The sequence below is a fragment of the Oncorhynchus kisutch genome, linkage group LG23 (genome assembly GCF_002021735.2).
Source record: "Oncorhynchus kisutch isolate 150728-3 linkage group LG23, Okis_V2, whole genome shotgun sequence".
NCBI classification, from domain to species: domain Eukaryota; kingdom Metazoa; phylum Chordata; class Actinopteri; order Salmoniformes; family Salmonidae; genus Oncorhynchus; species Oncorhynchus kisutch.
Genome location: NC_034196.2, coordinates 20,238,987 through 20,527,344, shown reverse-complemented (window position 1 = coordinate 20,527,344; position 288,358 = coordinate 20,238,987). Strand labels below are relative to the sequence as shown.

General features: G+C 43.7%; 8 protein-coding genes, 1 long non-coding RNA gene and 2 pseudogenes across 43 annotated transcripts; 2 read left to right on the top strand and 9 right to left on the bottom strand.

The window, feature by feature from the left end:
• Positions 1-21,811: 21,811 nt before the first annotated feature.
• Positions 21,812-30,942, bottom strand: LOC109868158 (ATP-dependent RNA helicase DDX54-like; annotated as a pseudogene).
• A 27,752-nt stretch (positions 30,943-58,694) lies between these two features.
• LOC109879861 (ras-related protein Rab-14) lies at positions 58,695-100,445 on the top strand. Its single transcript, XM_031803148.1, has 8 exons — positions 58,695-59,150; positions 68,802-68,860; positions 69,970-70,023; positions 74,454-74,631; positions 87,186-87,252; positions 96,341-96,428; positions 96,960-96,990; positions 97,143-100,445. The coding sequence occupies exons 2-8, from the start codon at positions 68,809-68,811 to the stop codon at positions 97,318-97,320; spliced, it is 648 nt and encodes a 215-aa protein (XP_031659008.1). The 5' UTR covers positions 58,695-59,150; positions 68,802-68,808; the 3' UTR covers positions 97,321-100,445.
• On the bottom strand, positions 100,195-169,964 carry LOC109879859 (tyrosine-protein kinase ABL1). 4 transcript variants are annotated; one of them, XM_020472036.2, is made up of 12 exons: positions 124,157-124,695; positions 123,862-124,011; positions 119,458-119,622; positions 117,450-117,745; positions 114,812-115,084; positions 109,591-109,675; positions 109,250-109,427; positions 108,708-108,892; positions 108,410-108,562; positions 103,745-103,834; positions 103,228-103,353; positions 100,195-103,084 (listed from the first exon to the last, which is right to left on the bottom strand). In XM_020472036.2, exons 2-12 carry the CDS (start codon positions 123,944-123,946, stop codon positions 101,460-101,462), a joined length of 3,261 nt encoding a protein of 1,086 aa, XP_020327625.1. In that variant the 5' UTR covers positions 123,947-124,011; positions 124,157-124,695; the 3' UTR covers positions 100,195-101,459. The 4 variants fall into 4 exon arrangements, with proteins under 4 accessions (XP_020327625.1, XP_020327624.1, XP_031659006.1 ...); XM_020472035.2 differs by lacking the exons at positions 123,862-124,011; positions 124,157-124,695 and adding an exon at positions 168,517-169,964; XM_031803146.1 differs by having other exon boundaries at positions 123,862-124,695.
• A 638-nt stretch (positions 169,965-170,602) lies between these two features.
• LOC109879866 (exosome complex component RRP4) lies at positions 170,603-174,466 on the bottom strand. The gene is made up of 9 exons (XM_020472045.2): positions 174,287-174,466; positions 173,597-173,698; positions 173,357-173,402; positions 173,162-173,251; positions 172,913-172,978; positions 172,640-172,708; positions 172,361-172,537; positions 172,015-172,143; positions 170,603-171,788 (listed from the first exon to the last, which is right to left on the bottom strand). Exons 1-9 carry the CDS (start codon positions 174,412-174,414, stop codon positions 171,708-171,710), a joined length of 888 nt encoding a protein of 295 aa, XP_020327634.1. The 5' UTR covers positions 174,415-174,466; the 3' UTR covers positions 170,603-171,707.
• Positions 174,467-174,625: 159 nt separating this feature from the next.
• Positions 174,626-181,286, bottom strand: LOC109879872 (PR domain zinc finger protein 12-like). Its single transcript, XM_020472063.2, has 5 exons — positions 180,599-181,286; positions 178,417-178,607; positions 178,041-178,196; positions 177,656-177,767; positions 174,626-177,321 (listed from the first exon to the last, which is right to left on the bottom strand). Exons 1-5 carry the CDS (start codon positions 180,816-180,818, stop codon positions 176,885-176,887), a joined length of 1,116 nt encoding a protein of 371 aa, XP_020327652.1. The 5' UTR covers positions 180,819-181,286; the 3' UTR covers positions 174,626-176,884.
• Positions 181,287-186,480: 5,194 nt separating this feature from the next.
• fubp3 (far upstream element (FUSE) binding protein 3) lies at positions 186,481-210,050 on the bottom strand. Of its 32 annotated transcripts, none has more exons than XM_020472028.2 (18): positions 209,775-209,983; positions 205,964-206,111; positions 202,402-202,435; positions 202,191-202,240; positions 201,975-202,046; positions 199,584-199,641; positions 198,966-199,128; positions 198,248-198,346; positions 197,773-197,980; positions 197,442-197,560; positions 196,710-196,851; positions 193,104-193,264; positions 190,448-190,521; positions 190,211-190,287; positions 189,460-189,528; positions 188,756-188,827; positions 188,513-188,643; positions 186,481-187,879 (listed from the first exon to the last, which is right to left on the bottom strand). In XM_020472028.2, the coding sequence occupies exons 1-18, from the start codon at positions 209,871-209,873 to the stop codon at positions 187,850-187,852; spliced, it is 1,806 nt and encodes a 601-aa protein (XP_020327617.1). In that variant the 5' UTR covers positions 209,874-209,983; the 3' UTR covers positions 186,481-187,849. The 32 variants fall into 32 exon arrangements, with proteins under 32 accessions (XP_020327617.1, XP_020327619.1, XP_031659210.1 ...); XM_020472030.2 differs by having other exon boundaries at positions 186,481-187,888; positions 209,775-209,982; XM_031803350.1 differs by having other exon boundaries at positions 186,481-187,888; positions 197,442-197,542; positions 209,775-209,980.
• Positions 210,051-252,081: 42,031 nt separating this feature from the next.
• LOC109879874 (argininosuccinate synthase-like) lies at positions 252,082-263,768 on the bottom strand (annotated as a pseudogene).
• Positions 263,769-264,306: 538 nt separating this feature from the next.
• Positions 264,307-265,835, top strand: LOC109879858 (uncharacterized). Its single transcript, XR_002253609.2, has 3 exons — positions 264,307-264,433; positions 265,250-265,419; positions 265,541-265,835. It is a non-coding gene; the product is annotated as an uncharacterized LOC109879858 (long non-coding RNA).
• A 3,177-nt stretch (positions 265,836-269,012) lies between these two features.
• On the bottom strand, positions 269,013-278,985 carry LOC109879862 (surfeit locus protein 4). Its single transcript, XM_020472038.2, has 6 exons — positions 278,646-278,985; positions 273,642-273,828; positions 273,196-273,272; positions 272,999-273,042; positions 270,483-270,669; positions 269,013-270,203 (listed from the first exon to the last, which is right to left on the bottom strand). Exons 1-6 carry the CDS (start codon positions 278,691-278,693, stop codon positions 269,937-269,939), a joined length of 810 nt encoding a protein of 269 aa, XP_020327627.1. The 5' UTR covers positions 278,694-278,985; the 3' UTR covers positions 269,013-269,936.
• A 390-nt stretch (positions 278,986-279,375) lies between these two features.
• LOC109879855 (uncharacterized) lies at positions 279,376-282,617 on the bottom strand. Its single transcript, XM_020472024.2, has 2 exons — positions 282,511-282,617; positions 279,376-282,149 (listed from the first exon to the last, which is right to left on the bottom strand). Exon 2 carries the CDS (start codon positions 282,050-282,052, stop codon positions 280,244-280,246), a length of 1,809 nt encoding a protein of 602 aa, XP_020327613.1. The 5' UTR covers positions 282,053-282,149; positions 282,511-282,617; the 3' UTR covers positions 279,376-280,243.
• A 3,306-nt stretch (positions 282,618-285,923) lies between these two features.
• Positions 285,924-288,067, bottom strand: surf2 (surfeit 2). The gene is made up of 6 exons (XM_020472046.2): positions 287,873-288,067; positions 287,551-287,702; positions 287,126-287,229; positions 286,672-286,857; positions 286,215-286,339; positions 285,924-286,079 (listed from the first exon to the last, which is right to left on the bottom strand). The coding sequence occupies exons 1-6, from the start codon at positions 287,948-287,950 to the stop codon at positions 285,993-285,995; spliced, it is 732 nt and encodes a 243-aa protein (XP_020327635.1). The 5' UTR covers positions 287,951-288,067; the 3' UTR covers positions 285,924-285,992.
• Between the last annotated feature and the right edge of the window lie 291 nt (positions 288,068-288,358).

The window sequence follows — 288,358 nt, the reverse complement described above, 5'->3', positions numbered from 1 at the left end:
GTAAGTCTTTTCTCCGTTGACCGATATCGTTTTGGGGATGAGAATTGAATGGCCTCTAAAGGCACATTAAAAGAATCCCATACAATAAGTGGGTCCGGTGAACCTGTATTCTTACAGTGGGGCAAAAAAGTATTTAGTCAGCCACCAATTGTGCAAGTTCTCCCACTTAAAAAGATGAGAGAGGCCTGTAATTTTCATCATAGGTACACTTCAACTATGACAGACAAAAGGAGAAAAAAAATCCTGAAAATCACCATCATTTGCAAATAAAATCATTAAAAAAATCCTACAATATGATTTTCTGGATTTTTTTTCTCATTTTGTCTGTCATAGTTGAAGTGTACCTATGATGAAAATTACAGGCCTCTCTCATCGTTTGGAGGAAAAAGGGTTATGCTTGCAAGCCGAAGAACACCATTCCAACCGTGAAGCACGGGGGTGGCAGCATCATGTTGTGGGGGTGCTTTGCTGCAGGAGGGACTGGTGCACTTCACAAAATAGATGGCATCATGAGGTAAGAAAAATATTATGGATGGAAAATTATGTGGATCTACTGAAGCAACATCTCCAGACATCAGTCAGGAAGTTAAAGCTTGGTCGCAAATGGGTCTTCCAAATGGACAATGACCCCAAGCATACTTCCAAAGTCGTGGCAAATTGGCTTAAGGACAACAAAGTCAAGGTATTGGAGTGGCCATCACAAAGTCCTGACCTCAATCCTATAGAAAATGTGTGGGCAGAACTGAAAAAGTGTGTGTGAGCAAGGAGGCCTACAAACCTGACTCAGTTACACCAGCTCTGTAAGGAGGAATGGGCCAAAATTCACCCAACTTATTGTGGGAAGCTTGTGGAAGGCTACTAAAAATGTTTGACCCAAGTTAAACACTTTAAAGGCATTGCTACCAAATACTAATTGAATGTATGTAAACTTCCGTGAGATGTGATGAAAGAAATAGTTTTCTAGGCTATGTTTCACAAGTTTGAACATCACAGTACAGTACGGCACAGTTTAGTACAGTAGAGCACAGTACAATACGGTATGGTATGGTACGGTACAGGACAGTAGTTGTATTTAGTAGAGTACAGCACATTACAGTAGAGTTTAACTCGTTGGAGTAGAGTACAGTAGAGGACATTACAGTAGAGTACAGTACAGTATAGTTTAATTCAGTAGAGTATAGTACAGTACTCTACAGCACAGTAGAGTTTAATTTAGTAGAGTACAGTACAGTACACTACAGTACAGCATAGTTTAATTCAGGAGAATACAGTAAAATACATAGTTTAATTCAGTAGAGTACAATACAGTACAATGCAGTTTAGTTCAGTAGAATAGAGTCCATTAGAGTAAAGTAGGGAACAATACAGTACACTATTCCTAACTTTTCTTGATTTGACTGTGCTCTAGTCTGCTTTACTGTATTGTACTGTACTATACTCTACTTTTATTTACTGTACTGTGTAATGTACTGTAATCTGCTGTACTGTGATGTACTCTACTGTCCAGACTGGATCAAATCTGAACCAATTATAGACGTCTATGTTTGGGCTAAATCAAGGCCGGTCTGTATCGGACCAAAAATCAACATCTGTAGACGTTGAAATCAAGGCCGGTCAGGAAAATAAGACATCCAAAAGAAGTCGCCTGACGTCAAATGCTCATTAGGTAGTGTCAGTCAATAAACCCTGGTTATATTTCAATATCCCTGTCCTCGTGGAAAGTCTGTCATAGTTATATGGAGGGATAGAAGTTGATGATCTGAATGCATTCGATCCTCAATCAACACCTTTTTTACTTTTGGCACCATAGAAAAGGATACCAGAAAATAATACATCTGATGAGCTGGATTAAGCCTCCTCCAAGTATATTTTATGAGATTCGTGTTTTTAAGTCTCCAACATGTCCATAATATTTGTAGTCTCTTTAAGCGCCAGACGGTGATAGTTGGTAGTATGATAGTTGAACATACTTAAAACTGTAAAACTACCATTATAATATAGTTATTTGTATCTTGGAGACTAATTTGATTATTATAAATATTGTCAAATCAGTTTGGATTGTCATTATTTGGTCCATATAGATTTATGAGCCATATCTGTTTATCATCACGTCGTATTCATTTTCATTAAAATGATTTTTTAACATAATACCCCAAAAGCAAGAGAAAAGCCTCCTTATCCTCGCATTGAGAAAGCAACCTGGGGTATCACAAGGGCTAGTTTGGATGCTTTTTCAATGCTGTGATACTGTATGTTCTTAATTATTGTGTATTATTTGTGTATACATTGAGGGGAATGTGGTTATACAATCTCCATTGTTACGCATACCTAGCCTATTCAACAAAAAACTAAAAAATTATGTTGTGTCAGTAAATTCCCAGAAAAGAAAAAGTACCTTTCAAATGTTTCATCTGTGTTGAAAAATGATCTGGCGTCCAACTCAATCTAAACTCAAAGAGAGGACAGATGAAGATGGATAGATGCATCTGTGTCTCAGTGAAACTCAAAGGGAAGTCTAGATAACCAGAAAGGGCCCGGTTATTCATCAGCAGCTAGACAGACTGCCCATACAGAGCTGTCATGCACCAGAAAAACAGAGAGTGAGCATGGAAACTCACTAGCAGCACATAGCACCTGCTTACCATGAACAGGACACAGACGGCAACTTGGGCAAACGTGTGTGTGTGTTTGTGTGTGTGAATATGAGTGTGTTTGTGTAACTGTCTATCTTTCTGCCTGTCTGTTTCGGAGTATGTGTGTGTATCTCTGTAGTGTTTGTTTGTCACTTTGGGGTCATTGCAATAAATGGCACTGATCCCCCTCCCCCTCAGAGATAGACAAATGAACAGTTTTGTTATCTGTGATGCATTTGTGTCTTTGATGTGGCCAATACTGGCCCCTGATTCATTGGGCCCAGCGCTGAGTTTGGGTCCTGTCAGGAGAGGGGCGAGAGGTAGGAGGTGAGGAGCAGAGAGGAGGAGGGAATGGATTGGCAGCTCGGCTACAAAAGCCTGGTCAATGTCTCCTATCATCCAGACCCACAGTACCCCACACACCCCTCCATCCCTCTCTCCTCTCCTCCTCTCCACTGCTTTCCTCAAGGGAGTAGCTTTTCCATGGGCCCTCCCTGCCATAAGTCGCAGAGCCTGTACTGTAGGTAACTCACAGCAGACCCCAAACATTGTTTTCAGTCTCTGCGTCTATCTCTTTCTTTCTTCCACCAATTCCGTCTCCATCGCTCTCTTTGTTCTTGCTGCATGCAGTCGATGGTCCATAACTCAACTGGCTCCTGGTGTTTGATGTCTCTGCTCTGGATATCATTCCATCCTGTTATTACAACACTGACAATATCTGCTGCCTCATATGCACACACACACAGACACACACACTCACTCACAGTAGAAATCTACTTCCGCTGATCAATCTATAGCTGGAATGGGGATAAATGCATAAATGTACTGAATAGAACCAACATTGAGCTTCAATGTCTTTCGTGGCATTGCTCTGCATTGCAGCCTATGGATGGATATATTAGTGTATGTTCTTAGGGAAATACAGGTTCAAACACCATCCTTGCAAGACATTAGCCTTGACCTATTATGTCAAGAGGCAAGGCAGGTCGGAGAGCAGAGAGCTCAGTGGTAGTACGGTCGTCATGTTTTCTAACGTGTAGCAAAATGTATTGCCGGCAGTCGGCAGAGCAATGCAGGGAAGATAGTGACTCTTTACTGCACACTCATTGCCGCATGAATGAATGATGTAGGATTACCTGTAGGAGACGAGGTGGGCCCTCCCGAGTCACAGGATGACACTTTATCAACGGCACTAAAGACTGGGCTCCCCTAAGTGACAGTAGCCAAGGTGACAGAGAAAATCGCTCTCTCTTTCTCTCTTTGTATCTTGTTTCAGCTGGACATTTTTTCAAACTGTTTGAACAGAGAGCAGATCTCACCAGACTTCTATTTGCTATGCGGACACCTGCTGTGAATATCTGACCTGACTTGTGCCTCATGCATTTATGTATACTTCAATCTGAAATTACAGTCAGGGTTTTATATTAATGGGATTTTAAATCTAAGTTGGCATCGTAGAATTTCATGCTAGGAACACTAACCAATATATCCAATTCCATTCATACCCCATCTGTACCACAACCCCATTTGACGCCAGCCATATTTGTAACCTAACCCTATTCGTGCCCCAGCCCCATTTGCTCCCCGGCCCCATTCATACTGTACCCCAGTCCTATTCATACCCCAGCCAGCCCTATTCATACCCCAGCCAGCCCTATTCATACCCCAGCCAGCCCTATTCGTACCCCAGCCAGCCCTATTCGTACCCCAGTCAGCCCTATTTGTACACCAGCCCTATTCGTACCCCAACACCACTCAAGGAGAACAAGGTCCAGATGGCCTCTAGGTCCGACAGTCTCCCTCTTCCACCAGCCCGCTTATCTCCAGCCTCACTTCACTTCAAGGGACCACTGACAGCCCTGTTAATTAGCACCTTGAGCCTTTTTCCCATGAATGACAGAAACCTAGAGCGCCCAACCAAATTTTCCCAACCTCTGTCTGTTTGTCTGTCAAATATATGCAATAGTGAAATATCAATTTCTTGACAATAAATTCCCCTCCTTCTCAGTTCTCATATCATTCCTCATCATCACCACCATCATCATCAATAACAACAACATTCCCTCACAGCTGCATGATAGCCTTACAGTGGTGGCTCTGGCCAGTCCAGGCCTTCTGCCCTTACCGGAACTGAGCTCCTGACCTTGTGGTCATTTGTCCAGGGCTCTACCTCCTCTCCCTGAACCCCTGAACCCCTACAGAGAAATTAGTCTGCCCCTTTGATCTCCTCTGGCTATGTAGTAAGTGGGAGTCATGAAGTCACCCTGCTAAATTACAATGGGCTTCAAAAGAGAAATAAATAAGCAACATGTCCACCAATTACAGGTGGCTGCCCTACATAGGTCACATTCTCCAATTAAGCAGGAGGACAAAAAACGAATGGATTAATTATAATAGATTAAAAGTAGCAAGGAATGTATATACCATTCAAGCAACTATGGAAATAGCATCTTCAGCATCCCATGATATCCAAACTAGAAAAATGACATGTGGTGTGATATGCTCTCCTTACTATTGTCTGGATAAGATGAATGGAAGCTGAAGGGGATGTCTGTCTTTTAAAGTTTTCTACTTTATCGTCTATAAATGGATGCTTTTGTACAAGATCACCAGGAGTTGTCTCATGAAATAAAGACCAAATAGAAAATGAATGTTACCAAGTCACGGTGGGTAACATCTCTGCCTGGCTGAGGCTCTCCTTGGATCTAATCCTCTGTGTGTTTGAAGTGGTGGGCCATGGGCGGGGCCAGGGGTGTTGATTGATGGCTCCTCCTCCTATAGGGCAGTGGGCTTCCTCCGGTGGGTCACATCCTGTCTGGCCCCTGTCCACTACACACTTCCAGAACATGTCCTGGGTCTCTGCCCTCACCCATGCGGTCTCGACCCCCTCCCCCCTCCACCCCCCCCTTGCCGCCTCGGCGCCACGCTGTACCGGTGGTCAGGGCCTATGAGCCACCCGGGTCTAGGGAGAAGGGGAGAGGAAGAGGGGACAAGAGGGAGATGGGGAATGGAGCCAGGGCACTTGCAGGAACTAAGCTTTAGTTCCTTCAACTGCTGCAATGTGTTGCTGGTGATGTACCCCTCCTTCAAGGGGTTCAAAGGGTTCAAACTTCAAGATTATTGGAAATGCAGCACAGTGCACAGTGGGTAAAGGTGTTTTTGGCATGGTCTAATCCCTGATTAATAGCACATTTCAAAAACCTTTTCCACTACAGCTTGTCGCGATAACGTCACATTAACAAACATCGGAAATCTGAAAACGAGGACACGAGGAAAAAAGGTCAGGAAAGCGGAGGCTGAGCCAATGACTGTAATGCCACCTCATGGAGACAAAGAACACTGCAGTTCACCAGTCAGTCCAAAGCAGCAGTGAAAGCATGGTCAGATGTAAAGGTGTCCGCATACTAGGTTGGGTTGGCTCCTAGCAGAGCTCGGGTAGGCAAAGCAAATGTCTGTGCCTCGCATACTACCTTTAAATACCTTCGGTTGAACATTTAGAAAAAAGCCAATATTCACTTCCCAAAATAGTCTGAATTAATCTAATATAAATCTCGAAATCTGTAATCAATTTTGACGTCTTAGTCAGGCATTTTGACATATAACTAAGATGTTTGGTGCAGTATTTCTCAAGTGAAAAAATGTGCATGGAAACTAATCGTCTCTCGTTGAATGACTCTCATTGATGAAGCCCCACTGTTGACCAATCACAGACGAAGTGTGTGCTCGAACAAGCCGAAATGCTGCCGAACACTAAAACGAACAAAAAACATCACAAAATTGCATCATACTATTTGCGCAAACTGTTTCGACTGGGAAGCATACGGTAAGCTTAAAAACTCTACAGGATCGGTGGGTCCCTCACTGGACGGTTGAGCTAACATAGGCTAATGTGATTAGCATGAGGTTGTAAGTAACAAGAAAATATCCCAGGACATAGACATATCTGATATTGGCAGAAAGCTTAAAGTCTTGTTAATCTAACTGCACTGTCCAATATACAGTAGCTATTACAGTGAAAAAATACCATGCTATTGTTTGAGGAGAGTGCACCGTTATGAACTTAAAAAGTTATTAATAAACCAATTAGGCACATTTGGGCATTCGCGATACAAAAATTTGGAACAGAAATGCAATGGTTCAATGGGATCAGTCTAAAATGTTGCACATACCCTGCTGCCATCTAGTGGCCAAAATCAAAATTGCAACGGAGCTGGAATAATACACAATGGCCTTTCTCTTGCATTTGAAAGATGATGGTACAAAAAAAATACAAACAAAGGAATGCTTTTTTCTTTGTATTATCTTTTACCAGATCTAATGTGTTATATTCTCCTACATTCATTTCACACTTCCACAAACTTCAAAGTGTTTCCTTTCAAATGGTATCAAGAATATACATGTCCGGCCTCCCGGGTGGCGCAGTGGTTAAAGGCGCTGTACTGCAGCGCCAGCTGTGCCATCAGAGTCCCTGGGTTCGCGCCCAGGCTCTGTCGTAACCGGCCGCGACCGGGAGGTCCGTGGGGCGACGCACAATTGGCCTAGCGTCGTCCGGGTTAGGGAGGGCTTGGTCGGTAGGGATGTCCTTGTCTCATCGCGCACCAGCGACTCCTGTGGCGGGCCGGGTGCAGTGCGCGCTAACCAAGGTTGCCAGGTGCACGGTGTTTCCTCCGACACATTGGTGCGGCTGGCTTCCGGGTTGGATGCGCGCTGTGTTAAGAAGCAGTACGGCTGGTTGGGTTGTGTATCGGAGGACGCATGACTTTCAACCTTCGTCTCTCCCGAGCCCGTACGGGAGTTGTAGCGATGAGACAAGATAGTAGCTACTACAACAATTGGATACCACGAAATTGGGGAGAAAAAGGGGTAAAATCAAAAATTTTAAAAAGAATTTAAAAAATATGTCCTTGTTTCAGGTCCTGAGCTACAGGCAGTTAGATTTGGGTATGTCATTTTAGGCGAAAAAAAGATTATTGCACCGCATAAGACCACTGAGTTCCCTGGACATCCTAATGTTTAATAATTACTGTATAACTGTAATTAATGATGAATTAGTAACATAATTAGGGTTAGGACTAGGTGTGAGATGAGGGATCTCAGTGGTAGAAGTAGTGACCATGTTGGAACACGTTACTCTTTTAGTGTTCACAGTATAGAATCCTCCTCAACAACACTGATTCCTAGCAACCACAACATAAAAATATATATGAACTTGCTGTCCACAAAGAGTAAAGTTTATAAATGACTGTACATCTTTAATGTCTTGAATTAGATTTTTCTAGTGGGCTCTATTGCAGTGAGACAGGACGTCTTGTTATCTTGGCATTCTGTCTTTGTTGCATTACTTCTACCTGAAGTCAGTGATTATTTTGATTTCCAGTGCCTCTCTGATCCTGGGGAAGACAAATGAAGTGCCTAACCACGGAGAGGCAGAACTCTCTGAGAGGGTGAAAAGAGAGTCTGGGAAAACATTCCTCAGAGAAGAAAGGAGGGATTTATTTTTTATTTTAAATAGTAACAATAGATGTATTTGTATATATTGCAGATTCAAGTAACATCAAACTGAGATTATTTATATTGTATATATAAATATGTAACATATTTGTACCTACAGTGTGTGTACTTTTCTTGAATAAATTTTTTAATTATTTGTGGTGCAAAGGTCTAGGGAAGCAAAACTGCAGTGAGCTGACTGACATTAACCATAAATATTCATACACGTTTGATGGCCTTTGTTTTCATAGGAGATTAAATACATTATAATAGAAAATTAATAAGAGGAAGAAGTCACTTTTATCCCTGTGAAAGTTTCCTGAAGTAATGACAGAAATAACTACATCTTCCATGCCACATAATCAAAAGAACAGAGGGCTGACGTTCTAACTAATCACACTCACACAGAATGTGTCCGTCCAGGAGTAGAGGTTTGCATATCTCAGTTGTAACAATGATTAAGACTCCCCAAAGACTGGAAAACCATTATTAACCTACTGGCTACTCCATGATATGGCCAAGCCAAAACACACTTGGCCCTTTATTTCTCATAAATAATACAAAACACATGAGGAAGAAGGTGGAGAGAGCGAGGGAGGAAGGGGAACCTTGTTTGTTCCCCAAAGCACTTGAGTAGAATCCGATGTGTTCGGAGTGCTTGGGAAGCCAAAGGGTCGTTTTAGGAAGCCGGGGTCGGCTCTGCCGGAGAGGGGAGGAAGGTGTTGACTAGATGCAAACGAGATGGCCTTGTGAAGAGCGACAGTGGGATGATAACCCACTTTCCACCCATTGAGAGGGACGTCTTTATAAGGGATTTCTCATCAGGCCCCAGGCACCTGAGCCTCCCCTAAAATAACCACCTCTACGCTGCATGGCTCCCTGCCAGCATGCCGTCCCTTCCTCCAGCCCAGCCTCCCAAGGCCCTATGTCCTATTGCACAACCTCTCCTCTAACACTGAATGCATACAACTCTACATCTCCAGAATACTACAGGGCCAATCAATGCAAATGTTCATTCAATGAGAGAATCATAATAACATTTAGATTTATTCAGGTTTCTTGTGCTTTTTGTAACTGCATGTTGCTTTTCATTTTATTTTGTGATGGTCAGCAATATAGACTGACTCAATTGTGGGGGGGGGGGGGGGATCGATTTATGTGGAATGATTTAAAGTAGAACATTTTGCATTTATTGTATATTATATTGTGAAACAGTGAATGACAACATTAAGTGTATTTTACCACCCACAAATACATTCACTCATATGCAACCTTAGGACAGGCCATAGACTTACTTTAGGACCTCCCAAAGCTCACAACCGTCCCTCAAGAGGGTTTTAAAACCTTGGCCCTCTCAGCGACTGAACACATAATGGAGAAGAAGGGTAAGAAAGGAGGACAAAAAAGGAGGTGCAAAATGGGCCCTAAAAAGGTCTACTTCCCAGAGGAGGCAGCAGCACATTCCCCTGCAGTATGGTGTAACTAATCGGCTTTGCGGAAAATACTCTTTCCTGTCTACAAGAGAGTGCATGGAGATTTACTACATGGGGACAGAGACTCAGGCAGGTCATAAAGCAGTCGTTTCTACAGTATGGCCTCGGCCCACGGCTCATACGTCACTGACAGGTGGTTATGGTGGTGCCTGGACAAAGGGTTTTATTCCATTCTGCTTTATTAGGATGGATGGGAAGCATTATACTGTCTGTCATCAAAGAAATGGGAGGGGCGTAATGTAATCAGAATGTTAAGTGGCAATGTTACCAACACTTTTGGTCTGCAGTTGTTGACATGTTAGAATTATCATCTTGACAAAGCCATCAGATGAATACTAAACGCTCCTCTCATGCCAGCGCATGCACTCCACCCCTTCACAGAGCCTCCCAAACCACGGTCAGTGTCTGGAAGTCAGGACCTCATTTGGCTCCAACAGAGGCCAATCAGCTCTGTGGTAGCATCTGGCGTTCCTGTGTAGTGGGTGGGACTGGATGTGTTTAGGTGGACAGACAGACAGTACTGTACCAGTCTACCACATCTGAAAAAACTAGGGTGTCCTGAGGTCCTAATTAGTAAAGCCCAGTAAGGCACACCAGGGTGCCAGTGAACTAGGGACTTACAGGGGAAATAACAGATTAACTATGGGAGGTGAGGTGGTAAAAATAGCCACAGTTTCTGGATAAGTGAGGAATTCTTGGAATATGCTTTTGTTTCCCACTACCCTTCAATGCCACCTCTTGGTAACTCCAGACAGATTTTATTGTATGACCGTGGACACAAACATGGAACCCAAACCGGCTGCACGCGTGCGCCATCGTGCATACATTTATTTTGTCCCCCCACACCAAACGCGATCACGGCACGCAGGTTAAAATGTCAAAACAAACTCTGAACCAATTATATTAATTTGGGGACAGGTCGAAAAGCATTAAACATTTATGGCAATTTAACTAGTTAGCTTGCACTTGCTAGCTAATTTGTCCTATTTAGCTAGCTTGCTGTTGCTAGCTAATTTCTCATGGGATATAAATATTGAGTTGTTATTTTACCTGAAATGCACAAGGTCCTCTACTCCACCAATTAATCCACACATAAAACGGTCAACCGAATCATTTCTAGTCATCTCTCTTACTTCCAGGCCTTTTCTTCTCGACTTTATATTGCGATTGGCAACTTTCACAAATTACGTGCATTACCGACACTGCCCTTGTTCGTCTTTCAGTCACCCACATGGGTATAACCAATGAGGAAATGGCACGTGGGTATCTGCCTCTATAAACCAATGATGAGATCGGAGAGGCAGGACTTGCAGTGCGATCTGCGTCAGAAATAGAACTGATTTCTATTTTAGCCCTTGGCAATGCAGACGCCCGTGTCCAGTATGGGTACAATAACTGAATAACATAGATTTCTACATTTATTTTGCAACACTCGCGCAAGCGACGCGAGCGGTGTAGTCAGCCTGTTAAGGAAGAGCAATAGTATTCGTACCAATAAAAAAATTAGAATCAACGGTGAAGGTTGTGATAAAATAATAATCTGCCCAACATGCCTTTTGAGGTCAACATAGTCATTGACTAAAATAAACTTTGTATGAATTAAATGAGCTGTTCTCTGTGGCAGAACCGAGGACTTCTCTTCATGACTTCCTTGCTACATTAAAAGTGTTATATCTTGCGGTTAGGAGACAATTTAAGACCATTTAAAGGCCTGTGAAGAAGGTGTCTGTGTTCCTACACACCTATTTCTAACACACAGCCAACCTAATTACAACACAAAGTTTAACCAAACTAACCCCGCAGCAACCCAAGAGAACACTGAAATGTTTCACTCCACAAAATCCTCCCTAATACTACATAACCATATGCAAACATATATAGGAATGTCCACTGATAATCCCCATAGGTAATGTGTTGCTGTAAGAGGTTTTGTACATTGGAGACTGAAATTGCTAAGGCAGCTGCTGTGCTAATGTCAGTCGTGTCTGTCCTGTCATTCCAGGAGTGCCCTTTGCCTTGTGAGCAATAGCCTGAGAAATAGCAGCCATCTTATCAACGTTTGGAGCCCCCTTAGGACAGTCTGCAGACCGTAGAGCCATAGGACATTTGGCTGGCTAAAATAGTACACATTCAAAAGTATGCATATTTACACAAACATAAACAGCTGTTAATTGAAAATGGCAGAAAATATCAAAAAAGGTTCCACATGATATACATATAGTATTTGTATGGTGTTGAGAAAGAGAGAGAGCTGTGTGTTGCTGACAAATATTTTTTCCTTATCTAACCAGACTTATAGAACAAAAAAAAAAACTTGGCCTGGCCGAGACAACCACCAAGGCCTCCTCCTCAGTAACAGTAGCCAACTGTTTAGTGTGGAGTGGTATGGTCAGTCCTTCTCCGCTACAATCATCTCCATACGTACACAAGTGGATGCTGTGTCATGGCCGGGAACACAGATAAGCCTGCCGTTCTTAGTCAACTCTAGAACCACTGCTGCACTGCAATGGACTGGCTTAGAGGGGGGACGGAGTGGCCATCTGATAGCGGGTAGGCTGAGGAGAAGCCAGACTGGCCTGTATCTCTACACTATGCGTGCTATTCAATCAAAAAGGGAGGATACTGGGTCTCTAGGATAGTTTTTGCTCTGCAAGAAGGCCCGTACAGTACACGTAAGCAATGTCTGGGGTTGTGTAGCCTACTCAACAAAAGGAAAAATGACAAAGCGTTTGAGGCCAAAATTTGAAGCTATGCCTTCGGAAAGTATTGAAATGCCTTGACTTTTCCCACATTATTTTTTACATTACAGCTTTATTCTAAAATGTATTCAATTGTTTTTTTTCCCTCATCAATTTACACACTATACTCCATAATGACAAATCAAAAACAGGTTTTTAGATTTTTTTCTCTAATTTATAGAAAAATAAAATTAAACGTAAATATTTCATTTGCATAAGTATTCAGACCCTTTATTCAGTAGTTTCGTTGAAGCACCTTTGAAGCACGGTTGGATAGGGAGCATTGCTGCACAGCTATTTTCAGGTCTCTCCAGAGATGTTCGATCGGGTTCAATTGTGGCTGCGCAACTCAAGGACATTCAGAGACTTGTCCCGAAGCCACTCCTGCATCGTCTTGGCTGTGTGCTTAGGTCGTTGTCCTGTTTGAAGGTGAACCTTCGCCCCAGTCGGAGGTCCTTAGCGATCTGGAGCAGGTTTTCATCAAGGATCTCTCTGTACTTTGCACCGTTCATCTTTCCCTCAATCCTGACTAGTCTTCCAGTCCCTGCCTCTAAAAAACATCCCCATATTATGATGCTACCACCACCATGCTTCACAGTAGGGATGGTGCCAGGCGTGACGTTTGGCATTCAGGCCAAATAGTTCAATCTTGGTTTCATCAGACCAGAGAATTTTGTTTCTCATGGTCTGAGAGTCTTTAGGTACCTTTTGGCAAACTCCAAGTGGGCTGTTCTAGGAATATTTTTATTTATTTAACCAGGAAGGGCTCATTGAGATTTAAAATCTATTTTTCAAGAGTGTCCTGGCCAAGATAGGCAGCACCAAGTTGTTACACAAATTACAGACAAACAACATGAAAAACTACAAGTAATCTAGTAAAAACCATAGAATTCACAGGAGTATAACAAAATCATAAACAGAAAATTGACAGGTCAGGGAATCAGTCTCAAGATCATACATCAGTGATTTAAAAATACCAATCGGGACAGGTTCTTCCAGTTTAAAAGTATTTTGTAAATAGTCTTGGTGGTTCCAAACTTCTTCCATTTAAGAATGATGGAGGCCACTGTGTTCTTGGGGACCTTCAATGCTGTTCCCCAGATCTGTGGCTCGACACAATCCTGTCTCAGAGCTCACTGGACAATTCCTTCGACCACATGGCTTGGTTTTTGCTCTGACATGCACTGTCAACTGTGGGACCTTATATAGACAGGTTTGTGCATTTCCAAATCGTGTCCAATCAACTGAATTTACCACAGGTGGACTCCAATCAAGTTGTAGAAACATATCAAGGATGATCAATGGAAACAGGATGCACCTAACGTCATTTCGAGTCTCATAGCAAAGGGTCAGTTTTGTATATTTTATTTTCAAAAATGTTAAAAAAAACTGTTTTCGCTTTGTCATTATGGGTTATTGTTTGTAGATTGCTGATGATTTTAGGTTAAGGCTGTAATGTAACAAAAGGTGGAAAAAGTCAAGGGGTCTGAATACTTTCCGAATGCACTATATTTGTAATTATTTTATTGTATTTATTAGGATCCACATTAGCCAACAAAAAAGACATTACAGACCAACAAAAAAAACATTACACTGAATATGTAGTGTGTGTGTGTGCGCATCTATCAGTTACACATACATATCAGTACATACCACACAACAAGTAGGTCACATGGGGAGAGACGTTGGTGCTGTGAGGTGTTTTTTAAATTTAAACCAGGTTTTCTGTTCACTTGTGCTATATGCGAGGGAAGGAATCCCATGCACTCATGGCTCTATATAGTACTGTACGTATACTTGAATTTGTTCTGGACTTGGGGATCGTGAATAGACCCCTGGTGGCATGTCTTTTTGACTATGCAAACAATTTGGAATTTGGAAGTTTGTCACTCAACAACCATTTTCAGTGATGATCAACAACCAATTTGACAGAGCTTGAAAAATAAAAAAAACTAATAATATACTTGAAAATGGTTGTCTAGCGATGATCAGCTAACCAATTTGACAGTGCTTGAAGAATTAAAAAATGACTAACATGCTAATATTGCACAATCCAGGTGTGGAAAGCTCTTAGAGACTTACCCAGAGAGACTCACAGCTGTAGATTTTCAAGTAGATTTAACCCTTGTGTGGTGTTTGGGTCTGTGGGATCCATTTTCAATGCTTACGAAAAGAAAAATGATACAATGAATTACTTTTTCAACCGGAGACTCATTGGCCTTGGCTCATTTTCTGTGAAGAACATGTAAAATAAACATTTTCGTTGGATGCACACTGTGCAACCCCCTACACATTTATATATTACATATGTGGTGTTCGTGTCCACTGGACCCGGGGGTAATAAAAGTGTGCAAAAGTGTGTGTGTAGGTGAAAACAAGCACCAATAACCTGTCTGTCTCCCTGCCTCTCTCCCACTTTTCTCGCACTCTTTAGCCTTTGTAGTGTGTGAAACTACACAACATCTTGCAGGAACCTGCACAATGTTATTACAATACATTATTTTCCCACTCTACCCCAGCCAAGTGCAAATTGGGGGAGGGACGCAACAAAAAAATAGCTTTGCATCTGTGGCTCCATACCACATCAATCAGTATGGAAAAAATAATCTCTGCTCAGAGGGCCTTAGAAATCATTTTTGCAGAAAGAGAAGCTAGTGAGAAAGGTACGTCTTCCACGTTGGAAGATTTTCAGAATATACGGATCATGTCTCTGTCAATTTGGAGTCTCACAAAGACTTGGAAGAAGAGGATGAGAGTGACCCTCAGCCTGCCACAGGAGCAGCCCATCAGCAACGAGCTCATCAGCAGCCTGCAGAAGGAAAAATATGGATGTCAAAAAATTGCGAAATTGAATGGCCAAGGAATGAGCCACCACGCATGGCTGCCAATGTGATATGGATGCAACCAGAGCTGACGTGGATGGAGGTTAGTCAGACACCATCCAGGAAATCATTCTGGACATCACTAATTTGAAGGGAAGGCGTGTTTTTGTAGAGAGATGGAAGGAGATGGACCAAGCAGAAACTGGCAGAGAACTTTTCAGTGCAACAATGTCTCTGGAAAACTGTCACATTATTTCCAGGATTATGCCCTTCAATAACCATGACACCAGACCAGCTCGGTGGCAGAGAGACAAGCTAGCTGCAATCAGGTCAGTGTGGGACAAGTGGGTGGACCGCTTTCCCATTTTTACAGCCCTGGGCCCAACGTTACTGTTGATGAGCAGCTTATGCCATTTACGGGCCGCTGCCCCTTCTAAACCCGCAAAATATGGAATCAAGATCTGGGCTGCCTGTGATGCTGCTTCATCATATGCGTGAAACTTGCAAGTGTATACGGTCAAGCCAGATGGAGAAGCCCCCGAGAAAAACCAAGAGATGCGGATTGTCCTGGACGTGACACAGGAACTCTGTGACCACAACATAACACACAATAACTGTTTTACTTCACAAGCTGGCAGAGGAGCTTCTCAAGAGGAAGCTGACAATGTAAGGAGCAGTATGAAAAAACAAGCCAGAGCTCCACCTCAGCTGTTGAATACACGGAACAGGCCTATCAATTCCTCTTAGTTTGTGTTCACGGCCGACACGTCCCTAGTGTCCAACATGCCAAAGAAAGGCAAAAATGTGGTACTCATGAGTACGCTGCATCGGTATGGGAGAATCTGTGGCCAGGAACATCAGAAAACCGAAATCATAATGGATTACAATGCCACAAAAGGAGGGGTGAACAATTTAGACAAGCTGGTGACTGGCTACAGCTGCTAAATAAGAACCCTATGCTGGCCACTTGTGATATTCTTCAACATCTTGGATATTTCGCCGTACAATGTGTTTGTCATCTGGATGGCATTGAACCCAGATTGGAACAGAGGGAATCTCCAGAGAAGAGTCTGCGCTTTCTCGAGGAGCTGGGCAAGGCATTGGTAAGACCTCAAATCCAGAGGAAGCAAGATATCCCAAGGACCCCAGCTTCTGCAGCCATTGTGAGGAGGATTCAGGAGGAGGATGCTGGTGCCCCATCCACCCGACCCACAGAACCAACAACTCCAATACCAGAAGTAAGTGTGAGTATTGTTGTTGCATGTGTGTCTGACTCTCCTACCTTGGCCTGCTGTAACTATATATGCGAAATTCCTGAACTCAGTGTTTTCATCATTCTAGCCGCCGGTAGCAAAAAGAAGAAGCACTGCGATGTGTGTGCAACCAAGATGGATAGGAAGAAACAGTACACATTTATCAAATACATTTGCAACACATACACAGTAAAATTCTGTCCCTCGTGGTGTGTAGACCGGCCTTAATTTGTGTTCAATGGGAACTCAATTATAATTTCCATAAAATACTGTATGTCAAATTTGTCCTTCCAATTTCTTCAGTTCAAAGCAATACACATCAATAGTGATGAAAACCTTCATTTATATTTGTTCAAGATAAATATGATTTATTCCACTCATGTCTTGACTATAATAGATTTTTGTTTACAAACATGTATTGATAAATGTGATCTAGCAGAGAAAAATGGCAAATATTAACCATATATGCTGTCTATATTGCATGTAATTGATATAAGTCAACATCTAAGTATTACGTATTTTATGTAAATTGTTATGGCTGTATTGTTATAAAACCCAATAATGTTGTTTTTAGATGCTAAGCTGCATGACTGTTTGCTAGCACAGACTGGAATATGTTCCGGTATTCTTCTGATGGCATTGAGGAGTACACCACATCAGTCAGGGGCTTCATCAATAAGTGCATCGATGATGTCGACTGTACGTACATACCCAAACCAGAAGCTAAGGATCCGCACATCCACACTGACCTAAAGAGTAGAGCTGCCGCTTTCAAGGAGCGGGACTCTAACCCAGAAGCTTATAAGAAATCCGGCTATGCCCTCCGACAAACCATCAAACAGGAAAAGCAGCAATACAGGACGAAGATCGAATTGTACTACACCAACTCTGAAGCTCGACGGATGTGGCAGGGCTTGCAAACTATTACAGACTACAAAGGGAAGCACAGCAAAGAGCCGCTCAGTGACACGAGCCTACCAGACGAGTTAAATTACTTCTATGCTCGCTTCGAGGCAAGTATCACTGAAACATGCATGAGAGCATCAGCTGATCCAGACGACTGTGTGATCAGGCTCTCCGCAGCCGATGTGAGTAAGACCGTTAAAAAGGTCAAAATTCACAAGGCCGCAGGGCCAGACAGATTACCAGGACGTGTACTCCGAGCACGCACTGACCAACAGGCAAGTGTCTTCACAGACATTTTCAACCTGTCCCTGACCTAGTCTGTAATACCAACTTGTTTCAAGCAGACCACCATAGTCCCTGTGCCCAAGAACACTAAGGCAACCTGCCTAAATGACTACCGACTCGTAGCACACATCTGTAGCCATGAAGTGCTTTGAGAGGCTAGTTATGGCTCACATCAACACCCTTATCCCAGAAACCCTAGATCCACTCCAATTTGCATACCACCCTAACAGATCCACAGATTATGCAATCTCTATTGTACTCCACACTGCCCTTTCCCACCTGGACAAAAGGAACACCTATGTGAGAATGCTATTCCATGACTACAGCTCCGGGTTCAACACCATATTGCCCTCAAAGCGCATCACTAAGCTAAGAACCCTGGGACTAAAGACCTTCCTCTGCAACTGGATCCTGGACTTCCTGACGGGCCACCCCCAGGTGGTAATGGTAGGTAACAACACATCTGCCATGCTAATCCTCAACACGGGGGCCACTCAGGGGTGCATGCTCAGTCCCCTCCTGTACTCCCTGTTCACTCATGACTGCACAGCCAGGCACAACTCCAACACCATCATTAAGTTTGCCAATGACACAACAGTGGTAGGCCTGATCACCGACAACGACGAGACAGACTATAGAGAGGAGGTCAAAGACTTGGTCGTGTGGTGCCAGGACAGCAATTTCTCCCTCAACGTGATCAAGACAAAGGAGATGATTCTGGACTACAGGAAAGGTAGGACCGAGCACGCCCCCATTCTCAACGATGGGGCTGTAGTGGAGCAGGTTGAAAGCTTTAAGTTCCTTGGTGTCCACATCACCAACAAACGAACATGGTCCAAGCACACCAAGACAGTCGTGAAGAGTGCATGACAAAACCTATTCCCCCTCAGGAGACTGAAAAGATTTGTCATGGGTCCTCAGATTCTCAAAAGGTTCTACAGCTGCACCATCGAGAGCATCCTGACTGGATGCATCACTGCCTGGTATGGCAACTGCTCGGCCTCCGACCGCAAGGCACTACAGAGGGTAGTGCGTACTGCCCAGTATATCATTGGGGCCAAGCTTCCTGCCATCCAGGACCTCTGAACCAGGCGTGTCAGAGGAAGTCCCAAAAAAATTGTCAGACTCCAGCCACCCTAGTCATAAACTGTTCTCTCTGCTACCATACGGAAAGCAGTACCGGAGCGCCAAGTCTAGGTCCAAGAGGCTTCTAAACAGCTTCTACCCCCAAGCCATAAGACTCCTGAACATCTAATCAAATGGCTACCCAGACTATTTGTATTGTTTCCCCCCCCCCTCTCTTTGTTGCTACTCTGTTAATATATCTATGCAGTCACTTCAATAACTCTACTTACATGTACATATTACCTCGACTAACCGGTGCCCCCGCACATTGACTCTGCACCCGTACCCCCTGTATATAGCCTCACTATTGTTATTTTACTGCTGCTTTTTAATTATTTGTTACTTTTCTTATTCTTTCATTATTGTGTATTTTTGAAACTGCATTGCTGGTTTGGGCTTGTAAGTAAGCATTTCACTGTAAGGTCTATCTATACCTGTCGTATTCGGCACATTTGACAAATAACATTTGATTTGATAATGTTGTGGGTCCATCACACCCGCGAAAATTGACTGAATAACAAAAACATGAACACCACACAAGGGTTAAGTCAACTGTAACTGGGCCACTCAGGGACCTTAATTGTCTTCTTGATAAGCAACATGAGTGTATATTTGGCTATTGACCTGCTGAAAAGTGAATTAATCTTCTAGTGTCTGGTGGAAAGCAGACTCAAACAGATTTTCCTATAGACTTTTTCCTGTGGTTAAGCTTCATTAAGTTAATTTTTTATCCTGAAAAACTCCCCAGTCCTTAATGATTACAAACATACCAGTAACATGATGCAGCCACCACTATGCTTGAAAATATAGAGTGGTACTCAGTAAACTTCATTGCTGGTTCGGGCTTGTAAGTAAGCATTTAACTGTAAGGTCTATCTATACCCGTCGTATTCAGCAGGTATATTTTTTGCAACTGTTTCGGGTAATGCAAGTTCTTGTGCTGTTAGGGGAATAACCTGTTAGGGGAATAACCTGTTAGGGGAATAACCTATGTGTAAATGTAGTCTGTTGCTGTATTTCTTTGTGTTACCTGTGATGGTTGTTTGTCTTGTGTAGTTTCTTAATCATTGTACCTAAACTGTATGTGTAAACATGTACAGTTGGGCAAAAAAGTATTTAGTCAGGCACCAATTGTGCAAGTTCTACCACTTAAAAAGATGAGAGAGGCCTGTAATTTTCATCATAGGTACACTTCAACTATGACAGACAGAATGAGAAAAAAATCCAGAAAATCACATTGTAGGATTTTTTATGAATTTATTTGCAAATTATGGTGGGGTTGAGATCTGGGGTCCTGTATATGCAGGACCCAGCTGTAAAAGAGACCTTGGTCTCAGTCTGTGTTCCTTGTTGAAATAAAGGTATAATAATAATTTTTTAAGTATTGGATTTGTCCCAAGAAAAACAATTGCTTTGCTACATTTGCCAGTATTACTTTTGTGCCTTTTTGCAAACAGGATGCACGTTTTGGAATATTTTTAATTTGCTACAGGCTTCCTTCTTTTCCCTGTTAACTTGGTTAGCATTGTGGAGTAACTATGTTGTTGATCCAGCCTGTTTTCTCCTATTACAGCCATTAAACTCTGTAATTGTTTTAGTCACCATTGGCCTCACGGTGAAATCCCTGAGCAACCGGTTACCTTATACTTTCCGGCAACTGAGTTAGGAAGGACGACTTGTATATTTGTAGTGACTGGTGTATTCAGTGTAATTAATAACTTCACCATGCTCAAAGGGATATTCATTGTCTGCTTTTCTTATTTTTACCCATCTACTACTAAGTGCCCTTCTTTGCAAGGCATTGGAAAACCTACCTGGTATTTGTGGTTGAATCATTACAATTAAACTTACAGATAATTGTATGTGTGGGGTACAGATATGAGGTAGTCATTCAAAAATCACGTTAAACACCATTATTGCACACCGAGTTAGTCCATGCAACTTATTAAGCACAATTGTACTCCTGAATGTATTTAGGCTTGTCCTAACAAAGGGGTTGAATACTTATTGACCCAATACATTTCAGCTTTTCATTTGTAATTCATTTGTACAAATGTAAAAAAAAAAAAAAAAAAAACATTATTCCACTTTGACATTATGAGGTATTGTGTGTAGGCTAGTGACTTTTTGGTAATTGAATACATTTTAAATTCAGGCTGTAACACAACAAAAAGGTGGATAAAGTCACGGGGTGAGAACATTTTCCAAAGGCACTGTACCTAGCAGCCGTCTCCATTTTCCAAAGGCACTGTACCTAGCAGCCGTCTCCATTTTCCAAAGGCACTGTACCTAGCAGCCGTCTCCATTTTCCAAAGGCACTGTACCTAGCAGCCGTCTCCATTTTCCAAAGGCACTGTACCTAGCAGCCGTCTCCATTTTCCAAAGGCACTGTACCTAGCAGCCGTCTCCATTTTCCAAAGGCACTGTACCTAGCAGCCGTCTCCATTTTCCAAAGGCACTGTACCTAGCAGCCGTCTCCATTTTCCAAAGGCACTGTACCTAGCAGCCGTCTCCATTTTCCAAAGGCACTGTACCTAGCAGCCGTCTCCATTTTCCAAAGGCACTGTACCTAGCAGCCGTCTCCATTTTCCAAAGGCACTGTACCTAGCAGCCGTCTCCATTTTCCAAAGGCACTGTACCTAGCAGCCGTCTCCATTTTCCAAAGGCACTGTACCTAGCAGCCGTCTCCATTTTCCAAAGGCACTGTACCTAGCAGCCGTCTCCATTTTCCAAAGGCACTGTACCTAGCAGCCGTCTCCATTTTCCAAAGGCACTGTACCTAGCAGCCGTCTCCATTTTCCAAAGGCACTGTACCTAGCAGCCGTCTCCATTTTCCAAAGGCACTGTACCTAGCAGCCGTCTCCATTTTCCAAAGGCACTGTACCTAGCAGCCGTCTCCATTTTCCAAAGGCACTGTACCTAGCAGCCGTCTCCATTTTCCAAAGGCACTGTACCTAGCAGCCGTCTCCATTTTCCAAAGGCACTGTACCTAGCAGCCGTCTCCATTTTCCAAAGGCACTGTACCTAGCAGCCGTCTCCATTTTCCAAAGGCACTGTACCTAGCAGCCGTCTCCATTTTCCAAAGGCACTGTACCTAGCAGCCGTCTCCATTTTCCAAAGGCACTGTACCTAGCAGCCGTCTCCATTTTCCAAAGGCACTGTACCTAGCAGCAGTCTCCATTTTCCAAAGGCACTCTACCTAGCAGCCGTCTCCATTTTCCAAAGGCACTGTACCTAGCAGCCGTCTCCATTTTCCTTGAGTAAATTCACAAACAGAAATGGAAGCCACAAATCTTCATTCGGGCAGAGCTGGCCTACAGATAACTTTGACCATAGATAACGTGTGATAGCATGTACACATATCATCAAACAACTTGCATCTAACCACATCCAGATGGAGTGGGTTTCTCCAGTCACGTCAGCTCCCTTGCTCTGTAGTACAATGGCAGGACTTCAAAACACACTGCATCTCTGACCCTGTTTTTAGGTTTAGGGTAAGCCTACATATATATTTTTCCTGTAAAGTTCAAAAAGGGACCACAGCAAATAGGTTTGGTTAGTTTGTTCAACTTCACATATTCTGTACATAAACTATGCTGTATGCAAAGTTCAGTGTTGGCTACAGTCAACAAAAACAATTGGATATGGAAAAAATGCTCTGCAAAAAACATACTGACTGTATTTATCGAATGTATGTTTTAGTGTATTCATTTATGAAATGAATACTTTTGTAGTATATTAAAATGTAACAGAAAGAGAAAAAAAAACATGTTTTGAAGAAAGAGTTTTGATCATGTATATTACTTCTCCCTCGACTATAAAGCCATTTCCCAAACATGTCCTGTTAAGTATTTAGAACACAGCTATCTTATAGCCGAGCGATGGGAGGCGGGACGTTGGCTTTGTGGCTCTTTGCTGACAGAAACGTTCCCCAATTCTCCTTATTCTAGTGAACCTCCATCTCCACCACACTCTTGTCCCGGAGTCAATCTCTCAACACCCCTCTGGTTGCTCCGCTGTCAGCTGGGTCAAATGAATACAGATGTCTGAAATGAAAACATGTTGGTATTGACCCAAGTTCCTCTGGCAGACCTCTCTCTAGGCTTTACTGACACCTTCTGGTAGACTGGCAGGTTATTCTTTGCACAAATGTGGTTGACCTCATCGAACAGTTCGACTGCCCAGAAAAAACAGAAATGAATTTCACACTGCACAATGGGCAGCTTTGTACAACCTCGTGTCATGAGTTTCTCTGCTCCTCCTAGGACTTTATAATAAAGAATGACAGTCACAGATAACACTTTAGCTTTGAATTAATAATATACACAAACAAATATTTTGACATGGCAAACCATCTGGATAGGTTATGATGCAAATAGATCTGCAAAACACAAGTTTCAAATCGCTCTAGCCCCGTCATGCAGTCCACACCCAGGCTAGGGGCACACAAAATGTGGACACGGATCTTCCCATGACACCACACTGCGGTGCCATATACAAAGCTCTGCAAGCACCCTTTGGGCTGGGGTGCATCTCAATAGTCTCAAAATGGCTTTCTCTGCGTGTTTCTCCTCCTACATATGCACTGACCAACCAGTCCAGATGGAGGGGGGGGGGGTCATGGAGAGAAAGGCAACTTTAAACTATTGACATCCACCTTCCATATCCCTCCAACTTGGGATCAAAAGCTTCTCCATCCATTGCCTCATCTACTCGTCAATTCTTCCAACTCTCACTACCACTTTTTCCACATACCTCATCTATTCATCACCCCCTCCCTCACAGTCTCTTCTTCATCTTGCACTTCTTGTGGACACCACAGCCAAAGCCAAACTTCTTCTGGTCATTGAGGCGCTGCTTGCCCATGCCCCGGAGCTTCTTCAAGCCTCCACTCAGCAGGAACCTCTGTTTCTCTGTCTTCCTGCGCTGCTTTAGGATCTGGTCACAGCTCTTCAGCTCTGAGCATGGACCCTGGGAGCCACCACGCCTCTGCTGGCCAGGGGGACCCAGGGGCTGGGAGTTGGGCCCCCGGGATGGGCAACCTCGGCCCTGGTCTGATCTGCCTCGGCCTGGAAGAGAGGTGAGGGAAACAGGGTTAGAGAAGAGAAGGGCAGCATTTCAATTGTTTAGCATTATTTTATCATGATGTATTGAAAGAAACATGGCAATTTTGAAAGTACATCAAACTGGACATTGCTCTAGTTTTTTTCTAAGTGTCTTGGAATAGATCTGAGGTAGTAGTAGAGCCCAAAGACTGGAGCTTGGAGAATGTCCCAAAGGGATGTAACAATGTCTGCTTTACTTACAGACCTCACATCATACCCATCACAAACAACTGATCCAAACTCTAGCTAGAGCCTTCTGATGAAGTGCACTCCTACCTCCACACCTCCTTCCGCTGCCTCTCCATCTGAATCTCCTCAGTCATCCACCTTGTACTTCTTCTTCCACTCTTCATAGCTGAGAAACAGGGTCAAGGAGATGGAACATCCTTATAATTACAAGTGAGGACTTACTGGTATACACAATAAGCTGAGGGTGTTGTAATTTCCTTTTTAATAGCTTTCATCAGTAAAGACCAGTTTGAGATGACAAAAAGGATACAAGTTCTTCTTGATCATCTGTCCCGTCTCTGTTCTCATCTTCTTCTGGTCTGCCTCCTTTCCTGTTTCTTTGACAAAGCGCTTTCTCTTGCGATCTCTGCAGAGAGATGATTTATATGTCAAGTGAGGTTGCATTGTGTGTGTGTCTCATGGTGTTCCTTCTTACCACTTCATCATGTGTTTGTGCTGGTTAAGTCTGTCTCCTATCAGGTCCAGTACAGCAGTAGAAGCCCGCTGCTCAAACATTGTGCCTTCTGTTCCCAGGCTCAGTCTGCAAACAAACACCGAGTTATATCACCATTATCCCACATTCACAGAATGACTATTTAGGTATTTTGTAAAGCAGAATGGACTGTGTAGTCAGCCTTCCTCATACCCTCTCTCAGAGTTGAAGTCTTTGGGTCTGTAGGGGATGTAGTTCTCACCGTGGCCAGTCTGTTTGGCCTTCTTACTGTCTGGCCTCTCCGCCTCGCCCTGGGGCTTCCTCCTCTTCCCCCCCACTACCTCAGAGACCACCCCCTGGTGGAGAAATGACAGAAGTACAGCATAATTGGTCATATGATACTACTTTGTCTGTGGTGGTGCTATTCACTATTATTGACTTGCAATGGAACACGTACATGCTAGGTTTTATACCATGTAGATGGATACTTAGAGTATTAGTGCTAACCTGAAGGTCCTCCTCTTCACTGTCCTCCTGGTCTGTCGTGTGGTGTGTGGAGGGCAGAGCAGTGACAGGAACATGATACCTGCCCTCTGCAGCCAGAACCACCACCTTTTCGGTGAAATTATCCACCAGCCGTGTCCCTAGAATGCTTGGCTCGCATCCCCACGCTGGCGTTGGTCTTGCTATTCGAGATGATCTCAAAGATTGTCTGGAGAAAAGGTGCTGTGGTCGTTTAATTTTTTTATATTTTTTTTATTTCACCTTTATTTAACCAGGTAGGCTAGTTGAGAACAAGTTCTCATTTGCAACTGCGACCTGGCCAAGATAAAGCATAGCAGTGTGAGCAGACAACACAGAGTTACACATGGAGTAAACAATTAACAAGTCAATAACACAGTAGAAACCAAAGGGGGAGTCTATATACAATGTGTGCAAAAGGCATGAGGAGGTAGGCAAATAATTACAATTTTGCAGATTAACACTGGAGTGATGAATGATCAGATGGTCATGTACAGGTAGAGATATTGGTGTGCAAAAGAGCAGAAAAGTAAATAAATAAAAACAGTATGGGGATGAGGTAGGTGAGAAAGGGTGGGCTATTTACCAATAGACTATGTACAGCTGCAGCGATCGGTTAGCCGCTCAGATAGCTGATGTTTGAAGTTGGTGAGGGAGATAAAAGTCTCCAACTTCAGCGATTTTTGCAATTCGTTCCAGTCACAGGCAGCAGAGTACTGGAACGAAAGGCGGCCAAATGAGGTGTTGGCTTTAGGGATGATCAGTGAGATACACCTGCTGGAGCGCGTGCTACGGATGGGTGTTGCCATCGTGACCAGTGAGCTGAGATAAGGCGGAGCTTTACCTAGCATGGACTTGTAGATGACCTGGAGCCAGTGGGTCTGGCGACGAATATGTAGCGAGGGCCAGCCGACTAGAGCATACAAGTCGCAGTGGTGGGTGGTATAAGGTGCTTTAGTGACGAAACGGATGGCGCTGTGATAGACTGCATCCAGTTTGCTGAGTAGAGTGTTGGAAGCCATTTTGTAGATGACATCGCCGAAGTCGAGAATCGGTAGGATAGTCAGTTTTACTAGGGTAAGCTTGGCGGCGTGAGTGAAGGAGGCTTTGTTGCGGAATAGAAAGCCGACTCTTGATTTGATTTTCGATTGGAGATGTTTGATATGAGTCTGGAAGGAGAGTTTGCAGTCTAGCCAGACACCTAGGTACTTATAGACGTCCACATATTCTAGGTCGGAACCATCCAGGGTGGTGATGCTAGTCGGGCATGCGGGTGCAGGCAGCGACCGGTTGAAAAGCATGCATTTGGTTTTACTAGCGTTTAAGAGCAGTTGGAGGCCACGGAAGGAGTGTTGTATGGCATTGAAGCTTGTTTGGAGGTTAGATAGCATAGATAAACAGTATTACTACAGGTTAGTCATTCATTCATTCATAGAGAATGGCTTCCAATATACATTTCCGATGTAAACTCACAGCTTTAGCCTTGTAGTCCTTAATGCAGTCCACTATTTGAAGGCGCTCCAGTTCCATTTTCTCTAAGCCTGACCCTGAAAATAGACCAAAGCAATGTGGGTTAATATCATAGCAAGAGTAAGGGAGCATATGTGTGTGATTTTCATGAGAACCCTAGATCTGATGAGGATCCACTGAGACAGTAACTTCATTGATTTAACATCCCACATTAAAGTGCACTGGTAAAGTAGTTACTAGGTCAGTCATCTAAAGGCTTCCTCATGCTTCCTTACAGCTGGCGCCTAGCCCAATGGGTGTGCTCGCATATTCCCTTAAAAGGCTGCTTGAAAAACATATTTCGATGCCGTAGCCAGTATAGACTTCCTCAAATTAGATAAAAGAACAAGAAATCAGTCATTAATTCTGACGTTTATTAATTCTGACATTTCTTGCTGAGATCTTAGTCGCAGAATTTTACATCTACGATGTTTTAGTGAAGTATTTCTCAAGTGAAAAACTTTGCATGAAAACAAGTAGTCTATCATTGAATGACAACAAATACTTAATTGAATAATCCCTACTGTTGACCAATGACCAACGAAGGGGCGTAGACTTGGATCCCGAAATTTGGATTGCCTAAGAAAAAAAAATGGTACTCGACCAGTCCGAAAACGTCACAAAATATGCACAAACTGTTCCGAAGTGTTTCTGATGCCTACTGCTTGTAGGCGTTGTCCTCTATGCGGCGCAGGTTCTGCAGGTCATGAGAGCTCTAATGGGCCTTGATCAGCTGGGACTCCTCATCATCCAGGATGCTCTGGGGAACATGACCAAACACACCGTCCAACTCTGGAGGGAGAGAAAAAGATAAATTAAGAGGAGATGGAGAAAGAGAGTGATAAGAGTGAGTGAGAGGCATGAGGAAGGGACAGAGACAGAAATATATGAAAGTAAGCAAGAGAATTGAGTATCAATTGAGTATGACAGAAAACAAGTGTGACAAAACAATTGCAGGGGTGAGCAATGGCTCCACTGTGTATGACATGTTTATGTCCAGTGCTGGTACCTTGCTGATGGTCAGGTGTAGCCAGCTGAAGGGGTCTCCCTAGGAAGAGATGGAGGTCAAAGACAAAAGGTATCTCATCTGTACACACCAGGCTGTAGGCAGCGCCACCGCGGCCTGCGCGTGCAACTCGACCTGGGGTTGAAAAACCACAGATGAGACCATGGTGAGGAAGGTGAATTTCATTTAATTTCATTACACTATATATCATTGACTCAGATGGTTGTCATTGGCCTTTCTTTCCAACGTACATAAGTTACAATTCAAGATAACCTAAAACAGTATGTTGGCCATATTATAGTTCTAATGCTCCCCCTGTTGTTGGTGTTACCCACCAACTCTATGCAGGAAGAGCTTGGCTTTGGAGGGGAAGTTGTAGTTGATGACGTTGTCCAGCAGGGGGATGTCTATACCACGAGCAGCCACATCTGTAACAACCAGCACCATGGCCTTGCGGTGGAAAAATTTACCAATGTTGATCTTCCTGGCAGTCTGGTCCAGGGCACTGTAGATGTAGGCACACTCCACGCCCTCAGAGGACAGCAGCTAACCATAGGGTAACACAGAGTTACATTCAAAACAAGGTACAAGGCTGAGGACAACCAAACCTTATTCAATGACTAGCTTCTCCTTCTATTCACGAGGCTCTCACCTCTGAGGTACTCCACACGGTGTTTGGTGGCAACAAAGACTACTGTCTGCTCCTGGGGCGTTGCCACATTCCTCAGCAGGTGGAGAAGCAGAGCCGGCTTATCATCCATCCTCAGGTGGAAGAACGACAGCTGGGAGAGGAGAAAATACAATGTTATGCTACAACATTTATATTATGTCATTGACTCAAACACAGGTTTCACATTTCAACACTTTAAGGGAATCCAACTGAGTCTAACCAAACTTCAGATTGTATGAATGTGGGTTTTAACGAGTCTATATTCGCTTAACCTTCAGCAGCTCACTCAGCTTGCTGTCCACTTCCAGACAAATCAGCACCGGCTCCGTCAACCCTGCACAAAACACAATCCTTTCAGAGCACTACACATCTTGCCTTGTACACAACTCAATAGCAAAAGGCTGCACAATAACGCATAGGTTGTGGGTGGGCTTTAGATTGCCATTGAAGGGATGTTGTGGCTGGGCTCACCAGCTCTAGTAAACTCCACCAGTAGTTTGGGCAGGGTGGCCCGCGAACAGCAGTATCTGTCTGTTGTCTGGAAGCCTCCGGATGATCTCCTGGAGCTGGTCAGCAAAGCCCATCTCAAACAGCCTGTCAGCCTCGTCAAACACAACGTACTCCACGCTCTGTAGCTTCAGGTTCATCTCCATGACAACATGCATCAGACGACCTGGGGTACCGATAATTCTGTAGGCAGAAGACATAACTCAAATCAACAACACAGAACAAAAACTACAACCTTATTATAATTTAAAATGGCATTATAGCAAATTACAGCAGTACAATGTGAAGACCATAGTGTACATACATGTCTGGCGTCTCATGAAGTGCAGCAAACTGATCATCCATTCTGAAAAGAAACAAGATGTACAGTTGATGCTTGTAAGCACAATAACAATTTTCAACACAACAAGATTGAAGATTTAATTAATAATACCTGTCTCCACCAAGGATCGAAGCAGTCTTAAGGCCAGTGAGTTTCCCTAACTGAAACACAATACAATTAATAGTTACTATTTTCTGGTACTGCCCAAAGAACAAAACATACTGTCCCTAAAAAAATGAAAGATTACCCACATTTTTTTTTTTTTTTTTAAATGTTAGGCGGTTAAATGTAAAAAATTACGATAGGGCTGTGACATTACCAATATGGCAATATTTTTTTCAATGCAAAAATGAAAACATGAAGCAGACAACTCTTTGGGCCTTTAAAAACCTGCTGTATGTAAAATATTGTGCGCTATAGCTTGGAAAATGTATCATGCTTTTCCAACATTATGGCTGTTTTCCTAAAGAAGTGAAATCCGTTTCCTTGTCACGATACTAATGACTATCGCAATACGGTTATCGTCTTGGCCCTAGTTTATGTACAAATATGTATATTATAGTGTAAAATTATGGATGAAAAATAGACTATGAAAAGCCTATCCTGACCTCTTTGGTGAACTTCATGGTTTGCAGCACTCTGGTAGGGGTCAGAATGAGAGCCCTGGCCCCTGTCTGGGCCTGGGGGGCCTTCAGAGATGGGCCTTCGGACATTCTCAAACATGGGCACCAAGAACGCAGCTGTTTTCCCACTGCCTGTCCTTGCCATGGCAACCATGTCCTTGCCATCTAGAATCACTGGGAGAGTCTGAAAGGGGGAGAGAGAGGTCCTGTAAATAATCTACCTGATATATCAGTGAAATGTAAAGATCCAGGGGCAATGGCATACCTTTCTCTGGATTGGAGTAGGGACTTTGTACCCCTTCTTCATGACCCCTTTAAAAACTAGGTAACTGAGACCTGCAATTACCAAAATATGGAGGTTAGGACATACGCAGGACACATTGCTGTATAAAATCTTTAATTGTCTCAAAAAGATGGCCTACAGGTAAGCCTACCACAATTTCTTACCCATGGACTGGAAGCCCCCAGACTTATTTTTCTTCTTGTTCTGAGCTCTGACCAGCTCCCTGGTGTCAGGTTCCACATCAGACAGACACTCTGATGAAGCTCCAGGGAACCGAGGTAACTGTCTTCCAGGCTGAAAAACATATTACATTAAATAACATTGTCATTATGGAGATGGATAAGCTCATAATCATATCACACTCAAAACCAAATCTAGCATGACTTTAAAATTCTCATGTAATTGGCAATAAATCAATTCTAGACCTGACATTACAGAGACCCACAAAAGAGGCATATTTATTACGCTGATTCTGGGTCGTCACTAGTTTACACAACCACAAATGGCTAAACCCCACCTATTACCACAATCTCTCTTCATACAATCTGATTTTAAACATAACCCTAGAATTAACCCCAACCACAATGCTAACCTTATGCCTAAACTTAAATACTGACCCCCAAAAAACGTTTGTTTTCACAAGTTTTTACCAAAGACAATTTTGACTTTGTGGCAACTAGTGACAACCCCGATGGTCTCTGTTGCAAAACGTTTATTAAACGGAGGTAAGCGGAACGTTTGTTTACCTAGCTACAATAACATAAACATGTTCTATATAGCAGCAACTTCGAAGTCCCCACCATCCGAATCGGCCTGCTCCCGGTGGCCAATGTGTCTATTTTTCTTCATCAGCTTCTTCTTTCTTTGAGCCATTGCGATACGTTCTGCACCGTTAACTTGTTTAACTTTGTTCAATGCTTGCCAATAAATCAGCAACTCAGCACATGACAACAACACAGAAATCAGACATTTTGAAACAGGTGAGATTCTTCACGTCAGAATCCTGCGTCGGCGCATGACATGACGTCATTGTGTTTTCGCTTGACGTTTCGTTCTTGTGGAACACACTGGGCGCGTTCGAGCGTAACAGTTTTGTCAAATCGGTGACCATCGTTGGTCTCTGCCTTTCAAAGTGTGTTGCATTATGGGGATAAAAATGGTCCAACTTGCAGTGGTGTAAATTACTTAAGTAGTACTTGAAAGTATTTTTACTTAAGTAGTTTTTCTTTTGTGTCTGTACTTTACTTTACTATTTTTATTTTTGACAACTTACTTTTACTTCAGTACATTCCTAAAGAAAAAATTGTATTTTTTAGTCCATACATTTTCCCTGACACCTAAAAGTACTTTCGAATTCTTGGCAGGGCAGGAAAATGGTCCAATTCACGCACTTATCAAGAGAACATCCATGGTCCTCTACTGGCTCGGATCTGGAGGACTCACTAAAAACAAATGTTTTGTTTGTAAATTATGTCTGAGTGTTGGAGTGTGCCTCTGGCTATCCGTACATAAAAAATAAATAAAATAAAATGGTGCCATCTGGTTTGCTTAATATAAGGAATTTTAAATTATTTATGCTTTTACTTTTGATACTTAAGTACATTTTATCAATTACATTTACTTTAGTTAAATACTTTTTATTTATTTATTTAACCTTTTTTAAACTAGGCAAGTTAGTTAAGAACAAATTCTTATTTACAATAACGGCCTACCAAAAGGCAAAAGGCCTCCTGCAGGGATGGGGGCAGTGATAAATATATATGTATATATTTTTAAATATAGGACAAAACACACATCACGACAAGAGAGACAACACTACATAAAGAGAGACCTAAGACAACAACATAGCAAGGCAGCAACACATGACAACACCGCATGGTAGCAACACAACATGACAACAACATGGTAGCAAGGACCTATATACTAGGCAGTGTCAGAGGAAATCCCCCAAAATTGTCAAAGACTCCAGACTGTTTCCTCTGCTACTGCACGGCAAGCGGTCCCGGAGCGCCAAGTATTTAACCAAAAGGATCCTTAACAGCTTCTACCCCCAAGCCATAAGACTGCTGAACAATTAACCAAAGGGCCACCAAATTATTTACATTGACACCCCCCCTCCATTTGTTTTTCACACTGCTGCTACTCACTGTTAATTATCTATGTATAGTCACTTCACCCCTACCTACGCACATGTTGAAATTACCTCGACTAACCTGTACCCCCGCACATTAACTCGGTATCGGTAGCCCCTGTATATAGCCTCGTTATTGTTATTTTATTGTATTACTTTTTAATTTTTTACATTAGTTTATTTGGTAAAAAATGTCTTACCTCTTTCTTGAACTGCACTGTTGGTTAAGGGCTTGTAAGTACGCATTTCACGGTAAGGCCTACACATGTTGTATTTGGCGCATGTGACAAGTACGATTTTATTTTATTTGAAATTAGCATCAACAAGTGGGTCTTGCGATTGGTATACAGAGATGACCAGTTTATAAAGAAGAGTATAAAGTGCAGTGATGTGTCCTATAATGAACATTGGTGTCAAATCTGATGGCCGAATGGTAAATAACATCTAGCCGCTCGAGAGCACCCTTACCTGCCAATCTATAAATGTAGTCTCCGTAATCTGGCATGGGTAGGATGGTCATCTGAATCAGGGTTAGTTTGGCAGCTGAGGTGAAACAGGAGTGATTACGATAGAGGAAACCAAGTCTAGATTTAACTTTAGCCTGCAGCTTTGATATGTGCTGAGAGAAGGACAGTGTACCGTCTAGCCATACTCCCAAGTACTTGCATGAGGTGACTGCCTCAAGCTCTAAACCCTCAGAAGTAGTAATCACACCTGTGGGGAGAGGGGCATTCTTCTTAAATAAACTTACTTAAGTATATTTTAAACCAAATACTTTTAGACTTTTACTCAATTAGTATTTTACTGGGTGACTTTCACTTTAACTTGAGTCATTTTCTATTAAGGTATCTTGTCTTTTACTCAAGTATGACAATTGGGTACTTTTTCCACCCCTGCCAACTTGAACATACATGTCGACTGCATGAACACTATAAAAATCATGGGTTCAAAGGTCATGAAGTTTTGAATTCATTCTATTGCAAGTTTCTGCAGTTGCTCTTCACAAACTTCATCCTGCAGCCATCACCTACATTGTGGGAGGCTCTATCATTAGGGTGTTTTTGTTTTACCCACAGGAACCAACTTTAACATGACAGGAACCAACTTTGCCTCAATTCATGTATATAGTGGATATGTACAAATGAATATGATATTTGAGGCCTTCTCTCTCACAAATTGATTGTACAATATACACACTTATATTTTCAGTTTGTGAGTGTGTGATATGGGCGTTGGAGACATGTTTATTTAAACATTATAAAGAACAACTTTTATAAACAATGGCAACACTGCCATATAGCGCTGAGCCTTGCTGTTGGAAAACATCAGTGTCCGACTTTCAGCTGGAGAGGAGGGGGGATGAATGAGCCAATTATAAGCTGTTATGTTGGTCATCGGCACAGTTTATGAAATCAGAGAAGAACCAGCAAACAATAGATTAAATTAATAGACTGGAGAGGGTCTCTCTGGAAAACATGGAATGTGCCAACATGTAATTATTTACTAAAACCTGCAATCTCTCCTATGTCATCTGGAGAGGCCATATGTTTTTTAAATGGTCCTTCCAAAAACCCTCTCAGACAGCCTACTGTATTTGATTATCATTTGTTTTCCCTAGCTGGCGTCTAGATGGGACTACACCATCTGTGGATTGTAATGTATTCCCAGTAGGCCTACAATATATCCAATAGTGATCAACATGGTGTGTTACCACATGGATCATCTTTGTACCAACTCAAATGAACAATAACCAAAGGCACATTTAGGTCTTTCAATATAATACACAGATTTAATTCCACTATTGCCTTTCAGTCTGTAATATGATCAAGATTAACACAACCAAGAACTGTATTTCCAGGGCTGCTCTTTGACCTAAGATCTGTCCTTATTCTTATTCTCCAAGGTACAAGCTTATTCTCCAAGGTACAAGATTAGATACAAAATGCAATTACTTTTTCATTCCCACATGAGAATATGCAAAAACTAAAAATTGCTCAAGGGTTGTCCTGTGGTGCATTTCTTGCTTCAATGACAGCCTCTGAGCAGCAGGTAGGCATTTATTGTCATGAATCTTGTCCTGCAGGCAGCTCTACAGAGTGGTCACTAGCTCATAACATTAGATTTTAGCCCTAACCTTAACCCCACTGCTATCTTTACCTTAAATTAGGACCGAAAAGCTCATTTTGGTTTTCATGAGTTTTTATGATATAGACCATTTTGACTTTGCAGCTTCCAATCTAGCGGAAATCTCTCAGTTCTGCCTTCAGGGCAAGATTCATAACAATAAAGGTCATGTCTTTGAGTGGGACCAGTGTTGAAGCTGCAGTTATAGACCTTTCTTATTCCTATAATGGTCAACTGAAGCTAGAGGTCAGTGTAGCACTGACTAGGAATCTCTCCAACCTGCTTGAGTCTTGCCTTTGACTTTGTTTTGTTTGATGTCATCAAGGTATTCTACATGCACTAGCTATGGGACCTACTGGCTCCTGGGTGAAGTTTCCACTATTTGCAGATCTAAGATCAGCATCCCCTCTCCAAATCCTAACCTTAACCATTAGTGGGAAAAATGCAAAACTGGCCCAAGATCAGCATTTACTTTTAAGTTCACCCTACTTTGTTGCTCACAAACAGCTGTGTCAGACATCAAAACCCCATTGAAGCCTAATGGTTATTTGCTCATTAGGGCCAGCACAGGAAGATGTTGCCACTTGCAACCACCAGGTTTTCTGCCTGTTCTCCATCTGGTGGACATGTTTTGTTTGTCTTCACTTGAGCGACTGGAACACAACAGCTCAACAAATGTTACAGTAGATACAGTAATCTTGGTTAACCCAGAACTAAAATTTTGCGTAATAGGGTCAGATGCTCGATATGTTTATGTAGTCAGCCCATGAGAGATTGTACGTACAGTAATGATATCAATAAAGTGGAATACCAAATGCAAAAAAAGCTGGTTTATTTGAAGCCAGTGTAGTAAATAAGTTAACACCATGGCATCATCCAGGCCCTGATCCCATTCATATTCCATCACAGAGGGTTGGCTGGCAGTTGGAAGTTTCCAGGTACAGTGCCTGCCCTGATACAGAGGGTTGGCTGGCGGTTGGAAGTTTCCAGGTACAGTGCCTGCCCTGATACAGAGGGTTGGCTGGCGGTTGGATGTTTCCAGGTACAGTGCCTGCCCTGATGGAGACACACGGTGTCGAGGGCTAGCTTACTCACTCGCTAACGTGGAGCTATTTCCCCCACCTTTGCTGGTGGTATAGAATATAAGGCCTCAGAACTGTCAGGGGGAGCAACATCTCTGGGTTTGCCCAAGGGCATTTGGCAGACTGACACCCACAGCATATTAGCTCCAACCTCCTTAACTCACAGTCTCCGTTCACTGTCCGTCAGTCCAGCCCTGGATCGAAAACATGTCACTCAATCCCTGCCTGCATTCCCTACTTTGTTGTTCTTATATTTGTATTATGATGTGCATTAATTATTCATGAGGCAGCTACAGTTTTCATGCTCCTGTGCGTCATACAGGATGTCTCTGGGCACGCAGCATGGTTCCAGCTCATTGCCACCGTTGTGTAAAGCTTCACCTCTGTTACTCCCACTAGATCCGGAGCATTGATAATAAATACTTACAAATAGGTTGCCTTATCAGTCAGTCAGTCAAACATTTACATTAACATCTGTATTAGTGTACATAAGGAAACGATATACATATGGTGCTGACTGATACTGGAGATAGATTGCAGCATTAGTATGGTAGGGATATGGCTTGTGGTTCAGAAAGCAGTCAGTCAGTGAATTTACATTCAATGAAGGCCATTAGGAAGACAGATGTCAACATGTCTCTGGTTTTATTTCTTTAATGAATATGTACCCAGACAGTGTGTGGTGCAGATGTTGACTGTACTGTAAGATTTGGAGAGTAGATGAACGTTAAATCGATGGTTTAACTAAGGCTAATGCTAACCCTGTAAATGAGAGCTTCGGTTCAACAGACTTCGGCCATATCTGTGTCAAATGTAATTATTTAAAAGCCAGGCCTTGGGGTCAGCTAACCTTTATAAAAATAGACAGACCATCCAATTAGCATCACGAGCCAAGCTTGCTGGCGAATCAGACGGGCATGTTTACTGGTTAAGCATCAGACACTGTTATAAGACACTGGCGATTCGTCTCAAAATCTCACTCCAGTACCTTCAGTGAAAATCAAGTCTATGAGTGTAATGACAAAGAATGCTCTCTGTTGGATTTGCATCTGTCAAGGATCCCTCCGGAACTATCATTTCGCACACCTGGTCCCTATTCCCATTGATTAGTAACTGTATAGGTGTGCCCTTTGTTCACCATTGTCCTGTCGATTATTGTTCCAAAGTCTGTTGGTCGTGTGAGTACCTGTGCTATGTTGTTTTGGCTTTCATGCCACGTATATTGTGCAGATGATTACGGGTCTCGTCCCGTGTGATAATCTCAGCCTCCCATGGGCTAATAAGATGCTGTGAGGAAGAGTGAAAATGTGCTTGGGCTTTCCATCCCCCCCCAGATTGTGGATATTATGGCTTGCCATGGTGTTGGGTTACAGTATGCTAGTGTAGCATAGCATTGACTACATTATCACCTTCACGGTACAGCTAAAATTCCTCCATCTGCAACATGTCTCAACTGTGTCTGATGGAGCCACAAATAAATACATTTGATCTGTATGCTATGCAAGTTTCATTGGCCAAAGTCTGGTACATTCATATTTTCCATGCACTGAATCATTTAATGTGCAAATAAGCAACATTCAGAACTGCTTGCATTTCCACATCTGAAGGAAGCTAAGCCCTTTGAGCCCTGAAATGACCCCTTTGCTGTATAAGGAGAATCTGGATTTGAAGACCTTTCTTCGCAAAAACTGCAGCGGCACATGCATCCGGTCAACTTTCAATGACTTGATATTCCAGCGTTAAAAGGCTGTTTCCCTTCAAGCCACCAGCCACTCCTCTCACAGCTAGTGTCAGCATTAAGGTGATCATCATGGCACATGTGACACAAGCTCAAAAACTATCCCTAAAGGACATTATTAGATACAGACCAGAGAGGATGTCTCACATCAGTGAAACCAGCTGAGGATTCACTGTCACCCACACTTGATACCACCCTCAATACGTTCCCCTGTAGCCTACATGCAATTCATACTCTCTGTTTTGATTCAGATGTGTTAGTCCCATTTGTATTTGGTCAAACACTGTTGGATTACTGCTGATTAGCATTGCACTTTTAAAACATGAGACTTAATGGCCATTTTCTGTCTCATCCTTTCTGGAATGTGTAAGATGATATATACCCAGAATTAAAGCCTGGGAGCAGAATTAACTTCATGTATCATGTCCATCTTCTCACTCCTGTTGTTTCTTTTGGCTGCCTGGCCCTTTCGCTATCTCTCTCGCACTCGCTCTCTCGCTCCTTTTTTAATTGCAGCTTCTCTATTCCTTTCACTCCCGCTTGGCTTCCCTCTGGGAATTTAAAGGGGCCATTGTGTGCCATAAGATAAGTCAGGAGCTTCTCAGGAGACTTGCACCATGGGACTACCGGACCCTTTTCCCACTCGGCTCTCTATAGCCTTATCACTCAAAGACTCAAACAGCTCACCAGAATACAAATTCACAGGGAGAAAAGGGACAGGGTGGAAAAGAGTAATTCGATGTGCAAATCTGAATGTCATATTATGATTTTTATAGGAAGTAATTTATTGGGGTTTACTACAGTATTATTTGTGAAAATTATACACATTTATATGAATTGTGTATTCATCACCACTTTATTTATACAGTGCATTCGGAAAGTATTCAGACCCCTTGACATTTTCCAAATTACAGCCTTATTCTAAAATGTATCAAATATATTTTTTTCCTCATCAATCTACACACAATACCCCATAATGACAAAGCGAAAACAGTTTTTTGACCTTTTTGCAAATGTATTAAAAACAGAAACACCTTTTTTACATAAGTATTCAGACCCCCCCCCCCCCCCCCCCCCCCCTGTTTCCATTGATCATTCTTGCTTGGAGTCCACCTGTGGTAAATGAATTTGATTGGACATGATTTGGAAAGGCACACACCTGTCTATATAAGGTCAGTTGACAGTGCATGTCAGAGCAAAAACCAAGCCATGAAGACAAAGGAATTGTCCGTAGAGCACCGATACAAGATTGTGTCGAGGCACAGATCTGTGGAAGGGTACCAAAACATTTCTGCAGCACTGAAGGTCCCCAAGAACACAGTGGCCTCCATCTTTCTTAAATTGAAGAAGTTTGAAACCACCAAGACTCTTCCTATAGCTGGCCACCCGGCCAAACTGAACAATCGAGGAGGAAGGGCCTTGGTCAGGGAGGTGACCAAGAACCCGATGGTCATTCTGACAGAGCTCCAGAGTTCCTCTGTGGAGATGGGAGAACCTTCCAGAAGACATCTCTGCAGCACTCCATCAATCAGGCCTTTATGGTAGAGTGGCCAGACGGAAGCCATTCCTCAGTAAAAGGCACATGACATGCCACTTGGAGTTTGCCAAAAGGCAGGTAAAGACTCTCAGAACATGAGAAACAAGATTCTCTGGTCTGATGAAACCAAGATTGAACTCTTTGACCTGAATGCCAAGCGTCACATCTGGAGGAAACCTTGCGCCATCCCTATGCTGAATCATGGTGGTGGCAGCATCATGCTGTGGGGATGTTTTTAAGTGGCAGGGACTGGGAGACTAGTCAGGATTGAACGGAGCAGAGTACAGAGAGATCCTTGATGAAAACCTGCTCCAGTGCGCTAAGGACCTCAAACTGGGTGTAGGTTCACCTTCTAACAGGACAACGACCTTAAGCACACAGCCAAGACAATACAGGCGTGGCTTCGGGACAAGTCTCTGAATGTACTTGAGTGGCCCAGCCAGAGCCTGGACTTGAACCTGATCTAACATTTCTGGAGAGACCTGAAAATAGCTGTGCAGCAACACCCATTAAACCTTACAGAGCTTGAGAGGATCTGCAGACAAGAATGGGAGAAACTACCCGAATACAGGTGTTCCAAACTTGTAGCGTCATACCCAAGAAGACTCAAGGCTGTAATCACTGCCAAAGGTGCTTCAACAAATTACTGAGTACAGGGTCTGAATACTTATGCAGATGTGATAGACATTCAGTTTTTGCTTTGTCGTTATGGAGTAGCGTGTCAATATTGTTGATGAAAAGCCCCCCACAATTTAATCAATTTTAGAATAAGGCTGTAACGTAACAAAATGTGGAAAAAGTAAAGAGGTCTGAATACTTTTCCGAATGCACCATATCTGAAAAAGGCTCAATTGTTTTGGTAAACACACTGTGGCCTTCCATTTCAGCTGTCACGTATACTCCCTCTCCTGCCTCTAGGTCATCAGGCTGCTGATAATCCCGCACACCTGTCACCATCGTCTCGCGCACCTGAGCTTCATGACACTCACCTGGGCTCGATCACCTCCTTGATTTCCTTCCCTATATCTGTAACTCCCCTTGGTTCTTTCCTCAGGTGTTATTGATGCTGTTTTCATGTCGGTGCATTGTTTGTGTTTCGTGTTCATTGTTTCTTTTATTTATTAAAACACTCCCTGAACTTGCTTCCCGACTCTCAGCGCACTCGTTACATCAGCTCTGTAAATAACTGGCAGAGGCCAACATTTTTTTAAAGCAGAAATTTGCTTCCTGCAACACTAACTCAAAAAAGTTCTGGGACACTGTAAAGTCCATGGAGAATAAGAACACCTCCTCCCAGCTGCCCACAGCACTGAAGATAGGAAACACTGTCACCACTGATAAATCCACCATAATTGAGAATTTCAATAAGCATTTTTCTACGGCTGGCCATGCTTTACACCTGGCTACTCCTACCCCGGTCAACAGCACTGCACCCCCAACAGCAACTCGCCCAAGCCTTCCCCATTTCTCCTTCTCCCAAATCCGTTCAGCTGATGTTCTGAAAGAGCTGCAAAATCTGGACCCCTACAAATCAGCCGGGCTAGACAATCTGGACCCTTTCTTTCTAAAATTATCTGCCGAAATTGTTGCCACCCCTATTACTAGCCTGTTCAACCTCTCTTTCGTGTCGTCTGAGATTCCCAAAGATTGGAAAGCAGCTGCGGTCATCCCCCTCTTCAAAGGGGGGGGGGGGGACACTTGACCCAAACTGCTACAGACCTATATCTATCCTACCATGCCTTTCTAAGGTCTTCGAAAGCCAAGTCAACAAACAGATTACCGACCATTTCGAATCCCACCATACCTTCTCTGCTATGCAATCTGGTTTCAGAGCTGGTCATGGGTGCACCTCAGCCACGCTCAAGGTCCTAAACGATATCTTAACCGCCATCGATAAGAAACATTACTGTGCAGCCGTATTCATTGATCTGGCCAAGGCTTTCGACTCTGTCAAGCACCACATCCTCATCGGCAGACTCGACAGCCTTGGTTTCTCAAATGATTGCCTCGCCTGGTTCACCAACTACTACTCTGATAGAGTTCAGTGTGTCAAATCAGAGGGTCTGCTGTCCGGACCTCTGGCAGTCTCTATGGGGGTGCCACAGGGTTCAATTCTTGGACCGACTCTCTTCTCTGTATACATCAATGAGGTCGCTCTTGCTGCTGGTCTTTGCTGAGTCTCTGATCCACCTCTACGCAGACGACACCATTCTGTATACTTCTGGCCCTTTTTTGGACACTGTGTTAACAACCCTCCAGGCAAGCTTCAATGCCATACAACTCTCCTTCCGTGGCCTCCAATTGCTCTTAAATACAAGTAAAACTAAATGCATGCTCTTCAACCGATCGCTACCTGCACCTACCCGCCTGTCCAACATCACTACTCTGGACGGCTCTGACTTAGAATACGTGGACAACTACAAATACTTAGGTGTCTGGTTAGACTGTAAACTCTCCTTCCAGACCCATATCAAACATCTCCAATCCAAAGTTAAATCTAGAATTGGCTTCCTATTTCGCAACAAAGCATCCTTCACTCATGCTGCCAAACATACCCTTGTAAAACTGACCATCCTACCAATCCTCGACTTTGGCGATGTCATTTACAAAATAGCCTCCAATACCCTACTCAACAAATTGGATGCAGTCTATCACAGTGCAATCCGTTTTGTCACCAAAGCCCCATATACTACCCACCATTGCGACCTGTACGCTCTCGTTGGCTGGCCTTCGCTTCATACTCGTCGCCAAACCCACTGGCTCCATGTCATCTACATGACCCTGCTAGGTAAAGTCCCCCCTTATCTCAGCTCGCTGGTCACCATAGCATCTCCCACCTGTAGCACACGCTCCAGCAGGTATATCTCTCTAGTCACCCCCAAAACCAATTCTTTCTTTGGCCGCCTCTCCTTCCAGTTCTCTGCTGCCAATGACTGGAACGAACTACAAAAATCTTTGAAACTGGAAACACTTATCTCCCTCACTAGCTTTAAGCACCAACTGTCAGAGCAGCTCACAGATTACTGCACCTGTACATAGCCCACCTATAATTTAGCCCAAACAACTACCTCTTTCCCTACTGCATTTAATTAATTAATTTTGCTCCTTTGCACCCCATTATTTTTATTTCTACTTTGCACATTCTTCCATTGCAAAACTACCATTCCAGTGTTTTACTTGCTATATTGTATTTACTTTGCCACCATGGCCTTTTTTGCCTTTACCTCCCTTCTCACCTCATTTGCTCACATCGTATATAGACTTGTTTATACTGTATTATTGACTGTATGTTTGTTTTACTCCATGTGTAACTCTGTGTTGTTGTATCTGTCGAACTGCTTTGCTTAATCTTGGCCAGGTCGCAATTGTAAATGACAACTTGTTCTCAACTTGCCTACCTGGTTAAATAAAGGTGAATAAAAACATGGGGGCTTAATCTACTGACAGAGAAATGGCTCTCAGCTGTGAAGTGTCTCCTGATTTCACACAGCACACATCTGAGGGGAATATTGATGATGGAGGTTCACAGGTATCCTGATTCCTTCCTAACTCTGCCTCCATTCTGAGATCTCCACACGATTCTGCCTAACAGAGAAGCCTAACAGAGGTGATATATTCAGAGACACCCACACTGACACAACCACAGCAACATACCTGCACACTGACACACATATAGGCACTTAAAACACTACAGATCAACTCACACACACACACCGACATAGATGGATACACAAAGGGAGCACACACACCAAGATTCTACTACACAGGAGAGAGGAAGGGTTTTCTCTAAATGGGCTATGTTTTTGTAAATTAACCGTGGATGTGAAAATCTACGTCTTAGTGTATGTCTCAATATGAGTGATAGCATTGCTGGCAGTCATCTATCAAGACTGACCGTATGTGGCTTTGGGTAGGGAGGGAACAGAGGCTTACTGCAAAGCCTGCCTTATCCCCACAGCATTACGGTCTCTAAGAAAGGATTTACTCTTTAATTCTTGATTAGATAGAATTTCTCCACAGAGCAAACTCCGAGTGATACACAGAGGAGCGATAACCTGACCAGAGATGAGTAATGTTGATAAATAGTCACACCATTAGTCTGACCCTTGCAGGCCGGCACTAACACAATGTTATATCTTAATATTAGAAGTCATGGATTATCAATTTGGAATGAATCATGCTCCACAAGAGGAGGTGAGTCAGGAGAGGAATTAGAGGTGTAGATACAGTGTTAGAGGTGTAGATACCCCCCCACTGAGCCACACTACCTACAACAACAACAACAAGCATCTGGCTGTTGCTTCTCGTGCCCTAGACGTGCACAGACAGCTGAAGGAGGCTCATTTATTTAGTTCCTTCACTCATCTATTTTCCTCCCCCCTCTGCCTGCGTGGCTGACTGGGCTCACACTGGCTCCTCTCTCTCAGCGAGTGAGGGTGTGTGTGTGAGAGTGCGTTTGTCTCAGGCTAAGGTGGAGTGTTGGCTGTGCAGGCTGTGGAGTGGTTCTCTACTCTTCCTTTCCCAGTAGAATATTGGATGAGAACAGTGGAAGTCTCTTTCTTTCTCCTACCTCTGACTATAGACCGTCACCTGTGCTGCATCCATGACTTTACATGCTTGGCTGGTGTATGGGCTTGGATTTACTATGATATCTTATTTTTTCATCACGCAGGGTGAGTATGGGCATACTGAATTCAGGTGTGTGCGTTCGTGCGTGCGTGCGTAAAATAATGAATGTACAGTGCTAGCTGTGCCACTAGAGAACCTGGTTCGAGTCTAGGCTCTTTTGCAGCCGGCCACGACTGGGAGACCCATAGTGCGGCGCCAATTGGCCCAGCATTGTCCGGGTTAGAGGAGGGTTTGGCCGGCAGGGATGTCCTTGTCCCATCGCACACTAGCGACTCCTGTGGCGGGCCGGGCACAGTGCACGCTGACACGGTCGCCAAGTGTACGGTGTCCTCCGACCCATTGGTGCGGCCGGCTTCTGGGTTAAGTGGGAATTGTGTCAAGAAGCAGTACGGCTTGGTTGGGTCGTGTTTCGGAGGATGCACGGCTCTCGACCTTCGCCTCTCCCGAGTCCATACAGGAGTTCCAGCGATGGGACAAGACTGTAACTACCAATTGGATACCATGAAATTGGGGAGAAAAAAAAAGAATAACATTTTTTTTATGAATGGACACCAAATTGTGGGCAATAATATTGCTTTTATGATGCAAACAATTGTCATGAGGGGGAATATCCATAAACCTTCCAATGGAACTATAACAAAGGGGGTCAAACTACATTTCCTTAAAGAGATAATAAGGATTGACATGACTTGTTTTGACTTTAACCTGCTGAATGTCTTTTTCTTGCTAGGGGCAAAAAAATGTAAAATAGGTTCCCTGATGTTCAGCCATAGATTTTTTATTTTCGTATTCCTCTCACTGTCATAATGACTTATGTATCAAAGCTCATTTGAGCTGTTTATGGATGAAACTGAGGGTCCAGTAAGCTCTTGGTCAGATTACTGGTTAAGTATTTATATCAATAGATACACTGCCCACTCAGCTCGATGATGTGGTCAACATGCTAAGATTATTAAGGCAGATTTTTCTACATTCACACGCAATCCTCAGTATTTCAGGAACATTGTGACACACATCAACTAATCTATCATGTTCACGTTTATTCACATCAGCATATATTAAGGACATGCCATATCTGATACCCCTGCAGTAACTGTTTTAACAATACACATTAAGTGGTGTGTTTACACACAAAGAGAATGGATCTGAACAGAAAGAGTAGAAGGGTATCAAAGTACTAAAAGATGCAAAGGAAGCTCATTTGATGTGATGATTTCTAGTCAATTGACAGCATGGTTTTGTATACTGTGTAGATAAAACAATATACTGGACATGTTTGACAGTAAAAATGTATGTGGGCATTAGTGATGTACCATCCAGCATGACAAGTGTTCTTACTCCATCAGCGTTCTGAACTGGATATGGATCCTCTAAAATATGATCAAAATCACCAACGGATATTCCATTCATAGCAATGAATCTGCAGTTAACGGTGGTGCTGTATATTCTGTCTGTCTTAATGAATGTAATAGATGGCCACAGAAGATAAAACAACCAGCCACGCAACCTTAGTTCTGCAAGTCAAATTGGCAGCCAACAGCCATTGAGTACTCTACTGCTATTCATCCTCATCCCCATCACATATATCCTGTGGATAGACTGCACATTTATAGGAGCTCTTTCTCTGCACCAGTGGCGGATTTAGGTATGGGTGACATGGGCTGCCGCCCAGGGAGGCATCTTGCCAGGGGCAGCACAGGGCACCCGCACCAAAAAAATTGGAATGGTGACATTTGCATCGGTTTTCTATCGCTTATTTGCACGATACATCAATGATATCATGTCACCGTGTGGGACTGTGGGTCAATTAACCTTGTCGGAGTGGGCGCCCTGATTCTAGTTTGTGAGCTAGACAGGCTACTGCCTGAGAAGGTCTCCTACTCAGAAGTACGAGATGGAGAGGCGGGCGGGTCTAGGTTGACCTCAGGTCTCCCCACTGGAAGCCAGAGGTAGGGGAGTGGGTGAATCTAATAGCGCACCCCTAACTTTGTAATAATGCAATTAGTAAAATCAGTCACACTATGAAATGCTACCAAATAAACCACAATTCATTCATAATACTGTGAATATATAGTTTCACAGACATATTGCTGCATTTTTTTCTGGTTTGTGCGAAATCATTAAGAATAATATAAACCAGTCTGCACACCACCAAGGTGAATTGGTTTAGTCTTGACTCTTGGTTGACAGTGTTTGGGGGATGGGTAATGTAATGATGCTCAAGTGCCAAATCAACACAAAATGGATAAGAAAAGGTCTAAGCCATCAGATGCCCAGTTTAGGAAAATGAGGACAGAAGAAGAAGAGAAACGCACAAAAGATAAAGGTATGCAGCTATGTCATCTCTTTATGAGTATAATACTATGCATGTCATGAAATAGGCTCGTATAACACTTATGTTTGTTAGCCTATGTTGCTTGCTATGCTATTACACATAGGGCGAAAATATTCTATTTTCTTTTCAACTAGCTTCCATAACATTGGATATAATTTCACACAGTTTCATCGTGATAATGTGTGGAGCCTGCAGCAAAACGATTACAACCTAACTAGCACATTATTGATTTGGTTAACTTTCATTGAGGTGACATAACGTTTTTCTGTGATTGTATTGGCGAGCTCAATAAGGGGAATTTCCAATGCTGTAGGCTAACTTAAAAGACGTCTATATTATGCTGATATTTTGTATCTTTTGTGATATATTGAGTCTTTTGGAGTGTCTTAGAATTAGAATTAACCTAGAATTAGAACCTAGAATGAACAAAGGAGGTTGTATGGGTCATTTGGTTCCTATTCTGAAAGTTTGATCAATTGTGCATAATGACATGTATATTTAATTGTGCAACAAATGTATTTAGGGTGTCAGACTCATATACTGTATTTCAATGCAAATTCAGGGGCACTTCTGAAATATTTTGGAGCACCCTCTGGCACTGGCCAGGATGAGGAACCATCCACCTCCTCAGCCATACAGGTGTCTTCACAAATGAAGACCCATTTGCTTCCACTTCTCCCCAGCAGGATTCTTCAGGTGTGTTTGTGCGCATGGGCAAGTGTGTGTGTGGGTACACACACATGTGTTTATGTGTGCATCCCTGCATAACATAACAAAATACATAATTTTATTTTTGCAGAGTTTTAGGTTTCTATATTGTAGGTAACAATGCTGATTTTATTATTACTGGGTATGTATGTGGGATGTTCCACCACTATAAATGCTGTGAATAACGTGTGTAAACTAATGCTAATGTGTTCTCCATTAGAAATGCTTTTAGCAGCATTCCCACCAGATCCTGCTGCTGAGAATGAACCACTGTCTACAGACCCTGCTGCTGAGAATGAACCACTGTCTACAGACCCTGCTGCCGAGGATGAACCACTGTCTACAGACCCTGCTGCTGAGGATGAAGCACTGTCTACAGACCCTGCTGCTGAGGATGAACCACTGTCTACAGACCCTGCTGCCGAGGATGAACCACTGTCTACAGACCCTGCTGCCGAGGATGAACCATTGTCTACAGACCCTGCTGCTGAGGATGAATCACTGTCTACAGACCCTGCTGCTGAGGATGAACCACTGTCTACAGATCCTGCTGCCGAGGATGAACCACTGTCTACAGATCCTGCTGCTGAGGATGAACCACTGTCTACAGACCCTGCTGCCTGAGGATGAACCACTGTCTACAGACCCTGCTGCCGAGGATGAACCACTATCTACAGATCCTGCTGCTGAGGATGAACCACTGTCTACAGACCCTGCTGCCGAGGATGAACCACTATCTACAGACCCTGCTGACTGACAGAATTCAGACACAACTAGTTTGCAGAGGACCAAGTGAGGTACCACCTAACTTTGTTTTCCCAAGGAATGAGAGTGATGGAAGAAGTTGCTACCACCAGTATTTCAGGAAGATCTTGGTGAGTGGTGAAAATATCCCTAGAAGTTGGTTGGTGTATTCTGAAAGAAACAACAGCCTCTTCTGCTGCAAACTCATTTCTGAGAAGGAAATTAATTTAGCAAACCCAGGACTGACAGACTGGAAACATGCACGTTCTTTGCTGACTTCACAAAACAGCAGTCCAGAATACCAAAACTGCATGAAAACATGGAAAGAACTGGCAATGAGGATCAAAAAAGGGGAACATTTGATAAGCATGAGATGGCACTAATGGAGGCTGAGAGGATAAGATGGAGAGAGGTGTTGACACGTCTGACTGCTATTGTGCAGTCTCTGGCAAATAGAAATGTAGCAGTAAGGGGACACACAGAAACACTGTATTCTCCATCAAATGGAAATTTCCTCAAAGAGGTTGAACTGATGGCACAATTTGATCCAGTCATGAAGAGCACCTTAACCCTGTTCAAAAAGGGACCTCGAGTCACACCACCAGCTACCTTGGCCACCAAATACAGAATGAAGTCATTGTTTTGTTGCGCAGCAAGGTCATTTCAATAATGGTGAGTGACATCAAGCTGGCTAAATGTTTGTCTATCATTCTAGATTGCACCTCAGATGTCAGCCACACTGAACAGTTGTCAGTTGTGATTAGAATTGTGTCACTGAAGGAGGAGCACCACATAAAGGAACATTGTATGGGGTTTTCGGAGGCAGAGGAGTCCATGGGCCAACATTTGGCATCCCTGATTCTCAAAAGATTATAGGAGCTAACAATTCCTTTTGAGGACTGCAGAGGACAGTCTTATGATAATGGGGCCAACATAAGAGGCAAAAACAAAGGTGTCCAAGCCAGACTCCTGGAAATGAATCCAAGAGCTCTATTTGTGCCATGTGGGGCTCACACATTGAACCTGGTCGTGGCTGATGCTGCTAAAAGTTATGTCGATACCACAGGTTACTTTGGCATCTTTCACAAACTGTACACCTTGTTCTCAGCCTCCACACAGCGATGGGCCATCCTGAAAAAACATGTGGACCTCACTTGAAGATGTGGACTGAGACAAGGTGGGAGAGTAAAGTTAAGAGTGTCAGGCAGCAGCGGTGAGAGAGGCACTGATTGAGGTGAGGGGTCAAACCAAAGACCCTGTGATAAAGATTGAGGCCCAGTCCTTGTCAGAGGAGGTGGGATCATACCTCTTCAGCATCTGTACGGTGGTGTGGTACGACATCTTGAGCCAGATCCAACATGTGAGCAAGCTGATGCAGTCTCCCAGTATGCATGTGGATGTTGCAGTCAGTCTTCTCAGAAAGACAGAGAGAGGTCTCAGCAACTACATGGCAACAGGCTTGATGACTGCACAAACATCAGCCAAGGATATTTGCGAGAGTATGAATGTAGAGGCCGTTCGACAACAAAAAAGGCTGTGGTCCACAAAGCGGCTCTTTTCATACGAATCATTTGATGAGCCTTTGAGTGATGCCCTAAAGAAGCTGGAGGTTACATTTTCGAATGTCGTTGTTGATGCTGTAACTTCAGCCCTTCAGGAAAGATTTTCAATATTGGAAAATGTGGGAGAGAAGTTTGGAGTGCTGTCAACCAAAGTCTCTCAAATGAGGAGCTGACAGAACAATGTGAGGCCCTCAGTATGACACTACACTATAAAGAACACTCAGAGTTGGATGGCAGAGAGCTTGCACAGGAACTGAATATCTTGCTATAACTTGCTATCGAAGACCATGACCCTGCTTGAGCTGCTGATATTTATACACAAAAGGGAGCTCTCAGAAATGTATCCAAATGTGTGGACTGCTCTCAGAATGTGTCTTACTCTTCTAGTGACCGTAGCGGAAGCAGAGAGGTGCTTTTCAAAGCTGAAGCTCATCAAATTCTACCTGAGGTCCACCACGTCACAGGAACGCCTTAGTGGCCTTGCTGTCATCAGTATTAATCATGCTGGGAATATTTCTTATGATGATGTAATTGATGACTTTGCACCAGAGTGTGTGTGTGTGGGGGGGGGGGGGGGGGGGGGTACAAGCTTGAACCACCACTGCTCTGCACTAGTGTAATATTACATGTTCCCTGAAGGCTGGCATGTGTTTTCTTTCCCTCTGAGGCATTACATTGATTTCAGTGGATTTCTAAAGTGATTTTTGTAAGAGCATTTGGCAGGGATTAGTTTGCCTCTGAAAGCTGCATGAGAGCTTTTGGTTGGCTATTTAACAGAGAGGCAGGTCAGCGTTACCTTACAGACCCAGCTCTGAGCAGCACTAGATGAGGGGATGTTGATAACGAGAGGGAATTGCTGTCAGGCAAAGCTGATCTCCCAACTTGTGCATAAGATTTTGTAGGTCAGCTACAGGTGTACGAGAGTCCAGTCCAGTCTCATTACCAATCCCCTTAGGCCTAATGGATATACACCACTAAGCTGCACGATACTTACTTGAAAGTAAGTCAGACCATTTAGGAGTTGAGACTGGGTGATGAACTCATGAACTCAATAGGCTATAGTAATTGGTAAGCATGATCCATGGATGGGTCTTTTGTAAGTTTTTAATCCATTTGTGATTCTCTGTTTAATTGAACTATTTCTGTTATGGACCTCAATTGCACAACCTGATAATCATTCATGTAGTTTTGCTTACTTTCATAGCTGACTCATATAATCCAGCCTGGTCTCATAGACTAGACGTGACATAGTAAACGTAAATCCCGGGTACTCAAATTAGTATCATATGTTGTGTTTGGTATGGTTACATAAAACAGATGATAACTTAAGGCAAAAACAAAAGTAGGATGGGTGGTCAAAAAATGTGAATGTCTAGCAACCGAAGTTTGCGAGTTTGAATCTCATCACCGGACAACTTTAGCATTTTTGCAACTTTTCAGCTATTTTGAAACTACTTAGCATGTTACCTAACCCTTCCCCTGAGCCTAATCCTAATGTTAACCCTTTCAGCTTACCCTGCCCTTAACCGTAACTTTAACCCTTTAACCTAACTCCTAAACTTAACCCTAACCCCTAACCTAGCTAACATTAGCCAGCTAGCTAAGGTTAGCCACCTAGCCAACTCGCTAGAATTTGTAACATATCATATGTTTTGCAAATTCGTAACATATTGTACATTTAGCAAATTTGTAACATATAATACGAATTGTAATTCGTAACATATCATATGAAATGAGTGTTGGACATCCATAAAATAATACATACCATACAAAACGTAACATATAGAGTGTCATGAATTTACGTACAGAATAATACAAAATGCTCTGAGATCAGGTTGCATAATCAGAAACACCATATCAAAATAGTTCAGATGTGAACTGGGTGTAGTTTGTGATGGTCATGAGCATAGACATTATATGTAATTCTATGGTCATAGTTGTCTATTTTTACTACTCTGGGACCAGATAGAGACAGGGGTTTACCATGAGATCCCAACCTTACAGAACAGACAGGCTCGAGATACAGCGTTGTATATCCAAAACAGAAACTTATTAGGAAATTGAAAAAAATTACCTAAAGTCATGAATTGTTCAGAGCATATTAAGGGGAGTTACTGCTTTCAATAGATGTAAAATTATATGAAAATTGGCAAAAATGTATTTGCTAGGTTTTCATCAGACAACGACAGTAAGGGTGAGTCATGGTTGTACAATCTTGTGATGTGTCACTGTCAACTTGAGAAAGAGACATACTCCACTATGGCTGACAGACAAGACCATCCCAGCAAGAGATCAGAGAAATTTAGACATTGACTTTTGAGGAGCTCTTTCTTCCTTCAGAACTGATGACATAACAAAGCGTGAGGTTATTCTACAGGGTAAATGTCTAAATATATGCTAAATCCAAGTTACCACAAGACGGAGTAGATGGCCCTCCATAGCCTCATTTGCGCCAGCAGTAAGCTATGGCTTCAGAGAAAGTCAAACGCTAGATATAGATGCTTTTATAGTCAAAGCAAATTAATTGTTTTGTAAGTAGGGAATATTGGAAAACTTGAGAAAACATCATGCATAAAATAATACATGATAGCTTTTTTAAAGATGTCAGTCATGTTGCTCAGAGCTCCCCTGTAGTCCATGTTGCTGCAGTGCTATGGCTGTAACACCCCATAGGGTGTACACTAATAAGTTGACATATCTAGTGCTGCACACTAATAAGATGACATGTCTAGTGCTGCACACTAATAAGTTGACATATCTAGTGCTGCACACTAATAAGATTACATATCTAGGGCTGCACACTAATAAGTTGACATATCTAGTGCTGCACACTAATAAGTTGACATATCTAGTGCTGCACACTAATAAGATTACATATCTAGGGCTGCACACTAATAAGTTGACATATCTAATGCTGCACACTAATAAGTTGACATGTCCCCTCCCACCTCGCTAGTCCATGGACTGCAGTGCTATGGTAACATCACATACTCGAGGGTGCACATTAACAAGTCGACATGTCTACCGGTCCACACTAACAAGGTGATATACTGTGTCTCTCCTCTCTCTTCCTTAGTCCATGGACTGCAGTGCTATGGCTGTAACATCATCCAGGGCCAGAGGTACATGGACATTGGCTGCTCCAACCCAGAGGTCATCACCTGCACCCACTCACACAAGGGCTTCAAACATCGCTTCTGCATCAAGACAGAGAGCAGTGAGTCTGTTTCTAATGTTCCTGAACTGATGACTGTCTCAACCAATGCTTGTCTTCATCTTCATCTTAGCTGGATGCTATAGATTTTCTCATTCACGGTCTTCCTTGTCTGTTAGTGAATATGTCGATGTAAGAGTGTTTATTGACCCACATTGTCCAGTATATAGAGAATAAACAGGAAGAAATCCCCTAACCTCTCCTCTGCACTCTTTAGCCACACAATTGTATGTCAAAAGGGCAAGATCTTATCTTGATGTGAAGATTCCATGGCATCTTACTACATAAATAACAACAAGGGCTTTATTCCACCAAAGTTGTAAATAACAGTCAGTCATTCCTTTAGCTTACGTAAAATCAAAATAGAGAAGACGTAATATTAAAGACTTAATGATTACCACATAAGGAGTTCTGCTGACATCCATGCATGTAAGATCCAGCTGTTCTGCTGTTGACAGCTGAAGGAGCCACTCATGTAAAGGGCTGATGTGGCACTGTTTTCCATTTGCTCAGGGAAATAATGGGGTCAGAGAAGACAAGAATGACAGGGCTGTGCTGAAATGGGAAGCAGGATCCCTTTAAACAGCGTCTTGGGGATAATCTATACCTATTCTTCATATTAATCCCATGGGTTCAGCTCCACACGGGCGGCTGGCCGTAGAGGCGGCTGCTGTTTCAGAACTGGCTTAGAGTCCCACTCCCCTCGCTTTGTCCCCAGCTGGGGACTGACACGGCTGGTCCCCACCTGGACTGTATCCACCGTCTCTGTATCCAGCTGTCCCTTTCTTTTTTTCTCCCCAATTCCGTGGTATCCAATTGTTTTTAGTAGCTACTATCTTGTCTCATCGCTACAACTCCCATACGGGCTCGGGAGAGACGAAGGTTGAAAGTCATGCGTCCTCCGATACACAACCCAACCAAGCCGCACTGCTTCTTAACACAGCGCGCATCCAATCCGGAAGCCAGCCGCACCAATGTGTCGGAGGAAACACCGTGCACCTAGCAACCTTGGTTAGCGCGCACTGCGCCCGGCCCGCCACAGGAGTCGCTGGTGCACGATTAGACAAGGATATCCCTACCGGCCAAACCCTCCCTAACCCGGACGACGCTAGGCCAATTGTGCGTCGCCCCACGGACCTCCCGGTCGCGGCCGGTTATGACAGAGCCTGGGCGCGAACCCAGAATCTCCGGTGGCACAGCTGGCGCTGCAGTACAGCGCCCTTAACCACTGCACCACCCGGGAGGCCTCAGCTGTCCCTTTCTTATGACTAATGTGGGATTTATAGCTCGTGAGAGACATACGTTTTCCGCTTGGATTTAAAGAAATCATTGAGGAGGGCGTTTTTTCTCAAGGGTTGTCTATGTGCCAAGTGTTATGGAGTGTTTGATGGCTTAGCTGGATGTCCTTAGTAGTTGTACAGCAACATCTTTCCGTCAAGCGCCAGGTTTTAACTTTTTTGCTCTGACTTACAGACATGCACATTTTTCAATCTATTGTACACATATGATGTGTACTAAACTACCATTACATTCAACAGTTTATCACAAGGAAAAGGGAGCGATCCGATGATGTAATTCTGTTCTATGACAGCATCCCTCTCTGCACTCCTTTGGCTCTCAAGGACTTCAAAACACACATGAATACAACATACCATTAATTGTGTCTTCTGCCTCTTTCCTGCTGATCTCACCATCTACTTGTCACTCTTCTTTGACACTGACTTGTCTCTGTCTTCCTGTCATTTCAGCAGCCCTGGGAATTGTCCTGACCAGTGGATGTGCCACATCAAGACACTGCCAGCAACAAGAGCTGCCTGGAGTACGCATCCACTGCTGCACCTCAGACCTGTGTAACAGCACCCCCAACTGTCAAGCGAGCACATTGCATTACATCTACGCACTGGCAAGCCTGCTACTGCTGAGGTTGTGGTTGTGATATGAGGTCACACAGCTTGTACTTGGACAGATGGAACTCTGGATAAACCATCTATGAATGACACTTTACATGGCTAGTTCTCTGTGTCTCTTCTCAGCTCTATGTGTTAAGGGTCTGAGACTGAGAGGAGGGTTGTACAATACTGTACATCAGAGCAGGTTTTGTGAAGATGAATTTTCGCAGTTTTTTTTATTTATCCCAATGTGAGAAACAAAGGCAAATAACTAAGCCAAGGTTCTCATAATTGATTATAATGATGATTTTATACAGTTATTAAATCAGTTCAGGAAGTGTCCCAGAGAGTAATGTTCATTTAATAAAACCATCGGTATGGCTAGCAAAGAAAAGGAAAAGCTTGTTCGCTTTTTTATTGTTTTCTTTGATTCAAGCTGCGATGCACGTTGCATGTGGCTTTTATTTCAGATTGTAAGATGGTGAGAAATAATGTCCAGTAAGAGTGAAATGTTGTGAAATACTGTATTAAAGTCATTAAAGTAATAAGACCATGTTCTCTATCCTACAACATACACTTGCATATATTGTTCATTAGTAACCAAATCACATTTTATTTGTCACGTGCCGAATACAACCTTACAGTGAAATGCTTACTTAAAAGCCCTTAACCAACAACGCAGTTTTAAGAAAATACAAAAAAAAAGTAAGTAAATGTAACAAGTAATTAAAGGGCAGTAGTAAAATAACAATAGTGAGGCTATATACAGGGGGTACCAGTACAGAGTCAATGTGGAGGCTATATACAGGGGTTACCGGTACAGAGTCAATGTGGAGGCTATATACAGGGGGTACCGGTACAGAGTCAATGTGGAGGCTATATACAGGGGGTACCGGTACAGAGTCAATGTGGAGGCTATATACAGGGGGTACCGGTACAGAGTCAATGTGGAGGCTATATACAGGGGGTACCGGTACAGAGTCAATGTGGAGGCTATATACAGGGGGTACCCAATGTGGAGGCTATATACAGGGGGTACCGGTACAGAGTCAATGTGGAGGCTATATACAGGGGGTACCAGTACAGAGTCAATGTGGAGGCTATATACAGGGGGTACCGGTACAGAGTCAATGTGGAGGCTATATACAGGGGGTACCGGTACAGAGTCAATGTGGAGGCTATATACAGGGGGTACCGGTACAGAGTCAATGTGGAGGCTATATACAGGGGGTACCGGTACAGAGTCAATGTGGAGGCTATATACAGGGGGTACCAGTACAGAGTCAATGTGGAGGCTATATACAGGGGGTACCGGTACAGAGTCAATGTGGAGGCTATATACAGGGGGTACCGGTACAGAGTCAATGTGGAGGCTATATACAGTGGGTACCAGTACAGAGTCAATGTGGAGGCTATATACAGGGGGTACCGGTACAGAGTCAATGTGGTAATATGTACATGTAGGTAGAGTTATTAAAGTGATTACGCATAGATAATAACAGAAAGTAGCAGCAGTGTAGAAGGGGGGGGGGTCAATGCAAATAGTCTGGGTAGCCATTTGATTAGATGTTCAGGAGTCTTATGGATTGGGGGAAGAAGCTGTTTAGAAGCGTCTTGGACCTAGACTTGGCATTCCGGTACCGCTTGCCGTGCGGTAGCAGAGAGAACAGTCTATGACTAGGTTGGCTGGAGTCTTTGACAATTTTAGGGCCTTCCTCTGACACCGCCTGGTATGGAGATCCTGCAATTCAGAAAGCTTGGCCCCGGTGATGTACTGGGCCATACACACTACCCTCTGTAGTGCCTTGCGGTCGAAGGCCGAGCAGTAGCCATACCAGGCAGAGATGCAACCCGTCAGGATGCTCTCGATGGTGCAGCTGTTAAACATTTTGGGGATCTGAGGACCCATGCCAAATCTTTTTAGTCTTCTGAGGGGGAATAGGTTTTGTCATGCACTCTTCACGACTGTCTTGGTGTGCTTGGACCATGTTAATTTGTTGGTGATGTGGATGACAAGTTCACAAGCTATATCATCGTATTGTTTTTATGTCTGGATGTGAATCAGCAAATAAATTTGATCTAGGGGGCCTACAAAATATGAACCTAGTTATCCTATGGAGTGAGTTGCAGTAGGCCCAGATCCCATTCCAATACATGTCTTTTTTTAAGTGTGGGTCTATAAATATGGAAGGCTGTTCCCGCCACTCCCCACAAAAAATCTGACTACAAGTTACGAGATACTAAATCAGAATTATGAGATAGTAAGTAATTATTATGAGATACTAAATCAGAATTGTGAGATAGTAAGTCATTATTATGAGCTAGTAGGTCATAATTATGCAATAGTAAGTCATAATAATAACAAGATACTAAGTCATTATTGTGAGATAGATAGTAAGTCATGATTGTGATAGTATGCTCTACAGATGGTAAATATGGACTATCCAAATAAATAAATAAAGTGTGACCAAAGTGTTCTCCCTGCCACTTTACAGCTGAGGAAAGGGCCAGGAGAAATGTAATCACTCATTTATATCGATGCAAGGACTCTCTTTTTGGGCCTTATTTATAATTATACAGATAACACAGACAGAACAGGTAGAGGGCAAAACACACGGATCCCCTACCAAATCAAACCCACCCCAACTCCCCCATACTCTGTTAGAGTCCCACCCAAAAAAACTAACTAAAAGCATGCATGATATACAGGTTTTACCCATGTTTTAAAGCTATACAGTGTTTGTTAAAAAATTACATTGTTTACAAACAATGGAGTAAAACATGCATACATTTGAGGTCTGATGAGGTAAGACCTTTGCTCATAAGGCATTTAAAAGTTACATTCTTCAAGAATCAATGGCTACATATTATACTTTTAAGGTAAAAATAATGTATGTACCAATTCAAAATGACCCCTTTAATAATGGAATTAATTCATTAAATTAAATCCATTATTAAAGGGGTCATTTTGAATTGGTACATACATTATTTTTACCTTAAAAGTATAATATGTAGCCATTGATTCTTGAAGAATGTAACTTTTAAATGCCTTATGAGCAAAGGTCTTACCTCATCAGACCTCAAATGTATGCATGTTTTACTCCATTGTTTGTAAACAATGTAATTTTTTAACAAACACTGTATAGCTTTAAAACATGGGTAAAACCTGTATATCATGCATGCTTTTAGTTAGTTTTTTTGGGTGGGACTCTAACAGAGTATGGGGGAGTTGGGGTGGGTTTGATTTGGTAGGGGATCCGTGTGTTTTGCCCTCTACCTGTTCTGTCTGTGTTATCTGTATAATTATAAATAAGGCCCAAAAAGAGAGTCCTTGCATCGATATAAATGAGTGATTACATTTCTCCTGGCCCTTTCCTTATGTCAACCAGATGCCATTAAACAGGTTCCCACTCACATAAAAAACTCTCCAATCCATTATTATGGAAATATATCACCACAAACACTCTCTCTATCTCCCTCTCCTCTCTCTCTCTCTCTCTCTCTCTCATACACAATGTGTGATTCATATGACCAGTCCACCTGGTCGTGCTGCTGCTCCAGTTTCAACTGTTCTGTATATCATGCATGCTTTTAGTTAGTTTTTTTGGGTGGGACTCTAACAGAGTATGGGGGAGTTGGGGTGGGTTTGATTTGGTAGGGGATCCGTGTGTTTTGCCCTCTACCTGTTCTGTCTGTGTTATCTGTATAATTATAAATAAGGCCCAAAAAGAGAGTCCTTGCATCGATATAAATGAGTGATTACATTTCTCCTGGCCCTTTCCTTATGTCAACCAGATGCCATTAAACAGGTTCCCACTCACATAAAAAACTCTCCAATCCATTATTATGGAAATATATCACCACAAACACTCTCTCTATCTCCCTCTCCTCTCTCTCTCTCTCTCTCTCTCTCATACACAATGTGTGATTCATATGACCAGTCCACCTGGTCGTGCTGCTGCTCCAGTTTCAACTGTTCTGTATATCATGCATGCTTTTAGTTAGTTTTTTTGGGTGGGACTCTAACAGAGTATGGGGGAGTTGGGGTGGGTTTGATTTGGTAGGGGATCCGTGTGTTTTGCCCTCTACCTGTTCTGTCTGTGTTATCTGTATAATTATAAATAAGGCCCAAAAAGAGAGTCCTTGCATCGATATAAATGAGTGATTACATTTCTCCTGGCCCTTTCCTTATGTCAACCAGATGCCATTAAACAGGTTCCCACTCACATAAAAAACTCTCCAATCCATTATTATGGAAATATATCACCACAAACACTCTCTCTATCTCCCTCTCCTCTCTCTCTCTCTCTCTCTCTCTCATACACAATGTGTGATTCATATGACCAGTCCACCTGGTCGTGCTGCTGCTCCAGTTTCAACTGTTCTGCCTGCAGCTACAGAACTCTGACCTGTTCACCGGACATGCTACCTTTTTCTACTCTCCCTCTTTCTCTCTCTCTCCCTTTCTCTACCGCTCCTGCTGTCTCGACCTCTGAATGAATGCTTGGCTATGAAAAGCCAACTGACATTTACTCCTGAGGTACTGACCTGTTGCACCCTCTAAAACCACTGTGATTATTATTTGACCCTACTGGTCATCTATGAACATTTCAACATCTTGAAGAACAATCTGGCCTTAATGGCCATGTACTCTTATAACCTCTACCTGGCAAAACCAGAAGAGGACTGACCACCCCTCAGAGCCTGGTTCCTCTCTAGGTTTCTTCCTAGGTTCCTGCCTTTCTAGAGTTGTTCCTAGCCACTGTGCTTCTACATCTGCATTGCTTGCTGTTTGGGGCTTTAGGCTGGGTTTCTGTATAAGCACTTTGTGACATCTGCTGATGTAAAAAGGGCTCTATAAATACATTTGATATGGCCAATATACCACCATTGGCTATATCCAGGCGCTCTGCATTGAGCTACGCATAAGAAATAGCCCTTAGCCATCATATATTATTAGCTTTATACCGCTTACGCCTCGATCCCACCGACAGTGCCAACAGTTTGGTACATTCATAACCAATGGAATGCTGTGTTTGCCTTGCAGCATTGGTTGCAGAGGCAGTTGCAATGCGTTCTGTGTGGTGCACACGTTGGATTTATTGAAGGTATGCGTCAAACTTTACCCATAGACGGCTTCACATGGTAGCAGAGGGTGAATGTTGAATTTTGTTGCACATATTCAGATGATGCTATGTACTATTTTGCGCGAAAACACTGTTAGTGTGATTGAGGCGTTAAGTATAACCCGGATATAGACGGTCTATGAATTGGCGTATGAGAACGTGAGTAGATTACCTTGAAAACAACGGGCGGACATCTTGGACGCAGTATCCAGTTCTTATTATACCGCAGTGCCTTTGTCCAAGAAGCCCATATACAACAGAGGAAACCCTGTGCAGTGCAAGCAGCCATCTTGGATAGACAGCCAAGGCAGATACCTCAGGCAGGATAACCTACAGATCCCTTCTGAGCAGCTCAAGACATAAAACCGACAATTCCCGGTGAGAACAAAAACACGATATAGACGTGCTCGTATCCACATATAACACATTTATAAAACTGTAAACATGTTGTCTTACATAGTAAACTAACAACTAGCTAACGTACTATGCTAATTTGCTAACATGGCAGCTAGCTGTCAAGCCTAGCTAACCAGTAGTTAACGTTTCCAGTCAACGAGTTTCATAAATTGGCAACGTTTACTAGAAGGGTGACTACTAGCTATCTAACGAGATGTATTTTGCTTTGTATATATTTGTTTTGACCATTCTTCAGTTCCCGTGGTTTTGGCTAGCCATTGTGGTTTTCGGTCTATCTGTATTTCGGGAACAGGCTGTTGAATTTCGGTAACTATCTAGTATAAGTAGCTAGCTAGCTGACCGGAAGAGTAAGTTGGCTAATGTTCGGTACCTATCACAATTGTTGGCGCAACATTTCACTTAAGGTAGCTAGTTTATCATGGTAACGTTACTGTCTTTTTGACCGACATAGTTATCTAGCTACCTATTTGTAGAGCCAATAAATTATGACACGCATTATGATTAGCTTGTTTCTAGCTGGCTAGTTAGCTTGTTAGCTAGCAGGTCAGGGACGATAGCTAACGACGTACGAGACTAGGCCCAATGTTATGGTCATAGCTAGAAATGTAGCTACTCCAATTAGCTACCCACCTCTCTCCAAGCTCCTTTGCCTGAATTAGCTAGATATACATTTCTCTTAGCGTCCAAACATCTACAATAAATAGATGTTAGCTAGCCAGCTATCTCAACAGACACCAACTGACGTTGCCACGGTTTGTGTTAACATCAGTTAGCCCGACAGCTAGGTAGCCACCCATGGCCAGCTGATGGATGGTGCTGCTTTATGGTGCTGAATCCTTAGCCAAATTAGTTTGTCAATCTTTTCCATTTCATGTAGCTAGCTATAATCAGACGTGTAGCTACTTGAAATGTCAAAGATCAGTCACAAGCCAACTGTATTGTTCTGCGATATTGTGTCATTCATCAAAGTACATCATTATTAACTTACTGAACAAAAATATGAAGGCAACAATTTCAAAGATTGTACTGAGTCACAGTTCATATAAGGAAATACATTCAATAGGCCCTACTCTATGGGTTTCACATGACTGGGCAGGGGCGCAGCCATGGGTGGGCCTGGAATGGTGTAGGCCTACCCACTGGGGAGTCAGCCCCCCCCCCCCCCCACACACACACACACACACACACACACACACAAAAGGGCTTTATTACAGACAGAAATACTCTTCAGCACCCCCCTGGGCTGGTGTGGTTACATTGTGGTCTGTGGTTGTGAGACCGGTTGGATGTAATTAGATTTTTTATTGAACCTTTTATTTATTTAACTAGGCAAGTCAGTTAAGAACAAATACTTTTTTACAATGATGGCCAAACCCGGAAGACGCTGAGCCAATTGTGTGCCGCCCTATGGGGATCCCACTCACGGCCGAACGTGATACTGCCTGGATTCAAACCAGGGACTGTAAGTGAAGCCTCTTACACTGAGATGCAATGCCGTAGACCGCTGCACCACTCGGGAGTACTGCCAAATTCTCTAAAACGATGTTGGAGGCGGCGTATGGTAGTGAAGTTTACATTCTCTGACAACACCTCTGTTGGACATTCCTGCATGACAATTGCACACTCCCTCAAAACTTGACATTTGTGTCATTGTGTGACACAACTGCACATTGTAGTGGCCTTTTATAGTCCCCAGCACAAGGTGCACATGTGTAATGATCATGCTGTTTAATCAGCTACTTGATATGCCACACCTGTCAGATAGGTGGATTATCTTGGCAAAGGAGAAATGCTCACTAACAAGGATCTAAAAAGATTGGTGCACTTTTTTTTGTGTGCGTATGGAACATTTCTGGGATCCTTTATTTCAACTCATGAAAATGGGACCAACACTTTACATGTTGCATTTATATATTTGTTCAGTAGCTCAGCCAGCTATCCAGTAATCACACAGATGACTAGGGACCTCACGATACAATATTATCACGATACTTAGGTACTGATATTATATGTATTCCGATTCTATATTGTGATTTTATTGAGATTCGATGTTCCAAACATATTGCTCACCATAAGTCTTCTGCAGAGGGACAAGGGAGAGCCATGAGTAAAACAAATTGGCTTCCTTTTTAGAAAGATGGAGAACAAGCTATGAAGGAAAAACTCCAGTAGTTTTGGTGCAGGTACAGCCATCTAATGCAAACATAATATTGTCAAAACAATAATATTCCGACATATAATCCCCCCCCCCACACATACACATACACCATGCATCCTTATCTAGCCTCGTCTCAGCCAGCTCATAATCACATAAATGTTTATTTGTTATGATACAAATTAGGCTTTGATTAGGTTGGAATATGAATGTATTCATGTAGAAGTGTCACCATATGACAGATACTCATCTGTGTGACATGAGCAGAGGCATTTGGTATTTTCTTGGCCTTGAATTTTATTTATATTAAATCCCTTATTACAATTGCACATCACACAGTAAATGAAAAGAAATGCACTGTATGTGTGTTGATTAAAACCACGTTCTGCAAGTGTTTTGTTCATTCCATCTCTGCCTTTGGTTCTGATCACAACCCAAAGGCATGTGCAATTTACTACAGGATTTGGATGTTGTGTGACTGCATAAAAATATGGCAATGAGTCAGAGAAGAGAGCAAACAGCCCATATGTGTGTGTGTGACACCGATTTTTATATTTGTTCAACAACAGGAAATGGATGTGATTAAAAAGAAAGAGGTGACCGCTCTCTGTTTTTATGAATCGGTGTGAGTGGATGGATAAGCATTGAGACTGCAGTTTGGTCACATGCTGCTCTCAATCACCCTCTCCTTGGATGGATACTCCACCTGGGCTTCACTCAGGAAAAGGGGAGTTTTCCCCCATCATTTACCCAAAGAAGGAATGGGCCTAGCGTTAGTGTCCAGAATATATGTGTTTGTGTGTGTATGGCTCTTGTAGTCGTATAGTTGCCGCCTTATGGAGAAACTCTCACATATGAGCCTGGTGGCACCACATAAGAGGGTCATGTGAGGGGTGGCAGTCAGGTTAGCAGCAAGGCAAGCAAGTAGTCAGGACCTCACACACCACTGACACAGTTGTTAACTCCAGGGGAAAAGAGTTTTACCACCGGTTTAAATTGGTTCCTTAGAAAAGCAGTCAGGTGTGGTAGACCACTTCACGGTCAGTGTATCAAATCCCTCACCAGAGCTTGTCCCACACCCTAAGTACATGATTTCCCCTACCTCCGTCAATTGCCTTTGTCCTTGTTTACCCCACAGCTTCTCTTCTGAACTCTCTGCACTATTGTTTTTAAAGCAGCTAGAGCTGCAAAGGGGAGTGTTTTGCTGCCGGGGTGTGTGGCCCCCAAGGGTCTCTGACCAACCACGTATTGAGAGGAAAAGGGTTAGATGACACCTTAACCTGGAATTACCCCACTCAGCCAATTAGCACGCATCCACTCACTTCTGTTCTGGATGACGCTGCTCTCTCTTCCCTGTGTAGTTTACTCAAACTGCCTCTGCATATCACAATGAGAGCATCCCTTTTCTTCATCCTGCTCCCCGGTCTCCTTTTCACTTTCTACTTCTGTCTTTCACCTTCTCCCATCTTCTCTCAATTCACCCTAGCTCAAAACAGAAGCATTTGTCATAGTGCTAAATTGTTTAGCAGGAAAACTTGGTCGTTGAGCAGCAGGCCATAGCACAGCTCTTTTTCTGTTTGGCACCAGGCTCTGTTGCATAGCGATTTGAATCTACAGACCTGCTTTAACTGCAATGTCGTTATAACTACTGTGTACTTAACCACAGGCTAAAGAGGAATTTCCCGGATAGAGGGAAACAAAATGGGACACTGGGATTACCATGATAACAGATGACTTAGTCACTGGTATTCACAGGTTGTACTTTATAGGCTACTATCCAGGGTGGTTGAATTTGAATTCGACTTGCATTACAGAAGTCAGCTCTCAAACTCCAGTGTTTAGACCCCCCCCCAAAAAAAATATATATATATTGGTCGCCCGAGACGTGTATTTTCCATATTTAGACACACCCTATGTTTGAATCAAATCAACTATATAAGCTTGTCTGATGCTATAAGCACTGTGATTAAAAATTAATACACAGATTACTGAAGAGGGTGTTATACCATTCTTGGCGATTGGGAAACAAGCAAACCCATTAAACTAAAGCCGTTATTATGGTTTCGATGTTATGGTCTTCAATGGTAAAAATCCCTAACACATTGTATAGTGTTTTCCAATGGGGTTGGGTGTAATGGTAAATGTCACTAATCACACTACATGTTTTCTAAGAATTTGATTGAAAAATACAATTGTATTTTATTAGGGTTGTCACAGCATTTTAGTCACTAGCTGATTTCTCCATCAAAGTTTGGGCTTGTACGAAAAGTCTTCATATGAGAATTGCACCATACAGATAGCCCTCTCAGAGAGCTGCCATTTTTGACTATTCAAGGTCGAGTTGGGTTGAAGGACAAGCTGAATTGCTTTCATGGAGGACTGGCTCGACCACACAATGCATTTTCACCATGAGCAAAAGCTTTTTACCCAAAGTTGCAAAGAAAATGTTATCCATTTAACCCCCTAGAGTCGAAATCTAATTATCATAATATAAAAAATCCCCATCAAAATCTGTTAGTTTTAAGTTAGACATAAAACATTTTTTTTGCATGGGCTGCGTCTCAATCCGCCGATGTCGCCCTTCCACACCTGAGGTGAAAGGTGGCAGAGCTAGAGCAGTGTCAGACCATGAGACATCCTGAAAATCGGTCTTCTCACAACAATGTCTGTAACGCCAGACCGGTTTGGCCATAGTAACTTTTATAACCCCTCTATGGAAAAGTGAGTCTCCTTCTTGTGCTTTTTGAGGTGGACTGACTCCTCTGTAAACTACTGTCACACCCCTTTTACTCTGACTATCTGTGAGTCCTCAGAGCAGTTTGTTGCTTGAGGTTTATGAGGCAGAGTGGGAGCCCCCATGGCTAGGAAACACTCCATTGAACATGGCGCATAATGATAATGAACAACCCCAACATAAACACCTATTTGGTGCTATGCAGTTCTAGCTTTCATTGAGTGAGATTAGGCTACATCTCCAGAGAAGTTCTCTATCTTTGTCATGATGGAAAAACAAGGGGGTAAGTGTTTTTTTAAATTTGATTTATTTAACCTGAATAATAACCAATTAACTAACCATTTTACTGATTTGACTGCTGACCTAGAGATTGTAATTAGGGGTGTGAATGTTTAAACTTTTAAGCAAAATCTGGGATCCTTAACATTAAGAAATATCACTAATGGAAAAAGGTTTTTCACCCCTTAAAATGTTAAATCACATTGCAGCTTGCTCGCCTGCTCTCTCATCGCTAAACACACTCGCATCGTTAGTCTTCGGTCTGGTGCGTGTACAATATATTAGCCTATTCTTTGATGATAGGCCCTGCTTTACTGAAGTTGTGAGACATTGCCTGGTGGCTGACCTGCCTATACTGTGCCTCTCCCCGCTCGCTCTCTGTCCCTTGCTAGCTCGCTATGAAAGATGCAAGTGTTTGTTCTCGGAAGTACGGTCTCAACGTAGACTTTGATCTGAAGCCATTCTTGTGGTTGTTTTGATTTTGCTCTTCATTGTATATGTTTGTAGGTCTACGTAGCCAAATTGTATCTATGATCATATGCTATCCATTCATGTTTATCTGAGAATTAACCAATGATGTCAGGGCACACCCGGCCATGATTACAGACACCTGTGCGTCATTTGACACTATATAAGCTAGTGACCCGCAGTGTTTGTCATTATACCCTGATGAAGACGGCTTGTCTGTCCAAACGTTGGTAATTAAATGATTGTATCTGAGCTCCTAGAGTGGACGGCTCTCCGTTCTCGGAAGTACGGTGGCTAATAAGTCTCCTTTGTTCCAAAATACTGAATCTTTAGGAGTCGATTCCTAGCAGAAGATTTATTGTTTCTACTGAATGTCTTGGTATGTCACAGTATTTAACTAACTTTCAGGTAATTTTTTAGGAGAGGGCTGTCTGTGTGCAGGCAGAAAGTCTATGCACAGACAGTTTGAGATTATTTGATTGACAATTCTGGTTGCCTAATGATGGACGTTTGTCGAGCTTCAGAAGCAGTATTCCTTTACAGACAAACAAAAGAATGGCTGTTTTTTAAACCAGTGTTTGGAACCAAAATTGAGGATCAGAACCGGGAACGAAAGTGATCTATACTGTTCTGTAACAGAACCGTCATTTTAAAAGCATGGGAACCGGTTAATAACACTTTTTAAAAAACATTTTATTTTTTATTTTAGGCCACCAAAAAACACAGCAAAGCCCCTATGCAATGCCTTCACTCTGTCACTCAAACTTATTCCAGTGTCTGCCTGCTAGCTGAAAATCTTTGCCAGTGCGTGTAGGCTTCAACCTCCTCCGAAACTTAGGCTACGGGAGTCTATTGACATTACAAGCGTGATTCAGAAATGAGGAATATAGATTTTTTTATTAGAGAACAATGGAATAACTTGTTCAATGCTAATTAAGGAAACTATAGCTATCATGTTTCAAATTGGATTTATTAACTACAAAAAGGCAAGACGTGTTTATTTTCATTCTGGTTACGCTCTGCACACAAGCTTGTTAGCTAGCTAGCTCTGGTTGGAAGTTCAAAGATATTCAAGTTCTTCAATAGAAGCCGCTCCTTCGTAGGTATAATTCTGTGGGTCTAATTCAGATTATTTTTATTTATCCATTATTTTACCAGGTAAATTGACTGAGAACGCGTTCTCATTTGCAGCAATGACCTGGGGAATAGTTACAGGGGAGAGGAGGGTGATTTAATGAGCCAATTGTAAACTGGGGATTATTAGGTGACCGTGATGGTTTGAGGGCCAGATTGGGAATTTAGGGTTAACGCCCCTATTCTTACAATAAGTGCCATGGGATCTTTAATGACCTCGAGAGTCAGGACACCCGTTTAACATCCCATCCGAAAGACGGCACCCTACACAGGGCAGTGTCCCCAATCACTGTCCTGGGGAATTGGGATATTCTTTTAGACCAGAGGAAAGAGTGCCTCCTACTGGCCCTCCAACACCACTTCCATAATGCATGTCATAACAAGATGCCCAGCACTTCAAGCAAAGCTTCCTCCTCGGCTCCTCCACCCTCTCGCGCTCTCCCCGATCGCAGAATTTCAAGGAACAAAATAAATAGTTTCTGTTAAGAATGAAACTAATAGAAAACAATTTCGCTTCCAACTCCTGGTTTAAATGTTAAGCAAAATTGTCAGTTTGTCATATCCCTAATTGTAATGGAAAACTACAGATTGTAGGTTCATCATGGGATGGTAATAACGAGGAGTCTGGCTCTGCTGCATCTCATCTTGTTACAGTCCATAGTTCTGTTGTAAATAGGATTAAGGCTTCTTGGAATAACTCCCCGGACAGGCCCTCTCCGTGTGTGCGTGCATGTGTGATCTATGATGAGCCCCAGCCTGATTTTGCAGCCACCCTGAGAGTACTTGTTTGGCCTCGCTTCATCATCTAGGCTTAGGCCATTGTCTAGTCCTTTTACACAACCTGCCCACAAAGTACATCCCGACTCCAAATGATATTTCCGTTCTCCTGAAGTGTACACTTGTTCACTACTTCCATCAAATCTAAAATAATTAGATTGGTGAAGGCATGGGCTAGAGGGAGTTTCCACCATATTTCCTTTCAAATCAATGAAGGGCAGTGAGCAAGTGCACACTTTGGGAGGAAGAAGAGATGGCCTAATTGGGACAAAGCCGGTGTCAGTTGTCTGAAGCTTGATGACTTCATGCTGATTTGATGGACAGACATTGGTTTGGTTAGGCCATGTAGATTCATTTCATATAGATATTGGAGTTAAAGATACTGACTATGTTGACTTTGTGGTCAGATACATTGCTATCTGATGGTTTCATCTCCAGCTGTGTTGAATCTAGTCTCAAACCAGACCCTAGGCACAACAGTGACTACCGGCTGGTTTCAATGATGGACTCTTTTGGCATAGAGCAACTACATTACTGCCGATGTCACTACCTTATCCGTTTGAATAAAATACCAAATAATTTAGCAAAAGGGAGATGAGAGGTTACTTTTAAATGAGTGCATTTCACAATTGGCTAGTTTGCCTGAACTACTACCTTTACTAAAACCTCTAAAGGTTTAGCTTGTAAACTTTTGGTTTCGGATCGCAGCGTTCTAGCATGTCTGCCTTGTGATTTGTTGGGAGAGTTGTCTCTGAAGAGCACCCACCCCTGAAAAATATTTTTCCTTTATCGAAGTTTTTTTTCAATAAGTAACCCCTTTGTTATTGGCAAGCCAAAATAAGGTCAGGAGTCTGGCTCATCTCTGTACCCCACACATACAATTATCTGTAAGGTCCTTCAGTTGAGCAGTGAATTTCCAACACAGATTCAACCACAAAGACCAGAGGTTTACCAATGCCTCGCAAAGGACACCTATTGGTAGATGGGTAAAATAAAAAATGATGTATCGATTCACCCAGTCACTGCAAAGATACAGGCGTCCTTCCTAACTCAGTTACTGGAGAGGAAGGAAACCGCTCAGAGATTTCGCAATGAGGTCGATGGTGACTTTAAAACAGTCTCCCCCGTCAACCCATTAAACTCTGAGTATGGATCAACAACATTGTAGTTACTCCACATTACTAACCTAATTAACAAAGTGAAAGCCTTTACAGAATACAAAGATATTCAAAAACATGCATCCTGTTTGCATTAAAGTAATACTGCAAAAAAGGTGGCAAAGCAATTAACTTTTTGTCCTGAATATAAAGTGTTATGTTTGGGGCAAATCCAACACAGTTTTTCAGGATAAAAAAGAAACGGAATGGAGCTAAGCACAGGCAAAATCCTAGAGGAAAACCTGGTTGAGTCTGCTTTCCACCAGACACTAGAATATTAATTCACCTTTCAGCAGCACAATAACCTAAAACACAAGACCAAATCAACACTGGAGTTGCTTACCAAGAAGACAGCGAATGTTCCTGAGTGGCCGAGTTACAGTTTTGAATGAAATCTACTTGAAAATCTATGGCAAGATCTGAAAATGGTTGTCTAGCAATGATCAACAACCAATTTGACCAAGCAGGAAGAATTTTGAAAGGAATAATGGGCAAATGTTCCACAATCCAAGTGTGGAAAGCACTTAGACTTACCCAGAAATACTCACAGCTGTAATCGCTGGGGTGTGAATACTTAGGTAAATGAGATGTCTGTATTTAATTTTCAATACATTTGTAAACATGTTTTCACTGTCATTATGGAGTTTCTGTGTGTAGATGGGTGAGAAATCAATTGAAATCATGCTGTAACTCAATGTGGAAAAAGTCTAGGGGTATGAATACTTTCTGAAGGCACTGTAATTGTGTGGTCAGCCCAAGCACTGTACAATTAAATGGGATTGTGAGTGATGTCGACAGACAAAATGTATTGATAATGTGTGGTTTCTGCATGATACCAGATAGAATTGATTCATAGACCCACAAACATTGTCTCTGAATCCTATAAGCGTTCTCTCTCTCTTTTTCAGAGCCACAATGGCCACTGCACCGTACAACTACTCCTACATTTTCAAATACATCATCATCGGTAAGTGTGCTGAGGGAGTGGCGTGGAGGCCTGTATTTGTATACTACTGTGCTGTATGTGGGTCGCCCAGTGGCTGCAGTTAGTACACAACTCAGTGAGACGCTACTGCTGCTCTCCCTACACAAGCCCTGGAAGAGTTCCCATCAGGAGACTAGAGACTAAAACCCCAGGCCCTACCCATGACCTCTATCACAGCAGCTTATTTGTATGTAGTATGAGGTTACCACCTAAAGTGACTTGAAACATTTTCATCAATAATTGTTTTCCCAGGAAGCTAGCCTAAGCCAAGCTAAATTGTTTGTTATAATGAACCAACAATGTACTAGAGCAGGCTATTAAATAAATTACACGAATACATTAATTATTGCTCTCCTTCTGTCTGGTCTATATTACTAACAGAAAAAAAGTGAGTAATGAGCATAAATGGCTTACATTTGTGGAGGTGGTCCACTTTTCCAAATAGTGTTTTCCCATCTGTTTGGGACCTTTTTAAAACAGGGCAGTTAAATCACTATCTCAACATCTCTACAACTAGTTGTAGGTAGTTTACTGTGGTGCATTGAGGCCTTAAAAGCCCCACCTTAATGTCAACACATTTCCCTTCCTTGTCTGATTGTGGACCTGTTTGAGAACAGCCAAAAGGCTGTATGTTATGTTCTGCTTTTGTTTGCTGTCTGTTATGCAGACATCAAACGTGGTCATACAACACAAACACACACTTTACACACCACTTTAGCCCCATAGCTAGAGCAGACATTAGTGTATAGGCCTAAACAAACAAAAGGTGCTCTCCTCTCCCCCACTTGACTGGAGGTAACCATACCAGCCTTCCACTCAGTCAAAGCCCTGCAGGCCTATTCATACTGCCTCTTCAAGTGCTCTCGCATGTGTAGATAGAATCTGTTAATAATGTCTGAAGAGGAGAGGGAAGATGCTCTTTCTCTGCTACAACTAGGGCCCAGAGTCTTTCCTGGTCAGACCAAGTGGTCAGGGAGAACTCCTCCCTAGATGACATGGGAAATAAGTTAAATCTGCCAAAAAATTATTCTCCATCTTGTATGTTATGTTGAGATTGAACATGGATCCTAACACCTCCTCTCTCTCCATAGGGGACATGGGGGTAGGGAAGTCGTGTTTGCTTCATCAGTTCACAGAGAAGAAATGTAAGTACATCCCAGCTCCCCACTGACTCCAGACAGACCCAACCCTCCGACTCCATCTACTCTAAATCCCCTCTGATGCCATCAGACTCACACTGACTAGACCGGGCACGAGTCTGTCATCGTGCGCATGTTGATTTTGTCCATCCACCACAGACACGATCAGGACACGCAGGTTGAAATAGCAACGCAAACTCTGAACCAACTATATAAATTAGAGGACAGGTCGAAACAAACATTCATGGCCATTTAGCTAGCTAGCTTGCTGTTGCTAGCTAATTTGTCCTTCGACATTAACATTGGTTTGTTGTTTGACCTGAAATGCACAAGTTTTTTTCTTTCTGGATCTTTGTAGAATTTTGAGTCACACACAATTGTGTGTTCTCTACTCTGATAATTAATCGGATGAGTTCATTTGTTTCTAGCTAATCTCTCCTTTTGTGGACTTTATATGGTGGTTGGCAACCAACTTTTAAAGTCCATTACCACTACCAACTGGACTGGAGTGTGGACCTCAGTTCATCTTTCAATCACCCACGTGGGTATATGCTCCTAAAAACCAATGAGGAGATGGGAGAGGCAGGACTTGCAGAGCGTCAAGTGTCAAATATAGAACCAAGTTCTATTTTAGCGCCTGGCTATGATATATATATTTTTTTAATGGCAGTATTAGCAGCACTATGTGCAGATGCTCTGCTCTTCATTGGTCTATCTCGCATCTCATCCTGCATGGCACAGTCTCGTCATACAAGTGGCCCATAGACGTGGCTCTAAATGAACAGGCTGCTGCTTTGTCAGTGCTGAATGTCAGGTTTGAAGGCTTCCTCCCTGCCATTGGGTAACATTGAAACGCAGGTGGTAAAAACCAACTGGCAGGCTGATCTGCCAGTCTGAAATTGATACCACCTGCCTTCTCTGTTGCCTCACAATGGAGGTGAAGTGTCTGTATACGATCGAGAGCACCTGATTTTTCTGTGTGGTTGGATGTGCCTGTCGTACTGTGTGTGTATATGGGTTCTGTTAATACTTTCAGTTGGTGCTAGCTGTGTCACAGGAAGGCTGTTCTGTATGGTAGTTTATAGCGAGAGGGAGATTGAGCAGGGGAATGAGGGAGTGTAGTTACAGTAAAGCTGGGTGTACACTACATGCTTTTGGCCCTGATTAAGCTGTCCCAGACAAGTTTTTGAGATCGGAGACAAAATCCCCAAATCGTTGCCTACTCAGGCCACACGGCCGTCACTGGTGGTCGTTTAATGTGAGTGGGTTAGAGACACAATCTGAGGGCTACCGATGCCGTATTTGAGTAGTCCCAGACATGCCGATATATTCACATGCTTGATTTTATCAGCACAATCGGCAATGCTTTTTAAAATGTATTGTCACACAAATTGTGCAGTGAAATGTGTTCTTTTACAGGGTCAGCCATAGTAGTACGGCGCCCATGGAGCTAATTAGAGTTAAGTGCCTTGCTCAAATGAACATCAACATACTCTTCACGTTGTCGACTCGGGTATTTGAACCAGTGACCTTTCACTTACCACTAGGCTACCTGCCACCCTACCTTGTAGTGTGAGATGTGCAATGAACATTTGAGCGCGGTGACCAGCAAAAGCCAATGAGAGTTCGCCAGACGTTGTATCACATCACCCAGAATGTGACTACTAGTATGCATTTGTACTTGCCTTTAACCAAAGCCAGTGTCAAATCATTACACCTCTGTTCACAAGCAAATATTATATTTTATACCTCTGTTCACAGGCTAAATATTTCAACTAGATATCAACCAATTACGATTTGCTGATAACGATTTAATTGGTCTGTTTAAAAATAAAAATAAAGGTAATATATTTGTAATAGTGACAATTACAACAATACTGAATGAACAATGAATACTTTATTTGACCTTTAAGCAAAATCAATATAGTCTCAAATAAATAATGAAACATGTGCAACCTGGCCAAGATAAAGCAAAGCAGTTCAACACAAACAACAACAGAGTTACACATGGAATAAACAAACACACAGTCAATAATACAATAGAAAAGTCTATATACAGTGTGATGTATATTGCCTTCTAACATGCATTTCTTTTAACTAAATATGCAGATTTAAAAAAAGTTTTACTTCTGTGTATTGATTTTAAGGAAGGCATTGATGTTTATGGTTAGGTACATTTGTGCAATGATTGTACTTTTTTTTGCGAATGTTCTTTTGTTAAATCATCACCCATTTGGCAAAGTTGAAGTAGGCTGTGATTCAATGATAAATTAACAGGCACTGCATTGATTATATGCAACGCAGGACAAGCTAGTTAACCTAGTAATATCATCAACCATCTGTAGTTAATGGATTGATTGTTTTTTGTAAGATACGTTTAATGCTAGCTAGCAACTTACCTTGACTCCTTGCAGGCACAAGGTCCTTTTGATGATGCACTCCTGTAACAGCTGGTCAGCCTGCCACGCAGTCTCTTCGTGGAGTAACAGGTGGTCAGCCTGCCACGCAGTCTCCTCGTGGAGTAACAGGTGGTCAGCCTGCCACGCAGTCTCCTCGTGGAGTAACAGCTGGTCAGCCTGCCACGCAGTCTCTTCGTGGAGTAACAGGTGGTCAGCCTGCCACGCAGTCTCCCCGTGGAGTAACAGGTGGTCAGCCTGCCACGCAGTCTCCCCGTGGAGTAACAGGTGGTCAGCCTGCCACGCAGTCTCCCCGTGGAGTAACAGGTGGTCAGCCTGCCACGCAGTCTCCCCGTGGAGTAACAGGTGGTCAGCCTGCCACGCAGTCTCCCCGTGGAGTAACAGGTGGTCAGCCTGCCACGCAGTCTCCCCGTGGAGTAACAGGTGGTCAGCCTGCCACGCAGTCTCCCCGTGGAGTAACAGGTGGTCAGCCTGCCACGCAGTCTCCCCGTGGAGTAACAGGTGGTCAGCCTGCCACGCAGTCTCCCCGTGGATTGCAATGTAATCGGCGTCCAAAAAGGCAGATTACAGATTGTTATAACTTGAAATCGGCCCTAATTAATCGGTCGACCTCTAATTTCAACTCTGTATGGCAAGCATGAATATCTGACAAAAAATGTTTGAGGCTGCTTTGAGTCACCTTTTGTGATTAGACTTAACGTACCTAGAACATCATTGTTTTGGCCGTGTGGTATGGAGAATCCTCACGACCAAGAGAAGAATCTTGTAGTGTGCCCCCCTGTCTGCTCCACATGGTTTAGTGTGCCCCCCTGTCTGCTCCACATGGTTTAGTATGCCCCCCTGTGTGCCCCCCTGTCTGCTCCACATGGTTTAGTGTGCCCCCCTGTCTGCTCCACATGGTTTAGTGTGCCCCCCTGTCTGCTCCACATGGTTTAGTGTGCCCCCCTGTCTGCTCCACATGGTTTAGTGTGCCCCCCTGTCTGCTCCACATGGTTTAGTGTGCCCCCCTGTCTGCTCCACATGGTTTAGTGTGCCCCCCTGTCTGCTCCACATGGTTTAGTGTGCCCCCCTGTCTGCTCCACATGGTTTAGTGTGCCCCCCTGTCTAATCACACTCCAGAGAGAAGGGAGGAGACGAGGCAGGCTGAGGAAGTGTTCTGTCTACTGAGTCAGTCTGATCTAATCACCAAATCAAATGTATTTATATAGCCCTTCGTACATCAGCTGATATCTCAAAGTGCTGTACAGAAACCCAGCCTAAAACCCCAAACAGCAAGCAATGCAGGTGTAGAAGCACAGTGGCTAGGAAAAACCTAGGAAGAAACCTAGAGAGGAACCAGGCTATGAGGGGTGGCCAGTCCTCTTCTGGCTGTGCCGGGTGGAGATTATAACAGAACATGGCCAAGTTGTTCAAATGTTCATAAATGACCAGCATGGTCAAATAATAATAATCACAGGCAGAACAGTTGAAACTGGAGCAGCAGCACGGCCAGGTGGACTGGGGACAGCAAGGAGTCATCATGTCAGGTAGTCCTGAGCCATGGTCCTAGGGCTCAGGTCCTCCGAGAGAGAGAAAGAAACAGCGAAAGAGAGTATTAGAGAGCGCATACTTAAATTCACACAGGACACCGGATAGGACAGGAGAAGTACTCCAGATATAACAAACTGACCCTAGCCCCCCGACACATGAAAGCCATCCTCTCTTGGGGAATGCTGCTTTTTAGTTAGCTTTGCGACAGTATCAAAAAGGAATTTCGGATTGTTCACACTCCAGAGAGAAGGGAGGGAGACGAGGCAGGCTGAGGAAGTGTTCTGTCTACTGAGTCAGTCTTGCATGATGGGAGATGTGGCTCATTCCATTGAGGCTCCTCATGACTCTTGTTAATATGTGAGATTTAATTAATTCCACTGCCATCTTTGATTTAAATAAATTTCTGTAGGATTTAGGGGAACCTCATTAGATTCCTCCTTGCCTAGCCAAACAACCAGTGCCTTTTCCCCATCTCTCTGTCTCCTCCAGTCATGGCGGACTGCCCCCATACGATCGGCGTGGAGTTTGGCACAAGGATAATCGAGGTGAGCGGCCAGAAGATCAAGCTGCAGATCTGGGACACGGCGGGCCAGGAGCGCTTCAGGGCCGTCACGCGTAGTTACTACAGGGGGGCCGCGGGCGCACTCATGGTCTATGACATCACCAGGTACACACACACACACACACTCATGGTCTACGACATCACCAGGTACACACACACACTCTCATGGTCTATGACATCACCAGGTACACACACACACACACACACACTCTCATGGTCTACGACCTCACCAGGTACACACACACACACACACACTCTCATGGTCTACGACATCACCAGGTACACACACACACACACACTCTCATGGTCTACGACATCACCAGGTACACACACACACACACTCTCATGGTCTACGACATCACCAGGTACACACACACACACACTCTCATGGTCTACGACATCACCAGGTACACACACACACACACACACACACACACACACACACACTCTCTCTCTCATGGTCTACGACATCACCAGGTACACACACACACACACACACACTCTCATGGTCTACGACATCACCAGGTACACACACACACACACACACACACTCTCATGGTCTACGACATCACCAGGTACACACACACACACACACACACTCTCATGGTCTACGACATCACCAGGTCCACACACACACACCCACACACACACACTCTCATGGTCTACGACATCACCAGGTACACACACACACACACACACTCTCATGGTCTACGACATCACCAGGTACACACACACACACACACACACACTCTCATGGTCTACGACATCACCAGGTACACACACACACACACACACACACACTCTCTCTCTCATGGTCTATGACATCACCAGGTACACACATCACCAGGTACACACACACACACTCTCATGGTCTACGACCTCACCAGGTACACACACACACACACACACACACACACACACACACACACACACACACTCTCATGGTCTACGACATCACCAGGTACACACACACACTCTCATGGTCTACGACATCACCAGGTACACACACACACACACACACACACACACACACACACTCTCATGGTCTACGACATCACCAGGTACACACACACTCTCTCATGGTCTACGACATCACCAGGTACACACACACACACACACACTCTCTCATGGTCTACGACATCACCAGGTACACACACACACACACACACTCTCTCATGGTCTACGACATCACCAGGTACACACACACACACACACACTCTCTCATGGTCTACGACATCACCAGGTACACACACACACACACACTCTCTCATGGTCTACGACATCACCAGGTACACACACACACACACACTCTCTCATGGTCTACGACATCACCAGGTACACACACACACACACACACTCTCTCATGGTCTACGACATCACCAGGTACACACACACACACACACACACTCTCTCATGGTCTACGACATCACCAGGTACACACACACACACACACACACTCTCTCATGGTCTACGACATCACCAGGTACACACACACACACACACACACTCTCTCATGGTCTACGACATCACCAGGTACACACACACACACACACACACACTCTCTCATGGTCTACGACATCACCAGGTACACACACACACACACTCTCTCTCATGGTCTACGACATCACCAGGTACACACACACACACACACACACACTCTCTCTCATGGTCTACGACATCACCAGGTACACACACACACACACACACACTCTCTCTCATGGTCTACGACATCACCAGGTACACACACACACACACACACACTCTCTCTCATGGTCTACGACATCACCAGGTACACACACACACACACACACACACTCTCTCTCATGGTCTACGACATCACCGGGTACACACACACACACACACACACTCTCTCTCATGGTCTACGACATCACCAGGTACACACACACACACACACACACTCTCTCTCATGGTCTACGACATCACCAGGTACACACACACACACACACACACTCTCTCATGGTCTACGACATCACCAGGTACACACACACACTCTCTCATGGTCTACGACATCACCAGGTACACACACACACACACACTCTCTCTCATGGTCTACGACATCACCAGGTACACACACACACACACACACACTCTCTCTCATGGTCTACGACATCACCGGGTACACACACACACACACACACACTCTCTCTCATGGTCTACGACATCACCAGGTACACACACACACACACACACACTCTCTCTCATGGTCTACGACATCACCAGGTACACACACACACACACACACACTCTCTCATGGTCTACGACATCACCAGGTACACACACACACTCTCTCATGGTCTACGACATCACCAGGTACACACACACACACACACACTCTCTCATGGTCTACGACATCACCAGGTACACACACACACACACACACTCTCTCATGGTCTACGACATCACCAGGTACACACACACACACACACACTCTCTCATGGTCTACGACATCACCAGGTACACACACACACACACACACTCTCTCATGGTCTACGACATCACCAGGTACACACACACACACACACACTCTCTCATGGTCTACGACATCACCAGGTACACACACACACACACACACTCTCTCATGGTCTACGACATCACCAGGTACACACACACACACACACACTCTCTCATGGTCTACGACATCACCAGGTACACACACACACACACACACTCTCTCATGGTCTACGACATCACCAGGTACACACACACACACACACTCTCTCATGGTCTACGACATCACCAGGTACACACACACACACACACACACTCTCTCATGGTCTACGACATCACCAGGTACACACACACACACTCTCTCATGGTCTACGACATCACCAGGTACACACACACACACACACACACACACTCTCTCATGGTCTACGACATCACCAGGTACACACACACACACACACGCTCTCTCATGGTCTACGACATCACCAGGTACACACACACACACACACACGCTCTCTCATGGTCTACGACATCACCAGGTACACACACACACACACACACACTCTCATGGTCTACGACATCACCAGGTACACACACACACACACACACACACACACACACTCTTGGTCTACGACATCACCAGGTACACACACACACACACTCATGGTCTACGACATCACCAGGTACACACACACACACACTCATGGTCTACGACATCACCAGGTACACACACACACACACACTCTCATGGTCTACGACATCACCAGGTACACACACACACACACACACTCTCATGGTCTACGACATCACCAGGTACACACACACACACACTCTCATGGTCTACGACATCACCAGGTACACACACACACACTCTCATGGTCTACGACATCACCAGGTACACACACACACACACACACACACTCTCATGGTCTACGACATCACCAGGTACACACACACACACACACACACACTCTCATGGTCTACGACATCACCAGGTACACACACACACACACACACACACACTCTCATGGTCTACGACATCACCAGGTACACACACACACACACACACTCTCATGGTCTACGACATCACCAGGTACACACACACACACTCTCATGGTCTACGACATCACCGGGTACACACACACACACACTCTCATGGTCTACGACATCACCGGGTACACACACACACACACACACACACACACTCTCATGGTCTACGACATCACCAGGTACACACACACACACACACACACTCTCATGGTCTACGACATCACCAGGTACACACACACACACACACACACTCTCATGGTCTACGACATCACCAGGTACACACACACACACACACACACTCTCATGGTCTACGACATCACCAGGTACACACACACACACACACACTCTCATGGTCTACGACATCACCAGGTACACACACACACACACACACACACACACACACACACACACACACACTCTCTCATGGTCTACGACATCACCAGGTACACACAGACACTCTCTCATGGTCTACGACATCACCAGGTACACACAGACACTCTCTCATGGTCTACGACATCACCAGGTACACACACACTCTCTCATGGTCTACGACATCACCAGGTACACACACACACACACACTCTCTCATGGTCTACGACATCACCAGGTACACACACACACACACACACACACTCTCTCATGGTCTACGACATCACCAGGTACACACACACACACACACACTCTCTCATGGTCTACGACATCACCAGGTACACACACACACACACACACACTCTCTCTCATGGTCTACGACATCACCAGGTACACACACACACACACACACACACTCTCTCATGGTCTACGACATCACCAGGTACACACACACACACACACACACACACACACTCTCTCATGGTCTACGACATCACCAGGTACACACACACACACACACACACTCTCTCTCATGGTCTACGACATCACCAGGTACACACACACACACACACACACACACTCTCTCATGGTCTACGACATCACCAGGTACACACACACACACACACACACTCTCTCTCATGGTCTACGACATCACCAGGTACACACACACACACACTCTCTCTCATGGTCTACGACATCACCAGGTACACACACACACACACACACACTCTCTCTCATGGTCTACGACATCACCAGGTACACACACACACACACACACACACACACTCTCTCTCATGGTCTACGACATCACCAGGTACACACACACACACACACACACACTCTCTCTCATGGTCTACGACATCACCAGGTACACACACACACACACACACTCACTCTCTCTCATGGTCTACGACATCACCAGGTACACACACACACACACACACACACACTCTCTCTCTCTCATGGTCTACGACATCACCAGGTACACACACACACACACACACACTCTCTCTCATGGTCTACGACATCACCAGGTACACACACACACACACACACACTCTCTCTCATGGTCTACGACATCACCAGGTACACACACACACACACACACACTCTCTCTCATGGTCTACGACATCACCAGGTACACACACACACACACACACTCTCTCATGGTCTACGACATCACCAGGTACACACACACACACACACACTCTCTCATGGTCTACGACATCACCAGGTACACACACACACACACACACTCTCTCATGGTCTACGACATCACCAGGTACACACACACACACACACTCTCTCTCATGGTCTACGACATCACCAGGTACACACACACACACACACACACACTCTCTCATGGTCTACGACATCACCAGGTACACACACACACACACACACACACACTCTCTCATGGTCTACGACATCACCAGGTACACACACACACACACACACTCTCTCATGGTCTACGACATCACCAGGTACACACACACACACACACACTCTCTCATGGTCTACGACATCACCAGGTACACACACACACACACACACTCTCTCTCATGGTCTACGACATCACCAGGTACACACACACACACACACACACACTCTCTCATGGTCTACGACATCACCAGGTACACACACACACACACACACACTCTCTCTCATGGTCTACGACATCACCAGGTACACACACACACACACTCTCTCTCATGGTCTACGACATCACCAGGTACACACACACACACACACTCTCTCTCATGGTCTACGACATCACCAGGTACACACACACACACACACACTCTCTCATGGTCTACGACATCACCAGGTACACACACACACACACACACTCTCTCATGGTCTACGACATCACCAGGTACACACACACACACACTCTCTCTCTCATGGTCTACGACATCACCAGGTACACACACACACACACACACACTCTCTCATGGTCTACGACATCACCAGGTACACACACACACACACACACACACACACACACTCTCTCATGGTCTACGACATCACCAGGTACACACACACACACACACACACACTCTCTCATGGTCTACGACATCACCAGGTACACACACACACACACACACACACTCTCTCATGGTCTACGACATCACCAGGTACACACACACACACACACACACACTCTCTCATGGTCTACGACATCACCAGGTACACACACACACACACACTCTCTCATGGTCTACGACATCACCAGGTACACACACACACACACACACACACTCTCTCATGGTCTACGACATCACCAGGTACACACACACACACACACACACACTCTCTCATGGTCTACGACATCACCAGGTACACACACAAACACACACACTCTCTCATGGTCTACGACATCACCAGGTACACACACACACACACACACTCTCTCATGGTCTACGACATCACCAGGTACACACACACACACACACACTCTCTCATGGTCTACGACATCACCAGGTACACACACACACACACACACTCTCTCATGGTCTACGACATCACCAGGTACACACACACACACACACACTCTCATGGTCTACGACATCACCAGGTACACACACACACACACACACACACTCTCTCATGGTCTACGACATCACCAGGTACACACACACACACACACACACACACTCTCTCATGGTCTACGACATCACCAGGTACACACACACACACACTCTCTCATGGTCTACGACATCACCAGGTACACACACACACACACACTCTCATGGTCTACGACATCACCAGGTACACACACACACACACACTCTCATGGTCTACGACATCACCAGGTACACACACACACACACACACTCTCATGGTCTACGACATCACCAGGTACACACACACACACACACTCTCATGGTCTACGACATCACCAGGTACACACACACACACACTCTCATGGTCTACGACATCACCAGGTACACACACACACACACACTCTCATGGTCTACGACATCACCAGGTACACACACACACACACACTCTCATGGTCTACGACATCACCAGGTACACACACACACACACACTCTCATGGTCTACGACATCACCAGGTACACACACACACACTCTCATGGTCTACGACATCACCAGGTACACACACACACACACACAATCTCATGGTCTACGACATCACCAGGTACACACACACACACACACTCATGGTCTACGACATCACCGGGTACACACACACACACACACACACACACACACACTCTCATGGTCTACGACATCACCAGGTACACACACACACACACACACTCTCATGGTCTACGACATCACCAGGTACACACACACACACACACACTCTCATGGTCTACGACATCACCAGGTACACACACACACTCTCATGGTCTACGACATCACCAGGTACACACACACACACACACACACTCTCATGGTCTACGACATCACCAGGTACACACACACACACACACACACTCTCATGGTCTACGACATCACCAGGTACACACACACACACACTCATGGTCTACGACATCACCAGACACACACACACACACACACACACACACACACACACACTCATGGTCTACGACATCACCAGGTACACACACACACACACACACTCATGGTCTACGACATCACCAGGTACACACACACACACACACACACACTCATGGTCTACGACATCACCAGGTACACACACACACACACACACACACTCATGGTCTACGACATCACCAGGTACACACACACACACACACACACACTCATGGTCTACGACATCACCAGGTACACACACACACACACACACACACTCATGGTCTACGACATCACCAGGTACACACACACACACACACACACACACTCATGGTCTACGACATCACCAGGTACACACACACACACACACACACACACTCATGGTCTACGACATCACCAGGTACACACACACACACACACACACACACTCATGGTCTACGACATCACCAGGTACACACACACACACACACACACACACTCATGGTCTACGACATCACCAGGTACACACACACACACACACACACACACTCATGGTCTACGACATCACCAGGTACACACACACACACACTCATGGTCTACGACATCACCAGGTACACACACACACACACACACTCATGGTCTACGACATCACCAGACACACACACACACACACACACTCATGGTCTACGACATCACCAGGTACACACACACACACACACACTCATGGTCTACGACATCACCAGGTACACACACACACACACACACTCATGGTCTACGACATCACCAGACACACACACACACACACACACACACACACACACACACACTCATGGTCTACGACATCACCAGGTACACACACACACACTCATGGTCTACGACATCACCAGACACACACACACACACACACACTCATGGTCTACGACATCACCAGACACACACACACACACACACACTCATGGTCTACGACATCACCAGACACACACACACACACACACTCATGGTCTACGACATCACCAGACACACACACACACACACACTCATGGTCTACGACATCACCAGACACACACACACACACACACTCATGGTCTACGACATCACCAGGTACACACACACACACACACACACTCATGGTCTACGACATCACCAGGTACACACACACACACACACACACATGGTCTACGACATCACCAGACACACACACACACACACACTCATGGTCTACGACATCACCAGGCACACACACACACACACACACACACTCATGGTCTACGACATCACCAGGTACACACACACACACACTCATGGTCTACGACATCACCAGGTACACACACACACACACTCATGGTCTACGACATCACCAGGTACACACACACACACACACACACACTCATGGTCTACGACATCACCAGGTACACACACACACACACACACTCATGGTCTACGACATCACCAGGTACACACACACACACACACTCATGGTCTACGACATCACCAGGTACACACACACACACACACACACACACACTCATGGTCTACGACATCACCAGGTACACACACACACACACACACTCATGGTCTACGACATCACCAGGTACACACACACACACACACTCATGGTCTACGACATCACCAGGTACACACACACACACACACACTCATGGTCTACGACATCACCAGGTACACACACACACACACACACTCATGGTCTACGACATCACCAGGTACACACACACACACACACACTCATGGTCTACGACATCACCAGGTACACACACACACACACACACTCATGGTCTACGACATCACCAGGTACACACACACACACACACTCATGGTCTACGACATCACCAGGTACACACACAACACACACACACACACACTCATGGTCTACGACATCACCACACACACACACACACACACACACACACACACTCATGGTCTACGACATCACCAGACACACACACACACACACACACACACTCATGGTCTACGACATCACCAGACACACACACACACACACACACACACTCATGGTCTACGACATCACCAGACACACACACACACACACACACACACTCATGGTCTACGACATCACCAGACACACACACACACACACACACACACTCATGGTCTACGACATCACCAGACACACACACACACACACACACACACTCATGGTCTACGACATCACCAGACACACACACACACACACACACACACACTCATGGTCTACGACATCACCAGGTACACACACACACACACACACTCATGGTCTACGACATCACCAGACACACACACTCATGGTCTACGACATCACCAGGTACACACACACACTCATGGTCTACGACATCACCAGGTACACACACACACACACACACACACTCATGGTCTACGACATCACCAGGTACACACACACACACACACACACACACACACACACACACACACACACACTCATGGTCTACGACATCACCAGACACACACACACACACACACACTCATGGTCTACGACATCACCAGGTACACACACACACACACACTCATGGTCTACGACATCACCAGGTACACACACACACACACACTCATGGTCTACGACATCACCAGGTACACACACACACACACACTCATGGTCTACGACATCACCAGGTACACACACACACACACACTCATGGTCTACGACATCACCAGGTACACACACACACACACACTCATGGTCTACGACATCACCAGGTACACACACACACACACACTCATGGTCTACGACATCACCAGGTACACACACACACTCATGGTCTACGACATCACCAGGTACACACACACACACACACTCATGGTCTACGACATCACCAGGTACACACACACACACACACTCATGGTCTACGACATCACCAGGTACACACACACACACACACTCATGGTCTACGACATCACCAGGTACACACACACACACACACTCATGGTCTACGACATCACCAGGTACACACACACACACACACTCATGGTCTACGACATCACCAGGTACACACACCACACACACACTCATGGTCTACGACATCACCAGGTACACACACACACACACACTCATGGTCTACGACATCACCAGGTACACACACACACACACACACTCATGGTCTACGACATCACCAGGTACACACACACACACACACACACTCATGGTCTACGACATCACCAGGTACACACACACACACACACACACTCATGGTCTACGACATCACCAGGTACACACACACACACACACACACTCATGGTCTACGACATCACCAGGTACACACACACACACACACACACTCATGGTCTACGACATCACCAGGTACACACACACACACACACACACTCATGGTCTACGACATCACCAGGTACACACACCACACACACACACACTCATGGTCTACGACATCACCAGGTACACACACACACACACACACACTCATGGTCTACGACATCACCAGGTACACACACACACACACACACACTCATGGTCTACGACATCACCAGGTACACACACACACACACACACACTCATGGTCTACGACATCACCAGGTACACACACACACACACACACACACTCATGGTCTACGACATCACCAGGTACACACACACACACACACACACACTCATGGTCTACGACATCACCAGGCACACACACACACACACACACACTCATGGTCTACGACATCACCAGACACACACACACACACACACACACTCATGGTCTACGACATCACCAGACACACACACACACACACACACTCATGGTCTACGACATCACCAGGTACACACACACACACTCATGGTCTACGACATCACCAGGTACACACACACACACACACACACACACACACACACACACACACACTCATGGTCTACGACATCACCAGACACACACACACACACACACACACACACACACACACTCATGGTCTACGACATCACCAGACACACACACACACACACTCATGGTCTACGACATCACCAGACACACACACACACACACACACACCCACTCATGGTCTACGACATCACCAGACACACACACACACACACACACACCCACTCATGGTCTACGACATCACCAGACACACACACACACACACACACCCACTCATGGTCTACGACATCACCAGACACACACACACACACACTCATGGTCTACGACATCACCAGACACACACACAATCATGGTCTACGAACACACACACACACACACTCATGGTCTACGACATCACCAGACACACACACACACACACACACACTCATGGTCTACGACATCACCAGACACACACACACACACACACACACTCATGGTCTACGACATCACCAGACACACACACACACACACACTCATGGTCTACGACATCACCAGACACACACACACACACACACTCATGGTCTACGACATCACTAGACACACACACACACACACACTCATGGTCTACGACATCACCAGACACACACACACACACACACACACTCATGGTCTACGACATCACCAGACACACACACACACACACACTCATGGTCTACGACATCACCAGACACACACACACACACACACACACACACGGTCTACGACATCACCAGACACACACACACACACACACACACACACACACGGTCTACGACATCACCAGACACACACACACACACTCATGGTCTACGACATCACCAGACACACACACACACACACACACACACACACACTCATGGTCTACGACATCACCAGACACACACACACACACACACACACACACACACACACTCATGGTCTACGACATCACCAGGTACACACACACACACACACACACACACACACTCATGGTCTACGACATCACCAGGTACACACACACACACACACACACACACACACACACACACACACACACAGTCTGTTCTACAATACACAACACACCCTTTTCAGATCATCTGTCTGGAATTAACATTGGTCTGTGTCTGGAGGCCTACATTTGAGTATGAGAGGAAAAGAGACCGATACCTTAAAGTGCCCCCCCCTCTACCTGAGCAAACATGGAGTCTGCATCCTGTTGCCCTCCCGTTTTCGCAAACTGTAATTTTGCCTCAGACTAAGAACTAATGTCAGAACGTCTTTTCTATTAATGAAAGGTTTTAGATACAGGTCCACATGCATGTCGCCATATCTCACCGCCGCACCTTTGATCCCACTTAGGATGTGGCACAATCTGTTTTGTCCCATGGTAACTAATGTCCTCTTCTGTGTGTGCCACAGGAGAAGCACATACAACCACCTCAGCAGCTGGCTGACTGACGCCAGAAACCTCACCAACCCCAATACTGTAAGCATGGTTTCACACTGCTCCTCTGGCTTCCTGTCTGACTCTCTTAACACTCTCTCTCACCTTGTGTGTCTCTCGCTCTCTCTCACCTTGTGTGTCTCGCGCTCTCTCTCACCTTGTGTGTCTCGCGCTCTCTCTCGCGCTCTCTCTCGCGCTCTCTCTCGCGCTCTCTCTCGCGCTCTCTCTCGCTCTCTCTCTCGCGCTCTCTCTCTCTCTCGCCTTGTCTCTCTCTCTCTCTCTCGCCTTGTGTCTCTCTCTCTCTCTCGCCTTGTGTCTCTCTCTCTCTCTCGCCTTGTGTCTCGCGCTCTCTCTCGCTCTCTCTCTCGCGCTCTCTCGCGCTCTCTCTCGCGCTCTCTCGCGCTCTCTCTCTCGCGCTCTCTCTCTCGCGCTCTCTCTCTCGCGCTCTCTCTCTCGCGCTCTCTCTCTCGCGCTCTCTCTCTCGCGCTCTCTCTCGCGCTCTCTCTCTCGCGCTCTCTCTCTCTCTCTCGCGCTCCCGCTCTCTCTCTCTCTCGCGCTCCCGCTCTCTCTCTCTCTCTCGAGCTCCCGCTCTCTCTGTCTCTCGCGCTCCCGCTCTCTCTGTCTCTGTCTGTCTCTCTCTCGCGCTCGCTCGCTCTCTCTCGCCTTGTGTGTGTCTCGCTCGCCTTGTGTGTCTCTCGCTCGCCTTGTGTGTGTCGCTCGCTCTCTCTCTCAATTCAATTCAATTCAAGGGTGCTTTATTGGCATGGGAAACATGTGTTAACATTGCCAAAGCAAGTGAGGTAGATAATATATAAAGTCAAATTAACAATAAAAATTAACAGTAAACATTACACATACAAGTTTCAAAACAATAAAGACATTACAAATGTCATATTATATATACAGTGTTTTAACAATGTACAAATGGTAAAGGACACAAGATAAAATAAATAAGCATAAATATGGGTTGTATTTACAATGGTGTGTGTTCTTCACTGGTTGCCCTTTTCTTGTGGCAACAGGTCACAAATCTTGCTGCTGTGATGGCACACTGTGGAATTTCACCCAGTAGATATGGGAGTTTTTCTAAATTGGATTTGTTTTCGAATTCTTTGTGTATCTGTGTAATCTGAGGGAAATATGTCTCTCTAATATGATCATACATTGGGCAGGAGGTTAGGAAGTGCACCTCAGTTTCCACCTCATTTTGTGGGCAGTGTGCACATAGCCTGTCTTCTCTTGAGAGCCATGTCTGCCTACGTCGGCCTTTCTCAAGCAAGGCTATGCTCACTGAGTCTGTACGTAGTCAAAGCTTTCCTTAATTTTGGGTCAGTCACAGTGGTCAGGTATTCTGCCGCTGTGTACTCTCTGTGTAGGGCCAAATAGCATTCTAGTTTGCTCTGTTTTTCTGTTAATTCTTTCCAATGTGTCAAGTAATTATCTTTTTGTTTTCTCATGATTTGGTTGGGTCTAATTGTGCTGCTGTCCTGGGGCTCTGTAGGGTGTGTTTTTGTTTGTGAACAGAGCCCCAGGACCAGCTTGCTTAGGGGACTCTTCTCCAGGTTCATCTCTCTGTAGGTGATGGCTTTGTTGTGGAAGGTTTGGGGATCGCTTCCTTTTAGGTGGTTATAGAATTTAACGGCTCTTTTCTAGATTTTGATAATTAGTGGGTATTGGCCTAATTCTGCTCTGCATGCATTATTTGGTGTTCTACGTTGTACACGGAGGATATTTTTGCAGAATTCTGCGTGCAGAGTCTCAATTTGGTGTTTGTCCCATTTTGTGAAGTCTTGGTTGGTGAGCGGACCCCAGACCTCACAACCATAAAGGGCAATGGGCTCTATGACTGATTCAAGTATTTTTAGCCAAATCCTAATTGGTATGTTGAAATTTATGTTCCTTTTGATGGCATAGAATGCCCTTCTTGCCTTGTCTCTCAGATCGTTCACAGCTTTGTGGAAGTTACCTGTGGCGCTGATGTTTAGGCCAAGGTATGTATAGTTTTTTGTGTGCTCTAGGGCAACAGTGTCTAGATGGAATTTGTATTTGTGGTCCTGGTGACTGGACCTTTTTTGGAACACCATTATTTTGGTCTTACTGAGATTTGCTGTCAGGGCCCAGGTCTGACAGAATCTGTGCATAAGATCTAGGTGCTGTTGTAGGCCCTCCTTGGTTGGTGACAGAAGCACCAGATCATCAGCAAACAGCAGACATTTGACTTCGGATTCTAGTAGGGTGAGGCCGGGTGCTGCAGACTTTTCTAGTGCCCGCGCCAATTCGTTGATATATATGTTGAAGAGGGTGGGGCTTAAGCTGCATCCCTGTCTAACCCCACGACCCTGTGTGAAGAAATGTGTGTGTTTTTTGCCAATTTTAACCGCACACTTGTTGTTTGTGTACATGGATTTTATAATGTCGTATGATTTACCCCCAACACCACTTTCCATCAGTTTGTATAGCAGACCCTCATGCCAAATTGAGTCAAAGGCTTTTTTGAAATCAACAAAGCATGAGAAGACTTTGCCTTTATTTAGGTTTGTTTGGTTGTCAATTAGGGTGTGCAGGGTGAATACATGGTCTGTTGTACGGTAATTTGGTATAAAGCCAATTTGACATTTGCTCAGTACATTGTTTTCATTGAGGAAATGTATGAGTCTGCTGTTAATGATAATGCAGAGGATTTTCCCAAGGTTACTGTTGACGCATATTCCACGGTAGTTATTGGGGTCAAATTTGTCTCCACTTTTGTGGATTGGGGTGATCAGTCCTTGGTTCCAAATATTGGGGAAGATGCCAGAGCTAAGGATGATGTTAAAGAGTTTTAGTATAGCCAATTGGAATTTGTTGTCTGTATATTTGATCATTTCATTGAGGATACCATCAACACCACAGGCCTTTTTGGGTTGGAGGGTTTTATATTTTGTCCTGTAACTCATTCAATGTAATTGGAGAATCCAGTGGGTTCTGGTAGTCTTTAATAGTTGATTCTAAGATCTGTATTTGATCATGTATATGTTTTTGCTCTTTATTCTTTGTTATAGAGCCAAAAAGATTGGAGAAGTGGTTTACCCATACATCTCCATTTTGGATAGATAATTCTTCGTGTTGTTTGTTTAGTGTTTTCCAATTTTCCCAGAAGTGGTTAGTCTATGGATTCTTCAATTACATTGAGCTGATTTCTGACGTGCTGTTCCTTCTTTTTCCGTAGTGTAAATCTGTATTGTTTTAGTGATTCACCATAGTGAAGGCGGAGACTCAGGTTTTCCGGGTCTTTATGTTTTTGGTTGGACAGGTTTCTCAATTTCTTTCTTAGATTTTTGCATTCTTCATCAAACCATTTGTCATTATTGTTAATTTTCTTCGGTTTTCTATTTGAGATTTTTAGATTTGATAGGGAAGCTGAGAGGTCAAATATACTGTTAAGATTTTCTACTGCCAAGTTTACACCTTGACTATTACAGTGAAACGTCTCTCATCTTGTCTCTCGCTCTCTCTCATCTTGTCTCTCGCTCTCTCTCATCTTGTCTCTCGCTCTCTCTCATCTTGTCGCTCGCTCTCGCTCTCGCTCTCTCTCTCATCTTGTCTCTCTCGCTCTCTCTCTCTCTCTCTCATCTTGTCTCTCGCGCTCTCTCTCTCATCTTGTCTCTCGCGCTCTCTCTCTCATCTTGTCTCTCGCGCTCTCTCTCGCTCTCTCTCTCATCTTGTCTCTCTCGCGCTCTCTCTCATCTTGTCTCTCTCGCGCGCTCTCTCATCTTGTCTCTCTCGCGCTCTCTCTCATCTTGTCTCTCTCGCGCTCTCTCTCATCTTGTCTCTCTCGCTCTCTCTCTCATCTTGTCTCTCTCGCTCTCTCTCTCATCTTGTCTCTCTCGCTCTCTCTCTCTCATCTTGTCTCTCTCGCTCTCTCTCTCTCATCTTGTCTCTCTCGCTCTCTCTCTCTCATCTTGTCTCTCTCGCGCTCTCTCTCATCTTGTCGCGCTCTCTCTCATCTTGTCGCTCTCATCTTGTCTCTCTCGCGCTCTCTCTCGCTCTCTCTCATCTTGTCGCTCTCGCGCTCTCTCTCATCTTGTCGCTCTCGCGCTCTCTCTCATCTTGTCGCTCTCGCGCTCTCTCTCATCTTGTCGCTCTCGCGCTCTCTCTCATCTTGTCGCTCTCGCGCTCTCTCTCATCTTGTCGCTCTTCGCGCTCTCTCTCATCTTGTCGCGCTCGCGCTCTCTCTCATCTTGTCGCTCTCGCGCTCTCTCTCATCTTGTCGCTCTCGCGCTCTCTCTCATCTTGTCGCTCTCATCTTGTCTCTCTCGCGCTCTCTCTCATCTTGTCTCTCTCGCGCTCTCTCTCATCTTGTCTCTCTCGCGCTCTCTCTCATCTTGTCGCTCTCGCGCTCTCTCTCATCTTGTCTCTCTCGCGCTCTCTCTCTCGCGCGCATCTCGCTCTCTCTCGCGCTCTCTCTCATCTTGTCTCTCTCGCGCTCTCGCTCTCTCTCGCGCTCTCTCTCATCTTGTCTCTCTCGGCGCTCTCTCTCATCTTGTCTCTCTCGCGCTCTCTCTCATCTTGTCTCTCTCAGCGCTCTCTCTCATCTTGTCTCCTCTCGCGCTCTCTCTCATCTTGTCTCTCTCGCGCTCTCTCTCATCTTGTCTCTCGCGCTCTCTCTCATCTTGTCTCTCTCGCGCTCTCTCTCATCTTGTCTCTCTCGCGCTCTCTCTCATCTTGTCTCTCTCGCGCTCTCTCTCATCTTGTCTCTCTCGCGCTCTCTCTCATCTTGTCGCTCTCGCGCTCTCTCTCCATCTTGTCGCTCTCTCTCTCATCTTGTCTCTCTCTGCGCTCTCTCTCATCTTGTCTCTCTCATCTTGTCTCTCTCGCGCTCTCTCATCTTGTCTCTCTCTCGCGCTCTTCTCTCATCTTGTCGCTCTCTCTCTCTCATCTTGCTCTCTCTCGCGCTCTCTCTCATCTGTCTCTCTCATCTTGTCTCTCTCGCGCTCTCTCTCTCTCATCTTGTCTCTCTCTCGCGCTCTCTCTCTCATCTTGTCTCTCTCTCGCTCTCTCTCTCTCTCTCTCTCATCTTGTCTCTCTCGCGCTCTCTCTCTCATCTTGTCTCTCTCGCGCTCTCTCTCTCATCTTGTCTCTCTCGCGCTCTCTCTCTCTCATCTTGTCTCTCTCGCGCTCTCTCTCTCTCATCTTGTCTCTCTCGCGCTCTCTCTCTCTCTCTCATCTTGTCTCTCTCGCGCTCTCTCTCTCTCTCATCTTGTCTCTCTCGCGCTCTCTCTCTCTCTCATCTTGTCTCTCGCGCGCTCTCTCTCTCTCTCATCTTGTCTCTCTCGCGCTCTCTCTCTCTCTCATCTTGTCTCTCTCGCGCTCTCTCTCTCTCTCATCTTGTCTCTCTATGTTGGTCTACTCGCGCTCGTCTCTCTCTCTCATCTTGTCTCTCTCGCGCTCTGTCCATCTCTCTCTCTCTCTCATTCTTGTCTCTCTCGCGCTCTCTCTCTCTCTCTCCGAGTCTTGTCTCTCTCCGCGCTCATCTCTCGCTCTCTCTCATCTTGTCCTCTCTCCGCGCTCTCCTCTCGCGCTCTCTCTCTCTCATCTTGTCCTCTCTCTCGCTCTCTCCTCTCTCTCTCAATCTTGGTCTCTCTCTCGCTCTCTCTCTCTCATCTTGTCTCTCTCGCGCTCTCTGCTCTCGTCTCTCTCATCTTGGTCTCTCTCTGCGCGCTCTCTCTCTCTCTCTCTCATTCTTGTCTCTCTCGCGCTCTCTCTCTCTCTCTCATCTTGTCCTCTCTCGCGCTCCTCTCTCTCTCTCTCTCATCTTGTCTCTCTCGTGCGCCCTCCTCTCTCTCATGCTTGTCTCTGCTCGGGGCGCTGTCTCTCTCTCTCATCTTTGTCTCTCTCGGGCGCTCTCTCTCCTTCTCTCATCTTGTCCTCTCTCGCGCTCTCTCATCGCGCTCCTCGATCTCTCTCATACTTGTCTCTCTCTCGCTCTCTCTCTCTCATCTTGTCTCTCTCGCGGTCTCTCCTCTCTCATCTTGTCTCTCTCGCGCTCTCTCTCTCTCTCTCTCATCTTGTCTCTCTCGCGCTCTCTCTCTCTCATCTTGTCTCTCTCGCGCTCTCTCTCTCTCTCTCATCTTGTCTCTCTCGCGCTCTCTCTCTCTCATCTTGTCTCTCTCGCGCTCTCTCTCTCTCTCATCTTGTCTCTCTCGCGCTCTCTCTCTCTCTCATCTTGTCTCTCTCGCGCTCTCTCTCTCTCTCTCATCTTGTCTCTCTCGCGCTCTCTCTCTCTCTCTCATCTTGTCTCTCTCGCGCTCTCTCTCTCTCATCTTGTCTCTCTGCGCTCCTCTCTCATCTTGTCTCTCTCGCGCTCTCTCTCTCTCTCATCTTGTCTCTCTCTCGCGCTCTCTCTCTCGCGCTCGTCTCTCTCGCGCTCTCTCTCTCNTCGCGCTCTCTCTCTCTCTCCTTGTCTCTCTCGCGCGCTCTCTCTTCTCTCTCTCTCTCTCTCTCTCTCTCTCTCTCATCTTGTCTCTCTCGCCGCTCTCTCTCTCTCTCATCTTGTCTCTCTCGCGCTCTCTCTCTCTCTCTCTCATCTTGTCTCTCTCGCGCGCTCTCTCTCTCTCATCTTGTCTCTCTCGCGCTCTCTCTCTCTCTCATCTTGTCTCTCTCGCGGCTCTCTCTCTCTCTCTCCTTGTCTCTCTCGCGCTCTCTCTCTCTCTCTCCTTGTCTCTCTCGCGCGCTCTTCTCTCATCTGTCTCTCTCGCGCTCTCTCTCTCTCTCATCTTGTCTCTCTCGCGCTCTCTCTCTCTCTCATCTTGTCTCTCTCGCGCTCTCTCTCTCTCTCTCTCGTCTCTCTCGCGCGCTCTCTCTCTCATATCTTGTCTCTCTCGCGCTCTCTCTCTCTCTCATCTTGTCTCTCTCGCGCTCCTCTCTCATCTTGGTCTCTCTCGCGCTCTCTCTCATCTTGTCTCTCTTCGCGCTCTCTCTCTCTCTCGTTCTCTCTCGCGCGCTCTCTCTCTCTCATATCTTGTCTCTCTCGCGCTCTCTCTCTCTCTCATCTTGTCTCTCTCGCGCTCTCTCTCATCTTGTCTCTCTCGCGCTCTCTCTCTCTCTCTCATCTTGTCTCTCTCGCGCTCTCTCTCTCTCGCGCTCTCTCTCACGCTCTCTCTCGCTCTCTCTCTCGCGCTCTCTCTCTCGCGCTCTCTCTCTCGCGCTCTCTCTCTCGCGGCTCTCTCTCTCTCTCTCTCTCTCGTCTCCTCTCGCGCTCTCTCTCTCTCTCTCGTCTCTCTCGCCGCTCTCTCTCTCTCTCTCATCTTGTCTCTCTCGCGCCTCTCTCTCTCTCTCTCTCTCATCTTGTCTCTCTCGCGCTCTCTCTCTCGTCTCTCTCGCGCGCTCTCTCTCTCTCTCTCCGCTCTCTCTCTCTCCGCGGCGCTTCTCTCTCGGCTCTCTCTCATCTTGTCTCTCTCGCGCTCTCTCTCATCTTGTCTCTCTCGCGCTCTCTCTCATCTTGTCTCTCTCGCGCTCTCTCTCTCTCATCTTGTCTCTCTCGCGCTCTCTCTCTCTCTCTCATCTTGTCTCTCTCGCGCTCTCTCTCTCTCTCTCATCTTGTCTCTCTCGCGCTCTCTCTCTCTCTCTCTCATCTTGTCTCTCTCGCGCTCTCTCTCTCTCTCTCTCATCTTGTCTCTCTCGCGCTCTCTCTCTCTCTCTCTCATCTTGTCTCTCTCGCGCTCTCTCTCTCTCTCTCTCATCTTGTCTCTCTCGCGCTCTCTCTCATCTTGTCTCTCTCGCGCTCTCTCTCATCTTGTCTCTCTCGCGCTCTCTCTCATCTTGTCTCTCTCGCGCTCTCTCTCATCTTGTCTCTCTCGCGCTCTCTCTCATCTTGTCTCTCTCGCGCTCTCTCTCTCTCTCTCTCATCTTGTCTCTCTCGCGCTCTCTCTCTCTCTCTCTCATCTTGTCTCTCTCGCGCTCTCTCATCTTGTCTCTCTCTCTCTCTCATCTTGTCTCTCTCGCGCTCTCTCTCTCTCATCTTGTCTCTCTCGCGCTCTCTCTCTCTCATCTTGTCTCTCTCGCGCTCTCTCTCTCTCTCTCTCATCTTGTCTCTCTCGCGCTCTCTCTCTCTCTCTCTCATCTTGCTCTCTCGGTCTCTCTCTCATCTGTCTCTCTCGGCTCTCTCTCTCTCATCTTGTCTCTCTCGCGCTCTCTCTCTCTCTCTCATCTTGTCTCTCTCGCGCTCTCTCTCTCTCTCTCTCTCATCTTGTCTCTCTCGCGCTCTCTCTCTCTCTCTCTCTCATCTTGTCTCTCTCGCGCTCTCTCTCTCTCTCTCTCTCATCTTGTCTCTCTCGCGCTCTCTCTCTCTCTCTCTCATCTTGTCTCTCTCGCGCTCTCTCTCTCTCGCTCTCATCTTGTCTCTCTCGCGCTCTCTCTCTCTCTCTCTCATCTTGTCTCTCTCGCGCTCTCTCTCTCTCTCTCTCATCTTGTCTCTCTCGCGCTCTCTCTCTCTCTCTCTCATCTTGTCTCTCTCGCGCTCTCTCTCTCTCTCTCTCTCATCTTGTCTCTCTCGCGCTCTCTCTCTCTCTCTCTCATCTTGTCTCTCTCGCGCTCTCTCTCTCTCTCTCTCATCTTGTCTCTCTCGCGCTCTCTCTCGCGCTCTCTCTCATCTTGTCTCTCTCGCGCGCGCTCTCTCTCTCTCATCTTGTGTGATGTTGACTACTGCAGCACACCCAGTGTGTTTGATGTCCTAGAGCCCTGTGCATCTCTAAATTGGATTTTGACAAAATGTATTATGGCCAAATCAACCTGCTTTCATTTACAGTGCAGAATATGCTTTTAGGGTGTTTATACAAAGGCAACATCCTAAACTCAGTCACCTAGTTTGTACTCAGACAGAGTCTCACGTTGGAAAAGGATACATGACTAGTGCCCAGATGCATTGGAAATGGTATAGTAATACCTGGATCTTTCATGGTGTTTAGCCGATACAGTATATATTGCTAAATCCATTTTTCACACCAATAATAAGTTATAAGACCTCTCTTTCTAAGACACTGGGTAAAGTGAGCGAGCTGAATCATGTAGTCTTCTGCCTATAGGTGAGTAGTGAGGATGTTGATGTGTTTGGTACCTGGAGGACTGACTGAGTCGGTCTCTCCTCCCCCAGGTGATCATTCTTATAGGTAACAAAGCAGACCTGGAAGCCCAGAGGGACGTGACGTATGAGGAGGCCAAGCAGTTTGCTGAGGAGAACGGTGAGTCGGAAACACCCTCCGACTCCATGAGACCGAGAAGGATTGAGAGAGATGGAAGATGAGTAAAACTCAATCTCTCTCTATCCCTCCCTATGGAATTGACTGTGTGATAATGCCCCACACTCTCACTTGAGTTGCAATTCAACCTGATTGTGAATTTCGACAACGCAGCTTTTTTAGGCAATATTACAGCATTCAAGGTAAACGCTGCAGATTCCGGCTCAATTAGAAAAGACCTTTAAATGTGAATTGCGCTGTAATGCGGCTCTACCACGGATCAAACAGAATGCTGATTGGTGATTGGAAGGAGAGCAAGAGGGGCGTGGGGAAGAACAGACTCCTCCAGATATGGAGGGATGAAAAATAGCAACTTGTCTCTGATAGAGGGAGGAAGAGAGGTGAAGGAGGAGGAAATGGCACATGCATTCATGCACGGAGTGCAAAAGACATGAGGACATTCATAGAAGGAGAGCGATGAGTGAGCAGGGTGGTTGGGGAACTGCATTAGTCTGACTCCATTCCTTCTTACAGGTCTCTTATTCCTGGAAGCCAGCGCCAAAACGTAAGTTAACTGACCTCTGTACGTTCTGCCTGCTTTTACCTCCCATTTTCAATGTGCTGAAATGCCCCGCCGTGTGACTGACTGTGTTCCTAACCGTGTGACTGACTGACTGTGTTCCTAACCGTGTGACTGACTGGGTGTCCTCTCCCCAGGGGTGAGAACGTGGAGGATGCCTTTCTGGAGGCGGCTAAGAAGATCTACCAGAACATCCAGGACGGCAGTCTGGACCTGAACGCTGCAGAGTCTGGTGTCCAACACAAGCCCTCTGCCCCCCAGGGAGGCCCACTATCCAACGAACCACAGCCCCAGAGGGAAGGCTGCGGCTGCTAATGACCAACGCCTCTCTCTGTGTCCTTCTCCACCCCCCTCCCTCCCCCTCTCTTTCCTCATCCTCCATCATCCCCTCCCCACTCCACTGGGACTGCATGAGGGTGGGGCACGGATGGAGGGAGGGAACAAGGATGGGTTGGCTGGGTTGTGTAGTAGTGTACGTCCCTCTGCCTCCCTCGTTATTCTCATTCCTTTTCCTGTCTGTGCATCCTCCTCCACCTTTTCACATGGTCGTCTTCACGTCTTTCTCTTCCTCTTCCTCCTCATCTGCCATGGGATTCCAGTTCCATGTATAAATACATGGTTTACTGACACAGATGGGTAAACCTGAAGAAATACTTTTTTTAATGTTTCCTTTTATAGCTTCTACTATATTATCAATCAAGTCTCATCTAGCACATCTGAAACCTACCAAGCCTGTATAGTCTAACATCCACTGACAATGAGTTATCTAGACACTCTCTCCGCATCTCTCCCCCTGCATCACTCCTGCATGGTTTAATGATCTAGGACTATTTTAATTGAACTGAAATGTGTATGAGTAAAATATTTCCCTCGATGGCTTGGTCTCTTCCGGGGGAGGAGATGGTTAGTGAGAGAAATGTAATGTATGACGCGGCCCGCTACTGATCACTATTAGCGGTGTGTGTGTGTGTTTGTGTGTGCGTGCGTGGTCCAGTTGTTGAACCTGGTCTAGAACAGGTATCCACTGTCTCTACCCAAAGCCCCCTGGTCCTTATGGTAAAGCTCTGATACTAGGCAGAGATGGAATCCCTCTAATGGTGTTCTACATTACACCTCAGAGTGGCAACACTAGTGTAGTAGAGAGACACTTTAAAGCCCAAGAGACCTGGAATTCCCCTGAAACGCCTCGACCTACTTGTCTTTCTCCCTATATGACGTCACAGGAAAGGCTCTGGGTGTTTTCCTGCCACTACAGTGTGTCTGTGCAGGGATTTCTTTAATTATGTTAATGACACTTAAGAAAACAAAACACGTTTTCCTTTATGGGGAAGGATTCCTTCAGATCATCAGTTTCATTGCACCAACTTCCTCCTCTTCCCCCCCAGACCATATCAATAGAATCTGTCTGTCCTTACCAGCATTTTCTTTGTCGTTTGTTGCCTTATGGTTAATATTATTACTGTTTAATCTTTTCTTTGCTGCGCTACATACTGCTGTCAAATAAACTGTTTTACAATATGGTGATATTTTTGTGTAAAACATGGTAACTGGTGTAACACAGGGGTGCTGGTGAAAAAAGGTAGATGTTGCCCCTTAAATCCAGAGCTAGGATTTAAAAACAAAAGTCAAATTGGGGCTGTTTTATATTTGTTCTGTTTCTTACATGTACAAGTGTGAAATGGAAATGTTATTTTGTTGTATATCCCACTACCCCGGAGACACCCTCAGAGTGGTGTCACAGCCAGGGATCCTGGAGCAATTAGGGTTGAGTGCCTTGCTCAAAGACAGATTGATAGATTTATTTTCAACTAGTCGCTCAGGGATTTGAACTAGCAGCCTTTCGGTTACTGGCCCAACGCTCTAACCACTAGGCTACCTGCTGCGATCAGCTTACCCTATTCCATCTTAACCCTACACCTGTGGTCCCTCACCCCAGCCCACTCTCCTCACAGGCTTGTATAGTAACACCAAGCAACATGCCCCACCAGAACGGCCCCAAATGGAAATAGTTATTCGGAATCTTTTCAAGCTCAATTTCTGTAGGTGACCATGCTATTTGGAGGATTGGTCAACCCAGAGATTGAAGATACACACATCTCAGCATGTTTATTTCATGCTTGGGAATTCTGTAACGTTAGCCAGTGATGGCAGACTAAAAGCATAGCTGATGTTTTGGAGCTGTCAAATCAGTGAGCAGGTACCCTTGATCATTGTCATGACGCCACACCCATCCCATCAAAGTTCATAATGAGAAAGTGTTGGCTATAAATAACTCAAATTAGGATTAATTTCAATCAGCCAAATCAAGGTGTAGATTACTTCTCACATTCCAATGTATGAACTTCTAAACAAGCATCTTAATGCAGCTCTGTGTAGCCAATGGCAATTCCCGCTTTATGTATAATGCCCGGAGCCGCTTGTGGATTTGACAGCTCTAATGCAGTTAAACCTCCACACCGTCAAAACAACCGCTATGTGGATTCGATTGAATTGAGCCCATAGTTTCTATGAATAAATGTTTGGACAGACTCCCTCTACTCAATAGTGCTACTTGGTGGTTCCATCGTTTTGTTTCTTCAGAGACTGAGGATGAAGTGTTCAAACTAGTGCTTTGTCGATTCCACTCAACTCTTGCTTGTAGCAGGTGGAGTGGAGAATGTCACTGTTAGGTTTTTTCTCTCCGTGTAATGTTTAATGAAATGGGATAAAACTATGACCAAAGTATGGAAAGATTGCTTCTACGTTGATAGTGGTCCCCTCCCCAATGTCGGTGGGATTATTAAGGGGATAGGGTGCCATCACCCTAACTCATTTTAATATACCAATGGTAACATGATGCATTGCTGTCTTAATTTTGGGGCGTGGGAATGTCTGGGTCCTCCTACGTTCTGAAACGTACAAGTATACATTTTGAAGGAGCTGTGTTAACATTTAAATGCATTCTTGCGTGTATATGATTTCATTGACAAAATGCTCTAGCCAGAAAATACATTATACATAACCTGTTGTACTGCTTGTCATTCTTGTCACATTGTGCACGTAAACATGTAAGTAGAATAAGAACAGATTCAATTGATGGGTTTCAAGTAGCAAAATTGCACCAAAGTTACAGGGAGAAAATATGTATTTACAAAGGAAAGCAAAATAAGTCTAAAATTGTGAGGTGGCTCGGACACAAAAAAATCAAAGTAGTGGCATGATTTTTATGGGGGGGAATAAAAAATACATGAACAGTACCATGAAGTAAAGGCAGCTTCAGGTTGATTCTGTCCTCAGGCATTGCAGTCAGTCAGGGCAAGGGTGTGGGGAACAGCACAACACAGTGGCATTTCATTGGTTTGGTAAGAAATAACTGTCCTATAATCAACAAATGGTCAGTTTCTCACTGTATATCTGGTTATGCATCCTCCATACATTAAAACATGATGTCCATCCAACTACAGAAGGCTTTTGTGAGGTTTGTAAGTGGCGTGTGTTGAATGTAATAAAATGGTCAGTCGAGGACAAGATGGAAACAACATTCAAATCCGTTGGAGTTCCCTGGTCCCTCTCCAGTAGTGTTCAGTATATGACAGTCATATGCCTGCCTGAAGGAGAAACATTACAATTTGCCTCATCCACATAAGTATTTATAAGGCCATATTGCGCTATTTTAGTTTATCACCGTAATTCCCAAAGCCAGTGTTTTTTAAGGCACTCTATTCAGATCTTAAACATAAACAAAATGTTCCCAGGTAGTCTTCCTGCTCACTTTGCTTCTTCCCTCTATGGCACAGTGCTGCATTACTGCTACTAGCATCCATTCAAACTCAATACTGACAGTCACATTTTCACCATTCATATCACACCACAGAGATCTGCCATGAAGGGTCGCAAGCTGAGGGGAAAACGGTAAATGAGGTGGAGAGACACTCCCCATTATTTCTGGATGGAACAAGACGTTTGGCTGTTTGTCTCCACAGAGCTGGAAGGCATCCTCAGCCATTTAAGGCTTTAAGTTTGTGGCACATTTGCAACTCTGCCAGGAAAGGAATGTGATATGCTTTTTGTCTATTGTATCATAAAAAAAGACATGATAGACAAATGATTGATGAAAAGGTGACGTGATGCAGAATTGGGCCCAGGCCTCTCTGGTTAAGGCTTTCAGTCAAAACACATGAGGAAAAACTCAAACATCTGAATAAGGTTCCTTTGATTCTGAGCACGGTAACCACAGTCTAGTGTTTGAAGTGTCCTCCGACATCCTGTAAGGCTGCATAACATCTATTTCTCCGAAGTGTGCATCATGCTCAAACTGTCCAGGGGCACTGCAGCATGCCCTGCGCTCCACCTCAACGTGAGTTCAGCATGACCACAGTGTAGGAGACACGACTATGGAACATTACATGCAGTGAGAGAGAAGGGGGAGGTTCATTAAAGTTCAGCTTTTTCTTTCAGTCAGTGTGGCCTCTCCGCTACCTCTGAACGATGTCACTGATCTCTTTGACAGATGAGAGCAGCTTGCTGAAGTCCTGCTGTGCTCCGCTGGTGCCCCCAGTGGCAGCAGGGCAGATCTGCAGCTCGCGCAGGCTACTCTCCAGTTTGTTGATGGCCTCGCGGAAGGCAAACTTGTTCCTCATCTGCTGGATGGACTCCACGTAGCTGACGCAGTACTTGGACAGGTTCTTGCCCGCCTCCAGCACGGCACTGTGGCTGCCAGTCTGCTCAGAGTTGCGTCCGATGGCGGCACGCAGCAGCTCCGTGCCCTCCAGGACCATCTCCCTGGTGATGGCAGAGTTGGGCTGGCGCTCTGGGGGTGCACGCGTCTTCCTCAGGGAGCGGCGGGTGTTCATGAGGGGGATGAAGGCTGTGGGAGAGGTCTGGTCTCCTGGGGAGGTGAGGGAGGAGAAGCCCAGGGGGCTGGAGGTGGAGCCAGACACTGAGGAAGAGGAGGTCTTTGACGGCTGTGGTTTAGAGGAGGTGCTGAGGCTGAGTTTCTTGTGGCCCTCCAGGAGAGAGCGAGCTTGGTCACTGGGGCTGGATGGGTTGTGGGAGTCTGAGGCCTTGGCTTTGGTGTCTGTGGGAGAGGGGAGCTCCTGAGTGGGGCTACGGGAGATCTTGCCTGACTTGGCACTGGAGGGCGGGGGTGGAGGGGGAGCAGGCTTGGGCTTCTGGAACTTGCCTCTCTCCCTGGGACCGGAGGAGTCCAGGTTGTGTTTGTGGCGGCGGGCCCTGCACTCGTCCCCAGCTGCCCCCAGAGTGGGAAACACGTTGGGCTTGAGCAGCTCGGCCTGCAGGGCGCTGGTCTTGGAGCTGTCTACCCCCTGCCCTGGAAGCCTCCTACTAAGCTTGGGCGTCAGGGGGCTGGACTCCGCGTCCTTAAACACCTCATCTGATGGATCCTCTGTCTTCTTGGGCAGGCGGGGTGGGGGGGTGAGGGTGCCCATGCGAGGGATGCTGATCTCTGGCTTCTCGTTGGCCCTCTTGCGGGGCAGGGCGGGCTTCCCCCCGAAGGTGCCCGAGTCAAAATGGCCTTTGTGCAGGTCGCGGGGCAGCGTGACTGACTTCCACTCAGAGCGATCCGAGCCTGGGGACATGCTGGAGGCCGAGGAGGAGCGCAGGAAACGTTTCGAGTTAGATACTATATCCTCCTCGCTGGGTGGAGTGGTGGCAGTCTTACCACTTACACTGGGCACCACCGGCGTACACTTCTTCCTGGCATGCTGAGGGGGGAACAAGGGGCCCGGGTAGGTGGGCGCCCCATTGGTAATGCCTCCTGCCCCATTGTTGTTAGCACCCAGAACCTTGTTGGGATCGTTGGTATGTGTATCACTGAAGTTGCCGTTGTTAAAGTCGTCTCGGTGGTCAGGCGCCAGTCCCCGTCTCTCCGGGTGTCCGTCCATCTCCCTGAAAGAGCTGCTGCGTTTGGGCGGGGCAGGCGCCGTCTTCTTCTTCTTCTTGATGAGGTTGAAGAGGCTGTTGCGGGACTTGTCCTTGTCTTTGGGCAGCAGGCGGTCGTCCTCGTTCAGGTTGCTGTCCAGGAACGGACGCTCTTTTCTGGGGAGCATGGGGGACACGGCCACCTCTGGCTCCAAGGCGTCTGGGTGAACACACAGACATGCATATCATCAATTGAACACTCAATAAATTGTCCCAAAGCTCTTTTGACATCTGTTAAATATGGGTTAAAAACACTTAAGGGTGCAATGCATTGAGAAGAGGGGTGTGTTAGGCGAGTCTCACCAGGGCTGTCTCCATCTCGGTCCACGTTCCTACGGAGGGTCCTGGTCTTGGTGGGCAGTTGTGGAGCCTGCTGCATGGGGCCCAGCACCACCTTCTTCCCTTTCTTGCCCAACTCCTTCTCCACCTCTGTCACATGACACACACACACACACACACACACACCAGCATCAGAGACTGTGTATTAACCTACTTCTTGCTCTTATAACCCTTAAACAGCTCTGAAGTACAGCACCTGGAAAACAGATGGCAAATTAACTCCTCTAAGCTGAAAGATTACTGACCCAAATATTATCTGGAAGTGCTTAGAAGCTATTCTCTCTCAATCTGGTTTGATCTAGCACACAACCTACAGATAATATCAGAGCTGTTTAAGGGTTATAAGAGCAAGAAGCAGGTTAATACACAGTCTCTGATGCTGGTGTGTGTGTGTGTGTGTGTGTCATGTGACAGAGGTGGAGAAGAGTTGTCTTAAATTCAGCTATAACGTGAGTAATTGTGACAATATAAGGACACTCACCGTCAGAGATGCTGGACTCCTGAAACATGGTCTCAAAGGCCTGGTGGGTCTCAGCAAAGGAGGGCCGCTCGGTCGGGTTCCACTTCCAGCCTGGGAGATAGGGAGAGAACAGGAAATGAGGTTTGCTACCAATCACAAAACTGTCTGCATGATATGAATGTGTCTGGTTATTTCACATTCAGTGATTTTTCAATATTGTCAGACATGTTTCAACTATATTGAACAAAAACACAACATGCAACAATTTCAAAGATTTTACTGAGTTACGGGATATAGAAGGAAATAAGTAAATTAAAATAAATAAATTAGGTCGTAATCTATGCATTTCACATGACTGGGAATACAGATACCTTAAAAAAAAGGTAGGGGCGTGGATCAGAAAACCAGTCAGTATCTGTTGTGACCACCATTTGCCTCATGCAGCGCGACATATCTTCTTTGCATAGAGTTGATCAGGCTGTACATTTGGGCCTGTGGAATGTTGTCCCACTCATCTTCAATGGCTGTGCGAAGTTGCTGGATATTGGTGGGAACTGGAACTTTGTCGTACACATCGATCCAGAGCATCCCACACATGCTCAATTGGTGACATGTCTGGTGAGTATGGCCGTGGAAGAACTGGGACAATTACAGATCCTTGCGACATGGGGCTGTGCATTATCATGCTAAAACATGGTGATGGCAGCGGATTAATGGCACGACAATGGGCATCAGGATCTCATCACAGTATCTCTGTGCACTCAAATTGCTATTGATAAAATGCAATTGTGTTCGTTGGAGGCGGCTTATGGTAGAGAAATTTACATTCTCTGGCAACAGCTCTGGTGGACATTTCTGCAGTCAGCATGCCAATTGTACGCACCCTCAAAACTTGAGACATCGGTGGCCACATTTTAGATTAGCCTTTTATTATCCCCAGCACAAGGGGCTCCTGTGTAATGATCATGCTGTTTAATCAGCTTCTTGATATGCCACAGCTGTCAGGTGGATGGATTATATATAGTACTTCCGGTGCCGACAGAGATGGCTGCCTCGCTTCGCGTTCCTAGGAAACTATGCAGTATTTTTTTTTTTTTTACATTGGTACCCCAGGTAATCTTAGGTTTCATTACATACAGTCAGGAAGAACTACTGAATATAAGAGCAACGTTAACTCACCATCAGTACGACCAGGAATATGACTTTCGCGAAGCGGATCCTGTGTTTTGCCTTCCAACAAGGACAATGGAATGGATCTCAGCCTGCGACCCAAAACAACGGCGTCGTAAAAGAGGCAAACGAAGCGGTCTTCTGGTCAGGCTCCGGAGACGGGCACATCGCACACCACTCCCCAGCATACTACTCGCCAATGTCCAGTCTCTTGACAACAAGGTTGATGAAATCCGAGCAAGGGTAGCATTCCAGAGAGACATCAGAGACTGTAACGTTCTTTGCTTCACGGAAACATGGCTCACTTGAGAGACGCTAACGGAGTCGGTGCAGCCAGCTGGTTTCTTCACGCATCGCGCCGACAGAAACAAACATCTTTCTGGTAAGAAGAGGGGCAGGGGCGTATGCCTTATGATTAACGAGACGTGGTGTGATCACAACAACATACAGGAACTCAAGTTAGAATTCCTCACAATCAAATGTCGACTGCATTATCCACCAAGGGAATTCTCTTCGATTATAATCACAGCCGTATATATTCCCCAAGCAGACACATCGATGGCCTTGAACAAACTTTATTTGACTCTTTGCAAACTGGAAACCACATATCCCGAGGCTGCATTCATTGTAGCTAAGGATTTTAACAAGGCTAATCTGAAAACAAGACTCCCTAAAATGTATCAGCATATCGATTGCGCAACCAGGGCTGGTAAAACCTTGGATCATTGCTATTCTAACTTCCGCGACGCATATAAGGCCCTCCCCCGCCCTCCTTAAAAGCGCGAACCACTGCTTTTAACCAGGGCAAGGTGACCGGAAACATGACCGAATACAAACAGTGTAGCTATTCCCTCCGCACGGCAATCAAACAAGCTAAGCGTCAGTATAGAGACAAAGTAGAGCCGCAATTCAACGGCTCAGACACCAAGAGGTATGTAGCAGGGTCTTACAGTCAATCACGGATTACAAAGAGAAAACCAGCCCTGTCACGGACCAGGATGTCTTGCTCCCAGACAGACTGCTTTGAGGACAATATAGTGCCACTGACACCGCCCGCAACCAAAACCTGCGGACTCTCCTTCACTGCAGCCGACGTGAGTAAAACATTTAAACGTGTTAACCCTCGCAAGGCTGCAGGCCCAGACGGCATCCCCAGCCGCGTCCTCAGAACATGCGCAGATCAGCTGGCTGGCGTCTCTTTGCGGACATATTCAATCAATCCTTATCCCAGTCTGCTGTTCCCACATGCTTCAAGAGGGCCACCATTGTCCCTGTTCCCTAGAAAGCTAAGGTAACTGAGCTAAATGACTACCGCCCCGTAGCACTCACTTCCGTCATCATGAAGTGCTTTGAGAGACTAGTCAAGGATCATATCACCTCCACCCTACCTGACACCCTAGATCCACTCCAATTTGCTTACCGCCCAAATAGGTCCACAGACGACGCAATCTCAACCACACTGCCCTAACCCATCTGGACAAGAGGAATACCTATGTGAGAATGCTGTTCATCGACTACAGCTCAGCATTTAACACCATAGTACCCTCCAAACTCATCATCAAGCTCGAGACCCTGGGTCTCGACCCCCGCCCTGTGCAACTGGGTACTGGACTTCCTGACGGACCGCCCCCAGGTGGTGAGGGTAGGTAACAACATCTCCACCCCGCTGATCCTCAACACTGGGGCCCCACAAGGGTGAGTTCTGAGCCCCCTCCTGATGGGACAGTAGTGGAGAGGGTATTAAGTTTTAAGTTCCTCGGCGTACACATCACGGACAAACTGAATTGGTCCCCCCACACAGACAGCATCGTGAAGAAGGCGCAGCAGCGCCTCTTCAACCTCAGGAGGCTAAAGAAATTTGGTTTGTTATCAAAAGCACTCACAAACTTTTACATATGCACAATCGAGAGCATCCTGTCGGGCTGTATCACCGCCTGGTACGGCAACTGCTCCGCCCACAACCGTAAGTCTCTCCAGAGGGTAGTGAGGTCTGCACAACGCATCACCGGGGGCAAACTACCTGCCCTCCAGGACTCCTACACCACCCGATGTCACAGGAAGGCCATAAAGATCATCAAGGACAACAACCACCCGAGCCACTGCCTGTTCACCCCGCTATCATCCAGAAGGCGAGGTCAGTACAGGTGCATCTAAGCAGGGACCGAGAGACTGAAAAACAGCTTCTATCTCAAGGCCATCAGACTGTTAAACAGCCACCACTAACATTGAGTGGCTGCTGCCAACACACTGACTCAACTCCAGCCACTTTAATAATGGGAATTGATGTAAAATATATCACTAGCCACTGTAAACAATGCTACTTAATATAATGTTTACATACCCTACATTTCTCATCTCATATGTATATGTATATACTGTACTCTATATCATCTACTGCATCTTTATGTAATACATGTATCACTAGCCACTGTAAACAATGCTACTTAATATAATGTTTACATACCCTACATTTCTCATCTCATATGTATATGTATATACTGTACTCTATATCATCTACTGCATCTTTATGTAATACATGTATCACTAGCCACTGTAAACAATGCTACTTAATATAATGTTTACATACCCTACATTTCTCATCTCATATGTATATGTATATACTGTACTCTATATCATCTACTGCATCTTTATGTAATACATGTATCACTAGCCACTGTAAACAATGCTACTTAATATAATGTTTACATACCCTACATTTCTCATCTCATATGTATATGTATATACTGTACTCTATATCATCTACTGCATCTTTATGTAATACATGTATCACTAGCCACTGTAAACAATGCTACTTAATATAATGTTTACATACCCTACATTTCTCATCTCATATGTATATGTATATACTGTACTCTATATCATCTACTGCATCTTTATGTAATACATGTATCACTAGCCACTGTAAACTATGTAAACACATTGTTTACATACCCTACATTACTCATCTCATATGTATATACTGTACTCAATACCATCTACTGTATCTTGCCTATGCCGTTCTTTACCATCACTCATTCATATATCTTTATGTACATATTCTTTATCCCTTAACACTTGTGTGTATAAGGTAGTAGTTTTGGAATTGTTGGGTTAGATTACTCGTTGGTTATTACTGCATTGTCGGAACTAGAAGCACAAGCATTTCGCTACACTCGCATTAACATCTGCTAACCATGTGTATGTGACAAATACATTTGATTTGATTTATATATTATATTGACAGGGATGTCAACAAATTTGTGAACAAAATTTGATAGAAATAAGCTTTTTGGCGTATGGAACATTTCTGGGATCTTTTATTTCAGCTCATGAAACATGGGACCAACACTTTACACGTTGCGTTTATATTTTTGTTCAGTATAGTTAGTCATTAGGCACTCAATGACTTCATTCCAGTAGACATTAAACAAACAAAACATGATGAAGGTAGTTAGAGAACTATTTTGAGAAGCCAGGCTGTGCCATTTAGACATAGACAGATGTATGTGTACTCACAGGCCCTCATGAGCTGGTAGACCTTCTCTGGGCAGCCCTCCGGACGGTCCATGCGGTAGTCCTTCTCTAGGAGCTCATACACCTGGGAGAGGTCTATGCCAGGGTACGGAGACATCCCATAGGTGGCGATCTCCCACAGCAACACTCCGAACGCTGGGAGTTTGGGATAACAAAGTACAGAGATTAGTCCATTTGCATGCCAAAACAAGACAATGACATTGTAATCACAATGACATAAATAATTCTAAATATCAGAAATACATTTGTCATTGAGTTACTGTGTCATCTTCAAACTCACCCCAGACATCAGATTTGATGGAGAACTTGTTGTAGGCCAGGCTCTCCGGGGCGGTCCACTTGATGGGGAACTTGGCCCCAGCGTGGGCCGTGTACGTGTCCCCCGTCATCAGCCTGCTCAGCCCGAAGTCTGCCACCTTCACCAGGTGGTTCTCCCCCACCAGACAGTTACGGGCTGCCAGGTCCCTGGAGCACAGAGCGAAAACAGAGGAGCATGATGTATTTTTTTAGGATGGCAATTCTCTTCTAATATCTATGTCTTTAGGTGTTGTCTGTTACGTGGGCACTTGAGTATGAAGCTGAGTCTCAACAAGCTTGACAATTAAAAGCAAATTGGGGAATCGACAAGAGGACATAAATCACATCTTCTAGGCCATAATAAAACATGCTGGGGCAAAGTCAATCTCACAGCAACAGCGCACATATGATATTTCTGTCTGGGGGAGGGCAAATGATAGGCAAGAGTGAGGGGCAGGGGAGGTTAGTGAAAGGTAAGAAATGCGAAGAAAGAGAAACTGAGGTTAAGCTAGTGTCATGTCTCACCTGTGGATGAAGTTCTTCCTCTCCAGGTACTCCATGGCGGAGGAGATCTGCGTGGCCATGTAGAGCAGCACCACAGCGTTGACCTCCTCCCTGTTACACTCCCTCAGGTAGTCCAGCAGGTTGCCATGGGTCATGAACTCTGTGATGATGTAGAATGGGGGCTCCCGCGTGCACACGCCTGGCAGAGAGAGAGAGGCAGAGTTAGTCACAGCACTGACAATGGCAGTACAGTGTGGCATTTCACAAAGAGACAATTAAGACTGAGGGCTCTAGTTAAAAGTAGTGCAATATCAAGGGAATGCTGTTTGAGACGCAACCTGAGACATAACCCAGTAACTCACCCAGTAGCTGTACCAGGTTGGGGTGTTTGATCTCCTTCATGACAGCAGCCTCCTTTAGGAACTCCTCCACCTCCATGGTGTCCTCCTGAGTGGGTGAGAACAGGGCCAGAGGGTCAACCACACACATCAGGTGAAAATATATTCAAAATAGTTAGATACATCTTCACTGCCTTCAGAAAGCATTCATACCCCTTGACATATTCCACATTTTGTTTAATGCAAACAGGGTGCATGTTTTAGAATATTTTTATTCTGTAAAGGCTTCCTTTTTACTCTGTCATTTAGGTTAGTATTGTGGAGTAATGACAATGTTGTTGATCCATCCTCAGTTTTCTCCTATCACAGCCATTAAACTAACTGTTTTAAGCAAATTTCAATTTACAAAAAACCCCAGATGTTTTTCGTCTATTGAGCTTCTAGTCATTTTATAGCTTCTGTTTCCAGGCCTCCTGGGCCATATACAGCGTTCCTCACTGGGTTCCCTGAATTCCTATCGGACCTTGTAGTCATAGCAGATAATATTCACATTTTTGGTGACTTTAATATTCACATGGACAAGTCCACAGACCCACTCCAAAAGGCTTTCGGAGCCATCATCGACTCAGTGGGTTTTGTCCAACATGTCTCTGGACCTACTCACTGTCACAGTCATACTCTGGACCTAGTTTTGTCACATGGAATAAATGTTGTGGATCTTAATGTTTTTCCTCATAATCCTGGACTATCGGACCACCATTTTATTACGTTTGCAATCGCAACAAATAATCTGCTCAGACCCCAACCAAGGAGCATCAAAAGTCGTGCTATAAATTCTCAGACAACCCAAAGATTCCTTGATGCCCTTCGAGACTCCCTCTGCCTACCCAAGGACGTCAGAGGACAAAAATCAGTTAACCACCTAACTGAGGAACTCAATTTAACCTTGCGTAATACCCTAGATGCAGTTGCACCCCTAAAAACTAAAAACATTTGTCATAAGAAACTAGCTCCCTGGTATACAGAAAATACCCGAGCTCTGAAGCAAGCTTCCAGAAAATTGGAACGGAAATGGCGCCACACCAAACTGGAAGTCTTCCGACGAGCTTGGAAAGACAGTACCGTGCAGTATCGAAGAGCCCTAACTGCTGCTCGATCATCCTATTTTTCCAACTTAATTGAGGAAAATAAGAACAATCCAAAATGTATTTTTGATACTGTCGCAAAGCTAACTAAAAAGCAGCATTCCCCAAGAGAGGATGGCTTTCACTTCAGCAGTAATAAATTCATGAACTTCTTTGAGGAAAAGATCATGATCATTATAAAGCAAATCATTATAAATCTGTGTATTCCTCCAAAGTTCAGTTTGAGTCTGTACAACTCTGCCAGGATCTAGGATCAAGGGAGACACTCAAGTGTTTTAGTACTATATCTCTTGACACAATGATGAAAATAATCATGGCCTCTAAACCTTCAAGCTGCATACTGGACCCTATTCCAACTAAACTACTGAAACAGCTGCTTCCTGTGCTTGGCCCTCCTATGTTGAACATAATAAATGGCTCCCTATCCACCGGATGTGTACCAAACTCACTAAAAGTGGTAGTAATAAAGCCTCACTTGAAAAAGCCAAATCTTGACCCAGAAAATATTAAAAACTATCGGCCTATATCGAATCTCCCATTCCTCTCAATTGTTTTTGAAAAAGCTGATGTGCAGCAACTCACTACCTTCTTGAAGACAAACACTGTATACGAAATGCTTCAGTCTGGTTTTAGACCCCAACATAGCACTGAGACACTTGTGAAGGTGGTAAATTACATTTTAATGGCATCAGACCGAGGTTCTGCATCTGTCCTCGGTGCTGCATCTGACCTTAGTGCTGCTTTTGATACCATCGATTTGAAACCCAAATTGGTCTACACGGACAAGTTCTGGCCTGGTTTAGATCTTATCTGTCGGAAAGATATCAGTTTGTCTCTGTGAATGGTTTGTCCTTGACAAATCAACTGTACATTTCTGTGTTCCTCAAGGTTCCGTTTTAGGACCACTATTGTTTTCACTATATATTTTACCTCTTGGGGATGTCATTCGAAAACATAATGTTAATTTTCACTGCTATGCGGATGACACACAGCTGTACATTTTAATGAAACACGGTGAAGCCCAAAAATTGCCCTTGCTAGAAGCCTGTGTTTCAGACATAAGGAAGTGGATGGCTGCAAACTTTCTACTTTTAAACTCAGACAAAACAGAGATGCTTGTTCTAGGTCCCAAGAAACAAGAGATCTTCTGTTGAATCTGACAATTAATCTTGATGGTTGTACAGTCGTCTCAAATAAAACTCTGAAGGACCTTAGCGTTACTCTGGACCCTGATCTCTATTTTGACAAACATATCAAGACTATCAATGACAGCTTTTTTTCATAACACGTAACATTGCAAAAATCAGAAACTTGTCCAAAAATGATGCAGAAAAATGTATCCATGCTTTTGTTACTTCTAGGTTAGACTACTGCAATGCTCTACTTTCCGGCTACCCGGATAAAGCACTAAATACACTTCAGTTAGTGCTAAATACTGCTGCTAGAATCCTGACTAGAACCCCAAAATTGTATCATATTACTCCAGTGCTAGCCTCCCTAAACTGGCTTCCTGTTAAGGCAAGGGCTGATTTCAATGTTTTACTGCTAACCTACAAAGCATTACATGGGCTTGCTCCTGCCTATCTTTCCGATTTGGTCCTGCCGTACATACCTACAAGTACGGTACGGTCACAAGACGCAGGCCTCCTAATTGTCATCCCTAGAATTTCTAAGCAAACAGCTGGAGAGAGGGGTTTCTCCTATAGCTCCATTTTTATGGAATGGTCTGCCTAACCATGTGAGAGAAGCAGACTCGGTCTCAACCTTTAAGTCTTTATTGAAAACTCATCTCTTCAGTAGGTCCTGTGATTGAGTGTAGTTTGGCCCAGTAGTGTGAAGGTAGACGGAAAGGCTCTGGAGCAACGAACCACCCTTGCAGTCTCTGCCTGGTCAGTTCCCCTCTCTCCACTGGGATTCTCTGCCTCTAACCCTATTACAGGGGCTGAGTCACTGGCTTACTGGTGCTCTTGCATGTCGTCCCTAGGAGGGTTGCGTCACTTGAGTGGGTTGAGTCACTGATGTGATCTTCCTGTCTGGGTTGTCGCCCCCCCTTGGGTTGTGCCGTTGGGGGAGCTCTTTGTGGGATATACTCGGCCTCGTCTCAGGATGGTAAGTTGGTGGTTGAAGATATCCCTCTAGTGGTGTGGGGGCTGTGCTTTGGTAAAGTGGGTGGGGTTATATCCTGCCTGTTTGGCCCTGTACAGGGGTATCATCGGATGGGGCCACAGTGTCTCCTGACCCCTCCTGTCTCAGCCTCCAGTATTTATGCTGCAGTAGTTTGTGTCAGGGGGCTATGATCAGTCTGTTATATCTGGAGTATTTCTCCTGTTTTATCCGGTGTCCTGTGTGAACTTAAGTATGCTCTCTCTAATTCTCTCTTTCTCTCTCGGAGGACCTGAGCCCTAGGACCATGTCTCAGGACTACCTGGCATGATGACTCCTTGCTGTCCCCAGTCCACCTGGCCGTGCTGCTGCTCCAGTTTCAACTGTTCTGCCTGCGGCTATGGAACCCTGACCTGTTCACCGGACGTGCTACCTGTCCCAGACCTGCTGTTTTCAACTCTCTAGAGACAGCAGAAGCGGAAGAGATACTCTCAATGATCGGCTATGAAAAGCCAACTGACATTTACTCCTGAGGTACTGACCTGTTGCACCCTCGACAACCACTGTGATTATTATTATTTGACCATGCTGGTCATTTATGAACATTTGAACATCTTGGCCATGTTCTGTTATAATCTCCACCCGGCACAGCCAGAAGAGGACTGGCCACCCTCATAGCATGGTTCCTCTCCAGGTTTCTTCCTAGGTTTTAGCCTTTCTAGGGAGTTATTCCTAGCCACCGTGCTTCTACACCTGCATTGCTTGCTGTTTGGGGTTTTAGGCTGGGTTTCTGTACAGCACTTTAATATATCATCTGATGTAAGATAGGCTATTTAAATAAATTAGATTTGATTTCGCCTCATGGCGAAATCCCTGAACAGCTTCCTTCCTCTCCGGTAACTGAGTTAGGAAGGACGCCTGTATCTTTATAGTGACAGGGTGTATTGATACACCATCCAAAGTGTAATTAATAACTTCACCATGCTCAAAGGGATATTCAGTGTTTGCTTTTTAATTTAGTTATTTTTACTCATCTATCAATAGGTTCCCTTCTTTGCGAGGCATTGGAAAACCTCCCTGGTCTTTGTAGTTGAATCTGTGTTTGACATTCACTGCTTGACTGAAGGGCCTTACAGATAATTGTATGTGTGGGGTACAGCGATGAGGTAGTCATTAAAAAACTATGTTAAACACAATTATTGCTCACAAGTCCATGCAACTTATTATGTGACTTGTTCAGCAATCTTTTTACTCCTGAACTTATTTAGGTTTGCCATAAGAAAGGGTTTGAATATTTATTGACTCAAGCCATTTCAATTAATTTATCATTTCAAAAAACATAATTCCTCTTTGACATTATGTGGTATTGTGTGTATGCCAGTGAACAAAAATCTAAATCTAATCCATTTTAAATCCAGGCTGTAACAAAATGTGGAAGGGGTGTGAATACTTTGATGGCACTGTAGACTATACGCATGGCTAGCTTCACATGTTTCTACCTATAGATGCGTTACAATAAGTGTGTTTGCTCAGCAGATGTCTAAACGGAGTAACCTTCTTCTGTTCTACACCAGGTGGTGGTATACTCAGCACAGTTCCCAGTTCCCATCACACCATCCTGAAACTCCACTGTTATTTTACAACTGCCTAACTAAGACTACAAGCAGCTAAAAGACAATATTGACTACAGCACTGCATTAGGGTGGCAGGTAGCCTAGCGGTTAAAGCGTTGGGCCAGTAACCGAAAGGTAGCTGGTTCGAATACCTGAGCCGACAAGGTGAAAAATCTGTTGATGTGCCCTTGAGCAAGGCACTTAACCCTAATTTGACCCATGAGCGCCATACTACTATTATGGCTGACCTTGTAAAACAACACATTTCACTGCACCTATCCGGTGTATGTGACAAATAAAATAAACCAAAAACACTGTCATCAACTCATTCTGATGGTTTAATCCCCCTCCCTAGACTCCCAACAAACCCCCTGAGACGTGTACCTTGAGGGTCTTGACGGCCACGGTGAGGCTGTACTTCTTCCAGATCCCCTCGTAGACCTCTCCGTACTGGCCCCCACCCAGCTTGTGCTTCATGGTGATGTCGGTGCGCTCCATCTCCCACTTGTCATAGTTGGGTGACACGCCATAGATGGTGGGCTTGTTGCGTTTGGGCGCCGGGTAGTGCAGTGTGGTGATGAGGCCATCGGCTACCGTGGAGTGGTGGTGAACCAGCTCTGCCAGGGTGTTGAATCGACTCTCAGACGACACATATAGCTGGGGTAAGGGAGAAGAGGGAAGAGACCATTTCCAGTTGAGACTATGACTGTTAAGCCCATAACAGAAAGGAGATTCAATGACCTTGGGAGTGAGAGGTTGGTTGGAGCAACACCGGAGATGTGGGTTTAAATCCAGCTCGAGTTACATAGATGTTAAATAGGTCACTTTACATTAAAGTGTCTAATAGATGAACACCAAAGAGGATAGATAAATGATTCTGTAGTATGAATCACCTGAACTGGCTGGATATGATAATATGTGGAAAAGCAGCACACTCAGAAAGCACGGAGAGCAAGAAAAGCACTTTCCAGCAGCAGATGATCTCTGGCGAGAGATATTGGTCAAGGCTGACTGAACACAGTCTTTTCCATTGTCCATGTCTTATATAAGACCACAGTCCCAGATCCTGTGTTCCACTGTGGAAACATTCCGCACTCTTCATATCTGGATGGATTTCCAGAGTTTATAACATAATGTAAATGGAGATAATGTAAGTAGGTACTAACTGAGTAGGTAGGTCGTGAAAGAACCTGAAAAGAGCCGCATCCGAAGGTCCGGAACAATAAAGAGGCCTGTTCCGTTGTTCAACTACCTCACAATCAGCTTAAAGCTCCAACTTGACCACTTATCAGGGCCTGTCTCAGTAAAAACCATCCAAGTGGGAGCTCAATTTCATTAACACAAGAATCTGGGCTGATCAGAATACTGTCAATCACTGTGTTGTGTGGGGGTGATATGAGGAGTGTTCCACAGACAGGAGAGGTACACATATTGGGAAAGTCTGCATTCCAGCCGGCTGATTGTGAGCACAGTGGGAGACAGCGGAACTGCAGGGGATAGGGAGGGTAGGAGATTGATACTTTAAAACACACACACGCACGAGACCAGTGTGTGTGTGTCATTTTGTCTACGTGTGTGTGTTTGTGTGCGCGTGCTGGTCTGGTGTGGAACAGAGAGGTCGTTTGGAGCATTCCTCTCGTGCATGCCGTTCCACTCGCTCACCTCTGTGCAGTGAGGAATGCTGGGATCCGTATGACATAGAAAGGATGGCAGCTGTCCTGCGGTGGAGGTGGTTTACCTCAGCTGGCCTGACAGACAGCTGGGTTAAGAGAGGGGAGAAGACAGCTGGCAGACTGACTATCCTAATACTCGTACGACTTCTTTCCCAGTCTCCATTCCTCCTGACCACTAATAACGGTTGGTATAGCACAATAACAGTGTGTCCTAACAGTCACATACAGCCTCCTTTCCTTCAAACGGACAGGCTTCTGCAATGAATGATGATGCTGGTTGAGCTGAAAATATAATAGGTTGATAATTAACTATTAGGTACCGATTTTTCCACTCACTGTATTTTCACCTGGATTTGGTCTTCAGCATCTTTCTATTGAGGTCAGTGGTCATGAAGGAGAGAAGAGGCCATTTTAGAGTGTTGAAATATAGGCCTCTAACCTTAACCAGTTCCAGACCTGCCGTGTCCTCTCTAAATGAGCCTTTCCCAGAGGGGGTACAGTAAGCTGCTCTGTGGAGACCTCCACTAAAGCCCACTGTCTGCCTTGGCCACAGCTTAATGGGCTGTATAACCAGAGGAGCTCAGTGAGACAGTCATGCCACTTACAGCTGCCTCCAATAATCACCTAACCAGAGAGAGAGGTAAAACCCATGGATGTTTAGGACTTGGGGACATAGGACTCTGGCAGTGGTAGAAAAAGTACCCAATTGTCATACTTGAGTAAAAGTACCTTAACAGAAAATGACTTTAGTAAATGTTGCCCAGTACAACCCTACTTGAGTAAAAGTCTTAAAGCATTTGGTTTTAAATATACGTAAGTATCAAAAGTAAATGTAATTGCTCAAATATACTTAAGTATCAAAAGTAAATGTATAAATCATTTCAAATTCCTTATGTTAAGCAAACCATATGGCACAATGTTCTTATTTTTATTTACGGCTAGCCAGAGGCATGCTCCAACACTCAGACATCATTTACAAACGAAGCATGTGCTTAGTGAGTTCGCCAGACGAGAGGCAGTAGGGATGACCAGGGATGTTCTCTTGACAATTGTGTGAATTAGATAATTTTCCTGTCAGGCTAAGCATTCAAAATGTAACATGTACATTTGGGTGTCAGGGAAAATGTATGGAATAAAAAGTATAATATTTTCATAAAGTACATAAATGTAGTGAAGTAAAAGTAGCCAAAAATATAAAATAGTAAAGATACCCCCAAAAAACAAATTAAGTAGTACTTTCAAGTATTTTTACTTAAGTACTTACACCATTGGTCTCTGTCTGGGCACCTTTACATATGAAGATGTGATAGAGTAGAGGTAGGTGGTGTGTGAGTACTGTATATCCTCACCTTCCCGTCGGAGGCCGTGTTGATCCTGTAATGGTAGACGCGACCCTCGTAGCGCAGTGAGATAGACCTCTGCCCGGGGCTGCTCTCGCTCTCCCTGACCAGGAAGCTGCCGTTGATACCCGAGCTGAGCAGGTACTCAGCAGCATTGCGCGACACAGGCCCATGGTACCAGCTGTGCTTCTCCAGGCTGTTGACCGGGGTGATGTAGTTACTGGGCACCCAGCCCTGGCCGTGGTTGGTCTGTGCCTCGCACCACTCCCCATTATGGTTATAACCCAGGACTCGCAGCTTCTCTCCTGCAGCACGGGTGGACATGCCATTAGGGTGAAAGCAGGGGAAACTACAGAGGGATTCTACACTACATGCGAGACCTTTAAGGAGTACGGCAGGCGGTTTATATAGACACCACTCCAAGTAGATTTCTACTGGTTAAAGGAGAAACGTCACATGTAAAAGAGACTTACTATAGAATGGTTGATTTGTTGCTATAAATGACTAGTATAGTTACTATCCTAAAGGTTCTACATTCTACACAATTGAGGCGATGCTTGCGCGGAGCTTGTGCTAACGTTTATTTCCAGTTGCATCATAGACCAACATGAAAGTGCCACATACTCAGTATTCTGAGACTGAGCCAGAGTGGTTAATCCACTGTATCTAATGTAATGTTTACTCAGATTGTGACACTGGGTTTTTTTCCCATTGGTTATGGAGTTAGCAGGGTTGACGTCACTGTCTGATCCTGGTTTCAGACTCAGCATAGCGGCTCAGCATAAACTACAATTCACAAGAGAGTTTAATGCAAAAGTGTATTAGTTAATAATATATGTATTTTTAAACATTAACATGAAAACTGTACTTTTCAATTTGGAGATATGAAGATACGATGCCAACCCAACTTGTTTAGTAAGAAGCCCTAATTGAAGCAGCCCTAGACTTCTGTATAAAATCTACCCTTATATAGCCTTAGTGACACAACTATTTACATTGCCTTATTACATAACGTATTTTGCCTTTTTATTTCCTGGTATTTAAATATGCATTTTTGCATCTCTCTCCTGCCTGCTGCATTGTGTTCCAGCCGCTCCAGTGGAAAGAGCTCTTTGCGACAATGGGACCAGCTATGCTAGTTCGCAATAGCAGTAGCAGGTAGCAACAGCGCTCGTCCAATGATTTGTTTTATGTTTTAACACTGACACATGGAATCATTACGTTGTCTTAGCCTGTATATGTTCGACCTAGCTGACAATCAAGGAGAGATAGGGAACGGGACACAAATATGTGGATTTCCAGACAGTCTAAACCCTCCCCATCCCCCCGAGAGGACACTGTATCCATCTCAGCGCAGTCAGAACTTTTAAATGAAGATAAAAACACAAGCAGTCACACACACACACACAGTCCTGTTTATCTACCGCTGATAAGGGCCGTTTTGCACATTGACCCCATGACGAAGGCAGGTCCCTGACAACAATAAGACCAGAGGGAGTATTTTCACACAGCCTGTTGATGCTCTCTGGGCTATGATGGACGGTTTTACTGTTAAACGTTTCAGAGCACAGAGACGGTTCTCTGACGGGAATCTAATGTACCCTCACAGAGACGGTTCTGTGATGGGAAACTAATGTACCCTCACAGAGACTGTTCTGTCATGGAAAACTAATGTACCCTCACAGAGACGGTTCTGTGACGGAAAACGAATGTACCCTCACTGAGACGGTTCTCTGACGGGAAACTAATGTGCCCTCACAGAGACGGTTCTGTGATGGGAAACTAATGTACCCTCACAGAGACGGTTCTGTGATGGAAATCTAATGTACCCTCACAGAGACGGTTCTGTGATGGGAAACTAATGTACCCTCACAGAGACGGTTCTGTGATGGGAAACTAATGTACCCTCACAGAGACAGACTCACAGTGCAGAGCTGGGGACTGTTCCATTTCAAGTCACAGTACTGCATTTGATCGCAACTTTCTGTCACACACGCACTCACACACATTCTCTTACCTTTAGTTATGCTGAGAGTGTTGTCCCCACTGGCCACAAAGTCATACAGCGCAACAAAAAGGTTGGGGTCATTCTCGCTGGGCCCGGCCAACAGGTTCTCTTTTGAGTTCCAGCGGGCCGCTTCGGTCAGACCCTGGGGCTCAAAGTCTGGTCTCTGGAGAGCTTCTGGAACACACAACAGACAGGTCCAACGTGAGAACATGTCTTTATCTATTAAACAAGTGGACATTGGGGGAAAGAGCGAGATCGGGAACTGGGAGTGAGTCGATCAGATCTGTGTTAAATAAAGCAACAACTAATCAAGTCAATAGACTGTCTATCACCATGTCATAGAAACAGACATAAGAGAAAAATACATTCTCAATGTACTGACATTTCAGTCTTCAGGCTATTCCAGGAACACACACAGACACTTAACACATTACAAACACTAAAGTCATTCACACCTGTATATGTAGCCTGTTCTTTAAAGAAAAAAGTCCCCCCGTCACACTGAAGGAACATTTCTCAGAAAAAGTTTCATAGTTGCACTATTGTGCTGGCCTGCACAGCAGCTGTGATTTGACTATGGTATTAAAGGCAGCAATATGAACTGAGATCTTTCATTAAGACCAGGCCGATAACATTGTCCATCTCTGCACTACTTACCTTTCATTTCCTGGAGTACCACGGCTTTGCTTCAATTTCAAGACATTGTTTTCAATAACAAGACTCTCCAATAAGAGTTGACCCATCTTTGCCTGCAATGTTGTAGTAAGAAGGGAAATTCTAACTGTGATAAGCTTCCAATAAGGTCTGAAATAACACTGTTTACAGGCACTACAACAACAGATTATGCTCATTATACCCAAATAATGGGAGTTTGAGAGCCTGAGAGGTATCTGGATGACACATCAATGTCACCAGAACTGGAGAGAGAGAGTTGCAGAAGAGAGGTGGAAACAAAGGAAAGAGATAGAGGTGACTTCATTGTGTGATGGTGACTTTATTGTGTGATGGTGACTTTATTGTGTGATGGTGACTTCATTGTGTGATGGTGACTTTGTGTGATGGCGACTTCATTGTGTGATGGTGACTTTATTGTGTGATGGTGACTTCATTGTGTGATGGTGACTTTATTGTGTGATGGTGACTTCATTGTGTGTTGGTGACTTTATTGTGTGATGGTGACTTCATTGTGTGATGGTGACTTCATTGTGTGGCCAAATCAGCTGTTTCAGCACCTTGCGCCTCTCACCACACACCTCCTCAGCTCGGACACGGCCTGAGAAAGCCAGGGAGAAACTTTTGATCATCTGCTGAGGCCATAGTGATACCCGAGAGAAAGGACAGGCCTGTTGGTAGTAGGCTAACCCACTGAGTTTATGCTAAACATTCCATTCAGGAGACAGGGAGGCTGTGATATAGTGAACCCTGGCAAAGCACTGATCCCTGATTGTTATGATCTTTATTTGTATCTTATGTCAAGCCAACAGCCCTGACAGAGCAATCTGGTGAAATGCAGACTGGAAGACTATTTTGTGTTCTACTGTGGGCATACATAGCGTGATGAGAGCCACAGAGAGAGATCAAATAAATCCATGGTTACCACACACTGCTGACCGGCTCTAACTGGGTGCTGGGCACAGGACAGACCTTAGGGATGTGCATGATGAACATTCCTGAGGAGTCTGCGATAAGAGGCATCTGAACACATTCTGCTCCCCAGCATTGAGCCACTGGTAGAGGGGCCTCCTGTTAACAGTGGATTGGGATTGCAGAGCAAGAACTTAACCATTCAGACAATGAGCAGAAAGAAGGTCTCTCACTCTATAATCTATAATCATCCCTATCTTTCTAACTATAGGCTACAAGTGCAAGGGTGCACATGAGGAAAGACGGCTTGATTTCTGAAAGTGAGCGGCTGAAATCAATCGAACTCCAAGGCTATGATTCAAGTCGGAAAAAATAAGCTCTTCGATTTTGGAGAATAAACATTGGCAAACGAAGGTTGCATGGTGACGAAATAACAAGAGTTGGAGGAAGATAAACAAATTACTGTACTGAGTAAGACATGAGAGGAGGGGGTGGAGGGGACAGACTGGTGTGTGGGCACTAGAACAGCCAACCCCCTACACATACTGTATGTCCATTTTACTGACCACAAACACCTCTGCTCTTAGTGAGTGAAGAGTGACAGCAGACTGATACACTGCATGATATCAGAGAGAGAAATGGAATGAGACTGAACATGAGGCTAAAAAGAAAGAAGGAAAGCTAGAAATCCAGCAGTAGCTCATGGAGAGGCGGGGATTACATCATATCCTGACTACATTACTGGGGAAGAGAATCCATCCAGCAGTGATGAAATATGTGTGGAAATCGAGGCACTCTATGACAGAGATGGTATGAGTATTACAGATGAACTGATGAGCTGAAACTAACCCCAAACACACTGACAGAACACAGGATACATAGATTGGCCTGGTGGAGTTTATCACAACCAGTACCTTCTTGACCTCAGATCAAAACACAGAAGGTCCAAACATTCCAGTTCCATGATGTAGAGCCAAGCCACGTGAGGTGAAGGACGGAAAATAACTCACGCTTGGGCGATTCTGTTGCATCACCTGGCTGTTGACAACTGTGACGGGTGACAAAGAGTATGATGCTGGATCAAGCCTGAGATCTGGAGGTCTAACCACTGTTTGGAGATCCTATCTGGATCTGGTGCCGCTGTAGACTAGTTAGCTCCCCCCGGCTCTACTGTGGTTAGGTCAAACATTGGGGCATTAAACATGAGGGTGAGTGAACCTGCCACACAGAGGGGGTCCGGTGTAAATGGCTAGGAGTTATTGAAGAATTTGCAACACATTCTGTTGCTATCAGTAATGTCAACTGAAAGAAGAGTAAATTGGGGTTTATCTTTCCTCTTGCAAATTCATTCAGTGGATATTCTTCCAGAGGGAATTGCTTCATTTTTTTAAGAGAAATACAGAACACTTAATTCCAAATCAGAGACTGTTCATTCAACATGCTTTTTGGTCCATCTTCATTTTTGTGTATGTAAAATTATATGAAAGGGTGTGTTTGAAAGATTAATCAACATTCACTTTGCTGGAATGTGTTCCGGGACCATTTTACACAATCCTGGGAGAAATGGTGTAAAAACGTACTCAATTGTCATACTTGAGTAAAAGTAAAGATACCTTAATAGAAAATTAGGCAAGTAAAAGTGAAAGTCACTCAGTAAAATGCTACTGCAGTAAGTCTAAAAGTATTTGGTTTTAAATATACTTAAGTAGCAAAAGTAAATGGAATCGCTAAAATGTACTTAAGTATCAAAAGTAAAAGTAGAAATAATTTCAACTTCCTTATATTAAGCAAACCAGACGGCAGTTTTTTTTCTCCTTTCATTTACAGATAGCCAAGGGCACACTCCAACACTCAGAAATAATTTATAAACGAAGCATGTGTGTTTAGTGAGTGACAGATCAGAGGCAGTAGAGATGACCAGGGTTGTTCTCTTGATACGTGTGTGAATTGGACCATTTTCCTGTCAAAATGTAATGACTACTTTTGTGTGTCAGGGAAAATGTTTGGAGTAAAAAGTACATTATTTTCTTTAGGAATGTAGAAGTAAAAGTTGCCCAAAATATAAATAGTAAAGTAAAGTACAGATACCCCCAAAAAACGACTTAAGTAGTACTTTCAAGTATTTTTTACTTAAGTACTTTACACCACTGCCTGGGAGCATGTGACATGGGCCATTTCACAGTCTTCCATTACAAAACAATTTCACGGTTGAAACTCAATGTACTCTGGATTTCCCAGAATTCCATTAATCTTTGATTCAGGCTAATCCATTTAGCTCATCTTTGTTTCAAGTAGGGCAGAGTGTAGGCTTGGAAAAGAAGTACAATAGCACACTTTACAAGGCATTTAGTCCTAAACAAAACTCTACAACTCAGTTCAACTTGTCTTTGCACTTCATAACGTAGAAAAGCAATAAACAAGATGTAAATCTTAGCAAAGCACAAAAAGGAAAGTGTAGATTTAGATAAGATCCTCTCTCCTCATAAACAAAAGTAAAACGGGCCCAGCCGGGAATCAGATTTCCTTGTATTCTCTCCCCCCCCCCCTTCTTTCCTCTGCACCGAGCCAGTGTGTCTGGCTTCCCTCTCCCTCCGCTCTCCCTCTCTCCCCCTCCTCCGCTTTCCAGAGCCCAGGAACGACAGAGGCTTAGAGAGCTCATCTTCTCCCTCTCTCGACCTTCTCACCTCCCTGCCCAGCACAACCAGCTCCTCTACACTGTGCTCTCCTTTCTTTCTCTGACCATCTTTGTCTTTCTCTGAGAATCAATCCCAAAACAAAAATCGCAATACCCCATGCCAACCCGCCTACAGCAGTTCCTCAAATTCTTACCTTCCAAGTAGCAGCTGGAGGAGGACGAGAGGCCTTTCTTAGATTTACACCCCACCAATTTCAGGCAAATCTCCAACATTTTCATTTGCTTTCTTTCGCTTCCACTTTAAAAATCTTGTTAGTTTGTCGGCCCAGTGTCCCTTCGGTTACCTTTCGACGGCAGATCAACAGAAAAAGTTAGACATTTTTTGTGGTCGGTCATGAAAAGACAAAGAACATGAACAAAGAACAAGACAAAAAAGGTTAAGGAACAAGGGATTCTGCTTTTCTCCTCAGAATCTTTGGCTGCTATTACCCTTTTCTCTCCTCTCTTTCACCAAACAGAAAAGCGAACTCTGTGCTGCCAGCAAAGTCTACAAACTTTCTAGTCCAAGCGGCTCCATCTTTTTTTCTCTCTGGTCTTGGTTAGCTCCTCTCCGGAGGAGGCAGAAACGACCCAAAAGTGTCCGAAAGCGTGCTGGACATGCGGATGTGTCAGTTGAGTGGGCAGTAGGGCAGTCCGGATGGTGCCATTCCCGCTCCTGTCCCCTGTGTGTGTGTGTGTGTGTGTGTGTCCGTTAGCAGGAGAAGCACAGGGACTCACTCGTGCTACAGGCTGCCAACAAAGGGCCTCTTTCAGGATCTGCCTGCTGCACTGAATGACATCAGCTGGTTGGGCCCTCCCACCTCCCCCAACACACACTCAAGAAAGTGAGAGAGAGAACCACTATACACACACACCAAGAAGAACACAAACAGAAACACACCAGTGTGCCAAAAACACATTCAAAAAGACAGATGAAACCTCTGTTGACAACAAAACTTGAAGTTAAAACTGAAAAGTCCATTCTGAAAAGTTTCTCTTTGTCCTTCTGTTTGAGAGAGTCACAAGACACTTTTTCTAAAGCCCCTCCTCCAGGACTTCAAACCCCACCCTCACTTCTCCCCCTCTTCCTCCCCCTTTCTCTTGCTCGGTTCTAAAATGTTTACAGGTTAGAGAGTGGGGTCTGGAAAATGGCTGGCTTTTTAAAGGCACAATAGTTGGAGCTTGTTGTAGAGCGCTATTACACAGTCAGATAACAGAGAAAAGCCCTCCCTTAACTTTTAAACTACTCAAATAAGGTTGAATTGCCCCGGGCTGTGTCAACTGGAGGTGAACTGTGATAACTGTGAAATCTAATATGTCTCAACTGATAAAATAAAGACATTCATCCAAAAGAAACATGCAGTGCCATGTGCTTCTAGGGAGAGACTGTTTGGCTGTTTCTGTGAGGAACAAAGAATCTCTGGCAGAAGTCAGGCACTCTTGCGACATGCCTTTCTCTAGCTCGGTTTTCCCTCAGCTGTCTTTAGAGTGGCCATCCATGTGTTGCGTCATACTTTAGCATCTTATGCCTTGGCAATGTTATCAGCAAGAGTCACTTGAATGAATAGACAATTACAGGCACAACCATGCAGTTGCTCCAAAACCAGAACATTGACACAATAAAAGGTGCAGAGGTAATTGTGGGTAAATTAAGTGTTACCACTATAGACGGAAGGCAATACTCAATATAGTCATAGACGGATAGACTTGTGACTTCAGTCGAGACCAGTATCCCTCAAAACAGCAGGTTATTCACTTCCCTTTATGCAGATGCTGTGTGTGTGTGTGTTACCTCTGCAGAGATCAGAGGCACACTTCAGCGGGTGACTCCAGACTGGCTGGAACCTTAGATGTGTCACTCCACAGCCCAGAAGCACACTGATAAAAGGACTGAATCAAGACCAGGAGCCTGTTGCTATTGTTATGCCAGTCAATGAGGTTGTTATGCCAGTCTATGAGGTGTGAGTGCAGCAGTGTTGAAGGTGGTAATATGCCACCAAGAAGACCATAGGATTCTCCTAATGAGAGAGAAATATTCACAACTTTTTTTGTTTACTGACAAAATATTCTAACATTCTATGCGATCCTCAAATCGGGTGGAAATCCATACTTCAAACTCTTGGACATTAAGGCTACCCAATGGGCTATGGATCCAAAAGGGTCATGGGTTTGAACTGGGCATCTTTTTCATTCAAGTTACTGTATCTTAACTGTGTGACTAATGTCGGGCGTGGGGGGGGTGACATGTAGGCATTCTGACACATGGCGTTGCACTAAGTGATGACCTAAGTGCCCAGAGCATCCAGTCACATGCCAACATCATCTCAGCCTGGCATGGCAAACATGTGCGTTCCTCTCGCCCACACAGAGCCTGCACAATAATCAAAGAGAAACGTACCCGCATCCTCCATCGCCCCGAAACCCCATTAACTCACCACAGTCACTGAGCAGAGAGGGAAGAGGAGAGATGGAGGCGAGGCTGTAAAAAAGCGAGGGGGAAAAAGGTTGCAGATGGAGAAACATGAAGCACATTGTTTGGCGATGAGCTCATAGGAGAATCACTCCATTGCGTTTTATATAATCCGTCTCTCTCAGTATGTTAACAGTTAGCTGACGTACACAGGATGGTTTTCGGTCCTTTTCCTATTTTGCCCTGTTCTTTGTTCCCTTTTTCGAACCCCTCCAGCACAGAAAAGTTGGGGACTAAACTAAACAAAGCAGCAATGTGAAACACCATTTTAGTGTTGACAGCAAACCTTACAGAGCGGTAATTACGTGGGACAAGGAAAATATTCAGACAATGTTCAGGTAGTAACCTGAATATGGATATTCATGCTGAAAATGTACTAATATAACGCAAGCCCCTCTAGTGTAGGTCACAAAGGAATGCATCTAAAGATCATTAGAAGCTAAATTGATAATGATAGCTGCTGTGACCATTGACTAATATGGATGATATCCGGTTGAAAGGGAAATGAAAAGGAGTAAAAGACCAACAGATGGGTAGTAGAGTGGTATTAGGTAGACATTACCAAAAATCAGCTGCTCTGGGATCCATCATGTTGCTGTGGACTGGATGAATTGAAGAGAAGTAACCATAGGCTTCCAACAAAACATATACAGTGCCTTGCGAAAGTATTCGGCCCCCTTGAACTTTGCGACCTTTTGCCACATTTCAGGCTTCAAACATAAAGATATAAAACTTGCCACTCTTCCATAAAGGCCAGATTTGTGCAATATACGACTGATTGTTGTCCTATGGACAGAGTCTCCCACCTCAGCTGTAGATCTCTGCAGTTCATCCAGAGTGATCATGGGCCTCTTGGCTGCATCTCTGATCAGTCTTCTCCTTGTATGAGCTGAAAGTTTAGAGGGACGGCCAGGTCTTGGTAGATTTGCAGTGGTCTGATACTCCTTCCATTTCAATATTATCGCTTGCACAGTGCTCCTTGGGATGTTTAAAGCTTGGGAAATCTTTTTGTATCCAAATCCGGCTCCAGTTTTTGAATTTATTAAAAAAGTTTGAAATATCCAATAAATGTCGTTCCACTTCATGATTGTGTCCCACTTGTTGTTGATTCTTCACATAAAAATACAGTTTTATATCTTTATGTTTGAAGCCTGAAATGTGGCAAAAGGTCGCAAAGTTCAAGGGGGCCGAATACTTTCGCAAGGCACTGTACACTGGTATGGCCACAGGGGTCTGTCTTAGCCCCATTTGGCAGAAAGCAGTAATGAGGATAAGAGCGAGGACGTCAGTCAGTTCTCTCACAAAGTCGTCTCAGCGTCTCTCTGAGACACAAGGTAAGTAACCTACGCTGATCATTAAACACAGACATTGTATAACAATGTAAGAAATGTCAGCCATGTAGAACATGGCACTCATCCTGCCCATCTTCGTGAGGCAATGTAAAGTATTGGACCCAGAATTCAAATGAATGAAATGGAAAGAGACAGGTGCCCTGCTGTAAGTTAATATAAGCATTAGAAGTTTTTCTACACCATAATAGAAAGGCTCCTCATTCCATCGCTGCGTCTAACCAGCCTAGCGCCACCAGTGTTACTCGTCCAGCCTCCCTCTTGCTAAGACAGACCGTGAGGAACCAGGCGCGCGAGTGTGTGTGTGTGTGTTTACTCAGGGCCACTAGAGAATGCAGCCTGGGTGTCTCGGCCTCGCAGGCCTGGAGATGAGAATGGTTTTGAGTTCCACATATCCCCTATCGGCATGGCACAGCTGGGGTGGGAGGGTAAGGTTTTGGGTAGGGTAGCGCTTAAGACGACCGGGTGACAAATCAATGGTGTGTGTGTTTGTGTGCGTCTCTGCACACATGCACATACAGTGCATTCAGAAAGTATTCAGACCCCTTGGCTTTTTCCACATTTCCCAAAAAACAGCTTTTGCTTTGTCATTATGGAGTATTGTGTGTAGATCGATGAAGGAAAGAAAAACAATAACAGGCTGTAACGTAACCTACTCATTCAAGGGTTTTCTTTATTTTTACTATTTTCTACATTGTAATATAATAGTAAAGACATCAAAAATATGAAATAACGCATATGGAAACATGCAGTAAGCAACAAAAAAAGTAGCCACCCTTTGCCTTAAACTCTGCACACTCTTGGCATTCTCTCAACCAGCTTCACCTGGAATGCTTTTCCAACATTCTTGAAGGAGTTCCCATATATGCTGAGCACTTGCTAGCTGCTTTTCCTTCACTCTGCATTCCGACTCATCCCAAACCCTCTCAATTTGGGTGAGGTCGGGGGATTGTGGAGGCCAGGTCATCTGATGCAGCACTCCATCACTCTCCCTCTTGGTCAAACAGCCTGGAGGTGTGTTTTGGGTCATTGTTCTGTCGACAAATAAAATGGGAGTCACCACAAAGCGCAAACCAGATGGGATGGTGTGTCGCTGCACACCATCCCATCTGTGGTAGCCATGCTGGTTAAGTGTGCCTTGAATTCTAAATAAATCACTGATAGTGTCACCAGTAAAGCACCCCACACCATCACACCTCCTCCTCCATGCTTCACGGTGGGAACCACACATGCAGAGATCATCCGTTCACCTACTCTGCGTCTCACAAAGACAAGGCAGTTGGAACCAAAAATATCAAATTTGGACTCTTGTCTAATGTCCATTGATCGTGTTTCTTAGCCCAAGCAAATCTCTTCTTCTTAATGGTGTCCTTTAGTAGTGGTTGCTTTGCAGCAATTCGACCACGAAGGCCTGATTCATGCAGTCTCCTCTAAACAGTTGATGCTGAGACGTGTCTGTTGAACTCTGAAGCATTTATTTGGGCTGCAATTTCTGAGGCTGGTAACTCTAATGAATGTATCCTCTGCAGCAGAGGTAACTCTGGGTCTTTCTTTCCTGTGGCGGTCCTCATGAGAGCAAGTTTCATCAAAGCGCTTGATGGTTTCTGCAACTGCACTTGAAGAAACTTTGAAAGTTCTTGAAATTTTCCGCATTGACTGACCTTCATGTCTTTATAGTAATGATGGACTTTCGTTTCTCTTTGCTTATTTGAGCTGTTCTTGACATAATGTGGTCTTTTACCAAATAGGGATATCTTCTGTTTACCACCCCTACCTTGTCACAACACAACTGATTGGCTCAAATTTATTCAGATGGAGAAAAAAAATCCACAAATTTACTTTAACAAGGCACACCTGTTAATTGAAATGCATTCCAGGTGACTACCTCATGAAGCTGCTTGAGATAATGCCAAGAGTGTGCAAAGCTGTAATCAAGGCAAAGGGTGGCTACTTTGAAGAATCTCAAATATATTTGTTGAACACTTTTTTGGTTACTACATGATTACATATGTTTTATTTCATCGTTTTGATGTACTCACTATTATATTACAATGGAGAAAATAGTTTTAAAAAATAAAGAAAAACCCTTGAATGAGTAGGTGTGTACAAACTTTTGACTTGTACTGTATATACATTTACAAAAATTTATACTGGGGATTTGAAATGATGCAGACAATTACATTGATGGAAGGTACAATTTATCTGCAATATTAAAGCTGATCTACCCCCACCCCCAAAAAAATTGTATGGAGTTTGATCTTTGCTACTATAACAGCCTTCCATCTTCTTGGAAGGCTTTCCACTAGATGTTGCAACATTGCTGCAGGGACTTGCTTCCATTAAGCTAAAGAGCATTAGTGAGGCCTGGCTCCCAGTCGGCGGTAAATATTCCCGAAAGTTGTTTAATGGGCTTGAGGTCAGGGCTCTGTGAAGCCAGTCAAGTTCTTCCTCACTGATTTTGATAAACCATTTTTGTATGGACCTCGCTTTGTGCACGGGGGAAATGTCATGCTGAAACAGGAAAGGGCCTTCACCAAACTGGTGCCACAATGTTGGAAGCACAGAATCGTCATTAATTTCATTGTATGCTGTAGCGTTGAGATTTCCCTTCACTGGAACTAAGGGTCCTAGATCAAACCATGAAAAACAGCCCCAGACCATTATTCCTCCTCCACCAAACTTTAAAAGTTGACACAATGCACTCAGGCAGATAGCATTCTCTTGGCATCCACCAAACCCAGATTAGTCTGTCGGACTGCCAGGTGGTGAAGCGTTATTCATCACTCCAGAGAACGCGTTTCCACTGCTCCAGAGTCTAATGGTGGCGAGCTTTACACTACTCCAGCCAACGCTTGGCATTGCACATGGTGATCTTAGGCTTGTGCGCGTGCGGCTGCTCGGCCATGGAAACCCATTTGCAAACATTTATTGTGCTGACGTTGCTTCCAGAGGCTGAGCCGTTGCTGCACCTAGACGTTTCCACTTCACAATAACAGCCCTTACAATTGACCGGGGCAGCTCAAGCAGAGCAGGAATTTGACAAACTGACTTACTGGAGCGGTGCAGCCTATAACAGTGCCACGTTGAAAGTCACTGAGCTCTTCAGTAAGGCCATTCTGCTGCCAATGTTTGTCTATGGAGATTGCACGACTGTGTGATCGATTTATTCACCTGTCAGCAACGGGTGTGGCTGAAATAGCTGAATCCACGAATTTGAAGGGGAGTTCACATACTTTTGTATATACAGTTCAAGTCAGAAGTTTACATACACCTTAGCCAAATACATTTAAACTCAGTTTTTCACCATTTCTGACATTTAATTATAGTAAAAATTCTCTGTCTTAGGTCAGTTAGAATCACCACTTCATTTTAAGTATGTGAAATGTCAGAATAATAGTAGAGAGAATTATTAATTTCAGCTTTTATTTCTTTCATAACATCACCAGTGGGTCAGAAGTTCACATACACTCAATTAGTATTTGGTAGCATTGCCTTTAAATTGTTTAACTTGGGTCAAATGTTTTGTTTGGGTAGCCTTCCACAATCTTCCCACAGTAAGTTGGGAGCATTTTGTCCCAATCCACCTGACAGAGCTGGTGTAACTGAGTCAGGTTTGTAGGCCTCCTTGCTCGCACACGCTTTTTCAGTTCTGGCCACAATTTTTCTATGGGATTGAGGTCAGGGTTTTGTGATGGCCACTCCAATACCTTGCCTTTGTCATCCTTAAGCCATTTTGCCACAACTTTGGAAGTACACTTGGTGTCAATGTCCATTTGGAAGACCCATTTGCGACCAAGCTTAAACTTCCTGACTGATGTCTTGAGTTGTTGCTTCAATACATCCACATAATTTTCTTTCCTCATGATGCCATGTATTTTGTGAAGTGCACCAGTCCCTCCTGCAGCAAAGTACCCCCACAACATGATGCTGCCACCCCCGTGCTTCATGGTTGGGATGGTGTTCTTCGGCTTGCAAGCCTCCCCATTTTTCCTCCAAACATAACGATGGTCATTATGGCCAAACAGTTCTATTTTTGTTTCATCAGACCAGAGGACATTTCTTCAAAAATGACAGTCTTTGTCCACATGTGCAGTTGCAAACCGTAGTCTGGCTTTTTTATGGTGGTTTTGGAGCAGTGGCTTCTTCCTTGCTGAGTGGTCTTTCAGGTTATGTCGATATAGGTTTTTACTGTGGATATAGATACTTTTGTACCCGTTTCCTCCAGCATCTTCACAAGGTCCTTTGCTGTTGTTCTGGGATTGATTTGCACTTTTCGTATCAAAGTACGTTAATCTCTAGGAGACAGAATGCATCCCCTTCCTGAACAGTATGAGGGCTGTGTGGTCCCATGGTGTTTATACTTGCATACTATTGTTTGTACAGATGAACATGGTACCTTCAGGCGTTTGGAAATTGCTCCCAAGGATGAATCAGACTTGTAGAGGTCTACAAATGTTTGGCTGATTTCTTTTGATTTTCCCATGATGTCAAGCAGAGGCACTGAGTTTGAAATATATCCACAGGTACACCTCCAATTGACTCAAATTATGTCAATTAGCCTATCAGAAGCTTACATCATTACATCATTTTATGGAATTTAGTGTGTATGTAAACTTCTGACCCACTGGAATAGTCATACAGTGCAATATCTGTCAATTAGATGTCCTAATTGTTGGGAAAATGCACAAAGTAGATGTCCTAACAGACTTGTCAAAATTCTAATTTGTTAACAAGAAATTTGTGGAGTGGTTGAAAAACAAGTTTTAATGACTCCAACCTAAGTGTATGCAAACTTCCAACTGTATATATTGTAGCACTGATGGCCCTTTTCTTCTGTCGTCGGGGAAACTCTCAGGGGGCGCCATGGCGAGGAAGCAACACCTGTGCTAATCTCCTCATTGCACGCTGGAATGCTAGAGGCCGAGACAGGGAATGCAGTTGAAATGTGTACACACATAGTACTAACAGGAGGAGCAGAGGGCAATGCAGTACACTTGTGTATACACAAACACAGGAATAGGCTTTAGGCTACACGTACAGACAGGCATATTCACAAACACACCACACATTCCATGTACAAATTCAAAGTCTGATGCACACACCCAAAAAGGCCTCTCTGATAGTCAGAGACAATGCCATAAGTGAAATGTTCTGTCCATAATGTTCCTTTCCCACTGCAGGGAGTGGAGGCTAGTGTGACCCGGGCCAAGTCTTATGGATCCCAAAAGCGTCACTTGTTTTTTTGAACGATGAATCATCTGCAGCAGAAAGAAATAGGGTGAAAAACAACATGGAGCAGGAGAGAGGGCTATCGGACAAATGAGGCCCACCAAGGAAAACAGCAACAGGAGAGAGATGTATGTGTAGGCTTATGCGTAGCATGTAAAGACAATCAGTCATTTTCTAAATTTAACAAAACTCATAATTTGACTCAGACAACTTGCAATGGAGCAACATTTGATATTCCATTGTATTATGAAGGTGCAGGACAGAAAAGCCCAAACAAAGAAAGGAGGTGAGTGGGTGTGCACGTGTGCGCTGCGGGTGGAGAGAGCGAGAGAGAGAGGAGTAGCTGGTGGAATCTTTTGCTCTGTGACAGAGTTGACCATACCTTTGTCTATCCCCCATTGGCGAGCATAGAAACCCTGTTAACGGTTATGAGGTCCATCTACATAAGAGAATACATGGTAGTGGCGGCAGACTCAGTTCAGTCTAAACGAGGCCACTTGTATACACTTAGCCCAGACGCAGTAAACAGGGAACATGCAATAAATGCCTCGGCTCTTTTTTACAGACGATCAACCTTAATGAGACGTCCTGCAGATGTTTCTAGGTCTGAGAGGGAGAGGGCCTGCCTGTCCAGAGAAGGGGGGGTAGAGAGCGAGTGGATATGAATCTATGCTAGGAGGCTGGGAGCTGCAGTCGAGGAGTTACTGCTTGGTTTTCTTTGTGTTTAAGTGGATCCAGATGCAGCCAGCGTAGCGGACCCTCATATAGCTCGCTGCTGGGATATATAGAAGGTTCCTTGAGTGCAAAGGACAGGACAGCTCATGTCGACTAGCCTGGACTGGGATCCTTTGTTTTGAGATTGTTTGCATTATCATATGTATGACGTTTATTGCTCTGTAATACAGTATTATAAACTTATTTATTCCACATCTACTTAGGTTGCCTATAAAATACAATATAAAAAGCAGTGCTGAATTACTAGACACTACTCATTTAATAGATTCATTGGATCTCTAGACCAGTGTTTCCCAACTCCGACCCTCGAGTACCCACAGCGGCACACATTTCTGTTGAAGCCCCGAACAAACATACCTGATTCAACTCATTGACGGCTTGATGATTAGTTAACCAGTTGAATTGGGTGTGCTTGTTGGGGCACTCGAGGAGCGGAGCAGGGAAACACCGCTCTAGACCAAGAGAAATCACCTACGGTATCAAAATAATGCTATATTACAAACATCATTCTCAAAATGTTCACAAATTAGCTTAAACATAAGAATTCTGGAAGCAATGAGCAAAATTGACTTTTGTGGACACAGCATTCGGTTAGGGGACAGATGACTGGACAGAATTTTTTTCACAAGATGGAATTCACATCATAGGTAACAGGTTGTCCACAGAGGAAACAACAGCTGCGCTGCTAGCCTAGGCCTGGCCTGGCTGGGGCCGAGGGGGCTTTGCCAGTCAGAGCAGTGGGGAGGCAGGGTGGCAGGGAAAGAGAGCTCCCAGAGTGCATTCCTGCCCTGACTTGGAGCGTGTGTCTGCTCCGAAAATTTGGAGCACCAAGAGGACGATGGGATGGGGGTGAGGAGGAGACGAGAGTATAGGGCAGTGTTCCCCAAGAGGTGCACGTTTACTTTTTTGCCCTAACACTACACAGCTGATTCAAATGATCTAAGCTAGATGATTAGTTGAATATTTGAGTTAGCTGTATAATGCTAGAGCAAAAAAACTAAATATGCACCCCTTTTGGTTTGGGAAACCCTGGTATAGGGAGACAGGGATTCGGAGCGGGATCCTGTCACTTTAAATCCCCTCTCCCTCTCTCTGTGCTCAGGCTGACTCAGATGGGCTGATGAGTGTTTTTTTTGCTCGGGGTTCTGTTGTTGTTTTAACAGCCCTCCAGAGGGCCCGCTGCTGCCCCGCCGGTTAGCACAGCGATGATGAAACACACTCCTCAGAGCACATTTCACGAGAGGCTTAAACAAACTCCTCGACCCCAGAGCCAGGCTGCTGGTGAGGTGCCCGCCCCCCTGCTCTCCCCACTCACCCGGCCCGACTACGCCAGATAGGAGTCATACAGAGGAGAAACAGAAGAAGAAAATTATGCCAAATAAGATAAAGTCTGGAGAGATGAGACCGTATTAACACAGTTATAATGTCAAGGTCATAATGGAACATCAACATACATGCATACCTGAAGTTGTATAGCCTACAGGGAGTTGGAATAAGGTGAGAACAGTACTACTACCTGAAATAAAAACTTAAAAGTACAAGCCATTGACCTGGGCTAAATTGTGGGAATCTGAACAATTATCAACCAGTGTTTCTAACAATGACAAACACTTAGGCCTACATGCCCCTAGGATGAAAGTTACTGATAATTCAGACATGCTCTGAGGCTGCTGAGGGGAAGACAGCTCATAATATTGTCTGGAAAGGTGCAAATGGAATGGCATCAAGCACATGGAAACCATGTCTTTGGTGTATTTGATACAATTCCACCGATTCCGTTCCAGCCATTACCACGAACCCGTATTTCCCAATTCGGGTGCCACCAACCTCATGTGGTAAAGTCCCATCTGCACGACAACCTGCATTGGGTAACAATAGTGCCCCAGAGGATGACCATAGAAAGTGTATGCACTGCAGAATGTATGTACAATGTACTCTAACTCGTTCAATTTCCGCCTACAATTCTTATTTCACTATCATGGCCTTCAGTCATCTCATTCACACCTAATCGTTGCCTCTATTATAACCATCACATCATTGGTCATGAACCCATCCTTCAAACCTTCTTCTGCGACCGGGACCAATGGTACACTTGATGGTATTTGAGCAACAAAACTATGCCTATAATTGCTATGAAACGGGAGCAGCAGAGACGGAGCAAGGAACAGAGAAGGGCGCATGAGCAAAAGACAGAAAAAGAGCACGCAAGCAAACGGAGGAGCGAGAAAGAGAGAGGAGGGGGGCTGCACCAGTTATTTGAAAGAGGAATGCACAATAGGTCACATTCCTAACTTCACTGCTGTGGCTTGCCCTACGTTCAACTCAACTATCTTTCTCTCTGCAATAAGGCAATATTACTCAAGCTGCCTCTGGAGCAACATCCTTCACACTGGGCCAATAAAGAAAATGAAAGGAGGGTAATACTGGCTAATGCCCCAGATGTCAAAACATCTCAAATCAAGAGAGTTGAGGCAAAACTAAGCATCAGTGTTCTTTCATTACCTTCAAGCTAGATTACATGTAGGCTAATGGTGTATGAACCCTGGGGCATTGAGCTCTAACTATACTGAACAAAAATATAAACGCAACATGTAAAGTGTTGGTCCCATGTTTCATGAGCTGAAATAAAAGATCCCAGAAATGTTCCACACAAAGAAAAAGCTTGTTTTTCGCAAATTTGTTTACATCCCTGTTAGTGAGCATTTCTCCTTTGCCAAGATAATCCATGCCACCTGATAGGTGTGGCATATCAACAGCATGATCATTACAGAACACAATGCCACAAATGTCTAAAGTTTTGATGGAGCATGCAACTGGCATGATGACTGAAGGAATGTCCACCAGAGCTACTGCCAGTGAATTGAATGTTCATTTCACTACCTTAAGCCACCTCTCCAACGTTGTTTTAGAGAATTTGGCAGTATGACCAACGGGCCTCACAACCGCAGACCATGTGTAACCACGCCAGACCTCCAGATCCGGCTTCTTCACCTGTGGGGTCGTCTGAGACCAGCCACTCGGACAGCTGATGTAACTGACGAGTATTTCTGTCTATAATTAAGCTATTTATGTGGGGAAAATGTATTCTGATTGGCTGGGCCTGGCACCCCAGTGGGTGGGCCTGACTCCCAAGTGGGTAGCCGCCCATGGCTGCGCTCCTGCCCAGTAATATGAAATCCATAGATTAGGGCCTAGTGAATTTATTTCAATTGACTGATTAACTTATATGAACTGCAACTCAATAAAATTGTTGAAATTGTTGTATGTTGCATTAATATTTTTGTCCAGTATATATGGACTGGGCAGGTGTGAAGAGAGAGACTGCATTACTTGTGACAACATTTGTTTCAAAACATTTTGTTGTACAACATTTTCACTCAAATGTTATGGAGGAAAGACAACTAGGAAAATAGTCCATAAGTGTTGGGATACCCAGCCTGTTGTGAACAGCCATCCTAGAGGTGTCAAGCTGACCTAAAGGGAACATTCCTCCTCTGGCTACACACAGACACCTGCTTTAGCTAGCCATCAGCTGGCCTGGGACTAAAAGAGCTTTGCTGACAACTTTTTTTCCAGGTGGTCAATCCTTGATCAGAGGGAAAACACATTGACTCATCGAGGTATTGCCCAAGCAGGGGGACAAAGGCTGTTACATAGAATTGACTGTGCCAAGTGTAAGGTGGCCTAAAAAGTCCTCCAAAACTAACAGATGACATGAGAAACATCAATATCTACTTACTGGTAAGTTCCACCAGTTAGCCTAACTATTCTAGAACAGTCAAAATAGGCCGATACGTCAAAACGATCTGCCAGCATTAGAAGGTAGGGATGGGGCGGAAATCAATACAGTAGAGCGGGGATAGGAAACTCAAATCAAATCTAATTGTATTTGTCACATTCACATGGTTAGCAGATGTTAATGTGAGTGTAGCGAAATGCCTGTGCTTCTAGTTCCGACAATGCAGTAATAACCAACGAGTAATCTAACCTAACAATTTCACAACAACTACCTTATACACACAAGTGTAAAGGGATGAAGAATATGTACATAAAGATATGAATGAGTGATGGTACAGAACGGCATAGGCAAGATGCAGCTACTCACAGGTGCATCCCCCAACCACCACATTGTGAGAAAAACATTTTAGCAATCCCCCCCCTTGACAGCGGAGATAAATGTTTTTAGTTGTAGAGTTCATTTCGTACAATTCTAAACATTTTGAAATGGGGCGTAGAGAAAATGTTGCAGTTTTAATGCAAGTTCGCTGCAGTTCTACACATTTGGCCAGGTGCGGTTAGAAGATTGACATTTTATAACTAATTTCCTGCAATTCTAGACAATTTGCCATAGCACGGAGAGAAATGTTTACAGTTTTTAATATATCTGAGTGAGACTGACTAACAAAATCAAAATGGGGGGCACCCCAGCCAATAATTCGAGCATGGATACTAAGTTTAGATATCTGGTCACTAGACTAACTTACAAATCTAAACAAATTTAGCTGACATGGGCTAACTTAGTGACCATCAATGACTGACATAAGATAAAAACTGATGATGCACAAGCAAATGTTGAAATCGTACCTTGTGTATTGGACTATTATAACTTGCAACAGTAAGTTGAGAACCTGACAGTTTCAAACAAATAAAATACTCTTTGGGTAATTTATGTTTAATTGATCTCAGGGCCTTCAAAGGGGAGTCTGTGGGGCCTATCCCTGCAGTAAAGTGTTGAAATATTATTTTTGACGATATTATATCAACTTTTCAAGATATATAAAGTGTCACAGTATGATGCGCTCTGCAAAACTGTATTAACAGTAGACTAATGAAACAAAAAACAAAATCTGTGGAGGTAGGATGTCTCTGTCAACAAAGACTGGTGTGTGGTCTCTAATATTAACTTCTTATGGCTGGGGGCAGTATTGAGTAGCTTGGATGAATAAGTTGCCCAAAGTAAACGGCCTCCTCCTCAGTCTCAGTTGCTAATATATGCATATCATTATTGGTATTTGATAGAAAACACTCTAAAGTTTCTAAAACTGTTTGAATGATGTCTATGAGTATAACAGAACTCATATGGCAGGCAAAATCCTGAGGAGAAATCAAATCAGGAAGTGAGAAATCTGAGCTTGGTATGTATTCACCACAGTTCCCAATGAAATCCCCTTGAGATATTAATGATGTTGCACTGCCTAGGGGTTCCACTAGATCTCAACCATCTATAGACAATTGAATGAGACTTCTACTGTGTTGTGGGACTGAATGAGAGCAGAATCTATCAGGTGACTGACAGTCAGCCATTTTCTGATCACACGCATTCCCACTTGCGTTCCATTGCCCATCAAGACACAAAGGAATACTCCGGTTGGAACTTTATTGAAGCGAAATGTTAATGATTGATTCTGTATTTAGTTTGAAATGTTTCTTCGACCTGTAATATAACTTTTAGAAGTTTTTGTCCGGCGTAACGCTGACCAGAATGAGCGTTTGGATATGTATACCAAACGCGCTAACAAACGGAGGTATTTGGACATAAATAACAGACATTATCGAACAAAACAAACAATTATTGTGGACCTGCGATTCCTGGAGTGCTTTCTGATGAAGATCATCAAAGGTAAGGGAATATTTATCATGTAATTTCTTGATAATGTTGACACCAACATGGCGGATATTGTGACTATTTCTTCTGAGCACCGTCTCAGATTATTGCATGGTTTGCTTATTCCGTAAAGTCTTTTTGAAATCAGACACAGTGGTTGCATTAAGGAGAGGTATTTCTGTAATTCCATGTGTATAACTTGTATTATCATCTACATTTATGATGTATTTCTGTTGAATGATGTGGCTATGCAAAATCACTGGATGTTTTTGGAACTAGTGAATGTAACGCACCAATGTAAATAGTGTAATAGTGAATGTAATAAGCCAATAAATATGAACTTTATCAAACAAAACATACATGTATTGTGTAACATGAAGTAGAGGTCGACGATTAATCGGAATGTTAATTAATTATGGCCAATTTCAAGTTTTCATAACAATCGGAAATCGGTATTTTTGGGCACCGATTTGACGATTTTTTTTTTTTTTTACCTTTATACCTTTATTTAACTAGGCAAGTCAGTTAAGAACACATTCTTATTTTCAATGACGGCCTAGGAAAGGTGAGTTAACTGCCTTGTTCAAGGGCATAACGACAGATTTTCACCTTGTCAGCTCGGGGGATCCAATCTTGCAGTTAACATGTCCAACGCAATAATGACCTGCCTCTCGTTGCACTCCACAAGGAGATTGTTACACGAATGCAGTAAGCCAAGGTAGGTTGCTAGCTAGCATTACACTTATCTTATAAAAAATCGTAATCACTAGTTAACTACACGTGGTTGATGATATTACTAGATATTATCTAGCGTGTCCTGCGTTGCATATAATCCGACTGAGCATACAAGCATACAAGTATCTAAGTATCTTTCTGAGCGGTGGTAGGCAGAAGCAGGCGCGTAAACATTCATTCAAACAGCACCTTCGGGCGTTTTGCCAGCAGCTCTTCGCTGTGCGTCAAGCATTGCGCTGTTTATGACTTCAAGCCTATCAACTCCAGGGATGAGGCTGGTGTAACCGAAGAGAAATGGCTAGCTAGTTAGGCCATATACCACAAACCACCAGGTGCCTTATCGCTATTATGAACTGGTTACTAACATAATTAGAGCAGTAAAAATAAATATATTGTCATACCCGTGGTATATGGTCTGATATACCACAGCTGTCAGCCAAATCAGCATTCAGGGCTCAAAACACCCAGTTTATAATACCTCATGTATTGCTGTAGACCACGCTATATACCAAGAGAGTTTATCTACTTTTTGTACTGTCTATTTACCAACACAAACTGATGCTCTGCACTAAGACCGAACTCAACCAGCTGTATGAGAAAACAAGAGAAATCTCATCCAGAAGTGGTGCACCTAGTGGCCGGTGATTTTAATGCAGGAAACCTGAAATCCGTTTTTCTTAATTTCTACCAGGATGTCAACAAAAGGACTTGGCTAATTAAGTGTGTCATTGTAGCAAAGTATTTATTTAAAAAAAATCAGATCTCTTAAAAGTTTGACATTATTATCAATCATGGCATATACAATATGCCATAATTGATTTTGGCTTAATAGGCCTGGCATTTCCCAACTTTGAAGGAGCTTTCCGTTTTGATTGGGTTATTTTTTCTAAAAACCTTTATGCCTACCTAAATATAAAAATTAGTTCCGCAAGCGCGGAGATGATCTTCTCCACCGCTGGCCTGCTCTCCAGGCACCATTGCATGAGCCTGAAGCCACAAACACAAACTGGTGTTTCTTAAAATGAATTCAAAAGGCACAGTAGCCCGAGCCTAATAAAGCTTTTTTTGTTGAATTTCTATATAATTCTAAGTAAGCCACAGCCTATACGCCCAATTTATAGACTACAATGATTTAAAACAGCTAAATGTTGTTTAAATGCTGAGCGTTTAATGTCCCTGACTCCCTACCAGCCTAGTGTTGCATTGGCAAATGCTTCGCGAATGCTTTAGCCTTGAAATAATATAGCCTAAATAATTCATTTTTGTTGCTTCCTAGACTCCCTGTCTGGCTCCTGACTTATTTAGAATGTTTAGAAGCTGTTTAATATGACATGTAGCCCATTTGAAATGATGAATGCTTCTTAAATTCACCGTTTCATGCTTATTAGACTTTTCATTCGAATAATATGGTTTGGTTTCAATATTTCAAAACCAAATGGTAAGTCCAGGTAGTCACAAAAGTAGATGGGTGTTGGTTAAATTGTGATTTTAATGAATGGAATCAATTTGGAGTAGCAGTTTTTTTCCTGTGGGGGAGGAGTGTTTTTTAGTGGAGCGGATGGAAAGGAAGCTCACATACTCTGCTAGTCAGCAATGAAAATCCTGGAAAAGTCATGGTGTGTGCATCACCTGCGTGTGCCAGTGGGTCGCTGCCAGGGGAGAAAAAGAGAGAACGCGATTGCGCAGCAGGTAAAATAATGATATATACATGTACAACATGTATATATCTAGTTTCAACTGTTCTGCCTTATTATTATTCGACCATGCTGGTCATTTATGAACATTTGAACATCTTGGCCATGTTCTGTTATAATCTCCACCCGGCACAGCCAGAAGAGGACTGGCCACCCCACATAGCCTGGTTCCTCTCTAGGTTTCTTCCTAGGTATTGGCCTTTCTAGGGAGTTTTTCCTAGCCACCGTGCTTCTACACCTGCATTGCTTGCTGTTTGGGGTTTTAGGCTGGGTTTCTGTACAGCACTTTGAGATATCAGCTGATGTACGAAGGGCTATATAAATAAATTTGATTTGATTTGATTTGAACTAGCCAATTCAAAACACTGTAGTCTTACGAGTGAACTATTTAGCTATTAGCATGTATTAATGTCACTCGTGTCCAATGTCCTAAAATAACTTTCCACCGACACTCATGTATAACCGCAAATGGCGGACACGCAGTTTATGAAACCAATGATGCATACTCCGGTTGTAAAACCGTCTCTCAAGCGTACAAAATTGGCTAGGATTCTCCTCTATTCAATACCAGCCATGTAATTCTGACAAAGTTTTTAAAAAACACATATATTCTTAGAATAGCCTAATTGACAAGTAACTCCTATTCTGTCAAGATCTCCCCTGAATACTGAATATTTTAACCTTACAAATAGATAAACATCTTAGCTACCTCATCCACCTTAGCCGCACCCCCATTAGCTCTCCAGATGGAGGGTTGAAGGACCACGTGTTTTATACCATAGCCAGTGCAGTATTTTACTTTGAGGGGGGTTAGTGCCTTGCTCAAGGCCACAACGGCAAGAGATACAGTATAATACATGGAATCAAAGGCCCGCAGCCTTTTATTGTCAATACAAGTGATAACAATTAATGTTATTTGGTGAAGTGGCTTCTCCTAAAAGTGCCTAAAAATGCTAATGTCAAGCCCTGTATCTATGTTCCCCTTTTATATTTTCATGTATATACATTTTAAAAAAGCAAATTATTATTAATGACTTTGTAACAGCTCCAAACAGTTGTCCACTACAAGAAATGCTCACTGGTACCCTAGCTTACAGAAAGACCCATTTAGGCCATTATGCATCTAAACAATGATGCATGTCTCTAGAGCCACATGAGTCACATGCCGCCCCCCCCCCCCCAGGTCCAAAATAGCCCCCCGTCTTGAGATCCCACAGGGATCATGGGGAGCTTTGGTGTCTAGACTGTACAGATTCGACAAGTTCCAGCCAAAAGAGAGGGGACCAAATACTAGGGTTGACTCCTCCATGCATGCTGAATGCTGCTGCTGATTTAGAGCAGATATCTGGCATAGGAAACCAGGAAGTGGGGGTGATATCAAAACATGCCTACACTAAAGCCTTCTGCATGCTTTGGTTTGGGTGGCGCCTAGCCGAGAACCGAACGAATGGGCTCAGATACTCCCTTAAAAGACTTTTGCTTAAAAAAACAAGAAAAACGCAGCAAGAGTAGTTTGTCCATCTTGAGACACCGTAGTCAGTATACACTTCCTCAAAATAGTCATAATTAATCTAAGATCATTTAAGAAAGGTTTTGCCGAGAAGATCTTAGTTGCGCTACCAGGGGTGAATATAAAGTGGTACAGCGCCCCGGAAAAATAAATAGTGGAGCTACGCCTGACCGGTAAAACACGAGTCTATCACAATGAAAACAAAATGTCAAGAAAACTGTAGGCTATTAAACCACTATTTATAATATCTGTATGTCAGAGGCATAAAACAATTGGCGAATGGACTTGAAAACGGGTGATAGGCCTCAGTGGCGGTCAGTGCCGTTGAAGATAAGGGAGGACAATTTAAAATGGATAACTTTTTATAGTCCCGTACCTATTCAAACATTCAACCTCCAGGGTCAGCGCACTCTCAAATATTGTTTTTGCCATCATTGTAAGCCTGCCACACACACACACACACACACACACACTATACGATACATTTATTAAACATAAGAATGAGTTTGAGTTGTTACAACCCAGCTTGTGGGAAGTGACAAAGAGCTCTTATAGGACCAGGGCACAAAATATAACAATAAATCAAAAAGTTTTGCTCTTTATTTAGCCATCTTACATATAAAACCTTATTTGTTCATCGAAAATTGTGAATAACTCACCACAGGCTAATGAGAATGGTGTGCTTGAAAGGATGCACATAACTCAATGTTGGGTTGTATAGGAGAGAGTCTGTCTAAAATAATTTTCCACACAGTATATGCCTGTATTTAGTTTTCATGCTAATGAGGGCCGAGAATCCACTATCACAAAGGTACGTGGTTGCAAAGGGCATCAGTTTCTTAACAGCACAATTTGTCAAGGCAGGATACTCTGAGCGCAGCCCTATCCAGAAATCTGACAGTAGCTTCTGATTAAATTCAATTTTCACAGAACCACTTGTTGCAATTTCGATGAGGCTCTCTTGTTCAGATATCGGTAAGTGGATTGGAGGCAGGGCATGAAAGGGATAACAAATCCAGTTGTTTGTGTCATCTGTTTCAGGAAAGTACTTTGCGTAATTGTGCACCCAACTCACTCAGGTGCTTCGCTATATATATCACATTTGACATTGTCCATAAGCTTCACTTGCACACAAAATAATCGTACAATGATGGAAAGACCTGTGTAATGTCCTTGTTAATGCAGACAGAGAGGAGCTCCAACTTCTTAATCATGGCCTCAATTTGGGGCCAGTCGCGTGAGAAAGTCGTCTCATGCAAGCGGTCAGACAAGTGAAAATTATGGTCAGTAAAAAAAACTTTAAGCTTGTCACTTAATTCCAAAAAACGTGTCAATACTTTGCCCCTTGATATCCAGCGCACCTCTGTATGTTGTAAAAGCACTACATGGTCGCTGCCCATATCATTGCATAATGCAGAAAATCCACGAGAGTTCAGGGGCCTTGCTTTAACAGAGTTAACCATTTTCACTGTAGTGTCCAAAACGTTTTTCAAGCTGACAGGCATTCCCTTGGCAGCAGGAGCCTCTCGGTGGATGCTGCAGTGTACGCAAGTAGTGCCGGGAGCAACTGCTTACCACTCCACTATGTCTTCTTGTCATGGCTTTTGCACCATCAGTACAGATACCAACACATCTTGACTACCAAAGTCCATTTGATGTCACAAAGCTGTCCAGAACTTTAAAAATATCCTCTCTTGTTGTCCTGGTTTCCAGTGGTTTGCAGAAGAGGATGTCTTCCTTAATTGACCCCCCCCCCCCCCCCCCCCCGATAAATGGACATATACCAGGAGCTGTGCCAGGCCCGTTGACTCATCCAGCCGTAATGCATATAATTCACTGGCTTGTACGCGAAGCAGTAATTGTTTCAAAACATCTCCTGCCATGTCACTGATCACTGATTGGGGCCTTTTCCCCCAGCATTGTCCCAGCCATATCTGCAGCAGCAGGAATAATTAAGTCCTCCACAATAGTATGGGGCTTGCCTGTCCTAGGCACTCGGTAGCTCACCATAAGACACGTCTAACGCCTTCTTATTAATGGTATCAATGGTCTTTTGCTTTTATACATGTCTTACTACTCGAAAGTCATCTTAATTCTCGCTCAAAAAACTCCTGTGGCTTATTTTTGAAATTGACATGTTTTGTTTCTAAAATGTCTGCACAAGAGTGAAGGTTTCATCGAGTTGTGAGATAGTACTTTTGCAGATATAGGAAAGGCACTACTCCCAATATAAGTGAACCCGAAATCAATGTAGTTCTCATCATATTTGCACTTCTTCGATGGTCCAACTTCCCTGTCTGTTGTTCGGTGCTTTCCCGGGTAAGAGGGCAGTAGCTCTTCGGCTGCATCAGATTCACAACTGTCAGTGTCCATGCTAGCTAGGCTAACAACAAATGTAGAATTACTGATGCTAGCATTGGATGTGCTTGTGGAAGCAGAACAACTTGTGTCGTTGATAGGTGCAGGTGTAGTAATGCTGGTAGTAGCAGTACTACCAGTAGAGCTGGTATGTGTCTATGGACGAGGTTCCTACTTTTTTTTGACCATTTATCAATTTTCGGAATGAGCAGCAGCTACGTTTGGCTACATATGGACCGTTAGTGAAATTCCCGCGAGAGAGTAATGGTTAATGATGAGATTGGATGTTAATTATTTGACTTGGCTACCTGCATTTGCCATTGCGTTGTTATTTTGCTGAACAATATGGTTTAATTTTATTTTTGGCAGTGAGACGAGGCTACTCAGGCGAGAAAAAAACCTCACCCAAATGTATAGCCCCGTTAGAAAATCTAAATGGACTGTTTGAAAATGTGAAGAAAAAAGTAGATATTTATGTGAATCACATTTTAATTTGGCGTACCCCAGATGGCATGGAATAGTTCCAGTGTTGTGTTGGATAGTCATAGCCAGCTAGGTAACATAGAATCCCTCTGTTTGAGTAGACTAAACTAGCTAGCTGCATTTGATAGCTAAGTAAGTGAAAATGAAAAGAAATTATCATCTCTCTTGCTTCTCCATCATTTTGAAAGAAATACATTTGTTCAAAACCGTTCACCTATTGTCTTTCTCTAAGTTGAACTACTGACCGCAGTTTACGCACTGCAGTGTTAGCTAGCGATAGTTTTTGCTTTAAGTACTAGATTCATTCTCTGATCCTTTGATTGGGTGGACAACATGTCAGTTCATGCTGCAAGAGCTCTGATAGGCTGGAGGACGTCCGGAAGTTGATATAATTACTGTGTAAGTCTATAGAGGGGGGTGAGAACCATGAACCTCCGAGGGTTTGTATTGAAGTCAATGTACCCAGAGGAGGACAGAAGCTAGTTGTCTTCCGGCTAAACCATGGCGCTACCCTACAGAGTGCTGTTGAGGCTACTGTCGACCATTGCAAAACAGTGTGTTTTAATAAATTATTTGGTGATGTGAATATATTTAGTGTAGTTTTATCTAAAAACGTTTAGTGTAATTTTATCTATATTTTAAAACTGTTTTACAATTTCTATTTTTATGAAATTCACTGAGGATGGTCCCCCCCCTTCCTCCACTGGGCCTATTGCCTATGATCCAAAATGCGATGTGGTTCAACAAGAACACAGACATTTTGCCAAGGCAGAGTTGAGTGGGCGACACAGAGACCCATGTGGACCGCAGTGGATGCATTAATTGTAGCCTTTTTGGTGTTTTGTGTAATAGATGTCTCTTTCCATTCATCACTGTTTGGAGGCTGGAAATATGTTGCTTGTGGATGAATGTAAGGAGCGCTATGAAGTGATTATTTGAAAATCAGATGAAAACATGGCTGGTTGTGTTTATGCCACAATAAAAAGTAATACATTTTAAAAGTTAAATGACAAATCTTTATGACCATAGGCCCACAGAGATGCTATTAAATTAATAGGGATTCTAAATATAATTCTATTTAGAATTATAATCATAATCTGCTATTCTGTCCCACCCATTAGACAGGATTAGGCTGTTTGACAAGGGCGGCATTTCCCGAGCTAAACTGACCAAGACGCACCTCCAACAACACATAACACTTCACATTATTCTGCCCAAAAACAATGATAACTTCTCTCACCCAGTGATATGAGGGCTATATCGGTGAGCGTTAATGCTGCCCCATGAAAAGCAGTGCCCACATTGCAAAAATCAGGGGTGCAAAATATTTAGCTTGCCCATGCCCAGCGTGCCTCCCCAAGGTGTAGCCTACGGTAGAAAGGGTAGTAGCCTATGTGGTTTTTCTGTAGACCATGGACTGGAAACCAAATATATTACAATGTCACGAGACAGACGCTTTTTCAATCATTAACTTATTGATGAGAGAGTGCAGGAGAAAGTCAACTAAAAAGGAAAGCGGGCAGAGACCAGCTTTGGAGCGGCTACGGCATAAATCAAACAGAGGTGGACAGCCAATGGTGCTGAAAGTAATTCATTTAAACAACTGTCTTCGTTTTAACTCGACTTCACTAGACTGTTGGAGACGATTTCTTCCTATTAAAAAAAATAAGAAGTAGGCCTACATGCCTAGATGCAATTATGCTATCCATAGATTTGTCAGTATAGCCAAAACCTCCAATACTATCACCATGCACTCCTTAAATACAGTATCTCCATATCTGGGAAGGGCTTGATGTGTTCCGTTAAAACCAGGGCTCAAATTGAATGAGGATATGAAATACCGTTTAAGGAACAAGGGCAAAAATGCTACCTATTGTTAGCTTTATATTTTGAAATAAATCAAAAGTATCCAGATAATATAAAGTGGTCTATAACAATGCTTAACTCCATGATGACTTATGCTTGAAACAAGCTTTAAAATGGCCACAAAAGATGTGACTGATGCAATTGGGGATATATTGTTAAGTCTCTATGACATTCCGAAGCTGATCTGCGGCCTTCAATATTAGAGTAGACAAAAAATGTACTTTGCTATTCTATATAATTGAATAGAGATATTGATGATTTTACCAGCATAATCAGATTAAAAATATTATGATATGTTATTGACATAGAACTCATTATAGAGCCTACAAACCAGATGTGTTAAAAAAATGTGTTTAAATTTGATTATGAATTGGGCCACTATTGTGTTCCATTCCGCCGACTATTAGCTGAAAATGTTATTGGGCCCAAAGCCAAACCTTTTGCCGACCCCAGCTCTACACTATTCTATTCTATGTGGCAGACCGTCCAGTGCCGGGTTTATACCAGTATTTCTTCTTCACATCATCATCTGCACATCTATCACTCCAGTTTTAAATTAGCTAAATTGTAATTACTTCGACCACTATGGCCTATTTATTGCCTTACCTCTTCACTCCATTTGCACACACTGTATATAGATTTTTCTATTATGTTATTGACTGTACGTTTGTTTATGTGTAACTCTGTTGTTGTTTTTTGTCGCACTGCTTTGCTATATCTTGGCCAGGTCGCAGTTGTAAATGAGAACTTGTTCTCAACTAGCTTACCTGGTTAAATAAAGGGGAAATAAAATGTTTCAAGAAAAATACCCATACATTGTTTTGGTGCAAGCGCGTACACACATAGGAGGTCTCGTATCAGGAAGCAATTACATCTACTTCCACTCCTGCATCTAACTAATATGTTTGGTGCAGTATTTCTCAAGTGAAGAAATGTGCAAGAAAACGTTGTCTCTCACTGAATGACAAACAGTTGAACAATCCCTACTGTTGACCAATCACTGACAAAAGGGGCGTAAACTTCAGCTACCGACTTTGGCTTGCCTTGAGAAAAAAAATGTGCTAACGAAAAGCCAAAGATCAAAATGTCTCAAAATGTTGTCATAATGTATGCATAAACTGTTCCGAACTGTTTCGGATGGGAAACATGCAAACATCTTTACTATTCTTGACAATGCCCCTCGTGCAGAGAGACTGGATAAGTATGCTCTGGCCATCATCAGAAGCACTGGTCTTCAAAATTAGATCATGCAACCATAATGTAGTAAAGTAAAATAGAGTTTAACCTATTGGCTCATTGATCTCGGCTGCCCTTCTCTTGGTTTACGGTAGTCATCTAAATGGCAGCACTCATATCACCCGACCACATACATGGAGGGACAAAAAGCACCAGACAAGGAATAATAACTTATTCCAATGACAACAGTATTAGTGTTGCAGGGTTTCCCGAAATGTGGGTACTTTTTGATACAAAAACATGAAAAAAAATGGTTTGGTACTAGAATGTGTGTTACTCTCGGTACTTCTGTCAAATGTGTCTCACGGACCAAGTCTATCAGCAAAGCCCGATGTCCCCTATATTAGCCTGCAATGGAAGTCGGGGCTGCATCATGTTAGCGCCCCACTCATGCTGCACTGAAGTTAATCAAATCATATTGTATTTGTCACATGAGTCAAATACAAAAAGGTGAAGACCTACATAAAAAGGTGAATTAAATCCAAATAAATACAGTGAAATGCTTACTTACAAGCCCTTAACCAACAACACAGTTAAGAAAATATTTACAAAATAAACAAAAGATTAAAAAAGTAACACAATAAAAATAACGAGGCTATATACAGGGGCTGCCGATACCGAATCAATGTGCGGAGGTAAAGGTTAGTCGAGGTCATTTGTACATGTAGGTAGAAGTGAAGTGACTAATAAACAGTGAGTAACAGCAACATTGACAAAGGGGGGTGAATGCAAATAGTCTGGGTGGCCATTTGATTAACTGTTCAGCAGTTTTATGGCTTGGGGGTAGAAGCTGTTAAGGAGTCTCTTGGACCTAGACTTGGCAACCCGGTACCGCTTGCCGTGCGGTAGCAGAGAGAACAGTCTATAACTAGGGTGGCTTGAGACTGATTATTTTTGGGCCTTCCTGACACCGCCTAGTATAGAGGTCCTGGATGGCAGGAAGCCTGGCCCCAGTGATGTGCTGGGCCATACGCACTACCCTCTGTAAGTGCCTTACAGTCAGAGGCAGAGCAGTTGCCATACCAGATGGTGATGCAACCGGTCAGGATGCTCTCGATGGTGCTGCTGTAGAACTTTTTGAGGATCTGAGTACCCATGCCAAATCTTCAGTCTCCTGAGGGGAATAGGTGTTGTCGTGCCCTCTTCATGACTGTCTTAGTGTGTTTGGACCATGACAGATTGGTGATGTTGGTGATGTGGACACCAAAGAACTTGAAGCTATCGACTCGCTCCACTACAGCTCCAATGAACAGCATTCTCACATAGGTGTTCCTTTTGTTCAGGTGGGAAAAGGGAAGTGTGGAGTTCAATTTAGATTGCATCATCTGTGGATTTTTAAAATTGAACCTTTATTTAACTAAGCAAGTCATTTAACCTGTAGTGACGCCCAGCCCGTGAACGGGACCGTTATCATCATGTGACACTAATTAGCATAACGCAACAGACATAAATCTTCCTAGAAAATATTCCTATTTATGAAAATCACAAGTGAAATATATTGGAACACAGCTTAGCCTTTTGTTAATCACCCTGTCATCTCAGATATTCAAAATATGCTTTACAGCCAACGCTAGACAAGCATTTGTGTAAGTTTATCATAGGCATAGCATTATGCCTTGCTAGCAGCAGGTAAACTTCTCACGGAAATCAGAAAAGCAATCAAATTAAATCGTTTACCTTTGATGAACTTCGGGTGTTTTCACTCACGAGACTCCCAGGTAGACAGCCAAAGTTCATTTTTACCCAAAATATTATTTTTGTAGGTGAAATAGCTCTGTTTGTTCTTCACGTTTGGCTGAGAAATCGCCCGGAAATTGCGGTCACCACAACACGGAAAAATATTCCAAATTAGCTCCATAATATCGACAGAAACATGGCAAACGTTGTTTAGAATCCATCCTCAATGTGTTTTTCTAATATCTATTTGATAATATATCCGTCGGGACAATTCCTTTTTCTCTAGGACCGATCTTAACCACCTCTGCACTTTACGCGAGAATCTCTCTCAGAGCCACCATGTGACCACTTACGCAATGTGCCCCCATAGGGCTATTCTTCAACAGAAATGCGTAAAACTACGTCACAATGCTGTAGACACCTTGGGGAATACGTAGAAAGTGTAAGCTCGTTGATGGTACATTCACAGCCATACAGGGAGTCATTGGAACGCAGCGCTTTCAAAACCTGGGGAACTTCCGAATTAGATTTTTCTCAGGCTTTTGCCTGCAACATCAGTTCTGTTATACTCACAGACAATATCTTTACAGTTTTGGAAACGTTAGAGTGTTTTCTATCCAAAGCTGTCAATTATATGCATATTGTAGCATCTTTTCCTGACAAAATATCCCGTTTAAAACGGTAACGTTTCTTTTCCAAAAATGAAAATACTGCCCCCTAACACCAAGAGGTTAAGAACAAATTCTCATCTGTTGGGGCGGTATGCAAATTGTTGTGTGTCTAGGGTTTCCGGGATGATGGTGTTGATGTGAGCCCTCCTGTCTCAGCCTCCAGTTTTATGCTGCAATAGTTTGTGTCGGGGGGCTAGGGTCAGTCTGTTATATCTAGAGTATTTCTCCTGTCTCATCCGGTGTCCTGTGTGAATTTAAGTTTGCTACATAAAATTCTCTCTTTCTTTCTCTCGGAGGACCTGAGCCCTAGGACCATGACTCAGGCCTACCTAGCCTGATGACTCCTTGCTGTCCCCAGTCCACCTGGTCATGCTGCTGATCCATTTTCAACTGTTCTGCCTGCGGCTATGCAACCCTGACCTGTTCACTGGACGTGCTACCTTGTCCCAGACCTGCTGTTTTGGACTCACTCTCTCTCTCTACTGCACCCGCTGTCTCCAACTCTGAATGATCGGCTATGAAAAGCCAACTGACATTTACTCCTGAGGTACTGACATGTTGCACCCTCTTCAACCATTGTGATTATTATTATCTGACCTTGCTGGTCATCTATGAACGTTTGAACATCTTGGCCATGTTCCGTTATAATCTCCAACAAGCACAGCCAGAAGAGGACTGGCCACCCGTCAGAGCCTGGTTCCTCTCAAGGTTTCTTCCTAGGTACTGGCCTTTCTAGGGAGTATTTCCTAGACACCGTGCTTCTACATCTGCATTGCTTTCTGTTTGGGATTTTAGGCTGGGTTTCTGTACAGCACTTTATGACTTTGTGTCACTTTGTGACATAAAAGTTGGGCTTCTAGAGATGGTAATTGGAGGATAGTCTCACGTCTCTCTCACGTCTCTCCCAAATGATCTATTGCTTCAGCAAACAGACAGGGTGTGAATAGAGTTCCGACGGGCCACCCCCCTTGTGAGTGACATCATTACTGGTTAAGAGAGACAGCGCCCACTTTTATAAAATAAGCTACTTTATGCAACTGTTGTTGATCAGTACAATAAAATATGTCCCAAATATTTGGGACATGCTTGTGTTTCTAGCTCCGACAGCGCAGTAATATCTAACAATTTCACAACAAATAACTAATACACACAAATCTAAGTGAAGGAATGGAATTAAGAATATATAAATATATGGACGAGCAATGTCAGAGCGGCATAGTTATTACACATATGAGATGAGTAATATGTAAACATAATTAAAGGGACTAGTGTTCAATTTATGAAAGTGGCCAGTGATTGCAAGTCTACGTATATAGGCAGCAGCCTCTAATGTGCTAGTGATGGCTGTTTAACAGTCTGATGGTCTTGAGATAGAAGCTGTTTTTCAGTCTCTCGGTCCCAGCTTTGATGCACCTGTACTGGAGGATAGCGGGTGAACAGGCAGTGGCTCAGGTGGTTGTTGTCCTTCATTATCTTTTTGGCCTTCCTGTGACATCGGGTGCTGTAGGTGTCCTGGAGGGCAGGTAGTTTGCCCCCGGTGAAGCGTTTGGCAGACCGCACCACCCTCTGGAGAGCCTTTTTATTTTTTTATTTTTTTATTTCACCTTTATTTAACCAGGTAGGCTAGTTGAGAACAAGTTCTCATTTGCAACTGCGACCTGGCCAAGATAAAGCATAGCAGTGTGAGCATACAACAAAGAGTTACACATGGAGTAAACAATTAACAAGTCAATAACACAGTAGAAAACGAAGGGGGGGTCTATATACAATGTGTGCAAAAGGCATGAGGAGGTAGGCAAATAATTACAATTTTGCAGATTAACACTGGAGTGATAAAAGATCAGATGGTCATGTACAGGTAGAGATATTGGTGTGCAGAAGAGCAGAAAAGTAAATAAATAAAAACAGTACGGGGATGAGGTAGGTGAAAAGGGTGGGCTATTTACCAATAGACTATGTACAGCTGCAGCGATCGGTTAGCTGCTCAGATAGCTGATGTTTGAAGTTGGTGAGGGAGATGAAAGTCTCCAACTTCAGCGATTTTTGCAATTCGTTCCAGTCACAGGCAGCAGAGTACTGGAACGAAAGGCGGCCAAATGAGGTGTTGGCTTTAGGGATGATCAGTGAGATACACCTGCTGGAGCGCGTGCTACGGATGGGTGTTGCCATCGTGACCAGTGAGCTGAGATAAGGCGGAGCTTTACCTAGCATAGACTTGTAGATGACCTGGAGCCAGTGGTTGCGGGCGGTGCAGTTGCCATACCAATCGGTGATACAGCCCAACATGATGCTCACAATTGTGCATCTGTAAAAGTTTGGGAGGGTTCTAGGTGCCAAGACAAATTTCTTCAGCCTCCTGAGGTTGAAGAGGCGCTGTTGCACCTTCTTCACCACACTGTCTGTGTGGGTGGATCATTTCAGTTTGTCAATGATGTGTACGCCGAGGAACTTTAAACTTTCCACCTTCTCCACTGCAGTCCCGTTGATGTGGATAGGGGGGTGCTCCCTCTGCTGTTTCCTGAAGTCCACGATCATGTCCTTTGTTTTGTTGACGTTGGGTGAGAGGTTATTTTCCGAGCACCACACCCCCAGAGCCCTCACCTCCTCCATGTAGGCTGTCTTGTCATTGTTGGTAATCAAGCCTATTACTGTTGCATCATCTGCCAACTTAATGATTGAGTTGTAGGCGTGTTTGGCCAATCAGTCATGGGTGAACAGGGAGCTGAAGTTAACATCTTAGCTGGCATGTGTGCTGGCAAGGTTGGTAGACTTTAGAAAAGCAATCAATAACTTATATTGAATAAGACTCCATTCCTTTCAATCTTTTACCCAGATTTAGCAGAGATGCATATTTAATGTTTTTTTTTTTTTAAATAACCACCGGTCAGGAGGATACAGACATCAAGAGGTATGCTTAGATATGCTGAAAAAAATATATATATTTTTAAATGACATGGAATTAAGCATAATGATTTTGACTCAGGAAAAAGCTGAGTCAGCCAGCCAGCCCAGCCATCCTCAGGTACTTTGTGCCCTCTCAGATTTATGGGGTACATTATGCCCCTTTTGACTAATATGCCTTATTTTTTGCCACTATTGTTTTGTTATTGAGTATTGTAATACTAAACATGGTATCAAAGTCAAAATTATCAACAACAAAAAATGATTCGTCACAAGCTTCGGAAACAGTCTAACAGTGAAATGCTTAATACCCAACAATGCAGAGAGAACATTTTTAAATAATAGAAGAGAATAACACAAGGAATAGATACACAATGACTAACGATAACTTGACTATATACACGGGGTACCAGTACCGAGTTGATGTGCAAGGGCACAAGGTAATTGAGGTAGATATGCACATACAGGTAGTGGTAAAGTGACTATGCAAAAGGATGGATAAGAAGTAGCAGCAGCGTATGTGATGAGTCAAGAGTTAGTCCGGGTATCTATTTGGATAACTATTTAGCAGTGTCATGGCTTGGGGTTAGAACTGTTCAGGGTTGTTGGTTCCAGACTTGGTGCATTGGTACCGCTTGCCGTGCGGTAGCAGAGGGAACAGTCTATGACTTGGGTGGCTGGAGTCTGACAATTTAGGGCCTTCCTCTGACACTGCCTGGTATCTGAAACCGCCTGGTATAGAGGTCCTGGAAGGCAGTGATGTACTGGGTCGTACGCACGAACCCTCTGTAGCGCCTACCGGTCGGATGCCAAGAAGTTGCCATACTCAATGTTAAGTCCTTGGTGATGCGGACATCCGCTTCACTACAGCCCTGACGATATGGATAGGGGCGTGCTTGGTGCTCAATTTCCTGTTGTACACGATAAGCTCCTTTGTCTTGCTGCCACTGAGGGAAAGAAAGTCACTGATCTCCTCCCTATAGTCTGTCTCATCGTCATCAGTGATCAGGCCTATCACAGTTGTGTCATCAGCAACCTTAATGATGGTGTTGGAGTCGTGCAGCCATGCAGTCATTGGTGAACAGGGAGTACAGAAGGGGACGAAGCACACACTCCTGAAGAGCCCCCGTGTTGAGGGTCAGCGTGGCAGATGTGTTGTTGCCTACCCTCAACATCTGGGGGCGGCCCATCAGGAAGTCCAGGATCAAGCAGCAGTGGGAGGTGCTCAGTCCCAGGGTCCTGAGCTTAGTGTTGAGCTTGGAGGGCAATATGGTGATGAACGCTGAGCTGTAGTCAATAAACAACATTCTCACATAGGTGTTTCTCTTGGGAGAGGGCAGTGTGGAGTACAATAGAGATTGCGCCATTTGTGGATCGGTTGTTGATGTGAGCCATGACCAGCCTTTCAAAGCATTTCATCGCTACAGATGTGAGTGCTACTGGGCTATAGTCATTTAGACAGGTTTCTTGGACACAGGGACTATGGTGGTCTGCTTGAAACATGTAGGTTTTACAGACTAGGTCAGGGAGCTGGAAAATGACAGTGAAGACACTTGCCATGCTCCGAGTACACATCGGCTACAGAGAGCGAGATCACACAGATGTTCGGAACAGCTGGTGCTCTTATGCCATTTTATTAGGCCCACATCCTTGGAAAAATCTAACGAGGCAGCCCCACTTACCTGACTTAGGCCTAAGAATAAGACATTCATTCATTTTGTCTGGAAAACATAAGACTCTGACATCTTCTTGGTTATATTACCAAGGGAAACTCAGCCGTGAGCTACCTAGTGATGCGAGCCTACCAGACAAGCTAAATGCCTTCTATGCTTGCTGCGAGGTAAGCAACAAGGCAGGTTGCTTGCCTCGAAGCGAGCATTGTAATATGACCAAGCAGATGTCAGAGTCTGTTTACCAGACAAAATAAATTAACCTCTTATAATTCTTAGGGCTAAATCAGGTAAGTGGGGCTGCCTCATTCAATTTTTCCCAAGGATTTTTATTTTATTTTACCTTTATTCAACTAGGCAAGTCAGTTAAGAACAAATTCTTATTTTCAATGACGGCCTAGGAACAGTGGGTTAACTGCCTGTTCAGGGGCAGAACGACAGATTTTGTACCTTGTCAGCTCGGGGATTTGAACTCGCAACCTTTCGGTTACTAGTCCAATGCTCTAACCACTAGGCTACCCTGCCGCCCCAGGATGTAGGCCTTATAAAATGGCAGTATATTTCCTATATGTTAGCCTACATGAATCCTGGAAGAGTCCAAGATGCAGCCAGCAGCATCAGAGAGAAATAGCTTGGAAAGTCAGGAATCTGGGGGAATGGCCTCACTCCTTTCACAGCCCTACAAACTCCATCCTCAACCCACACTGCTTTCCTACTTCCTGTTCTAGGCTTGTTTTTGAGGGGACAAAGGGAAAGAAAACAATGCATCTCCTCAACTGCCTTTAGATACATTCACACAGCATTTCCATTTCCTGAATCCCCGCAAAAACATCCCAGCAGGCAGCTGTCATGCCCTGGTGCAAGCGCCCTTGAATGAAAAACAAGAGCGGATAAGGAACTACAGCAATGACCAGGGGTCAAATGACACACACTTTGTATCCCTTGTTGTTATATGAAATGCGAGAGGAAATCATGTAGGAAAGACTATCCTCCTCCAATTACCATCTGTAGAAGCCCAACACAGTGGTACAGGGGGGGACAGGTCTTTGCTTGCCCCTCTCTGCTTCTCTCCCTGGCTGCGTTTGGAGGTCTAAACCTGCCCGGTGAGAAGCTTTGCGTAGGCTAGCAGAACAACATCGTATGTAAGTGACTGAGTGCTGACATTTCCCTCCTCTAGCTACATGACTCACATCCTCTCGTAACCTACTCGACTCATCGCAGGAAGAAGAAAGAAAAATTTAAAAAACAATCCTGCCACTGACCCAGATCCCTCCAGCCCTCCTTTCCTTTACTGGCAGCACCTTTTAATATTGTTTTGTTTGAACTGGCTCCCCCACTTCATCCTTACTAGGACTATGATGGTCATGAAACGTATATGTCTACACTGAACAAAAATATAAACACAACATGTAAAGTGTTGGTACCATGAAATAAAAGATCCCAGAAATGTCTCTCAAATGTTGTGCACAAATTTGTTTACATCCCTGTTAGTGAGAATTTCTCCTTTGCCAAGATAATCCATCCACCTGACATTTGTGGCATATCAACAAGCTGATTAAACAGCATGATCATTACACGGGTGCACATTGTGCTGGGGGACAATAATAGGCCACTTTAAAATGTCCAGTTTTGTGATACAACAATGCCACAGATGCCTCAAGTTTTGAGGGAGTGTGCAATTGGCAGGAATGTCTACCGGAACTGTTGCCGAAGAATTTAACGATCATTTCTCTACCATAAAAGCCGCCTCCAAAGTGGTTTTAGAGAATTTGGCAGTACGTCCAACCGACCTCATAACCACAGACCATGCGTAACCATGCCAGCCCAGGACCTTAACATCCAGCTTCTTCACCTGCGGGATCGTCTGAAACCAGCCACCCGGACAGCTGATGAAATTGAGAGGTAATTCTGTATGTAATAAAGACCTTTTGTGGGGTAAAACTGGCTCCCCAGTGGGTGGGCCTATGCCCTCCCAGGCCCAAGCATGTCTGCGCCCTGCCCAGTCATGTGAATTTCATAGATTAGGACCTAATTTATTTATTTCAATTGAAAGGAAACAATCCTGTACAGTGCCTTCGGAAAGTATTCAGACCGCTTGGCTTTTTCCACATTTTGTTACGTTACAGCCTTATTCTAAAATGTATTAAATAATTATTTTTCCTCAATCTACACAAAATACCCCATAATGACGAAGCAAAAACAGGTTTAGAAATGTACCAATTTCTAAAAATACAAAAATGAAATATTACATTTACATAAGTATTCAAACCCTTAACTAAGTACTTTGTTAAAACACCTTTGGCAGTGATTACAGCATTTAGTTTTCTTTGGTATGACGCTGCTAGCCTGGCACACCTGTATTTTGGGAGTTTCTCCCATTCTTCTCTGCAGATCCTCTTAATCTCTGTCAGATTGGATGGGGAGCAATGCTGCACAGCTATTTTCAGGTCTCTCCAGATATGTTTGATTGGGCCACTCAAGGACATTCAGAGACTTATCACGAAGCCACTCCTGCATTGTCTTGGCTGTGTGCTTAGGGTTGTTGTCCTGTTGGAAGGTGAACCTTCGCCCCAGTCTGAGAAACTGAGCGCTCTGGAGTAGGTTTTCATGAAGGATCTCTGTACTTTGCTCTGTTCAGCTTTGCTTCGATCCTGACTAGTCTCCCAGTCCCTGCCACTGAAAAACATACCCACAGCATGATGCTGCCACCATCATGCTTCACCGTAGGGATGGTGCCAGGTTTCCTCCAGATGTGACACTTAGAACTCTTTGGCATGTATGCTATCTTGGTTTCATCAGACCAGAGAATCTTGTTTCTCATAGTCAAGAGTCTAGAGGTGCCTTTTGGCAAACTCCAAGCGGGCTGTCATGTGCCTTTTACTGAGGCGTGGAGCCCATCTGGCCACCATAAAAAGGCCTGATTGGTGGAGTGCTGCAGAGATGGTTGACCTTCTGGAAGGTTCTCCCATCTCCACAGAGGATCTCTTGAGCTCTGTCAGAGTGACATCGGGTTCTTGGTCACCTCCCTGACCAAAGCCCTTCTCCCCTGTTTGCTCAGTTTGGCCACTTTGCCAGCTCTAGGAAGAGTCTTGGTAGTTCCAAACTTCTTCCATTATTTAAGAATGATGGAGGCCACTGTGTACTTGGGGACCTTCAATGCTGCAGACATTTTTTGGTACCCTTCCCCAGATCTGTGCCTCGACATAATCCTGTATCTGAGCTCTACACATAATTCCTTCGACCCCATGGCTTGGTTTTTGCTCTGACATGCACTGTCAACTGTGGTACCTTATATAGACAGCTGTGTGCCTTTCAAATCATGTCCAATCAATTTAAAATTACGGACTCCGATCAAATTGTAGAAAAATCAAGGATGATCAATGGAAACAGGAATGCCCCCGAGCTCAATTTCAAATCTCATATCAAAGGGTCTGAATAATTAAGTAAATAAGGTATATCTGTTTATTATAAGTTATACATTTGCAAACATTTCTAAAAACCTGTTTTCGTTTTGTCATTACGGGGTATTGTGTGTAGATTGCTGAGGATTTAAATTTATTTAATTCCTTCTAGAATAAGGCTGTAACGTAACAAAATGTGGAAAAAGTCAATGGGTCTGAATACTTTCCGAATGCACTGTATCTCAGTAGACAAGTCAGATAACACCTGCCTAGTCAAATACTGGTTACACTGTTGTAAAACAGTTGTGATCATGTCAATACTGCACATGGCCTTGCAGTAACTTCCTCTTCAACTACAACAACTGGATTTGCATGCTCCCTTGACTGATTTCCTTATATGAACTTTAACTCAACAAAATTGTTAAAATTGTTGCATGTTAGGGATCACGTGACCCTTGAACGAGATGACCGCATGAACTGAGAGCTCCGCATAAGTAATTTCAAATTCTTAAATCTCAAATCAAACTTTATTTGTAACATGCGCGGAGTAATCCAACAAGTGTAGACCTTACCATGACATGCTTGCTTACGAGCCCTTAACTCATCTTGAACTACACTGTTGGTTAAGAAAATATTTACCAAATAAACTAAAGTAAAAAATAACACAATAATGAGGCTATATACAGGGTGTACCGGTACAGAATCAGTGTGCGGGGTACAGGTTAGTTGGTACATGTAGGTAGGAGTGAAGTGACTATGCATAGATAATTAACAGTGAGTAGCAGCATTGTACAAAACAAATGGGGGGGTCAATGTAAATAGTCCGGTGGCCATTTTATTAATTGTTCAGCAGTCTTATGGCTGGGAGGTAGAAGCTGTTAAGGAGCCTTTTGGTCCTAGACTTGGTTCTCCGATACCGTTTGCCGTGCGGTAGCAGAGAAAACAGTCTATGACTTGAGTCTCTGACAATTTTATCTTTACCTCCACTTCAAGTTAAACCCCATTAGCTTAGTCAAAAAAGCCATGGCGGCTACAAAAGGCAATATTAAATGTGACATTTTTACCCGGACACGTGCAATAGCCGTGGAAAAAGCCTCCAAGAAAACAGCAAGCTTCAGAAAAAGCTAGCGCCTTTACACCAGGACCGGTCAGCTGGAATACGCTGATAGCGCCAAGTTTGACGAGGTGAGAAAATACTTTATTGACCGAGGCACCTTCAGGGGATTCAAATACCCAAACGAGCTCAGGATTCTTCACCAAGGAGCCCTGTGACACCTCGTTTTTTGAAGGACAATCCTGGCCACTGAGAAATGGACCAATGACTAAGTGATTACTGTTACTACTAATGAAGGTAAGACAGCACATAGCCACCACATAGCCAGCACATAGCCAGCACATAGACAGCACATAGCCAGCACATAGCCAGCACATAGACAGCACATAGACAGCACATAGCCAGCACATAGACAGCACATAGCCACCACAGACAGCACATAGCCACCACAGACAGCACATAGCCACCACATAGCCACCACATAGCCAGCACATAGCCAGCACATAGACAGCACATAGACAGCACATAGACAGCACATAGACAGCACATAGACCGCTAAATGTCATTATAGATGTCCATTTTATTCAGATTTGATTTTAACTGAGAGATAGGCCCTATAGCCTAAACTAGGCCTACTAACATTATAGCCTACTTTTATATCCCCTTTAATATCAAGTGAGAAAATTAACCATTTACAGCCTGTTATCTTGTCTGTAGAACATTGAGACTAATTGGCAGACAGTGGTCAGATACTGTCAATTTATATTAGGCCTATAGCTTACTTTTTTATTTGTATTTATCATTTTCACATCTGCATACCTAATGAGAGGCTCAGTGTGTCAATTTTATGCCTATGGTTATGACAGCTTATTTCATTTAATTTTATAACAAACAACTTATCCAATAGATCCCTCTCAGGGATTTTATGTTTTATTTAGTCCAAACGATTAGGCCTATGTTCTTTGGGGGATGTATTTGTAGGCTGGCTATTGATTTTATTTACTTCATTTCTCCCTCTCTTTTTTAATGTGGTCTGGACGGGGGCTACAATGTCACTTAACGCCGGTCAGAGAGGATTAGGCATTTTTCTCACTCTCTCTCGGGAGACGTTGTGCATTGCGAACTGTTACTGAGCGTGGGGTTAACAGGTCCAACAGGATGTGTTGAGTTGTTTGGAAAATCACATGGGGTGTTCAGACATTGTTATTTTATGTACACTGTTTCTTTTTCTTTTATGTGATCGCAGCTGTAACTATTATCTACCTTTACCCAGAGATGACTTGCACTAGAGTTCCATTACTGTTCGATGACGTTAACTAGTACCTTCCATCTACTGACATGGAATTGCCATGGGCTAGATCATGCAATAAAACTGAAAAAGATACTGTGTGTTCTCAAAAAGGAAAAAGCAGACATTGCGCTTTTACAAGAGACACACTTCTGTGATGCCGAACATGCTAAACTCCGCAGAGCTTGGGTGGGACAGGTGTATTGCTCATCTTTCAAATCAAACAGTAGATGCACAGGGTCACTGTATGAGAAACCAATTACTATCTTAAACATATACGCCCCTAACAATGATACTCCTGCTTTCACGACACCTTTCCATATACATCTGGCCCTTTTTTGGACACTGTGCTAACAAACCTCCAAAACGAGCTTCAATACCATACAAAACTCCTTCCGAGGACTCCAACTGCTTTTAAATGCAAGTAAAACTAAGTGCATGCTATGCCCGCACCCTCCCGCCCGACTAGCATCACTACTCTGGACGGTTCTGACTTAGAATATGTGAACAACTACAAATACCTAGGTGTCTGGCTAGACTGTAAACTCTCCTTCCAGACTCACATTAAGCATCTCCAATCAAAAACTAAATCTAGAATCGACTTCCTATTTCGCAACTAAGACTCCTTCACTCATGCTGCCAAACACACCCTCGTAAAACTGACTATCCTACCGATCCTCGACAAAATAGCCTCTAACACTCTACTCAGCAAACTGGATGTAGTCTATTACAGTGCCATCCGTTTTGTCACCAAAGCCCCATATACTATCCACCACTGCGACATGTATGATCTTGTTGGCTGGCCCGCACTACATATTCGTGGCCAAACCCACTGGCTCCAGGTCATCTATATAAGTCTATGCTAGGTAAAGCCCCGCCTTATCTCAGCTCACTGGTCACCATAGCAACACCCACCCGTAGCACTCGCTCCAGCAGGTATATTTCACTGATCATCCCCAAAGCCAACACCTTCTTTGGCCGCCTTTCCTTCCAGTTCTCTGCCGCCAATGACTGGAACGAATTGCAAAAATAACTGAAGCTGGAGACTTAAATCTCCTTCTCTAACTTTAAGCATCAGCTGTCCGAGCAGCTTACCGATCACTGTACCTGTACACAGCCCATCTGTAAATAGCACACCCAACTACCTCATCCCCATATTGTTACTTATCCTCTTGTTCTTTTGCACCCCAGTATTTCTACTTGCACATCATCTGCACATCTATCACTCCAGTGTTAATGCCAAATTGTAATTATTTTTGCCTCTATGGCCTATTTATAGCCTTACCTCCCTACTCTTCTACATTTGCACACAATGTACATAGGTTTTTCTATTGTGTTATTGACTGTACGTTTGTTTATGTGTAACTCTTGTGTTGTTGTTTTTGTCGCACTGCTTTGCTTGATCTTGGCCAGGTCGCAGTTGTAAATGAGAACTTGCTCTCAACTGGCCTACCTGGTTAAGTAAAGGTGTGTCACACCCTGACCGTAGAGAGCATGTGATTTGGGTGGGCAGTCTATGTTCTATGATTTTCTATTTCTATGTGTTTGACCAGGTGTGGTTCTCAATCAGAGGCAGCTGTCTATCATTGTCTCTGATTGAGAATCATACTTTAGGTACCCTTTTCCCCCACCTGTTTTGTGGGAAGTTAACTTTGTCTTTGTTCAAGGCACATAGCCCAAAGCTTCACAGTTTGGTTTTTGTTCTTCGTTTTGTCGGTGTCATTTTTTAATAAAGAGAACATGTAAGCTTACCATGCTGCACTTTGGTCCAGTCCTTCAGCCAGCTGTGACAAGGTGAAATAAATCCACATTTTGAAAATGAGAACCTTGTTCAATTAGCATTTTGTTTCCTTTGGAGTCCTGGCTGGAAATGTTTATTGTACCCTCAACTCTGGACAAATCATCTCAAATACCCACCATAAACCCTAGATCGGCAAAGATGTTGAACTCGCTTACTAAAGAGATGGGACTGATAGATATCTGTAGAGCGACTAATAGCTAATCTATGGACTATACATACTACTCCAATGTCCATAACACCTACTCTCGTATAGATTACATTTTTATCCAAGTTTTTCATAAATTCTGCCACTTCTACAATCAGACCCATAGTACTTTCAGACCTTTGTCTGTCTCTGCATTGACCTCTGTAAAAACATCCCGAGGTCAAAGTCTGGAAATTCAACACCATGTTATCAAATGAAGCATTCCATACATTAGTTACTACATGGATAGACAACTACACACGAGAACAATGACTCTCCTGTTTCTCCGGCCACAATGTAGGACGTTGCCAAAGCCACAGTAAGAGGTAATCTAATTGCATATGCTTCCTCAAAGAAAAAAGCAATGGAAGCACACATGTTAGATCTTGAGAGGGAGCTGGAACGCTGTGAAAAACGTACATTAACAATCCCCAGCCAGCAACTCCTGGAGTCATCTTAAAGGGGTGGCAGGGTAGCCTAGTGGTTAGAGCGTTGGACTAGTAACCTAAAGGTAAAGTACATTACCAATACCCAGCCAGCAACTCCTGGAGTCATCTTAAAGGGGCGGCAGGGTAGCCTAGTGGTTAGAGCGTTGAACTAGTAACCGAAAGGTAAAGTACATTACCAATACCCAGCCAGCAACTCCTGGAGTCATCTTAAAGGGGCGGCAGGGTAGCCTAGTGGTTAGAGCGTTGAACTAGTAACCGAAAGGTAAAGTACATTACCAATACCCAGCCAGCAACTCCTGGAGTCAACTTAAAGCAGCCAAAGTCAAACTAAACTTGAACTATACCCAGGAGATAAAAAAAAATTTTTTAAACATTCTTTACTAAACATAAATACCATGAGTATAGCAATAGGGCTAGCAGATTGCTTGCTTACCATTGTTCAGTCAGAGCGTGCCTCGTTCAGGGGCAGAAAGACAGATTTTCACCTTGTCAGCTCGGGGGATCCAATCTTGCAACCATACAGTTAACATGTCCAACGCAATAACGACCTGCCTCTCGTTGCACTCCACAAGGAGACTGCCTGTTACGCGAATGCAGTAAGCCAAGGTAAGTTGCTAGCTAGCATTAAACTTACCTTATAAAAAACAATCAATCATAATCACTAGTTAACTACACATGGTTGATGATATTACTAGATATTATCTAGCGTGTCCTGTGTTGCATATAATCTGACTGAGCATACAAGTATCTAAGTATCTGACTGAGCGGTGGTAGGCAGAAGCAGGCGCATAAACATTCATTCAAACAGCACTTTCGTGCGTTTTGACAGCAGCTCTTCGTGTTGTGCGTCAAGCATTGCTCTGTTTATAACTTCAAACCTAATCAACTGCCGAGATGAGGCTGGTGTGACCGAAGTGAAATGGCTGGCTAGTTAGCGCGTGCTAATAGCGTTTCAAACTTCACTCGCTCTAAGCCTTGGGGTGGTTGTTTCCCTTGCTCAGCATGGGTAACACTGCTTCGATGAGGTGGCTGTTGTCGTTGTGTTGCTGGTTCGAGCCCAGGGAGGAGCGAGGAGAGGGACGGAAGCTATACTGTTACACTGGCAATACTAAAGTGCCTATAAGAACATCCAATAGTCAAAGGTTAATGAAATACAAATGGTATAGAGGGAAAAAGTCCTATAATAACTACAACCTAAAACTTCTTACCTGGGAATATTGAAGATTCATGTTAAAAGGAACCACCAGCTTTCATATGTTCTCATGTTCTGAGCAAGGAACTTAAACGTTAGCTTTCTTACATAGCACATATTGCACTTTTACATTCTTCTCCAACACTTTGTTTTTGCATTATTTAAACCAAATTGAACATGTTTCATTATCTACTTGAGGCTAAATTGATTTTAATGATGTATTATATTAAGTTAAAATAAGTGTTAATTCAGTTTTGTTGTAATTGTCATTATTACAAATAAATGTATTTTATTTTATTTAAATCGGCCGATTAATCGGTATCGGCTTTTTTGGTCCTCCAATAAATCGGTATCGGCGTTGAAAAATCATAATCGGTCGACCTCTAACCAGTACATAGTATATAGCCTTGTTATTTTTATGCAATTTTCTTCTTACTTTTTGATTTGATTCTGGGGTTTTTTAACGTTAGTTTGTTTAGTAAGTATTTCTTGAACTGCAATGTTGGTTAGGGCTTGTAGTAAGCATTTCACAGTAAGGAATACCTGCTGTATTCAGCATGCGTGACAAACCAAATTTTATTTGAATTCTGACAGATTCCCTTTGGGATGTGGCACAAGACAAGGATGCTCGCTGTCCCCCTTTCCCCAGGGTAGCCTAGTGGTTAGAGTGTTGGACTAGTAAACGGAAGGTTGCAAGTTCAAACCCCCGAGCTGACAAGGTACAAATCTGTCGTTCTGCCCCTGAACAGGCAGTTAACCCACTGTTCCTAGGCCGTCATTGAAAATAAGAATTTGTTCTTAACTGACTTGCCTAGTTAAATAAAGGTAATATAAATAACAATTGTTGCGGGTGGAGCCTTTGGCAGAGTTGATACGGAGCACTCCAAGTATTATGGGTGTTTCTGCAGGTCGGCCTTCAGCAAAAGATTTTGCTCTATGTGGATGTCGTCTTGCTCTTCATATCCAACCCTGAGATATCCCTCCCTCTCATTTTAGACAATTGCTCAGTATGGCAGGTTTTCAGGAGAGCTAAAAAATATCCCAATGCCCCAGGGCAGTGATTGGGTACACTGCCCTGTGTAGGGTGCTGTCTTTCGGGTGGGATGTTAAATGGGTGGCCTGACTCTCTGAGGTCATTAAAGATCCCATGGCACTTATCGTAAGAGTAGGGGCGTTAACCCCGGTGTCCTGGCTAAATTCCCAATCTGGCCCTCAAACCATCATGGCTACCTGATCATCCCCAGCTTACAATTGGCACATTCATCCCCCTCCTCTCCCCTGTAACTATTCCCCAGGTTGTTGCTATAAATGAGAACGTGTTCTCAGTCAACTTACCTGGTAAATTAACAGATAAATAAATGAAGACACTCTGCCTGTTCCAATGGAAGACAGGGGTTTCAATACCGTGGAATCTTTGTAACACAAACTAGTCAGAAGAATCAATGTTATCCATATGAACATCCTCCCTAGATTTAACTATTTATTTCAGATGCTCCCATGCCATCTCCCAGTTTCTTTTTTCAAAACTACTCACCAAATTTATAATGGGGCAAAGAAAACACCTAGGATCAAGTTTTCCACTCTTTCGAAACCTGAATCTAAGGAGAGTCTTGCCCTTCCCTGCCTTCAATTGTACTGCTGGTCTGCCCAAATCCGCAACATGCTAACATGAATCACAAACAGACAAGACTCAATGTGGATTCAGATAGAGGCCCAATCCTGTGTTTCATTGCTCCTAAACTCAATTGTATTCATGAATAACTTTAGTGAAGTGGGCAACATTGCCAAAACCTTTGTGATTTACAGCACTCTACTAGGATGGAAGGACTGTAAGAAATACCTTGGCATTGCCTCTCAGATATGCTCTCACTCGTCTATAGTATGCAACCCAGACTTGCCAAAAGCCCTGAGTAATGCCAACTTTAATCTCCGGCATACCTTTTCAGACCTGTTTCATCCGAACACAACTACACTGAAATCCTTTCAAGTCCGCTGCCGTGAATTCAAAAAAATCTATTTTCTTTTTTCCCCAGTAATTTTTCAGTAATTTCCTCATTCACTTCCAAGGGGAGGTTTTAGAGCTCAGCTGAATGAAGTTGAGAACCTTCTTGCTACAGCACAATCCATCAAAGGCAAAATCTCCTATATCTTGAATCCTTTCTGAGAATGTGGGCTCCTCCTTCACTCCTTCAAAAGAAATCTGGGAAAAGAACCTGTCTGGCTATCAGTGATGAGTTATGTTTGCGTCAGGGTATACTGCTCCTCTACTAATGTAAAAAATAAAGAATCTAAATATATATATTTTTTTTAACATTTTATTACACCACAGTGAGACTACTTAGAATGAATACAGACATTTCTACCTCTGAAAGTGGAACCTATATGCATGTATTCTGGAGTTGTAGAGAGATTGTCAGATTTTGGCAATCTATACATACTGCTGCACAGAACATACTAGATGTACAGTTTGATATGACCCCGTCTCTAACTTCTTAATGCCCAGCGGGACTTTGTTCTTGATCCAGACAGAGAAAATGTGTTTATGACTATCACATACTTTTCTAAATAAATGTATTCACCTACTGTGGGCATCTAATTCCTCTCCTACATTTAAAATGTAGATTGACCAGATTGTTGACTTCCTTCCTCTTGAAAAGCTCACTTATGACCTCCGCAAGAGACAGCCCAGGTTTGATAGAGTCTGGTCGCCACTACTCAACTATATTTCAAATAGGATAGAGTGAATGGGGTGATTTGGGAGATTAGTGTATATACATGTTGTGTAAGGTGCTGTAAAAACTCATTCTTTGCTCATTGTCTCAGCTAATAAAATAGCTAACATGATCACAGATAGTGCTGCTGCAAATGTGTTTGTTTTGTTTTATATTTTATTATATTATTTATGTCTACCACATCTGTGAATGTGATGTTTGTTGATTGAAAAACATGAAAACTTCAATTGAAATGGTTACATGTTGAGTTTATATTTTTGTTCAGTATAATTATTTTTGACACACATTTGTTCCTCTCTTCCACTCCTGACTGCATGTGCTGCCATAGATTCTATTTATGTGTGCTGCTGCTGCACCTTTCTATGTGTGCTGGTCATCTATAACACCTTGCTTGTTTTAGCAAAGAGCAACAAAGTTTCATCACGTTGTTAAGGGTCCATGTTTCTGCAGAAACGGACTCAACCGCACGGCCTTGCCGTCTTCAGTCTGATGTTATTGCACAGAAACAGTGTGTTCTTACCATGAACAGCGAAGACGTTACAGTGATGGGCCCCATGTTGTGATGACTCTCTCTTCCCACCCTTGATGAAGTGCAGCGCCGGCAGACTCGGTCTCCTCTGGTCCCCAACAAACTTCCCCGGCTGCTGCCCCATAAGGGCAGGGTGCCAGGCCGCAGCCGGGTCTCCAAACTGGGCTCTCTCAGTGCCTGGGTCCGGGGCACCTGGTGGGTAGGGGATGGAGGGCAGGGACCACCTCCGTGGTGCAATTTCCCTCAGTCAGTTTGGCCTCTCCAGATGTTCACTTCTGCATCCCACCGCTGACACCAATCCAGTGGTTTTTGATGGAGGTCAATGCAACAGCAAATAGACCGGCAAGTCCTTCTCACTGATTCCACCCTCTTGATCATGCATTGACTGCTTTGGTAGTCTTACTGTCAGATGAGATCTGGTCTCTTATGGCACTTGTGTCTTTTATTTAAGACACAGGCAGTCACATAGGAGGATACTGGAGGAGCCCCAATCAAGACACATTCATGAAGATCTAAGGCCTAATTATGATGGCATACATTCATCCAGCATGTAATTATAGAATGTAGGCCTACGTTCCATATTTGGTCAACAAACGTATTTTCGGCACCATGCAATCCACTGATTTGTCATGACTGATTGTATATTTGACATTCAGCTAACATTTTGCTGTCATCTGGACATCTCGCAGTGTTTTTCAGGCCACAATTATGCATGACAAGACGCTACCGCGGGATAAAATGTGTTTGAGGAAAAATCATGGGAAACTTAGCTAGCTAACGAACGTTGGCATTACTCAGATGGTAGGCACTTGCTTCACCAGAAAGCAAATGTTAATGATGGTTTAAACACGCTCTGTATTTGAATACAATTCCTGACAACTGAATGTTATTTAGTAGCTATGAAGATGCAAGAATGGCTGTGCAACATTTTGTTTATTGGAATACTAGCTAGCGAACTAGCTCCAGCTAACGATGGAGCTAGCCTTACTGGCTAGATGGTGGTACGCCGCGCGAGACCCTGGGAATTAACATCGGAACAGTCAACCTAATAACCAGTTCTAACTTCGGACGGTGTACTTCGTCGTCTCGTTTGACTCAATATTGACAACATTAATAAAGATTTGCCGAAATGTCCAGTGTCCCCCCCAACCCTTAGTATTCAATTCCTATTCAAACTTCGTGTCCACTCTTTCTGTCTTGCGGAGTTTCTCTCCCGTGCACCCCAACCCAGGCACTTTAACCAAGGCGCATACTCCAAACTTCTCGAACCAACCAGTGTGTTGCTTGGGCGTTTTCGCAGCTCCTTCTCAACACGTGCAACTAGCAAGCTCGTCGTTTCTATCTCCCTCGTTTCTAAACGTATTTATTGCTCTTACGATAAAATCTTAACAATTATACACCGGTAGGACAGTCGTCGCTGAGGCCGCCATATTTCCGTACGCAAGGTGGTTTACTAAAATATGGGGGTGGGGATACGTTTTACGTCAGAGCGTGCGTTCATGCGTGGGCAACTAGATGGGACACAAACAGACAATATCTTCTGTGATAGTACATACAGTATGTCATGTCCCATGTAAATGTAGCACAAGTCATAGACTTGACATAAAAGGACAGCAAATGATCAACTGTTGATCAATAGCAGTTTCACTAAAGGTAAAGGGCAGGCAGTAAAGTTGATTTTATGAACCAAAACGTTAAGAGGAAGGCTTTGCAAGATGGTATGCATTTTCCTTCCCTATTTTGTATTTACTGACTTTTCAACTCATCTTTGGAAAGGAGTAAACAAAACATAAAAATAATTATGTGAGGAAAAACACTTTTTGTTTATGTACATCGGGAGGCTGTCTAAGATTCCTCCACAAGGAGATCTCATTACATGTGCCCTTGAAGTAAAATAATCTAATTGGGAAACCTCTAAATAAAAACGCACTACTTACAAGCATGATAAGAGAAAGGTTTCACACACTGATAGCTTGAGGCATTAGTAGGTTTGTGTATTAAATTCTCGAAAGAGTAGTTATTCATACAAAAGTATGACACATTATCAACAGTCCTCTACTAGTTCTCTAAAAAACAACCACAAAGAAATGAGGAACAGCTGGGTCCTTGGTTGCAGAATGCAGGAACATTTTAATTCATTAAATCAATTACCATCCCTCTCCAATATAGGTGTCTATTGAGAAACATAGCTATAGTTTATATACTTAACAAAAATAAACAACTTCAAAGTTTACTGAATTACAGTTCATATAAGTAAATAAGTAAATTACACCCTAATCTATAGATTTCACAACTATGCAGGGGTGCAGCCATGGATGGGCCTTAGAAAGCATAGGCCCACCCACTGGGGAGCCAGGCCCACCCACTGGGGAGCCAGGCCCACCCACTGGGGAGCCAGGCCCAGACTATTAGAATAAGTTTCTTTATTACAGATAGAAATACTCTTCACCACCTCCCCTCAGACAATCCCACAGGTGAAGAAGCCAGATGTGGAGGTCCTGGGCTGGCGTGGTTACATGTGAGGCCGGTTGGACGTACGGCCAAATTCTCTAAAACGACACTGGGGGCAGCTTATGGTAGAGAAATTAACATAAAATTATCTGGTAAGAGCTCTGGTGGACATTCCTGCAGTCAGCATGCCAATTGCATGCTCCCTCTAAACTTGAGACATCTGTAGCATTGTGTTGTGTGACAAAACTGAACATTTTAAAGTGGCCTTTTATTGTCCCCAGCACAAGGTGCACCTGTGCAATGATCATGCTGTTTAATCAGATTCTTGATATGCCACAGCTGTCAGGTGGTTGGATTATCTTGGCAAAGGAGAGATGCTCACTAACAGGGATGTGAACAAATTTGTGCACACAAATTGAGAGAAATAAACTTTGTGTGCATGGTAAATTTCTGGATTTTTTAAATTTCAGCTCATGAAACATGAGACCAACACTTGATGTGTTTATATTTTTAGCTTAGTAAACTAAACTGCAGAGAAATACATTTCCTGGTGAAGCCAGAAGATTGTATCAAAAAGGGGATATACAGGTCATGGTATCTTCTGCTTGAGAGACAAGTTCAGAACTTGGGTTTAGGTTCAGTCCCCAATGTGGTTAAGGCCTTGATGCCTAAACTTGGAATGCAGGGAACACAAACCTTCCATTACATTAAGGAAGGTTGCATCTGGTACTCTAACCCTCCAGTTCGACAAGTTTCTGACGTGTCATCATCACAATCTCCTCCATCACCTCTGGTTTTAAGATATCCTTGATCTAGAAAGAGAGAAACCTGTAACTCAATATGCTTTGTGAACTCTGAAGTCTGATGAAATTAGCTAAAAATGCAACATCATTAGGACTTGGATGGCTATAGATCATGTGTCATACAAAATGGCTTTGGTCGAGTCCCTTTTGAAAGAATGATCTAATTGAATGAATGTAAAGGTTTGCTTCCCTCAGATCCTCTTTCCATTACCTAGATCAATATAGACAGTGTTACCTGGTGTGGGAGTGATGACTCGTAACAGTAGAGCACACTGGTGTCGTACAGAAGCACCTTGTGTGCCCCCAAGGCCAGCAAGCAGTTCCTCAACCGTGAGATCACCTCCCGATCTGAGAGAGAGACAGGCTAAGAGGGCAAGGCAGGGAGAGGGGGAGAGGTTACAGTGAGGTGAAAAAGGGGAACAGAAGGGTCAGCGTAGATAATATAACAATCTAGTGAAAGTAAAGCCGTTATGTCTTGTTGAACGATACAATGAAGTGCTACTAAAATGTGTGTGTATCTACATAGAGGTTGGATCCATTGTATTCCCGCTCAAAGCTGTGTAGCCCCAGGCAGCTCTTACCTCAAGACTGGTGTAGTATCCTCCAGCCTCCTCATCCTGATGTCCTGGGGTGGGGTACAGCCACACAAAGCCATTATTGCCCAGGATGATGGAGGCCCCACAAGGCAGGTTGTGGAAGTGGGTTTTCTGTCTCTTGATCAAAGAGGGAGATAGCTGCACAAGAACTCCTTGCCCCAACTGATGTGATGTAGATGCAAAGGAATAAGATAATAGGAAAATGGTTTACATTTTCAATCACTTAAAAAAGGGTATTTACACAGAAAAAATATTTTTTTTTACCTTTCCATACTTTAAACTGCGGGTGTGAAGAGAGAGCGCCCCATCTGAGAAAACAGACTGTACCTCTGCCTGAACGCAAACTCGGTCAAGGAGAATTTTGACCATAGTTACATACAAAATATAATGCATAATCAATGAGAGTATGCTACTTGTAGATGGTAGAGCCAAGGGAATCTAAACATAATAAAAAATTCCATGTAGAGTAGGCTGGAAGGTAGGATGGACATTATAAAGGCAGAAGGGTCCAGGTTGGTGATAAACATCAGAGGATACACTGATGAGGTCCCCCTCCTGAAGGTAGACTCTCATGGTGAGCTCATCTTCTGCTGACCGTCTCCTCTAAGAAGGACAGATATAGAAAGATTGATTGATGGTAAGACCGAGAAAGAACGTAAACAAATATCCAAAGAAGTTTTACCAAGTGTCAGTACTACTTGGTTGCACCGGGTGCTAAGAGGCACAAGCACACATTACCCAAACACATTTCCTAATTCCCAGATATATGCTGTCCATTCCACTCACCAGCTCTCCTCCGGGCAGATTGACAGAGGACAGCAGCAACACAGAGTCCTGTCTGGAGTTGGTGTCCACCTTCCAGCGCTTCTGCTGCACCTACAAAACGGCAGACAAACACTAAGCTCCAACCAGGAGAAGCACGATCACCCCAGGGCACTATTAGCTTTACTGACTCGGTCACCACTTCAAACAGAAACATACCTCTGTGATCCTCCCAACCACCACATCTCCAACCTCCCCGTTGAACCTGGGAATAAGAACAGATAAAGATGGCACAAGTGATAAAAAGTGATTGTTTTTTTTACAGACAAAGAGTCTGTAAACAATAAAAGCAGATGCTGCGCAATGGAAAAGTTGTATTAAAACAGAGTCAGTAGCTAACCAGTGGGGTAAATCTAACCCTAGGATTACAGACATTACTGTGGCACCTGGTCCACTTACCTGGTCTTGAGCGGCCGTACACAGATGAGCTTGTTCACTCTCTCCACCTCTCCTGCCACAGAGGCTGTTAGTTTTTCTTCATCCATGTAAGTCCCATGACCCCTAGAATGAAAAGCATCTATGGTCTAGTCATGACTAGACTATATACCCACTTTCAATGTCCTGTATGCACGTAAATTACTGCCCGTCAACATCATTCAAATTAACTTGGTATAAGTTATATGATTAATTTAAGAGAAACTATATTAACAATAATCAAGTAAATAGGTAAGCCTAACCTTAGCTACTCTACGAGTGACACTTGCAGAATATTACACTATATATACACAAAAGTATGTGGACGTCCCTTTAAATTATTGTATTCAGCCATTTCAGCCACACCAGTTGCTGACAGGGGCTGTTTCATGATTTTGGAATGAGATGTTCGACGAGCAGGTGTCCACATACTTTTGATCATGTAGTGTATTTATGCACTAACAAGTGAGACCTGAGATATCTAGTCAATATCAATCAATAGCTTCCTAGCTATATAGCTAGCTACCTATCCAAAGCAAAGAGGTAAAGACGTCGATTAATATTGATTTACAGTAAAGAGATAAAACTCAGATTCAAAATTGTATTAGATGGGAGCAGCATGTGGACAGACTGTTACCTTGTTCTCGTGATGTTCATACAAGCTTGTAGACATACCTCATAAACCCTGTATCTGATGTGATCACATCACCGGGAACAACTAGATCTTTTCCATCCAAAGCAGACAGAGAGGATGATAACGATACTTGTTTCCGAATAGTTGGCAATCTCATATTCGCAGCCATGCTTTCTGAATTCTGTTCTGTTAACTCAAACGGCGCTTGTAATTGACGTCATCAGATACTTCCAGAATTTACCACTCATTGGAATTTACCTTTGCGGATTTTCACAAAATCTAAATAATGCCTCTGGACATTCATTCATTTTATAAGTTATTTCACAATATTTCAAACTGCTTTGCAAAAAACATTGTTTACGTAAGAACGCTGGAGATTATTTTTAGTTTCTTGCGCCATCAGGTGAACGTGAAGCAGTACTTCAACCCACCTTCAGCATTTTTTATTATTATTAGGTGTAAAAAGGGCAATAAATAAACAAACACAAAATCACATATTAAAACAATAAATGTATTATTTGTATGTATTCTTCCAAACCAATGTTAACCCCAGTCATTGTCACTGATGACTATCCCCATAAACTAGAATCTCATTCTAGTTCTGTGGAATAGTCTCCCGCTGGGCACAGACGTAATTTCAAATCTAGTTTTAATTTACATTTGGTTAAGTCAACAAACGTGACTTCAACGTGAAATCAACAACAACAACGTTATTCTCCAATGTCAAACGAAATCAGGAATTATAGCGCCATCTGACGGCAGCAGGGCTTGGTTAAAAGTTGGCAGAAAAAATACGAAATTCCTTTACGTTGATGATTTGCAAATACCAATCCGTTTTCCACATTGATTCAACGTCATCACAGTGATTAATATTGTTTTTTTTTATTACGTGGACAACGTTGATTCAACCAGATTTGGGAAGTGGCCTTTAGCTACCTCATAATTAAAATCCCCCTGGAAACAGAACCAAACATGCTGATTTTTCAGCAGACACACATTTACATTCATAACACAATTTTGCTAAGCAAGCTTAAATCGTGTAAAATGAATTCCAATGTCTTCAAACCAAAAACTCTGGCAGAGAGAGTAGTGTATGAAGGCCACCTGGAAGCCAAGGTGGTGTTAAAACTAAAAACACGCTGGCAACTTCTGTTTGAGACAGGTAAGTGTCAGAGTGATCAGTAAGACATTTTTGAATGAAAAGGAATATAACATGTAAAACATATTTTGGTTTGTTACTTGCATGTTTGTCTGCCATTCATTAACAGGTCAGACCGAATCTCCAACCTGGCCTACTAGTCCTGATGGAGTCTCTGGAGCAGTAGTGTAGCCAGAAATTTGTTGGTGGGTGGGCCTGCGGAAATTTGAGCCAACTTCCTGCAAATGTACACATTTTGCCTTTGTGCAAAGAGAAAAATGTGCAGTTTTATAGCTAATCTCATACAATTCTACACATTTTGCAATGAGGCTGAGAGAAGATTTTTCCAACACAGCTGCCCTGGAGCCTCTGTCCCAGCCAGCCTCCTCCCTGAGGCTACTGTCTCCTGCACTTCTGTCACTGCTACACTGGACCCAATGCCTCAACATGGCTCCAGTATGGGGAACACCCCAGATAAATCTAGTCTTTTTGCTGTGTTGTTATTTCGTTGGAATATTCTGTCTGTATTATTTGTACTTATCTTGTGGATTTCAGTATTGCTGTTAGGTGTGATCATATTGTGCCTCTCTCTGCCCTGTCTAACAGTTTCTTCCTCTTGATGGAGTTTGGCTCCAGCTGCAGTTGGGAGCTCTGGAGTCTGGAGACTCTATTTATTTAGAATATAAGGAAAGCGCATATGTATTTACATTCACATACAGTTCAGAATTAAACAACGCTTTACATGAATATACAGAAATAAAGTGTCTATTACACAGTGTCAAATTTTGACATGTCTGAAATGAATGTACACTGCTGCTCTCCAATTTCTACATACTGTATATTTCATTTGAATTCTCCTTTGCTACTTTACTATTCAAGCAACCGTCTCCCTGAGTTGGTGGGGCTAAGTTGACAGGATGTAAAGTTGAATTCATGACAGAACCACCCAAAATCTTAACTTGTTATGGTAAAACATAATTATCTGAAATACAGAGTACTTGTCTTTACCAATTGAATTATTGACTTGAATAGAACACCATTTCCTTTGGTCTCCTGCGTCCTTGCAATACTGTTTTGAGTATACAAACAAAGACAAACTGACAGTTACTCTCAAAATACTCTTGAAACCAACATTCAGTCCTTTGTTCAGGTTCTTTGTGCAGGCACTAGTAGAACAGTTGACTCTAACAGTTGACCCTCTACATGAGACCTTTTTTGTGAGAATTACAAACATAATATCCAGTAAGTCTAAGGAGACTAGATTGTAAATAAGGCAACCAGTAAAAAGTATTTAAGAATGTCTGTACCATCAGTTCAACCCACCAGGCATAAACCCAGTCATACTCTCTGGCCCAACACAAAGTTATTGCAATACCTGCCACACGAGTAAAGAGTGGCTGCCCATCCCCTAAGAGAGAGAGAGAGAGAGCAACCTGTGACCCAGGTGTGCATGGGTCAAGTGTAGTTTGCATTAGCAAGTGTCTCTCTCTCCTCTCTGCTGTCATAGCACTATGGTGGGGATATGGTGAACCAGGGGGACCTGGTGTTGGGTCAGGCTGTTGATCGGTGGGGGAGGAGGTGAGACTTGGGAGGCAGTGTCTGCGCCCGCCGCCCCTGGTCTGTGCCTGGCACTCTTCTGGTGTGCCCGTAGCCCTGCCAGTTGGGAGTAGGCGCTCTGGCACACGTGGCACTTGTAGGGGCGCTCTCCGGTGTGCAGGCGCACGTGGTTGCGCAGGGTGGACGACTGGCTGAAGCGGCGGTTGCAGAAGCGGCAGACGAACGGCTTGTCCAGGGTGTGGATGCGCATGTGGGAGCGCAGGTTGCTACGAGAGTTGAAGCCCCGGTGGCAGATGACGCAGCGCATGCGGCTGGTCACAGACGAGGAAGAAGAGGAGGAGGGGGAGCAAGATGAAGAGCCGTCACAGGAGTGAGAGTCCTCTGTCAGGGGAAAGTAGAAGCAGAGTGACTGAGTTATTTGATTCACAAATTAATGTGACTGACGTTTCTAATGTTGAATTTAACATGGGATAGAATCAGTGTATTTTCAGTACTTTGCAATAAATAAGAGTGATGTAAATCTGTTGTCTGCAGCAGAGCCCATAAACACTGGCCCCACAGATAAAGAAGCCTGTTATATGGTTTTCTAAATACTCAATAGGCCCATACAGTTTATCCACAGCCACATTAATCAGCTCTAAAGAGGTCATGAGTGGCTGCCCAAATGCCAGTCTTTGTCCCCACCCCTCTGTAGCCTGAGGGGCAAGGGTCTCACCATTCCGGCTCTTTCTCTGATGCTCCTCAGTACCGGGAACGCCGGGAATACCAAGGAAGGTGTTGTGGGAGTTTCCATACCACACCAGCAGCTCCTGGTCTGGGGGGATAGTCTGTAGAGAGCAAGAGTAGGAAAATGTTCAAACTGAACAGGAGTACCGGGAACGCCAGAAGGTTGCGCTGTTCAGTAGATGACAATAGGTTGCCCTTACTTCTATATGGGCAAGGGGAAATTCAATTGCTATAGATTTGACACCAACAATGAAGGCCTACAAACGAATGGGCTTAACAGCAGAACTTGTCATTATTTCAGCAACAACATAAAACGCTGACATGCCAGAGGCTTCATGTCAGTTTGGAGTGATAGTATCTGGCTTGGTTCTCACCTCTGCAGCTCTGTAGAAGATGCTGCTGCCGATCTGCACCACCTCCAGGTTCTGCTCCTGTTCGTTGCGTGCACACTTGATATAGGTCATCCAGCTGCGATGGTCCTCCTGGCTGGCATCAATGAAGTAGCGCACCGTGCCATCCCCGTTGAACACCTATAAGAACAAAAGCAAAATCTTATGAGTCTGGTACAATGTTAACATATAGCTTCTTGTACATACAGCTTGTGAACAAGGCAGATGATGCCCCCCTTAAACCTGTGCTTCCCCCACAAAAACATGGCATACACAGAGATCCATTGTTGCCTTGCTTCCATTATTCCCTGCCTAATTGTGAAAGCAGATCAATCCCTATAGCTGCCCAGCTGATTCTCACCTCCCACATGAGGTTGTTGTTCTTGAGCAGGTCTACGTGCTCAGGGGAGATTACCCTGCCAGTGAACGGACCCATCTCTGTGCCCGCCTTGATCCAGGTCTTGGAGAAAATGCCCAGGCCCTCGCCAGGGATAGAGCTCTGGGCAATGATCACCTCACTGGGCAGCACCAGGCTGGAGAGCTTCTGAACCTCTGCAGGGAAGAGAAAAATAGATTATTTTACTTCTGTGTACAATTCATCAAGTTGTGAATTTCGTCAATTCATCCATGCATGAAAGAGAAATGTATGAAATAGTAACCAAGCTAAACAATTTGCCTAAAATAGATTGAGGATAGGAGTGGTTTAAGTCAGACATTGTGCATTAGTGCTAATATTATTGCATGTCCTTTACATAAAGGCCAAAAAGCAAAATGGTTGATATATATATATAAAACACATATTTCGAATAAAAAATGTACCTAATATGATGCTTTGATAACCGTTTGATAAAACTTTATGAATTGGAACATCTTAAACAGTGTGTGGTCTTAAATAATGTTTATGCTTCTCATGATTTAGGTATTTAACATTTTGCCAACATAGCAAATATTTAGCATCTTATTTTGGTCATGAAATATTAAGCAACTTCTTATCCACCGTTTAATTCGATTAAATTGATGAATTGAACGTTTGTTGAAAAGAAGAAAAAACTCGGAAATCATTTTCATTCTCATTCAAAACGTAAAAAAATAAAACTCTTTGGATTATTTAATGTCAAAATCAAAAGAAAATGTATTTAACACTGCGAAAAGACGGCCTGAATAGAGGTTAAATGGTATTCTATTGCTCAGGGTCCAGCAATCGGTCATGCTTCAGATGCGATATTCATTATGTCCAACTGAAAGAAACGGCTAATTCCAAATCCATTATCCTTTAAGAACATTCTAGCAATACATTTGCGCTGAATTAAATGAGGACTTGTTTAAAAGACCCAGGAATTTCTCATACAAAAAAATGGAAAGGCGATTAGATGGTTGACATGGTATGAATGGCAATAGATTTAGCCTTCACCGCGCATTATCTGGGGAACCGAAAGTGAAAAGTGCCGGAGCCCCATAGCTGCCAAAGGAGGAAAATAGACTTCCGGGAGATTGGTGAATGCGGGATAAAATCCAGGACATCAAAGAAAGGGAACCTTTCTCTCCCCTCGGTTTAAGTGGAAACTTTCTCAGGTCAGGCACAAAGTTAACCAAATGAATTGAATAACCTTCGTCTTTCAGTCAGCAACAGTTACACGCCTAACAAGCTTCTAAATGCAAGGTCTCAACGCGCTAAATTAGTTAATGCGTTAAATGGGTGGAAATAAAAGGGCCAATGAAGGAAAATACAGGAGAACAGTAGACCTAATGAAAAAGTCACAGAGACCTTGAGAAGAACAGAGGAGTGAACGTTCCCACTTTTTTGGTTCACTCTCAACGACATGCATGATGAGACCTGACTAATGTTATTTGGCTGAATACATTCTAACTAAAGGCCTATTTTAACACTTTTTAGTAAATGATTGTCAAGGGGGTCCTTTTCTTGCCATAGGCTAACAACAGACAGAAGTTGTGAAATAAAAAAAAGTAAATATAGGCTATTTTTGTTTTAGGTAAGACTCGTGAGGGCAGCTCCCGCTCAGCCCAGTCCAAGTTCTTCTCTGCCCTGGCACTCCAATGCTGGAACCAGCTTCCCCTGAAGCTAGGACAGCAGAGCCTCTGCCCATCTTCCGAAAGCACCTGAAACCCTACCTCTTCAAATGGTATCTTAAGTAATCCCCACCGCCAATAAATACATATAAAAGAAAAACTTCCCTGAACCAACATTTGCACTTGACCCCCCTCCCCTCTAGCTCTGACTTTGTTGATAGCTTCTTTATTGAGGACAAGTGTAGGCCTATTTGCTATGCCTGTGATATGTGGTTGTCCCACCTAGCTACTGTATGTTATGATGAATGAAGTCGCTCTGGATAAGAACGGCTGCTAAATTACTCAAATGTAAATGTTATAGTCAAATAAAACGTACAATGTCAAAGTTCATTATTTGTCACAATTTGGTATAATTACTACAAAAACAAATGTCCAAATATTAGGATGTTAAACATTGCAACAGGCCTGGGCTCGTGGCTGGTGTTATTGGAAGAATTCCAAAAGGGGCAACTTACCTCCGGCGAAGGACTGCGCGAGGACCTCAGCTGTGAAGGCTGTCTTGGGACTGATGCTACTCTGTCTATCCTCCATCAGATGCTCCCCGATCACATTTCTCCACCTTCCATACAAGAAACTGTGCAGAATGTCTGAGGTGATAATATCAGATAAGGACCGACTCTGACATTTAAATCCAGACTTTAGGGCTAAAGCCTCTGCGGGTAATACCGAGCCCATCTCGCAAACTACTGCCAGCGGTGTCAGATATGAAAGCCTCTACATGTACAGTGGATATTCCCTCCCGTGAGACGGCTGGTTGGAAAATGTTCCGTCCTTTCGCAGTGAGGGTCCTCTTTATACAGTAGGCTATGTGGCTGGTCTGACCCCTCTCTGATTAGCTATTAACAACACTCCCCTTATCGTATAGACCTGCCCCAGCAGAAGAAAAGACCCTTCTATTAGGCGGTCCTCCCCTTTCAGAGAGAGAGAGAGAGAAAGAGCGAGAGACGGAGGGTGTGTGTGCGTGTGAGAGAGAGAAAGAGAGAGAGAGAGGGAGAGAGAGAAAAGAGAGAGAGAATTTAATTGAATGAGTGAGTGAGTAAGTGAAATGGAGAGACGGACAAGTAGCCAATGCTACTCAGCAATATTAATGGATTATCTCTAACTGCACACATGCACGTTTTTGTGCGCATCCGATGGTAAAATAGGCCTCAACGATCAAAAAACAATTAGGGGAGTATCACACATTTTGTTTAAGACACTGACAATTATTCAACACCTTTCACACACCAACCAGATACGATTTTTTTTTCTCCATGAAACTCATTCCAAAAAAACAACCTCGTCGCCAGTTTAGCACTAGATTTAGTCGAATATACAAATCGACATATAAAATCAACATTTCTATGTTAGGGCCTATTAATACAATTGAAATATGTATAACATATCATAACCTAGAGCAAATGTCTCCTATAAAATACGGCTAAACATGTCAAAATCATGTTTTCATATTCCATTCAAATGGCCTATAGGACAATTCAGGGTTTGAGTCCCACGTTTATTTAAACAGAATGAAAACGCTGTCAACTTTTAACTGGTTCAACAATTAGTTTAAACGTTTGTCTGTCATCAAAATTAGGTCATCGGGTCTGGGAGTTGCTTAAACGTTCTTTCTCATGCATTCTGTATTCATGTGGTGGGCAATAAACAATTTCTTCCAGGGAGTTGTAGTGCGGGAATAAAAGATTAGAAACAAGCTTAACGTGCTTTTACCGCATTGTCCCAATGCAAAGCCGGTTCACCTCTCTATCCCTTGTTGTAGTACGCGGTTTAATATTCATGGATGTTCATAGCCCTTCAGTACATTGTGACAGCATTTAGATGAGTATATACAGCCCCTTTCTTCTCAATAGCCACAGTTCTGTTTTTTCCTCTATTTTTTGGCTTGATGGACTGGAGGTAAATGAGCAGTTTTCCTTCTCTTCCAGCAGAGAACATCTTTATTCCATCCCCGGCTCGCGGGTTTCCTATTCAGTTCCTCTCCAAGTAATGTCAGGGGGCTGAAAAGTGCTGCAAATCAATCGTTCATGGTGTTTTGAGGACAGTTTGACAGCCATGCACTCCGCCTTTCTTCCCATCAACTATAAGGGGATGGTCCGAAAAGCTGGGCAAGTTTGGCTCTGGCGAATGTGGACTCGAATGGAAAATATATGGATTATAAATGGAACGGGGTGTTTTGAACGCAGAGATAGTGAAAAGGTGAGTGACTGGGCACAAAAAAAGATTGTGGAAACAGCTGCTTTTTTAGGAGGGACCCCTTCCTACATTTGTCCCCTTTCCCAAATGAAATGTCCCCCCTCTCTGAATAGGATTCGTTCTCACATGGATTTACATGTAATGCATTTCAACATTTATTACACTAAGAGTCTTCAGCTTGCAGGGCCAGTGGATAGTGACCATTCTTTACAAAGAGGAATTAAATTAATTGAAATGGGGTAACGCATGGATTAGATGATTTGCTTATCTATGCATTAACCTTTCATTTTTCTGTCTGGTAAAGCTATGGACACATCAAGAGTCACCCTGCTCAACCATATTGAAAAACTATTTATGCCAGTATTTGTTCATTTCAAGTGTATGAATTAAACAATAGCCTTTACATAGGCTATAGATTTCCTTCCAATATTTAGCAAACATTTTGAAGGGCGAAATATCAAAGTAGTTGTATGAAATAGAGCTCAGGATTTCAGTTTTATCTTGTAAACCTACAACAACTAAATTAAAAGGTTCTTATATGCTTTTGCATAAAATTACGATACATATATATTTTTTTAACGGCTTTTTTAAAAGGGTGCAATATTCAAATACCCTGTATAGGAAGGTTATTGATAATGATTCATAACGGCAGAGATTAATTGTGTTTAAAACAGAGTAGGCCTTTTTACAATTCCATTTAAAACGACTAATTTTACTTCAATAAATAATCAAACTATAGCTGCAGACTACAATTTAAAAAAAATCTTACATGACATGATACTTTAATATTTGAGTTCACTTCAACGCTTTCACCCCTGAAAAAAGACTATGCGCGTAATACCCTAATTGTCTCAAGAACTGTAAATCAGCGTTTCCTGTCTTAATATTTTTTTTACAGACATCCTCTCCTTAAAACAGTTCTACATAATACAACAACCGTTACCCATACATCCATGCTATATTACAAGCATTCAAGTGGGCTGAATAAATCATATTAAAAATACTAAGCTCTTATTAGACATTAACCAACACAAACATTCTCAACCAGAAGACAAATCGACATCAGTTTCAACGCTGAATCATTCCTCCTACTAACTACAACCTCAGAAGAACTTCAACTGAGAGGGACTGGCAGACTGGGTTCCTCCTTGGGACTATTAAAAAGAGATTAAGGTAGATATCCCAGCATGGTGGTTACAGTATAACAGCTCATCTGCAGGAAAGGTGAGAGAGGTCCAGTCCCTCCCATAAGGGGTTTGTTTACCTGGAATGGAACAGTACACCTGCTTAACAAAACTGGAGCTTAAGAGGGGGGGGGGGGGGGGGATGAGTGAGTGAGTGTGAGTGAGAGTGAGAGTGAGAGTGAGAGTGAGAGAGAGAGAGAGAGAGAGAGAGAGAGAGGAGAGAGAGCTAAACACCCTCCCACACACACACCCTGCTCAGATAGAACCCTCATAGTAAAACACACGTATTGTTAAATGACCAAACAAACTATATCAACTATAATAAAAGGCTTGCATTTCATTAAATCATTTGCCTCAATTTTTGACTTACTCAGACCGGTGAAAACAGAGATTGCACCATATGTAATTGAATACATTTTTCTATGGACAGCCCTGCATAAACAAATCAATAAATCCTATTCATTAAAATATTCGTTGCTCTACAGGGCAGTTATTCAGGACCAACATTGTGAACATTGAATGAGACATAATACATAGACAATGTAGTGTCCACATCGCATTCATATGAATGGCCCCTCACAGCCTACACCGAAACCCCAGCATATACAGTTAGTGATAATACTAGGGATTAGGTTTTATATACAGCAGTGTAGAGACCCTATTCAAACTGAATGGTCCCCCCATTCATAATCATGGCTCTCAAACCCAGTCCGGTGAAGATCTGGAGAACAACTAAATTCTGCCGCCTTCGCAATCGACCACCAGGCCAGGGACTGTCCCGCACGGGCGTCATATTAAAAAGCAAGACGATCCGAATCGAGGGCTGGATTTGGAAACAGCTGCAGAGGGGGGAGGGGGGGGGGCAGGCCGAGCAGTGTCCACTATGGCAGAGGCCCCCTGCGGAGTGCAAAGATGTGGGTTGACAAAAATGCTCAACAACGGTGCACTGGGGACACCCTTGAGGACAGGCCCCAGAGGGAGGGAACACAAGAGCTGGAGACTAGAGCAAAGAATAAGGAACATTATGAAGAAAAAAATGATCAACGAATACGCTCAGTCTTTGCGTAAAAATGGCTTGAGTGCACCACAACAATCAGACCTGTATTATCCGGTTTCATTATTAAATGGGAATTCTTAGGCTTTGCTATAGGAAATAACCTGAGTTATGGGACAACTCCAGGAGAACTCCACTTCAAGTGTTTTGCCATACCTGAAAACATTGGCCAGCCTCGCTCTGCCTCTCCTTGTCTGGAAGCAATGGTAGGTGAATCGCTGTCCCAATCACATCTCATGAACAACAAGAGCCTATAGAAGAACCGACACTCAGGTTGAAAAAAATTGCATGTGCTCCTCTGTCCACAAAAGCTCCTTAGCGCATTATCACATAAGGAACAAGATCCCTTGCAGTGATGATGCATTAAAATGGGCTAAACAGCACCACTCATCAATGAACCCCCTTTCCCAGACATTGGGATTGATTTAAAATAGCCAATAGGTTTAGGAAAATCCTTTAGGAAAAAAAACTTCTGGGTTTATGGAAACCATTTTGGCTAAAATAAACAAGTATATCTGTATTTTAAAAATCCACTTAGAAGACACTCCCTGTTATGCTAAATTTTAGGGCCGGGGCGATACCAGCGTCGCGATACTCGTCATCCGGGCAAGGAAACAAAACACGAAGCAGATTTAACTTTAGGACAAAAGCCCTAATGTTGAAAACAGTCATCCAGAGTTATTGATTTTCCAAGCTATAGCATACACTTAGATACGTACAGGTGTAAAGGGCCAAAAAGAGTTCGGTCTGCTTCGTGTTTACATTTGTCCTATTGAAAACAGTGGTACTTGTCACAGCCCTACTAAATTCATATTTTTGGCCACTCTCACTTAAGGAACTTGTAGTTCATTGTGGGCTAATGGCTTGCCTGCTGTCGATTTTGAATGTTATGAACAAAGTACAAAGTGATGTACAGTGGACTTGAGCCAGTCCAACTGATATTTCAATGCCAATAAACACAGTGCCTTCAAAATCCATGCACTCAAATTAACAATCCCATCGGGCCTTTTTCAGTCATCAGATCCGATTTTGACAGCAAACATCTTTGGGGGAAAACATGAGAATTTATGGTAGTTTCACTTAATGAGGGGGTTTAAATAACCAAATTAAGAGGTCATTAAGTCCCCGTTTCAAACGTATTCATTACATGACAACTAAGATATACACAATTACCAGTTCTGTCATCAGGTAATGTTTGGTGAATTAATTCAATCATGGTATATATAGTAACAGTAATTTGGTAAACTCCTCTTCCTTACCGTCAGTAAAAAGACTGCCTTTAAATGACCATGCATCTTCTGGACATATGAACTTGGCACATTTAGTCTTTCAACATATGTTTTGTCAAGAGAAGCCCTAAAAACAAGCCACTGCGACAGAAAGTGCCTTTCTTGGAGAAAGTTAGGAAAACTGGCAGACGGGTTAGGATAACTAACACAGCAGGTTAGGAGAATTGGATTAAGGTTAGGAAATGGGTTAATGAAAATGCTTTCTTAACCTTTGAAAAGTCACTTCCGGTTGAAGCTTTATCAAAAGTGGCGTGTTTCTAGAGTCCCAATGCCAAGGAGATAACGGAGACTAAGATGATTTTTTTACCATGTATTGAGCTTAACATGACCTGCAGTAACTAATAACAATGGTATACTTCAACCACAAGAGAGGCTTGCAGAAGGAACATTTATTTGAGAAATGGCATAGGTCTATAGAAAATATTTCTGTTTATAAAACAATATTTTTACCTTTATGATTACTTGAGGCTAGATGATACTATATGTTAGTCTTACAATAGAGCCGAGGAAAGGTTTCAGTTTAAACCAATGGTAATGTTATCACATACTGGAATTTGACAAAAAAAAGCTTTCAAAATGGCAAAAAATATAATAATTTTAACAGAACACAATAAAGGTAGTCTTGACGTTTTTAATACACAGTTACCTGTACACAAGGAAAAAAAACACTAAAATGAAACATTTTCAAATTATAATATCCCTTTTCATTAAGCAATGAAGTTAATACTAGATTCAATTCTAACTAATCAATCATACATACGAGATCACACAAAGTAGAAAGAAAAAATATTAATTAAAAAGTTTAGCATTGGACTGTACACAAGTCCAGTGTGTACTGGAGGGGGCGTTAGGGAAACTGGGTGGTACCAAATAAGACAATTTTGATCGTAATACTTAGAATATAAAAAACTACAATGAATTATTACACAGGTAGAATCCAGAGGCTTAGCAGTCTTGAATGATTTAGGTACAGAACATACATAAAAACCTAGCATTTCTCATTTTTGTCCTAAGCAAGATGCAACATCAAATTTCAAATTACACATTCACGATCTTTGAACATTTTCAGTATGAAAACAGAACAGGGACAGTTTTCCTGTGATAATGACTCCATGAAAAAAACTTCTTAGATTTATTTATATATATATTTTAAATAAAGTCTTTAGTCAAGTATCTGAGCATACATACATAGTTTTACAAGATAGCAAAGGCAAAAACCTCACAATATGCAACATCCCCCTTTTCCAATATCAGATCATTGTAATAAAAAAAGTACCCATTACATTTTCATATGCCTTAAAAAAAATCTAAAATGAACTACAAGTTAAATGTCTGTCAAAATATTAGAGAATCCATCTTTGTTTCAAAAATGAAATAAGATATTGCTACTTTTTTAAACCAGAGTACAATAAAATGACAATGAAAAAAATACAAAGCACAACAGGAATTAAATTAGGAACTGACTACCATTTGCCAACATCACTCCTTGTATTACGTAACAAAATAAATGTTCCTGTAACAAAACAATTTTCATCACTGAATTAAAATGCTTTATGTAAAAGGAAAATAAAACATTTTTACACATTAAAACATCTTATGACAAAATAAAAATGTATTCAAGACTGCTAAGCCCATAATTACGATTTTATTGCAACAGAACTAGAAAAAATAGATTATATTGCATTTACTAAAATGTTACAACTCCGGGGTTCGTTTTGGCGATGTCATTTGAATCAAAAAGGAAAAAATAGAAAACAAAACAGCTCTCGCATTAGTCCAAAAGGGATCCCAGGAATTGTCCATTCAAAATAATGGTGTACACAAGTATTTAGTAACAATTAAATGTTCCTGATTTAGAAATATTCTTCTTTTTTTATTGTATAAGTCAGTCTACAGCTAGTGTTTCTCACTAAGAAAAAAGTAAGTCTTCAAGGCGTTGCAAATCTAGAAACCTGTTACAAAAGGTTTGTTTTCATCCTCAATGATTCAAAAATCTTCAACTAAAGGGCGTCCTCTCTAATGATCCTGCAAAACACAGGTTCACGTCAATGACCAAGCACAGTAATACATTTTACATAGATTTACATGTGCAAGTTGCATTACATAACCTTACAATAGTTAAACTCAACCTAATAGATGCCAGAACGGATTTACATGGAACTTTTCATCAGATGTACTTTCAAACCTCCATACTTGAATTAAACCTTGCCTTTAAACCAGGGATCATCAACTACATTCAGCTGCAGGCAGATTCTCTTGAACGGATGGTCGGGGGGACGAGACATAATTACAAATAATTTTTAGACTGCAAATTAACCACCACATTAATATTTGACTAAAACAATCAATTCAAAATGAATTTTCAAACCTTGCTGACATCATCTCTCCGTAATGCGTGGAGATAATTAGGTACAGATTTCCAAAAAATAAAATCACTTGGAGCAGATTTCCTGGTGTTATTAGTCTTTAATGTCCGGGGGGGGGGGGGGGGGGGGGGGTGTAGGCACACATAAAACCACCGCGGGCTGCCAGTTGGGGAACCCTGCTTTAAACCATTCAACATTCCTCCTAAAGGACTTCCGTGGTCAACAACAGACCTCAGGGGGTTGTGGGGTGGAGATGGTGCTGAGCGTTTGGATGGGTTCTCACCTGAAGGCCTGGGGCCTGTGTCTGCTGTGCACCTTGGCCATAATAGGCCCCCTGTTGTCTGTAATACTCCACCCAGGCAGCACTGTAATCCGGAGGGGAGCTCTGCTGGGAGCCAGGGCCTGCTGCCTGGTCTGGGGAGAGGGGAGATGGAGGGTGAATAAGGGGAAGAAGAACTTCCTCTGATACACACTCAAAAGACCAGCATATTGGAAGAGTGTAGAGGGCATGTAGGTGTAGTCTTACTCTGTTTCTTGTAGTATTCCTCCCATGCTTTGCTGTAGTCAGGGCCACTGCTCTGGGCTTGGCTCTGCTGACCTGTGCACAAGATAAAACCAGGGTCAATAAGATACACACCAAACAGACCAAGAACTCTGATTAATGTTCACCTCCATAAATTCAATTTCTTCAACTCAAATACATTCAGTTATACAAACAAAAGCCAATTTACATGACTGATGAAATCAAGAAGCAACCCAGCTACACAATCATGTAACAAATTGTCGACTTCAATCATTGCAGTCAAACAAAACCTGCGTATCAACTACACGTTGACATATTTCTACTCAGACACTCTTGGCATGGAACTTTTTAAAATGAGGGCAGGTTTGAGGTCTGGTTTAGAGCTGTATCCAGGGCACAGACGCTTGTGGACATTCCCAGCAAGGGAGAACGGTTGCACATGCAGACAGGTATTCATTTAACAGGTGGGTCACCAGTAGGGGCCAACTGCCCACAGGCACCCCAAACCAACAAGGAAGTCAGTCTCAAAGAGAAAGGATCAATCAGCACTCACTCGCAAATAACCTACCATGAGACTACAAACCCTGAGAGAGGGGGGCTCGGACCAGTGACTCAGACTTAGTAATGTTACACAAGCGATAAAGGCTAGTAGACGATGTTAGTATTGAGCTCCCTTCTCTGTTCTCCCCCAGAAGACTGGCACTTGCCTAGCTTTTTATAATACTGCTCCCATGCTTTGGAATAGTCCATCTGGTCGGTCTGGGATCCATTGAGACCTGCAACCAGACACAGATAACACTGTTGGAGGACAGAGTTACTGCATGAGGACCTTTCAGTGGAGGTTGAGGCTGTGGCTTACCATCCAGACATGGCACTGTGTCCTATGGCCTCTACCCCATGCCCTAACTTAACCCTAACTAGAACTTCCATGGAGTGAAAGTTCTCTTTGAAAAGTTTCTTCCCCATCTGACAATCTCCCAGAATGGATTTTTATTTATTTATTTTTTCAGCCAGTATCTGGACGATTAGCCACATTTTCAATGCAAGTACCACCCTGCCGCTGTCATAAGTTGGATTTAAATCCACTGCAGCAGTGCCAAAACCAGCCTGAACAAGTCTTGAATCTCTCCAATTCCTTCAGTCCTCTGAAATTGCTGTTCAACTGGAAAAGTCTTGTTAGAGAAGTAACATTGTGTTGCTTTCTTCCGCTCAGTAAGCAGAGCAGAGAGCATGAAACATGTCTAGTTTTACTCCTCCTTCCACTTATTTGTCCACTTTCTTTTCACTGGGGAGGGACTTATGCCCCACCTGACTGATTGCAATAGACTCCGTATGTATCAAGGAATCACTGTAATGAAATTTCGGGTTGTATTGGTATCAAGTGTTATGGGTATCCCACCCTAACCACAACAGGACAAGGCCATCCCAGCCATTAGTTGGAGAATCAGGTAGACTTACTGGGGTCCTGCTGGCCCTGAGGCTGCCATGTCTGATATGTTGTGCCCCATCCACCTGTCATGAATGTCTGGGGTCCACTGTCACCACAAAACACAGAGACGCATGTTAGACATGTTTCATAGGAATTGTTGTAGCCTGGATATTGTTACATCATTGTATTCATACTTTGGTCAGTGTAAGTAGTTCAAAGCAAGTTTGACAAATATAACAGTGGTAAAAAAACAAGAAGCTGCTCACTTCTGATGAGGGGTAGCTGGTCCTTGACCAAAGGGGTTCAGACCAAAACTGCTGTTGCCCCCCATTCCTGAGGCCTAGATGAGAGAGAGAAGCAGAGTCAATGCTGAGACCAAGGTCTCTTTCCCAGATGAGCCCTGTATAGCAGCACAATAAACACATTAAACTACATATTCATATAAACAATAAAATACACATTAGACATGCAAAAAACACATTATTCGGTAAAAAGGTCCCCTAACAACCATCTGAAATTCCCTAGAGCCACCAATTTTAAAGTGTATTGTAGATTATTCCACACGTAAGGTGCAAGGAAAAGGTTGATTTACCTAACTCTAGACACTAAAGGAGTCTAGAGAACCAAACCTGTGAACTGGTTTGATAACTTGTCAATTTAAATCTTGACAGTGATATTAGGTAAGTCGGAAACTTGTGGAGCAGGGCTTTGTAAACAAAAAGAGTGTAATGATGTGATGATCTAAGTGACTTCAAAAGAGGTCCAGCCAACCGTTTCGTAGTACTGCTCATCATAGTGATGAAAAACATCATCCGAGGGTTTAAGAGTAGAGGCAGCTGCACTTTCATAAATAGCATAAAAATAACCTCAAGTTTGACTGCACTCTGCTTCCTGCTGACTACAGAGATTAGATCAGTTTCTGTAAAAAAAAAAAAATTAAAAGCCCACTTTAAATCTTAGAGGACGCATTGACTCATTTGATTATAGAACCATCCAATAAACAGGGACGCAAACTGAGGGCCCAAAAAGCGGATATTTTCTTTTTACTGAAACACGCAAAAAAAAAAAAAAGGGTTATTAAACAAAGAATATGATCTACATGATCAGCCTCTAAAATAAATTGTGGTTCATGTGAACCTAACTCACAGCTAAAAAAAAAATGTAAAGAAAGCAATCCAATGTTATTTGTTGCCTAGAGTTTACTGCAAATGATACTCAAGTCTTGAGAAAAAAACACTAATATTGCAGAATTATAACAGAATGCTTGTGACCACCCACACAAATATTGCACTTGGGAAAAAAACATCTTAAAGTAGAAATAGAATGAACAGGCATTCTATTTTTGTTATATTATAGTGGCCACTATAGACATCGATCAAGTGCACAAGACTACATGGAGACAAAAATAACGTTCACTGAGTAAAACCAATTACAATCCCCCCCACTCACATGTTATGGTCAAGTTCACCACAACAAAAACAATATCTTTGGGCTACACAGCACATTATTACATTGTACACTTTCTGCCTGTGGACATCTGTTCTACAATGTGCCAACAAAAGTGAGAAAGAGAGAAAGAGTGTGGTGTTCCTTTCACCTCTATAGTGGCAAACAGTTTAAGCAAGGCCCAGCTCCAGATAAACAAGTAGATTCAGGGATCAAGTGTAACAAGCAACACCTCATTCTCACCTAATTCATTCAAAAAATAGTGGCTACTTCATTAGCTTGTTAACATTTCACACAGATTGCCAGGGTCCAGTAAGCAACTAACGCATTATAACTTGAAGAATGGCAAGGAGTCGTATACCAGTTAATACTATAGCGAATTGGTTAGGTTAATGTTAGGTTAATGTTAGCTCATCTGATGATGTAACGTTAGCCGTCTGACTTTATTAGCAAGCTAATTTCCACACCATAAAGTCAATTATTTGATCAGATAAGTTGGCTAATGTTGCTCAACATTTCTCTGGCTAACTAACGGAGAATTTGATCCAGCTGGCAAGATACTTAATGCTAATACTTGTTCTACACTTCAAACTTTCAAAATGTCAGTAGTTTTTTGGTTACAGCTCATGAAGTACGCTTCATCATCTTCTCACCCCGTCTCCATGGTCAGGCTTCTCACCTAACATTACCTCTTCGTTATCATTCAGGGGACGCGCCGCTGTAACGAGCAAGCTGACTTTGCAGAGCGCGTGCTGATGCTGTAACTAGTAAATTGGTTGTCTCTTCTTTCTTCAAACACGTGCTGCACTGCGTTCTGTTATGTCAACGATTGGCTGAGTCTTGGATATAGCCAGTAGTGATCCAAAGCCCCCCCCCCCCAACTTTTCTCATCAGATCTACACGAATCACGTAGGTCACCTATTTTTGATTTCAAAAACAGCGAAATTGACCGAACGGTGATTAGTTTGCATCCCTGAATAAGTAAAGATGTAATCCTTTCAAGACAATCTGATGAGAAACACCCAATATTTAGTTTTGCTCGTATTAAGTATGAGTTTTAAAATCAGTAAGGGCTTACTGCACAACTGCAAAAACCAGACAGTAGCCTTGTTACAGCTAGGTCAGCAGTCGAGGCAAATGCATACATAATAGTATCATCCGCATATATATATAAAAATTACAATGAATAGATTGACCAATAGCATATGAATAAATAGTGTAAAAAACAGGTCCTAGTATCGACCCCTGCGGAACACCTTCACATACTTCAAGAAACTGACTTAACCCCATCCATGGCCTGAGTTCTGTCACTAAGATAATCATGAACAGGTGTCAGCGCTCAGTCCTATCGTTTAACCCTGGGTGACATACTGGTGGATGGTATGGCCACACACCCCTTTGACATGTCCCTTCATGAATATCAGGCCAGACAATAGATTGTTTTTGTTTGTGGGAGGGGGGCATAAGACCACCTACCCCAATCTTCTCATCAATCAGCTGGCGGGCCATTTCCATCTGTTGGGATGTGCCGCGGATGGAGAAAACGCGCACGTTGGGGTCGGTGTTGGGCGGCGGGTTTCTCTGCAGCTCCACGTGCGCTCCAGACTGCTGGTTGATGTTCTTGATGGTTTCGCCACCTTTACGAAAGGGGAAATTCAAAACGTGAGTCAAAGTCAGCAACAAATGCACAAGTGTCAATTTGACCTCCAATCAGTGCTTACTCTGCTGTCTGATTCCATTCTTTAGACTTCACCACAATTACCTAAACTCATCCGACTGGAGGTTAGACTGGTAGTGATAACTATAGGAGACCCTGGCATGTGTCCTTCAGCTCCATGCCCATTCTATTTGAACATCCGTGCTAATCAGAGACTAAGGTCGACAACACTTCCTCCCCCACGCTGACGAATCAGACGGTAGCTTTCTGACTTATGAAGGAGTGCAATTAAACCAGCAGGGAGAAATTAAATATAGCTGTCGGAGAAAATACACCAATTAAAGCGTATCCTCTTTCTGGGATATCGTTTCTCCTTTGGCCCCTTTCTTTCCCAGCCTCATGTGTGGTGAGGGAACAACGTCCTCCCCCTTCTCCTGCCATCCCAGTGAATGGAGCGAGGGGGCTTCCCAAGGGAACACCAAGGCTGCCCCAACATCAATTACACATTTGTTCACTGGTGGCTGACAGGCGGACCTTGCAGTTAAAACCAGTCATCCAAACCTCTCCTCCTCCTGTAGCCTCTTCCCAGTTGCCAATAGACTACACATGGGCCATTAACCCATTGTCAACCAAATAAAACTTCTGTCTTAATGAAGCCATTATGTGTTCCCCTCAGTCAGAGAGCAAATGGGAATGAAGAGAAACAATTATTAATTTCATGGACTGGGCCTTGCTGGTGCCACATCATATGACCTTATTATTGAGACTGGGTTAGTGAGCTGGACCAAAAGGAGGGGATACAAAGTGCAACTGGTGAGGGATTTTGGGTAAGTGGGAGGTTTAATTAAAAGACAAGTTCATGAAGAATAGTTCCTAGGGGCTTAAAACGCCATGCTTACACACTCATCTAATGTATTGGCATATGGGTCTTAACGAACAAAAAAAAGAAATTTAAAAGCCAAAACACAGGATGCTATACCATGGTATATAAAATAAAAGTAGGCCTGTTCAACCCATTATAAAAAGTTTCAAGGTTGAGAATATAAAGTATGGGGTATGGGTGGGTGGGTGACCCAAGTTACCAGGCTCTGTGCGTATTGGGGGGAGGGTGTAATCAGTGGCTCAAGCAGCAGCATAAAGTCATCGTAAAGATATTAATCACCTCAGTCTTTAAAGCCAGGCTGACAGGGCCCAGACCCACAGCCATATTGGACTAGTTCATATGCTAATGCAGGGAGGGGGAGGCGTAATGCCCAGGTGTATTTGCCCCCCCACCTCACAAAAGCCACTTGACATTTCTATTGCCTGATTTTGATCATAGGTATAGAGCCCCCTTCAAACCACACCCACCACGGCGCACACATCCATCCATAGGACAGGGACACACTCAGGGTTTCCTTCGAAGCGCAATGGTCAATGACTTTTAAATAGCTGGCAATAGAGTGAACATGAATAGCCAATAGCCTAATTCCGCTCATTCATTCCCTCACTCCACTATTGGGCTGAAAGGACCTCAGATGCCAGAAAACCTTCCACGTGGGGGCTGTTATTAGGAACCTTCAACAATTAATGTCACATTACATGCATTATCCCCCTCATTAAGCCCTAAAGGCAAGGGACAGAATACCACTTGTGCTGTATACATGAGCCAGGGGAGAGGGGTGGCTGGATACACACCATATTGGCTCATTGTGCAACTTTAAATGCCATTTCATCACGAGAAAAAAAAGCACCATTTCATCACGAGAAAAAAAAGCACAAGCTAATGGACTGGTAATGATGCACTTTTTGCATAATCTAGGCTTTTGAATAATTTTCCTATTTATACACCATGAGGTTAGAATAATACTGTGAAAATGATAATGCCCTTTTAGTGTAAGAGCTGTTTGATGGGATGGAGTTTTGGCCTGCCTGGTCACATCTCCAGGTGGTAAGTTAGTCCAATAAGAAAGAGATCCAAACCTCTCTGCCAATAAGAGCTAGTTTTCAGTTTTCCCCAACCCTCTCAGACCACTGGCAGAATGGCCCGTACTGAAGAGCTCAGTAACTTGCAATGTGGCACAGTCATAGGATGCAATCTTTTCAAAAAGTCAGTTGTCAAATATCTGCCCTGCTAGAGCTAACCCAGTCAACTGTAAGTGCTGTTATTGTGAAGTGGAAAGTCTAGGAGCAACAGCTGCGAAGTGGTAGGCCACACAAGCTCACAGAACGGGACACCGTGCTTAAGTGTGTAAAAATGGTCTGTCCTCGGTTGCAACACTCACTACTGAGTTTCAAACTGCCTCTGAAAGCCATGTCAGTACAAGAACTGTTATTCTGGAGCTTCATGAAGGGGTTTCCATGGCCAAGCAGCCGCACACAAGCCAAAGATCACCAAGCGATGTAAAGCTCACCGCCACCGTACTCTGGAGCAATGGAAACACGTTCTCTGGAGTGAGGAATCATCTTCACCATCTGGCAGTCCGACGGATTAATCTCGGTTTGGTGGATGCCAGGAGAACGCTACCTGCATAAGGCCAACTGTAAAGTTTGGAAAAGTTTGGTGGAGGAGGAATAATGGTCTGGGGCTGTTTTTCATGATTCGGGCTAGGCCCCTTAGTTCCAGTGAAGGGAAATCTTAATGCTACAGCATACAATGTCATTCTAGACGATTCTGTGCTTCCAAATTTGTAGCAATAGTTTGGGGAAGGCCCTTTCCTTTTTCAGCATGACAACGCCCCCGCGCACCAAGCGAGGTCCATACAAAAATGGTTTGTCGAAATCGGTGTGGAAGAACTTGATGCTCATGGAAGAACTTGATCCTCACTAATGCTCGTGGCTGAATGGAAAGTCCCCACAGCAATGTTCCAACATCTAGTGGAAAGCCTTCCCAGAAGAGTAGAGGCTGTTATAGCAGCAAAGGGGGGGGGGGGCAACTCCATATTAATGGCCATGATTTTGGAATGAGGTGCCCGACAAGCAGGTGTCCACATACTTTTGGTAGTGTAGTGTGTATTTCTTACAATTTTAATTAAAACAATAACAGGTACTTAACAGATACCCAGGAATGTTTCGAGATTGAGAAAAATAAAAACATTAATTGGCTGCATTGGACATTTAAGTGATGAAGACCACTGGTCAAGAAATGAACTGAAAGATGAAATGCTCCATTAGTGTTTGGTTTTCCCTGAGTAGGATAAGTGGGGAACATGCCTGTACATATCTCTACATTAGTGCCCATTTGTCCATACATTCAAAAGGACACAAACTGGTTATTGGATGACTGAAATGCATCCAAATGATGACTGATAGATTGTTGCTGTTGTTGGTAATGGATCTTGACACCACCAAACGTAAAACTCACTGAATCTATTAGAAGGCGTTTGGATTCTAGGCATGACTTGTCTAGTTAAATAGAAGTTAAATCCAAAAAATACATTTCTCACCTTTCCCAATCACCAGGCCACACTTGTCGGCGGGTATCGTGTATGTCACTTCCTGCAGTCCACCGGGTGCGCCCATGCTCCAGTCCCCACGGCCTCTGCCCCGGCCTCTGGGGCCCACGGGACCCCCAAAGCCATCCCGATCCTGTAGCGAGGAAACATAAGGCGTGACTACAGGCCCCGAAGACCTCAAACATGACATTACACATCTTACACTCAACCTCTTAACACTTCCTCCCCAAGAATCACCACTGCAGCCGTGTCTGACGTCAAACAAAAACTGCAACAGTTCAGATTGACAGATATTCTTAATTCTCCTCCAATGCGTTTGACTTGCATCACTTTACCTGGGGCTCAATAGAAAGTTCACCAGGGGATATGACCAAGTGCGCCACCCTGTGGGAGTCCGTATGGACTATGCTCCAGGGTTGGAGACATGCCTCAGAAACGAGGCTCATCCTCCTAGTGTATGGTCTGTGCTCAGGGGCAGTAGGTCAGCTGACAGAACTAGTGATGAGGTGGAGCCCCACTACCCTTTTTTCCTGTCTGAGTAGGTCCCCCCAACCACAGGGCAAAGGGGTCCAGGCAGACCTGAGAGGTGGCCAGGCAACTAGGAACTGGGCTGAGGACTGCTACATGGGCAACAAGGGAGTTTAAGGGGCATGGCTTACTTTAGAAATACTCCTTTCAGGGCAAAAAAAACTAGATTAAGTGTAGTGGTCTGCAGTGCTGTACCTGTGCAGTGTGGACCAGCTCGTTGATGAGGTGAACAGCATGCTGGCAGCGATCAGGCTGGCCCATCACCTGGGCAATCCGGTCAGGGCTGATGCCATCATCTGAAGGAGAGGGGGACACTAGTCAGAACTGTTACATTAAAGACCAAACGTTTAGTCATGTCACAGAAATAACACATACTGTATTACATTGTGTCGTCAAGACCATCTGTGTGAGTCGATTGAGGAAAATGACAGGCAAACTAGACAGATTTAAGGTCATCACTAATCTTGACAATTGCATTAGCCATCTAGCACAATGTAAAAAGACTAATAGAAAGGGACGTTCTCACCTGGTTTGAACTGGATCCTGACCCCAGAGTCATTCTGGATCTTCTTGATCATCTCTCCGTTCCTGCCAATGACGATGCCCACAGCAAACCTGGGGACTGCCACATCCAGACTGCTTCCCCCCAGTCTGGATCCAAAGTCTCCCCTGTTGGCCCGGAAGTCTCCCTGGTCCTTGTCCCGGATTATCTCTACCACCAGCTCCCGTGCTTGCTACAAAACACCCACGCCACCAGCACAGAAAGGGTTAACTTAGAAAATGTTCTAACTGATCAACAAAAAAGGTTGATTGATACCTCTTTCCACTGGGATTCTCTGCCTCTAACCCTATTACAGGGGCTGAGTCACTGGCTTACTAGGGCTCTTTCATACCGTCCCTAGGAGGGGTGCGTCACTTGAGTGGGTTGAGTCACCGATGTGATCTTCCTGTCTGGGTTGGCGGCGCCGCCCCCCAGACATAGCCTGGTTTGAGGAACTGACCTGCACTTTGTAGGGGTCCCCAGTGATTCTCAGGGGTTTGTCTGCTCCAGTGGGCATAGGTCCATCCTGGATCATGATCATCTTCACACCAGTTCTCTCCTGTGGGGAGCAAGCAGGGAAAACATGATCATAAATTCACACATCAGAACTCCCTACTTCAGATGTAGCGAAGAAGTGAGATGGTTGAATCATAATTGACACTGAACCCGGAACGAGTAGATAACTTCTTATTGTTAACTTCAGCTATTTCAATAGCCAAGGTTTTTGAAGAGCTGCCTAAACTAGTGTAATTAACTTCTATAACCCATAACACATTAGTTCAGGCCTTGACAACTTCAGGCACTTGTCCTCTGGTGTTTAGCCTATATTTACACAATTAAAAGTCTCATTAAAGTCCTGCTACATTTTCTGTCACTTCCCACATGTCAGCATCCGTTTGGACATGAGGCTGTAGTCACATACGATTTACAATTTTTGTTGTGTGAATATTATTCCAATGTTGGCCTCTGATCCAGTTCTGATCGGAGTACTGTTCGATACTGTGTTGTTTTTTTTCTCTCCCTTTCCAGTTGGACAACTTATCTATATTCTTCTTGTCCGACTATTTTTTATACTTTAAGCCACCAAATAAAATCACCAAGAACGTGTGTGTTCTAGGTGCATGTGTGCTTCATCCACAGACCACGGAACCTACTGGAAGCACCTAGTGCCCCCCTACCTGCAGTTGTTTGATGGTGTCCCCTCCCTTGCCGATGACCAGGCCCACTTTGCTGGCAGGGATTAGGATCTCCTGGATGGCGCTGTTGCCGTCCATCTCACTGTGGAAGCCTGGGCCGTTTCGACACCGGTCCACGATCTGGCTCAGCAGCCTCTTGGCCTGCCTGGTGGGAAAGGCACACTCCACTGTCACACCTTTGTTCATGATCAGCCAAACCATGCACACAAATTATACACAGTGGGTGTCTCCATTTGCAAAAACAAGATATTGAATCGTGTCAAGAAGTGATTGTTGAGGGGGCAACTCAACATTAATCTGGTGATGGTGATTATGGTCAAATTGAGGGCGCCTCGATGCTGATAGAAATGTGTTGCCCATCAAGTAGAATAATCATGATAGCTCTACACGCAACATTTCTATCTGATCGCTGTACATAACTTTGGTTGCAAGACCCTGGGAGAACCTCAATTGCATACTCCCTGCATTCTCTCTCCTTGCCTCCTTCTCAAACCCCATTAGAGGGGAGGGACTTCAGGCATTCTCATCCAATGGGTTTTGAGTAGGAGGCGAGGAGTATGCAATTGAGATTCTTCCCGAGAGGAATGTGGTGTGACTTACTCAATGTTCTCTGGGCTTCCAGTTAGAGTGCAGGGCCTGTCCATCATGCCTCCGCTCTCTGTTACACAACACACGCTCCATTAACCAGACACACATGCACCCACACATACATTGGTCTTTCTATAAATAAAAAAAGGGGCCAATGTGTGGCATTGGGATCAAGATTTTTTATTTTATTTAGTTATACGTGTACAAACATCAGCCTAGGACTATAAATATCCTTTAAAATAGCAGGTGTAAGACAAATGTTTGTCATTTCATAACATGATCCTATTGTGAATAAGCCCACTAGGCTACTATGTCAATTGTTGTCAATCTAATATCCAGAATAACGGAAAGGAATATAGCGTTAGACATTGCAATTAGTCCATCCTACACTAATGAACACAGTAGAGGCATACACATATCCTGAGTGGCGCAGCGGTCTAAGGCACTGCATCTCAGTGCTAGATGCGTCACTACAGACCCTGGTCTGATTCCAGGCTGTATCACACCCGGCCGTGATTGGAAGTGCCATAGGGCGGCGCACAATTGGCCCAGCATCGTCCGTGTTAGGATTTGGCCGTCATTGTAAATAAGAATTTGTTCTTAACTGACTTGCCTAGTAAAAAATAAAAGGTTAAAAAAAAAAAAATATGAAAACAGCTTTTTGTTAAATCTAACGAGACACTGATGTAAATCAAGCAAACAGATGATCAACATCAATTTGCTATGGAAATTAGACCCATCGTGGATCACGGCACAGTATTCATCGAGATAACAAATCAGACAAACACATTCTGGACATTACTTGCGAACACGGTTTATGCTGCACTTAGGCACAACAGCTGTTTGTCACTTGAGTGCCACCCAGAAAAAAAGTTTCCTGAATCAGCTGATGTGTGAAAATATCACAACGCAACTAAACTGCTGGACATCCAATGAGCATTTAAGTATTATGCATAATTACTGACGAACCATGTCAATTACAGTATAAATTTTGGTTTTAAGTATCAGTTAGAAGCTGTCGATTTTGCCATCATACATTTTGGATTTGTGTGCCCATGAAAACGGTTTTCAAGGAAACGCTAAATGTTACATACACTGAATAAAAATATAAATGTAAAGTGTTGGTCCCATGTTTCATGAGCTGAAATGCACACAAAATCCTACTCAAATTTTGTTTACATCCCTGTTAGTTAACATTTCTCCTTCGCCAAGATAATCCATCCACCTGACAGGCAGCTGAATAAACAGCTGATATCAAGGAGCATGATCATTAAACAGGTGCACCTTGTACTGGGGACAATAAAAGGCCAATAAAATGTGCCTTTTTGTCACAACGCCACAAATGTCTCAAGTTGAGGGTGCATGCAATTGGCATGTTGACAGCAGGAATGTCCACCAGAGCTGTTGCCAGAGAATTGAATGTTCATTTCTCTACCAACGTCATTTTAGAGAATTTGTCAAGACGTCCAACCGGCCTCACAACCACGCCAACCCAGGACCTCCACCTGCAGGATCGCCTGAGAGCAGCCACTTAGACAGCTGAAGAAACCAAGTATTTCTGTCTGTAATAAAGCCCATTTGTGTGGAAAAACATTCTAATTGGCTGGGCCTGGCTCCCCAGTTGATGGGCCTATGCCCTCCCAGGTCCACCCATGGCTCCAACCCTGCCCAGTCATGTGAAATCCATAGATAAGGACATAATTATTTCATTTCAATTGACTGATTTCCTTATATGAACTGTAACTCAGTAAAATAGTTGAAATTGTTGCATTTATATTTTTGTTCAGTATAGTTAGTGCATTTCCGAGACGGCCACACAAAAAGACTGTTCGAAAGCAAAATCCAGGATTCTTACCAGTTTCAAATTCAATGTAATTTAACTGACAAATAATTCATATATAAAACGACAAACACTGCCACAACCGCAGGGTAAGAAAAGTAGTGCCACAGGATTTGGGCAAACAAATCCATCAAGATACCAACCATGAGAAAGGTTTAAATCAACTCATGAAATTTACAAAGAAAATTGGCAGATCATCATCAATGACTTATCAACAGCTGTAACAAGATGTCCACCGCAGGAATTGAAAGACCTATATACACAAACTCCATGTTAACAACCTAAGTGCTACCTTATTTATTAAAATGTTTATGAAGTCACATGGTAATTAAACACACAAAATACCACATCAAGGAATTCATGGTTGTATGTTTGGGATTTGACAAGACTTCAGTTTCTCTAAGCTGAACCTGTTAAGCAGGATATGTCATGAGCATGCCTCGTACTCAAGGTGTGCTTCTGGGCATCACCGATCAGAGGAAAGACCCAACTGGCTACTCAGTCAGGTACCGACACTACTGACTCCAGTATAATGGGGCAGTGCCTCTTTAGGCAGAACTTACCTGCAGCAATCTGGATCTTGCAGCCTGACTCTAACTGAATTCTCGTGATCTGCTCTCCTCCTCTTCCAATGACTGAGTGTGGGTGAAAGGGGAATTACAGAAAGTCAATATCCCAGTCCAAGTTACTTTAAATGGACACCAAACAGTAAATGTGAGTACTAGAAGTTGGAGTAAACCAATAGCTTTTGTTATTAACTGCCTAAAAGTGTCACTTACTGAATCCAACCATCTTATCAGGCACTTTGAAGTCTTCTGTCATAATAGCCCTGCAAGAGAGAAAAACAATCAATGACAAAACAGTACAAATCTGATGTGATGTATGGTCTCATTAGAAATTATAGGACAGTCTCATACTCATGAAAGCATGATTGAGCTACTGTTAATCAATATCCACACACAAATGGTCATTTGAGAAGATAAGGCTCACCTTTGATGTACCATTCCACCTAGCTGGTTACCTACTGAGAAACAAGGGAGAATCGAGAGGGGAAGAGAAAAGAGCAAAACAATAGACGGGTTAGCTATTGTTAACAATTCACACGCATCAAAGGGGCAGAAGGCCATGTGTTATTGTTCTGGATAGCCAGAATCAATGACAACTGCCATGTGGTGGCTCGTGTCATCTTGTTCTTGATACCAGGTCTTGTTTTGAGGTGTATTGACTGATATCACGTTTATGCTAATATCACAACAATTTGCAAGCTAACAACAACTGTAATGATGTATTTGAGACAAGTGCTCATTGTGCAACTTAATTTGTGTTCTATAAACATTGGACTAAATATAGTTAACATGACACCAACAATCTAAGCCAACCAAGTCTGTTTTGTCACAGTTGCGCACGTATCGGTTTTGTTGCTAAACAACCAACTCGTCTATTAGACTGAAACAAAACTAACTTAAAATCATTGCAAAACTGAATAAAACAAGGTAAAAAAAATTGTTTCTGCTGAACTGAGGAGTGACAGGGTGGATTGGCTGGAAACAGATGGTTCAAATCAAATCAAAGTTAATTAGTCACGTGCGCCAAATACAACAGGTGTAGAGACCTTACAGTGAAATGCTTACTTACAGGCTCTAACCAATAGTGCAAAAGAAAAGGTGTGTGTGTAGGTAAGTAAAGAAAGAAAACAGTAAAAATAAAAAATAACAGTAGCAAGGCTACATACAGACACCGGTTAGTCAGGCTTATTGAGGTGGTATGTACATGTCGGTATGGTTAAAGTGACTATGCATATATTATGAACAGAGTAGCAGTAGCATAAAAAGAGGGGTTGGCGGGTGGTGGGACCTAATGCAGACAGCCCGGTTAGCCAATGTGCGGGAGCACTGGTTGGTTGGGCCAATTGAGGTAGCATGTACATGAATGTATAGTTAAAGTGACTATGCATATATGATAAACAGAGTAGCAGCAGCGTAAAAGAGGGGTTGGGGGGGGAACACATTGCAAATAGTCAGGGTAACCATTTGGTTACCTGTTCAGGAGTCTTATGGCTTGGGGGTAAAAACTGCTGAGAAGCCTTTGTCCTCTGCCAATCCAGTGGTTATTTGAAAAAAAATCTATACGGTTACATACCGCAGAATTATTTTGGACAATATTATAAATCGATACTTTGACTCCAAGTATTGATTTGTAAAAATACAAAATTGTTGTTTTGTAGCGTTAGCTGGCGCTAGACAGCTGTACCTGCCCCACAACTCTGGTATTTATCACCTTATCCTCCACCTTTTCAAACAATTAGTCAACATGTTTTCAGCACTTTTATTTTCATGTTCTCTCGTCTCTCTGCAGCAGACATACAGAAAGCAATGTTCAGTACATCAAATCTGAAATATCAAATCTCAATTCATTTGGAACCATATCGTATCTGCACCCAAGTATGGTGATTATATAACTTGAGGTCCCTGGCAATTTCCCCTCACACAATCCAGTGTGTCAGTGTCAACGCACAGCAGGGGGGTACTCTGCTAGGGAAATGAGGTGTGTATGGGTGTCGTTCAGAGAGGTAGTGCGTGGGTCAATAGTTATTGACCCAGACTTGCATTTTGACAGGTCGCAATAAGCAGTGGGCTTAAAGGGTCACTTAAGGATATGGAGCTACTGACGTTACACCATAAAATCACATCTAGTTTCACTAAAGCTTACGTCATTTGCACATATTTGGTTGTTGGAAATGCAACGAGGTAAAGAAATGGAATGCCTTAGCCCGCAGAGCCGACCCGCTTGCTTAAAGCTGCACCAGGGTCGGACAGCATCCCTGTAGATTAAGACACCGCGGGGCCGGCGAGAGATATAGCTTGAGAAAAGTACCCCAATCCAGGGACGAGAAATGTATTGTACTTCGAATTGTCCCATTATCCAAACTGTTACACCGAAAAGATTGAACGACTGCTAGTTTTCTGAGCCATATCTCGCGCTGGCTCTGTGGGGTCTTAAACTACACAGGAATGCTGTCGGACGATAGTGCAGCTGTAAGCAAATGGGTCAGATCTGCTAGCTAAGAAAGCCGAAAATATTAAGTGTATGATGTGGTGTTAATTCACACAATGACAATACACTGCAAAGGACTTGCGCTTAGCCTAAATGGTGTTAGATGGTACTTGTACAATGAAACAAATGACGAGTAAGGACCTAACAGGGATGACAGATATAATATTTACACATTGTAACAGCCGACTGTTACATTTCATATTGTGTAACCTTGAGAAACAAAAAAGCACAGTGTTGAAGTGTTAGCCAGCCAAACCTCCACCAGAATTGCACAACTTATTCAACCATGCATTCGAGGCTAAAATATACCACACCATGACAAGATAAGAGGAAAATAACTGACTAGAGTTTCCACTTCATGGACATGAAATTGCTCACATCTGCATTTTGGGTGCATACGTGTAGCCACACGTATCATTCCACCATTCTGCAAAGTCCCACCCTTATGGGGTAACTACAATTTCAGGCACCTAACTGAAAATGCAGATGGCATAAAATGTCATTGCATATATTTTGGTTAAATTTCTAGTTTGCCAGGTTTCAAACGGCGAGTGCAAACAGAATGTAGCCGAATTGTGAACAGAGGGCTTCAAAGCAAAAATGCATAGTAAACTTTGATTACGTTGACTCTTCTGACTATCAGACAAGACCTCTCTTATCCCCTTATTACATTAGGCCCAGCCATTTCCTATTCTATAACATCCTGAGTTCAAATGCTCAGACAGAACTGCTTGCTCTGGGAGAGGCTGGAGTTAAGTCATGAGTAAAGCCGTACATAGCTGCCGTATGTTGCTCCTGCTTTAACTGGGCCTGTAAGGGAATTTTACACAAGCCTTACACTAACACCTCGGGAAATTACAAATGCTATAACCAATGCCATAGTAATAGAAGCACAAACCTGAAGCCAAAGCAGCAAGATCATTAATGTGGGCTCACTAACAAATGAAATCCAGTTATCAGTTGTACTATCCACGCAAATGTTTTCATCGGTCAATAATGACAAGTTCAAAAAAGGAATGGGTTTATAAATAGCAACACGCGAAATAAGCTCAATCACCATTATCCACATTTATAGAAGCACGGTTCCTTTTTCTTTACTTGGTGGACATCGCCTCTAACCACAAACCTTTTACTTGCTGCTGCTGCTCTAGGCCCTTTTTTTCTCCCTGACAGCTTTGGAGGCATGTAACCTGTAGCTCATGACTTCTCACACAACCAGTGTCAATCATATCTGTAGCACCTAGAGCATTGTACTGCTGTGTTGTATTGCAGTCCTCATACATTATGGTAAGAGTGCATAAAATCTGACAGATATGCACAAGCATCCAAACACACTCACACTCCGGTGCAACGCTCAGAGCTATTTACCGGTTACAGTTTAGTGTACTGTAACCGGGATATGTTTTGGGATTATGTTTAGCAGAAAGATTGTTTAGTATGGAGGTGGACCACATGCATTGTGTATGAAGGTATGTGAAGAGATCCACCACCGACTTACCTCCATCATCCATCGAGCGCTTTTGGCCTCCGTAGCCGTAGAGAGAGGGGTCTAGGACTGGAGAGGAGTTGTTCATGTGGGGCATCTGGTCACCTCCCATCTTAGCTGCAATCTGAGGAGAGAAGAGGGATGAGAAAGAGGGGGAGGGCTAGAATGAACAAACAGATAGCAACAAACTAGTTATATTAAAAAGGTTTTATTTGACCTTTAATTTCCAGTCATAAGGTCAAACTATTACTCAAAAAGAAGTACTACTTTTCATAGCAAAACAAAACTTATTTTAGTAGTCAACATGGAGCTGTTTTTTACTCTCCCAGCCCAGTACAACTGAATGCAATTGAAAGGCAGAAACTATCTTCTGAAACTAGCTACCAGACATGCATATTACAAAACACTGCCTGCATCACCTTGCCCCAAATTATCCACTTCCAACTCCAATTAACTGCATGTATTCTCTGGAGATAGACGTTCAAATCTAAATGCTGCACAAAAGCATTAAGGCCCGTTTCTCCTAAACCCCTCATCCGCAACCACATCTCTCCATTCAAAAGTATATCGTTTCAGAAAATTACACAAAATTGATGTAATTTCTGCAATATGAAAATACAATGTCTCCAATTAGAGGATGACAATTGAAGCCTTGCACCACCTTCAGGCGTCATTATCTACTTCAGAGTCGCCACACCGAGCTGCCTGCCTGCCGTGGAAGTGAGATAGTAGGAGAAAAAAATGAACTGCCCTCCAACATGGCTCCTGATCCCAGTCAGAGCTGAACTGGGTAGGGGGCCGAGTGAGGGCTAAACCTCTGGCCTAGGGCCAAACCTTCTTTCTGGGGAATGTTGGGGTTGGTATGTCAGCAATGTGAGCTACACACAATAAATCAACTAGCCGGGGAAAGGCTTGGGCCTAGTAGTGTAGAACGAGGTAAACACTCAGAGTCCTCTCAGTTCAACTGCTGCTGACTGTCAAGGGGGTTTGGGGCAGGCTAGGTCCATGAGGAAAGAAATGCCAGAGGATATTCTGTTGCTCAGGGAACATCCCCTCGAGTTGGGTGAGAGGCCTGTTTGCTCTGAAACTACCAGTCAAACACTTCCATGTGCTGGAGGAGAGCCAAGGAGAAATTCACTCAATCTCTGCATACTACACTGTGGGGTTAATGTTAAGATTATTTTAGTCTATATATTTGTGTCAGAGATTGGAAACTCATTGATGTTCTAGACATTTTGATATTGCGATAGAGACAAATTAACTATTGTATTGTGTATTTTTTTTATCACAGCAGACTTGTCTAAACATTCACATTAATATGCAGCTGAACATAAAGATATATATATATTTTTTTTTTAAATGTACTTGGCAATCTAACCCTTTACACAAATAAATGGGTATGAGAGAGGTTAATATAAATATGGAGCTGAAACTTCAGAAGTACTTGAATTAAGAAGCAACGAGAAGCATTTGCTTGATCAGAGAGATTAGCAACTGAACAGCAACACTGAATGCCAGCACTGTTCAGTCACAATACCAGATACTTAATATATAGGGCCTACAGATGATCTGTAAACATCCACCGTTCCCAGAAAATATAACGTTCTTGTGCTGGGCTATTCTGGGGTGGAGTGCTCCTTGAAGGTAGCATTTTGTAAAAACACATGATATCTTTGGTCTCCATACTGGGGGACTCCTGTGGGGCACAGCTGTCTAAGGCACTGTATATCAGTGCTAGAGGCGTCACTACAGACCCTGGTTCTATTCCAGGCTGTATTACAACGGGCCGTGATTGGAAGTCCCATAAGGTGGCGCACAATTGTCCCAGCGCCGTCCAGGTTAGGGTTTGGCCGAAGTATGCAGTCATTGTAAATAAGAATTTGTTCTTAATCGACTTGCCCAGTTAAATAAAGGTTAAATAAAAAAATACAGATAGGCAGGCAGTAAAAGATTCAGTGTCTCTGGCCACCGGCTCAGTTCTATTATTTGCCCTACAGAGTTGATAAAAGCTAAATGGGCAAATGGCAGTCCAATTACTCTTCCAACTTCCAAGAAGCACAGACCTTTGACCTATAGGGAAGCTGCAAGGGAAAGCTGGGTGCCAGTTATCAGAGGAAAACAAACTGGACCCACAAGCCCGATGCATGAGTACAAGGCCACATGCCCTTGTAGCACCTGGGATAAGCACACAGCTGAGAGAGTGGGGGGAGAGACCCCAAAGCAAGTATTAAATGGACACCAGTGCACCCAGATATGTGCTTATGTCATATGCTCATCTAGGTTTATTCGCAGGAAAGCATCTTTGCCTGTCAGGGAGAATATGTTATGAATGTCTACGTTTGTGTCAGTTAAGGCAATGAAGACAAATAGTTGCGTTTGAAATATGCAGTTTGTTCAGCTCACTTTAGGGCCTGGGACATATGACAAGACGAGAACAGGTGTGTTTTTGCCCTAGGTGTCAACGCATCACAAGAACTTGGCCCAGAATGCAGACACTAACTAGGAAGGAATGGGAAGTGGGGTGGCGTGGCTTTATTTCACTGTGTGCAATAGCCTACTTCCTGAAATTATAGACTCGAATAGTAATCTCAGGAAACCTTAACTATGTTGCTTACATGCTACTGACAATTTAGATGGAATAACTTGCAGTCGTGGTGTGGTCAATTGTAGTCTACACATTATGGCCGTGTTGGGTTTACAGAGAAATACATCATTTGATCAACTACATACAGGACGTTTGGTCACAGGCCCAAATTAAATAACGCTAACTTTGAGATGTCAAGAAGTACCTAGTTCAACCAATGCATAAGTAACATTTAGGCTGCAAATCGTTAGCTAGCTAACTAGATAATGTCATCTTGCTAGCTAATGGGCTTCCATCGCAAGACTGAGTATTAATATTATCTAACCAGCTAGTTATTAATGACTGATAAGGTCCAATTCAATTTTAGCTAGAGACGATATTATTAGGCAATGTAGTAGTTGGCTATCTATTCTAACACCCTGTTGCAAACAAGAAAAGTTCAGCGATAACATTTCCCAGTAAGCGAGGAGGCTAGCTAGCTAACATTCGTTGTTGACGTTGCGATGCTAGTTTTCCGCGCATGTTCGCTAGTTAACTCGCTAGGCTTAGCTAACTTGTACAATCGAGGCTAGCTAGCTAGCATTACTACTAGACTGAATCACTCGATAGTTTATTTAACTACTGAATTCAGATTTTTATTTTATTTTTACATACAGCAGTGTAGTTAACAAGTAATTTATACAGTGTATATTGGCGAGTGGTTACAAGGCAATTTAACACATAGTTGACGTTTTTCTGTTAGCAAGCTAACTTTTGACAGCGCGTGGCTGACATCAGCTGATATTTCTGGCTTCACCACGAAACTAGGCCACAATCATAGCTGGTATCGGCTAGTAGTGTGGTGGTAAAATAGCTAGTTAGCCAACTAGCTGAAACTTCCGTGGCTTTACAACAGGTTGCAGTTTGTTGCTTATGCCTTGTTTTAAAGTTACTCTCACTTCAGTTTTATGCAAGTGGTTTTCTTAGTTTCGTCCATCATGCTTTACCTAATTCATTTGCTTGTTCTTTGACCTGACTGTTTATTGTTGGGCGTCCTTTGGCCCGCATTCTCTTAGCACTTGGACCTTGTGTAGCTAACTTCAGTTAGCCAACTAGACATACAGGAGTGTTTTTTTTAGTAAAGAGGGGTCTGGGTTTATACGCTGCTTGAAGAAAAAAAGAGCACTGCTCCACCACGCCGAATGGTCTTGCTCGTTTTCGTCTGAAATCATTCGGTTTCTCTTCGTCGGAATTAATTACCTGTCGGGCCCGGTGTAAGGCGTCGGCGAAGCCATCTGCTTTCGTTCCAGGCTGAGCCACCGAGGCCTGTCCCTGTACCAGCTCCGCCATCATCATCATCCCTACAGCAGCTCTCAGCAACACACCAAAAAAAAAACTTCGGACTGGCGAGCAAATCAAGCAGCGCACGCACCGACCTCAGGAAGAGGAAGCTAAAACCACCCTATCTACACGATACCGCGAGATTCAGAACTATTTGTTTTGGACAGCTGAATTTGCTGAAATCACGCGATACTTGACAGCGTGACAATTTTAACCGGAAGAAGTACTACTGGAAGTCAGACGGTGCAAAAATATATTTTGTGTCGTCACTAGTTACCACAGCCACAAAGACAGAAACCTCACTTATTTCTAAGATGGCCCTTCTGAAAAAGTGATTTTAAACTCTAACCTTAATCACACGGCTAACCTTATGCCTAACCCTAACCTTGAATTAAGACCCAAACAGCAAAAACGAATTGCCGTTACTTTTTACGAGATAGACAATTTAGACTGTGGTTGTGCTAAGTCGTGGAAACATGGTTTGGTTGAGTGATTTTTATAGTGCTTGTTGAGCAATATGAAAATGTTTGATTATATGAGGCATTCGGTGCGAATGTGTTTATGTGTTTTGGAATACTCTTAGACATGTTTTTAATAGTAAAATAAGTCAAAGTTGATGTGTGTCTTAAAGACCCAGTGCAGTAAAAAAAAATGTTTTCCCTGTGTTTTTCATCATATTATACAGCAGCTGATGAAACTAACACTGTAAAAGTGTGAAAACATTTGATCAGTGTTATTTCCTGTAGTTGCTGGTTGAAAGATCAATCTACAAAGGACCTTTAGAAGGTTTGCATGGGTGGGAGTTCTGGTGACGTCACCATGGAAAATTGGTTAATCGATAACAAAGAGAGTTCCAAACCTCTCTGCCAATAACAGCTAGTTTTGAGTTTCCCCGCCCCACTCAGACCACTCGCAGCAAAATTCTTGCTTGATAAATAGTTTTGTGCTAAAAAGCTATTTTTGTCAATTTGAATGTTTACGTTTATATTTTAGTCATTAAGCAGACACTCTTATCCAGAGCAAATTACAGTTAGTGCATTCATCTTAAGATAGCTAGGTGGGACAACCACATATCACAGGCATAGTAAGTACATTTTCCCTCAGTATAGTAGCTATCAGCAAAGTCAGGGTCTTTGAGCAGTCAGCCCTTCCCTGGGAGGAAAAGCAGCTCTGTCTTGTCGAGCTTGAGCTTGAGATGGTGGGCCGACATCCAAGCTGAGATATCTAACAGGCACGCAGAAATGCGTGTCGCCACCTGGGTGTCAGAAGGGGGAAGGAGAAAAGTAGTTGAGTGTCATCTGCATAGCAATGATAGGAGAGACCATGTGATGTAGCAGTGTGACTTTATGTGTAGAGAGAAGAGGAGAGGGCCTTGAACCGAGCCCTGGGGAACACCAGTAATGAGAGTACATGGTACAGACACAGATCCTCTCCACGTCACCTGGTAGGAGTGTCCTGCCTGGTAGAATGCAATCCAAGAGTGTGCAGAGCCTGAGACGCCCAGCCCTGAGAGGGTGGAGAGGAGGATTCTGATGGTTCATGGTGTTGAAGGCAGCAGATAGAGAGTCAGCCTTGGCAGTGTGGAGAGCCTCCGTAACAGAAGAGCAGTCTTGGTTGAGTGACCCGTCTTGAAGCCTGACTTGTTAGGGTCAAGAAGATCGTTCTGAGAGAGATAATGAGAGAGTTGATCAGAAACAGCAGACAAGTGTTTTGGATAGAAGAAGGGATACAGGTCTATAGTTTTTGACATCAGATGAGTTGAGTGTTGGTTTCTTGAGGAGGGGAGTGATCCGGCCCATTTTGAAGTCAGATGGGACGCAGTCAGTGGTCAGGGATGAGGGAAGTGAGGAATAGGAGAAGGTCTCCAGAGATGGTCTGGAAAAAGGGAGGATGGGATGGGGTCGAATGGGCTGGTTGTTGGGCGGGCCAGACTTCATCTGGAGAGAGAGGGTAGGAAGAGGTCAAGGCGTAGGGTAGTTCTGTGTGAGTGGGACCAGTGGACTCAATAGGCTGAGTGAATGAGGAGTGGAAATCGTCAACGTTCTTTTCAAAGTGGTTGAAAAAGTTATCCACAGAGAGGGAGGATGGGGGGTGGGGGTGGATGATTAAGGAGGGAGGAGAAGGTGGAAAATGATTTCCTATGGTTAGAGGCAGAAGCTTGAAATGTAGTGATAGAAAGTGGCTTCATCAGGTTGCCCATATCCCTGTTCTTTAAGCTCGCAATGAGTCACTCAGCCACGGAGCAGGAGAGACGAAAGGGAACAGTGCGAGTCATTTGATGCTGAAAGGGAGGAGAGTAAGGTCAAAGAGGCAGAATCAGGAGACAGGAGGGAGAAGGGTTTAGCAGAAGGGGAGATGATAGGATAGAAGATGAGAGAGTAGTGGGCGAGAGAGAGAAAGAGAGAGAAACAGAGTGACGATTGCGACAGCGCATGACCATCTGGGTAGGGGATTAATGGCTAGGTTGGAGGAAAGGGAGACAGAAAAGGAAACAAAGTAGTGATCAGAGACCTATGCAGTAGCACAGAACTGATCTTTAACCATGTTTAGCTAAATGTTTACTCTCCCACACATTGCCTTTGTCACTGAGCTAACAGTTAGTCTGCCTTTGAATGTGACTAGGTCACAGGATTTTTTTCACTGCAGTACATTTACAAACAATATTACAGTTTTTCTTCATTTTCCTCAGCTACTATTTGCATGCCCACTCTTTTGTTAAACACTGTGAATGTAGCCTACTCAGAGAACTGGCTTCAGGGCAAATGTGTGAATGTGTCACAGTTGCCTCTGTAGTCTAAATGTGTCTGTCTTTACAACGCATGACCATGCTTTATGAATAAAGATGTGTTTTATTGTGTAATATGGGTGGAGAGAATCATGTAACCAATCTGGTTGGACTCAAAACAGTTGACATGTAGGCCTACAAAGAGATGAAAATGAAGGAATATTGAATTTCCTTCTAATTTTCTCAATGCACATGTGGAAACATCTATTGTTGCACATCTGGCAGATTCCAGCACTTTGGAAAGGCAAGTAAAATTGCCCCAAATTTCTAGACTGTTTATGCAAAACAGTTTTTGCTCCTTAAATTGCATTCAAACCCTATGCCATACGAGAACAAGATACTGTACAAGTAGGCCTCAGTCCAAAATGAATGTGGAGACAAAACTGAATGTATAATAAGAGCCCATTTGTTTGAGTATCTTTCCTTATCCTTGCAGTACATTGCTTACCTTAAGGCTTTACATTTTCCCTTGAAAATGAAAACAATGTGTTCTCTAAACACATGTTAAACACTCCATATGTGTGGGCTATAGGGCTACGTGTGTCAATGGTGGGGGGTGCTTGAACATGACTGCTTAGACTGGCCTGTGAGACAAGGAGAATGACGTTCCCTGGGTCTGCTGCCTCTTAAGGACACACAGAGATTTCAATTGTCCTGCCTGCTCAGCCTCAAGCATTTTATCACCTTAAAAAAAGAAGAGAATAAATTAAGTGAGCCAGAAGAAGGGGTTGCTATTACCATAGCCAGACTGACACCTCTAAATGAAGATATCCAATTTAAGTGAAGTATGAGCTCGCACCACTATTGCTAACATGTGCTCAGCAATATATTCAGACTCAGGGATGTGTAGGAGGGAAAGTAAAATTCAGAACCATTAAAGATTCAGCCGCCTGCAGCCCTCAGTGTCTGTCTCTCTCTCTCTCTCTCTCTCTCTCTCTTTGTCTCTTTTTTCTTACAGGCTGGTACACATGAGTGCGGTGTTGCATTTAAAATGCAAATTCTCTCTCCCAGCGGTGCAGGAAAACAGGGATAGCCAAAGCAGGTGTGGTGGGCCTCTCAAGTCCTGCCAGTCAAACAGTGGGAACTTGGATGAGAATGGAGGGTGTGATGGGGGGTGCAGAGTGTGGTTACCATACGACAGTGGTTCCCAACCAGGGGTAGTAGGACTGTCCACATGGGGTACTTAAGAAGACTCATGAGACCATAGGCCTATCGGTAAAATGCATATGAGGGGGTACTTCAGGGGTACTCCGGGCAGAGCAACATTCAGTTGGTAGGACAGTAAGCAGAAAGGTTGGGAACCACAGCCATACAGGTTGATCAAGTGTCATGTTTCTCCCTCTCCTCTCCATCATTGTTGTACAAAATGTAGCACTGTGTGTGTCTGTGTATTTCTGTGTGTGTCTGTGTATTTCTGTGTGTGTGGCAAGAGCCTAGCTTTACAACAACAGGCTCAAGTTCAACAAAGTATATAGTGTCTAAAGAATAGCCTGCCCGTGAGATTCCTTCCAAATAACAAAAACATGTCTTTCCTCCGATGGTCCGCTTGCTACAGGCTTGTGATGTAGACCTACCACAGTATAAATGGGTTTGGAGGAATAAATGCACATATACAGTACAATTGACCAGAAATTGTCAGCTTCTAGGTGTTTGAACAGTTTTCAAGTGAAGTACTGTACCACTAGGCCTCCTCATTCATATAGTCATTAAAAAAAGTCTCTGACAACAAATGTTCCATCGTAATGCATTTGTTGATATGATTGAGATTGTGCACCTTTCTCAAAGTGTTTTATCAACAGATAATATCAAACTTTTTGGTTGCTTATATAATGCATGTCCTCTACTTGCTTAACGAGTACCGATTCCTCCTGATTCGGCACACGCAGAGGCTCAAACCCAGGACCGCTGCCTTGCTAGCATATGTGACCAACTTCCTGAAGCGTCTTACCAGTCACACCCCACGAAAAATGACCTATTCGGAGGCGCAAGTGGAGACATTTCAGGCTGTGGAGTGAGTTTCACACATCCCCACGTGGTACACTTAAGAGCTATAATATCAGTAGCATACAGCATGAATAACTGAGCACAGATGGTCAGAGGACAACAGATGGCCAAAACTTTGAACATTGACACTGTCACTCATTACATGACAGACATACTATGAATCCTTTGTTTGTTCTACATCATAGATGATCCCAGAACCATTAAATATCCATGTTGGGCTTGTTCAGTAATCACTTTTGGAAAAAGAAACATAAGTGGACAGAACTATAAATAAAGAAGCTATAAGCTATAAATAAGCTATAAATAAAAAGCCATTTTGAAATGACAACACATTTTAGGAACATGCAGGATTATGAAAACAGTACCTTTCTGGGGATTGTTAGGAAATAGAAAAGTTCAACACAAACACTGGCTCACTTACTGTATTCCAGCTGCCACTGAGTATTTCACCCTCTCCCCTCTTCCCCAGAAGAAGGAGATATATTAAACTGTAACTGCCTTATAATTGCAGTAGCTGTCAGGATGGATGTGAAATTCTAAAGGCAGGATACATACAGGGACATTGTTTCATTGAGAGACCTCTAAGGTATCCCTATCTCTGTCCAGCTTTCAGCTTCTTTTCAAATACAAATATTTGTCTATGGAGAGAGGAAATGTCTCAAAAAGAAATTTGATATAATGCAACTTCAAAGGCAGTAAAGGGAAAATATCCTTTTCAGTAGCAGAGCAGAGCAGTCCAGTGTAATTATAAGACAACTACTGATAATGGGAAAACTAAAAGGAGACCAGGCAGGAGGAAACGGCATCTGTTCAGTAAGTAAAAAAAGAGAGGAGAAAATAACTGAAACTGTATGATGGCTCAGAAGGAGTACCTTAAAATACAAAACAAAAAATTCCAGAAAGGTCAAATCCTGCAATACAAAAACAGATTGACGGATGAAAAGAAGAAAACAGACTGTCTTTCTCCAATAACAAGAGACGCACACTTTTACCTCCTTGTTTTTTCTCCTTTTCTTTTCAGCTTCCTCAGCCCCAACCCCCAGCCACTTTGCTTTGATTCAACTCTGTATCTGTATTTGAAATGACTCAATTACATGGGATCCTGTGGTGAAAATTACGGATGTTTTCCACTATTTCTCGCTCTCCTCTGGGACAGCATGACCCCTCCCTGCCACCAATCACCCCCCACCTCTTCCCTCCACCCATCTCTCCTGCCCTCACTCCCCACCTGTCCTTTTCTCCTCCTCTTATTTCCTCCTTTCTCAGAAAATGTTCACTTTACTTTGTATGTCTATCTGCGACGGAGGAAATAATAGCTAAATGGGCTTGTTTGTGAGCTCTTCTCGCCGTGAGCTGACAAAGAGAGTGTTTGGCTGCTGTTTTTCCCGGCGCTAAATCTTCGCCTGTCATCTCTGCATAAGTCATAGTCTAGAGTGAATCCTTTCAGATGACAGGAGCCAGGAGCCTACAGTGCTTCCAGCCATTCAAAGCCACCCAGACAGAAATAAAAACACACATCAGCAGGAGTAGTCTAAAAAAAGAGACACACAATTTACAACCCTGATCAATGTGTACTTCTGTTTTCACAACAATGGATAGGAATATCACATAGAAGCAACGATAAAATGTCAAGCAAATATTCAGAAAATGCAAGTTGTACTGATTGATTATTCCCTCTCATTGTGTGATAAAAACATAGGTCTACAATTTAATTCTGTCTAGTTTAAAATCCCTCGAGGAGCAAATTGAACGAATCAAAAGCTACTGCACTTCCTCTTGCCCTCTAGTGGTGAAGGTTATCCACAGTTACACAGTGTATTTCCCTGATTAGAGTAGTAGTGTAAAGTGCCCAAAAAGTGGCTTTGATGAAGACTTCAGAACGTGCAAAGATGCCAATGTCATGACACGTCACACTTCCAACCCACCACTGCCAATCAGAATCAATCATTCTCACAGTCACAAGATATGAACATACAGTGCATTCGGGAAAGTATTCAGACCCCTTCACTTTTTCCACACTTTGTTACATTACAGCTTTATTCTAAAATATATATATATATATATATATATTTTTTTTAAATATCAAATTTCCATAAATATTCAGACTCTGCTATGAGACTTGAAATTGAGCTCAGGTACATCCTGTTTCCATTGGTCATCCTTGAGCTGTCTACAACTTGATTGGAGTCCACCTGTTGTAAATTCAGTTGATTGTACATGATTTGGAAAGGCACACATGTCTATATAAGGTTCCACAGTTGACAGTGCATGTCAGAGCAAAAACCAAGCCATGAGGTTGAAGGTATTGTCCTTAGTGTCACACCTGCTCCCGCTCTCCCTCTCTGGCACTCGAGGGCGACAGACTGTCCTTCATTACCAACACATTTCACCATCATTACACGCAGCAGCACTCATTGGACTCACCTGGACTCCTTCCCTTTGTTGATTGCCCCATCTATAACTGTCTGCTCCCCCGTTTGTTCCCTGCGTCAGCATTAATGTTGTTATGTGTTGTTGTCCAGACACTGTCCTGTTCCATTCCATGTCCGTTGATAATTAAATGTTCTGTACCTGCTTCTCAGGTAGGTAGGTAGTAGGCTCCGGTAGATCCTGGCTGGCTGGCGGATCTGGAAGATTCAGGTTGACTAGCAGATCTGGAAGATTCTGGTTGACTAGCAGATCTGGAAGATTCTGGTTGACTAGCAGATCTGGAAGATTCTGGTTGACAGGCTGATCTGGAAGAATCTGGTTGACTGGCAGATCTAGAAGATCATGGCTGACTGGCGGATCTAGCTGCTCTATGCAGACTGACAGCTCTGACTGCTCCATGCAGGCTGACAGCTCCTTGCAGACTGGCAGCTCTGACTGCTCCATGCAGGCTGACAGCTCCTTGCAGACTGGCAGCTCTGGCTGCTCCATGCAGGCTGACAGCACCCTGCAGACTGGCAGCTCCTTGCAGACTGGCAGCTCCTTGCAGACTGGCAGCTCTGACTGCTCCATGCAGGCTGACAGCTCCTTGCAGACTGACAGCTCCTTGCAGACTGACAGCTCCTTGCAGACTGGCAGCTCCTTGCAGACTGACAGCTCTGGCTGCTTCATGCAGACTGACAGCTCTGACTGCTCCATGCAGGCTGACAGCTCCTTGCAGACTGGCAGCTCCTTGCAGACTGGCAGCTCCTTGCAGACTGGCAGCTCCTTGCAGACTGGCAGCTCCTTGCAGACTGACAGCTCTGACTGCTCCATGCAGGCTGACAGCTCCTTGCAGACTGGCAGCTCTGGCTGCTTCATGCAGACTGACAGCTCTGACTGCTCCATGCAGGCTGACAGCACCCTGCAGACTGGCAGCTCCTTGCAGACTGGCAGCTCCTTGCAGACTGGCAGCTCTGACTGCTCCATGCAGGCTGACAGCTCCTTGCAGACTGACAGCTCCTTGCAGACTGGCAGCTCCTTGCAGACTGGCAGCTCCTTGCAGACTGACAGCTCTGGCTGCTTCATGCAGACTGACAGCTCTGACTGCTCCATGCAGGCTGACAGCTCCTTGCAGACTGGCAGCTCCTTGCAGACTGGCAGCTCCTTGCAGACTGGCAGCTCCTTGCAGACTGACAGCTCTGACTGCTCCACGCAGACTGACAGCTCCTTGCAGATTGACAGCTCTGGCTGCTTCATGCAGACTGACAGCTCTAACTGCTCCATGCAGGCTGACAGCACCCTGCAGACTGGCAGCTCAGGCTGCTTCAAACAGGCAGGAGGCTCCGGCAGCGCTGTAGAGAAGAAAGGCTCTGATAGCGCTGAACAGGCGGGAGACTCCGACAGCGCAGGAGAGGCGAGGCGCACTGTAGGCCTGATGCGTGGTGCGGGCACTGGTGATACTGGAGCGAGGACACGCACAGGAAGCCTGGTGTGGGGAGCTGCTACCGGAGGACTGGTGTGTGGAGGTGGCTCTGGATAGACCGGACCCTGCCCAGGCTTACCTGGCTCGATGCCCACTCTAGCCGGCAAATACGAAGGGCTGGTATGAACCGTACCGGGCTATGCACCCGCACTGGAGACACCGTGCGCTCACTAGCATAACACGGTGCCTGCCCGGTCTCTTTAGCCCCTCGGTAAGCACAGGGAGTTTGCGCAGGTCTCCTACCTGGCATAGCCATACTCCCTGTAAGCCCCCCCCCCCCAATACATTTTTGGGGCCGACTCTCAGGCTTCCATCCGCGTCGCCGTGCTGCCTCTTCATACCAGCGCCTCTCCGCTTTAGCCGCCTCTAGTTCTTCCTTGGGATGGCGATATTCTCCAGGCTGAGCCCAGGGTCCTTTTCCATCCAGTTCCTCCTCCCATGTCCAATTCTCCAAGTGATGCAGCCTCTCCCACTGCAACTGCTCTTCACGATTAACAAGGAGAGTTGGCTCAGGTCTGACACCTGACTCATCCACTCTCCCTCTGAGCCCCCCCCCAATACATTTTTGGGGGTGCTTTTCGGGTTTCCTTGCCAACCGTGTTCCCTCGTATCGACGACTCTTATCTCCGGCTGCCTCTGCTCTCCTCAGTGCTTCCACCTGTTCCCATGGGAGGCGATCTCTTCCAGCCAGTATCTCCTCCCAAGTATAACAACCTTTGCCATCCAATACGTCCTCCCATGTCCATTCCTCCTTTCGCCTTTCCTGCGGTAGCTGCCTGTAACCACGCCGCTCGGTCCGTGTGTGGTGGGTGATTCTGTAACGGCATTCTTCGTTTGTAGAAAGAGAGTCGGACCGAAATGCAGCGTGGTGGTTACTCATGTTCTTTAATGAATGAAAAGTGACGATACATGAAATAACTATACAAAATACAAAACAACAAACGGAACGTGAAACCTAATACAGCCTATCTGGTGACACAACACAGAGACAGGAACAATCACCCACGAAAGACAAAGCGAAACTCAGGCTACCTAAATACGGTTCCCAATCAGAGGCAACGAGAATCACCTGACTGCTGATTGAGAACCGCCTCAGGCAGCCAAGCCTATACAACACCCCTAATCAGCCACGATCCCAAATACTACAAACCCCAATACGAAATACAATAACATAAACCCCTGTCACACCCTGGCCTGACCAAATATATAACGAAAACACAAAATACAATGACCAAGGCGTGACACCTAAAGGACCATGAGAAACAAGATTCTCTGGTCTGATGAAACCAAGATTGAACTCTTTGGCCTGAATTCCAAGCATCACGTCTGGAGAAAATCAGGCACCGCTCATCACCTGGCCAATACCATCCCTACGGAGAAGCATGGTGATGGCAGCATCATGCTGTGGGGATGTTTTTCAGCAGCAGGGACTGGGAGACCAGTCAAGGGAAAGATGAATGGAGCAAAGTACAGAGAGATCCTTGATAAAAAAACTTGCTCCAGAGTGCTCAAGATCTCAGACTGGGGTGAAGGTTCATTTTCCAACAGGACAACGACCCTAAGCACACAGCAAAGACAACGCATGAGTAGCTTTGGGATAAGTCTCTGAATGTCTTTGAGTGGCCCAGCCAAAGCCCTGACTTGAACCCCATCGAACATCTCTGGAGAGGCCTGAAAATAGCTGTGCAGCGACGCTCCCCATCCAACCTGACAGAGCTTGAGAGCATCTGCAGAGAAGAATGTGAGAAACTCCCCAAATACAGGTGTGCCAAGTTTGTAGCATCATACCCAAGAAGACTCAATTCTGTAATCGCTACCAAAGGTGCTTCAACAAAGTGTTGAGTAAAGTGTCTGAATACTTATGTACATGTGATATGTTAATTTTTTTAAATTAAAAGGTGCAAAAATGTCTACAAATCAGTTTTTGCTTGGTCATTATGGGGTATTGTGTGTAAATTGATGAAGGAAAAACTATTTAACACATTTTAGAATAAGGCTGTAATGTAACAAAATGTGGAAAAAGTGAAGGGGCCTGAGTACTTTCCGAATGCACTGTATAAACAGGACCATTAAGGCCATTAAACATAAAAAAGATTTGGCTTCCTAGGGATACACTCAGACTCAAGCAGGATCAGAACCTTGAAACTGATAGGCCACTCATCCATTCACCACCTCTTCCAGAAACAAATCGAAGGACATAATGAGTGTGCCTGCTAACAAACCAGCAGACTCCAGGGAGGGAGCCGGAGGGAGTAGTCACTGTCAGGGAGATAAATCTATTGATTTGAGATCAACATGCTACTTTACTGCTGTCCTGGGGAGTTGGTGGTGGTGGGTTTGGGGGTGGTGGTGGGTTCTGGGGCTGGTCTAAGCCCACAGGGCAGCTGGTTATGAGATGGATAGATTGATAGAGACCAGACCCCTCTGATCCTGGCTGCTCCTCCCTGGTGAGATCTGTGAAGACTTCCAGGCTTCCCACTCCCTCAATGGGACTGATTGGGGGAGGAAAGCCCCTCTCAGAGCAGGTTTAGACCCTATGGATTGGTCATCTATTGATTTGTATTGGTCTGAATGGGACACAGGGCAAACAATCAATCACATCCATCCCTACACTAACACTGTTGTGACAAAGAGGAACAGAGAGGTATGAATGGAGTGGAGTAGACAGCAGGTAGGCGCATATATAATATATATATAATATAATTCTGTTATAATACTATATTGTAAATATGATGGGACATTTTAAAACGTGTGTTAGATATTATTTTGCAGATGATGGAATACAAAATGGAAATTCAGTGCAGTTTTAATGAGGGACCACATTGTGAATCTGCCAAACTTCCCAACATATTGTTTTGGGAGGGGGGTTATTTTAGAGAACAAGATTCAGTATGGCCACAAAGACCTACTAGAGTAGACCAATAGACAGTTTGGTAACTTTATCTGGTATTGTAAAAGGCTATTGACTAGCCCTGTCCCCATAAGTCTACTAGTGAAGTGGAGTGGTACAGGATGGGGCATCTCACTGGCTGTAACAGGAGACAGGGGATCCCAAACACTCATGAACCCTATCAGATGCGCAACATTAAGTACTAGGCAAAATATTTATATTTTTCCATCAATATTTCATCACCGGCGGGGCCCAAACAAAGGAAAGACTGTGAACAGAATGGCCCCCCATCTGTTTATAGATCCTGGAGAGAGGAACATACTGTACCAATGTCCTTTGACACCAGAAACCACAGTCTGTCTGAACAACCGTGAACACAGGATCCATGCATATTAGACAGCTAGGTAGGCCTACAGTCAAGAAGAGTAAGCACTGCAAAAGGAGAGGCTGCTATACGTTTCTCAGAGTTTTACATTTGTACTAAAAAAACACAGCTTTTAAAACATACATATTTAACTAGGCAAGTCAGTTAAGAACAAATTCTTATTTACGATGACGGCCCACACCGGCCAAACCCGGACGATGCTGAGCCAATTGTGCGCCGCCCTATGGGACTCCCAATCACGGCCGGTTGTGATACAGCCTGGAGTTATCTGATCCACTTTCACAGCCTGGTTTTGCTTTACATTAAACATACTGTGACTCATTAGTCGAACATGATGGTGGAGTTGGCAAGACAACTTTGGTGTCACATGACACATCCTTGTACCATCCTCATATCTAATCCCAGTAAAATGGGATTAAGTCACCTAGTTCCTATATCCGCTAAACCCAGTGGTTCCACTTTACACAGTAGGAACAGTACATAGAAATAGTCAAATGACCTCTAACCTGAACCCCATGTATATAGCCTCATTATTGTTATAATATTCTGTTACTTTGAATTATTTTTTACTTTTTTACTTATTTTTAACTCTTCTTGAACTGCACTGTTGGCTAAGGGCTTGTAAGTAAGCATTTCACAGTAAGGTCTACACTTGTATTCGGCGCATGTGACAAATAAGCTTTCTGTGCGTAGGGAACATTTCTGGGATCTTTTATTTCAGCTCACGAAACATGGGACCAACACTTTACATGTTTAATTTCTATTTTTGTTCGGTGTATTTTGGTGCATTTCCCCTCACCTTCATGTGTTATGATCTGTAAACCCAGTAAAGGTGAAGGCAATAAGGTAAATGCATATTGTTAATTTGATTTCACCAATCCAGTTCCGTCCTCAGTGCCAATTTACTCGGCACCAAGAATCAAAGCTTGTGTAACTAATGGCCTCTTAATGTTTTCGTCTGTCACAAGAGACTACCTCAGTGCAGATTAAGGAGAGAACACAGGGAAGGATAAAAAACATTACTCTTGCGCTACTACCACCATTCAAGTTGTATAGCTGGGAACCGTGGACACAGGTGATGCAGGGTCTACCACTCACAGTCCCAGGGTGAAGTGCACTACAGACATAATGGAGGAATATGGGTCTGTGGTCTTAGGTTACAGGTTCACCATAATGATGGGACCTGACTTGCATTCTAATTGCAGGTAATCGACCTCCTGTGGACTGTTATTGTTCCAGCTTCTTTTGTGCTGTCATTTAGAGCAGAGGCCAGTGAACCTGGGACCCCAGACTCCTTCAGACTATAGGCTAGGATTTAATGACCCAAGACATTCTGTTTTAAAATACTAATCTTCTGTGTTTAATATACTCCTAGCTGTCTTTACTGTTACAGTGTATACCATTAACTTCGGTTTATAGTCGTGAGGATGACTTGATTCAAGATATACTGTTTCTAGTACAGTTATTTCTTAGCGCAGGTAAAGATTAATTCTGAGAGAAAAATAAAAATATACAGTACCAGTCAAAAGTTTGGACATACCTCCTCATTCAAGGGTTTTTCTTTATTTGTACCATTTTCTACATTGTAGAATAACAGTGAAGAGATCAACAATATGAAATAACACATATGGAATCATGTAGTAACCAAAAAAGTTTTAAACAAATCAAACTATATTTTATATTTGAGATTCTTCAAAGTAGCCACCCTTTGCCTTGACAGCTTTGCACACTCTTGGCAATGGAATGCATTTCAATTAACAGGTGTGCCTTGTTAAAAGTTACACTGTGGAATTTCTTTCCTTCTTAATGTGTTTGAGCCAATCAGTTGTGTTGTGACAAGTTAGGGGTGGTATACAGAAGATAACCCTATTTGGTAAATGACCAAGTCCATATTACGGCAAGAACAGTTCAAATAAGCAAAGAGAAACAACAGACCATCATTACCTTAAGACATGAAGGTCAGTCAATCTGGAACATTTCAAGAACTGTGAAAGTTTCTTCAAGTGCAGTAGCAAAAACCATCAAGTGCTATGATGAAACTGGCTCTCATGAGGACCGCCACAGGAAAGGAAGACACAGAGTTACCTCTGCTGCAGAAGACAAGTTCATTACAGTTATCAGCCTCAGAAATTGCAGCCCAAATAAATGCTCCACAGAGTTCAAGTAACAGACATCTCAACATCAACTGTTCAGAGGAGACTGTGCGAACCAGGCCTTCATGGTTGATGGACCGATGGAAATCTGTCCTTTGGTCCGATGAATCCAAACTTGAGAGTTTTGGATCCAACCGCCGTGTCTCTGTGAGACGCAAAGTAGGCGAACGGATTATCTCCACATGTGTGGTTCCCACTGTGAAGCATGGAGGAGGAGGTGTTATGGTGGGGGGGAGGGGGGGTTTGCTGTTTCATTTAGAATTCAAGGCACACTTAACCAGCATGGCTACCACAGTATTCTGCAGCGATACACCATCCCATCTGGTTTGCGCTTAGCGGGACCATCATTTGTTTTACAACAGGTCAATGACCCAACACACCTCCAGGCTGTGTAAGGGCTATTTGGCCAAGAAGGAGAGTGATGGAGTGCTGCATCAGATGACCTGGCCTCCACAATCACCTGACTTCAACCCAATTGAGATGGTTTGGGATGAGTTGGACCGCAGAGTGAAGGAAAAGCAGCCAACAAGTGCTCAGCATATGTGGGAACTCCTTCAAGTCTGTTGGAAAGCATTCCAGGTGAAGCTGGTTGAGAGAAGGCAAAGAGTGTGCAAAGCTGTCATCAGTGGCTACATTGAAGAATCTCAAATCTCAAATATATTTTGATTTGCTTAACACTTTTTTGGTTACTACACAATTCCATGTGTTATTTCATAGTTTTGATGTCTTCACTATTATTCTATAATGTAGAAAATAGTACAAATAAAGAAAAGCCCTTGAATGAGTAGGTGTCCAAACTTTTGACTGCTACTGTATATAATTTGAAATACATTTTATACATTGTAGCTACAAATTGGACTAGAGTCCATGTAGTTCACGATCTTCGCTACATCAGAGACAAATCACCTGCACCAGTGTACCCTCTCTGTCACAAAACAGTAGAGGCTCTGTCTCAAGAGGCCAAAGTAACCTGGGAACAATGGTGGCTTTTGTGTGCTGTGAGAGTGACAGGGAGTGAAGGTCGGCTCCTGAAGAGACAGACAGGGCTCCATTCAGTGACGCTGTTGACTTTAATGTCGTCCCATTGTGGCGCTGCTCCCTGGAGAGGCCAACACAGAGTGGGTAATGAGGGGTAATTGACTTAGGGTCAAGGATGATTAATTCCCTTGGTCAGGTGTCACTGGTTTCATACCTGGCCGAGCCGTAGGTAGCTGTGGAGCCGTAGGCGGGTGGAGCAGGGGGGCTGGCCGGCACTGGAACATGAGACAACACAGTGCAACACACACCCATAAGGTACACACATCCCAGGTCATTCTCATGATGTCATCCAATCCTTGGACAGGCTTATGTTCTTTGCTCTGAACGGTGACCGTTGACTGCTGCCACATTGACCACAGCTCTCCACCACTCTCGCTCTCTCACACACATCTAGCTGAGTATGTTCACATGATGTCAATCTGCATAATTTATATGGCTAATGACTTGGGTAAGACAAAAGGTGAAAGGTCAGAACCATCTTCCCCTTACACAGAGCTATACTGAGCTCCCACAAACAGACCACAGATTGAGAGTGACAGTCGTACTACCATACCATCCGTTCTCCTTCAGCTTCACTGGCTAATCTGAATACTTCATTTTCTGCACAAGCAATTCCCCCCCTTCTCCCTCCCCCCACCCCAAAGGCCAGTGATTACAGGCGACCTGCTGAACGTATGCACATGTCTCTAAATGCCAGGGCTAGCTGGTAATTGACCAGGCAGACTGAGACGCCTGCAGTGTAATTGAGCAGGGCTGAGGGGTTCTGGTGGGACTGAAAGAACCCGTGGATCCACCACCGGCCATTAGGCCCAGCAGGAGGGCTCCATCCTGGGTCTACCTCAGGCCGGCCTTACTTTAAAAACACTTACTTTAAAAGCAGTTTGTTTAAATTCAACCGTGTAACATTAATTCTGCAGTGAGTCACGCACATCTTTGTCACTGGAGAGACTCAGAGAGAAGTCATAATTTAACTGCAATAATTCATTGGGGTATTGACTCTACAAGGTGTCGAAAGAATTCCACAGGGATGCTGGGCCATGTTGACTCCAAAGCTTCTCAGTTGTGTCAACTTAGCTGGATGTCCTTTGGGTAGAGGACTATTCTTGATACACACAGGAAATTGTTGAGCGTGAAAAACCCAGCAGTGTTGCAGTTCTTGACACACTCAAACCGGTGCGCCTGACACTACTACCATACCTTGTCACAAGGCTTAAAAATCCTTATTTAACCTGTCTCCTCCCCTTCATCTACACTGATTGATGTGGATTTAACAGGTGACATTAATAAGGGATCATAGCTTTCACCTGGTCAGGTTTATGTCATGGAAATGTTTTGCACACTGAGTGTATGAGCACAATATGTTTGTCCCTTCCAGGCTGTCTGTCCATACGCAGCTTGGATGAACAGAGCACACATGCTGAGCATGGTCTACATCTACAGCCAATTGACCTCTCCTTCCACTCCAGCTGTGCCATCACAGCTCTGAAATAGCCTCATCACTTCCACTACAGTAGATGGCAGCTAGCCTAGCAACAAGGCCCAAACACACCAGTGCAACCAACCAACCTCCCATTAGACAACAGCTTCATATACTTCCCTGATACCATCAACCCCATCACAGAACATCTACAAACAAAGTCTTAAACATGTAGCCCTGAATTACTGAAATGAGTTTAAGTGTGTCCATTTTCTCATATGAGGCCTGATATGACTGTTCTGTGCCAAAACAGCACATCAAATATACTGAACCAATGTAAGCATTTTAATTTACTCTCTAAAGCGTGGCAGCAATAGTAACACCTCCTAATATGAGATATTCAACTAGAGAACTACTCTGGAAAGGCAAGATGGGTGAGAGAGTAAATGTTGGGAAGTCTAAAGCTGCTGAAGACCCAGTGGCGAGAGAGAGAAGATGGTCCAAGTCCGACTGCCTAGTGCTTGGAGCGAGCTTCACCCTGCAAACGGTGGTGCTCCCTTAGCCTGTAGTGAGAGAGACAGAGAATTACTTAATTGACAACAAAACATGTGGTTAACACTCAAGGAGCCTTCTGAAAATATTCAACGTTTTTGGACACAGGCCTGACAGCGTTGATCTTGATGAATCCAGAGGTGTCACACGGTTCGTAGTCTCCCTGCACGTCCATACCGGGAAAAGACTGGGGGTACAAGATAAGTTAGTGCGTAAGCTCATGTGGTTGGGAAATAGCTCATACTACTGCTCATTCTAAGCTGAACAAGTGATTCAACACCCGTCTAGCCCACAGGAGACGTAGGATGATGAATTACATTATTAACCACAGGAATAATTGTATCATTGATGTTCCACTCTATGTAAAATGTCAAATCGATTTGTCTCAATGCATTTGCTCTTAATGTTTGTGATTTCAGAGGAAAAAACAACCACAAATACACAGACAAACAGGCACACAAGTAATTTGTAGGCAAAATCCCAGTTGTGTATCAACTCCTAAGTAGATTAAATGTAGAGGAAATGGATTTAACCTGATGTTTTTCTGTCTGTAACCACTCTTTTGTAAGCAACTCCTGTGATGTAACCATGGTGCCTGTGAACATCTTCTATTGTATAGGCCTCTTGTGGCTCAGTCCTTTCTCCTTCTCTGTGTGTATTTGTAAAGGTGTGAGAGAGAGTGTGTATGTGCTCTATGTAATTACAGTCATTTCTACCTGCAGCGCTGACCCCCTCCCACCCTCTGCTCCTCCTCCACTGGGCCCAAGCTGCTAATCTAAGACCTGCACTCATCCTTCAGAGACACACCGCACTGGAGGAAATCAAAGAACAACAGAATAAACGTGACAGGGAGAGAAAAAAAGAAGATGCCATCATCAACTCTCAAAACAAAGCTCCCTGTCTAACCAACTACCATCTTATGAGTGCCGTCTATGAGACGTCGAATGGCTGTGGAAGATGGTTTCCAGAAGGTGAATACACAGAAAGACCCTGTGGTCTAATTGACCGCCAAACACCTAGCAGTCAACTTTGTGACATTTGTCCCAGATCAACGCAGTGTGTGTGTGGTGCCGTACCACTGTATTAATGACATTGTTGAGAAGACGCAGGTAGCCGGACGCCATGGTCTTACAGTCTAAGCCTGGGGTTGGAGGGTGAAATGATGCATGTGAGTGAGCGCGGGGCGGTTCTTCAGGTGGACTTTGGGCCACAATGGGATCCTTCACAGGACACTCAGCCCATCTGTTACCTCAGAATAGTGCCTCTAAGGACTCCTCTAGTGCAACCCAACACTCAGTCACCCTGACGTCAAGTCCCCCTGAGCCACACGTCCAGCAGGATTATGTGTGTGTGTGAGAGAGAGAGAGAGAGACAGAGAGCGAGTTTGTGCGTGTGAGAGTGATTGTGTGCGTGTGTGTATGAGAGAGAGCGGTCAAGATCTCAGTTGCACACCTCCCCCTGCTTAACTAGAATGAAACCTGTGCTTTGGCCCTAAAAGCAGAGCTCTCCTCTCCATTGGCTGGAAATGCCATTAGCGGTGGCAGGGAGATGGAAAGAGGCATATGGGGGCTTTGCTTTGGTCAGCACTGAGCCAGCCCAGGGGGCATAAAGGGCACAGGGGGTCAGGGGCCTGAAATGACTCTGGGGGGGTTGGGGATGAGAGGAGCCTCCAGAAATTGAGCTTGACACCCCTACTCCACTCTCTGATGTCATTGTAGCCAGTGTCCATTTATTGTTGGTGTGGGGTCAGTGGAGGATAAGGGCAAGTGACCAGAGAAAACAATGGAGACACCGCATATATGCACTGAACTGTTTATACTGTACCCATATCCAGAGATAATGGGCATACACACAAAGCTATATGTCTTGACCTGACCAGTTCCCTGTTGCGACTCACGGCCCATTTGGGCGACTCACGATGTAGACCTGCCCCTTTAAAAAAAAACTTTATTTCACTAGGCAAGTCAGTTAAGAACAAATTCCTATTTTCAATGACAGCCTAGGAACAGTGGGTTAACTGCCTTGTTCAGGGGCAGAACTGGCGAGTGTAGAGAGTATAGAGATATTGTTATCCACGTCGGCACCAACGATGTTAGGATGAAACAGTCAGAAATCACCAAGCGCAACATAGCTTCTGCGTGCATATCAGCTAGAAAGATGTGTCGGCATCGAGTAATTGTCTCTGGCCCCCTCCCAGTTAGGGGGAGTGATGAGCTCTACAGCAGAGTCTCACAACTCAATCGCTGGTTGAAAACTGTTTTCTGCCCCTCCCAAAAGTTAGAATTTGTAGATAATTGGCCCTCTTTCTGGGACTCACCCACAAACAGGACCAAGCCTGACCTGCTGAGGAGTGACGGACTCCATCCTAGCTGGAGGGGTGCTCTCATCTTATCTACCAACATAGACAGGGCTCTAACTCCTCTAGCTCCACAATGAAATAGGGTGCAGGCCAGGCAGCAGGCTGTTAGCCAGCCTGCCAGCATAGTGGAGTCTGCCATTAGCACAGTCAGTGTAGTCAGCTCAGCTATCACCATTGAGACCGTGTCTGTGCCTCGACCTAGGTTGGGCAAAACTAAACATCGCGGTGTTCGCCTTAGCAATCTCACTAGGATAAAGACCACCTCCATTCCTGTCATTACTGAAAGAGATCATGATACCTCACATCTCAAAATAGGGCTACTTAATGTTAGATCCCTTACTTCAAAGGCAATTATAGTCAATGAACTAATCACTGATCATAATCTTGATGTGATTGGCCTGACTGAAACATGGCTTAAGCCTGATGAATTTACTGTTTTAAATGAGGCCTCACCTCCTGGCTACACTAGTGACCATATCCCACGTGCATCCTGCAAAGGCGGAGGTGTTGCTAACATTTACGATAGCAAATTTCAATTTACAAAAAAAAAATCGTCTTTTGAGCTTCTAGTCATGAAATCTATGCAGCCTACTCAATCACTTTTTATAGCTACTGTTTACAGGCCTCCTGGGCCATATACAGCGTTTCTCACTGAGTTCCCTGAATTCCTATCGGACCTTGTAGTCATAGCAGATAATATTCTAATCTTTGGTGACTTTAATATTCACATGGAAAAGTCCACAGACCCACTCCAAAAGGCTTTCGGAGCCATCATCGACTCAGTGGGTTTTGTCCAACATGTCTCTGGACCCACTCACTGTCACAGTCATACGCTGGACCTAGTTTTGTCCCATGGAATAAATGTGGTGGATCTTAATGTTTTTCCTCATAATCCTGGACTATCGGACCACCATTTTATTACGTTTGCAATTGCAACAAATAATCTGCTTAGACCCCAACCAAGGAACATCAAAAGTCGTGCTATAAATTCACAGACAACACAAAGATTCCTTGATGCCCTTCCAGACTCCCTCTGCCTACCCAAGGACGCCAGAGGACAAAAATCAGTTAACCACCTAACTGAGGATCTCAATTTAACCTTGCGCAATACCCTAGATGCAGTTGCACCCCTAAAAACTAAAAAAAATTCTCAGAAGAAACTAGCTCCCTGGTACACAGAAAATACCCGAGCTCTGAAGCAAGCTTCCAGAAAATTGGAACGGAAATGGCGCCACACCAAACTGGAAGTCTTCCGACTAGCTTGGAAGGACGGTACCGTGCAGTACCGTAGAGCCCTTACTGCTGCTCGATCATCCTATTTTTCTAACTTAATTGAGGAAAATAAGAACAATCCGAAATTCCTTTTTAATACTGTCGCAAAGCTAACTAAAAAGCAGCATTCCCCAAGAGAGGATGACTTTCACTTTAGCAGTGATAAATTCATGAACTTCTTTGAGGAAAAGATTATGATTATTAGAAAGCAAATTACGGACTCCTCTTTAAACCTGCGTATTCCTCCAAACCTCAGTTGTCCTGAGTCTGCACAACTCTGCCAGGACCTAGGATCAAGAGAGACACTCAAGTGTTTTAGTACTATATCTCTTGACACAATGATGAAAATAATCATGGCCTCTAAACCTTCAAGCTGCATACTGGACCCTATTCCAACTAAACTACTGAAAGAGCTGCTTCCTGTGCTTGGCCCTCCTATGTTGAACATAATAAACGGCTCTCTATCCACTGGATGTGTACCAAACTCACTAAAAGTGGCAGTAATAAAGCCTCTCTTGAAAAAGCCAAACCTTGACCCAGAAAATATAAAAAACTATCGGCCTATATCGAATCTTCCATTCCTCTCAAAAATTTTAGAGAAGGCTGTTGCGCAGCAACTCACTGCCTTCCTGAAGACAAACAATGTATACGAAATGCTTCAGTCTGGTTTTAGACCCCATCATAGCACTGAGACGGCACTTGTGAAGGTGGTAAATTACATTTTAATGGCATCGGACCGAGGCTCTGCATCTGTCCTCGTGCTCCTAGACCTTAGTGCTGCTTTTGATACCATCGATCACCACATTCTTTTGGAGAGATTGGAAACCCAAATTGGTCTACACGGACATGTTCTGGCCTGGTTTAGATCTTATCTGTCGGAAAGATATCAGTTTGTCTCTGTGAATGGTTTGTCCTCTGACAAATCAACTGTAAATTTCGGTGTTCCTCAAGGTTCCGTTTTAGGACCACTATTGTTTTCACTATATATTTTACCTCTTGGGGATGTTATTCGAAAACATAATGTAAACTTTCACTGCTATGCGGATGACACACAGCTGTACATTTCAATGAAACATGGTGAAGCCCCAAAATTGCCCTCGCTAGAAGCATGTGTTTCAGACATAAGGAAGTGGATGGCTGCAAACTTTCTACTATTAAACTCGGACAAAACAGAGATGCTTTTTCTAGGTCCCAAGAAACAAAGAGATCTTCTGTTGAATCTGACAATTAATCTTAATGGTTGTACAGTCGTCTCAAATAAAACTGTGAAGGACCTCGGCGTTACTCTGGACCCTGATCTCTCTTTTGAAGAACATATCAAGACCATTTCGAGGACAGCTTTTTTCCATCTACGTAACATTGCAAAAATCAGAAACTTTCTGTCCAAAAATGATGCAGAAAAATTAATCCATGCTTTTGTTACTTCTAGGTTAGACTACTGCAATGCTCTATTTTCCGGCTACCCGGATAAAGCACTAAATAAACTTCAGTTAGTGCTAAATACGGCTGCTAGAATCCTGACTAGAACCAAAAAATTTGATCATATTACTCCAGTGCTAGCCTCTCTACACTGGCTTCCTGTCAAAGCAAGGGCTGATTTCAAGGTTTTACTGCTAACCTACAAAGCATTACATGGGCTTGCTCCTACCTATCTCTCTGATTTGGTCCTGCCGTACATACCTACACGTACGCTACGGTCACAAGACGCAGGCCTCCTAATTGTCCCTAGAATTTCTAAGAAAACAGCTGGAGGCAGGGCTTTCTCCTATAGAGCTCCATTTTTATGGAACGGTCTGCCTACCCATGTCAGAGACGCAAACTCGGTCTCAACCTTTAAGTCTTTACTGAAGACTCATCTCTTCAGTGGGTCATATGATTGAGTGTAGTCTGGCCCAGGAGTGGGAAGGTGAACGGAAAAGCTCTGGAGCAACGAACCGCCCTTGCTGTCTCTGCCTGGCCTGTTCCCCTCTTTCCACCGGGATTCTCTGCCTCTAACCCTATTACAGGGGCTGAGTCACTGGCTTGCTGGGGCTCTCTCATGCCATCCCTGGAGGGGGTGCGTCACCTGAGTGGGTTGATTCACTGTTGTGGTCATCCTGTCTGCGTTGGCGCCCCCCCCTTGGGTTGTGCCGTGGCGGAGATCTTTGTGGGCTATACTCAGCCTTGTCTCAGGATGGTAAGTTGGTGGTTGAAGATATCCCTCTAGTGGTGTGGGGGCTGTGCTTTGGCAAAGTGGGTGGGGTTATATCCTTCCTGTTTGGCCCTGTCCGGGGGTGTCCTCGGATGGGGCCACAGTGTCTCCTGACCCCTCCTGTCTCAGCCTCCAGTATTTATGCTGCAGTAGTTTATGTGTCGGGGGGCTGGGGTCAGTTTGTTATATCTGGAGTACTTCTCCTGTCCTATTCGGTGTCCTGTGTGAATCTAAGTGTGCGTTCTCTAATTCTCTTCTTCTCTCTTTCTTTCTCTCTCTCGGAGGACCTGAGCCCTAGGACCATGCCCCAGGACTACCTGACATGATGACTCCTTGCTGTCCCCAGTCCACCTGGCCATGCTGCTGCTCCAGTTTCAACTTCCACCTGACTGTGCTGCTGCTCCAGTTTAAACTGTTCTGCCTTATTATTATTCGACCATGCTGGTCATTTATGAACATTTGAACATCTTGGCCATGTTCTGTTATAATCTCCACCCGGCACAGCCAGAAGAGGACTGGCCACCCCACATAGCCTGGTTCCTCTCTAGGTTTCTTCCTAGGTATTGGCCTTTCTAGGGAGTTTTTCCTAGCCACCGTGCTTCTACACCTGCATTGCTTGCTGTTTGGGGTTTTAGGCTGGGTTTCTGTACAGCACTTTGAGATATCAGCTGATGTACGAAGGGCTATATAAATAAATTGGATTTGATTTGATTTGACAGATTTGTACCTTGTCAGCTCAGGGATTTGAACTTGCAACCTTTCAGTTACTAGCCTGCCCTCTCGCTGTACCTGAGCCAGGCGTACGGGCAGCTAGGCCCAGTCATTCAGTCACAGAGATACACAACACACAACTTCTAGTGACACAGTCACTCCTCACCTGTCAATCACCGTGATCACCACTGTGTGAGGTGTTCTGGCACAAAATCGCTGCCGTCTGCCATTCATCATCCATGACAGGTGGATACTACACATTGTTATGTATTTTGCACAATTTTGCCTATTTATCATCAATGTCAGGTGATTTGAAAGCAAGGGAAAGTTATATAAGGATGGATAGAGACCGTTTTTGACCAATAATTTTGTGTGTGTTCTAGGAGAGAAAAGAACCCTGCCCACCCCTCCATATGAAGTGAATCCACCAATGCTGAATGTTCTGTGAGCATTGTTTTAATGTTTGGGGTTTTACTTGCGGTATTCTCCAAATGTACCGTTGTAAAGCATCTCAGAGAACTTGACAGCCAGGCCCTGTTTGATCCTCCTGACCTCTCGGCCCATGGTGAAGGTCTCCATGTCCAGGTGAGCGTGGTACCGGATGGTGCCTCCTGGGATGGCGGCGGACAAAGGCGATCCCGCAGGTGAAGAAGACTGATGTGGAGGTCCTGGGCTGGCGTAGTTACATGTGGCCTCCAGTTGTGAGGCCGGTTGGACATGCTGCCAAATTCTCTAAAATGACGTTGAAAAAGCAGTTTATGGAATAGAAATTAACATTCAATTCTCTGGCAACAGCTCTGGTGGACATTCCTGCAGTCACCATGTCAATTCCACACTGCACATTTTAGAGTGGCCTTTTACTGTCCCCAGCACAAGGTGCACCTGTGTAATGATGCTGTTTAATCAGCTTCTTGATATGCCAGGTGGATGGATTATCTTGGCAAAGGAGAAATGTTCAGTAACATGGATGTAAACAAATCTGTGTTTTGTATTTATATTTTTTTTCAGTATAGATTGGTGTACCTAATAAACTGGCCGCTGAATGCATGTATATCGGGGGGTTGGATAAAAAAGCAGAAGACATTTGTATCTCGCATGGACATATAAAGCATATCTTATCTTCTGCTCCATCAGAACGTGGGGGGGGGGGGGGATTATCAGAAGAGGGCCATGGCGTTTCCTGTGTCCAAGATAACCTCATCATCCGTCCTTCCAGGACCAACTCAAATCAGACAGCTGTAATAGGCACCAGCCATCTTCATCCTCCTCCACTGTGGCTGGCAGACAGGCCAGCACCACTGTATCTCACCCCAGTCAGAATGAGCCTGTCGTGGTCAAATGACAGGGTCGGAAGCCCCCGCCTGCCCAAATCTAGGACCTGGGCTCTCCCTACCCTGCAATTTACCCCTATTGCACTGTTGATGGGGACGAAGGGGGGAGAGGGGTTGACAAGAGAAATTAAGCAGTCACTCAGCGGTCTGTCTTGAGGTAAAGGAGGAGAAGAAGGGAAGGCCAAAAAAAGAGACAGGAGCAGAGGAAAGAAGAGCAGAGTTTCTATGTTTCTCTGTTCAAATAATTCCATTCAAATATGCTAAACCACTGGGACATCTCTGTTCAATCAACTACGGTTTGCATGTATAGGCAGCATTATCAGGACAGATTGAAGGATGATATTCCTGTGGTGGAAGCCCTTCATCCTTTTCCAATACTTCAGTCTCTGTGATTTTACATCTGTGGATGGGCACTTTATTTTGCGTGTTGTTAAAAGAGTACCTTTCTGTCCTTTACAATTCTTGTCTTAGATGTAGCCTACCTGAAGGTGAGAAGGGGTGGGGGACCCAAACATAATCTGAAAATTGAGAAGCATTTACACAGCACCGCCAGACCAAAAGAGGACAGCAAACCTGATAATCATCTAAACCTCAAAAGTGGCAATCTGAGCCACTAAGTCTGGGTTTTGTGGCGAGGGCAAAGAGGACAAAATCGGGAGATTTCCACTGTTACCATCTGATAAAACAGTTCAAACTGCCCTCTAACCCAATTTATCTTCAGCATCCCAAACTCAGAAGTTAACCTTGTGTTATACACAAGGCCTAGTGTTATAATATTATACCTAAACCAACTGCAGTTCAATTTAGGCAAACAAAAGGCCAGTGATTTCCAGGCATTAATCTTTTAAACAGTTTCTCTGTTTCTAGACCAAATCTGCTAGAGGGTTAGAGGGGTTAAGACTAAGCATTAACCCAACCTCGACTGAGCTGGTACATGCCTTTGGGCGTACAGCCCACGCACGCACGCACACTTAAATTGCTTCCTTATGCTGTCAAATCAGTCTATTGCGCGCGAGATGGCGCTGTGGAACAAGATGAAACGTCTTTGAAAAAGCAAACACTGGAGAGCCAGTGGTCGACAACGTAAAATGTGGTCGAGCGAGCAGAGGACGGGTTCCTTCCAGCGCACAGGCAGCGGGAGCGCGCACATTGAACACGTTGCAGGTGTGACTGAGGGAGCACAACATCATTGCCACACGCAAACTATTCAATTCGAGAGCAGAGATTTTTGTTTTGCAGAGATACTTAATACATGTCAAGACGCTCTAATAAATACATCGCATCCCCACATGAATTGAAGACAACAGGTTTAGACGTTACAGTGAAATGTTTACTTAAACAACAATGTAGTTAAGAAAAATAAGTGTTAAGTAAGTAGTTACTAAATAAACTGACGTAAACAAAAAATGGAAAAAATAATATAGAACAATTTAATAATTCAAGAGCAACAATAAAATAACAGCAACCTGGATTTAGCAGCGTAAAAATGGAGATAGTCTGGGTAGTCATTTGGTTAGCAGTTCAGGAGTCTTATGGCTTGGGGGAAGAAGCTGTTAAGAAGCCTTTTGGACCTAGACATGGCGCTCCAGTACTGCTTGCCGTGTGGTAGCAGAGAGGACAGTATGACTAGGGTGCCTGGAGTCTTTGGCAACTTTTAGGGCCTTCCTCCTTCCTCTGACACCACCTGGTATTGAGGTCCTAGATGGCAGGAAGCTTGGCCCCAGTGAGGTACAGGGCCATATGCACTACCCTCTGTAGTGCCTTGCGGTCGGAGGCCGAGCAGTTGCCATACCAGGCGGTGATGCAACCAGTCAGGAAGCTCTTGATGGTGCAGTGGTAGAACTATGAGTACCTATGCCAAATATTTAAATTCTCCTGAGGGGGAATAGGCTTTGGCGTCCCCTCTTCACAACTGTCTTGGTGTGTTTGGACCATGACAGTTCGTTGGTGATGTGGACACCAAGGAACTTGAAGCTCTCAACATGCAGCCCTGTCGATGAGAATGGGGGCGCGCTCTGCCCTCCTTTTCATGTAGTCCACGATCATCTCCTTTTTCTTGATCACATTGAGGGAGAGGTTTTTATCCTGGCACCACACTGCCAGGTCTCTGACCTCCTCCCTATAGGCTGTCTCATTGTTGTCGGTGATCAGGCCTACCACTGTTGTGTCGTCGGCAAACTTAATGATGGTGTTGGAGTCGTGCTTGGCCATGCAGTCATGGGTGAACAGGGAGTACAGGAGGGGACTGAGCACTCACCCCTGAGGGGCCCCAGTGTTGAGGATCAGCGTGGCAGATGTGTCAGGGAGGCCAGGATCTAGTTGCAGGGGGAGGTGTTTAATTCCAGGATCGTTAGCTTAGTGATGAGCTTTGAGGGCACTATGGTGTTGAACGCTGAGCTGTAGTCAGTGAATAGCATACTCACATAGGTATTCCTTTTGTCCAGGTGGGAAAGGGCAGTGTGGAGTGTGATTGAGATTGCGTCCTCTGTTGATCTTTTGGGGCGGTGTTGATGTGAGCCATGACCAGCCTTTCAAAGCATTACATGACTACAGAAGTGAGTGCTACCGGTCTGTAGTCATTTAGGCAGGTTACCTTGGTGTTCTTGGGCACAGGGACTATGGTGGTCTGCTTGAAACATGTTGGTATTACAGACTCGGTCAGGGACAGGTGGAAAATGTCAGTGAAGACACTTGCCAGTTGATCAGCGCATGTTCTGAGTATGTTCTGAGATCAGCGCATGTCCTGGTAATCCGCCTGGCCCTGCGGCCTTGTGAATGTTGGCCTGTTTAAAGGTCTTACTCACATCGGCTCATGGAAGTAATTTAGCCCATCTGGTAGGCTTGTGTCACTGGGCAGCTCACGGCTGTGCTTCCCTTTTGTAATTAGTAATAGTTTGCAAGCCCTGCCCCATCCGACAAGCGTCAGAGCCGGTGTAGTGCGATTCAATCTTAGTCCTGTATTGAACCTTTGCCTGTTTGATGGTTCGTCGGGGTTTGGGGTTTGTACGTACGGTCACTGTGGGGACGATGTCATCGATGCACTTATTGATGAAGCCAGTGATTGATGTGGTGTACTCCTCAATGCCATCGGAAGAATCCCAGAACATATTCTAGTCTGTGCTAGCAAAACAGTTCTGTAGCTTACATCTACGTCATCTGACCACTTCCGTATTGAGTGAGTCACTAGTACTACCTGCTTTAGTTTTTGCTTGTAAGCAGGAATCAGGAGGATAGAGTCATGGTCAGATTTGCCAAATGGAGGGAGAGGGAGGGCTTTGTACGCGTCTCTGTGTGTGGAGTAAAGGTGGTCTAGAGTTTTTTTTCTTCTCTGGTTGCACATGTAACATGCTGGTAGAAATGAGGTAAAATGGATTTAAGTTTCCCAGTAGGGGGGTCCCAAGTCACTAGGAGCGCCGCCACTGGATTAGCAATTTCGTATTTGCTTATGGCCTTATACAGCTCGTTGAGTGTGGTCTTCGTGCTAGCATCGGTTTGTGGTTGTAAATAGACAGCTACAAAAAATATAAACTCTCTTGGTAAATATTGTGGTCTACAGCTTATCATGAGATACTCTACCGCAGGCGAGCAAAACCTCAAGACTTCATTAATATTAGATTTCGTGCACCAGCCTTTAATGACAAAGACACAGACCGCCACCTTGTTTTACTGGAGGCAGCTGTTCTTGCCGATGCACAGAAAACCCAGCCAGCTGTATGTTATCCATGTCGTCGAGCCTGTAAAACAGCAGCCATCTCCTCCGGTGTCATTATTATATTGCTTATGTATGAAGTGTTAGCAGTTGATGTTATTCTTCAATAACACAGACCCCAAAGCAAATCAAGGGGAGAAAAATAGGTTTATTCAAAGAGGACAAACCATGGATGTTATGTTGGGAAGTAGGTGGTTCATTCTCCCCTGTCCTCAGTGATTCTCTCCTCCAGTGATTCTCTCCACAGAACAAAGGGACATGATATAGTTTTATAACCCAACCCTAGTGTCACGTTCTGACCTTAGTTACTTTTTTATGTATTTGTGTTAGGTTGGTCAGGGCGGGAGTTGGGGTGGGTAGTCTATGTCCTTTTTCTATGTTGTTATAATTCTATGTGTTTAGCCTAGTATGGTTATCAATCAGAGGCAGTTGTCGCTCGTTGTCTCTGATTGAGAATCATACTTAGGTAGCCTGTTTTCCCCATTTTGGTTGTGGGTGTTTGTTTTCTGTTTTGTGTCTGCACCAGACAGAACTGTTTCGGGTTTCATTTCAGTCTCTTGTTGTTTTTGTCATTCAGTGTTCTGTTCTATTAAATAATCATGAACACTTACCACGCTGCGCTTTGGTCCTCACCTTCTTCCACCAATGAAGACCGTTACACCTAGCCTGTGGTTGACCAATTAGAATGCCTTGCAATAAAACTGGGTCAATGGCCAAATAACAAGTATCCTATTTCAGGCTCAATGTATAAACAATTTGGACGAATGAGAACTTGCAATGTAGCTTTGAGTCCCTGACCCATTGACCATTAATCCCCTATTACAGAAAAAACACTATTTCCATTGATCGTTAGTACTCTATTGACTTTTAGTCCTCTGCGTTGTTTATTTATCTTCAAAATATTCTTACACTGGCCAAGGGAAAGCATTTGTTAGTCTGTCCATCACTCCAGTGTAATGTTTCCAGACATGCCCCTCTCTATAAGCTCACCCCCCACTCGCCTGAAATCCAATCGACAAAAAAGAGAAATTGAAACATAAAGGTGCCAAGACTTGAGAGAGCAAGTTGAGAAATTGAGAGTGAAAACTTGACAAAGACGTGATTATTGTTGGTGGACAAAAAAAGGTTTTACACATTTCAACGATGTTTCTTTGTTTAAGGTTCTATATTTTTTTTATTCAGCCATTTTTCTTTTTGGTCTGCGGCAATGATGGTTCTTCTCGCCCAAAGTCACACTTGCAAGCTCAAGTTTGGTCTGTCCACTCGCGGGACACATCCTCTGCGCTCTCGAATAATCTTGTAGACAATGCCATCTCGCGCACACTGGACTTTAGAAGCTGATATGACACGATACTTCCTGCTTTGCATGCTTCTCTGATCAAGAATCAAACACTGTGAGCAGCATGGATTAAAAATACAAATCAACAAAATCTCACGCAGACGCACACACTTCAGAATTGTGTTTTTTTTTATTAAACGAGTCCTACATTCTTGGAACAATAACGGTTTAAGTTGGTCTGATAGCAATCTAACTAGTCCGAAAAAACAACAAGATATAAAATATTTGAATATTTTAATTAAACCATTTAATCATCACAATAAAGTTCTCTACAAGTCCTCTGTACAACATGGTCCGCCACATAGTGGAGAGGTCAGAGCTCAGACAAGGGTTGACAGGTGTACACATCTTACATACATCATTGAATGTTTTGTTGAGAACTGACAACATTCTTGACAACCATTTCCATCCAGCACCTTCTTGACCCCACTCCCCAAGACATTCAAATAAATTACACATTGTCTGTCAACTATTCAATCCTTCCAGGCATCTTTTGTGCAAACACTGTGGCCTATTCCCCCAACAAACACAATATGTACTAGTTATTTACCCCCGTCAAACCTCACACTCTTCCCATTTCTGTGGAGAAGATAAGCTCTGATCTTTTGTGAAGCCAAGGGGGAGAAAAGTGGGCTTCCCATTTTCCAATTTCTACCTGCCACTCTGCGCCAGAGGCGGAGTGTGTTAGCGAGTCAATTTGCCAGTCCGGTTATTGTTAGGAGTAGAATGGCAGTGGGAGGCAGCTGGGGCCACTGGAGGAATGAGTGACATGCTGTCTGACATAGTCCAGGGCCACAAACCCCTAAACATGCTGTAGTGACACCGGTAGAGTAGCAATAAGGGAGGTTTCTGAGAAGTTTTCTTGATGGAGAGAGGGGAATTAGAAGTCACGCAGAGGAGTGGACGATTGCCAAGATGGAGTGTGTATCCGTGAACGATTGTGTGTCTTTGTGTGAGCGAGCGAGAGCATGCGTGGCTGCAAAAAGAGAAATGCGAGGGCTGTCTGCATTTAAGTGAATGCAGGTCAAACCGAGTCTCAGTTTACAGGCAAACCAGAAACACATTTCCTATGAAAGGAAAGAGAGGCACATAATGTTGTTTGTTCATTGTGTCCTCCATGACACCTTTATTCAAGTGAAATCGCAAGTTTCCCATTTTAGCTTTGAGATAAAAATGACTGCAATTGCCTGAAAGCACTAGTGTGGCAGAAAGCTTTACAAATGGAAATGACATGACTGTTAGCATTTATGGAGTAGGTACTGTGTGACTTTGTGCTAGCTTATCTGTGAATGCATTAGGGATGTACACGGTTATTCGAATATCCGAAGGGACATTGGTATTTTACCTTTTTGTGAGACGCAAAAAAAAAAAATTTAACACTGAAATGGCTTTTTCTAAATTAAATTAAAATATCAAGGATATTCCATGACATTTCAATTTTTTTATTTAATAAAACGACAAACTTTTTTCAATGTAGTTTTTATGATGTGCGCAGACTTCACGTGTGTAGCTTGTTGTTTATGTTGGCCAATCAAAATGGCTCAATGTGTAGAAAGTGGAGTGAGAGTTCACTAATGCAATACAAGATGGAATAACATTACGGAATGAAAAGTTATCGAAATGGGAAGTAGCCTACCAGGAGGAACCAACAGGTAGGCTGTTTTATCTGAATGGGGTTGGGAGAAAGTGCAGCATGTTGCCTCAATTAGCCTAGCTAGCTAGATTCTCTAGGCTACTCCAGTCAAGACAGGCACGGTTATATGGGATGATGGATAACATTGCGGCTGCAACAAGTTAGCTAGTCTTGGCTGTAGCCGAGTTGCCTTGGCTAACGTTACTTTAGCTCTCTCTCCCTCTGTGTGCTCAGCTCGCTCCCATCTCACACATACCTGCCCCTCCGCAGCTGCAGCAGTAGACTTTGAGCATCTCTCCCTCGCACAGCAATGCTAAGGTTATTTATTCAATACACCTTTATTTATCATCATTGCCTTACCTCTGGACTTCATCCCGATGAAGCAATTCTCCACGATGTCGATCCTCCCAACTCCATGCCTCCCTCTGAGACCACAATTTGTTAGCAAAGTTTCTCACTAAGTACAGTAGTCATTTCTGTATTCTCGCCTGAATGCACCCACACTTCGCTTAAAACACTGCAGTAAGACAGTAAAGGAATCTCAATCTCATTGTAAATTAAGAGTAAAACAGAGGTAAGAGAAAGTCAGACTCACCCCATCTCATTGAGGTAGGAGAAGAGGTCCAGCGGTGTGCCCTTGGACTTGCCCTCCTTGAAGTGGGTCACCTTGATGGGAACACCTGTATGGGTTGGATTGGAAGTCAGACAGTCAGTCACGGTATCAGCCTAGAGACATAATGCTGTACTACATAGGGCTGGCACAAATATCGTATAACTGACAATTGTGGACAATAACTGAACTGAAAAGAATAATCGTCTTAGACAGAGCCTTTAGAAAGTATACACACCCCTTGACTTTCTCCACATTTTGTTGTGTTACAGCAGGAATTTAAAATGGATCAATTTGAGATTTTTTTGGGTACTGGCCTACACACAATATCTCAATGTCAAAGTGAAATTGTTTTTCAACATTTTTACAAATTAATAAAAAATGAAAAGCTGAAATGTCTTGAAAAAGGGAATTGCTTTGCCACATGATGAGTACAAAGTCACAATCAGTTGCATGGACTCTGTGTGCAATAATAGTGTTAACATAATTTTTGAATGACTACCTCATCTCTCTACCCTACACATATAATTATCTGTAAGGTCCCTCAGATGAGAAGGGAATTTCAAACATTGATTCAACCACAAAGACAAATGGCACCTAATGGTAAATTGGTAAAAATAAAAAAAAGCAGACATTGAATATTTCTTTGAGTGAGCATGGTTAAGTTATTAATTACACTTTGGATGTTGAATCAATACACCCATTCATGTGGCAAAGCAATTCCCTTTTTGTCCTGAATATGAAGTGTTATGTTTGGGGCAAATCCAATACAACACATTTCTGAGTACCACTCTCCATATTTTCAAGCATTTTCAAGGCTGTATCATGTTATTGGTATTATTTTAATCGTTAAGGACTGGGGAGTTTTTCAGTATAAAAAAGAAACGGAATGGAGCTAAGCAGAGGCAAAATCCTAGAGGAAAACCTGGTTGTCTGCTTTCCACCAGACACTGGGCGATTAAGTCAAAGGCCAAATCTACACTGGAGTTGCTTACCAAAGAAGACAGTGAATGTTCCTGAGTGGCAGAGTTACAGTTTTGACTTAAATCTACTTAAATCTATGGTAAGACCTGAAAATGGTTGTCTAGCCAATGATCAACAACCAAATTTGATAGAGCCTGAAGAATCGTGAAAATAATAAAAAATAATTGCACAATCCAGGTGTGGAAAGCTCTGAGAGACTTACCCAGAGACTCACAGCTGTAATATCTGCCAAAGGTGATTCTACAATGTATTGACTCAGGGGTGTGAATACTTATGTAAATTTGATATTTTTCCACTTAATTTTCAGTTACATTTGCAAAAATGTCCAAAAAGATATTTTCACTGACATGAGATATTGATTGCAGATGGTTGAGACATGTTATCCATTTAAAATTTAGACTAACACAGCATGTGGCATAAGTCAAGGGGTATGAATTATTTCTTAAAGCACTTTAGGAGAAGGGAGATTCAACATTATATTCAAGTAGATAGTTTACCCAATAGCAGTTTTTTGTTTTTACATGAAGTTGGTCATCATTTTACGAGCAGAATGGCAATGGTCAGGAGGAGAAGCTTAATTTTCCAAAAGCTCTAAACAGTCAAAATCAGTTGTCACTAAAGCTGTGTTTTATAAATTACTTATGTTATGAATCATTTTCAAAGAAGCATTTGATGCATTACAAGTTCAAAAATGACAATGACCATTTGCATGACAATGAACCATTACCCCAAATAATAATAATCCTAAGAACCCTATTACAGTAAGGGAATTCATCTGAACAATACTGTTCTCTGACAGTTTCACATCTGATCTTGTCACATTCTGCACTTGGACTCAAAGCTCATTTTGTATTTGGACTTGGGCTGTATTTGGGCTAGAGTTAAACTAGTTTCCAATATATTGCACTTGGATGGATCTGATAATCAATTTATATGGGCAAAATTGTCATTACATTTCCATGTACACCTACTAGTTTAATGTTCACTAAAAACAAACTGAAGAGACTGATACCCAGGCACTGAACACAGTTGGAGGGAAATGAAAGTGGAAGTGGAAAAAGGAAGATTTGGATGTGGGGGAATGTGGAGGAAGGAGTGAGGTGAGGGGAAGGGTGTTAATGGTAGAATACTCCAATGGGATGTGGTGAGAAGTACTAATACATTCAAAAGCCCTGGTCTTTTGAAAGCTGTGAATTTGCAGGCGGGCCCTTTCCTAATTGAATTACACACCCTGGCTTTGTGTCACCCATACCTTTTCTACCAATAGCCTCGCACTGCAGAGCGTGTGTGTGTGTGTGTGTGAAACGCATGGGATATTCCATCAACCATTCCTAATGAGCGTGCGCGCACACACACGCCTAGGTGCTCGCCAATCAACCCCACCACCAACCTTTTATACAAAGAGACTACTAAACCGATTATATAAATCATTGTCATTTACTTGGGGGGGGGGGGGGGGGGGGACATGGAGGATAGAAGAAAAAAAATCTGCTGATGGTCACTCCTCCATCCATCCGGCACTCATTAACATTTAGCATGCTTGCAGTTGCCAATCAAGTCCCGGCGAAAAAGCAGCACTCCTGGTTGTCTTTCAATGGGCCCCAATGTAAGCACTGTTGGAATGACATGTAAAGGACTTGACAAAATATTTTTAGACAAGGGCTTTGTCACTCGCCCATTCCCATGTCGCGGGAATCCTCGGTCCCTGAGGAAAAATCTGAGCCGTAGAGTGTACACGTATAATGCTCCAACAATGCCTCCTGATCCCCCAAATAGTTAATAATTAGATAAAAAATTCAAATAAATTAAGTAAGGGTGTGAACACTGGAGCCGGGCCCGGGCTCTCTTCCTCCTCTACTCCATCTCACCGGGTCTATCATTCACTGGGCCTTTCTTTTCCCTGCCTGCCCTTTTCTTCAGCACTGAAGTGAACAGTGCAAAGAATAGGACAGCAGACACAGTTGTAGGAAAAATTACAGCTTTACATTTTTCCTCTCTCTTTTTCCTTTCCCCCTCTTTCAATGAAAGGAAGAGGGATAAAAAAAGAGAACTGCTGCTGAAGAAAAAAGTTTAGTCGTGAAAATTATTTTTAATCAGTGAGAAAGCCTGGTGAAAAAAGGCTGGTGGGAGATGCAAAGATGGAGGAGAATGAAATTAAACATTCTTGCGCGATCTTGTGAGGAGGAGAAGTAAGCTAGAGCCTTTGTGTGAGCCACTAAAACAGCTTTTGTAATTGTCACTCAGTAAGGGGAGAGAAAATAACTATGAAAACATATTGCAAATGAGCAGGGCCGAGGTGAAACAAGGTTATACGATGACATCACAGTTTCATATTCCCATTACCAGTTTCATTGTTTTCTGAACCTTTTTTCAAAGGAGGATTTTAGTTGTCCATAAATTTTATCATTGCCTCACTTTAAATTTTTTATTTTTTACATTTCAGATAAATCTCAAATAAACCTCACACACCTTCAGTCGCATAAAACAGCACCCAGATACAAACGTAAATCACAGTTGATACCTGCACCCCCTTTATATGTTCCTCTCTGAACTGCTTCGGTGTCATAGTAACATCAACTGTCACTGGTCATCACCATAATCAGAGGCTAATGTCCTGCCATGTCCTTTGAAGTCCCAGCAGGCCTCAGTGGACAGTAGCCCCATCTATGCACATTGACACTTGTAACCAGGATCTAGACTTGAGGCATATGTGGTTCTTGCCCCAGGATGGGATGTGCGTCTCTTTTCTGTGACTGTGCAAACATGTGACACTCTCATCTGTTTAGCCCTGTAGTGACATCCAAATGGGTGTCAGTCGGTTGTATTAGCTGGTTTAATGATTCTGGACCCTCCATGCCCTCAGGCAGGCTGCTTTAGTTTAGACACAGTCAGTCCCAGAGTGTGGGGCTGGGCTGTCCTAGGTCTGGGTGGGCTACAGCAGCCCTACTCAGCAAATTGGATGTAGTCTATCACAGTGCCATCCGTTTTGTCACCAAAGCCCCATATACTACCCACCACTGCGACCTGTATGCTCTCGTTGGCTGGCCCTCTCTACATAGTCATCGCCAAACCCACTGGCTCCAGGTCATCTATAAGTCTTTGCTAGATAAAGCCCTGCCTTATCTCAGCTCACAGGTCTCCATAGCAACACCCACCCGTAGCACGTGCTCCAGCAGGTATATTTCACTGGTCATCCCCAAAGCCAACACCTCCTTTGGCTGCCTTTCCTTCCAGTTATCTGCTGCCAATGACTGGAACGAATTGCAAAAATCACTGAAGCTGGAGACTTAAATCTCCTTCTCTAACTTTAAGCATCAGCTGTCCGAGCAGCTTACCGATCACTGTACCTGTACACAGCCCATCTGTAAATAGCACACCCAACTCTCTCATCCCCATATGTTATTGATATTGTTCCCCTCTTTCCACTGGGATTCTCTGCCTCTAACCCTATTACAGGGGCTGAGTCACTGGCTTACTAGGGCTCTTTCATACCGTCCCTAGGAGGGGTGCGTCACCTGAGTGGGTTGAGTCACTGATGTGATCTTCCTGTCTGGGTTGACGCCCCCCCCCTTGGGTTGTGCCGTGGCGGAGACCTTTGTGGGCTATACTCGGCCTTGTCTCAGGATGGTAAATTGGTGGTTGAAGATATCCCTCTAGTGGTGTGGGGGCTGTGCTTTGGCAAAGTGGGTGGGGTTATATCCTTCCTGTTTGGCCCTGTCTGGGGGTGTCCTCGGATGGAGCCACAGTGTCTCCTGAACCCTCCTGTCTCAGCCTCCAGTATTTATGCTGCAGTAGTTTAGGCTAAGGTCAGTTTGTTATATCTGTCCTCCTGTCCTATCCGGTGTCCTGTGTGAATTTAAGTATGCTCTCTCTAATTCTTTCTTTCTCTCTCTCTCTCTCGGAGGACCTGAGCCCTAGGACCATGCCTCAGGACTACCTGACATGATGACTCCTTGCTGTCCCCAGTCCACCTGGCAGTGCTGCTGCTCCAGTTTCAACTGTTCTGCCTGTGATTATTATTATTTGACCATGCTGGTCATTTATGAACATTTGAACATGGCCATGTTCTGTTATAATCTCCACCCGGCACAGCCAGAAGAGGACTGTAATACACACAAAATAACATTCACATTTTACTGGGACATTTGATGCTCTTCATTTAACTTACTATGTGACCATGAAAAGATTCAGTTGAGAACATAGCAGACACTGTGGGACTAAATACATGGCCAAAAGTATGTGGACACCTGCTCATCGAACATCTCATTCCAAAATCATGGGCATTAATATGAAGTTGGTCCCCCACTTTTCTGCTATAACAGTCTCCATTCTTCTGGGAAGGCTTTCCCCTAGATGTTGGAACATTGCTGCGGGGACTTGCTTCCATTCAGCCACAAGAGCATTAGTGAGTTCATGCAGGCCAGTCAAGTTCTTCCACACAGATCTCGACAAACCATTTCTGTATGGACCTCGCTTTGTGCAAGGGGCATTGTCATGCTGAAACAGGAAAGGGCCTTCCCCAAACTGATGCCACAAAGTTGGAAGCACAGAATCATATAGAATGTCATTATATAGTGTAGCATTAAGATTTCCCTTCACTAGAACTAAGGGGCCTAGCCCGAACCATGAAAAACCGCCCCAGATCATTATTCCTTCTCCACCAAACCTTACAATTGGCACTATGCATTTGGGCAGGTAGCGTTCTCCTGGCATACGCCAAACCCAGATTCATCTGTCGGACTGCCAGATGGCGAAGGGTGATTCATCACTCCAGAGTCCAATTGCTGGGAGTTTTACACCACTCCAGCCGACGCTTGGCATTGCGTATGATGATCTTAGGTTTGTGTGAGGCTACTCGGTTATGAAAACCCATTTAATGATGCTCCCGACTAACAGTTCTTGTGCTGACGCTGCTTCCAGAGGCAGTTTGGAACTCGGTAGTGAGTGTTGCAACCGAAGACAGATGATTTTTATGCGCTTCAGCACTCAGCAGTCCCATTCTGTGAGCTTGTGTGGCCTACCACGTTGCGGCTGAGCCATTGTTGCTCCTAGACGTTTCCACTTCACAATAACAGCACTTACAGATGACCGGGGCAGCTCTAGCTACCTTTTTGGAAATGTGGCATCCACGTTGAAAGTCACTGAGCGCTTCAGTAGGGATCATTGTACTCCTGAAAGATGGAAACAAATAGATGTTAAAATGCTGTCACGATCTGAGAGAAAAAGACAAATCAAATGTCCTATTTTTCTCCTCTATTTGGTTTAATTTCCCTACGTGGCCCTTCACCGCAGGGGAGGGGGAGAGAGAGCGAGAAAGAGAAGACCCAAATTCACTAAAAAGATGACACCTGCTACTATGACAGGATGTACTCAAGCGACTGCAACACTCAATATTCACCAGCTGTCTGGAAAGTCCGAATAAATCTCCCAATTCTGTCAACCAGCCTCCCCATACACTTCTCCACATCTTCTGGACTTGACTTTCTGACTGACAATTTCTCTTTTATTTATTTTCAGATGAACAGCAACAATCCACACCTCCTATCCTGAGAGCACTATGAAGTTGTAGGAGCTGTCGTTTTCCAGTTGGGGGGAGTTGGTGGAGAAGGACATGAATAATCGGGCTGACACCCCAGCAAATTACCCCACATTACAACCAGATGATGGCCAATGTCCCCTGAGCTGAGGCAAATTGCAGGGGAACTATGCAAAATAACCACTGGGTGCATTTAAATGGAAACCTTTACCAGACAAAAAAAATCAGCATACAATAACTAATCTCTCTCAGCCGCAGAAAGAGATTGCACACATTTCCCGACGTGTGCAATCGCTTCTTTCCTTTTAACTAAACACCAAAATTTACTTTGAAGGCTCCCATCTCTCCCTTTTATTTTCTGCCTCAGCGCCCAAGATGACGACAAAATGAGGAAGGACAAGTGGGGCAGAATGACTCCACTAAAAACCAATTTAATGCATAGTCTTAAAGTGGACAGAACCAAGGAAGATGGCATGAACCAAAGACTGATTAGGCCTAGCTCTGTGACAGTGGGTATGGTATCTATAGTTTGTCGTTACTATAGTGGCCTAGAGTTTCCTTACCTACTACAGCGGTTTAAAGCCTGCACAATCCTAACCAATGAAGAGATAGTGTTTCTGCCAGCTAGAGTTCACTATGATAAAGATGTGTTATCCTTCTTACCTACAGAACTTAAACAGAAACAACATCACATGGAATATCAAACATGCATGCTCACGAAACGCGAGTGAATGAAATTGAGAGAGAGATAAATGGAAAGCGAGGGAATAGTTACCAGTGCCTAGAGATCAATGCATTTAAATTCCCACCCCCCGCAGGTGCATCTGGCCCTGAAAGAGAGGAAAAGGTAGAAATGGAGCAAGAGAAAGAGGGATAAAAAGAGAGCGGGAGCGAATTGGTGGCAAATGGGGCATGAAGCGCTGAAATCATGTCGCTGTCCAGTCCTGCCATATTGTTGTGGAAGCATGAACTTAAAGCAAGTAAATTTCTATCTTTCCACATGTTAGCTGCCTCATTGCATTTCAATCGAGTCCAATGGGGTCCAAAGAAAAGACAGGTGGGGAGAGATGGGGGGGGGCAACAACAAAAAAAATTGGCCCACTGGTTTGGAACTGACACATAAATAACCATGTCTCAATTCTGGCCTTGTCTTTAAAATTGCATTTGCAAACATGGCACATTGAGATGAGAGAATGGATTACATCTGACATTTGTGTACTATTTGTCATGTTTAACTCCCAGACCCAGCTCCATTATCTGTCTACTGCAGCTATTCCCGAACTTGGGTGGGGGTACGCCAAATTAAATGTGATTCACATTTTTTTTTTATTAACAATTTCAAACAGTCCATTTATATTTTCCAATAGGCGTATACATTTGGGTGAGTTTTTTTTAATCGCCTGAGTAGCCTCGTTTCACTGCCAAAAATACAATTAAACCATCTATTGTTCAATGAAAAAACAACAAAGTCAAGTACAGGTAGCCTAGTCAAATAATTAACATCCAATCACATTAACCGTTACTCTCTCGCAGGAGAGAGTGCACTTCTAACAACGCATAATCTCATACGGGAGCAGAAACCGGGCATAATACATGCAAATTACTAAATTATTACACTCTGTTCAATTTAAAAGGATCCATAGCACGCCCTGCTTAATGTATTCAAATCCCTTTACCACTTTTATCTCCCCCACCATAAATATTTCAATGTATTTAATTCCATTGATAAATTCATTGTGAACATAAATGGGACTAAACCCATGAATGAAATCAATTACACAATATTGTCATACTATACATCACTATGCTATTGAGTTGTTTATTTCAGGCTGCATTTCTCCACAGGGTGAGCTGTGGAGAGAGAAAAGCCAGTGTTACAGTCCTGCCCCTCCACTCCCTCGCCTCCCTGACACCCCGTCCCCCGGGACGATCATCTGTCTGCCTGCCACCTTTGTCACCAGTAACAGTAAAGTACATTCTGGTGTCACGGTGAAATGGATCCCTCCCACATTTCAGCCTGCGGCAGCGCAACCAGGGACACTGGTCCCCCAAGAGTCTGGGGGACCCAGGAGGCTCAGCTGGGCGCTCTGCCCTTCCCCTTCCCCCGGCTTCCATGAAATCGGGAATTACGCGAGCCATTTGACGACAAGTCAGTGTCTGTGTGTCCCAGGCTCTTTCCAGGCCTGGCAAGGGTGAGAAGAGACAATCAAGGAAGGATGTGGTTTGGGTCATCAAGGGTAACCTTCATGTTGCGTCATGATCCCTGAACCCCGTAAGAGATCAAACCATTTCTGTCCCCACTGTGGGCTCAGGGTTTGGTTTGTCTGTGCTGGAGCTAATGAAAGATATTGGGGGGACTCTGTGCTCTCCACTATGTCCACTATATATCAATGGACTCTCCTATCAGCTATTGCTTTATACAAATTACAACACAATGATAAAACAGTCATATCTATACTGTCAACAAAATTAACATGAAACAGGGATGATTAACATGAAACAGGCAGGTTGACTTGAGAGAAGTGTTGATTACAAGAAGGACAAAGGATTGGATAGATACTGTATGGTCAATGACATAGATTAGCTGACAATATGTGAACCTAGGACCAGTGTATCCCATCCTGCTACTCTTGAGGTGCTCCCTCTTCTGATTTAGAGACAGCAGGAGGTTGTGAGAGTAACAACCGTTTTAATATGGCACTGGGGCGAATGGTGAGCTGTGTTGGGTTAAGTGCCATCAACGTCCTGTGTGATTACTCAGCCTGCTCATTCATTGACACTGTATTAGGATCAAGATCTTACCTTGGGATTTTCCAGTATTCCAGACTCGTAGCTGTTAAAACAGACAATGAGAGGGATGCTGGTGAACACATTCATTGCCTTTGTCATTCTACAGGATATAGCTAGAAAATTACAAAAAAGGGCCGTCCGAACACTGAATCCCCCAAAAACATTTCCACTGCATTCCAGCCCTGTCACAAAAGGACCAGCTGACATCATGTCAGTATTTCTCATGTTAACACAGGTGTGAGTGTTGACGAGGACAAGGCTGGAGATCACTCTGTCATGCTGATTGAGTTTGAATAACAGACTGGAAGCTTCAAAAGGAGGGTAGTGCTTGGAATCATTGTTCTTCCTCTGTCAACCATGTTTACCTGGGCGCGGCAGGATAGCCTAGTGGTTAGAGCGTTGGACTAGTAACCGAAAGGTTGCAAGTTCAAACCCCCGAGCTGACAAGGTACAAATCTGTCGTTCTACTCCTGAACAGGCAGTTAACCCACTGTTCCTAGGCCGTCATTGAAAATAGGAATTTGTTCTTAACTGACTTGCCTAGTTAAATAAAGGTACAAGCATTTCGCTACACTCGCATTAACATCTGCTAACCATGTGTATGTGACAAATAAAATTTGATTTAAATAAAAAAATAAAAATCTGATCATTGCCCTGAAAGAGACAGATAACCATTCAGCCAAAAAACACTAGGAACACTACTAGCAAAGACAGAGATCATTATGGGGAATAGGACAGGTAGTCTCACACATCCAAGAATAGTTTAGGTTAAAAACACTTCCAAAGGTTGAAAAAGCATACAAAACTTCCAGTGAGAGACCAGTCACTGTTAGTTGAAATCTCAATTAAGTGGCATTTGTCTCCATCTACAGTTGGAGCAGGGACACTACATCTCCTCAAAGTTCAGTCTCCCAACAGCATTTTGTTACAGTCCTTGTGCACGTGAAGGCGGTCTACCAGAGGCGGGAAAATAGGAATCTGCTCTATTTTTGCGATATCTGCTCCAGAGTTCCGCTTCCTGTCTGGAAAGCACTTAAAGGGATACTTCAGGATTTTGTCAATGAGGCCCTTTATCTACTTCCCCAGAGTCAGATGAACTCCTGGATACCATTTTTGTCTCCATGTCCAGTATGAAGGAAGTTAGATGTACACTGAACAAAAATATAAAATGCAACATGCAACAATTTCAAAGACTACTGAGTTACAGTTCACATAAGAAATTCCGTCAATTAAAATAAATGAAATTAGGCCCTAATCTATGAATTTCACATGACTGGGAATACAGATATGCTGATACCTTAAAAAAAAGTTGGGGCGTTGATCAGAAAACCAGTCAGTGTCTGGTGTGACCACCATTTGTGCCATGCAGCACGACATCTCCTTCACACAGAGTTGATCTGGCTGTTGATTGTGGCCTGTAGAATGTTGTCTGACTCCTCTTAAATGGCTGTGCGAAGTTCCTGGATATTGGTGGGAAATGGAACGTGGTGTCGTACACGGCGATCCAGAGCATCCCAAACATGCTCAAAGGGTGACATGTCTGGTGAGTATGCAGGCCATGGACGAACTGGGAAATTTTCAGCTTCCAGGAATTGTGTACAGATCCTTGCAACAGGGGGCCGTACAATATCATTCTGAAACATGAGGTGATGGCGGCAGATGAATGAAATGACAATGGGCCACAGGATCTCGTCAGGGTATCTCTATGCATTAAAATTGACATCGTTAAAATGCAATTGTGTTTGTTGGCCCGTAGCTTATGCCTGCCCATACAATAACCCCACCATGGGGCTCTCTGTTCACAATGTTGACATCAGCAAACCGCTCGATGCCCACACGACGCCTGGTACAGTTGAAACCTGGATTTATCCGTGACGAGCACACCTCTCCAGAGTGCCAGTGGCCATAGAAGGTGAGTTGAAGTCTGTTATAACACCGAACTGCAGTCAGGTCAAGACCCTAGAGAGAAGGACAAGCATGCAGATGAGCTTCCCTGAGACGTTTTCTGACAGTTTGTGCAGAAATCCTTCAGTTGTGTAAACCCCCAATTTCATCTGCTGTCCAGGTGGCTGGTCTCAGACGATCCCGCAGGTGAAGAAGCCTGATGTGGAGATCCTGGGCTGGTGTGGTTACACGTGGTCTGCGGTTGAGGCCATTTGGACATATTGCCAAATTCTCTAAAACGACGTTGGAGGCGGCTTATGCTAGAGAAATTAACATTCAATTTTCTGGCAATCACGCTGCAGTCAACATGCCAATTTTTACAATGACAAACATCCAAAATCAATATTCTAAAATGAACTTGGAGCAATGTAAACAATATGCTCATGGATTCACTTAGCCTTTCCGGCCTCTTTTCTGCTCTCTCCTTGTTGATTGATCCCTCACCTTTCCCGTGGCACCATGGGACACATACTGGGCGCCCTCCTGGCGTGCTATCTGGACCTGACGGCGGGCAATGCAGGGCCGTGCCACCGAGGTGCCCAGCAGGTAGCAGTCCTCATAGATGGCGGTGGCCTGGACCGACGGCCAGATGAATCGTCCACAAACTCTGCCCTCAGGTCCTCAATGAACACATATACTTTGAGGGAGGTTACACTTGAACAGTTCATCTTAAAGTCTATAACTCTGTCATTAATAAGTAATAAACAGTCATGAAGGCTGATGTCAGTTGAGTTTATTGAAATTGATTCATGATATGTATGGCTTGATAACTAGTTGGCTACAGCACATAGGCTACAGTACAGGACCATGCTATAACATCATCAATATTTCAAATGCTCCCTTGACAATCCTAAAACAAACACTGTCAACTTAGTTAACCTGCAATGGCTTTGCTTTGACACATTTTTGCTTGCAAATCTTCATGGCAAAAGTAAGGCAGAAGGAGTAGAAGAGTGCGGACCTCTGTCAGTGTAAGCTGATGAGAAGACGACGACCCAGATGGCATATCCTGTCATATCTTTGCTTACAATCATAATATGATTTGCCTGCTTAATTGTTTTCCCATACCCTTGTGACCCAGATGTCAGGACACATAATTCTAAGCCTCAGGAACTGACAATTCAACCTTGAATTGACTCAGCCTGCTCAACATCACTCTCTGTACCCAAAGTAGCAAATGTCTCACTGTTCTCATTGTTCAATTGAAATTTGTATCAGTTTCATATCAACCAACGTCTGTAATGATGCATGTATACGTAACTCAGAATGACATCGTCTTGAGACTCTTATTATTAATCATCTCCTTTTAGACATGCTTTTTTTAGCCACCATGCTGTTGGCCTCGGCTTTTTAGCCTCTGGTGGTACCAACCTTTGATTTTCACAACTACCTGTACCCTAAAATCTCTGTATTCAAAATGTTTACTTTGACCGATCCTAATCTCCTCTTTGACCTTATCAAAATCAACTTTGCGATTGCAAAAATGAGGTCTACACTTAGACACTAACACAAGTCAGAACGGAATGCTCCAGCTGTGTCTTCCATACCACTATCCTACTTTGTCTTACTAATGTCATGACAGCTCAGGCTATTTACCTTCTTTTCTCTAAGACGCTCCACTTACTTCTTTGCAGCATCAAAGTCCCCTACTTGTCCAATATTAACCTGCAAGAGAGTTTTAGTTACAACTAGTTAACTGGTGCCTAAAATAGCATACCACAGCTGGTATGTGCTGTTCAGAGAAAAGTTTTTCAGTGAAAAGGGTACAAATTGGTCATGTTCCTTAAACTTCAATATCATGTTTACAAAAGCACTTAGTCAGGAAATCAGAGCCCTGGGTGCCATGACAACAGACATTGTCACAGCCTCAATCGAAAGCAAACCATGTCAACATCCCTATTACAGTCAAGAAACACGAGCAGACCAAAAACTCCATCTGTGCAACAAAGCTTTGCACAAAAACGCAATTAAATGGTTCATAATGAATTTACTGTATCCCATCTCCACATCATTTCCTGTGTCTTCATCCCTGGTCTGTCTCCCCAGAGACCTAAGTCATTGCTTGCTGCTGAAGTCCCAAAGCCCACCATTTTAACATTCAGATCACGTCCATTGAGCCGATGCAACTTGATGTGTGTAACGGCGTTCTTCGTTTGTTGAAAGAGAGTCGGACCGAAATGCAGCGTGGTGGTTACTCATGTCTTTAATGAAAAAAGTGACGGTACATGAAATAACGATAAATACAAAAAAAAAAAAAAAAAAACGGTACATGAAACCTAATACAGCCTATTTGGTGAACACTATACAAAGACAGGAACAATCACCCACGAAAGACAAAGCGAACTCAGGCTACCTAAATACGGTTCCCAATCAGAGGCAACGAGAAGCACCTGACTCTGATCAAGAACCGCCTCAGGCAGCCAAGCCTAACTAGACACACCCCTAAACCTAGCAATCCCAAATCCTATAAAACCCCAATACGAAACACAACACGTAAACCCATGTCACACCCTGGGGCCTGTTGCACAAAAGTAGAATTAAGACATCCGGGATAAATGACTCAGCTGAGCTCAATGAAGCCAAAACATGTGCGTCCAGGCTTAATTGGTTGCACAAAGACCAAGCCAGGATGAGCAGACACGGATTCATTAAGCCAGGTGAAACCAATCCTGGATAGGTGCGCGCTCACGGCTCACTCAAATAGACCCCGCCACAGATCACAGATTAACTGATTTACCATGGCAACTAGAGCCGCGTACTTTTCACCGTCGGAAGCACAAATCCTCATGGAGGCATACGAGGAGGTAAAAGATATAATTAAGAAGAAAGGCCACAGTGATAAAGCAAAGAGAAAAAGCGTGGCAAAGTATTGCAGACCGCCTGAATGCGTAAGTAGTGCACAATTACACACTCACCGCTCCGCTGAAACATCACAATTACAATTCAAATATTTAATTCACATCTCCAAAAATGCAGTTGTACTGTAATTATGAAACGGTTACATTTTTTATTGAAATGCACTGCAGATATGAGTGAAATTGTGTAAAGTAACTCCATCACACTGTATAAAGCTATGATACATTTTTTGATATTTTTACTGAAAACAAGACAAAAATACCAAGTAATTTTTTGCAGTGTGACTCCATTAAGTGTGTGTGTGTGTGTCTGTGTGTGTGTGTAGATTAAACATGAACGGGCCAAAACGGACATGGCAGCAGGTCAAAATCAAATACAAGAACATTCTGCAGAATGGTATGGTCCCTGACTAATATTTAACAAAGCACAAGCATATATTGTACCCAGAAGGTGCCTGCTCACACATTGTCTGTACTGTTTTAGCAGTGAAAAAGAATACCCACAGACAAGGCACGGGTGGTGGGTCACCAAAGGCGACCTTACCCCAGCAGAGGACATGGCCTTGGAGCTAAATAAAGGCAGGCCCGTCTTAGAGGGGATCCCTGGGGGGAAAGAGACGAGCATAGGTTCCTCCCAAGATGCCACCCGCTTCATTCAAGGTATGTCCTTCCATCTCTACATGGGATACAACCACATTCATATTGAATCAATTTGGACTGTCTGACTTTGGTTTACCTATTGCCTTGCAGTGTCTGGCAGCACTGTGTTCCTGTTAGAGCCACCAGCACAAGCACCAGACGATGCTGATCCAGTGAGTACTCCATCAAAGGCATACTGTAGGCCTGGCATGTCTTGTCTACTAGCTTCAATATGAATCCGATTAAATGTGATAGGGTGAAGGCCCCAGTGCAGCAGCAACAGCACATGATGGAGACGATGATGAGGAGGAGACCATCTCTCTGGATTCCAGAAGGCATGAGGTATCATGTTAAGACTGTGAAAGTACTATTTACTCTACAATGGTGAGGAGTCCTCATCAAAATCAAAAAATCGAATTTCTTTTACAGGACCCAGATGCTATACAGTGGGAAAAACAGCCTGGCAACATAGTGCGTATTAATAAAAGGACACCACATCCTGCCAAATTCCAGCTGCGCTAATTGTATTGTGTTCACAGAGCTCACAAGCTATCAGAAAGTTGTATGGCAACCACCTCCGGCGCCAAATAGAACTGGCAGACATAGACATTCAGTACAAGAAGAAAAAGATGGAAAATCTTGCACTGGAGTTCGAAATAAAAAAGAGGACAATTAGGAAACTGGACCTTGAAATAAAAAAACTTGAGAGGGAGGTGAGATATGCCTTCAATGTACACTGTATGCTAACTGTAACACAAATGTATTAATAATTATTTTTCTTTCCTTCCCCAGCTCCAAGAAGATGACACAGCTCAAAATAAAAATTAGGTATATTCTCGTAAAGTCAAGTGAGCCATGACATATGAGCTCTTATTGTGAGCACACAGGACGGTGGCATCTTTCTAAGGTTTTTTTTATTTTCCCAGCAATCAGTACAACCAAGTCATCGTTATAAGGCATCGCCCTCTTTTGCCCACCCCCCCAGCACCAGGTGTGGCCACTAGCCTATATGAAGGCCCAAAATTGTGTGTTCCTTTCTGCTCTGACAATGGCATGCCCATTCGTGCGAGATGTGGTGGATGAAGAAGCACTTGTGCTGAGGAGAGCCTTCAGGCGAGAAAGGGTCTTCAGGGACCGGTTGGACCCACTGGCCTTCCCTGATGACCATCTATATGAAAGATACAGGTTTTCTGCAGATGGCATCAGGTATCTATGCAGACTACTGGGTCCCAGGATTAAGCACCGCACTGCACGGAGCCATGCACTGAGTGTGGAGCAAATGGTTTGTGTGGCCTTGCGCTTTTTTGCTAGTGGAGCCTTCCTGTACTCAGTGGGGGATGCAGAACAGCTGAACAAGGCCACAATTTGCCGCACAATAAGGAGTGTGTGTCTGGCTATCAAAGCATTAGCAGATGTCTTCATCTCCTTCCCTGGCCACAGAAGACTCTGTGACATCAAAGAGGAGTTCTATAGGATTGCAGGTAAGAGGATCTACAAATTACAGGACAACTGTTAACACATAGTAGGATACTCATTACTTTGTGTGACAGGTTTCCCCAATGTCATTGGTGCAGTGGACTGCACACACATAAGGATAAAAGCCCCCTCAGGTGCCCATGAGGCCGATTTTGTGAATAGGAAATCCTTTCACAGCATTAATGTTCAGGTGAACATAACTTTTTGATATTGTCCATTGACGAACACTCTGCATTGCCAGTGATGTGCATTGATTGGTGTAATATTCCTCATCTTATGATTTCAGATGGTCTGCAATGCTGACTGTGTGATCAGCAATGTTGTGGCAAAATGGCCTGGCTCAGTCCATGACTCCAGAATCTTACGGGCCTCTGAAATCTATCAGTGCCTATCACAAGGTAAGCCACACAACCCCTATTTATAACCATCATGGCTGTGTCAAGAATATCACTGTGTTTATGAGGTAGTAATGATGAGATTTTGTGTTGACAGGTGAATTCTCTGGTGTGTTGCTGGGAGACAGGGGGTATGGCTGCCAGCCTTTTCTCCTGACACCTTTCACAGACCCCCAGGAAGCACAGCAGGCCTACAACCATGCCCATGCCAGGACCAGGGCCAGAGTTGAAATGACCTTTGGCCTCCTGAAGGCACGCTTTCACTGCCTTCACAAATTAAGGGTCAGCCCTGTTAGGGCATGTGATATTACTGTGGCTTGTGCTGTCCACCACAATGTGGCCTGCCTGAGGAAGGAGAGGGCCCCCAGAGTGCCACCAGCCATGGACTGGGACAATCCGGCAATCTTCCCTGATGACGACAGTGGTCGGCTGCTGAGGGACCAATATGTGTTGAATTATTTTAGTTAGTATGTGTGCTTTCAATTTTGGTTAAATATGTCCTGCGGTGGCAGAGGAATTTGGATTTTTTTGGGATCGTTTTTTTGACGAATTTGGCCTCTTATGATGTTTGTGCGGTATACTGTGTGTAATACAAGGCTGCAGGGAGGCTACTGCATCCATTCATTTGTCTGTTCAGTTGATGTGTATGGATTTGTCCTGCATTTATTTTAGTGTGCAGACATGCAGGGTGTGTTATATACAGACCTTTGAATGTGTATGTATCATTTTGTATAATATGCTTGGATTCTGTGCTTTCCATCTTGTAGAGTCACTGTGACTTCAGTTTCGAAAGGAGCTGATGGTTTACCTGCTTTGTTTTGTCCTTATTCAATAAAGGAACATAATGTTACACATTGTGTTTTTATATTCATATGGAATGTGTATTTGTTTATATGACAGAGTACTAGGGCCACACTGAAGAAAAAGGATAAAGTCATAAATTTATGAGGCTGGTTCTTTCTGCAGAAAAGCTACATATTGTTTTTACAGTTTTGATACTTATGACAATGTGATACTTAATATTCTGGCACATCAGCATGTCTTTGTTTATGAAACCATACTGAAGTACAATTTCACGAAATGCCCCACATCTGTCATTTTAACAACTGTCCTCCTTTAAAACAACTGGTTACGATATTATGACTTGTTTTTTTTCCCCTCTGTGGCCCTAATATTCTATCATTTTATATATAGCCTTATAGTCTATGGGAAACTGTAAATTATCTAATGATAGCAACATCATCTAAAAATCATTTTTTATCCAAAATCATTGAAATTAATGATCACAAAGGTTTAAATAATAACAGTGGGTCTAGTTATATGTGATAACAATGTATAGTGAGCAGTGAAATAACTATTGGTTTCCATTTGTGGTGACTGCTGACTGACATTAGGGATGAGATTAAATAGATCCTGGAATTTAGCCTGGTCTGGAGCAGGCTAGCTCCACAGAATAAATCTCCATGGTAATTTATACCATAACATATCCTCCTGCCCCCTATCCATCTTTAGTGCAACCGGATTACGGATCAATTGAGCCAGGATCACCAAGATATCCTGGCTTAATCCCTTATCCTAGTTTTGTGCAACAGGCCCCTGGCCTGACCAAAATATATAACGAAAACACAAAAACCTAAGACCAAGGCGTGACAGAGTGCTGCTCCATGAATATCATGGAGGGATTTCTGCTGAGATGAACCAAGTGTTTTTCTCTTTCTGGTAACTCATAAATGAAGACTTAACAAATCCAACCTAAGTATAATAGATAACAAGACATCTAAGGACAAGGGATTGGGTTACTGGGTCGAATCCCAGCTCATTTAGGAAAATGAAGTGCGGATTGAGCAGGCAACCGGAGGGCTCTTTGCTGTTGTGGTACCCTGGCTACCTCGCTTTAACAGTGTGAAGATAACGTGTGTGACTGTGAGAGCAAAGTCTTGCATCTAGCTTATCAAGTTTGAATACATTTCAATATTTGTAGCTACTTTAAGTAAATCCCTGCAGTCAACTTGTGCAATACGTCAGGAGATAAAGCAGATTGCGTTCTTCATTTCGCCTGTCACATTATTTTTCATTATGAAGTTTACCATCGATCCAGTCAGGAGCTCGTTGTAAACAGCACAACGGGAGAAAGCGGGAGCTGGTGAGTCCATAGCGTTCTATATCTAATCAGTGAGTCTCTCTGCTGTGTGTGCCAACATGAGATGATGAAGATACACTTGTATGCAATTCACTACTAAATGTTTGCCATCAGATATCTTATAACTGTTTAGGATGTGCTATACTCTCCAGCTGGGTATTTGATTAATTTTTAGTTGGCTAAGTAAGTGGCTGAATTTATAAACAGATGGGGTGTTAGCTTTCTGCCGTGTTTGAAAAGTCAAATAGTTGTGGATGAGTTCTGTACAGCTGCCATTTTCCCTCCAATGTTCTTCCCACTAGTGTGTTTCTCCTCATCTGTTCTTCTCCCTTCTGCACCGTGTACCCATGCTGCTCTTCCTTCAGACAAGCATGCATCGAGAGCACCGAGCATCGAGTTGCTTCACCGCCTGGTATGGCAACTGCTCGGCATCTGACCGTAAGGCGCTAGAGAGGGAAGTATGTAAGGCCCAGTACATCACTGGGGCCAAGCTTCTTGCAATCCAGGACCAATATACTAGGTGGTGTCAGAGGAAAGCCCATAAGATTGTCAGAGACTCCAGTCACCCAAGTCATAGACTTGCTACCGCACGGCAAGCTGTACCGGAGTGGCAAGTCTAGGGCCAAAAGGCTCCTTAACAGCTTCTACCCCCAAGCTATAAGACTGCTGAACAATTAATCAAATGGCCACCGGACTATAACATTGAACCCCCCCTCCACCCCCTCCATTTGTTTTGTACACTGCTGCTTCTCGCTGTTTATTATCTATGCAGAATCACTTCACCCCTACCTACATGTACAAATGACCTCTAACCTGTATATAGCCTCGTTATTTTTATGTTATTGTGTGACTTATTATTTTTCACTTTAGTTTATCTGGTAAATATTTTCTTAACTCTTCTTGAACTGCACTGTTGGTTAAGGGCCTGTAAGTAAGCATTTCACAGTAAGGTCTACACTGTTGGTTAAGGGCTTGTAAGTAAGCATTTCACAGTAAGGTCTACACTGTTGGTTAAGGGCCTGTAAGTAAGCATTTCACAGTAAGGTCTACACTGTTGGTTAAGGGCTTGTAAGTAAGCATTTCACAGTAAGGTCTACACTGTCGGTTAAGGGCTGTAAGTAAGCATTTCACAGTAAGGTCTACACTGTTGGTTAAGGGCTTGTCAGTAAGCATTTCACAGTAAGGTCTACACTGTTGGTTAAGGGCTTGTAAGTAAGCATTTCACAGTAAGGTCTACACTGTTGGTTAAGGGCTTGTAAGTAAGCATTTCACAGTAAGGTCTACACTGTTGGTTAAGGGCTTGTAAGTAAGCATTTCACAGTAAGGTCTACACTGTTGGTTAAGGGCTTGTAAGTAAGCATTTCACAGTAAGGTCTACACTTGTTGTATTCGACGCATGTGACACAAAAGTTTGATTTGATTTAATCACAATTTTGTTAATTTGCACAATTTATCTTGTTCACTTGTAAATGTCCACACTCACCAAAAATGGCTATTAGCTATACTAATTGTATTTGCATTCGGGTAAAAGACGACAAATGGGCTTTTTGTGCATTTTTAGCACCCCCTTACATGCCATGCCAGTAATACACGTAAATCCCGAGATGGCAGAAGAACAGCATGATGGTATGAAAATCTGGATCCCCGAAAGCCTTTTTTTTAACAAGCCATTGTGCTACATAACTATGCCTGTCTTTTTCTGCCTCTGTGGTCTTCGGACTGCTTGTTTTACAGAGTTTTTTTTCTTCACAACATAACACAAGAGAAGACATGCTTTGTGATTCAACAAGGAAAAACAGGTTACCATTGGTACAGTGCCAACCATTCTGTTCTCCATCCCAACACCAACAGGAGGCTCTACCCTTGCACCCCTTTCTGTTCTCCATCCCAACACCAACAGGAGGCTCTACCCTTGCACCCCTTTCTGTTCTCCATCCCAACACCAACAGGAGGCTCTACCCTTGTACCCCTTTCTGTTCTCCATCCCAACACCAACAGGAGGCTCTACCCTTGCACCCCTTTCTGTTCTCCATCCCAACACCAACAGGAGGCTCTACCCTTGCACCCCTTTCTGTTCTCCATCACAACACCAACAGGAGGCTCTACCCTTGCACCCCTTTCTGTTCTCCATCCCAACACCAACAGGAGGCTCTACCCTTGCACCCCTTTCTGTTCTCCATCCCAACACCAACAGGAGGCTCTACCCTTGCACCCCTTTCTTAAGCCAGCCACTGAATGAAGAATTCAGAACTATATTGTGTGCAGTTCTGAACTGGCCTAAGGGCAAAAAGTTAACCCAGCCAGTTTTGCACAAGCATTATGCAGACAGATAGCACTTTTGTGGGTGTTAACACACTGGGATCCCGAGTGGCACAGCGGTCTAAGGCACTGTATCTCAGTGCAATAGGTGTCACTGCAGTCCCTGATTCAAATCCAGGCTGCATCACATCTGTCTGTGATTGGGAGTCCCATAGGGCGTTGCACAATTGGCCCTGTACTGTCCAGGTTTGGCTGGGGTAGGCTGTCATTGTAAATAAGACATTTTTCTTAACTGACTTGCCTAGTTGAATAAAAAAACACATTGCTCTGCAAAATTAATCCATTCTTTCTAGAACTGCGTCAAATGAACAATCATTGGGGTTTCAGTTTCCAGGACACTAATGACATACCTAATAGGTTGATGTACAATAAACAAGAGCACCCCACCAACTGGATGGCTGTGTGCTGACCAACCCCAAGTTATATCGCACACACACACGCTTGTCCAACAGATACTTTCTTGGGCTTACCAAGTATGTGATGACATCATATCCTTCTTCCTTCAACCACACCAAGATAAAGGAGGTGTCCACTGTAGGCCAGAATCACTGTGCCTTTAGACATGATGATGTGCTTTTAGACATATCTGGGGGCAAATTATAAAAAATAAAATACATAATTTTTAATGTAGAAAATACATTGGAGTCATACAATATCAATGCGTCCATACCAATTGAATTACTCCAAGCTTCATCATAACATGACTGTCTCCAAACCATCTTCTATCCCAGCAGAATAAACTCCCTGGTGAAGGAAGTTTGACCTTAGTCTGCTACTTCTATGAACATGCTTACTGATTCATACGACTGGATGCAGGATGGAAAGTGGGAGGAAGATGACATCCATCCATTTGCCTGTGATAATATCATTATAGAAGCTTGCATTACAATGACTATTGGTTACAAAGACCTGGAAATAATTAAATGCAGAGCAGGTGCCAAATGCTTGCACTCAATATGCACTCATATTAACCACACATGTTCTAATATTAACTAACATGCTTCCCTGAAATAACTGTTGCATTCAAATCAGTAGGTTACTAGCTACAGTGAGAAGCCCTGACTGCAGTGTGCAGTTCTGGGCCCGGCTCAATGTGGGCGGAGTCAACCGCGTTTAACCCGAACCCTTCAAGGTCACCCAAGTTGAGTTTCACGTCGAAGGTATCAACGTCAACGAAAGTCAATCTTAATCGAACCTAACATACATGGATAAAAATATAAACCATGGAAGTAAGTGAGACTGTCATTATGCATAATGTACTTTGTAATATTCATGTTATACCACACAGATGTTAGCATAGCGTTAATTAGCACCTTTTTGGACGTGAGCTAGCTAATTAGCAATAGCACCCTTTTGCACGTGAGCTAGCTAATTAGCAATAGCACCCTTTTGCACGTGAGCTAGCTAATTAGCAATAGCACCCTTTTGCACGTGAGCTAGCTAAGTAGCAATAGCACCCTTTTGCACGTGAGCTAGCTAATTGATTACAATGAGGGAAACTTATTTGGACATATTTGCCTACTTGAGCAGTAAGCCTAGGTTTACATGTACAGTTATGTAATCGATTTGATCGTTGATTTTCTATGTTTCTTCAATGTATGCCTTGTTGTATTTGGCTGGCTCTAAATGTGTATTGTTGATCAATCAATCACGTTTATTTATAAAGCCCTCCTTACATCATCTGATGTCACAAAGTTCTGTACAGAAACCCAGCCTAAACCCCCAAACAGCAAGCAATGCAGGTGTAGAAGCACGGTGGCTAGGAAAAACTCCCCAGAAAGGCCAGAACCCAGGAAGAAACCTAGAGAGGAACCAGGCTACGAGGGGTGGCCAGTCCTCTTCTGGCTGTGCCGGGTGGAGATTATAACAGAACATGGCCAAGATGTTCAAACGTTCATAGATGACCAGCAGGGTCTAATAATAATTGATGCCAATGGCCATCCCCTAAGTTAAACATAGCGAGTCTACACAGCGTGCACATAGCATAAATTAAATGCCTTTTGCTTATTTTCTGCCTTTCTAATTATCATGCCTTTTATGTGTAGAGACACGTTAGTGAGTTATTGGAGGGCGAGAGTCCCAAAATGTACAAATGCAGCGGCAGTCAACTTCATCACTGCCCCTTCGGCACATATAAGGCTGAACAATATATGGTCAACAACTACATCAAAGGTCAACAACCACATCAAAGGTCATGCTTCAGTGAGGCACAGAGGTACTATTTCTTTATTGAATATATTTGACGTTCACGTTGTTTGATTTGCCCTATTTTTTTACATCAGTCTAATTAATTACATTTTATAACTTGTTACTTTACTGTTATTCCTCTCTTTCAGAGTTCACAATCATGAAGTATGGCTTCAGTTGTAGAAATGCGACACACTTTCATTGTTGCTATTGCACGGCACGTTTCTGAAGCACCTGACATACCATCAGCATCCAGTGGCCCTTCAAGAGCACCCAGAGGCCCGGTGTTATGTTATTTAGTAAAGATGATGTAGATGTCACCCGGGTCTCTGATGTCTTTACTGGAACTGGTATAACTTAATGTAAACTCAAAAAAAGAAACGTCCCTTTTTCAGGACCCTGTCTTTCAAAGATAATTCGTAAAAATCCACCTATGCACCTGTGGAACGGTCGTCAAGACACTAACAGCTTACAGATGGTAGGCAATTAAGGTCACAGTTATGAAAACTTAGGACACTAAAGAGGCCTTTCTACTGACTCTGAAAAACACCAAAAGAAAGATGCCCAGGGTCCCTGCTCATCTGCGTGAACGTGCTTTAGGCATGCTGCAAGGAGGCATGAGGACTGCAGATGTGACAAGGGCAATAAATTGCAATGTCCGTACTGTGAGACGCCTAAGACAGCGCTACAGGGAGACAGGACGGACAGCTGATCATCCTCGCAGTGGCAGACCACGTGTAACAACACCTGCACAGTATCGGTACATCCAAACATCACACCTGCGGGACAAGTACAGGATGGCAACAACAACTGCCCAAGTTACACCAGAAACGCACAATCCCTTCATCAGTGCTCAGACTGTCCGCAATAGGCTGAGAGAGGCTGGACTGAGGGCTTGTAGGCATGTTATAAGGCAGGTTCTCACCAGACATCACCGGCAACAACGTCGCCTATGGGCACAAACCCACCATCGCTGGACCAGACAGGACTGGCAAAAAGTGCTCTTCTCTGATGAGTCACAGTTTTGTCTCACCAGGGGTGATGGTCGGATTCGCGGTTATCGTCGAAGGAATGAGTGTTACACCGAGGCCTGTACTCTGGAGCGGGATAGATTTAGAGGTGGAGGGTCCGTCATCGTCTTGGGCCATGTGTCACAGCATCATTGGACTGAGCATGTTGTCATTGCAGGAAATCTCAACGCTGTATGTTACAGGGAAGACATCCTCCTCCCTCATGTGGTACCCTTCCTGCAGGCTCATCCTGACATGACCCTCCAGCATGACAATGCCACCAGCCATACTGCTCGTTCTGTGCGTGATTTCCTGCAAGACAGGTATGTCAGTGTTCTGCCATGGCCAGCGAAGAGCCCGGATCTCAATCCGACCTGTTGGATCGGAGGGTGATGGCTAGGGCCATTCCCCCCAGAAATGGCCGGGAACTTGCAGGTGCCTTGGTGGAAGAGTGTGGTAACAATCTCACATCAAGAACTGGCAAATCTGGTGCAGTCCATGAGGAGGAGATACACTGCAGTACTAAATGCAGCTGGTGGCCACACCAGATACTGACTGTTACTTAGGCCTCAGTTGTTGAATCTTGTTCATACAAATATTTACACGTTAAGTTTTCTGAAAATAAACACAGTTGACAGTGAGAGGATGTTTATTTTTTTTCTGAGTTTAAAGCACTTTCATCTCGTCAGTATGTCTATATGGTAGTCTAAATCAAATCAAATCAAATTTTATTTGTCACATACACACGGTTAGCAGATGTTAATGCGAGTGTAGCGAAATGCTTGTGCTTCTAGTTCCGACAATGCAGTAATAACCAACAAGTAATCTAGCTAACAATTCCAAAACTACTACCTTATAGACACAAGTGTAAGGGGATAAGAATATGTACATAAAGATATATGAGTGAGTGATGGTACAGAGCGGCATAGGCAAGATACAGTAAATGGTATTGAGTGCAGTATATACATATGAGATGAGTATGTAAACAAAGTGGCATAGTTAAAGTATAGTTAGTTAAAGTGGCTAGTGATACATGTATTACATAAAGATCCAGTAGATGATATAGAGTACAATATATACATATACATATGAGATGAATAATGTAGGGTATGTAAACATATTAGGTAGCATTGTTTAAAGTGGCTAGTGATATATTTTACATCATCTCCCATCAATTCCCATTATTAAAGTGGCTGGAGTTGAGTCAGTGTGTTGGCAGCAGCCACTCAATGTTAGTGGTGGCTGTTTAACAGTCTGATGGCTTTGAGATAGAAGCTGTTTTTCAGTCTTCCAGTCCCAGCTTTGATGCACCTGTACTGACCTCGCCTTCTGGATGATAGCGGGGTGAACAGGCAGTGGCTCGGGTGGTTGTTGTCCTTGATGATCTTTATGGCCTTCCTGTGACATCGGGTGGTGTAGGAGTCCTGGAGGGCAGGTAGTTTGCCCCCGGTGATGCGTTGTGCAGACCTCACTACCCTCTGGAGAGCCTTACGGTTGTGGGCGGAGCAGTTGCCGTACCAGGCGGTGATACAGCCTGACAGGATGCTCTCGATTGTGCATCTGTAGAAGTTTGTGAGTGCTTTTGGTGACAAGCCGAAATTCTTCAGCCTCCTGAGGTTGAAGAGGCGCTGCTGCGCCTTCTTCACGATGCTGTCTGTGTGGGTGGACCAGTTCAGTTTGTCTATAATGTGTACGCCGAGGAACTTAAAACTTACTACCCTCTCCACTACTGTCCCATCAATGTGGATAGGGGGGGGGGGTGTTCCCTCTGCTGTTTCCTGAAGTCCACAATCATCTCCTTAGTTTTGTTGACGTTGAGTGTGAGGTTATTTTCCTGACACCACACTCCGAGGGCCCTCACCTCCTCCCTGTAGGCCGTCTCGTCGTTGTTGGTAATCAAGCCTACCACTGTTGTGTCGTCCGCAAACTTGATGATTGAGTTGGAGGCGTGCGTGGCCACGCAGTCGTGGGTGAACAGGGAGTACAGGAGGGCTCAGAACGCACCCTTGTGGGGCCCCAGTGTTGAGGATCAGCGGGGTGGAAATGTTGTTGCCTACCCTCACCACCTGGGGGCGGCCCGTCAGGAAGTCCAGTACCCGGTTGCACGACCACACCCCGACCCAATGTAACGTTAAATTGTACATGACCAATACATCATGTGACATTTTACAGTTCTTTATTTACCTTTCTAAAATATTGACTAGGAAAATGACGAGGTCCATCATTCGAGTCCTTTCTCAACTACGTTGAACCGAACGCGTATTAAATGTATTTGGCACTTGATTTGTCAATTCGTGTGCACCAACAGCCAATGAAAACATGACTGCCTTTGGAGCGTCAACGAATGGGAGCAGCAGAGAGGGAAGAGGTCCCACCCTAGTTGTGAGTTTAGTCAGATTAGGAACCTCCTGAATTAGTCTAAACTTTTTCAATTTGAGACCAAAATGAGAAATGTACTGTCCTCGGACGACCCAAATTAAGAAAGTGTGTGATTATAAATGCGACCCACCCCTCATGGGTCCCAAACCATAGTTTAAAACCCCTGGACTAATTAATTTAAACTAAATCCATCTAAATTATTAACACAAACAGACCCATTTTGAGATCAAGATGAGAGCAAACAGATATTTATTTCTTCGCCATGATCTCGTAAAAACAAAACAAATACTCAAAAATACAATATAAACTTCTGAAAATCAATACTTAATATTTCTCTTTTCTTAAACAGTATAGAACATAAACATGAGCAAATACAATGTCTGGTGATCACGGACTGTCCAGTTCTACTTGCTTCTCTAGATTGTAGAATATGGTGTTTTACAAAAATGTTGAGCTCCCCCTATTGCCCTGTTAAAATACAGTTACTAGTTTTTACTAGGCATTTGCGCAAGACATACAGTACAAAGTGCCCAAAAAGATTTCAGGTGCTAGCAATTGGGTTTCAATATTAAATCAAGCACACTTCAATCCACCATTTTGAATAGTAGTATACAATGTACACACCCCCCGCAATTCATCCCGAGGGGAAGATGGCAACCTAGAGTGAGGGAGAATTGTATCGTATTCAGTGCCTGCGGTCTCAGGATTGATATGATGAGCAAGTCACAGATAGTCCAACATCCAAGCAGGAAAAGATTGGTGTTTTCATTGGCAATCAAACTGATGATACACCTTTACCAACTTCCTGTTTTTTGGCTGTTCCCAAAAAAACAGGTTATTTCTTAAAGGTTATGGTAACATCCATAAATACATTGGGATATTCATACCTTCTGCAACAACTTTTTTTTAAACTCCACTGTAACTCATTAGTTACCTTACACTTCGACAACTTATTCAAAATCAGCTGGGGTTCTCTCTTGCCACAAAATAAAGCAGACATAAATAGGTGTATAAAAAAATCCAGTATCAACCATATTGAACTCAAAACAGCAGCTGGAAAACAATGTGAAAAAAGAAAAGAAAGGACGAGACAGAGTGGCGGAGGGGGAGGTTGCTGTGGATGTGGTTGGCCAGAAAAATGTGTATCCCCCTCTCCCTACCACTCCTTCTTCTTCTCATCCATGGACACCCCGCCGGGCCCCAGTGCTACGACCAACAGCAGCCCTCCGATGACGGACGTGGTCTGGAAGAAGTCGTACTTGAGGAAGTCATGCATGGGCTTGTAGGCGGGCACCGCCCAGAAGGCGTTGAAGTAGATGTTGATGGCCAGCAGCCATATTACCAGGGTCAGGGCTGCCAGCTTGGTCTTGAAGCCGATGGCTACCAGGATAATGAGGGCCGTACCCACCATGTTCTGGAGGATCTGGGTGAGTGGAGAGGGACACATGGGTTAGAAGTCTGAACCACCAATGCTCCTGTTCAACAGTTGCACCAGAACCTAAATGAATGCAGCACTTCATATGGTTTTTAGATATTTGACAGCCTAAGATAACTGTGCATAATCTTCAAAGAAACACTCCAAATGCAAACTCAGTTTGATCTCTGCATACTTATGAGAAAATGCATAATACTGATTTTTCCCCCTATACCTATAGTCCCTCCTGAGTGGCACCATAGATGCAAGGCGGTGTGGTCTACTCACTGAGAAGAAGCTGGGGTCAAAGTGCAGCAGGGTCATGAACATGAGCACCAGCAGGACTCTCCCTCCCAGCTGCATGTACTGCTTTGGCGAGCTCTCCCCCATGGAGGGGACGCCAGCGAACATGCTCTTCCCTTCTGAACGCGACTCCGCTAGTAACAGCAGGAGTCCACCGCCCAGGGCAAGGTTCCTGAGAGAGGAGTTAGAGGGAAGGAGGGGACAGGGTGTAAGAGGATCCATAGTTCAAAATAAAGTATTATAGAATTAGTGGGACAGACAGGAAAATGTACCCAAGGTTAAGACACATAAACACTCATATTACACTCAATGGTCAGTTTATTAGGTACACCAACCCGTTCATGAAAATGCATCGCTCCTACAGGGAGTCGTGTGGCCATGGCTTGCTATATAATGCAGACAGACAGGCATCCAGTTACTGTTCGATGGAACGTTAGAATGAGCAAAACAAGTGACCTAAGCAACTTTGAGCATGGTATGATTGTCGGTGCCAGACACGCCAGATCCAGTATCTCAGAAACGACCCCCCCCGGGCTTTTCACACATGACAGTGTCTACGGTTTCCCCAGAATGGTGCGACAAACAAAAACATCCAGTCAGCAGCAGTCCTGTGGGTGAAAACAGCTTGTTGAGAGAGAGATCTAAGGAGAATTGTAAGAATCGTGCAAGCTAACAGGCGGGCCATAAACAAGCTATTAACGGCTCAGTACAACAGTGGTGTGCAGAACGGCATCTCGGAAAGCACAACTCGTCGATCCTTGTCACGGCTGGGCTATTGCAGCAGATGACCACACCGGGTTCCACTCCTATCAACTAAAAACAAGTGGCTCTAGTGTGCACGTGATCACCAACACTGGAGAATTGAGGAGTGGAACAACATTGCATGGTCAGACGAATCCCAGTCCCTGTTGCATCACTCTGATGGCAGAGTCAGGAGTTGGCAGAAGCAGCACAAAAGTCCATGGACCCGTCTTGCCTAGTTTCAAAGGTACAGGTTGGTGGTGAAGGCATACCGCCATCCAATCTGCAGCAACTGCGTGATGTCATCGCTTCAGCATGGACCAACATCCCTGTGGAACGTTTCCGACTTGTGTAATCCATGCCCCTGAAGAATTCTGGCTGTTCTGGAGGCAAATGGTGCCTCGGCCCGGTACTAAACCCTAACCCTGTACCTAATAAAACTGACCGGTGAGTGTAATTGTTAAAGTAATGGAAAAGAAACTTAAGTCAAATGTATGTTTTCAATTTAATATGTAAATACAGTGGGGCAAAAAAGTATTTAGTCAGCCACCAATTATGCAAGTTCTCCCACTTAAAAAGATGAGGCCTGTAATTTTCACCATAGGTACACTTCAACTATGACAGACAAAATGAGAAAGAAAATCCAAAAAATCACATTGTAGGATTTTTTATGAATTTATTTGCAAATTATGGTGGAAAATAAGTATTTGTTCACCTACAAACAAGCAAGATTTCTGACTCTCACAGACCTGTAACAACTTCTTTAAGAGGCTCCTCTGTCCTCCACTCGTTACCTGTATTAATGGCACCTGTTTGAACTTGTTATCAGTATAAAAGACACCTGTCCACAACCTCAAACAGTCACACTCCAAACTCCACTATGGCCAAGATCAAAAAGCTGTCAAAGGACACCAGAAACAAAATTGTAGACCTGCACCAAGCTGGGAAGACTGAATCTGCAATAGGTAAGCAGCTTGGTTTGAAGAAATCAACTGTGGGAGCAATTATTAGGAAATGGAAGACATACAAGACCATTGATAATCTCCCTCGATCTGGGGCTCCACGCAAGATCTCACCCCGGGGGGTCAAAATGATCACAAGAACGGTGAGCAAAAATCCCAGAACCACACGGGGGGACCTAGTGAATGACCTGCAGAGAGCTGGGACCAAAGTAACAACGCCTACCATCAGCAAGGGCATTGAAGATGAAACGTGGCTGGGTCTTTCAGCATGACAATGATCCCAAACACACTGCCCGGTCAACGAAGGAGTGGCTTCGTAAGCATTTCAAGGTCCTGGAGTGGCCTAGCCAGTCTCCAGATCTCAACCCCATAGAAAATCTTTGGAGGGAGTTGAAAGTCTGTGTTGCCCAGAAACAGCCCCAAAACATCACTGCTCTAGAGGAGATCTGCATGGAGGAATGGGCCAAAATTCCAGCAAGTGTGTGAAAGCCTTGTGAAGACTTACAGAAAACGTTTGACCTCCGTCATTGCCAAGAAAGTGTATATAACAAAGTATTGAGAAACTTGTTATTGACCAAATACTTATTTTCCACCATAATTTGCAAATAAATTCATTAAAAATCCTACAATGTGATTTTTTGGATTTTCTTTCTCATTTTGTCTGTCATAGTTGAAGTGTACCTATGATGAAAATGAAAGGCCTCATCTTTTTAAGTGGGAGAACTTTCACAATTGGTGGCTGACTAAATACCTTTTTGCCCCAATGTATCTTATTCATAAACTTAATGGGAGACCTACCTCATCAGAAATTTTATATCCCATAAAATACTGTATGCAACCGTCTAGAGAAAATAAAAATAAATTCAGCATGAAATATTACACAGCCAGAAATTCATGAACATAACCAGTGTCAAGCTGTCAACCATTTGAGTTCTGTCAGCCCAAAAATTACAGAGGGGTGCATTGCAATACCAATATGTTAGATATTTCCTCACCTGTAAAGCTATGATTCCAAATAATCCAAAGCAGGCATACTGTACAAAATGTCTACTGAGGATAAGGACACAGCCACCTGTTGGAGAGAAAAATTATGACAGACAGTTAGGATCGAACCAGCACAACAGTTTGTTCCCCCATCTTCCCCAAAAAGGGTGACATTCACACTTATTTCAACCCCCGTATCTTTCCCCAGCCTTCAAAGACAGTATGGGTCATCATTCATGGCCCACACCACACTATTGACTCAATTAGTCAATAGTAAATGAATGATCGTGGGGTTTTGGCACGAACCCAGATTAACCTTAGTCCTGGGCTAAAAGGCACTTGAGAGACTTACTGAGCAAGCTTTTTCAATCCATGCATGGATGGATCCTATTTGGACCCATGCAGATTGTAAAGATAAAAATATTGATGACAAGCTGATGATCCCAGCCTTGCTCACCAAGCTGTCCTGTGAGGTTGAGCAGTACGAAGCAGGTGGCCAGGAAGTAGCCGCAGCCCCACGTGGCCTCAATGTAGTCCTTCTGCTCATTCCACTGGAACCACATGCGTATGCCGTCCTCCAGAAAGGTGCTGATTAGACACAGCCGGGCCAGGTGAGGCAGGTACTGCTTAGTCACTCGCAAGAACTGCGAGAGAGAGAGAGAAAGGGACATTTAAGCATGCATTTGGGATAGACAAGGACATTTCAGCAGGCACTAGCATTGACAGTAAAACAGGGTGAATGAGGACACGAATCTTCCTTTTAAAAACTACACCCCCAAGGTCTGAAATTGGGATTGGACCTTGTGTATTTTTTGTAATGTTGTGTCGACGCTAGAGGTGGACCGATTAATCGGAATGGGCGATTAATAAGGGCCGATTTGAAGTTTTCATAACAATTGGAAATCTGTATTTTTGGGCGCCGATTTTTTTTTTTTTAATATACCTTTATTTAACTAGGCAACACATTCTTATTTTCAATGACGGCCTGGGAACGGTGGGTTAACTGCCTTGTTCAGGGGCAGAACGACAGATTTTCACCGTGTCAGCTCGGGGGATCCAATCTTGCAACCTTACAGTTAACACGTTCAATGCAATAACGACCTGCCCCTCTCTCGTTGCACTCCACAAGGAGACTGCCTGTTACACAAATGCAGTAAGCCAAGGTAAGTTGCTAGCTAGCATTAAACTTCTTATAAAAAACAATCATAATCACTAGTTAACTACATACACATGGTTGATGATATTACTAGATATTATCTAGCATGTCCTGCGTCGCATATAATCTGACTGAGCATACAAGTATCTGACTGAGCAGTGGTAGGCAGAAGCAGGCGCGTAAACATTCATTCAAACAGCACTTTAGTGCGTTTTGACAGCAGCTCTTCATTGTGCGTCAATCATTGCGCTGTTTATGACTTCAAGCCTATCAACTCCCGAGATGAGGCTGGTGTAACCGAAGTGAAATGGCTAGCTAGTTAGCGCGCTAATAGCGTTTCAAACATCACTTGCTCTGAGCCTTCTAGTAGTTGTTCCCCTTGCTCTGCATGGGTAACACTGCTTCGATGAGGTGGCTGTTGTCGTTGTGTTGCTGGTTCGAGCCCAGGGAGGAGCGAGGAGAGGGACGGAAGCTATACTGTTACACTGGCAATACTAAAGTGCCTATAAGAACATCCAATAGTCAAAGGTTAATGAAATACAAATGGTAGAGGAAAATGGTCCTATAATTACTATAATAACTACAACCTAAAACTTCTTACCTGGGAATATTGAAGACTCATGTTAAAAGGAACCACCAGCTTTCATATGTTCTCGTTCTGAGCAAGGAACTGAAACGTTAGCTTTCTTACATAGCACATATTGCACTTTTACTTTCTTCTCCAACACTTTGTTTTTGCATTATTTAAACCAAATTGAACATGTTTCATTATCTACTTGAGGCTAAATTGATTTTATTGATGTATTATATTAAGTTAAAAGAAGTGTTCATTCAGTATTGTTGTAATTGTCATGATTACAAAAAAAAAAAATTGCCCGATTAATTGGTATCGATGTTGTAAAATCATAATCGGTCGACCTCTAGTAGACGCACCAGCATTGCCCCTGCCCCGCCCTCTCAGATTTGCACTGACTATTGTATCCATCTATACTGACCAAAAATATAAACGCAACATGCAATAATTTCTAAGATTTTACTGAGTTACAGTTCATAAGGAAATCAGTCAATTTAAATAAATTCATTAGGCTCCAAAATATGAATTTCACATGACTGGGAATACAGATATGTATCTGTTGGACACAGTAAGCCTCACAATGGGCCTCAAGATTGTGTCACTGTATTTCTGTGCATTCAAATTGCCATCGAGCCATCGAGATTTTATGGCACTACTCAATGACATTGACCCCAATCTCAAATTAACTATTGAATGTGACACTCAACTGTTCATTACCGCAATATGTGGATTGAGAAATCAAATGGAACCCTGTTTACAACTCTGTATAGAAAAGAAACAGACAGAAATACTCTATTACAGGGGGACAGCTTCCATCCTGAGCCATTAAAAAGAGGACCTCCTAGAAGCCAGTTTTTCAGACTGCGCCGTATATGCCAGTCCACAGAGGATTATCTAGACAAAGCAGCGGAGATGCGCACTAGGTTTCTAAGAGGCTATTCGCCACAATGTGTGGATGAAGCTCTTCATTTGGCTTTGGGAAAAACACAAGATGAACTGTTACAAAAAAGACCCGCTAATGAACACTAATGTTCACAACTACATGTACTAAAGCTAATGAACACTAATGTTCACAACTACATGTACTAAAGCTAATGAACACTAATGTTCACAACTACATGTACTAAAGCTAATGAACACTAATGTTCACAACTACATGTACTAAAGCTAATGAACACTAATGTTCACAACCACATATACTAAAGCTCATCGCGCCCTAGCAACTCCTTGAGCATGGATTAAGTTAAGTATATTATTTTTTGTCTGGACTTCATTAGGTTATTATTACTGGGTTATTCCTTTTCATGGTTGGAGTGAGGACCTTTTTGAACTCTATAGAAATGTTTTCTACCCACCAGCTACCATTAATTCTAGCCTGAGCGTAAATCCTCCTGCTGGCTTTACCGGAATGGGGAAAAGGAAATAAATATACTGAAAATCATATGAGATAACATGCAAGGGCATTCCAAATGCAATATGGGACAATAGACAGAGCATAGGACAGCTGGTTGCATTTCAGCAGGGACTGAGGTGGGGTAAGAAAGGTTAGGGTTATTTATTAGGAAGATGGACTAAAACAGGCTCTCATAGAAAAAAAAAGCACACTGGTTTGTGTCAGCGTCAATGTAGTAAAGTACTACGTTACAAACTTTTAAATTCTGCAAATCCAAATATATCCTGTGTCAGGTTATTGACCCTTGCAACCACTATGTGTGAAATTAATCCCTGCTCACTTAGATGGCAAAAAAAATAAACTGTCCTACATTTACTAAAGCTCCATTATGTTGGCTTCCCTCCATACATTGAAACTGATCATCTTCTACCTACTAAAGGAAGTACAGCAGAAGAACATTAATCATCCCACAACCCCTCCCACCATACAGTCCACATCAGCACTGCCTGGTCTTGGCAGCCTATCACAGTTCAACAACTCCCACACCAGTGGGCGAGTTCGTTTTGCGTGGCCCGGTGCCCCGGATGGGTGGAGATTTCACTTAAGGACCAATGGAATGGTCTAAAATGTACAGAATCTGCCCACCCGGGGCACCGAGCAATGAAAAACAAACTTGACCATTCATAGCGGCACATGAGGACCTAGCAGCCAATCAGAGGATGTAGAAGGTGTTGTGACAGCCTAGATATGGAGCATAGTGGAATATCCGACATTAGACTCAAACTTTTTTCTTAGAGCTTATTAGTGAAGAATGTGCCTTTGAAAGTGTAGGGCAGGCCTACCTTAAGCCACGTTTCATGGCACAGCAATTTGAGGTGTACATGTTCAGACTTTGACATTTTTAGCATTGCTGTAAAATAACCTGGACTTGGGCATGTCATATACCTGGTGGTAAACCAAATATTTGGTATTAGCTGGTGCTAATTCAAAAAGTTCACACAAAAGTAGCAAGACTAGGTTACACCCACAGAGATCCTATTGTATTCTCTACCTATGGTTACACACTCACTGAATGTATATCCTTAGGGTATCAACTGTGTAGTATGTCAACTGTGTAAAGAAAAACAGGCCTAGTAAACAGAAAAAGCTAATGTGGTTAGAGCTAGGCTGTAGGCTAGAGCAATTTGAAATAGCATCGGTCTTGAAATATTGTAACTTCCTATCGAAGGAAATACAGCATTGTAAGGCTTGCATTATATGACTTCCTGTGTAATCTTCATACTGGGTAACACATACATGTAACCTGAACTATGGGGTTCTTGACACTGTCCCCTTATAGACCAGAGCATTTCAAGGGGATTGCAATTTCATCCACAGGACAACAAGCTAGACCTACTGTAGGGGCATACAAGACCATAACATGTTCACATTTTCTTTCGTATACATTACACAACACACCATTGTAAGAACTGAGTGTGGTGGCATGGCTGTGGGGCAGTCAATGTGCACAGTTCTTTGCATTTCAGCTAAAAGAGTTAGTTCAATAGAACCAACCAAACGTAATAGGCCCTGGCTACAAGAGGTAAGCTGCAAAGCCCTCCATGTTGTTGGCAATATAAACCCAACACACGATTGAGCAACCACAGTACCATTTCACAATGGTAAAGTGATTAATAATACATAGGAATTGTGATTAAAACTAAGTAGAAACTTTCAGAAAATGACTTGCCATAAACCTTATGGCGTCGAGGTTTACAAACACATTTTGCAGTGAGAGATTCATTAATGAGACAGTGCCACTGATTTACCAATTAGTTTGGAAGGCCACCAGAACAAGCCATACAAAATGTATCAACTAGGTAACTTACAGTACAGTCAACTGGCGTTAGTTAAGTTAGTAACAAATGGTAGTTGACGTTAGCTTGCTATGTGGCCAGAGTTATATTTGCTAACCAGACATTAACGTTAGATAGCTAACAGTACAACCAGAACCATGCATGTATGAATCTGGCTACAACAAGCAGGAAAAGCACAAGAGGACAATCATTTGTGCACTTTTGTACTGCTGCAGTCATTGGCTATTAGCTACATGATGATAGCTAACGTGTGATAACGTTAACGTAGTTGGAAAACCAAATTACTTACAGTAACAGCAAATAATGCGTGTAGCTAGCTAGTTGAGCAAGTAATATTAGCCATCAAGCTATAACGAGTCACTCACTCAAGCAGCTGTGGCTAGCTAGCTAGGTACTGTAACTTAAGAACCCAGATTTCCTTTGAGTCTGACTGTAAGGTACCGCTAGCTAACAACTAACTAGCTGTGAAACAAGGACGTTACCTGGTCCGCCACATCTTCAGCTTGACTCATGAGCTCCTCCTGCCCCATGTCTAACGATAGATACTGAGGCTTAGTGCTATACGTTATCAACGTGAAGGTAATATTAGCTAACTCCTCTGCCTCCGATATTCACTTGAGCAATTCTTCGCTGTCACAAATGCGCCTCTGCCCCACAATGCTTCACGTTGCAACGATAGCACCTCGTTTGGCAGCGTTCATGTACTAGTCGGAACTAGAAAACTCTGAAATAACCCCAATTACTGCGTGGTTGTAGCTGTACAAGTGCCGCGTTCAACTAGTCTAAGTTTCCTAGTTCAGACATGCACTAGAACGCAGCATTGGTCTACGGAGCGCTGTTTGCCACGTATACTTATCCAGGGGGTTCGTCATTTTGCCATGTTTACTGGTTTGCTCATGTAAACAATTATAGATGAGAACATTACTAATTTACATGAGATATGGCCTACTGTAGTGTATCAAGCAGCATGACGAAAACACCAACATGTAAACAATCTTCAATGTGACTCAATATTGGGAAACAAGCATTTCGCTACACCCGCAAAAACGTCTGCTAAACACGTGTATGTGATCAATTAAATTAGATTTGACTTCTGCCATGCTACAGACGTACATTTATTTGATCATCTCTATGCGGAAGATGAGGTGACATTTTTCTATTCAATATTAACAAAATACGGACTATTTTCACAATAAATACAAAATCAGAGGATAATATTTGTGCACTTTTATTATACTTTTTATGCAACAGAACTTCTGCAGAAGAGTGAGGTAGTGGACAGAAAAATAATAGATGATATCTATCATACTGTGTCTTCAGAAAGTATTTACATGTATTTATTTTTATATTGAAAAACCTCGCTGGTCTTTGTGGTTGAATCTGTGTTAGAAATGTACTGCTCGACGAAGGGACCTTACAGATAATTGTATGTGTGAGGTACAGAGATGAGGTAGTCATTCAAAACTAATGTTAAAACACTTATTGCACACAGAGTGAATGCATGCAACATATTTAAGTCCTGAACTTATTTAGGGTTGCTATAACTAAGGGGTTGAGTACTTATTGACTCAAGACATTTCAGCTTTCATTTTTTATGAATTTGTTTAAAAAATATATATATATATTAAATCCACTTTGACATTATAGGATATTGTGTGTAGGCCAGTGAAACAACATGTCAAACTAATCCATTCTAAAATTCAGGCTGTAAAACAAAATGTGGAAAAAGTCAAGCGGTGTGAATACTTTCTGAAGGCACTATAAATCTCATAATGAACACGAAACTTACTTTCAACATAACCTCTGAAGAAGTTTACCAAACACGCAGTCAAAAGTACTGTAACGCAGTCAAGACAGATACTATTCTACCTTTGTTCAAAAACAGTTACAAAATTCCTAGATAAAAAAAAAAAAAAAACACATTCTATCAAAAGGTATATTGAACTGGAGTGCAATAAGACTATAAAGAATATTTCCATATTTACATGTCTACAAGTGAACCATTGTGGCCTCAACCCAATTCAGCACAGGTAAAAGTTCATACTTCTCACACTTTTTGTACATGTAACAAATGTAGCCTTTACAACGGTTCCTGTTTGCACACCATTCCAGTCGAGCTAGGGCCAGAGGCTGAGCTAACCCCAAAGGTGTGACTGACCACAAATGGAAGGTCAGCCACAGTGGCTTTCAGAGAGTCTGTGTAGTTGGTCTTAGCCATCCAGACCTGTCTTCGGATGGCTACAGAAGCAGCCATGACCCTTCCAGACAGTTCAGCCTGGTGGGAGGACAGCTGGAGGGTGAACTGGCCAATGAGCTTCAGCTCGTTAAGGGCCGCCATAAAACGCTGGGCTGGACAATCCTCAGTGATCTCCAGCAGAAGCCTCCTCTGGTAGTCTGATAGGTAGCGCAGGTAGTTGGCCGTCTTGGCAAGCATGCCAGCAGTCTGGTACATCCTCTCTACTAGAGTCTCAGTAAAACGCCATCGCTCAGCTGGCACTGGCGCCTCCTTGTTCTCTGTGGGCTTCACCGCCTGGAAGATGGCCGACATGAAGCAGTTGACCTGGGGCATCTGGTCATAGGCTGGAGACTGGCAGTCGTGAAGCCTGTACATCTTAGAGAAAAGCTCCCTGTACGGTTTCGAGCTGGCAGGGTTTGGCCAAGAGCTCTGGACCAGGTCCTCAAACTCCGGCACCATTGTGGGGTCTGGTGGGCTGAGGCTGGTTGGTGTGCTGGGAAAGTCTATACCAAGATACTTGGCAGCACGTGCCATGAGGCTCTGAAGCTCCATAGCTTCCAGTAAGTCCTGTTTAGAGATAGGACCCTCAGTTGACTGAGAGGCATCCTCCCCTTCACGGTGTCCATCACTGAGAGGTCTCAAAGCAAACGAAATGGAGGAAGGCTCCTCTTCCTGTTTCACAATGGTACCGGACATAGATTCCGTCACCAGCTGCTCGCTGACAGGGCAGGATAAATCTCTCTGGTTGCCCTCCTGAGACGAGGTGGATGCCAGAGGGATGGAGGCGTGAAGATGTATAGTTTGGGCTGGAGTGGGGAACGACACAACAGCCTCAGCACCTCTCCTCTCCAGAGCCTCAATGCGCTTCTCCAGAACAGCCCACTGTAGCTGGACGGCCTGTTGAACAACCTCCACCAGCTCCCCGTGCCTCCTCTCTGACCGGACAGCTTGCCTCGACTCCCTCTGAGACCTCCTTCCCTTTCCAGAGGGGCAGGAATCATCTTCATCAGAGGTCCAGCCTGAAGAGGAAGAGGAGGAGGAGGGAGAGCGTCTCCGCCTGTGGCTACCGCGGCTTCGTTTGGAGCGTTTGGAGCAGCACGATGAGAAACCGTGTCGTTTACAGGAGCTGGAGGTCAGCATGTTGGAACCTGATTGGCTCAAGGATGGGGTGGAGTCAGCTGACTGCTGAATAGCAAGTTGTGAGAGAAAAGTGCCCTTTGGGATGCTCAAATTGTCCCCTGCCTGCGCTGGGGGTGGGGAGAGTATGGTGAACAACACTGGCATGGTGGAGGAATGGGCTGGTGTGGAAGCAGAGAGCCGATGTGGGGGCAGGGTGGGGACTGCATTTTCTTCCGGTTTTGGTTCCTTGATGAGAGCTGAAGTGGTCTCAGGTTTGGGCTGAACTTCAGACTGTGCTGCCTCGTGCTTCCTCTGCTGGCTCTCGCGGTGCATTATCTCCTGAACTTTAGTGAGGCGGTTGATGCAGGTGCTCCAGTCCATCTTGGCACAGTGCGGGCATTTGCCGTACTCCAGCACAGCCTCCTTGGCATGCTGGATGCCCAGACAGTGCAGACACAGCTCATGGGTGTCTTTGACAGGAATCTTGTGTTTGCGACAATCACACCACGTAAACCTTGGGGATGAAGTTGCCATAGCAAACAGCTGTTGTGGAGAGCAAGGACCCAAAGAAGAGTCCTGTCAATGTTCTCAGTTTAGGAGATAATTTGTGGGACTGATTATGTTGGCTCCCCTGTAACAAGAAGGAATAAATAGCCATATGAGACCAACATAAGTCATCATCATTGCACGCATATCTTCTTGACATATAGTTACCTGACATGAAGCTACGGCTGGCTATGAGGCGAGTCCATCGCGAAGCAAAATTACGAATATTTGATCAAATGTATTAATATTTCAAAACGTAAAATATATCACTTAGACTAGGCAGTATGCTAATACAATTGGCATTAAACTATCTTCTTTGTGTGACCCTCTCCTAGTTGTTTGTTGACGTTAGCCAACCAAGCTAGCGAGAAAGTAAACAAGCACGCATTGAAAACGTAGCTATGAATATTTGAAACCCTATACTACACAAATAAATGCACACTTACCCCGATCGAATCTGTTAAAGGTTGTTTACTCGAAATTATGATCTGCAAAGATAGACACGACATGTGGAGGGATGACTCCTCAGTTGCTCCTACGTCATACGCTGTGCGACAGAAGCTAAATAGCAAAGACCTTGTAGTAACAACAAGATCCAAAGTTTTCGCGTTCTCTCAATTTAATAACATCTTATTATTTTTGGGGGCCACTCATGGTCAGCAGATGTTATTGCGAGTATAGTGAAATGCTTGTGCCTCTAGTTCCGACAGTGCAGCAATATCTAACATGTAATCGAACAATTCCACAACTACCTAATACACACACATCTAAGGAAAGGAATAAGAATATATACCTATAAATATATTGATGAGCAATGACAGAGCAGCATAGGCAAGACGCAATAGATGGTATAAAATACAGTATGTATGTATCTATCTATATATATATATATATATATATATATATATATATATATATATAAAATGCAAGATATGTAAACATTATTAAAGTGTAATTATTAAAGTGACTAGTGATCCATTTTTTAAAGTGTCCAATGATTTCAAGTCTGTATGTAGGCAGCAGCCTCTCTGTGTTAGTGATGGCTGTTTAACAGACTGATGGCATTGAGATAGAAGCTGTTTTTCAGTCTCTCGGTCCCAGCTTAGATACACGTGTACTGACCTCGCCTTCTGAATGGTAGCAGAGTGAACAGGCAGTGGCTCGGGTGGTTGTAGTCCTTGATGGTCTATTTGGCCTTCCTGTGACATCGGGTGCTGTAGGTGTCCTGGAGGGCAGGTAGTGTGCCCCCAGTGATGTGTTGTGCAGACCGCACCACCCTCTGGAGAGTCTATCAGTTGTGGGTGGTGCTGTTGCCGTACCAGGCGGGGATGCAACCCGACAGGATGCTCTCAATTGTGGATCTGTAAAGGTTTGTGAGGGTTTTAGGTGACAAATTTCATCAGCCTCCTGAGGTTGAAGAGGCGCTGTTGCGTCTTCTTCACCACACTGTCTGTATGGGTGGACTATTTCAGTTTGTCCATGATGTGTACACCAAGGAACTTAAAACTTTCCACCTTCTCCACTGCTGTCCCTTCGATGTGGATAGGGGGGGTGCTCCCTCTGCTGTTTCCGGAAGTCCACAATCCTATCCTTTGTTTTGTTGACGTTGAGTGAGAGGTTGTTTTGCTGACACCACACTCCGAGTGCCTTCACCTCCTCCCTGTAGGCTGTCTCAGCATTGTTGTTAATCTAGCCTACTATTGTTGTGTCATCTGCAAACTTGATGATTGAGTTGGAGACGTGCATGGCCATGCAGTTATGGGTGAACAGGTAGTACAGGAGGGGTTGAGCATGCACCCCTGTGGGGCCCCAGTGTTGAGGATCAGCAAAGTGGAGATGTTGTTTCCTACCTTCACCACCTGGGGGTGGCCCGCCAGGAAGTCCAGGACCCAATTGCAAAGGTTGGGGTTGAAACCCAGGGCCTCTTGCTTAATGAGCTTGGAGGGTACTATGGTGTTTAATGCTGAGCTATAGTCAATGAACAGCATTCTTACATCTGTATTCCTCTTGTCCAGATGGGATAGGGCAGTGTGATGGCGATTGCATCGTCTGTGGACCTATTGGGGCGGTAAGCAAATTGAAGTGGGTCTAGTGTAACAGGTAAGGCGGAGGTGATATGATCCTTGACAAGCCTCTCAATGCACTTCATGATGACAGAAGTGAGTGCGACGGGCGATAGTCATTTAGTTCAGTTAGATTTACTTTCTTGGGTACAGGAACAATGGTGGCCATTTTGAAGCATTTGGGGACAGCAGACTGGGATAGGGAGAGATTGAATCAAATCAAATCATCAAATCAAATTTATTAAAGTGCTGTACAGAAACCCAGCATAAAACCCCAAACAGCAAGCAATGCAGGTGTAGAAGCATGGTGACTAGGAATAACTCCCTAGAAAGGCCAAAACCTAGGAAGAAACCTAGAGAGGAACCAGGCTATGAGGAGTGGCCAGTCCTCTTCTGGCTGTGCCGGGTGGAGATTATAACAGAACATGGCCAAGATGTTCAAATATTCATAAATGACCAGCATGGTCAAATAATAATAATCACAGTGGTTGTCGAGGGTGCAACAGGTCAGCACCTCAGGAATAAATGTCAGTTGGCTTTTCATAGCCGATCATTGAGAGTATCTCTACCGCTCCTGCTGTCTCTAGAGAGTTGAAAACAGCAGATCTGGGACAGGTAGCACGTCCGGTGAACAGGTCAGGGTTCCATAGCCGCAGACAGAACAGTTGAAACTGGAGCAGCAGCACGGCCAGGTGGACTGGGGACAGCAAGGAGTCATCATGCCAGGTAGTCCTGAGGCATGGTCCTAGGGCTCAGATCCCCTGAGAGAGAGAAAGAAAGACTTAGAGAGCATACTTAAATTCACACAGGACACTGGAGAAATACTCCAGATATAACAGACTGACCCTAGCCCCCCGACACAAACTACTGCAGCATAAATACTGGAGGCTGAGACAGGAGGGGTCAGGAGACACTGTGGCCCCATTCGATGATACCCCCGGACAGGGTCAAACAGGCAGGATATAACCCCACCCTCTTTGCCAAAGCACAGCCCCAACACCACTAGAGGGATATCTTCAACCACCAACTTAGCATCCATGAGACAAGGCCGAGTATATCCCACAAAGATCTCCACCACGGCACAACCCAAGGGGCGGCGCCAACCCAGAGGAAGACCACGTCAGTGACTCAACCCACTCAAGTGACACACCCCTCCTAGGGACTGCATGGAAGCGCACCAGTAAGCCAGTGACTCGGCCCATGGAATAGGATGTGTATCCGTACACACACCAGCCAGCTGGTCTGCACATGATCTGAGGACACAGCTGGGGATGTTTAAAAAAATCTTACGTCAGCCACGGAGGAGAGCCGACAGTCCCTGGTAGCAGGCCATCAAATACCTAATCTGGCAGTTATCAAACATTTCCACTATCTATGGTCAAGTGAGTACATTTGGGACATTTTCATAATTGGAGCTATATGATGAACATCAAATGCTGTAGTTGAGATGCTATATAGGACTACATTGTGTCTTGTGTGGCATAGTTGGTAGATCATGGTCCATGCAACGCCAGTGTTGTGGGTTCAATTCCCACAGTGGACCAGTATGGGAAAATATTAATATGTATGCACTGATGAGTGCAAGTCACTCTGGATAATGTACATTTGGTGCTGGGCAATAGCAGAATCCATGTTAAGACAAGAAAATGCTTTTGTGTGGAACATTACAGATGTAGTGTTGATTGTCAACTTTTGCTCAAAATTAGACAGAGAAACTGATACTTCGCTACTTGGAGTAGCCTTATGTTTGAATCTACTTAGGAACACTCGACAGGATGAGAGCATATGACAAGATCAAAGTGCGAATAGAGAAGCACAGCATTCACCTTTATTTTCCATTTTTAACATGGGCACAGCATTCACCTTTATTTTATATTTTTAACATGGTCTTTAAAACCTTTTCTTTTACAGTTATGATTCTTGAATTTCTTCTGGAAACCCCCATCCTGAACCTGTCGAAGATGCAAAGAGAGCAGTGTTACTAATTACAGTAATTCAACAACCACATGCAGACCGGTTTGCTTGGAACACTGCTCAACACTACTGGTGAGAAAAAAAACAGTTCCACGAGGGTTAAGCCATCTGACCTTCTTGCGTTTCTGTGGCGCCTGTTTATCAATCTCCATCTCCTCATCATCATCATCATCTGTTTTAAAGGCATCTTTTTCCTCCTCCATACCATCTGTCTCCTTTTTCAGAGAGAATAAAGTGGCTGTAGGTAAAGAAAAAGCCTGACATTAGTTTTCACCTTCCAGAAAGGAAGCAAATGTAACAAATAAAATATACTTGAATCCACATACTGTGTGTTCTAGCTCATCCACAGCAGACATTAGTCGTGTCATACAGCTGATGATCAGATAAATTGACAGGCTGTTCCAAAATGAACGAATGGCGGGAGTCAAAGCAATCGCGCATTAGGAGTACTATTTTTTAAATACTATAAATATATTTTTTGCATACTATTTAGTACGCTAGTATGTGTATTCAGACACTGCCAGTGTCACCATTGACTGTTTTTCACACAAAAATGACTGAAGTACTAACAGGGGTACAGGTCACTCATGCTGTCCTCGGAGTCACTGCCTCCATCATCGCTGGAGTCAGGAGCCCACGCTCCATTCCCCCGCTGGAAGTTGCGCCCCCTGTCCCAATCTTTCTCTCCATCTCTGGGCTTCTTCTGTCTGAGGCTGGCTGGTATGTACTCCACACCCTGTTGCACACACTCTTCATCTAGGGGAGAGATTAGACAATTCATAAACTGTACTGACGACAGTGAAAACAACCATCTATGTGGTGTTTCGGGTAGTTCTATTTTAGAGACATATCTGATGGATTGTAAAGATGATTCACTGGTAAATTGAAAGCGCAGAACTAAAGTCCTCTGAAACAACACAACAGCACTCAGTGGAAAACCTCTAAAAACATTGAGTGGAAAGGAAGCATCAACATTTGAGGGTAGGTAGGAGGAAGGACATTTTGGGTGGCAAGAAGTACTGACATTTCTTCTTCGCTTTTTGGAACCGCTTCCCATTGACATGCTGTAAGACATGGTGTGGCAGGCGATTGATGTGTCTGAGCGTCAACTTGCAGAAGAGATGATTGCTGAAGGTCAGACATACAGAATTGGTCAGTTACCCTAACCCCAAGAACTGGTTAGAGAGTGGGGACATAACTTCAGAGACAGACAGGCACTTGATAACCACAGAAGTCCTATAACCACATTGAATTGGTGGCAGCAGTTGGAGAACCTCTGGATGGGTCTGGAGAGGGATAGGGGGAATGTTTAGCCTCCTTGAATTTGGGTGTAATATCATATAGCATCTGCCAAGAGGTCATAGATGCATGCACTCAAGCCCTGCTCCCCTCTAAAACACAACACGAAACCGCCAACTGCTGAGATTATGGCTCTTGGGGAATACTTACGGTTGCTTCGAGCTGGGCACAACATGTGGTTCATATTGACTATATTTGAACTCTGCATTAGAACACATTTTCTGATATTTCTTCCCTTTGGTGAAGTTCTGGAGCTCTGTGAGTTTGCAAGGACAATCATGTCCATTGAGTACGCATTTGATCTAAAAAAATTAAAAGGTGAAACAAAATGCTGTCATATACATGTCATGTAGTTTACATCAGATACAGCATAACATTATTAGCTAGCTAGCCAACGTTAGCTACCTTTTTTGCCAACGTTAGTCTATACGATATTTTGTGAAAATAAGTTTAGTGCGGTTGGAATTCTAACCTTTTTGCCGTCGTCCGTAAGTTCAAAAAATGGGTGATTCAGAAGGAAAGCTTTGATATCTGCAGGTAGGTCCTCCATGGTAGATTAGCTAGAAAGCTAACTAAGGTTCTTATTTTATTTTGTTAGCTACTAGCTGTGCCAGTTCATGTGTGATTCGCCCCATGTGGCTACACGGGGGTATTTCTTCCTCTCAAGACTTATAGGACTGTGGCGCCACCTATTGTTTATAACATTATGGAGCAGTCTGATATATTTTGATGGCCTTCTATGAATCTATATCATCAAAAGGAACATACAATTCGACACACCAATTAGGATCTGGCTAAAAATACTTGCAGTTATAGAACCCATTGCCCTTCATGGTTGTGAGGTCTGGGGTCTACTCACCAACCAAGAATTCACAAAATGTATATATAAATAATATGACATTTGAAATGTCTTTATTCTTTTTAATCTTTTGTGATTGTAGTTTACTGTACATTTTGT

What these genes read in the sequence shown, in the direction of transcription:
- LOC109879861 (XM_031803148.1), top strand. Translation starts at nt 68,809, where the DNA reads ATGGCCACTGCACCGTACAACTACTCCTACATTTTCAAATACATCATC. An exon ending in TTTCAAATACATCATCATCG is followed by an intron (nt 68,861 to 69,969) that starts GTAAGTGTGCTG and finishes CTCTCTCCATAG; the next exon opens with GGGACATGGGGGTAGGGAAG. An exon ending in ACCTCACCAACCCCAATACT is followed by an intron (nt 87,253 to 96,340) that starts GTAAGCATGGTT and finishes CTCCTCCCCCAG; the next exon opens with GTGATCATTCTTATAGGTAA.
- LOC109879859 (XM_020472035.2), bottom strand. Translation starts at nt 168,649, where the DNA reads ATGGGGCAGCAGCCGGGGAAGTTTGTTGGGGACCAGAGGAGACCGAGT. An exon ending in TAACGTCTTCGCTGTTCATG is followed by an intron (nt 119,623 to 168,516) that starts GTAAGAACACAC and finishes TGTGTGTTCCAG; the next exon opens with AAGCTCTCCAGAGACCAGAC. An exon ending in TGGCCGTCAAGACCCTCAAG is followed by an intron (nt 109,676 to 114,811) that starts GTACACGTCTCA and finishes TCACCCACTCAG; the next exon opens with GAGGACACCATGGAGGTGGA.
- LOC109879866 (XM_020472045.2), bottom strand. Translation starts at nt 174,414, where the DNA reads ATGGCTGCGAATATGAGATTGCCAACTATTCGGAAACAAGTATCGTTA. An exon ending in TGGTTGGGAGGATCACAGAG is followed by an intron (nt 173,252 to 173,356) that starts GTATGTTTCTGT and finishes GCCGTTTTGTAG; the next exon opens with GTGCAGCAGAAGCGCTGGAA. An exon ending in AGGAGGGGGACCTCATCAGT is followed by an intron (nt 172,709 to 172,912) that starts GTATCCTCTGAT and finishes GTTTGCGTTCAG; the next exon opens with GCAGAGGTACAGTCTGTTTT.
- LOC109879872 (XM_020472063.2), bottom strand. Translation starts at nt 180,818, where the DNA reads ATGGGCTCGGTATTACCCGCAGAGGCTTTAGCCCTAAAGTCTGGATTT. An exon ending in CGCGCAGTCCTTCGCCGGAG is followed by an intron (nt 178,608 to 180,598) that starts GTAAGTTGCCCC and finishes TCTTCCCTGCAG; the next exon opens with AGGTTCAGAAGCTCTCCAGC. An exon ending in ACAACAACCTCATGTGGGAG is followed by an intron (nt 178,197 to 178,416) that starts GTGAGAATCAGC and finishes TTGTTCTTATAG; the next exon opens with GTGTTCAACGGGGATGGCAC.
- fubp3 (XM_020472025.2), bottom strand. Translation starts at nt 209,873, where the DNA reads ATGATGATGATGGCGGAGCTGGTACAGGGACAGGCCTCGGTGGCTCAG. An exon ending in AGCTGGTCCACACTGCACAG is followed by an intron (nt 196,852 to 197,441) that starts GTACAGCACTGC and finishes TCCTCGCTACAG; the next exon opens with GATCGGGATGGCTTTGGGGG. An exon ending in TGATTGATGAGAAGATTGGG is followed by an intron (nt 190,522 to 193,103) that starts GTAGGTGGTCTT and finishes TCTCTCATCTAG; the next exon opens with GCCTCAGGAATGGGGGGCAA.
- LOC109879862 (XM_020472038.2), bottom strand. Translation starts at nt 278,693, where the DNA reads ATGGGGCAGGAGGAGCTCATGAGTCAAGCTGAAGATGTGGCGGACCAG. An exon ending in CAACCTCACAGGACAGCTTG is followed by an intron (nt 273,273 to 273,641) that starts GTGAGCAAGGCT and finishes TCTCTCCAACAG; the next exon opens with GTGGCTGTGTCCTTATCCTC. An exon ending in TTGGAATCATAGCTTTACAG is followed by an intron (nt 273,043 to 273,195) that starts GTGAGGAAATAT and finishes TATTTTCTCTAG; the next exon opens with ACGGTTGCATACAGTATTTT.
- LOC109879855 (XM_020472024.2), bottom strand. Translation starts at nt 282,052, where the DNA reads ATGGCAACTTCATCCCCAAGGTTTACGTGGTGTGATTGTCGCAAACAC.
- surf2 (XM_020472046.2), bottom strand. Translation starts at nt 287,950, where the DNA reads ATGGAGGACCTACCTGCAGATATCAAAGCTTTCCTTCTGAATCACCCA. An exon ending in TTACGGACGACGGCAAAAAG is followed by an intron (nt 287,703 to 287,872) that starts GTTAGAATTCCA and finishes TAATTTTTTTAG; the next exon opens with ATCAAATGCGTACTCAATGG. An exon ending in CGCCACAGAAACGCAAGAAG is followed by an intron (nt 286,080 to 286,214) that starts GTCAGATGGCTT and finishes CATCTTCGACAG; the next exon opens with GTTCAGGATGGGGGTTTCCA.